Below are 237950 nucleotides of genomic sequence, written 5' to 3'. Positions count from 1 at the left end.
AAATGTCTCGTTGATGCTGCTTCTGGGAAAATAAAGGTTCAGTGGAATGAGAGCGGGGCACAGGCTGGCTGCACAGCCTGTCACCACAAAGGGATCGCCGGCCTCATCCCGTCCCATCACCTCTCCATAGTTAATGACAGCGCAAAGTAGGGCAGGCTGAAAATAAGCACAAACCGTGACTGATGTTCTCAAGCACAGAGCTAGACAGCAAATTGGTGTCATGATGGGAGCAGGATGGCCGATTTTGCCCTGCTGTGGGGCAGTGAGACCAGACGCTCTGCCAGGGCTCTCTTGGTGCATCATCCCACCTCAATAGCACAGGAGGGCTGCTGTTTAGCCATATACTCACCCTCTTACCTTTGCAATTAAATAAGGTCAAAAAAAAAGAAAAAACAGAACACAAACATGTTATTGGTTGAGTGAGTAAACATTTCAGACTCTTTTGCAATCATTAATGATAGTACAAGGGGTGTGTGAACTTCCTGCACACTGTACTACAGTTCATTCTGAATTCACCAATGCAATTAGGGTGTCTTTTAAGCAAGAGCTGAAATTCGCCTAGATTGATTTAACGAGTATAATTTCCTCCTCGGAACTGCTGGAAATTAATCATCACTTCTCCAAGCTCCAGCTGGAATTCACTCTGTCAGCACAACACACAGCTATAGTGGTGGCATCTAAAGCGAAACGCATGCTGACTACCTGCTTGTTGACTTTGCTCAAGTATTTCCTATACATAGAACGGGAAATATCTCAAATATGCAGCAAAGACAACTATCCCAATATGGTGCACGCTGAATTTTTTTCTCTAGTGAAAACCATCACATAGACAACAAACCCAATTCTCTTCTTGCTCTTGCTAGTTTGTATTGAGGCAACTGTTCCAACTTAATTGGATTGACTCTAATTTGCAGTAAGTGAAAGTGACAGAAGAAATTGATGGAATATTTTTAAAATAAAATAAATACCCTTAACCAGTTACATTTCTAAGAAGCTGCATTCACACAGAAAAATGTCCATTTGTGTATGCAAATCAGGTAACTAGCCACCTAATTCCCCATTTTCATAGTTACCTGCCCAATATGGGTGTCCAGGTGTAGGATTTGGGCAGCTCAGAGAGAAGTGAATGCTGCTGAGGATGCACAGGACAGAATTATCTGGACTCCAATAAATCTCTTCTTTCCTGCCCATTTCAAATGCAATGAAAATCTACAGATGGAGTCAGACAGAGGAAAGCAAGGGATAGGGAATTTCACAGTATATAGGGACACCGCTTAAGTGAGCAGCAGCTAAAAGATTAGAATGCTCTAGAAAGAAAACTGTTTTGTTTATTAAAACAATTACTATAGCTTAAAAGGAAGAACAGTGAAGTAGGTGTGAATGAACTGCCCTTCTCAAAACTGAGGTGTGGCTGCTCCGGAGGTTTTCCCAGCATTTTGGTGTCTTTTGATGTAAACCACAGAAACTAAAGTATATGAATTAAAATCAGACCTCCTTAAAATTCACTAGTTCCAGGATTATTCTCGGGAGCTGACCCATCCCTAGACTACCCCACAGGTATACAGTCACAAAGGAACTCACATGAAAGTTTGAACAAGTCTTTGTTGACTTCTTCCAGCCAGTGTTGACCTATTTCTAGCTATCAGAAGTTTTCAACACTTTTTGACAAGAATCTCTACAAATTTTCCATTATTCTGTATTTAAAGAGTTTAAACCAACCAACAAACAGCTTCCTATTCTCAGTTACCACCTGCCGGCTCACCAGAAGTTATACAAGTCTCCTAGGAGTCTGTGGCTAAAATGAAATGATTCCCGTTCCTTTAATTGCTTCTCCAGCACATATCATACCCTTCACTCAGCTTCTTGGGAAAAGCCAGGATTTACGCTAGCATATTTTTGCTCCAGCAACAGTTAGTTCTGCCATAGAAAGCTGCATATTGGAAGTACTCTACAGGGACCATCTAATTAAAGCTAACAGCATCCCTGGGAGATATATAAACCCAGATGATTATGTCTATCAATAGCTGGGGAAAATAGAATGAAAGGTGAAGCGTCTTGCCCAAGAGTACAGCGTGAGAGAGCAGCAGAGCCGAGATAACAAGCACTATTGGTTCCTGCCACACTGTTTTCAGATTCTGGTTGGGACTAGGAAAAAAAAAGCTCCCCAAATCTTCCTCATGCTAAGTTTCTGCCTCTCTTTGGAGCGAGGGTGGATGGAAATTAAATGAAAATATCTGTTCTTAGAAGACCTCCATCCAGTTTTGCAAATAAACAGATGAGCAGCCACACAGCACACAGTGAGGGAAAAAAGATAACTAGTTGGGCACCACGATGCAGGAAGGTGTAAAAAAAAATAATAAATAAATAAAAATAAAACTTCAAGGATGGCAAAATGGATGCGTAGAGATGGAATTATGGACAATCCTAATAGGAGAAAGGGGGGTTTGAACTTCCTGTGAAAAAGAAAAACCACAAACAAGCCTGGGAGATTCTCAGAGCCATGGGGAAAGGAGAGGCGGGGTAAAACTGCACGAAGCAGGAAACTGCCACAGAAAACTTTGAGCTTTAAAAGTCTTCTCTTTTATCTAGAGAGCTTTGGGGTAAGAATGGAGCAAGAGGGAGTAATAAGCATAGGTGCTAATTGCACAGAGCATCTCCATGGAGCTTTAGATTAAAGACTCCAGTACCCCAGGGGGTAAAGGAATCTGTTGATCTTGGAGACAATATGTGGGGCAGGCAGCTGCACCCTTTGTTACTAACCTGCCTCCCTTCCCCATCTGATCATGTAAATGAGAGCTACAAATGCTGGAGTTTAAAGCATGCAACATCTGAGTTGGGATCTCTGGAGAGACCGGGACGGATTTATTTACATGTTCCGAGTTATCTCTGCAAAAGATCTAACAGGGGCCCCTTCACATTTGTAGCATCCTGATGAAAGTAAAAACATTGTACCCGAGTATTTCTATTTGTGCTTCTGGCACTGAAGACAGAAAGGACGGATTGTCTGCCTGCTTTACACCCCCTTAGCGCTAGTATTTGTTATAGTCTGCTCCTATGAAGCCCGATGTGTCTTTGGCGATGAATATGTGCGCTTTTCAGGGGAAAAACAGGCTCAGATTCACTCTGACTCGCCCGGTGTGCATCCGTGTGGCCTCAGATCTTCCCCAGGTGCCAGCCCAGCATGGCTGCGACGTGGCCTCTGGCGTGAGGCCGTGCTGCACCAGGCAGGGGATGCCCGGCCCCGGCAGGAGGCTGGGTGCCGGGTGAGGCCTCCCCACGTCCCCACCACTGGGGCCTCGGGGAGAAGGACTTATCCCCCTGCCATGCAGGTGGGAATGAAGCCGGTGCCTGGCGGCCAGGATCAGCCCAGGTGGCTGCGATCCTTGCCAGAGCCCAGAGGAAGGAGGATGGAGGACAGCCACCCCTCTGCTCTCCCCTGCCAGCAGCAAAGAGGGAAATGACAAGAAACAAAGCCTCGGGTGCTGCAGGGGCAGACGTGCTTCACCTTCACAAGATTGTCTTAAAGATTGTCAAGATTGTCACCTTCACAAGATTCACCTTCACCTTCACAAGATTGTCTTAATATTTCATGGCTATTTGCTGTTTGCTTTCACATAGACCCAGAGTCTGCAAACCTTTTATTTTGGAAAAATCAATTTCATCTGAAAAAAAATAAAAATAAAAAAAATCTCATTCTTGCTAACTGGAAAAATAAAATAAAATCTAGAACCACAGAACAAATAAAACTAATTGAGCCCCAGCATTTCTGCAGTGCACTTTTGAATGTGTAGGGCTCATTTAAAGAGCAACAACGACAGGTGGAGATACAGTCGAATTTCTTTGGCAAGTGCTGTGGAAAGACCGTTCAGGGAGCTCTCAGAGGGGCTGAGCGGCTTGCGGCGGGCGCTACAAAAGCTGCACTCTTGGCCAGCAGAGCCATGGGGACGGGCAAAGCAAGCAGCTCCTGCACTGCCCCGGAGCCGTGACTCCTCCTGTTCCCATGTGTCTCTTCTCGGCCCTGCTAATGCTAAGGCCAGCCCCAGGCAGCGAGCTCCATCCTGCGAGGCGCTGAGCACCCTCGGCCAGAGCCTGTGGGAAACAGCGGGCTCTGCGTAAAATTACAGGGCAGCACATGGCGGGCTCCTAAAGGAAATAGCTGCGTCCAGTGCATTGCAGAGCAGAGGAATTTGCAGCCACAGGAAGACAACTGAGACAAACAATGCTGACTGGGTTTCAAACTGGGGCTGGAAAATTTTATGACTGCAAATAACACTGGCAGTCATATAAGCCAAAAGAAAAAAAAAATAGGGGTAATGAAACCTCCTGCTTCAGGGCATGTGCTGGTGGCCTCTAGGGACAACAGAGGAATTTTTCTTCCCATGCACAGCATTGCTCAAGTAGCTGGGTGCATTCTGTAGGGGTTTCACCATCCGTGGAAATACCACGCATCGGCTGCTGATGGTAAAAAAAGATACTGCGCTGGACAGGTCCCTGGTTGATTTGGTAAGGATACAGAACACATAAGAAGGCAACAGCATTATAATGAAATAAAAGGGACATCAGAGATGAGTCCAGCTCTGGAACCCCAAGGAATCAACAGGGATGCTCTCCAAGGACCAGAGAGAGACAGATCAGACACAGAAAAAAGGAAAGGGGTATGCCAAACCACTGTGTTTTGACTCTGAGCTGGAGCAGACTATCCAGTGCCATTATACAGGCAAGTGAAATAATACATCAGTGGAACTGATTTTAAATTTCCACATTTGCTGGCTAAAGACTGGGCAGCAAGATCTGTGGTTCTTTCTGGGTTCCCCTTCCCCCTGAACACTGCCAATCTGTCCACGCAGAATGAAGTTTGCTGGGCATAAAGTTTGGTGGAATGTTCCAAAATGCAGTTATCTCTAGTGGGCAAAATTGTCTCCTAATCATCAGTCTAATTTGACTCAGGGCCACTTTAAATTCACTGATTATGATTTCAGTATTGTCCTCTCTCTGAAATAGTTCTAGTCCTAGTGTTTGGACACGCAAGCACACGCACAAGTGCACACATATGCAGTGTGCTCTCTGAGGATGCCTCCCAGTTCACAGTGGGAGAACGACAGTCTGCACAGTCCTGAAGTGGTACAAAGCTGAGCTTCCCAGGAATTTTATTCCCAGACCTAAATTTGTTTGATGCCACTTTGCGATGCCATTCCCAGCACCCCCATAACGAGTAGCCTGAAAACCCAGACTACAGGACTCAGGGTCTAGCAAATGGGCACAACAGCATCTTGTGCCCCATAACACTGCCAGCAGCACTGAGGGCACTCAGATACGGAGGCGTTAGGGGGTTTTATGGCCAAAGCCTGGCAGATTTCCCCCCAGGGCCCCCAGCTGTTTGCTCTGCTGGTCATCGCTCCTGTCAGGCTAGTTCAGAGCGTCTATGCCTTTACTCTTAGTGGATTAAGGGGCGGTTGAGCAGTTATTTTCTCCTGCTTTGTTGCTTGGAGATGGGCCTGCAGAGGGGAATGAGTTACCTCAGATAAATACACTAAAATGTCACTCTGGGAATTACCTGGAAACCCCAGTCTCTCCAGGAAAACAGTATGAATGGCAAAAGAAAGTGCCACTGAAGGCATCTACCATCATTCACGTGTATAGATCAGCATGGATATTATTTTTCTTCCCAGTAATTAATTTCAGTGTATTATTAATGGTAATAACTAGCAATTTCTAATGAATACGCTGGGCCTCATCGAAATTCTGGCACTTAGCTGTCACAATTAAAGTAACTGTAGTATTCCCTGATCAGCGGGCTCAGTCCTTGAGTAAAACTGCACCCAGAGCACTTACAGCCCAGAGGGAGCGAGGTGACTGCAGCGTTAACCCAGCACGCAGGAGCTCTGCCGCAGATTCCTACGGGACTTTGAGGAAAATTCTGCCTCCATCTCACCCATAATACCAATCCTGAACTGCAACAGTTTACTTGGAGGTTAGCCTGTTAAAAATACAGGGATGATTCAGATATTTAGATAACTGGATCCACAACATGGTATCTGCTGAGAAAAAAGCCAGCATCTTAGGATGGCTAAACATTGCTAAAACGTCTCCCAAAAAAGCTGACTTGGGTCAGCTTCTAGGTGAGTTAAAGTCAGCACATGCCCTTGTCATATCGGACAACAATTACACCAGCTGAGAGCTTAATCCAGACACACACAGTGACAGCAACATGAATGTTTGTCATTTCCTCTGCACAACTACGCCAATTAGAAACAAAACACTGGATTGCTACATGTGCCATTAACCTTATCATTCTCACATTACAAGCACATTATAATCAAATATAAAAACACACATATTGATTACAGCATGAATATCTTAGTCACTGTCCTGAACAAAAATAAAATCTGAAAAATTTATAATTAAAGAAAAATGTTTTTCAAATGAGAAGCAAAAATCCCACACAGACATAATCATGATGCATCCCTTGGATGTACTCTCTTGGATGGGGACTACCTTCTGTTCTCAGCTGGTCCAGCACGTAGCCCAGGAGGTCCTGGGATTACACACTACTACAATAGCAATTAAGTTTCCCATTAAGATAGACGTATCTTATTATCAAGAGATAATAGTCACCATTACTAGCAAAACATTCAAGGGCAAGTCAGTAAATTATAAATTGTTTTCTTTGATTTTACCATTTCCTTAAAAGAACATGTTTTGAGAAGGATATCAAGGCTGTAAGAGCCAAAACAGTTAAAAAGATGAGTAATTTTCAAGTCAGAGTTCAGGACGTGATGTGGCATTGAAGTACCCTTCTCTACATAGCAGAAATCCTGACGTGAAGCGAAGTGCAGAACTGCCAATTTCAAGATTTCCCAGCATGTTTAGCCAAGGCAGGATTTGCAGCAAGAGGCTTTATTCAACACAGTTCCTGCTGAGGGCAGTGGAACCAGGATTTCACAGCGTGCTTAAGCAAGGCAAGATTTGTAGAGAAAGGTGTTACCTTTACTAAACCAGCTGCTGGAGCTGAAAAAAACAGAGATGCTTTTGGGAGCAATATCCTCACGCACGCCTCTAGACGTGACTCAGAAACAACAAATTTCAAGCTACATCCAGGCCAAAAACTCTACCTTTGAGTTTAACTAGATCATTCTGATCAATTATACAAACTGAGAGAAAAAGCGGTTGATATTTGTACCAAGTTTTTGCTTGTTAGCACAAGTTCCCATGGTGCTAATAAGGCTGATGGACTTCCAGCTGAAACGACTTCAGATTCGGTTGGCTCATGGTATGGACAGAGGAGGTTCAGGGTAGCTCGCGCCCATCCCCATAAATAGGGCCCAAGCCGCGGGCACTTATTTACTTAGTCATTTCCTTGCTCTGACATGATCACAATTTACAAATCATGTAAGTAGGTGTAATGTTATCACCCAGCTATGTTTTTTCAATGAAAATTTTTGGTTCTGGACTATGACCCAACTAAATGGTTTAGAACAACAGGTGAATCTCAGGATCTTGCTGTCGTAACCTTCCTCCTCCCCATGGAGTCTCCTCCCCTTTGTTTACTGCAATTCCTTCTTGTAGTGGTTGCACTTGGGCTGAGAGATCCCGCGAGCAGCCCCAGCCAGCCTTTGTTCAGACTGCGACGCGCAAACAGCCATTTGCATGCAGTGGGAGCCTGGCCTGACCCAGGCCTCACTCAGAGCGGTGGGACCAAGATTACATACATTTACATACATGTAAATTTTGCCATTTGCTGTGCAAAAATATCCTGTCTCTGAGATACGGGAAAATATAGTTCTGACTCAGAACTGATGCTATCTTTCCAGTCAAGATTAGAGTCTAAATTGTGCAATCCAGTTTAGCTCACAGTATCAGTTGCTATGCAAAAGATGGTGTTTCATACAGAGGTGTGGTCTTCCAAGCATTGCAACAAATACAGACCACAGCTGGCTTGCCATTTAGATCCAGTACAGTTGGAAAGCACAGCCATTCAGGTCTGATCCTAAAAGAAGATGATTATTCCTCATAAATTGTGGACTGACCTTATGTCATGGTGAAATTAATCGGATTAAAAGGTTTTGAATGCCTGTAAAGAATCTGTCCCTAAAGAACAAAAAAAAAAAAAAAAAAGAAAAGGTGAAAGCATGTTTAAAAAAAAAAAAAGCCTTCTTTCCCACAGGAAACTTCCATCACTGTTGTATTTTCCCTAAGGACGTTTCTGTATCTGTCACTAAAAATTACTGCTGTCAGCCATAATGCATCAGCACAAAGCAGAGGGCTGGGCTTTGGTGGTCTGAAAGGCTATGCAAAGCACAGTTGTTTTTAACCACCATCTCACCTTAGCTCCAGTGAATGTATTTATTATGCAATAAATCCAATTTTGTCTGGAGTAAAAATGACGTTGGGTAGAAAAATTGTGTTTTTTTCACAAGTGCATGCCTGATGCCTAGTCAAGGCTGAGAGAGAGACATTTCACTTGTGTAATGCGAGCAGCTGCTGAAACAGAGGTGAGGGAACTGAATCAAAGACGCACGATAGGGAAGCAAATGTAGATGAATGCCAAAACCCTTTGAACCCCTGAAATGGCAAAACTGTCTCCCATCAGAGCCCCAAAACAAAGGCCTTAAAATTTCAGTGGCAAAGGAAACAAGCCTAAAACAGATTTCCTCCATAGTGTGAAATAACCCTCTAGAAAATTACACTACTAATAAAAAGCTATCAAAAACGTCTACTGGGAACAGTTTCTCCCTGCAGATAACTTGTCCCTCCTGATCTTAATGAATTCACTTGCAATTTTGACATGCTTTTATTACAGTGGCACTCAACACCCTATAATCCCGGCATGCTAGGTGCTGTTCAGAGATGGTCTTTGTCCCAGGGAACATGACGTAGCTCTTAAAAAGGCTGTGATAGAGGCTGCTAATTATTCATTGTTTGCACAGGGAATAAAAAAGGTTTATATGGAACTAACGTATGGGTAAGTGTAAGTATCATTAGCAGTAATTATAGTAACTGCCTCTATGATCCTCCTCTGTTATATCTGAGGCAGACTTCATTTCATAACTACAGGTTTGTCAGCTAAAAATCCTCTTTCACAACAGGCAGCCCACTGCAAGCTGCTTTCATGAATCCTGCCACTCCGGTGGAGCTGTCACGCAGCGGCGAGTGGTCGTCTTCAGGCAGAGACCAGAGGAAAGCCGCAGCACAGCTGGGTGCTACGCTCCTTCCCAAAGGTGCTCAGCAAGGGCTTTGCACGGAGAGGTCTGAGAGCAGAAACCTGTGGGTTGTCAAATCATCGCAGGGACAGCACAGTGGAAGGCCCTGACCCCCTACTTTTAATGCAGGCAAAATTCCATCTCGCTTCGAACTAGCATTCAGTGGGGGCCAGAGGTGGGCGAAAGGTCTCCTGCCCCAGCGGTTCCTGGGGTAAGGGCAGAATTAAATGGGATGAAGAGGGCATGGGCTGCCGGCAGGCACTGAGCTCTCTTGCAGCACAAGAAGCATCTGCGCTCAAGGAGATCAGGGGGAGCTTCACCACTACCCATGGCAGCGGTTTCCTCTCCATGCCTAAAGAAAGCCAGGAGAACCGTGGCTGAAGCAAATTTTGATCCCCGTTGAGAAAACGCAGTGGTGAGAGCACTCTGCTCAGCTGCGCTCGCTGCTGAACCCACGCAGCGCTCGGGGCGGGTCTGTTTGTTTGGGCCACAGGAACAGCAAACAGGAGAGGAGCGACCGCATCCTCCTCACGCCCACACGCCCATGAGTGGCCTTCTTTCTGGCTAATGAAGTGAGGATTAATTAGAGGAGGTAATGGGCTTCCACGGACAGCATTGTCAAGTGCTGCTTGCTGCTGTTTGTTGATGCAGCTAGGCATTTTGTAATCCCTCACATTGTTTAGCGGTGACTACAGGAAACAGGTAGAAAAGACACTTAGCTTTCCCGAGTTCAAGGCCCTTATACAGATCCTTTACAAATTATGGTTGGTGCTGCTTAGTACTGAGCAATACAAATGTACCATCAGTCCTTGGATATTCCCATTCATTTCCACAAGAAAGCTAATCTGTAACACATCCTTACATGGCTTGAGAAGAGGTGTCATGCAAAAAGTTAAGTCTTTATATTCTAAACAAAATCTACATGAAAAGGTATCTGCAACACTGGCAGTGGTTAGTTTGTCTGCCATCTGCCAATGGCAAAATGATGAAAAAAATCCACAAACTGATGGGTGGGAAACAACAACATTTATATTTTATATATTTTATATTTATATTTTACTCCTTCACACATGAAGAATACAGTGCACCCCAGAGCCTGGCTTGTCATTGCCCTTCATTGTGTCCAAGTTTTTGCACCCATAATAATACAGTGAGTAACGCTACTAGCCCTAAAGTGATGGTTGGCATCCATGCTGCCTCGTGGCAGCAATGCCCAAGTATTTAAGGCTCAGGCAATCCAGCCCTTGCCATTTCCACACTTTGTGTACAACTTGGCTTTGGTCTGGGCCATAAGCTAATACAGAAAAGGGTCTTCAGAAGCTTTCCCCAGCAGAACAACTTGACAAAAGACAAAGTTACTCTCCTGGGGCTGAAATAACTCTTACCTCCCTGGTCAACCCACCTGGATTTAGCATGCACTCTCCAGTCTTGTAACTCGGTCTGGAGAGTATGAACAAATATTAGGAGGTTTAAACTGCCCCATTTCTGTGCTTGGGCTAAGCAGAACTCAGGGCAGGGATCTAATGTTGTCTTTGTGTGTAGAAATCCAACACAAAAATAACTGAAACACTAACTCCTGTTTTTTCCCCTTAGGTCCTTTCAAGAAAGGTTAGCATTCACCCACCTACTGCAAATGTGGGGCCCCTTTAAAAGCTCCCCCAGGACTGTATTTGCTGCCCAGCAGGAAAGATGACGCATTAGATTTCATTTCATTTTCTCAAGACATGACATTTTTGTTGGCTCATGTAAGGGGAAAGTATCTCATGCCTTGCTAAAGATCTTCGCATGCATGAGCACACCTCAGGGCAAAGCCTGAGCCATTCCCAAGAGACGCTGTGAGAGAGATGTGCAATGGGTGGGAGACAAGGCAGACAAAGAGTCACTTCTCCCTAGTGTAAAGAGCTTGCTTGGAGGAGGTGTGCCAGGAAGGAGGGTCTCTGTTCCGTGAGCCAGACCTGTGGTGGCCACTGGCAGCCAGGCAAGGGGCGTTTGGACCTCCTCGAGGAGGTGGGCACAGTGCAGCTCGGGCTCCCCAGGCTGCAGTGCTGGGCCACGGGCCGGTTGCCACCATCACTTTCACTCCTTTATCAGCGATGTCAGCAGAGGCAAGAGCTCCACCCCACCTCTTCTGGTGCACATCCCACCCAAGCTGGCTGTAATCATAAGAAATAAGAGGGAAGAGGGAAGGCAAACTGTGCTCAGAAAGGGACACCTCTTGCTCAAAGCCACAAGAGCTCCATGAGCAGAATGCAGCTCAGGCAAACCTGAGTCTGATCCCTTTCCGCTAGACTGTGCTGCCTCTTTCTCAGTCATCAGGATACACGGCATAAACAGCTTTGTTTCTTCCCTCTCAGCACACTTCCTTGGCTCTGTCATAACCATACTGAAACATCCGTGGACTGAAGTACAGGTACAGTGCCTGTGAAGTACAGTGCCTGTACAGGTTTTCCTCAAGCCTGGTCATAAAGGTTACATGTCACCACACCTGCCTCACTTGGTAGTTAAACACTAGACACAGCCTGCACCATCCTGCAAAGAAAACTCTGTGTAAGAAACATGTATTTTTAATGCAAACAAATTCTTAGGGGCACAAAGGCTCCTGGTGAAGACACCTCCTCATTGCTGGGTACCCAGCTAATGGCACCCAGCTGCCATTAGTACTAAAGAGAAATAGCGAGCCTGGGAAGACCCATCCTCTTGGGTGGAGGCTCATCCTTGCACCAAGCCACCAGAGGAGATTTTAGGCTAATTCTCAAGGATTAAGAGCTCCTGTTTCAAATCACTAACACTGGATGTTTCCAGTTCAGCTGCAAACTCATAAAATCACTTCAGAAAGTGAAACCAGGCAACATGAGTACCACAAGAACCAGAAACACGTGCGAGTCCCACCTCAGCCTTGGCAATGCTGAGGATCTCAGTTAACTGAACTCTTGAGCAATTTTTTTGTCTCTGACCATTCCCAAATTGGTTTCTTACAACATGAAAGCCAACTGACTGACTTTCTTTCAACTTATCTGATAGAGTTAAAAGAAAACTCCCTGGCGATGCCACTGCATCACAAGACAGGCTTTGATCATCTGAAGCTGCCAACGCACCTCGAAGTGCATTAAACATACGCGACTCGGCTGACTGCATCTGTCTGTTTCCATCAAGTGTACCTGCAAGCAAGCCACCTGCTGAGAAGGGCCACTGCAAGGGAGAAATGACCTGGGTTTTGGGTTCCTGGATACTCCGTGAGGTTTGTCATAGAGAAACGTAGGAGCACTTTGTGCTGAGCACGTCACACAGCTAAGGTAAGCAAAGGCCAGATGGAAGTGCATTTCTGAGCAAGTTTTCAGCAGGAAATGACCTTTCCAATGTGGTTCTGAATGGAGAAACCTGCCAGCAGTAACAAAGTGAGAACCTTCAACAGCTCCCTCAGGGTTTGGGTGCTCATCTCAGCTCAGCAGAGGAGGTTCAGCTCCTTGGACCGCAGGCGCTACCAGTCCATGCTGGTGATCTGGAGTGCCACGCTGGGCAGTGCCATGTCAGGGATGCATCCCTCCACCCCCTGCATACATCTCCCTGTGTGCAAAGATCCTCCCAGATGAAAATGGCTCTAATGCTGCTCAGCTCAAGAACCAGAGCACAGATTTTGGACTTGGCTTTTAAAGATTCTGATTAGGAGATGAGATAGAGACAAGTGCTGGAGTAGGACACACTGCTGATGAAATGCTATGATACTTCTACACAAGCTATGTGAAGAGATTACAGAAACTTACTTTTTGGTAAAAAAAAAAAAAAAAAGTGACCCATTTCCATTAGCCTTTTGTTTCCTGCTGGTGGTTCAGAACTCTTCCCAGATCTTGTTTGGAGCACAAAACACCACAGCCAACTCACCCCCTACCCCCTGGGAATGTGATTCTGACTTTGTAGGTTATCTGGGGTGGGGTGGGGAGGAAGCAGGGGAGAGGAATGACAGGGTACAGTACAGATGATTCTCATTAATTTTGGAAGGAGTTATAAAAAGTAAGCATTAAAGTATATCCTAAATACAAGGATTCAGCTGATTGAGAACTCATCTGCTTCTATCTCTTGGGTAATCGTGAATGCACTTCTGCTGTGTCACTTCAAAGGCTCAGCACAGCTGGGAGGGTTTTCATCAAAGCTTCTGCATGTCTGGGGGAGGTTTTCCCCCCCCATGAATATACATCACTGGAGGCTCATTTTCCCAGCTTTTCCCATGCCTCTCTCTGATTGATCCTCATTTCATTCAGATGAGCTCTTCCTCTCTGGATGGCTAAAGGGCAAGAGACAGCTCTCTCCAAAGCTTTCCCACTCGCCTGGATGCCTCTCCGAAGCTTTTCCTCCCATCAGAGTGGGGGAGGGAGGGAGCTGTTCAGACAAGAGATTGAGCCTTTAAATTAAATTCTTGTCATCTGAGGGCTGGGCCTGATAGCAGCGGGGGTGGGAAGCATATTCTCCTAGTATCGGGACTCTGGCCAGATCCTCATCTGGTGTAAATGTGTTCTGGGGGACTGATCTCAGCAGACATGTCATCAAAACTACAAGTCTTAAAACACTCCCTGCTCCCTGCCCCTCTCTGCAAGGCAGCAGCTTGCTGGGTGAAACCAGCATCATCCCCTGTGAGCCCGCTCTGCAGAGTACGTGAGCTCCACAGACAAGGAACGCTGGCTGAAATTGCTCAATTCCCCTCTTTTTCAGAGGGGAGGGAGGGCTGGGCAGCTTGGTGGAATTTCAAACACTCAGCCACCCTCAGCCAGGCTGGGATTTCACAAGAGCCCAGACCCTGTGTGCACCCAGCACGTGCGAAGCGCTGGTGGCAATGTGGGCCCCTGTCCGGATCTCAGACGGGAGCTCGGCCCTCCTGGAAATTCTGGGCCCGGTGCCACTGAGTTACAGCACGTCTCCTGGCTGGTGGCCAGAGCAGAGAGCCTGAACCTCACCGTGGCTCTTCCACCCTCCGCCTGCTCACTGTGTATTCCCCTGGGCCAAAGTGACCCCAGGGACCGGCAGCGCAGGACACTGCCGGGCGATGGGAAGCACGCCTTCTTACACCGCTATAAAGCTGCCTGGTTCGAATGATGTCATGTCGCTGTTGATGTTTGTTTTGGTTTGGTTTGTTTTTAACAAAAAGATGTTACGAATCTCCTCTACAGTGACCCGTGGAAAGGTGACAGGCTCAGACATTACCTGCCTGCTGAGATCCTCGCCCGCTCCAGGGGCAGCCCTCGGCAGGCGGGTCCCTCTCGGACAGCAGCGCAGCCAGCACCAGAGCCTGCCTCGTGTCCTCACAGCCTCCTGCATGCTCTCCCTCAGCTCAGAGCCCTGCCAACACACATCCCGGACCTTTGCTGTGGAGATCTGACATGGTCCCCGAGGACGTGTCACCCTTCCAGGGACCCTTCCAATGCCAGAGTGTCTGTTGGCACCTGGAAATCCTGCCCTGCACACAGTTCCAGCCTGCAAGCCTCCCTGCACAGCAGCAGCCTCCCCGGCGAGGTATTCAAAGCCGGGTCAGTTGTGCTGGTCCTGCATGTGATTGGGACACTCCTTCCCCCCAGACAGGGATGGGGTTTTCCCGCACCAGTCCCCCGAATGGTTAATTGGATCTTGAATGCTTTATCGCTTCTTTCACTGGGGTGTGTGGTTGCATCTACTTTGACACAAGCCCCTTTCTGAATTGCAAGTTGGCAACAATAAAAGGGAGAAGTCTTTAATTAGTTATCTGGCTAATTAACTTTTACGGCACTGCATAGCTTTGGCATCCAAATACTGCAATGCAAAACACCGCAAACATTCAAACAGAGGCTGCCCTCCCCACCAGGAAGCACGGCTGCTGCCACTCGTGGTTGCAGGGGAGCATCTCGCAGAAGAGGGCACCTCTCACGGCGCCGTGCTCCTTGGACTCCCGCACATCCCCTTCTGCCCCAGCTCACCTTCTGATGGTGTTCAAGTTAAAGGCGCAGAACATACACAGCTTCCCCATGTCATATTCCCCCTCCCAGCATGTGCACTCACTCTACCCCTGGGTGAAATATACCCAAGACAAAATGTATTTCCTGCTTGAAAGGGCTACGTAGAGATAGATCCCTGCGTCCCTCTGCCAGGCAGGGGAAGAATTTCACAACCAGGGCCAATGTAGTGGCATCCTGCAGTCCTAAGCCCACAGAGAAACCCCTCAAATTAGGCAGGGTGCCATCACAGCACAGAGTAAGGAAACGCTCCCAAAGAGGGACAAGCTCTGAAGCCTGTGGGATGACCCCCAAAAGCACAGTTTGGCTCAGAGAGTACAACAGACAGGTTGCCAGAACTAAGTCTCTCTCTCTGTTGGAACATGCAGGGTCCCCACCGCTTTTCCCACGCTGATCAGTGAGAGCTAGGGGTTTCGGGAGGCACGGTGCCCCCAGGAGGTTCCCGTGTTGTTATATCTGCACCTTGTGGGCTAGCACATGTTTTACTCTGTGTGCACTGGAGTTTCGCCGTTACTGCATGTCCAGGCAAGCTCCCTAACTGCTTTCAGCATGAATAAAAACGCACTGTAAAGGGGAAAGGACAGGTTTCAAGAAACACGAGAGAAGAAGCATAAAAGTCTATTGACTCGAGTCCACTGGCTAACAGCATCATCCCACACCGCTGCCCCACTGCTCAGGGAGGCAGAAAGGATGGGAGAGGTCTGTCTGACTTCAGGCTGGGGCCCAAAATAATTTTATTGTAGTTTGGACTTTAACTGAGATCCACGTAACAGCTCTGTTGAATGTACTTGTGGCAGAAGAGTAGCACCAGGTCCAACCAAGTGAACAGGGACGAGCCGTTGCCCCTGCCTGAAGCCAGTCGCTGCGGGACGTGGGAGATCAGTGGACTGGCACCTGATGGAACTGGTGCGCTTGCTCAAGAGGCAAGTTGTTGCCTTTAACGTTACACAGCCAGCTGCCCAGGGAGGGCTGTGACAGGAGTGTTTCAGTAAAGCGGCACTGTGTTTGCACACCACAGGGCTGCAAACAAAAAGCAGGTCACAGGGAAGGTAACGACGAAGTCAGCTCAGAGCTGCAGCATGAGTAACCGCTGCTACAGAAGAGGGCAAACCCCTCTTGACGTTCCTTAAACATGCACACGAGACTCTTCTGCGTGTTCATTTGCTGTGAACAAACAAGCAAACCTTTTGGAGAGAATGATTTCACCCCGTGAGCACAGGGGTTTTGCCTTACTCAGTAGGGCTTCTCTTTGCTGAGGAAGAAAATAATCTCTGCAGATTTGCAACTGCTAGATGATAAAGCAGGTAGGATGGGCAAGATCCCTGCTACAGGAGAAGAGACGAAGGGAAAGTTGTCCCCTCCAGGTACAGACACGCACCTTACCAGCTCTCCCTGAAACAGAGGAAGACCCGTCTGAAACCAAGCATGGTTTGGGCAGCTTCCCTCCCAAGTGGTGTGGGTGAAGCCCCAGCTTTCCCCCAGATCAGCACTGGCCCATCCAGCCTGAGCTCCTGCATTCTGCTAGGGCTGCTCTGAAGTTGCCTCCTCCCTCAGTGCCACCGCGGCATCCGCTCTGCCCGACTGCAGTGCTAACGGTAACGAGGCTTACAAGGGAGGGCGGTCTGCTGACCCAGCACTACTGCTGCCTGTGCAGGTCTGAAGCAGCGCTCTCCTTAGGCAGCTCCCAAGGCCTTGCCTGACCTCCCCTAGTACCCACTGCGGTACAGCAGTCTAATGGACTAGGACACAAGTCCCGTATTTAACACAAAGGTCAGCCTACAGGGTCCAGCTGTCTTTACAGGATTACTGTACTCCCCTTACCCTGCAGGAACAGACTGTCAGGTGTATACAGCCTTTACTTGTGAGCCTTGTATCTGGAGCTGTATCTGGCTACTGCGTACGGTAAAGGCCCTGAATTCCTTTAAAAACCCTGCCCTAGAAGAAAAGAAAAAAAAAGAACATGAAATGATTCATAGCACTTGTATGGGGAACATTTTAAGGTTTTGTTTTTGCTTTTGCTTTTCAATCTAAGTCTTTTCAGACTTGGTTTAAAAAACAAATCAAGTCCATTCTCTTATTTTCTCCTGATGACAGGTTCCCCAGATGCCTGTCTGGGTCAGGGGGACACTGCTGCATTTTATTATTTGGCATTGCTCAGCCTTGTGGACTTTTTAACCTCTTAATTACCAATAGCAATTTGTTCTTTCTAAGCACAAAAAGGAAAACACTTCCTGAGCTGCACAAGTTCAGGTATCCCCAGTTCCAGGTCAGAGCTGAGCCTTCAATGAAAAGATTTTCCAGGGATGAGTGAGAAGGTTCAAGTTCACCCAACTGGCTCAATAAAGACAGGACCAGGCTTGCTGCTACATCTCCTTGCCACTGACAGTCTCTGGCTGTCACTTTACATCTCTCCTTCTCTCAGAGCCTGTGCCGTGCACCCAGTGCCAAAGCCACAGCTGCAGCCACTCGAGGGGGCTGGGGCTGTTCCCGTGCCCCGTGCTCCTGATGCTTTGAACGCCTTTGCTGCAGAGCGTCCTGCAGACCTCCCTTGCCGGGCAGAACTGCCAAAGAGCTGGATGCTGTCAGAGGGAGCGAGGTGCCGGCACCTCAGGTCCAAACTTGTCCTCTCAACATGAGAAACTCAGGACAAGGGAGAAAGTTTCCAAAACTGGAGACTTTTGAGTTGTTCAGAAATGTTCTGCCCGTCCCTGAAGTGTAGGTTTCCCTGAAGATCAGCATGTTCTCCACAAGAAATACAAGTGGTTTCCAGGGAAAACTTTGGAATGGTGTGATACCTTGCCTTCAGTTTCAGATCATGCTTTTTGTTTAGATTGGGGCTAATGAGTAGTTTCTCTTCAGACACTGTTGTGCTCATTCACTTTTCCAAAGAGGTGGTGAAAAAACTTGAAGGAAAAATTCCGCTCCTGCCCTTGGGTTGTACTTTGCTCAGATCTGAAGACAGGCCCATACCACACACCTTTGCCATCACAGATAGATCAGCTTCACCACCTCCAGAAATGAAGACATTAAGCCAAGAAAAGCAGTCTTGCACTGGTGAAGCTCTGCTAGGAAGCTCTGCAGGCGGCTTCCTAAGTCATAGACGTTACCTTCAGGCTGGCCAAATCCCAGGCCCAGGCCTCTGAACTGCGCTGGGGAAGGCACTGGTTTTTGTGTGCTGCAGTCCCCCTCTGTGAATACCGTGTACACATGCCTCTACGTTTAGGAGAAATGTGAAGAAATGCCACGTGGGACAAGGGCTGCCCCGTAAGCCACAAGCAGAGGTCGAGCAGCGAGCACAGGGGCGCGAGCTCAGCCGCAGGAGCAGAGCAGACAGGAGGCGCTGCCAGCAGCGTTTGTAGCATCACACCCTGAGCGAAGCAGAGATGTTAATAAAACAGCAGGAAAGGAAAAGACCATTTAAAGAGCTTTGAGTCTGAATGACTAAAGTCTTAGTCACCCATTTACCAAGTTCTCAGCCAAAAACTCCTTTTAAAATAATTTTTGTCTGGATCATGTTCCCTTGAGAAATTTGTCAAATCACCCAGCAAGAAGCACTGGGAAATGTCACTCAGATTGCCTGAGATTTCCAGCGTCCAGTGTGTCTGTGACAACCGCCACCTCCCCTCCCTGCCGGTAACGTTCTCTTAGCCTGAGTGCTCTCACCTAGCACAAGGCAATGACAGCTGGCAGAGAGGAATGATATTTCAGAAAGAAACAAAAACCAACTGGGGAAGACGCCACGCAGAAGCTACTTCAGAAGGCTGGTTCACATTTGAAGAAATACTGAAAACATTCACCCAGTCCTTCATGCAACGTGGTGCTGGAAATGCACAAGCACATCAGAAACGTTAGGCGTGCTGTGAGTGGTGGCAACCGTCACAAAACAGCAAGTTACTATCTGCTCCTTCCTCTAGGTTGTGGTCAAGAAATGTTCATTCTTTTTCGTGTATGGATCAGCGGTTTGGTTTCCCGTGGTGCCATTCATACCAGAAATGCCCTATTAAAATTTTTAACGTGTGGGCTTTTTCTCAGCTGGCTCAGCCGTCCTCCCAGGCTCACAGCACACAGATCTGCCAGAACCACCGCCTGGGTGGGGTAGGAGCTAGAGGAAGCAGCCGGGATGGCAGTACGCTCCGCTGCCCGCTGCCTCCAAAGGCTTCGTAAAGCCAACTCTCAGCCCAAACTGTGCCTTCCTCACAAGAGCAGGACTGCATTTCCTGCAGTGCCCCTCCTCCAGAAAGGAGCCATCCGTCAGTCTGACTCACGACATGCTGCAGGCTCGGTCTGAATCACCTGTGGCACACAGAGAGCCGGGAGGTGGCAAAACTGCGAGCGTGGCCCCGCCGCCACGGCACCGCAGCGGCGTGCAGAGGCCCACCTCCAAGCCGAGCCACCGTCCTGCCGAGCGGCAGCCCCTGCCCCAAGGCACCGGCCCTCCGTGCGAGTAGAGCAGCGGGGAAGGCAGGCACGGCGCCGAGACCTGCGGGAAGGTCGCACCAGCGGCACCGCCGAGCCCAGGCCCCTGCCGCAGGCGTCCCACCTGCCAGAGCCCCGGGCCGGGCCGGGGGCCGCCGGCCCCCCACCGAGGCCTGCCGCCTGCCAGCACCCGCGGCCGGGACAAGCCGGTGCCCACGACTCGGGGACGCTGCCGAAGACACGGGCGTGGGCGGCTGCCCGGGGGCACCGGGCAGAGCGGGGCCGCGGGGGCTCCCCGGGAGCCCTCCGGGAGCCGGCCGGGCGCGGGCACGGGGCTGGGGGGAGGCGGCAGAGGCGCGGAGCTGAGAGGCAGCGACACCTCGCGGCACGGCCCCACTCCGACACGGCCTGTCGCGACAGACAGCCCCCGTCTCAGGGCAGGCGCCCTGAGAGTCGCCCCCGGAGCCGCCCCCCGTTTGTTCGGCTGCTGCAGGGAGCGGGGGGGCCGCGCTGGGACCAGCTCTGCGGTCGTGATGCTGGAGGAAAGCAGACCTTGGACTCTCCAGACCCTTTGCCTTTGTTTTTCCTCCTAAACTAGCCAAACCCTGTAGTAAACTGAGGTGGTGTAGGTAACCTCGTGTAATCTAGATCCCAGTCAGGTTTCTGTGATGGTAGAAAAAGCATCCCCTTGCTCTGAGGACTCCTCCGGAAAGGCACAGACACCCAGGTACTGGCACGCTGTCAGCCTGATTGCTCTGGATGCTTCCTTAAGCACAAGGAGAGTCCACAACAACCAGGGACTGCTCTCCAGCTTCATTACCAAACTAGACCTGAATCACCATAAAAAGCTGCCAGTGACAAGGACCCGACTGTCTCCTCTGTCCGAAATGTGGTGTGGATGGAGGTGGAATGGCAAGGGTAAGGCAAAAACTGCAAAGGCACTCCCACTCCGCAGCTCTCCTGCAATGAATGTGCAGGGTATCTGTCCTCAGAAATCAGAAGAACAATGTTTCATCTGCACTATGCAGTATTTTGCTGTCTTAAATTTGCATTCATCCCGGTTCAGAGCAAAATCCAAACATTTCAGAATTCCCCAGGAAAGGAAAAGGAGCCAGAACCCCCCTCACTGGGCAGGAGATACTGAAAGCCGCAGGAGCCTGGATGCCCACATGCCGAAATATAACCAGGCAAGTCACCACCAGGGGAAATCCTTCAAGGTGCCAGCAGAAGCCTGCCTGGATGAAACACATTTGCAAATCTTCCTTTCCTATTGATCAGCAAATTCCTATGCAAAATGTTTCACTGGAATTTGGGAACTACCATTCTTCCACTGAGGTAAGTGGGAAACATTTCTTTATGGACTAGGTAGTTGAACAGCAAGAACACACCTCAAAATACAGGCCATAGGCAAGGACTAAATTAATGTATGCATCATGTGCACAAAACATCAACAGGAACCTGACTAAAAAAAAAAAAGAGAGAGATAAAATAAAAGTGAGAGGCTGCCAGTGTTGTAGGGTTTTGTGTGTGTGCGAGAAAGAAATTTCGTAGAAATTAAACAGAGGTAGCAAAAGAGCCAATGAACAAGAAACGTACAGTTGCAGAGGCCTGTGCAATGAAGAAACATATTTTTGGAGAAAGTTGTGATCAAAGAAACTTGTAACAGGGTCTCCTCCTATGGCTTGAATCATAGCGTGTTCGGGGAAATGAGACATTTGATTCCTTCCTGGTAAACATACAAGCTTCCACCAGTACAAACCCCAGCTCCATCAGCTGCTCTCCCACTTAGGACCCAGAACCTGACAGCCACAGGGGAGGGCATGAGGCCACCTGCTGGGCTTGGTGAGCCTCCCATCTGGGGAAGACCCAGAAAAGCCCATCTCTGTGCTGGTGTTATCTTCTGTGCAGTAACATCATTTTTCCTTTCCTTTTCTCACAGCACAGGCCTGGAGGTGGCTGTGATGAGAAGAGCACGGGAGCACTCTGGCTAACGAAACAGAGCAAGTGGTTGGGCTGCTGGTGTCCCTGCTCTCGCTGTGCACAGGATGCAACAGCACAGCTATTCCAAGCACATGCCCCTGAACACACTGTGCTCAGTGACGTAGCTCACAGCTGTACCAGGACCTCTCCTGCCGTGTTTCTGACAAGCACTGAACAAAACTGCTGTCTCCGTGACTTTGCTGGGGGAAGATGTATGAGGCTGTAACAGCAGCAACTGAGGAACTGAGCTTTGCTCCAGGAGAACTCTGGAGTTTAAAGGTGTTGTTGAAAATACAAATACCTCAAGAGTTTCATAGCTGCAAATGCCACGGCCAGCAGCCGACGGGCTCATCGATTTGGAAGTGCAGGGGCCAAGAACCATCTGTGTGTTGGCACAGGCCTGACAACTGGTCCTGATCTTGACTGATATTTTGGGGGTGATGACAAATAATTGATAAGTGATAACTGAAGTAAAACGACAGCAGCACTGGCATCCAACAAAGCACAGCCTTTATCAAAAGGGTCCTCGTCCTTTTGTTCCCCCATACCATGTATGGGGCAGATCCCTGCCCCAGTTCTGCACTTTGCTTTCCCCACTATAAAGTGGGGTAAATCTATAACTTGTAAAAAGTAGTCTTAACCTCATAACATAAATTGGGAGAAAATCCTTGGCTTCTTATAAACACAAGACTAACATAATATCACATACTACTGCTTACTGTTTTTATTATTGCTAGGTTATTATCAGATAGTTCATGCAGTAAAACCTTATTTGATTTCTATTAATATTTGATGGCCAAACAAGTAAATTCCAAAGGTCAATTTTCTTATGAAGTGCCTCACAAGAGAAGGCTAGCACTGTGTTACTTTTGCACACAGCCTGTGACGGAGAGATCAGGTAAGTTACACGGGAGGGCGTTGTACTGCAATCTTTACAACATTTTTACTTTCATTAAAAGCAGCTTCACCCCTGCTCCCTTCTTGGCTCACTGTGCAGTCCTGTACTTGGGTTGTACCAGGAAGTGAGGCTGCGTGCATCGGTGCGGTTAATTAACTACATGCTCCTCCATAAGTCGTACAACTTAATACGGGAAACAAGATGATGAAAAGGTAGCAAGAAAAGAAATATATTACAAGTGGAAAAGTTCTGCTTCAGCATGTCTGCTTGGAGGATCAGAGTCCTGGTAGCACTGTGCTTCCTGCGGCAGCCGAGAGGTACAGTACTGCTGGCTTTGTTACTTGCATTTCGCCATGCTATGGGGCTTTGCTTGTCAGAGGAAAGACATACACAGAGAATTTTTAAGCAGTGAGAGTGGGGATGATCTACATCAAGTAAAATATTCTGCTGTAAAGAAATGGCAATTTAAAATCTGTCTACAGAACGTGTCTAGTTGAAGAGTAGCGATGTATTTACCTACCGCAAACAATTACTGCCAGAAAGCTCACCGGCAAGCCTGCATGCTGCATCTTGCTGTATTTGTGGTACAGTCTGCCTTGGGAGAACTGGGACTGAGTTCTGTGACCCAGCTGTGTCTGCCTCATCTAGGGGCTCAGAGGTGGGAGCACAAGGCAGTCAGACTGGAATTTATGGGGTTGTAAGCTGGATCGTAGGAAAATCCGGTGAGACCATGGAGAAAGCTGCTAAAATTATAGAATTGGATGGGTTTCCCACACTTAGGTCCTAATTCTGAAAGCTGTTGAGATGAAGATATTTTATGAGAGATGAGGAAAACCCAACTACAACACAGACATACCTGTTTCCAAAACCAGTTTACAGTCCTAAATTAATTGAGCTGCTTAGAACAATTTTGAAACCACCTTGATCAAAAACAGGTGATATTTCCTATCCCCAGAGCCCTGCTTAATCATTCACATAATTGTCCCTTTCAATTAGGTCATATTCAGCTTTCCCCTCCTCAGAATGTTACACTACTGTCAAAAGATTTTGACATGATTTTGACATGGACTCCAGGAGAAGGATCTCCACCAGATGTGACATACACTGTGAGGTATGAAAGGTAAGTGCTTACCAAGGATGTCTCATCGAAAGTATGGCACGATGCAAACATCTCTGGATGTACATTTAGTAACAGCGTTACGATCAGTGATCTGACTGCATTCTTTCACCAAAACCAATCCTTATCTGTCTGGAAAGTGCTATGAACTCTGAGCAAGATTTGGTATCTTTCCTGCAAAACACTTCCTTCTCTTGATCTATGTATGAATTACAACAAAACAGCATGCTCAATATTGTGGTGTTTGTTTCTTCTTTTAGCCAGGAACGCATGGACAAATGGATAAAGGTTCGTCATTGTAAAAATATCCACAGTACCTCTTGCAACCTGACTTGTGTACTTCCAAACTTCTTCATTAAATTCCGTGCTCGAGTAAAAGCCGTTTCTGGAAAACTCCAGTCGCCATGGGTAGAATCCCAATTCAAGGAATACTATTTGGATGGTGAGTGCCTGTTTGGTTACAGCCTGGCTGAAAAGACACCCCAACAACAGTGCTTGCATGAGCAAATCAGTTAAACCACATACAGAAAGACAAAGAGTAAGAGGCAGCTTTATGAATACCAGATTTGAGAGTGCACAAACAACAAGCCATAATGATTTGAAAATAAATTTTGTAGCAGGTATCAGAATTTGTTTCATCAGTGTTGTAGGTAAACAAGCTGGTTTCAAGCTCTCCACAATGGAAAGACAGCACCAGTGGGGGTATATTAAATAAAATTTAAAAAAGGTATTCCTTTGCCTTCCTTCTTCCTTCATGTCCATCACAGGATATCAGCTAGAAGTTTAGATCAATCACATAAAGTATTACTTCTGTGAAATTATGATGTAAGCAAGCACTATTCTTATGTCTTGTCGATCATTTACAGTGGAACTGGCTCCCCCAGTGCTAAACGTGAACGTACAGGAGAACATACTCCATGTGAATGCCACCTTCCCTTTGGCCACCTGTGTGGAGAGTTTCTCCTGGATGTATGACTTGAACCTTTGGGAAGCTGGATCTGAAGACAAGGTCAGTAAAAGTGGCACTTCATAGATGAAGTGGAGGAATGATGCCCAGCTGAACTGAAATAGGTGCAAATTTCTAGGCAGGGAGTGACTGGATCCAGGCCCTAGAGAAACTGAAACGGTCAAAACAGAGTTAAACTAAAGCCAGAGAAGAAATGAGTGCATTACAGTCAGCATCCTTATTTTATCAGTAGCTCCCTCTCTTATTCTATTCCTATTTTTATCAGAGAAGATGTGATGGTGAGGCTACACCACAGTCAGCATAATAGCATAAACCTCACCAAATCTGAGGTTTAAAACAGCTAGTTCAGGTACTGCTAACAGTGTAGCTGTGGCAGCAAAGAGCATAACCCACTTGAAATCCCACCCAAGAAACCATAAGGCCTAGGAGAGATGCTTGCTTTTTGTAGCAAGTGCCTCTCCACACACCTAACCACTGGAGCCATGCAACATGATGAAGAGAATCGTGGGCTCAAAAAGTAAAGAAGCAGCATCTGAATAATGAGAGAACCATCTTTCTAACCGTCTGTTCTTTTTGTTTCTAAACAGAAGCAATACGAAAGTATCTTTAGGAAGAATACAGTGACTATCGACACCACTGCACTTAGAGGCACCTACTGCTTGAGTGCCAGATCCTCCTTCCAAAGCATTGGCTTCAAGTACAGCAAATTCTCCCAACCAGTGTGCATGCTTTTAAACCATAAAGGTATGTCCCAAGGAAGGATGTGTTAAGATGTCAAATGCCAGTAGGGCCAAGTCAAAGATTTCCATCAAATTTAGCTTGTCAACAACAACAACAAAGCCTTCCTGTTAAATGGATTGGTTGGATGTTCTAGTGAAAGGTAACTGCTTTCTATAGAAATGTTTTCATTAAAAAAATCCATCTCTAATGTATTTCCAGAAAATCTTGAAATATTATACTCGAGTTATGGTCACACTGAAATTTTGGGAATTTTCAAATTTCTCCTGGAAAAAAAAAAAAAAAAAGTTAATAAAGTCTCATTTTTGACCTGCTCTAAGTAAGGCACTGGCTGGTATCAACATTCATTTCTGTCTGTGACTCTGGCTTAGAGGCTGGTCTTAGGCAAATCTGTTATCCTAATCTGTAAAATAAGGCTCTTGAGCCATAACATTTTCTGAGACTTCTAAAAGAAAAGCTAAGCGTAAAAGCCTGTTATTTAAATTTACCATCACTTTAATTTGCTTAAAATGCTATCAACTGAAAAAAAACATTGCTGTGAAGATGATGCCAGAAGTGAACTACAGGTTCCAGCATCCAAAGCTCTGACCTTGGTGAAATAACCAGTTTCTCCTTAAAGATTATGGAGAAAATGAAGTTACTATTGATAGCATGCTCTGGTAAAAGATTAGACTCAGCCTGTTTATGTTGAAAGAAAAAAAGAACAAAATAACAAAGAATAAAGGAGATTATTTTCCTCTTTTTCAGCAGCGGAATGGAAGCTCCCATATTCTGCCATGATCCCCGTGTTTGTCCTCCCCGTCCTTCTGGCAAGTGCCTTCATCACCTGGCTGCTGAAACAAGATGCTAAGCACAAGAAGCTGCCTCATGCTTTGGTACGGCCCAGAGGCTGGGCTGCTGCCCGACTTGATGTCTGGCTGATTTTCGGAGGGTGGCTGGGGAGGAGTGGAAGAGCCGCACGTGTGCCGCATTTCTTGGTTCTGCATTCAGAAATACCATTATAAGACAGCTTTGATTCTGGCATGTCCTATGTCCAAACTTCTCTTTAAAAAGCACCACTAACTCTCCGATCTGTCTTGTTTCTTTCCCCTGGTAGGATTTATCTAATTTTAAAGTTGCTGGACCACCCTTTCACTGTGAGCTCAGTGAGGAGTTCCTCACGGACTCTCTGACCTGCACAGAGAAGCCAGTGTCACAAGGGAAGAAAAATAGAACATCACCAAGAAACAACCTACCATGGATGGCCTCTCTCCTGTCATCATCGTCATCAGAAGAGGAGGAGGAAGATGAAGAAGACAGCAGGACTTTCATCCCATACACTGAAATGCGTCACTTTCCAAAGAGATGTCTGAACTACCAGCCGTCCAGAACTGCTGGGCCAGAAACAGGCAGGGACTCCACATCTGGTGGTCTCTCTGTGGACAGCGGATCTGTGATGGACTTCACGGCCTTGGGTTTCTCTTTCTTTCCAGTGAGACAGAATGAAGTGGACACCTCAGGATCCCAAGGAAACGAAAAGGTATCCCTTCCTCACAGCTCCTCTTTGGGAAGAATATCCCTCACTGATGTGAGATTCCCAGGTCCCAGGGAACATGGACAGCATGATACAGACCGGGATGACTGCCTGGAAATGACCCCCCTCCAAACACCGCTGAACAGGATTTGTGCCAAACTTCCAGCTGATGAACACTGCCTGCACAGGAAGCATCACCATGTCACCACATGTCACCAGAAACCGCCAGCTGATCTGCCCGTCCAGGTCAGGGAGAAGTCACAGCTCAGTGTGGATCCCAGCATGGAACAACTCATCTGCTTTCAGACCTTACAGGTGGCAGAAGATGAAGGTATTGCAAGTGACTGTGACAGCGATCATTTTATAGAAGGGACACCTCCTGCTTCCACAGTGCTAAGTGATGTATTTGGAACTTCAAATATGGAGGGAAAGTATGATCAAAAGTTTAACTTCAAAGGCTATCAGCACACACATTACATGGGAAGAAGCTAGAGTACCGTTGAAGTTCTGTGGTGTGCCTGGAAAGTGGTAGAGAGCTCTAGATACCCAGGCAAGGATACCTAGATGAGAACAAGGACAAATAACTGTCAGTGCTGTGATTATTTATTTATTTATTTATTCGTCTGCACAGAGTTTTTTCTATTAATGTCTGGCCTATCACGGATATGGCTTTAGGAACAGAAGAGGTGTATTTTTACTGCAAGGTAACTAATGGACATTCCCCGTGCCTCTGTACAATACAGCCGTGAGACAGCATTGAAGCGATGGCACAAGGCACACTATCTGAATCCAGCCAGGGTGAGGCATGTGTGATATCTCATGGAGGTATCACACAGCTAACACACAGTGCCTTGTGCTCACTTGAGACTTCAGTGCAAGATAACTTTTACATGTGAGTTATGAAAGGCAAAAACACTTCTGAGATGGCAAAAACATAACCCTGTGTGAAACCATCAGATGGGTTCTGAAAATGCAGTGAGTTGTGCCTGCATGTTGGTTTTGAACCAGGATGAAAACACCAAATATCACACTTGCTTCTGTATAACAGCAAAACTGCACTCCTGCTTGGCTGGAAGCACCTTACAGAGACATTTAGCAACCTTTGCTTTTTATGGGATGAACAGATCTCCCTCTCAGTCTACAGAGATCACCTTCTGTATTTCAGTGGAGTGAACTGAAGTCAAAGTGAGAAATGTGCAGCATGTTTATTTATTTTGCTTTTTTATACAAATGTATATATAACTACTGATTGCCCCTGCTGTGCAGAATGAGAGCTGCTGCATGCAGAGGAAATAATATTTTCATAGATAACTCTGTTTGTGTGTGTGTGTTTATGGTTCCCAGAACTGCAAAGGGTGACTGCAGCTCATCTTGAAAAACATTATATTTGAAAGCAGGACCCCATCATGGGCGTCCCATTTCTACTGCTTTTGTCCGAGTGAAGTTCTGTGAAACTTCTTGGCCAGGTCTCCATCTGGGTCACTGAACGTCCAGGAGAGTGGCTATCTCTGTAAGCAAAGAATCAAATAGGAAGTCCACCTACAAAAGTCACAGGAGGGACAGGACCTCTCTTGACTGAGTGATACTGACTTTTGCAGAGTATTTTTCATGTGCACCCTTCAAATCCCACAGAAACATATTTTCCCATTTTTTTTCCCCAGTAAAAGGACATGGAGGAAAACAAAGCATTTAAAGAAAGAGGAAGTCACACAATAGCCATTCTCTGCATTCAGAGAGAGTTGTCTCAGATGAGGGAAGGGTGTTGATTGGGGCTATTAGTATTGACATCTTTAGAGAATCGGCAGAACAACATCAGAAAGAAGTAGAGGGTGATATGAGTTGTTGGGAACTGCTTTGAAGAGGAAAGCAAGACGTACTAATTAAGATCCCAAATTAAAATTAAAAGGGAGGTGGTAGAAAAGATTAATCAACTAGAATTCTTTTTTTCTTACCTCTTTCCCCCAGAGTATCCTTAGGTACATCCTGTACTGTAATGCCTCCTGTCAATTTAGAAAGAGATAGATCATCCAAATATAATTACCACCTATTTTCTTGTGCAATCAAGAAAACCCCCTAGGCTTTGGTTTCCAGGAAGCTCAGAAGTTGTGTAACCTCTACAAAACGATTTGGACATGCCACAGCTCTGCAAACAGGGCCCGTGACCAGTTCTTTGTCTTGCCCAGGTCTTCTCAGGATGGAAGCTGGGGAGAAGGCTGCAGGCAGGAGAGCTGTACTTGTGGGGGCAGCATTCCACTCCTACATAGCTTCTGTAACCAGGGCTTGAGACCCACTTTCCACTGGAAAGAGATGAGGGGCAGCCAGAGCTCCCTCTGCTCGAGCAATCATTCCATATCCTCCATCCTACTTAGTGGTTGTAGCTGTGTGACAAGGAAAGTTCTCCATTCTCATCAAGAGATATGATCCAGTCCTCCAAAAATCTGGCCATTGCTCATCTACTGGATAAGCACAAGAGCTGGAACCAGGTCTCCCATATCCCTGGATCAGCAGTGGCTGGGCTTCACATGGCACTCACAGAGTGGGGCTTTGCAGCCCGGGCCCAGCAGCACCTCAGGAGATAACCATCTTGGTCTGTTAAGCCTTGATTTCCTATCTTCACAAATCTCTGGCACGCAAGATTTGTCTCCTCTTTCCCAAGCTGTGTCATGTTATAAGAAGAATTCCATGGTAAATCTGCATTATGAACCTCTCAGTCTGTTTTTGTCCTTACGAACTAACTTCTGATATAGGCTCGGGCCCTACAGGTTTAAGTTTGAAAGCCAATTGTTGAATCTTAAACATAGAACCAGGCTTCTGGAGTTTTTCAGGTACTGAAAGATTCAGAAGGGTGCTTCCTGGGCTATTTAAAAGGTAACGTCTCTCGAGAAATAAGGCAGAAATAAAGCTTTAAGTGGTATTCCCAAAACAAAAGTCTGAGATGCGGTGCAATTTCCCTCACTTCTGCCCTGTGATGGGTCATCCCACAGCAGCAGCATGAGGCAGTGATAGGAGGGAAGGGAAAAACTGGAAATCATTTAGCAAGCTATATTCAGAAAATACCTTAAAAAAGAGCTGTACTTAAATAGATGTAGGCCATACTGATGGATAGGTGGGTCTTGTTTAATAAACCTGTAGCTTGTGCATTTGTGAGATGAGAAAGATAAAGCGATAGCTATGCATCAGTGGCATGGTTTGAAGCAGACAGCCCTGTTAGTATCAATGCAGAGCAGGGAATACAAACAACTTCAGGACAGAAAATCCACAAGATGAATGGGTAAACAGGAGGGGTAGTAATTTCTACCATGTTTGGCCACCATGTGAAATAGCAAAAGCAGCGTGCCTTCAGCTTCAGAAGCACGCATGGCTTGTATTTTGATAAACTTAACTGCAGGTATGATGTTCCTTCTGGGGCTCACTTGTAACAATAAGAAAAAAATCTAGGATTCAGGAGCTTTAAATAGGCTTTAGACAATGTAAGAGCACTGCTCATAAGGAATTTGTCTAATGCACAGTTGTTCTTTGTGGTTTAGGGTAGATATTTCTGTTTAAGACTTTTTAGGGCTGAAGCAATCACAAATTGAATAGTTCTCGGTGCCCAGAAGGACAGGCCAATTGGTTTTGCTCTGGGGGCATCTGAGCCTTATGCAAGGCCCAGTTAGTCCTAGGCAAAATGGAGGACTTGGGACAGGACTTCCTCGTTTTGTCAACTGTTGTGTCCATGGGATAAAGTAAGCCAGAGAAAGAGCCCAGGGAGGTTATCCAGTCTGTGTAAAGGGAATCGTTACATTATAAAATTCAAAAGCAGTGTCTCAGGGAGTTACCTAAGCTTCAAGTGCAGGTTGTATGTGTGAAGCTTTCTCCGCTTACAATGCATTAGGTAGAAAAAGCAGCATGCAACTGTACCAGTTCCTATTTTACACACATCTGGTGGTTCTAAATCCACAGCTCCTGGAGACACGCAACTAGTTTTCGCTTTTCACCAGAAAAGGAAATGCCTCTCCCTCGTCTGAGAAAAGCTTGAAAATATAACTGAACAACACCCTAAAAAAATAATAATTTAAAAAAAAAAAAAAAAAAAAAACAAGAAAGGTACAGAAAAGGAACTACATCTCTTTCTTGTCTAGATTTCTTACAAACATTTTTATCGTATGGTATTCATGATATCCAGAACAGAACTTTATATTGTAAGCAGCCACTAAAATTAACTGTAGGTCTACAACTGCCTCTGAGAAAAGCTATGAAGCAAGTGGGGACAGATATGCTCCTGCTGCAGAAAGGTGACCTCCCCCCTTCCTACGCCAAGCAAAGAACCTCTGCAGCCACCTGGCAGTGCGGAGGCCTTGGCGCACCTGAGGAGCTTGTGCTCTGCCCAGCGCAGCAGGGCTGCGTGTTAGTCAGTTGGCTCCCACCCATGCCCAGCATGAACAATAGAAGAGCTTAAAAACTAATGATCTGCCTGACTTTGATTTTAACAAAATACCCAAAGGTATTTCTTAAGGAAATAGGTGTGTTGTTTGCAGCAGTTATAAAATCATCTACGAGCACAGCACTAAATAATAACTTCCAGAGTTCCAACCAGTCAAAGCTATCCAACCAGAAAAGCAAACCCCAAAACTGAGAAACCTCAGTGAGGGCTTTTAGGCAGGAAGCTCTTTATCAGGAAAATGGTATTTGGCTCTCTTTCAAGAAAAACCCGGGGATTTTCTAAGCCTCTGGCTTGTGCACCTTTGTACAGTTAGGTGTGTATACTCAGAGGGAGTGAGGTGTTCCTGTTGTCACTCTGCTGTTTTCTCTCCTGTGCTTACACATGCGCACAGGTCTTCAGCTGGTGATCTCAGATGAGAATGCAGGCGGGATAGCAGCTCCGCAGCCTGTTACTGGGCAACAAATCCAACTCAGCCCCACAAGCAAGAATTTAGCTGTTGTAAAAGGTGATTCATCTGCACACAGGATCCACTGCCTGCTCTCCCAGCCCAGCTTGCTTAGCTATTCATGAAGAAATTTCTGATCGTCTTGGCTGTGTGTTCAGTGGTCGGTAAGTTCTGACTTCTTTCCTATCCCTGACCGCGAGTGTTTCAGTTTGGGCATGTAGTATGGGAAGCAGTTCAGTCATTTGTCCTGAAACAAGACCTAGAGAACAAGCTGTTGTTTGAGGTTGTTCAAAAGCTCTCTCCTTTTAATATTTTCAAAGTATTGTTGGTGTGCTCAGTGCTTTAAGGACTACTAGGGAGAAGAAATGATTCCCTCAATCCGAAGTGTTTGCCACTGGCTTAATGCAACCCAGATTCTACAGGAGTAAAGGATATTCACTGACTTCAGGGGATTTTGGATCAGCCCCCTGTGTCTTACGCAGATACACACAAATAGAACAGCCCTGATTTTAAAAGAGGTACGAACAAATAATATATCCCTAAAAGCCATTCAATCCTAAACCAAATGTGGCAAACCCACTCCTGGGTGAATCAAGCATAAACTTGCTATGTTTTCGAATGGCAGCTTCTCAGCAAGCAACCTTAGCGTTCATCTGCTTCTGCTTTGCTTTTCTGCGTATTTGTCTATGACCTTACACTGTAGGGAAGGTGCCTACAGAAACTTCTGAAGCAGAGGGACTTTCACACTCCGAAATATTGTGGTTCTTCCTGCCCACGCTGATTGTGCTTGTGTTACACTGGTTTGCATAACCGTGTTTTAGTATGGATAAATGTGGGAAGATGGAGATTTCCTATCTCTGATATGATCAGGGTACTGGTGACTCGGTGTTATGGTGACCAGACAGGGAAACCCACTCCCTTTGTGCTGCCTCAGGAGGAAGGCTGTGCTCAGCTAGCATTTGGACTAGATCAGAGCCTATTTCTGTGTTGGTTCCCTGCCAAAATGCCTTACCCAAAAAGACTGATAATTGGATCTGTGTCTTTCTGACTAATTCTCCTCCTGTAGAGCACAATAGGTCAAACTGCTGCCACACAGTTCTCCATGGAAGCAGCTGGAGAAAAAGCTTGGGGTAAGGATCCAGGAACTGGCATATTTTAGTCCCTGCTCTACCACAATTGTTCAGTGTGATCTTGTCCAAGTCCCCCCCAGTCTGGTCCTAAATTTTCCCATCTGTAAAATGCTGCTACTTCTACCTGTTTATCACCATTTTTTCAGCGGGGTCGCATTGATTGTGTGCGTCTGTTTACAAGCACCATAACTGGACTGTTCATTTCCAACGAGAGCAGGCTGAAGCTCCATTAGTTCAAGGAGTTTATCAGTACTGCAAAGCAAGGGTTAAAATTAATGTATAAACTACACAACTTTGAGGACGTGTCTGTAATTCAGATTTACAGAGCTCATAGATTCTGCAGGTTACTGCCTAAGTTAGAAGGTCCTGTGAATCAGCCTTGAGGCAATGTGGCACCATGTGTTCTGGTTACAGGAGGGACCCCAAAGCCTCCAGGACACTCTCCAGCAGCTGCTCATAGCCAGGTTGCTGCAGGTGGATCACGGTGGCGTTCTGCTCTACAGAGGGCATGTTTGCCAGGGCAAGGGACATTTCAGCTTTGCAAAGCTAGAGCCCATCCTCTGTGTGAAGAGGCACGCAGCTCGGTCTGCAGGGAGCCAGGAGCTGTTTGCCCTCACCCTGGCACACCCAGATCAGAGTCCACGTCTCAGGTCTGTCGAGTGTCGTTCTGCGCAGGCAGTCTCCATCCCATAAAACGTGGACCATGAGCAGCTAATGGCCGTCACATCTGCAGTGATGTGAGACTGATCTAAACACATTACTTCCCTGAGTCTGGGCAGAAGCGATGGCATTCACAGATTTAAATCTAGCCTGGAAACAGGTTATTGTTCTTAGTTTTCCAGCCATTTAACTGCTTTAAAAGAAACCTGATAAGAAAATCCTGGATTCTCTCTAAGTTTTTGAGGCCCTTCTGTAAAAATTCCTGACTTCGATTCCTTTGGGATGAGCCAACAATCTGCAAAGCCTATATGGTGATGTGTGCATGATTTGAGTTCCTGTTCTGTTGAAGCGTCTGCTCTGCAGCCCCTCTCTAGCGACCTGGAAGTGGCGTGCCTGCTTTCAGCCTGCAGAAGGGCAGGCTCCGGGGTACCTCATTGCGATCGTTCAGTACTTAAAGGGGGCTTATAAAAAAGATGGAGAGCAACTCTTTGCTCAATCAGATAATGACTGGACAAAGGGGAATGGCTTTAAACTAAAAGATGGGAGATTTAGATTAGAGATTAGGAGGAAATTCTTCACTCAGGGGGCGGTGAGGCACTGGAACAGGTTTCCCAGAGAGGTTGTGGCTGCCCCATCCCTGGAGGTGTTCAAGGCCAGGTTAGATGAGGCCCTGGGCAACCTGATCTAGTGGGTGGCATCCCTGCCTATGGCAGGGGGGTTGGAAATGGATGATCTTTGAGGTCCCTTCCAACCCGAGCCATTCTGTGTTATGATTCTCTTCACCAAATGGCTGAGCAGTGCTGGATCCATGCTCACCTGAGGGCTGAGATGCCAGAATATGCATTTTAATACCAGTTTCTTTGCTACCCTAGGCATTGCGACTACAGAGAGGTCATCATGTCTGAAACGTGCAGCATTTTCTTCTACAAACTTTGAGAACATCCTGACATGGGAAACTGAAGCAGATATTCTCCCTGGCACCGTATTTGATGTCCAGTATAAGCAGTATGTGAAGTTTGCTTCTTTTTGGAATTCTGTTGTTCTTGCAGCCACTGTTCTCAGTAGATTTTGCTGATTCTGCTGCTTGTCTTGCTTTCATGGAAATGGTTCTGCTTAGACAAGAACTCAGTAAAGGACAGGATTATTTAAACTGGTGGATGGTGCTTAGTTAAGCAAATACTTTTACACTTTGGGTTGCCCGTTTTACTCCATTACAGAGCTTTGTCTTCAGCAACTTACTTCTTTCTATTCTGCAGTTTCCTCAACTCTAAATACAGGTAATAGCAATTGCCTTCCTCCAGGTCAGTCACTAGAGCTAAAAGAAATCAGACCAGTGCTACACAATAGCTTTGTTGCATTTGGGTAGTTTGCAAAGTCAGCGGTGAATTTGCATGCAGTCATTCAGTGCCAGACCGAGCAAAGAACCCCGGAGTCACTGACCGCAGGACACTCTTGTGTATGCCTTAAAATGAGCTGCACTTCCTCAAAGCCTTATCCACACAGAAGCACCAGTGGGAATGGATTAAGGGCTGTAGGCCAGGGGAGGTTTCTCTGCCATTTCATTCCCAACCACTTGTTAATCGCAATAATTAATTTAAAAACTACTAGTAGTTGGCAAAGCAGCCTGCCTGGATCATTCCGGAGGATTGTATTGCATCTGCTATACCAATCAGACTAAAAGCTATTTTGTCCTGTCTAAGGTATGGAGAGAAAGCCTGGCTTAACAAGCGTGAGTGCCAGAACATCACACAGCCTTTCTGCAATCTCACTCATGAAACAGAAAACTTCACCGAGCACTACTACGCCAGGGTGAGGGCCACTGGCCAGAACTACTGCTCCTCCAACTGGGTGCGCTCGGAAAGATTTGAACCCAGAAAAGAGAGTACGTACCTCTGCTTAAATCTATTAAATCCTGCTTGCCGGGGATTCATCTCTAGTCTCACTGATGTTCAGAACAGTGTTTCCTCTGATTTTAGTATTGCAAGACTCTGCTTGCTAGGATGGGAGTGAAAGCTTTCCAGTCCATAAGAAGGCTTGCTGTTGGGCAAAGAGGCAAGTGAGCAAAAGGGCAGGGCCAGCCCTGAGGTCTGACGCAGACTGCAATTAGAGAAGGGGAAAAGCCAGATGTGCTAGAAGGAAGAACTGCTATTAAGACAGGCAGGAACTTAGTAAGAGACATGATGGGCAACCTAAGGACAGCCAGTAATGCAGTCATAGAAGCTAGGAAATGTGAACTCCAGCACATCGGGATAAGCAGCCAGACCAACTGATGCTCAGTGCTCCCAAACCCAAGTGAGCTGCACAACAAACACCACACCCTTTGGACGTCCTCTTGCTTGCTCTGTGTCTAAAATTTTCCCACTGTATACTTGTCAAGAATAATTCAGGGTGACATTAGCAGTCAGTGGCTATGAAGAGCCTTCAGATCTTTGCATGAAATAAGCCATGAAAGAGCCATGTAGTCGCTTTGGTCATGAAACATTCACTTTGCATTGTAGCATAAGCCTTAATGCTCCTCATGAGGTGAGCCTATTCCCCAGAGCCATTCTTTTTACTATTTTAAGCTACATGTCCTTGAAGGACTACTGAGTGCTGCTTTTAAATATCCTGTTATGGATTGGGTTAAACCTCTGTTTAAGTGTTCTGCATTGTGTATACCCTTCACTGAAGATAAGTTTTGATACACAAGACCTGAACTGCTCTAAAGACAAAATCTGAAGTAGGATGGGAGTAGGAACGTAGGTAGCAGTTAGCTGAGTGCCCTGTGGTGGGATTCCACACTCATCCCAGCACAAACGCATGAGGGAGGATGCTTCTGTGCAGCAAAGGGAACCAACACAGAAACAGTGAGAGCATGGTCCTAAGGAAAAGCCTGGGGAAGGAATTTCTAGAGACAAACACTGGCTAAAGGAGGCAGAACCTTGAGGAAAGGCATTATCACCCATTTCCTGATTTTTCCTATGGTCAACAAAATGCAGCCCAAATACTTTTTTGATTATACACAGGCATAATGATTTAGAGTCAGTATGGTGTGTGTGTATAAGATGTGTATAAAACACTCTGATAACATATTAGCTTTAATCTTAACAATTGACACTTCCTGTTCTGTCTTTTCTAGCTGTTATTGGAGCACCAGAATTAGAGTATATTCCTTACGTACGGTCCATAAAGTTTCTTATACGGCCCCCCTATACTCCGCTGAGAGGTGAGGATGGCCACCAGCTAACCATAGAGGACATTTATAGCAAATTTGGTCCTGTTGATTATCACTTAACACTATTCAACCAGCGGACACACCAAAAGGTAAAGTACAACCTCAGGCCGCTAGCCACTGACTTTTGTAAATCACATTTTGCATAAGGTGGAGAAGGACACCAGAACTGGTACACGATAGAGGAGATTTCTGATGCACAAGGAAAAGAAATTCTGTCTTTGACTTTTAGCAGACAAGAGGAACTTTAAGCATTCCTCTGAAATTTTGGAAATGGAACTAGAGTTGACCACGTTACAGTATCAGTAACAAAAAGTAAAGCCGACAATGACTGAAAAAGAAAGCGACATAGTTCAAGTGTGAATGAAATTAAATGCAAAAACTAAATGCAGTAATAGTAGAAAGGAAATTGTGTATTTAGAATTCCATATATACAGAATTATTACGGTCCTGTAGCACGTTATTAGTAACTTTAATATGCTTAATTCTGCAATCTGAGTTGAGGAAATTGTATGCATATTATCTTTCTAAAATACAGAATTTACCTTTATTTTAAATAGTGGATAAAGAATGAGCACAACAAAGAATTTGAAGTTATCAACTTGGACCCAGACACTGAATATAATGGAACAGTGTACATACACCTCCGTGAGAGAAGCAGCAAATCCCAAGTATTTTGGGTGAAAACTCTAGCAGGTGAGGCTGTTAACTCTGCTCGGCTAAAAGTCTACCTGGGATATTGGGTACACGAAAGAGACCAGTTTTTAGCCGGTGCTAAATATCATAGCCTTACTAAACATTTTGAAGCAATGCAAAGTTTCCTAATTTAAAAGTTGAGTCCTATGAGATCATTTAGACGATGCCATGCATTTTTTCCAACCCAGTGCTCTGAAGCTACATTTTCACTTTGTTCTTTTCCTCACTAACCAGACACCACATGGCTTCTCTACTGCTTTGTTGCACTCGGATTCTGTGCTGGGCTGGTGTTTGCTGCAATTAGCTACGTGATCTATAAATACATCAAGCAGCACAGTGCGCAGCCTATGTCTTTGGTAAGTGTTCTTAAGCCATTGCAGCAAAACTTTAAACTGCTCAGGACCATGTGAATGCACCTGAATAACAGTGCTAACCAAGGAGGAAGAATGCGCATGCAAGAGCATTGTCTAGGCATTCACTGCAGGCTGCTGGCAGTTTTAATTTGGTCGTCCTTACACACATAGAGAAAATTTATTGCAGGGAGTTGTAAAGTAAGACACCAAAGATGCCTGCAGATTTGAAGGATCTTGGTTATTCTAATAAATTAAGTTGTTTATATTGTCCCTAAAGGAGAGCAAGGCTTTATACTGATATGTTAGAACAGCTCTCAAAATCACAGACCCCCAAAAGTTTTCTTTCCTCTAATTTTAAACCTAAAATTTTCAGAAGTTTTTAATAATTTTGGCTTCCAGTTTTTGAGTGACTCAATGGTAATTTGATTTACAGAAGATGGGTGCTCAGAGCTTCCCCCAGATTGTTCCCCTCTAAAGCAAGTGTCAGGTTAGGCAGCTAAAACCTGAGGCATACTAAATCACCAGCTCCTTTTGAAGCCCCAGGCCACCCTACCTGTTGTTCATCTCCCTTAGCGAGCACTGGTTGTTCATGCATGTTAAATTAACTTAAGGGCAATCTATTTCCATACTCGAGGTGCTAGGCCAAAAACTGCAAAATTTTAAGAGGATTTTTTCTTCCTCATATTTTAGGATAGCACAATTGTCCTGAAGCATAGTGGGAGATGCCTGTATTCCTCTGAGGGGTCATTCCCCGTAAAAAGAAACAGGTCTTTTGTCAGCACAGCAGATGCCAGGTGGTAGTTGCTGGCTCTTACTGATATTTCTCCAAAGAAAATTTTTAAGAATCTAAAGCAAACCTTCAAAATCACAGACTTCTTGTTAATAGCTCGTGTTTGTCTATTTACTTCAACAGGACTTCAGAGGGATTTCATCATTCCAGCCTCTCACACTGACAGTGGAGCATATTATAAAGCCCGTTAATTTATCCAAACCTTCGCTTCTCATCCCTGAAGTGCAGTTAGCGCAGATCAGCCAGCATTTGGACAAAGCCCTGGAGCCACCACGACCTTTCTGCCCACCAGAAGCTACCTACCAGCACCAGGCTGATGTGCAGGCGTCCCAGCTGCCGGCTCAGCCACCCTGCCCAGCAAGCACAAGTCCTGCTTACGCTCCCCAGAGAGCCGAGCAAAGTGTCTCCAACCTCCCCCTGACCTACGGGGTGTGTGTCGATGGCACGGACCATGTCGACAAGAACAATTATCACCCAAACCAGGTGCTAAAGGAAGTTTCTCCAGATAGCTTTGCTGGTGTGAAGCTTGTAAACCAGGTGCTAGGCAAAAGCTGCAGCCACTGGAGTTATAAAGAACAGAGGCCAAACGTGGCACTGTGGGGCAGCAGTGGCATGGGAGAGCCAGCTCTCATGCAATGGAGCCCTGGGCAAACGCAGCAGCTGCTGTTGCAGACTGATGAGATGGAAAGTAAAGTGCACGTACCCCAGCTGGCGCTGTCTTTGGTGGGACAAGGAGGATGCTATAGACAGCAGACAGCAGAACTGCCGCTGTTGTTGTCTTCGGTTACGGTTGATGGGGACCAGGTTCCAGAGGACGAATCCCTGCCATCTCCATCAGCAGCTCTCCTCCTCTCAGTCAGTACTGGTAACAGCTTCCCTGGGGAGAACAACACAGAGTGGTGGATGTCATCAGGTTCAGTGTCACACCCTGAAAATAAATTTTACTTCCTAGAAACTCAAGAAACACAGAAGTTAACAGCAGTAAAGGAGCTTAGCAGCACTAAACTGAATAATGTTCTGTCCCAGGACACTATCTCAGACCGGGGCAATGGCTTTTCTCTCACTACGCTGTTCAAAGACCTGAACCTGAAAGTACTGTGGGATCAAGAAGATGAAAACACAGAATTTTATTAAGAAAAGTTAATAATATTAAAATCCAGATTCTGTTTGCTTACATAAAATAGTAACATATCCTGAAAACAGTACAACACAAATAAACATAGCTAATCTCGGATGTATTGTAATGGGGCACTGAGCTGTTCCCTCTATTGTTCTATCATGGGCTCTGGTACCTTACTAATATAATTACTCCCTGGTATGCTATGATACTGTAGCTTAGCACTTAATTAGTACATCTTCGCTCTGTGGATATTCTTCAGACTGGTTATGAATTGGACTACTTTAAAGCTGAGTTAGGATTCAAGTTCAAGTTCCAGATTCAGTTTCCTGAAATCTTGGCTAAGTTCACAATAGAAACTGTATTTGTTCTTTACCAACACCAAACAGCCAGCTCCAAAATATGCCCATGCTTTGAAGAAATTAAAGTGCAGATGTGTGCAAAGCTAAAAGAATTAAAACAATGTGGTACAGTAAAAGGAGGAAATACGTATTGGTGTTCTACCCTTGGATATATGATTCTTGCAAAGCTACTTGCATAGAATGGACTTTGCCTTTAAAGCAGTCATTGAAACTGTGGTAATAGCTCCTGATACAGCAGTTCTGAGAAACTAAATGCCCTCTATTCTGCTGTGCTCTTTAATGCTTGTAGAAAGATTAAACCTTTTTCATCTGTGCAGCAGAATGGTGCAGTCTTGGCCCAGCCCTGACGTATTTTTCAACTGCTGCTCATTTCTTTCTCATGAAATAGTCACCCATTCTCTTCTTCCCTTGAAATCCCCAGGGACAAAGCAGGGAGCCTCACACTCCACATAGACAGGAACATGAGGATTCGCACCAATCTCAGTTCAGCCCCATGAACCCTGAATGAATACTGAGTGCATTACTCACTGTAATCTACCAAGGAGACCAGGGAGGTGTTGAGCTGCTTCCTCCCATCCTTCCCTGGCAATACCAGCAAGGAACACGCTCCATGTGAATGACGGAGAGGAATCTACAACTGCAGAGGTCTCCTCTACCTCTGTTACCAGCACACCCAACTCCAGGGCTGAAATGAAGCAAAACCAACGTAAACTGACAGCCAAATTCCTTTGGGACTGCAGCTTTGCCAAAAGCAAGCTAAATGGTATTTATCTGGGGGACAGAGATGGCAATTGTTTTTCATTAAGAGGAGAGCGTAGTTCAGCCGGTTGATTTCCACTGGTGCAGTGAATAAGTGCACATGTCTGATGACCTCAGGTTTTCAGAAGAACTGAAACCATACGTAAGAATAAGTCAGGTTTTGAATAGTATGGGGAAGTACTCACTGGAAGCACCCCCTGAGCGCTGCCAGGGGAAGGCTGACCAGGAGCAAAAACTCAGCTGTTCTCACCACGAGTGCACTTAGGTGTTTTCTCAGTCTGGGGAAGCTGAGGCCAAAGGTTAAATTCCACTTTCTTGGTATGATTTTGCAAATAAACTGTAGCTTTATGAAGCAAAGGGGTTTTGATGATTCAACCCGGGATTAAAGGACTAACCGTAAGAATGCCAAACTTCATAGGTAAAGATTCAGGCCCTAACTCCAGTATCAATAACAAACAAAGCACTGTGGCCATGTCATATGAGGCCAAGAGATGAAATGTGGGATGTGGTGAAGAATGGCCATGGCACAGGGTGTAAGAGGTGTGAATACATTCGCAGCCTGGGCAGCAATGTGGAAGGACATTTCCATCGTGCTGACTTTACATCATGCCATTCAGTATTGGAGGTTTAGTGGAGTGCCGTTTGAGCTGTTTCATGTACTTCTGTCCAAAGTATACCATCAAAAATAACACAGAGAGAAACGTTGCAGTTACAGGAGTTGCAGCAGCCCAGCTCTGTTGCTTCCAGGCAGTGCGAGGCCCGGGGTACCGTCCTACCCCGCTAACTGCCCCCTGGAGAGGCGGCATTTCAAGCCCGTGATGCCAGGTCCTTTATTCAGGGTTGCCGTAGGCTACGTATCCTGTGTCAACAACATTCCCAGTGATGCTACTCAGGGAATAACCAAATGCCACAACGCCAATATTTTGGCTCATGTTGTGAAACCCTATCCTCAGTGCAGTGTCAGTATGGGCAGCACAGTGTGGAAGGGAAGGGGGCCTTAGTAGAGCATTTGAAGATGCTGCTAAAAAATACAGCATTTGTTACTTAACAGCCTTCTCAAATCTCTCTGCAGCCCCCTGCCACAGGGCCCGATCATGTCACAGCCCTTAACAAATGTGTCGTCTTGGTGCCTCAAGAGGAGACATGCAGCTAAGGCAGAGAAACCTGGGACCAGAGTTTTAGACTTAACGTAGGTGCCTAAATATGCAAAGCATCCCACAGCAGGATGTCAGTCTTTTCTTCAGGCACTTAAATACCTTAAAAGCTCCATTGCCTCTGACTATACAAGTTGATAAAGGCTGCGTATAGCAGAATGGTCTAAAGTCTCACAACCCAGCTCTTGCCTGTCCTCATCTGTTCTACCCCTAACAGCACGAGCAAGGAATGTGGTCAAGAGAGGCACTCTCTGAGCCATGGTGGAAGGAGGTGATCTCCTACAGCAATATTCTCAACTTCCTGCCATGATCATGGCTAAGTCAATATTTATCTTTTAGGCCTTGCTGTACCAAGCAGGAGGAGATTGATTCTTGTCTCATGAGTCACCTCTTGGATTTAAGAGGAAGATCATATCTTCTAAAACCGTTTCTCTTTGGAAAAAGATGTTGATGCTATTTAGCTTTACTGCAGCTGCACAAGTAAAGTGCTCATCCATCCCCCGTCAACGCATGCTGACCTTATTGCCTTCCACTTCACTGCTTTTCATAATCAAATTGATAGCCTTGTTTGTTTCAAAGTGCATCACAGCGAACAGCTATAGCAGGATCTAATTATCTCACTCTCATTTGGTGTAAGAACATTTCCAGATAAGCAGCATGATTTCAACATTGTCTCAAAGGTCATCCCATGCAAGCCATCTGTACCAACCAAGACTGCTCCTCATTCATCTTGACTTTTCCAGATAGCAGTGCTGATAGCCCTAGATAACAAAACAGAGAACTGCCTTACGACAAAGACCGTGCCTGCTCCTAGGCAGATGTCACGATGATGACAGGTGAGCGCTGCAGCTCCAGTTGTCACAAGGACATCGGCGCAGCAGGTGGCTGCTGTAACCCTAGAGCCAAGCTTTGCTCTTTGTCTTCTCAGCTAAATCTGGGAGCTGTCACTTTGCCACTCCCCAAGCCCTGCTCGTAGCTCGCCAGGGAGCTTGCACAGGGGCGAACGCATCGCTGCGGGGTGAGGCTCGCTTTTTCCCCTGTTACCTGTTTTGGCTTTGGAAGGTGTACTGGTGGAAGACTATCTGAAATCACGGGTGATTTTTTAACATGTGCTTTGAGGAAAACCTTACTGAAGGAACAAATGGGGAGCTCTGAATTCTGGAGACAGGATGAAGCAGAGTTGAGGGGCAGCTTTGAAAGCACCGGGACCCTGACAGAACAGACCTTACAGCTTGTCCTCCGGCATCACGGTGGCCAAGCAGTCCTGCTGTTGGAGATGGGGAGGTACGGTGCAGCAGAACTGCGTGAAGGAGCCTGCACCGCAGATGGACCTCGGTGCTAAGCAGTGGCCTTACGCTTGCATGTTCAGAGGATGTAAGACATCCATGTGTATCTTTTCAGATTGAGACAATGAGAGAAGTGAGACATGAAGCCAAGAGATTTTTCTAAGAAAAAGGTAATAAAGCAGTCAAAGGTTTGAAACAGCTTCCATATGAGGAAAGCATGACTGGTCTTTTCTCCTTAAAACACATAACAGAGGGTTGATATGACAAGGATGAAAGAAATCATTAATATTAAGCAGAACAGGCCATAATTACCCATTTCTTTTCATAATACCAAATTCAGGAAAGCACCCAAATGGTTATGCAATGGTTAAAAACCAATGAGAGAAAAGTGTTCCTTCATTTTGACAGCTTCGTTTATACCAAAATGTGCTCAGCTGTGCCTGCCCAGGAGCATCTGTTTACTGCTTTCTTTCGAATGTCTGAGGCAGCCACCAAATAAACTTTTCCCACAGAAGTCCTTGTTCCAGTGCCAATCCTGCTGGAGTTCAGCTTTGCTTCCTTTGGATGGTGAAGCAAACACAGGTTCTTAGAAATGGATCCTACTGATACAATCAGGGTGACTCAAAACCTTGCCAGATGTGATGTTGGGATTCATTTCCACAAAGTCTTGTGAAGGCCAGAATCATTAGACTAATTAGCAGGGATAGGTCTACTAGCAGCAATAAAGCATGGTGGGTGCTCAGCTCAGGAAAAGCTACAGGCCTCTGTCAAGAGACAGGGCGCTGGGCTGAACAGACCTTCAGCTACACCCTCTACAGCAATGTTATTTTTTTACAGATCCTCTTTACTGCCTTCTGGCCACTTGGCAAAGCCCACTGCTGGCGCACTGACCTCTCATCTGATCAGATGGAGCTGCAGAACACCTGGCTAACAAACTGGCATTGTAGCTGCAGAGCTTTACTTGCAAGCCTTTGTTTCTCCTGATATCACAGAAAATACCACCCGCTCCTCCCAGTGCTGAGAAGGGTTTATCCCGAATGCTGAAACTGCATGCCGATCATAAACACATGGAAAACTAGCAGTCTCTGTTCTTTTACCCTACTCCAGCCTCCCAGATACTGCCATGAGCAGCTGGATATGTAAGCTCACTGCTGTGGTGGCATCGAGCCCTCCTTTGCCTGTAACAAGGAACGTACAATAATCACAGCCAACCCAAACACATGAGCTGTTGTTAGCTCCGATCTAATTATACACTGACATAATTTGCCTGCAGTTGGCATTCACTAAAGTGATGTCAAAATAAATGATTTCAGTTCATTATGCAGCAATGGCAATGTTGACCCAAGGGAAAATCCTGGAGGAGGCTGAAACATTCATTATTCATTTTAGTTGCTTCACGAGTGTCTATCCTAAGGAAGCAGAGGATAATACAATGCTCTGATGCCTGAATTTTGGAGGCACCTGACTTTCCTTATATCATTTGGCAATGGCAATTATTTAACCAAACGAAAACGAGTTTGTGATTAGTTATCACTGCAGTACACGGCTCAAGCAGTGTAACCCCTGCATGGGTCTCCCCATTGTCACTGTGATGGCATGGTAGGATGCTATATTTAAGGCTCGAGGATGGGCACTCAAACATGGGGAACATTCTTTTGGGGAGAGTCATTCTTAGTGTCGTCAACAGGGAAAAGGAAACGCTCCTTTGTCCTTTCTCTTGCATGAGGACAGGCACTCTCGCTGTAGTCTTCGCAGGGTGAGTTTGTTTATCTGTAAATAAACTACTGTTTATAGCAAGATTTTTAAAGATCTTTATAGCAGCGTCAGCTATTCTGTATGATCACTTTGTTTGTATTGCACCACAGAGACAGATTGTGCTTTGTGATTGTATCTGCTTTAGAGTGTCTTTACTGTTTTTCCAGTGTTGTTCTTATGAAAATAATTTTATTTTATGTTTTCTCACAAGAGTCTATTCTGTTTTATTGGTCTGTTCAGAAAAAAAGTGCATACATTTGGACTGAAAAGTGTAGGCTTCTGTAGATCAGAACTCTGTATCTTTGGAACAAACACCAGATTACAGAGGACAGAAAAATTTCCAGGGAATAATAGAATGTAATATATATTAAACATGATTTTGGAACAGTAACTCTTCATGAACATAGAAACAGAGATCTGATGCACAGTAGTCATTCTACAGCTGCAATAGTCCTGAAGAGAGTAGTATTCTAGGAAATTAAAAAGATATTTTTTCCATTAAAAAAATACTCCATTTTCCATTTTCACTTTTTTGTATTTGCCAATGCTTTTTTTTTTCATCCAAAGTTAGCATCTACTGAGGAAATCTGTATTTTCATATGCACTTGGGAATATTTTGCATTTACCATAACTGTGCTTTTCCATAAAACTGTGCTTTTCCGTGGACAGTTTCTACACAATTTGTTTACATTAACAGAAAATCATACTCCCGGTAAAAGTTGTCAGGGGTGTATTTTTAATTGTTTTAGGGTTAGAAAACAATAAAATTAAAATGCAGTGAAACAATTGTCAAGAGAAAATTTCAACAATAGAGCATGAGCAAAGGAAGGATTTACAAGTATGTTTGAATGAATATTATTCAGCAATGATCACGTTTCCAAAGAGCCAATGTGCTTTCATAAAGTAACATAAGCTCCTAGAACTTGAAAATCTGTGCAGTTTACAGATTGGGTTGTCGGTTTCTGAACCTTTTGCAAGACATAAGGAGATACGGAGGAATACCCTGTTAAAAATCACTTCTGATTAATGCCCATTCATTATCCAGTGCCTAAAAGCAGTACACCTTATTCCCAGAAGAGGGGCTGCAGCAACAGCACGGTCCTTCAGCAGCTAATGCAGGAGGTGGAAGGCAGCCAAGAGCTGCTGTTTGCTCCCCACGTTTCACCTCCAGGAGGGGGATCTCTCTGGGCAGGCTTCTCCACTCCCTCTGGGGAGAGTCCTGCTGTTTACTGAGCAACTCCATTACAGCTACTGTTTGAAGAATGCTAGCTTTCTTCACAATTTATCAACTTTTTCCAAGACATAAGAAGAAGCAGGAGGCACTCAGAGGAGTGGATAAAGCATTATCCCATTGAAGTACTGACTGGAACTGCCAGCAGCTTAAAATACACAGATGGGATATTTGGGGTGAAGAATTGCTCTGTCTGCAAAAGATCAGTTCCAGAAAACCAACTTGGATTTTCCAGTTGTCACAGACACCAAGCAATTCCCACACAGCAGCCTGTGATGCAGCAGTGCTGCCTTATCCAACCCCTGGCACACCCAGGCAAGGTCAGAACACGGTACAACTGCAATCTGGATGTCAGGTCACAGGCTATCTGGCATCAGATACCCCTGTAATAGTTTCCAGACTGAAAATCTACTTATTTTCTAAACTTTTCCTCTGTATTTCACTATCTAATGTTCCATATCTTATTTTATCCCTGATCTTCTACGTCCCTCTGATTTCCCTTCTCACGACGCTCCTCATTTGCCTGCATGCTATATTGGGGGTCTGATCTAATGGAACACCCTGGAAGATCCAGCAGCTTTAGAGCATCAGCCTTCGGAAAACAAATCGACCCACAAAATGTTGCCTACCTACTGTTCTGTTACAGCTTCAGCTGCCTTTAAAGACTTATTAATTTGATTATCTGATTCCATTTTTCACTGAAGCGTCACAAAACAAACTTCTTTCAGAGTTTGAATACCAAAAGGTAGTATTATATGAACTTTCTTTCATGGCCCTTGAACATCAGAGCAAAGCAAGGACTTAATGGTAACTGTAAGCAATACTGTTAAGCTTTGAAAGCCACTTTATGTTTAACTCTATTCCAGCAAGAAGTTCATTTCTGGCTTCCCAGCATGGGAACCCGAACCTTTTTCCACCACAGAGAGGAGGAGCAAAAGGCGGAAAGGGAACAGAGCTTGCAAATGACCTCCACAACTAGAAAGAAAAGGTTCAAAACCAGGTAAGCCACAGAGATAGTTTGAGCAAATCCTGTCCAGACAGGACTTTCTGAAGCATTACACTCAGTACCAAACACTCACAGATTTGTTGAATTTTGAATTTATGAAATTATGGACATTTGTCTGGGTTCTTTTTATGTGTCTGCCTCTGGAAGTGAGGAAGAAGAGACTTTCAGCCTTTCGGAGTTATCCATAGCAGCTGCCCTTGCACTGACCTCCGAGATACCACAGTAAGTCAGAAATCATTATAACTCAAATACAAGCATTGTATTGCCTTTCTATAGGGGTCACAGGTTCCAACTCATTTAATTGGACTCAAAAAGACCAGGTTCCGTCAAGAGGTTCTTCCTCTAAAAACACCAGTCCTCTACAAAAATGCAGGAAACTAAATTACATTGCCTTGGTACCTGTGATGATGAGCCCTCACAAGCCAGGGCTTAAGAGAAACTATATTTCATAGGAATAAATTGAAGATACAGAGTCAGATTAATATATAATGGTAACAGATGGAACTCACCCCTCTTTCCAGAAAATCTTGGCAGTGATCCTGCTGTCCATCCTTCTGTGAGGGCTGAACAACCTACATAGTGAACAACACCCCTCTTCTCTTTAATCCTTCTGCCGATTCCCCATACGGGATTAAAAGTGGTCAAATAGTGGATTCCCTTCTTGAGTCATTAGAGTGTTATCTCTCATGGTAGCACTGTTGGCTTCTATGACACACGATTGTCTGTCATCATACCCCATTCTAAGTAAAAACTGATGTTTCTGTCCTTAATACTTGCTTAGATTTAAACAAAACTATGTACTATAAAACAACACAAAAAGACCAAAACAAAATATAAAGCATTATCCTAAAATTTGTTGGCTTTTAATATACTCTATTGCAGAGATTACAAGCTAAGAAGAAAAGCTGCCATCCTAGAGCTTGAGCAGAGGGGGCAAAAGAGGGTTCGGTTTGGAAATGAGATGGAAAAGCTGGAAAAGGAGGTTATTAGGAACTGCAGACTGCTGCGTGTGAGAGCTGACCGGAAGGCCCTTCGGAGGAAGGTCAGATCAGATGTCTCTATTGGTAGCAGAAAAACCAACGGGGTTGTAATTGCCAACACGATGTAGCATTCTGGAGAAGATGCTAAACAGGTGTTGGGACAACCTCAATACCATCAGCAATAAGGACAAGGCCCTATACTCCTGCCCCTGAAGTGTTATTGTACATGTCCCTTGTGTAAAAGAGTTTGTATAATTGGAAAATAATCCCTTTCCATTGCCTTTATTTAGTCTATCTTTGTCACAGGCTGTAGAGAAGGCACAGATGGAGAAGGACTACATCGAGCTGCGTTCTGGGCGCCCACCTATGTTCTGGATCCCCCTCCGGGTACACGCTGTCTGGGAGAGGATGGAAGTGATGCTGGCGTGCACAGTCCTGGCTTCGCCACCACCACAGGTTACCTGGTATGTCCGCCGATACCAACAACTCGTCCTGCCCACGTGGCTGACAAAGTGTGTGCATTTCAGAGGGCAGCCAGAGGAGTAACATCTGGGTCCTGATAGAAAGGAGGAAGGGAGAGCTTAAGAATCACAGAAAACACATTCAGTTTAGGTCCCTTCTTCAGTTCAACTGTTAGGACTGGTAAAGACGTGAGGTATTTAGTGGGCCCTGAAGACAGTCGGCAGTCCTACTGGGCTCCTTTGGGATGGGACTGATGCTCACATTGATCTCCCTCCTTCCCCTGGTGCTCGGAAACCAGAATCTCCTGCCAGCACTAATTCACTCTGCACACACACACACCAGCAAGTCTTGGCTACCTTGGATACCACACAAGTTTTGGCTTTGATGCCATCAGTCCTACAATTTGTGAAAAACAAACCAACTCTTTTACTTACTCAGCCCTGGTTATTTATTAGCACGCAGGAGAGGAAGCGTTATGTACCAGGCCTGACTGCAGCGATTGCCATTAATAACAGAAGGACAGAAATAAATGAAAGATTGCCTCAGAAAACAATCCGTAGAGTGTTCTTTGATCAGTTTGTTTAAGTGATTGACCATTCCTCCCACGGAAGCTTTGAAGCACGCAAACATTTGGATTACTACTGACTTCGCAGGCAGCCAACTCTGTACTCTCAGAGCCCCCGTGTCCTTCCAGAATTACCCCTCTAAATTTCTCAAAGAGCAAAGAGAATAAGAACCTCCCGCAGCTCCCCAGCAAACCAAAGGAAGCAAGAGATACCTGCTCCAGGTGCCTCACCCGACGTGCAAAGCAGGGAGCACAAGGAGGAAGCAAGACGCCAGCGCCGATGGGTGCGAGGTTCGCTGCGGGGCTGCTCGGGCCTGGCGTGGATGCGAGCACTGAAAGAGAGAGCTGCGAGCAGCTGCCTAAGCACCCGTCTACTCCTCTGTATCTCTGTTGTGTTTGATATCGCTAATTTTAAAATAAGGTGTTAATTTTACCAGCCAGTCTCTTCGTCCCTTCCTCAGCACCTTTGTGTCACCTTTGTGTTCAACTAGGTATAAAAACGGAATCCCTATCGATCTTCGCCTAGCCCCAGCAGGAAAATACAAGATAAAAAACAAGTTTGGGATGTTGACCCTGCACATCAGCAGGTAATGTATATACTCTCGTCTGTGAGGTGTTTCTTTTCAGTTGAGTAAGACCTGCTCTCCTGAAACATCCAGTTTGTGTATGCTAAACAAAAAGGATAATTCTTCTGGCATCTGACCCTGCTTGACTTTAGTGTGTTGTATTTGAGCTAAGCCGCTGCTATTAGTGAGTGATATCAATGGTTCAGAAGGTTTAATTTTTTTTTTTTTTTTACAAAAATCTTACAGCCTTATTAATTTTTACTCCTTTTTTTAGGCATGGCCAGAACATTGTCATTAAGGGTAGTGCCCTGCACATTAGGAGCACTTCACAAGCAAACATACCAATGTGAATTGCTACATTGATCAATTGATCAAGGTAATCAAAATGACATTAGCTCAACAACCCTGTGAGCTATACAGGTGATAAATATTCCTGCATATCTTCACTGGAGCTTAGTGTTCTACAGGTCTTTTGCTTGCTCCTAATGTGAAATCTTCTGCTCGTGTGTATTAAAAAACAAACAAACAAAACAAAAAAACATACAAAAAACAAAGTATAAGAAATATCTGCAATCAGAAGGAAAAACACTTTCTTGATGAAAAGCAACTATCTGCTTCTAACTTTTGTCCTGTAAAGTATGAATAATGACTGAAACCTAAAATGAAGGGGAAATATTTTTTCAGATGCTCCATGGAAGACTCTGCTGAATATAGTGTTGAAATTAAGAATCAGTACGGCGAGGCTTACTCATTTGCTACAGTGCTTGTCAGGAGTAAGTAGAAAATGTTTCCTTAGTTCTAAATTTTCAAATCCTTGAGACTCTTCAAAATAGTTTCAATGCTATACATTATATCAAAAAAAAAAAAAAAGGCACTCTGGAAAAACAGAGAAAGAAGTGAGAACTCTGTCAATAAGCTAGGAAAATTCCTCTAATTTATTAGTGAGGGAAAAGCATAGCTGAATAAACTAATTTTTAGCAACCGCCAACCAATATGTAATGGCTGTTAAAACAGCTTCCCTTTTCAGTCACTTTTGGTCTCAGGCAAAATCTTTCAGATTCCATGTGGACACAGCTGTCTTTCTACTGCGCTGAAATTGTACTGAATTTAGATACTTATTTTTTCTGGACTGATGTAAAACAGCCAAACATACACAATGCCTACAATACATAACAGGATTAGAAGGAGTCTCTTGCATTTCTAAAGTTAAGAAAGAAATTGGTTAACATTTGCTGTGACTTTCATGGGGATCTCTTGGTGCAATATTGCATGGAATACCGTACCCCTCTCTCAAATCAGTAATCACCAGGAGCAAATACAGTAACTGGCATAGACTGTCTGGAGTCTGGCACAAGCCAAATTCAGACGTGGTGAAAAAAGTAAACCACCACTACTTAAAAATGGAAGTTATATCAAGCTTTAAGAAATATGCAATGAAGTCTCACAGGATCTTAGTTTAGCTGCTCATACTTCCTCTCTCTATATAAACACATATAGATAACAATTTTGTCATTTTAAAAAAAAAAGACCTACAGAATTGCAGACAACTAAATGCCTACAGTGGGACTGAGAGGCCAGGGAGCAATTTAAATGGTAACAGATGGTGACAGGAGGTGAAGAGGTTTGCTTTGGAGACCTCACAGGTCATGCTAAGACAGGTGTCTGGCTGAATGAACTGCAAAGCCAGCTCAACTATTTTTTTCAGACAGAAGGGGTCTTTTTTGGTTTAGATAGTGTATTTGTTGGTGGTGCTGTAATACATTCTTGGCTCTGTTATGGGTTATGTTATTATCATCCTTACTCTTCGCATGCTGTATTTCGATCACATCTGAATACCATTTGGAGATGCATATACACACAGAAGAATGTGTCTCAAGAATTTTATTTTAAAATGTGCTGATATCATTGAGTGGAAGATAAACACTGGCATGAAATTTCCTAAGGGTATTTCCTTCTTGTCTTATAGAATATTATGGGAAAGAGTCGGGATTTGATTCAGAAATATACAGAAGTAAGTAAACAGCTGTTACTATTATTGCTTTGACTTTTATATCCTGAAGCAAGCTGGTTTTTCTGAGCTATAGTTTTTCCTATTAGCTTGACTGCATATGAAAAGTGCAAGGCTCAGATACCACTCTTAGTATAATAAAAAAAGCTACAAGGAAGAAGACTCTGTGAAGTCTCGCTCATGCTGAATTTTGTTTTAATTTCATAGGATCCCTTATTGCCAGAGAGGCAGATTTTGCCTTTTCAATGAAACCCTTATTTTCAAGAGAGAAGGAGCCATTCACCCTCTCCTGTTACTTCTCCTCTGATTTACTTGAACACCAACGAGACATTGCCTGGTTCAGAGATGGTTTGTATTCAATAGCTAAGCTCATATAAGCTTGTATACATATACACATCTGAATATACCATTTAATTTCACAGCTGTGATCTAATGTTTACAGAAGAGAATTAGAATTCTGGATTCACGAGCTGCTCTCAGCTCTTCTCAAGCAATAGGTGCTATTATTTAATTGGCATGCTTTCCTCACTTGTAAAAGGATGACAGCACTACAATGGTTTGGAGGTAATGACTTATTTCTGCTTGTAAGAATAGTTTAAGAACCATAGTTCTATACAGTGGTAGCTCAAAGTGTTTGCTGTTAAGTCACTGAAAAGACGGAGAAAAAAACACCTTCTGGCTATCCTTTGTTGTTCTGCTGCCAGACAAGGATGTCCATCTTAGCCAGACTGGTAAATCTTTGTGTGCTATTAAGTTTTGGAAAGCTGAGGCAACATATTAAGATGCCTCTTACCATTGCAGAGCTTATACCATAATCAGCCACAAAAATAACAGGACCTACTGAGTTTTAGTGATCTGAGGAGAATTTGGCTATAGTTTGTATTTCTGAGCAATTCCGGATTTGATAAATATGTGCAAAGTGCACAGCACGTGCCATCCTGCTTTGCTGGTTTTGAGGGCCACTCAGGCAGAAGATCCTGCAGGCTACATGGTAATGCATTCTCAGGCAGAGCTGGTAAAATATTTGGCAGACCTCAGAGCATCCAGTTACCTGGCGTGAAGAACACCTTTTACTCACTAATTTGTTTAAAGCTCCATTTTATTTACTCTTTATTGCTTTGATTACAAGCTCTTCAGGATAAGGTCCACGCTTTTTGCACTGTGTTTTGTGTACAAAGAGAACACAGAGGGATAGCCACAAAGTAGGATCAGAGTCCAGGACTGTATCTCAGAGGCACAACGATCATAGTAGCAGAATTGTCTCGCAGACCCCTTTTCTTGCTCTGTTTTGTTGTTATTTTTGGTTTTGTTTTTACATTTGGAAATACAGTGATCCTCACTCCACCAGTTCAGGTGGAGATCCTTTAACCCTCTTCATGCTTCACAGGTGAGTTGCTGCAGAACTCAGAATGTCAGAAATTAAAGTACCAAGACCGGGAAGCTTCTCTGACAGTGTCATGTGCTCACAAAGAAGACGAGGGATTTTACACTATCCGCGTCCCCTCACTGGATGGATATAAGGAGCAGACCACTTACGTGTTTGTTAGAGGTATTACCAGGATGCTGTCCTACTTAGAACAAGAAGCTCCTTTCCTCATATCTTGGCATAAAGGAATTCACAGCCTCATTCTCAAGAAAACGTGTCTCAATTATGTGCATGGGTACAACTAACAGGATGTCCAAATCCTGTTTTCAATTGTGATTAAGGTTCTAGAATATATGACTTGCATTACTGAGATGTAGGCCTTTGCACACTTAAAATCAAGTTACTGAGTACAAGTTTTAGTTCAGAGAAGAAAAAACCTTAACCACTGTAACTTGCTGTTTCTATAGATGCTGCAGCAGAAACAGCTGGTGCACCCGGATCCCCACTCAATGTGAAATGCCATGACATAAATAAAGATTGCTTGATTCTTTCTTGGGTAGCACCCAGTGATAATGGAGGAAGCCCAATCCTTGGATATTTTATTGAAAGGTCTGTATGTTGGCCATCTCAGAGCAAGAAAGCTCATCATTATGTTGTGGACAAAACCCGAAGGAACTCCACGGGCTGTGTTCCTTTCCAGGTGTGTTGCCGGGTCAGAGGACTGGGTCCCATGCAATGACAAGCCTGTGAAAACCTGCCGATACCCGGTCCTGGGCCTCGCTGAAGGACAGACATACCAGTTCCGAGTAAAGGCTGTCAATAAAGCAGGCATCAGTCATCCTTCGAAAACCAGTGCTCCAGTTACAACGTATGACCCCAGCAAGGACAAGAGAGTGACGGGTATGTACTGAAACCAGGAAAATGTGCTCTGTAAGTACAATGCGAGGCTGCAGGTATAAACGAATGCAGTTTGTCCAGCTTCTCCTCATTCTCACAAACATCATTGCAACATACTGCCGTGCTGTGCATTTGCTGAACCCACCTCAGTGCTATTCTGAAACAGAGAAGATCAACCACACGGGACATTTCATTAAATGTGTGATGAAATGTATACAACTATTTATATAATTAAATTACACAGTTCTGATCTCTGTCTTTTCTGACAAGCTCCAAGCATTTTGACACAGTTCTGTATCTCTTACTGGATAACACTGTCCTGTTAACATTGCAGTTATTCCATATGATGAAGGCAGGAAGATAGAAATTTTCAAGGATGACCTAGAAGGTACGTTCAAATTTATACTGAGCCATTGTCTCAGAGAGAAATGATTGTTATAGAACAACGAGATCAGTACTAACATGACTCAGGATATGGGAAAACATAACTGCAAGCTGCACAAGGAATGGAAACTACCCTCTCTAATGTCTAATCTAAATCTCCCCTCTTTTAGTTTAAAACCATTCCCCCTCATCCAGTCACTATCTGACTGAGCAAAGTCTCTTCATCTATACTAAAAAATCTTACTTTACAGTGGGAAAACATAATCTGTTTTAAAAGAACACTTTTCTGCTACATTATAACTAAAGCATATTCTATTCTGACTTCCCATAGGACACATTAAAATTCCTTTGCCACCCACCAATGTTCATGCAAGTGAGGTCAGAGAAGATTATGTGGCTTTGGCCTGGGATGAACCAGACCCAAGAGGCAGAGAGCCACTGAATTACTACGTGGAAAAGGTAAGAAAATAATATCACATAGAAGGGAAACTGCTGCTACTCCTGAACAGAACTGTTTATTTCTCATATGGCCTATAGCACAGGCCAATATTTATTGACCATGAATAACTGCTGGTGGATGCTTAGAGTAGTCAGTGAAAATAATTTAAGTCACTGCTTCTAAGGGAGAGGTTTCCTCCCATCTTAAAAAAAAAAAAAAACAATCATGTTTTTCCTGAAAACCTTGGCACAAAGTAGAAGAAGGGAGGCAAAGGAGCTGAATCGCCCTACTCCCTTGAAAACGTGGTCAGTCCCTTACTGGAGTGAGACACCCTGAAAGGCTGCTCTAAGGGGAAGCTGCTTCTGCTTCGCCAGCACTGCTCACTGCGCAGGGAACTGCAGAACCAAGTCAGCAATGACTTTCTCGGCCTCTCTCCAGCTCCACAGCTTACTAGAGCCATGATCCTGACTCTGACACCAACTTACATAGCAACAATTAGCAAAGAATAAATTAGTGAGTTTTACACCATACAGTGGTAGTGGAGTTTTAACAGGAAGAGTGTTCCTGCCTTATGGGCCCCTAGGAGGGGAAGAGCCATGAAGAACTGCACAGTAGTTCACTTTACTGCTCCCCTCTAAGCCCCTTTGCTAGTTAATTAGTATCTCCTACCAATTTCCTTCTATATGTACTCGTTTCCCACCTGCTGTACCATTTTTGTTGCAAAGGGGCCCTCTGTTGCCATGGAAGAAAAGTTTAAGTTTATCAAGAAGAAGTGTATCATCTATATTTTGTTTTTGTTTTTTTTTTTTGGTTGGTTGGTTGGTTTATTATTTTGCTATGAAGATTGACTTTGTTATTCCTCAGGAGGGTTTTAAGCTTTCACAAGTTGTAAATCATCACCTTTTTCTTTACAGTCGATTGTAGGCAGCAACTCCTGGCAAATGGTTAATCTGGATATGCCAGTTAATTCCCCAAGATTTGCACTCTTTGATCTTGTTAAGGGAAAATCATACCGCTTCCGCGTGCGATCTGTTAACAAGTACGGAATCAGTGAGCCATCCCTGCCCAGTGAACCCATAACTGCTGGAGCAAAACTGGGTAATTATTTCACTAATATGCACTACACTAATGACATGGAAAAGGTGATGTACTATGAAATTAATGTGTGGGTTCCCCCTACCCCCATCCTGCTTCCTTTAAACTTCATGTTATATTATTACACAGCAGTTGCTTTGATATCAGGAAATCTCTTAATGCCTTAAATCCTTGTTTAATTACTTTGCAGTTGGTCAGTGCAGTGTAAATCTAACCAAGCAATATGGGAGAATTACATTTAATTAAGGGACAGTTGAAGCCTGTGATTAATCCAAGTATTCTTCCAGCACTCTAAAAAAAAAAAAAAAAAAAGAGGCCTCACAGGCCCATGTCACAAGGAACGATACAGCTGTGCTTGCTGAAGGAACCTGTCTCGGGGGCTTCAGAGTAAGGAGCAGTCCCTGAAGGGCTGATTTGTTCTGTTTTCTTCCCAGGAATGACATGACAACAGTAAGAGATGCAAAGACCCATGCACATGTTTCCGTTACACAGAGAGGACTAGCTCTTTCTCTTATATATCCTCATATTAAAGCTGCACTAGTGTTCATTAATGCTGTCCTTTTTTGTCAAGAGTGAAGCAGGTCCCATTTCACAGCAGAGTCACATAAGAGTTAATATATGAGTCTCATTTCTCCTCTGCTTCAGAGGTTACATAGGTGTACGTGCAGAAATCTATGGGCCGTAAGGCAAAGAAGTATAAGGAGTCATAAACCCAAACATAAACATTTAGGCTGTAGACCAGGACAATGTCTATGGTATTTTGCTCTAATTTGAAAGTGTAGCTCTGGAAAAGGTGAATAAATAATACAGCTCAACTCACTTATGAAAACCTTTGAATTTATAAGTTTTTAAGAATACAACTATTTTTCTGTTTTCATTTTTTCTTTTGCAGCTACTCTGCCACCACCTTCTCAGGTTTTAGCTTTCAGAGACACCAAGACATCTGTTGTTTTGCAGTGGGATAAGTTAAAGGATGGTCTGGAGCCTCTTGGCTACTACATATATTGTCGGGAAACTGGGACAGAAGGATGGCAAACCGTCAATAATAAGCCTGTGACATGTAATGAGTGAGTTCAGCTATTATACTGCACTGAGAGAAGACAGGGTGCCAGCTTGGATTCCTGTGTATGGCCGGAGTCATATTTCAGATAAAAAAAGAACTTCCTTCTCTGCATACACAGGCATGCACACACGCAAACGCCACGTCCTCTTTTAGCATTAAGTATTGCTCACATGCTGAAATGCCCAGTCTTACTTTTACATCCAAAGCCAGACTGACAGCAAGGTCTGTGTGTATCTTCAGGCTCTACGTCTGCAGAAGACAGACCTTGTGGCATGACCAGCAGAACCACATTCCATTTTTTTGCTTCCTTTCCAGAGAGTAAGTTGGTGTCACTCACACACAGGATTCAGAAAACCTCTGTAACTGTGGGGGCCACATGTCAACAAAAAAGTCCATTAGAAGTCCTATTTATTCTACTGGCAGTGCCAGACAGCAGCATGACACCTCTTGGTATCTAATCTATACTTACTGTCCGATTTATTGGTAGCCATTTTACGTGGCACAGTGCTCTTTAATCTGTAACGGCAAATAATGGTTTTGCAAGGAACATTGCCTTATTAAAATATACTGCTGTCTGTTCAGAGGACTGTTTACCTGTACTCTGAAGAGTCAGACACAAACATAATTATTTTCTCTCCTAGATTTACTGTTCCTGGGCTGCAGCCTGGAAAGGAGTATGTCTTTTGTGTGAAATCTGTCAGTGAGGCAGGACTAAGCGACAGCTCACCAGAGACGGATCCTATTGTTGTCAGGCCAGCTATTGGTAAATAGTATATACATGCACATACACACAAAAAATAAACCCCTCCAAGATGTATCTATCATACAAAGCTATTATGACACACAGTGGTAATAACAGTGAGCAGATAAGCAAACAAAAGCAAGAGGGAACGGATTTTCTTGCACCCCACTGGTTCTGTTACTAATTATACATGTCAGGGGTGGGCAAAGTTAATTAGCATTTTGGCAAAGGAGTGTGTTAATGCTTACAGTATTCATTTGGTACTGGTACAAGTGAATGTTTTAAGTGCACTGTTATGCTGGTATCTTGAAATCAGCAATGTGAATTTCTCCAAAGCAATTACAAAGACCTGCCCACCACGTTAAGACAGTAGCCGACCCTCAGCCTTCACCTTTATACCAACTCACTCTGTCCATCTTTTCTAACAGACAAAACATAAAGCAACATGCAAGAAACACCCTGAAACATTTCCGTGACTTTTCTTGTGGCATCTGAAAAAGAATCCACTCACTTCTAAATCCTTTCATGCTGTAAAAGTGGTATTAAAGGGCCTTAATATAAATAGCATCACATCTGATCTGCACACACAGGGCTTTCCTCACCCTGGTTTGTCCAATACGTACACCTCCTTCCCTAGTCCCCAGAGCCCAAGCCCGCACTGAACACCGCTGTCCTTCCCCCCTCCCTTTGCTGCGCAGCTCGGCCGTCTGCGCCCCGCGGGTTTGTTCTGCTGAGCTGCAGGGAAGAGCGACATGACCATCGGCTGGAAGCCCCCGAAGCGCCGAGGAGGAACAAAGCTTCTGGGCTACTTCCTAGATCAGCACGATACGTCTGAACTCGACTGGCATGAAGTCAATATTCAGCCAATTCCCCAACGAGTTTACACGGTATTAATTTCAGATATAATACTGTCCTTCCTTACATGTAGTGGGAACCATAGCTCCAACACGAGATGAGCTGCTTCTCCTCTACTTCCTCTAGTCCAGAACTTACCTCATGCCTCATAAGACTGCTACCATGCAAGGCCATGCCAATAATCTCTTTGTGCTTCTGAACCCAAAGGTTGGCAACCTCAAGGAAGGTCACCTCTATGAATTCCGGGCTTGTGCAGTGAACATGGCTGGTGTTGGGGAAGTGTCTGAACCCAGCGACGCGTTCAAGTGTGAGGAATGGACAATGCCAGAACCAGGTACCTCTCACAAAAAGAACAGGCAGAAAAGTATTACCAGGTACACCAGTTATCTTCTCACTCTTCTGTGACTCCAAGGGACTTCTGAAGACTAAACCTGTACAAGGCTGGGTCCCAGTGTACAGATGCACACAAACACTTCTGGGGACCTTCTGATTCAGATGTAGCATATTATTTCTGCATTACACACATCTAGCATCAAGGTATTTTTAATAATATTGTTTCCAGAGAATGAATAATCTGGATCAAATACCTTAACATCTTTGTATACTACACCAGAGCACATAACATCAAACCAGCTGATGTATGCTTTTTTTTTTTCCTAGAACCTATGGTTCTAGAGCCTCAACGGTTGAATAGCATAGAAAGCACCACCAGTGGGCCCACTCTTCACTTGTTAACAGAAAGCTCTGCTTTCTGATCTCAAACTCAAATGATGTGCACCTGCTTGCATTTTTAATGTTATTGCTTGACAGCACACTCTTCTCCGGACAGGCCCTCCTTATGATGTGAAGTTCACAGAAGTAAGAGACTCGTCTCTGATGCTACACTGGCAAGCCCCGCTGTACACAGGCGCAGGTCCAGTTACAGGGTACTACGTGGATGTGTGTGAGGAAGGGTCAGAGGAATGGAAGCAAATAAACAAGCAGTCCGTAGCCACCACTCACATGAAGGTCTGTATGTGCACTTACTATCCAAATGTCGCTTCTCATTCAGCCTTATGTTAATTCCTGTCACTGGTTCCTACAGGTTTCAGATCTAGAGACAGGGAAATGCTTTATTTTCCGAGTAAGAGCACTGAACAAGGCTGGAATTGGGCCCCCTTCACTCCCCTCGGATCCTGTGGTGGCTAAAACCAAGCCTGGTATGAAACTAAAGTGGTGAGATTTTAAATATTAGCTACATGTTCCATAGCAAGAAAAAGCCTGAGTCAAAATAAAGATTAGCAAATTAATCTGCCCAAATGAATTTACTCTAGCTGTACACTCTCTAGCCTTTAAGCCAGATGTCCAGACGTTACCTGTTTCGGTAAGGAATGTTTTGCAGTGTTATATTTTTTCCTTTGATTGCTTACTTTTGTCATACAGGCACAAATGAAATTGAACTTGGGGTTGATGAAGAGGGTCTCATTTATATGGCTTTTGAAGCTCCTGAGAAGAATGACTCTTCTGAATTTATCTGGTCAAAGGACTATGAAGGACCACCAGATGCTGACAGAGTTCGGACTGAAGAGAAGGGCAATAAGTGAGTACATTATGCACACTGAGAAAATGAATTGTGGACTGTGGAATAAAGAATGCCTTAAACACAGAGAAAAATGTGAGGGCAAATGTTTCCCTCTCCTCCCAATATACAAGTAAACTGTTGAACTTTTGCAAATCTCCCCCTCCCTTTTGCAAATCTCTTCCCAGCTCTGCTGCCTATGGAATGGGGCAGGCAGGGAAATGGTCAGGTCACAGAAGGGAAACAACATCCCTTATATTGTTAATGTTTTTGCCTTGCTTCTCAGTGTCACATATATGTGATGTTCTAGATGTATCAAATGTATTGTATTCTCTTACAAAAAGCATAAATTTTAAAAAATATATTTCTTTTCTATTATTACTTTGAAGATCTAAGCTTATACTGACAGACCCATCAGAAAAGGACTTGGGAGTATATTCAGTGGAGGTCACAGATGTAGATGAAGATATCTCTGCCAGCTGCACTTTAACGAAAGAAGGTAAAAACTAATTATTAACAAACACCAAAATCTAATGTGCCATAATTTTCTAGTATGAGATGTTTGGAGGAAAGCTTCTCCTAAAGGAATAGAAAGTGACTGATGTCACTTAATGATAGGGGTATCATTAGAAAGATGTTTCTCATTCCCTGAAGGCCAAAGGGCAGTTTCTTTTCCAGTCCCCTACAAAAAGATACCACGGTCCTGGAAGGTCATTTTTCCATTAGAGTTCAGATTTCACACACAGCTACACTATCACAGTTATTTAAAACTTTAAAATATTTCTCAAGTTGATAGAACCAACATTCTGTTTGGACATAAGTAAGAATTGTCTTCACCACCACTTCAGGCCCTCCCTGCTATGAAATGTCTTGTACTTATTATCTTCTTCCTGACGTAAACAAAGCTCATTGACAAATTAAGTCCAATTGATATAATGATTTTGATTTGGCCTCGTTGTACTAATCTCAATGATTTCTTTTTCTTTGCATTTCAGACCTGGACAAGTTACTGAAACGTAGCCATGAAATCAGGAACCCGTGTAAGTTGAACCAGGCTGAGGCCACTACCATATATATAGATTCTGAAAGAGGAACTCTGGCATAATCCTGGCTGAGCCAAGTTCTGTGGTTTATATATGAATTCCCCTTGGCGGTTCTCTTTGTTTTCCAGTGATAAAGCTGATATCTGGGTGGAACATTGATGTCCTGGAGAAGGGAGAAGTGCGGCTGTGGCTGGAGGTTGAAAAGCTGTCACCAAACGCAGAACTGCATTTAATCTTCAATGAGAAGGAGCTTACAAGTACTCCAGTACGTTTGGGTATTTTTAATTCTGACTTACTTTCCCCTTGCTGAACAGGGAAATAGACCAACTGGGCACGTCCCACACTTTCTAAATTACCATCAGACATTTTGATGTGTGTTTTTGGGAGGGTCTGTGCCTTGATTTCCCACTGTGCATAAGCAGAAAGCCAACTGTCTGATTCTCAAGCTGTCCGGCCTTAGCACCATACACAGCCACAGGACTGACGCTCAGTTAAAGACAGGGCAGTCCTCCTCAGTGCTATGGCCAGCAGAAACCTCAGTGGTAAGACGCAGAGAACACCTCCTTAGCCAGCGTTCCTCCCACTGTGAGAAGCTGCCTCTGTCAACCGTGCTGCAGCAGACTTCCCTTTTACACATGGATTTTCCAGCAAACCCATCCATGTCCCATTCATCTGATACTAGATGCACCTGTGCAGGACCAAGAGCTTTCTCTTAGTGAACCATCTGAACTCATTTAAGAGGATGGTAAAGAAATATACCATCTCCGACAATGAGGCAGGATATTTTCTCTTCTACTTTAACAAGCAAAGCTGCAAGGTATCCACCCTCTCTCTTTGAACTGCATACGGATAATGAATTCTAAGAGCAGATGAAAGTGATTTATTTCTCTGGAAATAACACTGCATCACATGTTACAATACACTCCTACCTTCTGATATATTTTAAAAAAAGAGTTCTAGCCTCTTCCTTGTCTTCCATATCAAGTTAATATTTTAACATTTAAAAAGCATTTGGAATGACAGGAGCAGAGTGGACAACAGTTGAGAATGAAGAACGACGTAAATCATGTGCCTGTCAGTTAAAACACAGCATAGCAATGCCAAGATAACAAAAAAGCCAAACAAAACAAAAAAACACCGCAGATACAACAAAGGGCTAGGAGCACTCCAAAGAATTTCAGAGCCTTTATTGCAATGGTTCCTGGTTTTGGGGGGAGGGCTGTTTTTTTAAAGCAATGTGTAGTTAATTTACTGAAGACTTTTTTCTATTATAAGAACTGCCTTTTCTACACTGGAGAACTGACATAGTAATGCGTGATTACAAAGTGTTTGCCAAGCTCTTTGTAACAATAATATTTGCCTAGAGCAAACAATGAGGTGAGGCATAACGATGGTATTTACATTTAAGGTATTTACATGTAAGTGTCTGGCAGGTTTCGGGGTGTGTGTGTAAAAGATTCAGTAGTGGTTGCACGGTGTCAGAGGGTGGCAATATTACTTATAATTGCCCAAATATGTGATTAGTTTCATTATACTAAAAATCGTAGAGATCCTGGCAAGTTGAAAAGTCTGTAATACACAACAAGAAAGAATGCATTGTGTTGTGTGGTTTTAACAGAAACTTTCTCCCAGAGAAAAGTTCTGCTGCCTGCAATTCTGCTATGCCTAAATGCACAAACAAAGAATAGATGAATTACAGAATACAGAATACCAGAGTGCATTGGCCTCATTATACCTGTAGGATGAGGGAAATACATGAGGATACATACATAATGGGACTGTCTGATGTCTGAGTGTCTTGTGAAAGATGTTGAGCCAGGATCTAGCCTTGGAACTGTTCCTCTGTGGAAAAGCTATTTAATTTATCGTATTTGCTTTGTTTTACACAGACACATAAAATAAACTTTGTCAAAGGAAAAGGTCTGGTAGAACTGATAATCCAGAATTTCTGTGATGATGATAAAGGGATCTACACAGCCCAGCTGCAAGATGGAAAAGCTAAAAATCAATTCACCCTAGTTCTTTTGGATGAACGTAAGTGGAAATTCAGTATCAAATATAGACTGCCATGCCGAGTGGAAATTTTTCAAGGCACTTAAGGACCTCAAGTATTTCTGACAGCTATACTGGCACACTGGGAATGTGGAGAACAAATTTTAGCATACATTGAAAGTCCATGAACTGCGTAAGAAATAATCTGTATTTCTCTTTAACATAAATTGAAGCTTTTGGTCTTACAAATAGGGTCCCTGATGATAAAAATGATCTGCTAAAGTAAAACATCTAGTGAATCTAGTTTAGTTATTGTTTCCAAATGTTTTACATTATTATCTTGTTATGTCAAACTGTCTGTATCTTGGCAGCAAACTGTATGGCAAGTATTATGATACGTACCTATTTATTTCAGGACAGGATCAGGTTGAAAATTCAGTGTATTTAACAGCTGGTCAGTTGCATCAAACTGAATGCAATAAAGAAACTAGTGTCGATTGTCCTGAAGGCAAGTCCAAGCAACAAAGAAAGATAAACATGAAACATGCGGGGTCCTTGTACGTGCTAGTACAAGGAGGCTCTTTAATAAATTAAAAATAGGAAGCAACAAGATTAGCATTCAAATACTTCCCCACGTACTGTCTATCTCCATTTTCTGTTCCTGCAAGCAGTTTGATGATTTCAAGCAACCTTACAAAGCTTCCACATTCTGTGAACAGAAAGTGTCTGTACAAATGTCACGTCCACTTGACTCCCTGTACAACCAGCAGAGAGAAACAGACTCTTGTGGGGTGATCCAGCACATGTTAAGTTCAGAATACAAAATGAGCTTGACTTGTGCTCTGTAAGTGCACATTTTTCTTTACTGATGATGAAAGAAGTAGAAAAACCTCATGTTACATACAGTTGTCTAAAAGTGAGGTAAATTTTATCCTCTCTGCCTTCCTTTGTGTTTCCTACTTTTAAAACATTTTAATTTCAGGGTTTCTAGCCTATATTTTTGTATGGTCAAAAGTCCTATTTGATTTCCTAAATGCATAATGCTCAGGTCTCCAAAGACCCTTCTGTGTTCATGACAATAAATATCACATACTCAGCAACCAGTACAATCAAAAAAAAGATGGTGCTGGTCTGTTCAAGGTTCTCAGTGGGGCCAGAGGTAACTGATGCACTAGAGATACCTTATAAACATGTATCACAGCTCTTATGATAACACCCTTTGCAACCAGAAATCTCTAGTGTTATAGTAAGAAACAGGTTCTTTTGTTGACTTTGACTATTACTGTTCTTACAGGTTTTGCTAAAGTTGCAGAGGAGGCTGATGCAAAACGGAGAGAATGGAAGAAAAAGCAGGGTAAGATAAGCTGAAGGTTAATGACTTACCAGAGCTGTGCCAACAGGATGGCAAAACCTGAGCAAAGCCATATTACTGAGTGCTCTAAACACTTTTCTTTATCATCTTCTTTAAGTGTATTATTTAAGCTGATTAATACACGGGGATAAAATTCTTTATTTTCAGATACTCTGCTCCAACTCTTGAAAAACAAAATATTTTCTTAAAATTAGTTTTAGCCATGCTAGCCACAATACTCAGTATAGGTTCTCTGAGCCGGTACTGTAACACAGAACATTTCTTATTTTTGTAAATTGTCCAGTCTGAATATATATATTGTAATTAATACCCATTCACTTTCCTTGTAGAAAACAAGGTTCTCTAGACATGTTTAAAAAGATCCATGCGTCCCACTTTCACTTTATCCCCCATCTTACATTCATGGATAAGAAAGTTTATAAAACAGTTTCAGAGGAAAAAAATATTACAGTTGGAAAGCCGATCATCCCCTTCTAACTGGGATACAAGTATCCACCACCACCAACTGCCCTACCAGAGAGGGCTATGGGTGCAGCTGTCTGTCTTCAGAGATGACCAGTATAAGTTTAAGCTGTGTATAAAGCAACTTGCCCCTCAGTTTGCCCCTACAGGAATATTCAGGAAGAAAATTAGAAAGTATACAGCTTGTTTATTCTGTTGCACTTCGCTCAGAAAATCTCTCATCTCCCACACTGACTTCATGCAAAGTAGTCATTAAGTAAAGGACTGCTTAGGCATCAACACTAACATCATTTTAAGGTATGATTCCTCAACAAACATAAGATCTGTTGCCTTAGGACATTACAAGAGCAGCAAAAATTGTGTGCTGTGAACTGTGGTGCCTGATGCATGCAAAACTAAAAAGCATGAAACGCTCCCAACGAGCAGCACTGCTGGGATTCACCACTAGAGGGGGGCATTTCTGTAGCTAATTAGGAGCTGTGGAACTGTACAGCAAAAAACACTTATTTTCTTTTATAGGCCCATATTTTATAGAGAATTTGAGATGGAAGGTTACCGAGAGCTGTGAAGTACTCCTTACCTGCAAGGTACATACATCTATGTGATGCAACTGCACAGCCTGAATTCCTTTAGCATTAAATTTTAGATGTGAAATTTAAGGGATGGGAACAAACAATGCTCCTTTAAATGGTTATTTGCAGACCAACGAAGGGTAAGAGATAGTATATCTTGGACAGAATTTTCAATAAAGAAGGAAGTTTCCAGAATTCTACACCAATCCTGTAATGCAAGTGACGTTTTGCATTAGGGCATATTGGCATTCAGAAATAAAATACGCTTGGGAACCTGACTTCTAAACCTTGACTTTAAACAGGCAACGAACCTGAGAAAGGACACCAGCTTCCAGTGGTTCTTCAATAAGAAAACACGAACAGGTGGCGTGTTTGATCCACAGACTGGGATAGGAACTCTTCGTGTTAAAAAGGTGAAAAACATAAAAGCAGAGGCATTGGAAGTCATGTCAACGTGCAAACACAGGGTTATCTTGCACTTAACATTCAATTTGTGTTTTGGGTAGTGCCCGCTAAATGAAAGAAGAATTAATGCTATAGCCAGCTGAATTAGAAATTAGATGTTTTTAGCAGTGAGTGCCTGTTAAAAGTTTAACGAGTTCTGAGAGTGGCTAAAAAGGAAGTGTGGGCTCTGCAGGTTTTCTGAGCAAGATTGGTTGCCCATTCTGGAGACAAACTTTAGTCAAAAAAAAAAGTTACTGTGCTCATTACTGAAATGACTGAATGAAATTTAAGGCGTAACCTGCAGAGAAGGCCAGACACGCTGAGCTAATGCCCACTGTAGTCTTAACTCTGCCTCAGGGGAGTACAGCTGAGGAAAGGGAGCTTGGTGGTGCAGAGTTTTAGTGCGATCTCTGCATGGCTAACTTGAATCCCGCTTTCTTCTTTTGCCATCCTTTCTGATCAGTCCAACCTCAGTCCAGGGAAGATGAAAATCTCAGCTCTCTGCCTTTTCCAAATCCTGCCTTATTTCAATGATATGTGAAAATTCTATTGTCCTTTTTTGTTGTTGTTTTGTCCTGTTTTATTATTATATATGTACATATGTATTTGCCAGATAACCAAAGCAGATGAAGGCCAATACAAAGCACTTGTTTCAGATGACCGAGGAGAAGACTACACCCAACTTGATCTCACAAAAGGATGTAAGAGAACCTTGTATATGGCAATATTACACATTCACACATCTGCCTGGATTCATTTTGGATTTAAAAACAAATTTCATAACTTGCTACCATGTTTTTAACTGCACACATTGAGTGCTAAGGAAGATAGAAGCATCTAAATACAGTAAAAAATGCTCAGCATCTAAAAATAAATGAATTGGTGACAAAACCCCCATACCCGGTAAGCTGTGCAACAGAAAAAGACAATGAATAACTGATATATTCTAAACATAATGAAATTAAGTTAGTAGATCTGATGTGATTTGCTAAGTACTGTATAGTTAGTTAAATACCGCTATGTCTTTGCAGCCTTTGAAGACCTTCTCAAGGAGCTGTGCAGGATCAGCGGTATGTCCCTTTCTCCTCAGCTGATACAGTAATTACAGAAGGGGGAAAAGATGGGGTGCCACAATCAGAGCAAACAGCTCACGAGGTCAATATTTACCACCTCAAGTACAACACGGCCTATTTCATATTTCTTTGGCATCAAAAGCACCTTTAAACTGTCAGTGGGGATGGTCAGTATGTGTGCCCAGGGACATAAAACGCTCTGCACTCACAAATTATTCCTGTGACCCTTACGTGCCAGCAGCCTGCTCCTTGTCACAGCACTTGCTATGTGAATTTGAGCAAGTTGCACTGTTTTTATCCATGTGATGTGTATTTTGGGTCTCCAGAAGAGGTGTTGACATTTTTCTACTCTGTTGGCTAAAAGACTCAAGACTCCATGGGGCAAAATTCAATGCCACGTTCAGCTAGTCACAGTCTCCAGAGAGAAATTGCTTGGGATTTTGTTTGCATAGCATGTAAAATTACACAGATATTCTTGGACATTCGCCTCAATTTCAGTCTTTCAATTATACTATCAGCTCTTTCTGCTTCACCTCTGAAAATTCAGCCTACTGAAGAAGGCATCAAAATCTACACGGACGTGAAGTACTACACAGACTACATGAAAACAACCTGGTATCACAAGTAAGTCCCCAAAAGACATTTTCAAGGCGTCTGGGGGTACTGTTGCTTATACATCATAAAAATGTTGCTTGTCTATCATAAAAATTAAGCATCTTAGGCCTGAATCCTTATTTTTTAAGGCAATGGGAGATTTATCAGGGTAAAGATGGAAAACCACAATTCTCTCTGAATCCTGAATCATGTCCGGGAATTCCAAAATAAACAAGTCATGCTATTTTTATCTTAGCACTGCAGAAATATTTACAAGCGGTCATCTTTACTAGAATAATAATTTAAAGTACTGCTCAGTTACAGCCACCTTGGTTACAAACAGGAAAGGAAGCTGTCATTTTTTCCCAAGTTCTTTATGTCTACTATCTTATACTTCTGTAAACCATATTACCCCACTCTGAGTAACAAATATTCCCAAACATTACAAGATTCTTTCCAAACATGAGCTAATTTAGCCGCATAACATCTTAGTAAAATAGAGAAATGCCTTTTTATTACACACCTCGTACAGACATACACAAGGAGGCCAATTTTTAATTATGTTTAAAGGCTGAATGCGTATGATGCCTACATCCTATTTAATCTCGTACATAAGAATCAGGAGGTCTTTTGTAGAGTTTGTAGAGCTTTGGCAAACTGCCTAAACACAGAGATGGATGCCCAGTGAGATTTTCAAATGAGTGAGTCCATAACTCTCCATGAAATGAGCAGTGAGGTCCTGACTCCCACCTTCTTGTTCTAACCGGTTTAGGACTAACAGAAAGTTAGCACTCTATGCAGCTCTGCTAAATAGTATTGAAATTATGTAATTTGTTTGCTTAGTATTGGTAGAAGAAAGTGGAAAGTCGTGACAGACTGAAAGCTGGGAGCACAATGAATCAGATCTGGCTTCACATCCTGAACCCCACAGATGCAGATAAGGGAAAATACGACCTGGAGTTATTTGATGGGAATGACACTCACAAGCTGTCAACGGACTTGTCTGGGCAAGGTAAGCTAAGTCAACAGCACTGCCATGGGAATCAGATCCACCTGAGCTGCTTTCCAAGCTTCCTTCAAACCGCTGGCAGCAATTCCTCTCTCTAGTGTTTGGGCTGGAGGTTTGGTTCCATGACAACATGCTACGAAACCGGGTTCAGAACGACAATGAACTGCCCATAAAAGTCAAAGGAAACCTGAGGAGAGGAGAAGGGAGCAGCAGAAGGGACCGAAGTCTTTAGGGCACCTTGCTGCCAGAGCATAAGGTGCTGCTGGGGGAAGGATGAGTGGGAGGACAGCTGCTCCCGGGACATGCCCCCGAGGCTGCCAGAGCTTACGAGCAGCATCCTGGAAAATAGAACATTGCTTCATGTTTACAAAGGCTTTTCCAAACAGTTCAAAGGATTCTTTTCCTTCTGAGGAAAGGGAATATTAGGCTCCACTAATTTCAGTACTTTATAAGTATATTCTTATTTCCATAAGGCATATATAATGTATAAGTGATAGTTAATTATATGTAGCTGTGCATACAAATACCTGTATTTCCAAACCCGATGCATTACATTAAACCTAAGTCAAAAGAAATAAACAGCAACTTTCCTTAAAAACATTTCATTCCTTGCAGCCTTTGAAGATGCCCTGGCTGAGCACAGAAGGCTAAAGTAAGTTTCTGCCTAACTATTTTCACAGCCAAACTAATCTATTTCAGGTGTCATATTCTATATTGAGAATATAATACCTAATAAATAAAACCACTACAATTTTCTCTCTCTCTCTTCACTTTCAGAGAAGCAGCAGTAGCAGAAAAGTGTAAGTAAATGAATTTCCTTCCTTCTGCCAAACACAGCCAAGTGGTACACTGATAAGTAAAACTAAAAGGTCGTATTTGCTTATTCCCAGGTCGTGCCAGAGTTGTTCAAGGTCTGCCAGATGTTGCCACCATCATGGAGGACAAGGTAATATTGAGTAACTGTTCGTGTAACTGGGCCTTGCACAGACACGAGAATGACTGCTGGGAGAACACTACTGGTGTCTCCCTCCTGTACGGTTCCAGGAGCTTTTCAGAACTACCGCTGAAGGAGCGAAGTGGTACCCTCTGTGACACTTGTGTCAGTCCCATTTATTGCTGATGTGCTTTCAAATGTGCATGTGCTTCTGCACTTACACGTGCTTTCCCTGGCACAGAATCTTCTGTCAGGTTACAGGTGTAACAGATGCTTCCTAGGTCTGTTTCCCAGTCAGATCCTTTCTGTTGTCTTCCCATAAAATACAATTAGACTAGGGGCTAAGTGCTGATCCTGATCTTTCCCATCATATAAACTTGATGCTTACATTTCTGGGTCACATTCCCCTTTACTACTACACAGGCAAAATAAATAGCAAGTCTGTAAAGTAATTGCAAATTCACCATGTGTCTATTTAAGTGCCACTTCATGGTGTAAGAAAGTTGTAAAAAGACAGCAGCACAAATATTAGTCAGGCCCTGTGAAATTAGTCAGGTTAATCCTGATTGTACTGGAAGATATCAGGAAAAGGAAATGGACAGTCCTGGAATCTCACCTACTAAAAACCTAGAAGAATTTGCTAAGTGCTTAAAATGCCTCATGTCATTTCTGACACTTTATTACCAAGGTTGTGAAAGTGACTCCAAGTCACTATTCTAAGAATTTTCTAGTTCCATAGAAGCTGCACAGAACAGCAATAAAATTTAATTAAGGACCACAATTTCCTATAGCCACAAACTAGACAGCCAAATAAATGCAATTGCAAAGTAACAACTTTAAAAATAATCATTTTTTAAATAATAGTTATCTTTCAGGAGTCATCACTCTCAGTTTATAAAACAAAGACCTGAGATAAAAGTATGTGTGCTATTTGATGAACACATAACATGACATATAATGAACAATACAGTCAATAAGCAACCTTTGTGGATTTGTCCTGATCTTGATTTTTATTTTTCTTAATCTCACATCAACTGAATTTCTTTGCTCAATTACGTGTTCGTAATCTCTCTGTTTTACAATAGACCCTGTGCTTAACTTGCTGTGTATCTGGAGATCCTTACCCAGAAATCACTTGGTTCAAAAACGAGAAGGTTATCGTCTTTAAAGATCGTTACAAAATGGATGTGAAGGGGACAGTTGTCACAATTACCATAGAGAAAGTCTGCAATGAAGACACAGGAAAATACAGCATCTATGTCAAGAACAAATATGGCTCTGAAACAGGGCAGGTTACTATCAGTGTCTATAAGCATGGAGAGATACCAGTAGGAACAGAAGAAAAGTCCCAGGTGGAAACTGTAATGAGAAAGCCTAAATGAATTAGGCAACTATATCGCATTGAATTTAAAAGGAATTTAACTCCTTTGGATTCATTTCAATGTCTCCACCCTAAAATTCAGTCTCATATCTCTATTTTTATTTCAGTATTATTTTAGTATTTTTATTTTGGTGGTTGCTAGAAAACAATTCTCACTTGTGTGTGGGTGCATGCACACACTTGCATGCTCACTTTACAGAGAAACTCTTTCCTGGCAAATTATGTTGTGTGGGAAATACCAGAGGATTCACGTGCATGAGAACCAGGCTTTTAGTAGAGGGTTTTTTGTTCTTGTTTTTATATATTTTTTTTTGTATTAAATCCTCATGTGTTAATGATTATCTTGTAGCTTAGAAATGTTTGTCTATATTATTAAACTTATAACCAGAGTGACACCTTAGCACTGTCTTCAAGTACATCCATTTTGAAATGAGTTAGAAGTGAAGAATTTTCCCAAGTACTGTGTGAATCAAGGTCTTGAAGTATTCGCCTTCACAAACTTAAGCCATACGGGAAGAAAACAAGGCCCGGTGCTTCACAGAGGAACACGTTCAGCTTCTCTCCATACTGACACGCAGTAATATGCTTACACAAGAGCACTGAGTGAAAGTCCACAAAGTTGGACCCAGATCCTTCCATCCTACAGCACAGCTATATTCTTTAGAATAAAACAATTTTTATGCTTATTAGTTATGTTGGACTGTTATGAATGTAGAAAAAAGTGTGGGCTCTCAAATGCTCTAAAGCTATACCTACACTCCCAGCTTCTACCAGTGAAACCATGGCTGGGAGAGAGAAAGAGTGATTGTATTCCTGACAGAGCCGTACAGCTACAGTCATTTATTCAGCAAAAGAGCATTTTATCTTGCTTCACAAAGTACTATAAACTGTCCTAACAGTAACAGTATTTTTCCCAGTTATTTGAGACACTCTGCTGTTCCAGTGCCTACATACATAAGCACTGCAATCCTGTAGAGGATCATATAACCAAAGGTAGTTATATTTCACACACCACTTAAAATTAAATTAGATTTATATAACTTTTATTATTAAATCTAATAGCAGTAGAAATGAGACCTTGGCTAATTGTCTAGATTCATCCTATGGTGAATGAAGAAAAGCAGGCCCTTCTGATCATTAACAGCAGACGGCACAACTAACATTGCTCTATGGTAACACAGATGAATCATGTCCTAGAATAACTCCAATTACAAACACCTGCATTTCACATCCATGTAAGTTACATCCCACTAATACATACAGCCTTATTCATTACCAGAACCTCATCCTTGCTACCTAAGCAGCAAGGTATTATTCTATGTCCTATGCAATTCCAAAATGGGCATTTTTGATTTAAAAATAACAATAATAATAACATAATCAGAATTTAAAAAATAATAATAATAAAGAAAAGCTTGAGTGTGATCCAGACTCTGGCGGGGACAGCATTGTCACTGGTATTACAGAGTAAGGCACCTTATAGACACATGAACTCCATCGTAAGTGTGTGTGTGCAAGAAGCATTTCTTTTTGGGTTACTTAGTATCATGGTTAGCTACCCAAAGAAAAGAGTGGTCTTTAGAGGAGGATGAAGAGAGATGACTAGAAAAGCTTTACCTAAATCTTTGATTTCACAGAATCATTCAGTTTGGAAGGGACCTCTGGCGGTCACCTTGTCCAACCCCCCTGCTCAAGCATGATCAGCTAGAACAGATAGCCTGTTTTTTTGGGTTTTTGTTTTTTTGGTATGAATAATGAACTTTTTTAAAGCCAGAGATTAGGATGTGTACACGACCAGTCCTTGAAGAAAAGGAACGTTACACTTGCTTGCACATGGTTGGCCTGCACGAATCAGGAATTTTCCAGATTCATGAGAAACGAGTTATTTATTGACCTTCTTGTTAACTATCCTGAACTAAACATCGCTGGGAGAAGAATAGGTTAATTTATGTACATTTTAATAAAGAAATATTACTCTTCAGTCAAAATGGCTGATATGTTTTTGAAAAAGCAAACAAAAAATAGATAAAATGTTTAAGAGAAATGTCTTCTTGAAACCAAGAAAAGGTTGATTAATCAGAATTAGAGCACAAGTTTTCTCAACTCAGAGCCTCATATGCTGTCTGCTAATCAGAATTAGAGGTAAAATAGGCTTGAACATAACCATTTCCTACGCTATGGGCATCTGGCTCTTTGAGTCTGAATTTTTATTTGCTAAAAAAAAAAAATAATAATGTTAATTTGTAAGAAAAAGATAAGAATTGTTTTCCTGTTCAAACAGAAGAATTACTGACCTGTATAGAGTAACAAAAGTTAACTTAGAAAGGTCAGCTACCCCTGGGATACAGGCTCTATTTGAATTAAGCAATATAATTGCAAGACACACAATCTAGTGAATGCCTTCCAAAATCAACAACCATTCTTGCACAGACAGCAAGGAATATCACTCACTGTCTATAATGACTGAAGAATTCTTGGTGCAATCGGTGAGAAGAAAAGTAACGCATTCCAGTTACTCATTTAATTTCAGTCTCCAAGCAATGTTCCATATTTTATTTTACCTTTAATTTTCTATGTATGTAATGACTATTAAAAAACCCCTACATTTAATACAGATTTAGATGCACGTTACTGACATCTACTGGACAAAGTCATAACTGACTGTCCCACTCCAAGGAGACTCCCTGCCATCGAGTGATTAGAGGACCATAATTTTGGAAGAAATAGTTGTGGGTTTTATTCCCACCTTGTAAGTTCCAAGTGCCTGTAGTACAGAATATTGTGATGATTAGGAGGTTCCTACCATACGACAGTAGTTACCTCATATCTATTTTAAATTATGCCATTTTATCTGAAGAATTCTATCTAAAGCACAGAAAATGCATTTAATTTAGAAGCTGTCAACAAAAAGAAAACAAATTAATCGATGCAACACTTTACAACAATTATGAATAATTACCTGAGTTCAATGACCCACAATAAACAGTACATCCCAAAAGAGTCGGTCAAGGTAGGACTTTGTAGAAAGCAGAATGAACTAGAGGTTATGATCATTAAGAACAAATAAACGATTAATAATTGTTACTTCACTGTTAATAATTAGCTGATCATCTCACAGTTTGGGCTGGCCTTACCCTTTCCATAAATAGCATCTGGGTGACCAGGGGGAGCCCTCATTTTCCTGTTAGCATCACTGCCCTCACACTGCGTTACATCTTCCATAATGGCATTCAGTGGAACCTGGCAGGTCTATGCTCAAGAGAACTATGAAGAGTTTCTGAAAGCTCTTGGTAAGTGTCAAGTTATTTCTGAAATAATTTCCTTGATTTGCAACACATGCTTTGTATGACATCTTTTATTACAGTATTTCTATGTGGTTTTGTTTGTTTGTTTGTTTGCTTTTCTTTTGTTTGTGTGACAAACTACTCCCTGTCAGGTAAGTCTATTATATCTGATTTGAAATTGAAAAGAAGCAATCTTAACACGAGTCCCTCAGTAAAAAAGAGGTATATCAGAAATTGACTTATTTTGGTTAAGACATAATTTTACAAATACATTTAACTAGAATCAATTTGTCAATGACATACAGATTTCCAATGTGCTTTAGTAGAGGGGGCACTTTCCCTAGCATTACTGATTAATGTATGTGATAGCTGTTTCATAATCTATAAAGAATTTACTTTGTAGTTATGATTTAATAGGTGCCAGCATTAATAAAAATGCACTTACCCTCTTGACAGTCTTGGCAAAAGATTCACGTGTTTTTAAAAGTACGAGATATTTAGTAGAAAAAACTCAGATACAGTTGACAAGCCTAGCTCTGCAGTATGATGCCTAAACCAACCCATTTCCTGCTGAAGATGACACCTTCAAGTCATGCTAGGTAGTTTGAGGTCACCTGCACTGTTGCAGCTCCAACCAGACAGATAACTGTCATCTCCAGCCTCCCTGGAAAGAGGTGAGGGAAACTGAGTAACATATATGGTGTTAGTCACAGAGAAATGTCGTCTTGTGACGAGCCATTACTGAAAGAAACAAAACATTGTCACACAGTATTAATCATTATAGTATCTAAACCTGCACAGACTAGATGGAATGGAACAGTATGTCCATCGAGAAGTGAGGAATCCAAAACGGGATTTGCCTTTTACCTTGGACATCGTTTTCTGTCATTGGTTTGTACCCTCTGCATCTTGATCAGAGAAAAGAATTGGCTATTTCATATCAATGCACTATGTCATAACAGAAAAAGTAACTTTTTTGCCTTTTTTCACAGCACTGTCAGAAGAACTTATCAAAGTCGCTAGAGATATTAAGCCTGTTGTTGAAATACAGCAAAAAGGAGACGACTTTGTGGTGACATCAAAAACACCCAAGCAATCTGTAACTAACTCATTTACACTTGGAAAAGAAGCTGATATTACTACTATGGACGGCAAAAAGCTAAAGGTAACAAATTTCAGGAACAAGTGCATCTGTATTCATCTTTATACTTCACTCTCTGTGCATGAGTAAAACCTGTTTGTACCACTTCCATTAGCAAAAAAATAGAACATATCCATACATCTATCATTTCAACAAACAGAAGTGTTTCTTCTAAAACTCTTATTAAAATATGGTGATCTCCTGCTTAAATTAGCAGACGTAATTACGAAGCATCGGTATCATCTGCATTTATTTCCTGTCTATGTCTAATTGAATTTCATTAAATCTTCAATTTTTTGTTTTCTATCTGCTTCAACAGTGTACTGTGAACCTAGTAAATGGGAAGCTTGTGTGCAAATCAGATAAATTCTCTCATGAGCAAGAAGTTAAAGGAAATGAAATGGTGGAGGTGAGTGTTAGAAAATAACGGTGTATTAAATGAATGCTGAAGGGAAAACATTCTGTGTTGATTAGCTCTTAAGCATGGGCTCAATACATTTTAAAAAAAAATGCTGGCTCCCAAACTGCTTTATTACTTGCAGAATTCCTTGCAGATGCTTTTGTTAATTATTATCCTGGGAACAATTCTAAGCACTGGAGAGTGAATGGCTTTAGCTGGGGAGCATTAGGTAGAAAGACTCCTTATAAATTCCTGTAGATGACAATACATTTGGTCCACCTACATTTCTTCAAAGTCCTTTAGTAAGTTCCAGATGATTTATCACTGACAAAGAGATTTTATCTACAGAGTTAAGCTCACCAAATTTCTAAAAAGGTCTGCTTGGGTAAAGACTACTACCAGAATGCCAGCTGACTACGTTAAAGTTATGTCTTTTGGACATGCAACTTCCTAAGATCAATTTGAGTATCTCAAACTACTTTTCTAAAACTAAGCAAAACACACAGCAAAAAAACACATTACTGTTTGGGATAGTGGATTTCTATTATGGGAAGCCTGTCTTTCTTGTAGTATATATGATAACACTTAAGACAGTGATGAAATGTGTAAAAAGAAAAAAAAAAAAGGCAACCAAGCACATTCCTTGGTATGGATGTTATACATGTATTTATAGGCAGGCACTGTAACTCCTACTAGGCTCTGTAGAATATTCTTATGGAATAAGATGGATTTATAAATGAAATACAGAAACTTCTAGTCACTTAGCTATAAATGGACATCCTAACATCCTGAAGCCCAAATGAAAAACAAGTTACGTGTGTTTATCCTCTACAGACTATAACTTTTGGTGGAGTAACGCTTGTCAGAAGAAGCAAGAGAGTTTAAACACCGATCATCTTCCTCGTGACACCTTTACATACCTAAAATAAAGTGCACTTTCCACAAGGTGTGATCTTTGCTATCTGAAGGAATAGTACAGAAAACAGTTACGATTTCTTCTGTCCTTTTACATACAAATCACTTCCCGTTACTGTAAGACCGAGCACACTTCCAGCCCCCTTCTGTACCCGCAGTGCCAGAGGTCTGCCTGCCGGGCGGCCGAACCGGGGCCTAGCTGGGGAGCGGTCATTTATCGCTGTATCGCTGGCAAGGGACAGAAGCTGATATAAACGTTTCTTCATTCCTTACATACTTAATGAACGTATTCAGTTTTAATTCCTGTGTTTAATAAGGTGTGGTGTTCTACTAAAAACTGTTTTCTCTATATCCTGTTCAGCAAAGAGCAATTAGGTGCTTGTTTAGCTGATCTGCACAGTGCGTAACAAGAAGAGGAACAACATTTTAAAAGCTAAGAAGTATTTAACAGTTGTGACAGCAAAGACTGCTCTCAAACTGATACAGAGAACAGATCGGTTAAACAAAGCTGAGGCGCTCCATGAGCAGGGGGAAAGCCACGTTCCTCGCCTCACAACACACCCCAATATCCCCGATTCTCAACCCAAATGCAGGCGGACTGGGGTGGGGGGTGGGGGCTGGGGCTGTCCCCTCAGGGCGGGAGGGGCGGGGCGGGGCGGAGCCGTCTCCTCAGAGAGGGGCGTGGCCATCTCATCGGGGCGGGGCCGTCTCGTAGGGGCGGGGCCGCAGCGCCCGCCCCGCCGCCGCCGCCACCGCCGCCACCAGGCCCGCGCGCGCGCTTCCCCCCCTTTGGGCGGGAAAAGCCAGCCGCCGCCGGGGCGGAGCGAGGCGCATGCGCGGGCCGGGAGGGGCCGCTCCCGCTCTGGCCGCGGCCGAAGGCGGGCGGCGCCGCTCCGCGCGTGCGCGCGCGCGCCCGGCGGGCCGAGGCGGCATGCGCAGTGCGGGCGGGGCCGCTTTTGGCGCCGGCGGCCCCTTCCCCCGCGCGGCGCGCCTCGCGCCGAGCTCTCGCCGGAAGCCCCGCGGGAAGTCTCGCGAGAGGCGGGCGGGCGGGCGGCGGCGGCGCTGCGTGCAGCTCGGAGGGGTCTCCTCAGCCGCTCGGCTCCCCGCAGCGCCAGGGCCCTGCCGCTCGCCGCCCCGCGCCGCGCCGCCGCCGCCGCCATGTCGCGCTACCTGCGGCCCCCCAACACCTCGCTCTTCGTGCGGAACGTGGCCGACGACACCCGGTGAGTGGGGGCGGGCGCGGGGCCGCGCAGGCTGCGGCGGGCTCGCTAGGCCGCGGGGCGGAACGGGAGGGAATGGGGGGGGTCCGGCCGCCCGCCCGCCCCGCGCCGCGTGCGTCCCCCGCGCCCCCCGGAGCCGCCGCCGAGGGAACAAAGCTCGGAGCGGGTCTCCGGCGGCGGGGGGAGGCCTCGCAGCGCCCCGCCGGACGGCGGCGGCCCCGTGCGGGTGTCCCCGGGCTCCCCGCGGGGCCGCTGCCGTTACCGCGGCGATCGGCGCCGCTCGCGGCCCGCCTCCTGCCGCGGCACGCGACGCGCGGCGGCACGGAACGAGCGGTTCGTGCCCGCGGGGTTGTGGCGGGGGGGAACGCCGCAAGGCCGGCACCCGCGCGGCGGCTTGGCGCGGTGACTTTTAATGGATTTAAACGGTTAAAAAGCCCGTACCGCGGAGGTTCGTTGGTTGCTTGGCCATCTCTAGTAAAGCGCTCGGTCTCGCTGTTCGCTCCTGCAGTTTATCGTCTCCCCTTCGCGTGTGTTACCGCGCGGGAGGCATCTGCAGAGCGCGGCAGTCCCGAGTGGGTGCTCGAGTTAGAGCCCGGTTCGTGCTCTGGCTATAGAACTAGCGTGGAGGATCCCGCAAGGTCTCCTTGCGTAAAATGAGAGCCCGAGTTCTCAAACTTGCTGCCTGGGCAGCTTGCGACAAATGTGTTTGGCAAATAACAACGGTGTAGGAATAACGGAAGGAACTAGGAATCTTATTATGATTAAAAATATAAATAGCTTCAAATTAAAAGTGGTATTTCTTGGACCAGTTTTCTGTCAATGCCAGTAGAACTTTTCCTCATAGGAAGAGTCGGGGGAGAAGTCTTTCACACTTTTTTAAAAACAACGTGCTTCCCATTTAGGCTTTAAGCTCGCGGTTAAATGGTGAGTTCTTTTTAGAGATGGTCTCGTGAGATCCTGAAGTTGGTTGTTTTAGTTGTCTTCTGCTGTCATTGACTATGAACAGCGTGGATTTTTTCCTAACAGATGAGAAAGAGGAATATCAGGAACTCTTCCATGTCACATAAATAAAATAATCAGTCTTTCTCATACAGATTATTGTCCTAAAATGACACAGGAATAGATACGTAAAGAAGCTGAAGTAACTAAGAAACCTTCCCGTTGAAGAGACAGTAGTTACTTCAAGTACAGTTACTGATCTGGTGAAGGGTTTTGCACTCCACTCTCTAAAGCCACATCTTCGGAACAGCTGGCCTCAGGGCATGAATGGTTGCTCACTCGGTTCTGTTCTATTTGATGTGGTTGTGAGTATTGATAATCCTATGGAAATAACTTTGTGTGACTGAATTATTTTTAAGCTTTTTCTCTGGATGTTACAACTAATGTTTACATGCTGTAAAATCCATGTTAATAGGTTATGCGATGCTTAACTCTTAGATCCTTCTTTTGACTTTCTGTCCATCTTTGCACTGAATTGGCTAATGTCTGTCACTTCTCATCTCCGTTTGCATTTGTATTACTGAGTTATGCTGAACACAGGTTTGAAAATAACAGGGTCACCTTAAGCATCCTGAGGCTTGACAGTGTTTTAGGAAAGCCCGGTGTATTGCTTAACAATGAATGACTAAAACACTTTTTTCTTTTTTTTTTTTCCCCCAGAAAATATTTTTACATGTGTTCTGTACCAGGAGCTTCCGAAAAGATGGGTGGTCATACTGAGTGTAGATTTTTTTACTTATTTAGGGGATGTTTCTTAATGCCTTTAGTAGTGAGAAAACATATAAGATATTTGTGATATTCTAGGTCTGAAGACTTGCGCCGTGAGTTTGGTCGTTATGGGCCAATAGTTGATGTATACGTTCCACTTGACTTCTACACTCGTCGTCCCAGAGGATTTGCTTATGTTCAATATCCTTTCTTCAGATGGCTGATTAGTGAGGGGTGTTGAAGTTTGAAATTCAAGTTTGTGTAAGAGGTAACAAATCTAAATGAAAAAGCAGTTTACTTCTGTGTTGTATCTGATAAGTGTCTTCTGTTGTGGTGTTTCGTTATTTTTGAAGATTAACTTATCTACAATTTTGTTTGCCTTTTTGCAAAACTTAAGTCCAGTAATATAAAAGCTTGCTTATGTCTCTGAAATTGATATTATATGATTTAAATGAAAATTTATCACTGATTCAAAATTGTCTACCAAGTTTTTATTATAACTGGTATGTAAGTAAACTTGTGCGTAGCAAACTGTGGCTAGTATTCATTGTTAATTTAACAAATGGGAACTGAAATCAATCAAAAGCAGATTGTATAAAAAAAATGAGGTGAACTTCTTTCTCTAATATTGTCCCCTAATTTACTGTCCTCTGTTGTTGCCTCAGAGTGTAAAGCTGTACAGTAATGGCGACCCCAAAGAGAAAGCATGAAAGAACCTTTAGAGTAGAGTTCAACAATTGAGGCAAGTAGACAAGCCAAAGACCTCTTAAGGATCAGGCTTGAAGAGAAGGGACAGTTTGGGAAAAGAAAAAATAAAGAAAAGCTGGAAGAAGGACAAGCCATAATGGGAGACAAAGCTTCGCTTTATCTACAAAAGGGGGAAAAGGTTGTTTTTCAAAGTTAAAGATAAAGCCATCTGTCATTTTTGGCCAAGCATCTCATGACAAGTCCTTCTGACAAGCCCTTAAAGAGTTAAAGGTCAAGATGAAGTTGAATGGTGGCCAAGATTAAAGGAGTCATACCTGATGTATCCTACAGAATAACAGTTTTTCTTCTGTTTGTCACGTAAGCAGTAATTTGATGAATGATTCTGGTTTAGTCCATTGACAAAACCTGTAATATTTCTCTTGTGGGTGCTATTGTAACTGTGGTCTTGACTGAAAATGCGTTCGTTCTTGGTTTATCCAGATGCGTGTACCTACAGCGTACAGTTTGTGTTCTGCACGGATGATGCTGATAATGAACGGAGTTGCTGTGAGGAGGAAGGCAATTCATTCTTCCAGACCACGTTGCTAGAAGTTGTGTGAATTGAAGTAGTGATCAATCGCACAGATTAAAATTAGTAATGATTGTGTTACTGAACTTTGGACCCGATTGGTAGAGTAGTTGGTAGTTCTATTATATGCTTTTTTCTCAGGTTGCTGAAAGTCTGTATATACGTCCTTGGTATTACATAATTTGAACTTAAAAATCAACTGGTGGCTAAAAAGGAAAGCTTCCTCACAATTCTAAAACGAATAGATGTATATCGTTTTTGTTTTTTTTACTGTTAGCATGCCTAACAATTTAAGAACTATTCTTTTCCATAAAGTCGATGTAGTGCAGAGAACTGAATAACCATTAACAAATAATGTATCTTGAGAAGGATTCTCTTTTTTTTCCTTACAAGTGGGTATTGCATAGCAATTGCTTGCTGATGGATAAGTTCATGGCCATATTGTGAGGGTTTTCTTATTGTAGTTCTCAGTAGTTGGTGGCTAATTTAAAAATTGCTACAGTGTGGGCTAGTATGAACAAAATAACCAGAAATAATGGGCTGTAAAACTAGAAAATAACTGGTTTTTTTTTTGAATACCAAATCTGTAAACTACTCAAATTCCCAAGTACCTTAACACTCACCACATTTGAAGATGTCCGCGATGCAGAAGATGCTCTCCATAATTTGGACCGAAAATGGATTTGTGGTCGACAAATAGAAATCCAGTTTGCGCAGGGTGATCGGAAGAGTAAGTGCCTCCTCGCGTGTATTTCATCAGATTGTTTAGTGCCAGATGACATTACACATGTTAGTAATTGTTGTGAAAAGTTTTTACTTGCACGTAAATAGTATGTAGATGGTTTTGCTTTTTATTCAATAACTGTTATCATAGAATCATAAGATGGTTTGGATTTAAAAGGACCTTATTAACGTCTTTCGTTTTAATTAAAAACAGATAACTAAGTACAGCAGTTGACGCAGTATGATTCTTGCTAGCTGAAAATACTTAAGAACTCTCTGTGCGGCTTTGTCAAGCTATTTTGCAGGAACACACTGTCAAAAACTTTCCCTGTCAAAATGAGTAGCTCAATTTTAATGTATTGTAATGTTTATATTGTGTTGAAGTGTGTTCGTGATTCTTTGACGTTTCCCAGTGCAGTCCAGTTTCCAGGATTGAGGTAACATCTTCATTTTCATTTGGCTTCAGGATATTAAAAAAAAAAAAGACAAGGTATCTCATTTCAACTTGGAAAAGAAGTCTTATTTTCTGAACAGTTAATTGTAAAGACAGTTTACATCTTTTATCTGTTATTCATGTATGTATTCTTAATATAGAGATAGATACATATATAAAAACAAAACACACTTTTGGTAAACATAACAGATACTCATTGGTCTAAAACAGGACTATAATATTCATGTTCAGCTTGGGAATAAGAGTGCCTTAAAGATCTTTCAGTTAAAACTATCAAAGTAGCCCTTGAACATGCCATTTTAACTTTTGTTGAACTCAATGGAAATCATGCTCTGAAGAACAAACTTCTGTCCTATATGTAAACACTGGGATTTCTTTTAAGTTTCTGAACAAAAAAATAATTAAATCTATTTTCGTGTTGTCAACTGGCACAGTTAAACCGTAAAAAATTTAGCTGGTAGTACAGGTAGGGTTTATTACAGCATGATGTATTTAAAATACATTGACTGTGGCTTTTGCAATTGAGTGAAAATCAGATTTAATACAAACGAAAGATAGCTGTGCTGCTTTGAGAAAATAGAAGACTTCTAATTTAATTCTAATTATTTTAATATTCAAGCTACGGAGTGAATGTGCATTGTTGTATAGGGAAGAGGGCTACTTTTAGAATCTAACTCCTTTGTGTGGCATCGATTGCTGCCTCTGTATAAATTGTCTTTAAATAATTAAAGAAGGCTGGATCAAGTGTAATCCATGGCATTGTCTAATCAAAAAATGGGTGTTTAATTCACTGTTGGCTGCCACTTCTTAGGAAAACTCAGGAATGTTAGAATATTTCAGTTATGGGCTTGGTTTGTCAGGTGGCCTGTCAGTCAACCTCCAGGTGGCCTCAAATCACTTTAGTCAAGTCTGTGTTTGGGTTGTGTGGAGCATTACTCGTTTCTCACTGTTTTCTGATGTTTTTGGTTCTGGTTTGAGTTAGGCTGTTGTCTTGGGTTTGTTTGTTTTTCCCCTCCTAGATTGATAATACTCTCAAAGCTGCAGTGTTTTAAAGCAGCAAAATGCAAGTGGTATACAGCATTCTCACCTGTTTTTTTTCCTGTTCCTTTTATAAGCATCTTTGCTAGAGACGTGAATGAGGATTTTTACTAAACATAAAACATACATGAATAGCATTAGTACTGTTGCTAAAGGGAAGATAGGTACTTTAACTTAAGATTTTAAATGTTAATATTTCTTACAGCACCAAATCAAATGAAAGCCAAGGAAGGGAGAAACCTATACAGTTCTTCTCGTTACGATGACTATGACAGATATAGGCGATCTAGAAGTCGGAGTTACGAAAGGAGACGATCTAGAAGTCGTTCTTTTGATTACAGCTATAGAAGATCGTATAGTCCCAGAAAGTAAGTGTAGTGTGTGTTTAGCTTCAACTGAACAGCAGTCTGTTGGAGGAGAAACAACACACTGAATATTTAATCATTAAAATTTTTATATTCTTTTTCTGTATTCCCTTTGTAAATTGCTTGTGGGAGTTATATACTTTATATACTTGCATGCTACATCGAATCAGAATTATTGAATGAAATGATTCTCTGCTTCATTGAAGAATAACTAAAAGCAAATGCACATTTCAAAAAATATATATTAATCACTTGCATGCATACATACATAGGTATTTGTCACCGTTTACTTTTTCTGATATACCTTTCTAGCAGTAGACCTACTGGAAGACCTCGTCGTAGCAGAAGCCATTCGGACAATGATAGGTAAAATAATTTTTACACCATTTAAATTGAAAACTAGAGCACTGTATTCCTTTAACTGTAGGTTTAAAAAAAAAATTTCTCCTGCAAAAAATGGTAAACAATTTTTAATGTACTAGATGCCTAAGAATAGTGTTTTTACATTCAAATCTCCTCTCTCCCCTTTATTCTGATAGGTTCAAACACCGCAATCGATCTTTTTCAAGATCTAAGTCCAATTCAAGATCACGATCCAAGTCACAGCCCAAGAAAGAAATGAAGGCTAAATCACGGTCTAGGTCTGCATCTCACACCAAATCTAGAGGCACCTCTAAAACAGATTCTAAAACACACTATAAGTCCAGCTCAAGATATGAAAAGGAGTCGAGAAAAAAAGAACCAGCTAGATCCAAATCACAGTCAAGATCACATTCTAGATCTAGGTCAAAATCCAGATCAAGGTCTTGGACTAGTCCCAAGTCCAGTGGCCACTAACCGTATCCATGTTGGTTTTAGGCATGTAAGATTCATTTACACGCAGTTCAGTTTACTTAAATTATCAGGAATATGATGTTGCAACAGTGCTAAAACAACAACAACAACAACAAACTTTCTTTGTCAGTTTTCCCTGTAGCAGACAATGGTTAAAATTGAAACAGTGTTGAGAAGCCACTGAGACAGAGGGGGAGAGAGAGAGGGGGAGAGAGAGAGAGAGAGAGAGAGAATGTCCTCTTGGTTACATGTTATGGGCAGCTACTGAATTGATTGTGGTGTCTCTATGTATATTTTTGTAAAGATTTGCATTTTTAATGCTTAGATATTGGTGATGACTTGATCGTAATTTGCAACATTGTCCTATTGAAAATGTCATACCCGTAGAAATTGGTACCAGTTTGTGCTGAACAGTTAAACCAACTGTTTAACTTGTTCTTTAATGCTGAACTTTGTGATAAAATGGAAAACTGGACAGCTGTAGTGCAACACTGCTGTGAAATGCAGACTGGTAATTTTATGTTTCCATTGTTCAAAGGCAGGTTTCTAAGTTCTCCATGCCCAGTGACACAAGTAGGTTGGTAAATGGAGCTCTGTGGAGAGAGATATTTGAAATTTCTCTTTAACCCTGCCATCTGGAGAGATGGTACTAACATTGCATATACTACACAAGGAGAGAGTTAGTCTTGGAAGCTCATTCAGAGAGTTGTGCAGTGTTGTGACTTCTCAGCATAGAGGCTTCACTGCTTTTGGCCTTGCTGCTAAGTGGGGGGCGGGGGGGGGGAGAAAACACCTCGAAATGGAAAATTAAATTCAGATTTCAGCAAATGACAGAGCAACTAAATATTAGGTTGTGTGTACATTTTAAGCAGTTTTTGTATCTATTCTAAATTTTAGTGAGCAGTTAACCATGAAATTGCTTAGTTTTCCTGCTGTTAGATACAAGTAGATTGTTTCAAGTTGTGTGTGTACAGTATATAAGAACTAAACTTTTATGCCAATGACTCCTGTGGTTAGTTGGTGTATTCATAGGTATAAAACTGTAGCCATCTCTCTTCTTGAGTAACAAAGGCTTGCTTCTACACATCAAAAAAGTATTTAGTCAAGCAAGTCTAAATCACTTCTTCCTCAGAACGAATAGTGAACTGGTTACAAGGTTTCGTTTTACTTAAGAACAAGTGTTTAAGGTTGGATATGAACAAGAGCTGCATCTAGATATTTAGTTTCACTAATACAGTATATTTAGTAAATTGAATGTGAAAAATAACAAAACCAGTGTGTAATCTTACCAGTATTTCTCTAGAAGGCAAAATATTTTGTTATGAAAGTGGCTTTTGGCATTTTTTTCTATTTACCTTCAAAAGCCAGCATCAAACACCTAGTGTTCTGTGCTGTCTGTGTAGTAGCATATAATGACATTGATTTTTAAAAAGTTCCTTTTTAGAGAAATGTTTTAGGGTTTGGTTCTAGTGTGTTCAGCAGGGCCTTTGAAGAAATGCAGATGGCTTTTAAATATTAGCAGTGGAACGTGCTTAGGGAATTGATTCTAGGAACCTTTGTACGTTTGATAGTATTTCTAACTTTTTTCTTTACTGTTTGCAGTTTAATGTTCATGTTCTGCTATGCAATCATTTATATGCACGTTCCTTTAATTTTGTAGACTTTCCTGGATGTATAGTTTAAAAACAGCATAAAGTCTATTTAAAACTGTAGCAGTAGTGTGCAGCTCTAGCAGAGGAAAGTTGTGGGATTAAACTTTGTATTTCCTTTCTTATAGAGGCTTCTAAAAAGGTATTTTTATATGTTCTTTTTAACGAATATTGTGTACTACCTTTAAAACATCAATGTTTTGATCAAAATAACTAAAGACCCAGCTTATTTTCTGCTTGCTGTAAATTTAGCAAACATGCTGTAATAAAAAAATGAAGGAAATACTGATCCACTGGAATTATTGTAGCTTTAGAATTTGACTCCAGAGCATGGTTAGGCATAGAGCTATGCATCCCTTACGGAGTAAAATCCTTACTATGGTATTTCAGTAAAGTCAGGAATTTGTCTGATGTCTGAATAAATATTTCATATTTTTAAAGGGGTATTAGACAAAATAAGAACGATAAGCAAATGTTTCAGTCTAATATATTGACATTTCTTTTCCCATTAACTTCCATTGTTGCTGGATGAACTTCCCTATGGTTATAATTCAGATATTAACAGACAGGTTATGAATTATTAAAAATTAATGTTTGAAGATTCATTTAGAATCAAGTTTCTAGTAACAGCTCATCATTTTACATGTTGCCTAAAAAAGTGCCAGCAATGGTTCTCTAGCAAGTTGTAAAACTTTGACATTTAGAATTAGAGCTGCCTCCTGGCACTTGTGGTATGTACAGCTAGTCCTTTTTGATCCACTGAATAAAACAATTCTGAGGAACACTTAAATGCTTTCGTAAGCCCACACTTACATTTCCGATGCTGAGCTGTGACTTTCTTGTAGCTGTGCATAAAAATGTCGTATAACAGCAGAAAACCCACACTTTTTAAGCTTCTGTAAATGAATACAGTCTTCAGAACTAAAATTCTACTTAGAAGTGGTCCACCTATCTTCTGGGAGTGTGTGGTAATGTTTTAGTCAGCAACCTGCAGGGATTGCTGCAATTAGGGTTCCCACGTTAGTCCAGCCAGAACTACCGCTGGATCAGTGGGGAGGAAGAACATCTTTGTGGTCCAGACTGAGGTTCTAATTTGTGACTGAAGAGTAATAGTGACATACCTTAACTATTGTGTCAGCATGTCCTTATATTGTGTGCCTCAACATTTGTGTATAGCACAGTTTATTTTTTTTTTTGTTTTAAAAATCCAATTCATTGCAAGTATAATGTAGTATCTGACAGTTCTGATGGTTCTTTCTTTCTCTCCCAGAGGTAGGACTAAACTTTGACTTGACTTGTGTATATGAACAAGCCAGAAAAGCCGAACACAAACCCACGATGTTTCAAGAGTGCATGAATAAAGATGTTGTCCTAGTTCTTGCTCCCATGGAAAAATTGTGAAGAAGCTGTTCTGTGGGCCTTTCAGTTGGGGACGAGTTAGCAGGATGTGGCCAAAAGGGCAGGGAATGTTTACGCATTCACGCAAGTCAAGCCACAGCCCATCTAGATAACATCTCCCTTCCTTGATGCAGGTATCCTGTGCCTGCTCTAAAAAAGCAGTAGCCTGTCTTGTGCAAGCTACCTGCAGGTTATGCACAGCTGGAATGCAAGAACATAAGCAGGCTACAAAAGATCATGTATAGGCATCTTTCTTTTGGAGTCTCAAGAATGGTGGGAATTATGTTTTTCTGTGGTAAACTAGATTTTGTCATTCCTGCAAAATTTGTAGAATTGAAGTAGTATGTAAAAATTCTGCTGAAAGTAATGACTGTGCTCCAAAATATCTGCAGCATATTGATTTATCTCAGCAGTAATAGAAGGCTCTATTGGAACTTCTTTTTCACCAAAAGTCCATGCACCCAACGGATAATTAAAAATCTTAAATTTAGTGGTTAAGTAGCTGGGTGTTCAAATTAGGGACTATGATAGACTGGTCTCTGAAAGCTAAATGTTATCCTTTCTATGTCTTTTAAAGATGTTTAAATGTACAGTATAATGGCTTTATTCAAAGTGGAAATTTTCAATTTAAATGTTATTTTGAGCTCTGCTCTTGGAAAAGAGCTTTTTTTTTTTTTTTCCTTAATGTTTAATCTGGGGTAACAGCTTGAAGTATGTTCAGAGAAGGGTAATTGGACTGATATACATTGCAGCACTGCTACATAATTTTTGGCAGGAATGTTGCAGATAGCATTTTTGAAATACAAAGGAATAAATTCACACATTTTTAGGACATAATCACCCATTAATAATCGCTGGTTTTCTCCATTTATCTTGTAACTTGCTTAAGAAGTTTGTAGTCCATTGCTATAATAATTGTCTACAGATGCTCTTACTGATGAGACTAATGTAGGAAGGGAAGACTATGTACCCTGTAGTGTGTTTGATCAAAAGATGCTGTTTTATTCATACACATCCTTTCTTCTTGAGTTTTGTGTTCCATCTGTGCAAATAACCCTGTGAATTGGGAATAAAATGTACAAGTTTTGACTATATCTTGAGAGCACCTTCTGACTTAATTAATACAGCTGTAGTCTGTTGCAGATTGTCAACCAAGCACTGAAATAACCAAGGATGTTTCCTCTAGCTCAGAGCACTTGAGCCAGTGACTTATCAGAGGCAGCAGAGCACGACTGCAGCTGTACTCAGCTATACTTCAGTTGCACTCACTCAGACTAGCTCCTTTTGCTCCCAAGTGCAGCTTTCCTGGGCATGGCCTGGCAGCCCTGTAACAGGTGGTGGGGGTTTTCCTGAATGCCATTATCATTAATTCTCAAGCCTGTTGTTTATCAGTCACTGGCAAGAATGGATGAGAGGACTGTCAGTGAAGAAACCTCCTTCATTGTTAAGTAACTTCCAGGTTCTTCTGACATTCGTAGCCTAAAGAGACGCATGGAATGCTCACCTGGGTTTCTAAGGTTGCTGATGCTTTTTGCAATCCTGGCTGGTTTGGGGCCTCTTACCAATAAGAGTGGAGGCATTTGGTACATTAATTGGTATTCTTAAATGTCAGTGCTTTATAGAACTCTTTGAATGCCAGAATACTGCAACCCCATTTCTCCACTACCACCTGAAAATAATTAAATGCTTGGGGGGATGGGGGAGGAAGAATTTATTTAATTTTGTTACCAATTTGTACATACACAGTAATTGACAATTTGAAATAGAGTATACACGATTGTAACTGGGATACAGCTCTTACACTGGTGAAGGTCCAGGTCACAAAGTTTTAAGACTGCCAATGAAAGAATAGATTTGTAAACATTCACCTAGCTGCCAATGCATTTTGAATGCATAGGAAGAGATCTTAAGTAACACTTCACAATCTGCAGAACTCCCTTTCAAACTAAACCACTTTTTCAGTACTGGATTAGTGCAGAACCTCAGACCGTCACAGTTCAGATTATTTCTATTACAGGATCGACTGAATTGTAACGGCACTGAAATCTGCATGTTGACATCTGAACTTCACAAATTTTAGTAAATACTGTTACAAAATGTTGTAGCATTAAGTTTAGAAACAAACAGTTTAACAGTACTTCATTAAGCACCCAAATTGCCCTTTGCATTTCTTGTGAAACATCCAGATTATAAGCACCTTACTGCATGTGATCACTTAACCTGCACCTCTCCTACACATTCAAAAATCAGTATCTTAAAAGTGAGCTTTTTTTAAATTTTACTACAAAATTCTAAATAAGCCTCTTTAGCACTGAGTTACTTTAAAAATGAGCTCACGACAAAGTAAAACATATGCATTCACTGTGCATCAAGTGAAGGAATCTCCTTTTATGGTTTGTATTTCTTTTTAACAAAATATCTTTTTTTAAAATCAGGCCATGTACTCAGCATGGTCATCTTACATTCAGCAGTTTTATACTAAAAATACTTCTGTGCAGGAAAGCCCAGCATAAATTTACATATGCTACAACGTTTTACACTTATTTACATGGCTCTTTTTTTTTTCCCTATGAGAACATTTTATACCTGCCACAAGATACTGCAACTTAAAGCAATTGTTACAGGACAACCAATTGAAGACTCGCTTAAGAATTGCTCCAGCTTTTTGACAATTAGAAAATGATACAGAAGTGTATTTTAGAACTTATCAGTGCAATCAGAATAAAAAGGATTTTTTGGACTTTTTTTTTGGCAGTCATCTGGCAATGCAAAGTATGTTATTAATTGGCACAGTCTGACTTGAGATTCCAATAAAGTATAGCTACAGCTGGAGAGAGACTGAAATACATTTCCTTGTGTTCTTCCATCTTTTCAAGAACATGTATGAGTTTCCTAGATCTAAATTTCAGTCACAGGCTTGAGTGTCAAATAAAGCTCACAGGTATTAAAGAACGATAATCACTAGTACTAGCAATAATTATTTTCACTAGTACCTAGGTAAAAATTCCCCTCTGCTAGGAAATTCTGCTCTGCAGTTTTAACAAGCAAATTTGACACTTTGCCATACAGCAAAGTACCTGACTAAAGCTTTCAGTGCATTTCTTTTCAGTTAATGCTGCATTAAATTAGGTAAAACCTGGTTTTCTAATGCCCTACACAAAAAGGAGTCATAATTCCAATTTTGAGAGAGAGTCCCATCTACAGTAAACATAGTAAATGGTGACAGCTCAGGATTTGGTTAAAGTGATTCTAGGGAAAATGCCTATTCCAGAGCACTTGACTTTTGAGGTAAAACACTAGGGGAGTGTAAATTTCCCTACCCAGTCCCTTCTCTTGCAACTGACTAACTACACATAGCAAGAACATCTAGTTCTGTATACCTGTGCATCTACATTTACGAATAACTATTCTCAAATGTGAAACCCTGTAAATTTAAATAACTTTAAATAACTTTAAAATATGAAGAATTCCATCTCAAGCCTGGACTTTAAGTAATGTTTTAAGCTGAAATGTCATTATTTCTTTATCAGAAGGTTTAAAAGAAACAGGTACCCAGTGGCTTGGTGGCTTGGGAAGAACACTTGGTGAGGGTGGCTCACTAAACTTTGCTCCAGCATAGTTTAGATTGGTTTGAGGTGTGAAAAACAGGTTACCATTTGATAAATTAGGACTCCAATTTTGATTATTGGGGAAATGAGCATTGTTCTTTCCCCCTTTCTGCATGGCCTGCCATGCACCAGATGATGAATTGCATCCATGTCCTCTTTCTTTCTTCATATAGTTCATCTTCATCTGTGAATTCTGGTCTTTACTCTTCTGCCTGTTTTTAAGTTGCTGATGGTTCTTGCTAATATTTCTAGGCTGGGGAGCTGGAATGTTGAATCTCTCTCCACCACCCATCTTCAACTTAAATGTCACCTGTAAAAAAGCAGGGAAAAGTTTGGATTTTTGTTTTTCAAAACTGAAAAATTTGAAGAAAACAGAAGAATTACAGTGTAGCAGATCTTCCTAGTGGAAGACAGTGAGTGGCTACAATGGCTTGTCTTGACAATTCTGCTGCTAATGGCTGACCAGCACATCATGAATCAATTCAACCTTCGGGAACTCCATGTACACTAGTTCCCTTCGGCAACAGTCGCAGTCTACCTGGTTATGAAAACGCTGGTCCTCCAGACGGCCCAGCTACTGAACATACCGCTGCTTTTCTCCACAGCAAGAGATGCTACTAGGAGAACGTGAAAGATAAATGTTGCTCACAAAACACAGCACCAGATGTAAGGCACTAGTATTTAATCCTGAAGACATTCAAACCAAGCTTTTGTCACACCTGAAGGTCTGGATGAAGTCTGCACTGATAAAGCCACTCCCCAGTCTTCCTGGTAAGTCCAAAAGAGACTGTGATGACTCCTGATACTCTTCAGGCATTACACAGCAACTCACAGCAAGGTAGGGGTGAAATCCACTTCCCAAACAACTGTTTTTGGAGGGAGATGGGGGCAGGAGGGTAGAAGGTAGCGTACAGAGACAGACTTGAGCATACTTGGGGAAGACAGATTGAAAACTCAAAGTGAATTGAAAACAAGCTCAAATGGAAAGCAGCCGTTCAGAACTGGACTTCTAAAGCAGACAGACAGATACTATCACACATGGCACCTTCATGCTGACTCTCTTACAATATACTATTTCCTCCAAGCCCCACTTACCTTTCAGTGGCCTTCTCAGATTCCACACCCTCCAACTCTTGCTCCCTTTCTTGCTTCCAAGCCTGAAAAAGTAGGTGGTGCCTTTTACTAGACTCCTTCCTTTGGCTAGGAATAGACGTTTTCATGGGATGATCTGCTGTATTCAGCCAGGTAGCCGAGCCCAACATCGGATTCTCGGCACTGAAGCTCCAAGGGGAGAAGTCCAACTGCATAAATGAGAAAGGAGTCTGATGTCAGATTAGGAGAAAATTGTTTTCCCTTGTGAATGTTATCAAAAGTAGCTGAAATTCACAGAATTAAGTCAGTTACATCTTAGTTGTTAAAGCTGACAATATACTTCAAACCTTTGTGTTTTTTTAAACCACGGTAGTGTTCATCTATTTACATTAACTTCATCATCATACTTTGCATCCCCCAGAGAACAGCATTTTCATCATGCTCTAGGTATCTGCTAATAAATAATTAAGAAGAGGCAAGCAAGAACTTTACCCTTTTCCTGATTGGGGAGGGGGAGGAGGGGAGTCAAATACAGCACAAAACACTTTGGGATGAAACCCTAGGGAGCTGGCACTTCAGTATCGTTCGAGTGGGAAGGAGCCCTCCCCGAACACTCGCCCCCGGCTCCGCGGGCAGGCACAGCGCAGAGCCCGGCCCGCCCGGCGAGCCGCCCGCAGCCCCGAAGCCTCTTCCAGCTCTCACAGCGGAGCTCCCCTGCTGATCCCTGGGCTGTTTTTTCTCCTTTTGTTACGGAACCGACTCCCCGTCAGCTCTGACGTTACCTCCCGTTCAGGCCGCGGCTCGTCCTCTCCCGCACGCACCGCACCCCCCGCCGCCCCCCCGCCGTGCCGCCACCTGGGGCCTCGGGCAGCCCAGCGGGAAGCGGGCACCTCCCCCCCCGCTCCCCCCGCACCGCTAAACCCGCGGGCCGTCGGTCCCGGCGCTCACCGAGCTGCTGCCACCGCCCGCCGCCCCCGCCCGGCCCCGGCCCCGCGGCGCACACAACATGGCGGCGGCAGCGCCCGGCCCGCCGCGCCGCTCCTCCCTTACCGACTTCTGTCCGTCTCGTCCGCCCGCGCGCACACCCGCGGGCCTCTCGGAACCGACCCCGCCGCTCGCCTGCCGCCACGTCCCGTCACGTCCCGCCGCCCCCCCCCCGCACAGCACCGCTCCGCCGCTCCTCGCTCAGCCACACAAAATGGCGGCCACGGCCCTGCGCGGCACGGCGCCTCGCCTTCCTCCCCCCGCCCCTCCCGCGCCAGCCAATGGGAGCGCGCGGCGTGCCCCCTCAGCCAATGCGGGCCCCGCCCCGCCCGTTGCCGGGACGACGGGGGCAGACTGGGCGCCGGGCGGGGCGGCGCCCGCGTTTGAATCCCCCCGCCGCGGGGCAGGTCGGGAGCGCGGCCCCGGCCCGCTGAGGGCTCCTCACGGGGCGGCCCCGGGGCGGCCCCACAACGCCCCCGGCTGCGAGCGGGGCCCCGGGGGTTCACCGCACACCCCCGGGCAGGGGGCTGAAGCTGTGCTTCCCTGCACGCCTTCCCCAGACCCTCAGAAGGAGTTGGGGGATTTTCAGTGTCAAAAGCAGCGAAACCCGTGAAAAAAAGCTCACGCGGGGGCGTTACACGCGGGGACCCGGGCTGGGTTCGGCCCTGCGGAATCTCTCTCTGATGTTAACGCCTCTCCCCGCGTTGACATGGCCGGGCTCCTTCATTGCAGCCGAGGAGCGCTGTGCCCGCCTTCCCTTCGCTGCAGCCTTAGTAAAACAAAGCCTGCCTCGCTGTAAGGCACAACATGTGGTGACATAGCCGAGCCCAGACCTTTGTTCACACTCTTGGATCTAACCACGGGCACCTGTGTGCCAGAGCAGCTCGGTGGAAATACCCACTGATGGGCGCTTCAGGAAGCAAGCAGCACAGATGAATCATTTGTTAAGTCAACAGTGAACCATTGCCCCAGCTTTATTCCACAGGTGACAAGCTTCCGGTGGCATTTGGTTTTAAAAGTGCCATAAAAAGTAAAGATCTTGGGGTTACGAAGTGTCCCGTGACACATTTGAAACTAGTTACATGTCTCCATTGGTATCACCTGAGGCAAACCTTAACCAGGGTTACAATCTAAGGGGTTTGTTTGTTTGTTTGTTTTTTCATGTGGGAATTGTTGGTTTTGTCTTTTCTGAAAAATCCACATGAAAATATTAAATATAGGGTAACATTTAGAATATCCTTTATTCTATTTTGGCAGAGGACCTTTGGTTCTCAAAGCAATCCACAGGAACTACATGGGTATTTGAATTTCTCCAGAGTAACTAGTGAGAGAGGTAAAAGGCAAGCAGCCCAACAATTTAATGAAACTTTTTACGCTAATAGCTTGAAGCTCCTCGTAAGTTTTTAAGGAAAACAGAGGCAGGATACCTAAAGATACTTTCTATATAAACTTAAATGGATGTGACTTAAGTCCTTGTCCAGCACTACCCGAGCTGCATTGTCTCCAGAGCCGGAGGTTCTTCCTCTGCGCCGCTGAAACCAGCACCTGAGCTCCTGTCTCCTTCGTGCAGCTGCCCTGCACAGCTGCGTGCGCGCGCACAGCACCACAGGCTCAGCACCCTGAGCAACAGCACTGCAGACACAAACTGCTCGCTGAAGCCCTGAGTTTCAGTGCCCAGGGGGATTACAAAGTCTGCTCTGAAGCAGCTTCATTGCGGCTTGATGTCAGAGCTTTGTACAGGCACATCCAGGCGTGACTCCCGAGTCACACCCGTCAGGCTCGCTGTTCCGACAGCTCCCTCCTGAAATCCACACCAGCAGTGAGTCACAAAGGCCTGTAGAGGCCTCAGCCCAGTTAAATCAATATACCTCTCACGTCCTATCAGCAGGAAAAGCACTGTCACCCTCAGCCCACCTCACAACACACACAGAGGTGGTTCTCAGGACAGGCTCTGCTTGCAGGGCCTGAGCAGACAAGCCACACTTCACTCATGTGAGCCACAACACACAGAAGACAGTAAGTTGTTTTTTCCCCTAAGCATTTCCTCTAGGGGTGCAGTACAAAGCGACCCCATCTCTCTGACTGACACCTTATCAGTGCTAGTGCTGCCTCTACCCCCAGCCATGAGCCACTCTTCGTTTTTCACATTTGGCACGTACCAAAGTCAGAGAAATAAAAACTTGCGGTGCTCCCACAGAGCCCAGCCAAGCTTCCTGCAGGTGCCAACTTCCCCATCACACAAGCTGTGTCCTGCCAGCCGCCCCAGCTGCTGCTCTCCGCAGACAGAAGCTGCTGCTGAGCCAGACCCAGCTCACAAGTGCTCTCCCCTGCTGCCCGCGCGCCTTTTCGTGGAGCCTCTGCTCAGAACCAAGGCAGCACCAGGGCACGCGGAGGGCCCGTGCGGTGCCCACCAGCCGGACACCTCTGGGCAGAGGGTGCAGGCAAACAAAACGCTCTGGGGATGGCGAGGAGTGGGAAGCTCGCTGTGGAACAGCAATTCAACTCCCTTTAAGTCACCGTGAAGAACGCTGTACAACCCTAAGCGGTCTCTTGCACTGGGCCAGCTACACCCCCACCCCCCCCCGGCTGCTGTACCTGTGCGTGTGCCCCCATGGCTCTGCCTCGGGGCGTCCTGCGCCCCCCGACCGCCTGGGTTCACGAGCCCAGAGCCGCTCCAAGGAGCCCTCTGCGTTTCGCTGGCGCTTTGCAGCCCCCTGCGTGCTGCCGGGGACCGAAAGGGAAGGGGGCCGGGGGGGGCCGGGGCTCCCCGCTCCGCCGGGCGGGGGCAGCCGAGCACCGCGGAGCGCGCCCGGGGCTGCGGGGGGGGGGGGGCGGGGGCGGCCGGGGCCGGAGCTCGCCCTGCGCAGCCGGGGGGGGTCCGGGGGGTCCGCCGGGGGTCCGCGGGCCGTGACGGCGCGGCGGAGCCCGGTTCCTTGCCCGGACGTTTGGAAGGAGACAATCCTCTTGGTGCACGTCCCGCGGGCCTTAGCACGGAGCGTGCAGCAGTGGCTGTGTGCGCCCAGGGGTGGGATCGTGGCTGCTGGTGGGGCCCGGCCTGCGCGCACGGCGGCTTCCCAAGCCTGCCCTTAGCCCTGCACACCGATAGGTACACCACATTTTCCATGTCTGCTTCTCAGCTCTCGTCCTTCCCCTCCTCTTCCACTTTCCCTCAGAAATCAGGAAAAGATCCCGAAAGTCTCTCGCCTCAGCCACTGCATGTGCACGGAGGATTCGGGGGGGCTGAGGAAACGCTTCCAGCGAGCCAAGGGCAGGGTGGCTGCGAGGTGCTGCCAGCCAGAGGCAGAACACGAGACCCAGAGGGGAAGTGGGGAAGGAAAGAAGCACACTTACACCAAAAGAACGTGAGAGAGAGCAAGAAACCAGATAAACGATTTGCACTGATGGATTTGCAGCCCGGGGGAATCATACAGAATGGTACCGAGGAGCCCAGATGAAACCAGAAGCGATGTGACAGGAGGGGGAAGCAGGCACCGTCCGCAGCTGCACGAGCTGCCCTGGGAGCCCGAGGGTGGGAAGCCCCCGACCGTCCGCAGCCGAAGCGTAGGCGTGAGAAGGTGAGTGGCTGCACTCGCTGCCCCAAGGGACATCCTGCAGCCAAGGATCCTCTTTCTCACGGTAAAAGGCATCATCGTACCTGGGAGCCCACAGTGCTGACGCACGCACGCAGTCTGGGGAGGCTCTGCCACCGAGGGTTTGTCGGGGAGATTCCCGCTGATACTCGGGATGAACTGCAATGCCATGTGTAACACAGAGTGGGAAAATGTTGTGTTTCGGATGAATGCTTTCTTAACAGGAACAAAAAAGGTAAGTGTTTAAATAGCAGATTGCAGACTGGCTCTTTGCAGCTGGTTTTAGGAAATACTAACGTTGGATATGCCAGAGGTTTGCCTCACAAACGTGAGTCTGGCACCGAGCTCCCAGGCTGAGCACTCTGCGCTGGCTGATGGTTGTGGCTCCGCATGCGGTGGTTTCAGTGGAGCAGCAGCAGCAGTTTTGCCATGCTTTGTACCTGCACTGGCATTTGTGTCATTGCTCTGCAGCCGTGCACCTGTGTGCTTTGAACGCTGACACTCTGCACAGTCACACGTGAACAAATCGTGACTCTGAAAACAAATAAAGCAAATAGTCCTCGGTGCGGCACCTGTGCCAGAGAGTTCCTAGCATCAGGGAGGTAACCACGGGCATTGCTCAGTGTGGGCAGAGGGACAAGCTGGGATGAACAGCTATTTCCAAAACAATGCCAAAACTTCTCCTGCAACTAAAACAAGAAATTGTATACAAGCAAAAATATTTGTAAAGCAAACAATATCTTGCTTTTTCAGCAAGTGAAATGTGAAAGAAATTCATTACATTTTTTTTCAGATAAATCACTTCACTTGTTCATATGATGTGATTGCTGCATTTTGTTGCAAAGACCAAATCTCTCAGAAATACTGGTGATGGAAAATTCAAGGCCAGCACTTTCAGAGTGCTGCAGGAACATTGCGCTGTCTGGTTGCAGCAGGAAAATTTAATTTTACATTATCTAAGCAACCAGTAAGTTATCTTATTTATCACAAGGATTCTGAGATGTCTCTGTAAATGAAGAAACCATCCCAAGTGGGATCAGAAACTGTGCTGCTGTGTGCAACGCAGTGGAAGTCTGACAGCTGAAATCAGTCACAGCAAAGCACTGGAATGGAAAAGGACTTTTTCATTTGTAGATTTAATTTCCACTGAAGCCAGTGGAGTTATTAGGCTGCAGCGAGTGGGCTAACAATCAGATCTAGCAGGGGGAGGTTTCTCTGCTGCTTCTGGAGAGACTTGGCAGTCAGTGATGCGGCCCCAGAAATCTGCCACATTCCCACATGCCTTATCTGCATTTTATTCCTGATAGCTGGGCTTCTTGTTCATTCAGCGTGCTGCCTCTGTGTGCTGCCTCCTGGGACTCTGCTGCTGCTGCTGGCATTGGCTGGGGCTTTCTCCATCGCTCTACTGTGGCAGAATATTCCCCATCCTGGGAGATCCTGCTGGCAGGAGACACTTGGCTCTTCTGGGAGGGGAGTTTGTCCTCTGGGAGCAGGGGCGCAGGAAATCCCCACAGCCTCTGGCTGTGAAGGAGGGATTGGGGCTGAGCTGGAAGGTCAGCACCGCAGGCAGGGTCTCTGGCAGGGATGCCAGCAGTGCCTGGGCTGTAATTCCCGGGGAAGGGGAGCTGCTGCCCTGCAGAAGGGGGTGTCCTCCCTGGAAGTGGGACTGGGACCTGCCCCACAAAGCTCTCCCCTGGGATCCAGCCCCGGGTTGGCTTTTTCCCAGAAGCTGAAGCATGCAGGAGGTAGTGGGCATGAAGAAACTAATGGTTGAACACAGGAGCCCATCTGAGAACAGAAGGATGTCTCCTGGGCAGGAAAAAGCAGTTTTGTGGCCAAAAAGAAGGGTCAGACCGTGCAAGGAGACGGGCTCTCAGCCCCACCTGTGTTCTCAGGTTGTGGAGCCTCTGCGAACGAGCAGACCTTGTGCTGGAGCAAAGCCCTGTGCTCTCCCTCGCAGACACAGGAGCTGAAGAAAGACTGGGGGGAGCTCAGACAAAACTGCAAAGAGACTCGTCCTTGTCATTCAGCCTGAAACACAACAGATGTGGGAAGAGGAGGTCTGGGCTGCCGGGCTGGTTGCTACGAGCCCAGCACAGTAACTGCATTTTGAACCTAAGGGCTTATCTGAATTATGTCAACTTAATGGAAGAGCTGTACCAGAACAGTCAGTGCAGGAGTTGTTTTGCCGTTATAACCAAATTCCCTCCCTAAGCGACGTACCACAAGGGACAGCATTTTGCTCACCTTCCATCTCTTGCCTACTGTTCATTTGTTTCCAGGCTCCTCGGTATGTTCTTTGGACATTGAATAAAGGCAGATACTGGGAATTTAGGGTAGTCCTGGGAATGCTGGCTGCAATGAATGGATGTCACGGTGATGCTGGAGTCTGCTTAATTAAGAGATGTCTTGGTTTGGATGCTAGGGTTTGGCCGGGGGAGTTTTGGGTACTCGAGGAGGCAGCTGCTGCCCCAGTGGCCCCTGGTGAGCCCCAAGATACGTCACAGTCCCTCCGGCTGCACAGTCCATCTCTCTGGTGGTCAGGTTTAACACCAGCAGTTACTAATTACTGCTGCGCTTGCAATGTTTCTGTGAAGAGCTGCAGGAAGCAGGAGCGCTAGGGTTGGAGTGCAACATCTCTGCTCCCGTGTGATTGCCCCATGGCAGGGCCTGACGTAAGCACGGGGAGGCTTGCTGCAACGCTAAGCGACATTTCAAAGTCCAGGACCCCTCTGGTCCGACGTGCCAAGAAATGCACATCAGGATTGAAATGTTCCAGCTGCAATGTGCAACCGAACGCCCTGCAGCCGCTGATGCCCAAGCCCCGACGTGCGGGGCTGGGCTCTTCTGAGCAGCCTCGCAGGCTGCGGGGTGTCTGCAGCACAGGAACAGTGGTGGCGGTCAGGGACCGGCTAACCAACGGGAAGGAAGTAGCAAAGACAAACAACGTACCTGTCACTCTAATATGTTGCAGTCAGGGTTTTCCAGCACGTTGGTCATTTGCTGGTTGTTGTAGCCTCCAAGGACGCTGCCATCACTGCTGAATCTCGGACACCACACGGAGAAACCACAGTCGGTCGGTTACCGGTGCCTGGAGCCCGGCAGCTGCTGTCCCACGGCCTGCCTGCGCTGGCTCGTGCTGTTTGGACATTTTCCCTTCTGAAAGAGAGCTGAGGGCGGGCAGTGATGGTGGCTTTTCTGTTTTGGGAGAAGGGGGACACTGCCAGCTCAGTGCTTTCCTCCAGCAGTGGAAAATCCTGGCCCCTTTGCGTGGATTTGGGATCCTGGGTGCTGGAAGCCAGACGGGTGCTGTTGGGGTTTCTGTCCCGTGGGCTTTTACACCAGTGGGGTACGAGCTGGCAGTGCATCAGGATACAGCACCCCACTTTGCTAATCAGGCAGCGTTAGTGTATCCCATAGCCGCCTCCTTGCCTGCTCTCTAACCCACTTGGGGTGCCCTCGTTCCCCTGTTGTGTGAGGCAGCGGGCAGTGTCCCTTGTCCTCCTCCAGCCTGGCCCTGTCCCGGCCACAGCCCAGCACCACCGGGAGCCCCTTCCCGTGCTTCCAGCCCCGAGCCCTGGAGCCTTGCTCAGAGCCAGCCCGGGGCACGGGCAGGTCTCAGCACCACCGCTTCCCTCGTGCGGTGAGGAGACAGATGCGGTGCCCAGAGCCGTGGCAGCTGGACCCAGCAGGACAAAGCCTGGATCTCAGCTGGGAAAGGCTGGAAGTCGTATCCCACATTTGGTCTGTGGACCTGAAAGTAGGTTGCACCAGGCTCTTCTTCTGCATAAAGGGAGGGGGCTGAGCTTACTGCTCGTTGTGCTCCTGTAGGTGTTGTCCCTCACCTTCCCCTTGGTCTTTTTCAGAGCACCTGAAGTGCAGAAGGAAGCTGGAACGCTCCCTGCAAGCTCCTGGCTCCAGTTCGCTACTATGGATATCTGTAAAACATATGAAAATGCCTCCAAATGTAGTGCGAACAGCAAGCTCATGGAGTGCTTCATGGTCCTCAGCACCCAAGCACAGAAGATAAGCATTGCCACACTTTGTGGCCTCTTTGGGACGCTGTGCATCTTTGAGAACTCTGTGGTGCTGTACCTGATCTTCTCCTCCCCTGGGACCAGGAGGAAGCCTTCCTACATCTTTATCAGCAGCCTGGCCTTGGCTGACCTCCTGGCCAGCATCATCTTTGTCGGCAGTTTTGTTAACTTCCACGTCTTTAATGAAACCGATTCCTCTAAAGAATTGTTCCTGCTGAAGCTGGGAGGGGTGAACACGTCCTTCACAGCCTCCCTGAGCAGCTTGCTGCTGACAGCTGTGGACCGTTACGTCTCTATCAGCCGGCCCTCCGAATACAAGCTCCTTGTGACGAGGAAGAGAGCGTGGGCAGCCCTGGGGGTGCTCTGGGCGATGTGTGTGACCACTGCCTCCCTGCCCATCCTGGGCTGGAACTGCTGCACGCTCAACTCAACCTGCTCCGAGCTGTTCCCCTTTGTGGATGACAACTACCTGTCCAGCTGGGTCTGCCTCGTCATGGTCCTGCTAGGGTGTATTGTCTACGCCTACACACACGTGCTGTGGAGGGCTCACCAGCACGTGGCGTACATGGGGAAGCACCAGGCGCAGGTGGGAAAGCAAAACACCAGGATGAGAATGGATGTCATGCTGGCCAAGACCCTCGTCATGGTGCTGACCGTCCTTGTGCTGTGCTGGTCTCCGGTCCTCACTCTCATGATCTACAGCATCTTTGCCAAGCTTACCAATCACCTGCGCAAGGTGTTTGCCTTCTGCAGCGTTCTCTGTCTGCTCAATTCCATGGTGAACCCCATCATTTACGCCCTGCGGAGCAAGGAGCTGTTCTCCTCCCTGAGGGCGGTCTTTTTCCGGGTCAAGAGGCGGCTGAGGGGCACGGACGACAGCCCAGAAGCAGACAGTGCCCACAAGTCCTCCGTGGTAGAGACCGTCTGCGAGGATGAGGTGCGCGTAACATAGGCAGGCAGCAGTGGAAGTCTGAGCTCAGGCTGGTGGGAGCCTCTGGATCATTTTTCTTTTGGATTGCTTTTATTTTCTCTTCTTATGGAGGTCCTGGGAGGTGTCTGGCATGGACCCAGCTCCCGCTGATGTTATTCTGGGACGCTGGGACATAAAGTGCCCAGACTTGCCCGGACTGCTAGTCCGCGGGCTGCCAAGACACCGGTGCCACGTTACGGTGAGAGAGCTGCGAGGCAGTGGGTAATGCCGTACCCCAAAACAGCAAATCCAGGTGTTTTGTGGCAGCTCATCCTGCCTGGCCTCCAATCTGTCCACCAGTAACCTCCTAACCCATTTTTCTTACATTCAGTGAAATCTCCCTTAAAATATAACTGTATTCAAGTGAAACACTCTGCAGACCTCCAGGTTCTCCAGCGGTCCCCAGCCACCACAAACACCTCTGTAAACACCCCCGCAGGCACCAGCAGGGTTATTTATACAAGCGCCGTCAGCAGAGCGCTCGCAGCACGTCGCTGTGTAGCAGCAGAGCAGCTATTAAACCGGCCTTGTGTGCCGTGCCGGGGCGCTCCGTGGTAGCAGCATGGTGACAAGAGGTGACAAAAGGCCTTCGTGTCCCGGCAAAGGCGGGAGGGAACAGCGGGAGCGGTGCCGGGGCTGCCTCGCCATAAACCCTGGGGATTATGGACTGTGTCGTCGAAAATCGTGAGACCGATGGGATGCTGCAGGCACCACGTTTCTTTCAGCAAGCTTACAGAAACCCAACCTGTGCCACGCAGACAGCGTTGGCTGTTGTGTGATTAAACATCCAAACCGTGCTCGAGCCTTGTCCTCTGTAACCTCCGGCCCGCAGTCCCCAGGGGAGGCTCACACCCCAGGGGGCACGGCCGCCCCCGGCACGAGGAGCTCGGGAGACGCTTTGGCCACTTCCACAAGGCGCAGCCCCGGCCGCGGAACCGCCGGGGGAGCGGCGCGGGGCCCGGGCCCTTCGCCAGCGCCCCGAGGGCCGCGGGGCCGCCACCGGGCAGGGCCCAAACGCGGGGCCCTTGGGCTCCGCCCGGCTCCCCCGGCACGGGACGGGGCGCGGCAGCCACGGGGGCGAGGGGCTCACGGACCAGCGGTCGGGCCGGAGGAGGGGGCGCGCTGAGGGGGCCGCGGCGGGGCCGGGCCGGGCCGTGCGGGCAGGGGAAGGGACGGCAAGGGAAGGGAAGGGAAGGGGGAAGGGAAGGGAAGGGAAGGGAAGGGAAGGGAAGGGAAGGGAAGGGAAGGGGGAAGGGAAGGCAGCCGCCACCCCGCGGCCGGCCGCAGCCTCGAACCCGCGTCCCCGGGCAACCATGGCGGCGGCCGCGTGACGTCAGGCGGCGGCATGGCGGCGGGCCCGCTGCTGTGGCTGGCGGCGGCGCTGGGGGCGGCGGCGGCGGCGCCGCGCTACGGCCCCGACTGGGGCAGCCTGGACGCGCGGCCGCTGCCGGCCTGGTTCGACCGGGCCAAGGTGGGGGTGTTCGTGCACTGGGGCGTCTTCTCCGTGCCGGCCTGGGGCTCCGAGTGGTTCTGGTGGCACTGGCAGGGCGAGCGCCGCGCCGACTACGAGCGCTTCGTGCGGGAGCGCTACCCGCCCGCCACCGCCTACGCCGACTTCGCGCCCCGCTTCACGGCCCACGACTTCCAGCCCCGCGAGTGGGCACGGCTCTTCCAGCGGGCCGGCGCCAGGTCAGCGCCGGGCTCGGCTGGGGGTCCCTGAGGGGATGGGGCTGGGACCCCTGAGGGGATGGGGCCGGGTCTCGGGGTCCCTGAGGGGATGGGGGTCCCTGAGGAGACGGAGGCTGCGTCTGAACACCCTGAGGGGACAGGGGGCCCAGAGCAGCACCTGGAGGTCCCGGACAGGTCATGCCCAGAGTGCTGAGGGGTTGGCCGCTCTGACTTCCTAAGTCTCGTTGTTCATCCTTTTCCAGCATTACAATCCATTTAAAACATCTACTGTTCTCGTTGTTTCCCCTAAATTTTAAGGGCAATGAAAGGGACTTCTAAAGAGGACTCCTCACAGTATGGTTATTCCGTCCCTTGCATGTATAGGTATCAGATTTGCCAGTGAGGCTTGGAAATGTCTTAGCTAATTACTTGGTCATCTTGATCAGGTGCCATTTCCCCGCAGGTACGTGGTGCTGACCACGAAGCATCATGAAGGCTTCACCAACTGGGGGTCACCCGTGTCCTGGAACTGGAATTCTGTGGATATGGGGCCCCACCGTGACCTTGTAGGAGAGCTGGGACAAGCCCTCAGGGAGAGGTACAGCCAAGCTTTGCTGTTCTTGTTGTCTGTCTGCGTTGAATTCTCATGGCTGTTCTCAGCAAATAGTGGAAAATGATATGTTTAATATGAAAATAGTAGTGCTTGCAAAGTCATGAAACTGTGAAATAATAATGCCAATAATTATTATTACTGCCACTGTATAATATATCTGCCACTGATTCTCAGTCATTACTACCAGACTAACTCTTTCCTCTCTGTTTTCTATTCTTCAGCAACATACGCTATGGACTATATCATTCTCTGTTAGAGTGGTTTAATCCACTCTACCTAGCTGACAAAGAAAGTGGCTTCAAGACCCAGAACTTCGTTTTGAAGAAGACAATGCCAGAACTTTATGATCTTGTCCTAAAGTAAGAGCTGCCACCAGTCAGGATTCAAGAGCATTTCCTGGTTTCCATTTTGTAGAGAAAGTTGCAAAGTGGATGCAGAGAAGATTGTTGACAAATGTTAATTTTTGCCAAGGCAAATCTATTTATTTAGCAGCAATAATTTGAGGTAATTAGAAAAGGGGTTCGCATTTGCTCTTTGGGCAGTCTGACTTTTACAGTAAGGTAGGGGCAAATTTTTGTGCAAGAGAAATGCCCGTTAATACTACCTTTTTGCAGAGTAGGTTTGAAAGTGGAGCAAGCTATTTATTAGAGTAGGAGAGCGATTTCACTGTGAATTTACATCCTTGCTTTGCTTCCCCATGTTGATTAGAATACCCAGCTTGGACACCTGTTGCTCACAGTACCCATTGTCCCAAGTAAAGAACGTGCCTCATAATTGCCTTTGAGATGCAATCTTCTCGCTTTGGAAGAATTGCATCCTATACTTTGAGCTGTGATCATCTCTCTTTGCTGCTGCAAGAACTTCACTTAAAGCTTTTTCCGAAGCAGGAAGTGATAGCATGAACCTCCCGGTAATGGCAGACAATAGGAAGTGAAAGCAGACTCCAGAGGCAAGAAACACAGTGCTGTGACATGCTTCCTTTGGGGTAGGAGCAAATAAGCCGTTCTGAAATAATGTTCATCTCTTTGTCAGGTATAAACCAGATTTGATTTGGTCGGATGGAGACTGGGAAGCTCCGGACTCGTACTGGAATTCTACCTCTTTCCTTGCCTGGCTTTATAATGATAGTCCTGTCAAGGTACTTCTTTCAGCTATCCGTCATGGCCTGTGGTATTCTATAGGTATGGAAGGTCTGGCAGCAGTGAGATATGAATGCGATCAGAAACCTTCTTGACAGGTGCCAAACATGTTTTATTCTTTCACCAAAAATAGAAAGTCCAGACTGACTTTTCCAAGAGAAACCTCTTGGAAACCTGAGGCAGAAAACACAAGCCTTTTCCTTTACAGCATGTGTGGAAGGCTCAGAGACCAGGAACCTTGTTCCCTTGATTTCTGCTTGACTGAATAGAGAGACGTTCTTCCAGAGAGGTATTCAGACTTTTCTGGAGGATCCTCTCTCTCTCTCTCTCTCTCTTGATTACGTATGCACGTGTATGTGTTAAGTACTTAGGCTCCTAGCTTAGATGCCTAAAGTAAGTTGGGAGGGATAAAGGAAAGCTGAAACGTCCAAGACAAAACGTTCTTCCTGCTGAGTTATGTTTCTTTTTTCTAGGACACTGTTGTTGTGAATGACCGTTGGTGTAATAACTGCTCTTGCCATCATGGAGGCTACTACAATTGTGCTGACAAATACAGACCAGGGACCTTGCCAGCTCACAAATGGGAGATGTGCTCCTCCATTGACAAGCTTTCCTGGGGCTATCGAAGCAACATGCACATTGATGAGTTAATGGATGAAGCAAGTATCATCGAGGTAAGAAACCTGAAATCAAAATCACGGGTGTAGGGAAGTTACTGAGAATTACAGATTTCCTTCATCCTGTTACTCACAGAAAGAGTTGTCATGTGTTTCGTACAAGCAGGTGGAGATAAAGGAATGTTTGAGGAGGACAAAGCACTCCTCAGGTTTCTTTGTTGTCAGAAGTGAAGATAATTCAGTTTGTTACCTTTGTTTATCTGCCGCAGGAGCTAGTGCAAACTGTGAGTTTTGGAGGCAACTACCTTCTCAATGTGGGCCCTACAAAGGAAGGAGTGATTGTTCCCATCTTCCAAGAAAGGCTTCTGGCCCTTGGGAGGTGGCTGGACACTAACGGGGAGGCAATTTATGAATCAAAGCCATGGAGAGTACAGATGGAGGACACAGGGACTGTCTGGTAAGGACTCCATTGTTCAGTACCATCCTGCAGCTGCTCCAGCTCGGGTTAAAGAAGCTGGGGTTTCTTTATTGGTCATTAAACTTGGTACTTGCTGAAGCATTGCCACCAGGTGCAGATGGCTTTTAGGTAACGTCCTACAACTGGAGTGCTCACTTACTGCCCCAGGGCGTTATCTAAGAAATATCCTGCTGGAAAGAAGAGAATAAAGATCAGGGCTTCAGCTGTCTTACATGATTTTAAAAAACAATTGTTCCCTTAAAAAAAAATCCTACGCTGTTGCTGTCAGGACTGTTTAAGTAGTGGTCGTGGCTAGTTTGAATTGCACAAATGTAGTTAGTTTAAATGAATGTAGTCTGTAAATGTAGTGATATTTGCTTTTAGGTTGTTATATAATAGTACTGCGTACTGTTACCCAACTGTTACACTTGCTGAGAAGAGCACAGTGAGCGAATCAAGAGCCAGAAGTGCTACAAAACAGAGCTGTTGGTTCTAAGTGTGCTCAAGCATGTTCAGCCTCGAAATGCAGAGCAATGACAAGATCAGTGTACGACAGCGTATCTGCTCTGTTGACCTCAGTCTGATGAAAGGACAGATGACATTCGCTTTTAGGAAACGTGCGTGGACTTTGTTTAGGTTTCATCAGCCAGGGCTTACTGGCTAAATGGTGGGTTCAAAGCGACTGATTTTGGAACTAGGGGAAAGTAGGTGACCCCTGTATGGTGCCAGTAGGTGAGCTGGTGTTCTCGTGCTGTCTGGAAAGGTCAGGCTTGTGTGGATCTCTCTCCTGTGGGCTTTTCACCTAGCTGAACTCTTGCTCTCTTAGGTACACTTCTAAAGGACCAGTTGTCTATGCCATTTTTCTGATCTGGCCTCAGGACAACGTGCTGCAGCTGTCCTCACCCACCCCATCCCCGGCCACGCAAGTAAGGAACCTGAAGAAAAAAGAGAGAATGCACTTTGAGAGCCCATCTTGGGAAGGCATGGGGTGGGAAGGCCCAACCCGACTTCATTTGGAAACTGGGGAGAACACGGCAGTTGGCATCACTTACTTCTTGCTCTGGGATGGCTTCACCCAGAGTCTTGCAGCATCCCAGGTTCAGGTTTTGTCACTGTTCAACACAGAGCAGTGGGTAGGACTGGGCAGGAGAGGCTTGTGGTCTGCCATAGAACAGGTAGGAACACGTCTCCCCTTTTGTTCCTGTTGACCCAGGGAGGTGAGGTCAGTAACAAGCCTCACACATAGAAGGGATCACGGGTATTACATCCCCAATTCAGATCAGGTACACTGACCCGCTAGTTGTAAGTGTAAGTGACGCAAATGCTGGGGTGCCCTTTGCTCTGAACAAACAGAGGTGAAGCCTCTCAGGTAAAAAAAAAAAACAAAACAAAACAACACAACACCTAAAACCAAACAAACTACAGTCAAAGGTTTGGCCCCAAAATACCCTTCGCGTTGCCTTTGTACACAGTGAGCGATGGGTGGAAACGTGCAGGACTGCTTTTAACGTGTGGGGAATGTTATGCAGAGACTGAAACGTGTGCTGGGTGTACCGGGGTGACCGAATGGGGAGCGCCTGTGGAAGCCACAGCTGAGCGTTTCCCCTGCCCTTTTTTGCAGGTGTCGATGTTGGGTTTTGCAGGGACTCTGGAGTGGCAGAAGGCCCCGGGTAAGGGACTGCTGGTAACTCTGCCACCCGTGCCTCCATCTCCCGTGCCTGCGCAGCCTGGCTGGGCTCTCAGGCTTGAGGGTGTGAACTGACAGCCCTGGCCTGACAGCAGCTGCCCCCCCGGCCTGTCTTTTGTATTAAGTCTAAGATGATTTTTCATTCACTGTTGAATAAATCGCTTTTCTCTCGAGAGAGTTTCTCGTCTGCCCGCTCTGTCTGTCCGTCGGTCTGTAAGTCGCTGTCTGTCCGGGCTGCCCGCTGCGGCGCGCTGCTGGCGGGGCACGGCCCGCGGGGAACAGCGGGGCCCGCTGGGTTGACGCCGAGCTCCTTGGCAGCTGCTGGGGCTCCGCCGCCGTGCTCGCGTGGGGCGAGGCCGCGCTCGGTGCCGGTGGGGACCGGCAGTGACCGCTCCGCAGGGGCCGGGCCGGGCCGGGGCTGCGGAGGGCGGGCGCGGGGTGGGGTGGGCGCAGCGGGGCCGCTGCCCGGGGGGCGGGGGGGGGGGGCGGGGGGGCCGGGGCCGTGCAAACACGGGGCTGTTTGCTCAGCGCCGCCGGCACCGGGGCCGCCTATAAAGGGGCGGCTGCGGGCGGCGGGGGCAGACCGGGAGCGGCCCGGCCGGACCCCGAGCGCGCGGCGGGAGCAGCCCGGCCACAGCCCGAGCGCAGAGCGGCCGCAGCCGGTCCCCGTCGCCGTTCCCGGTGCAGCCCGCCCGCTGCCGCTCCCGCCCCGCCGATGCCGCGCTGCGCCGCGCTGCCGCCGCCCCGCGAGGCCGCCCGGGGCCAGGTACGGGCGGGGGGGGGCGGGGGGGGGGGGGCGGCTGCCCGCCGCCGTCACGTGACCGCCGGGCCCCCCGCTCTGGGGCACGTGACGGCGCGGTCACGTGGGGGGCGGCAACCATGGCGGCGGCGCGGAGGCTGCTGCCGCGCTGGGCGGGATCGCTGCGGCCGGTGAGGGGCGGGGGGGGCCCGGGGAGCGGGAACTGGGACGGGGACCGGGGACAGGGACCGAGGACCGGGAGGGGGACGGGGATAGGGACAGGGACGGGGGACCGGGACGGGAACCGGCCCCGCCCCGCTCCCCTGACGCCCGCCCGTCTCTGCCCCCAGATCAGCGCCGCGGCCGCCGGCGCCCTCCCGCCCCGCGTGAAGGTGGTGGAGGTGGGGCCGCGCGACGGGCTGCAGAACGAGCAGGTAGGGCGGGCACCGGCACCGGCACCGGCACCGGGCGGGCAGGCGGAGGGCCGGGCGCGGGGCCGACCCCCCCCCCCCCGTCGTGCGTCTCGTTTGCCCGCAGAGCATCGTGCCGACGCCCGTGAAGATCGGGCTGATCGACATGCTGTCCGGGACGGGGCTGCAGGTCATCGAGGCCACCAGCTTCGTGTCGCCGCGGTGGGTGCCCCAGGTCAGTGCTCCGGGGGGTCCCGGCGTGGGTCTGGGGGGACGACGGGCCGGCGAGCAGACCGACCCCCCCCCCCCCCCAGCCCTCGGCACCGCGTCTGTAGCGAGCGAGGCGCAGAAAAGCCAAACGACGGCGCTTCTGCTGCTGTGGCCCTTCCCTCCGCACCCGGGGGAGCGGCGCGGGCTCACGCGCAGCTGGCGGCGCACGCGGTGACTCCGGCTCGGCCGGTGACCGACCTTTGGTCCGTCCAGGTGCGCGGTGCTGGGGGCTCTCTAGAGGCCAGTTTCCCCCCGTTCTGCGTATCGCTGTTCCCATTCGTAAAAAATGAATTTTAGGAAATGTTTTATAACTTGTGGAAGTGGATGACAAGCGTGTCGACACCCTTAGAAATCTGTCCGCGTTCCCTTTGCAGATGGCCGACCACACTGAAGTCATGCAGGGGATCAATAAGTTGCCTGGTGTTAGTTATCCCGTGCTGACCCCGAATCTGAAAGGATTTCAGGCAGCGGTAAGAGATCGCAGTGTTAGTGCTGGCAGCGTCCTGTGCGCAGGGCTGCCTGTGAAGGAACGTTTCAGCTGTGGTGAAGGGTGGGAAGCGCCCCTTGCATTCTGGTAGGCAGCAGTTTCATCTTACAGTTCCTTGAAAAAGGAATTGCTCTGCTGGGGAGCTAGAAACCTGATGTTTATGTCAGAGAACACCTCAGTATGCTTTCTTTAATCGTAAAAACTTGTCCGTTCTTTTAATGGGCAATGATGCTCTCAGGCCCATCTGCATGTCCCACAGCCCTCATGACTGCATCCAGCACTTGTGGCTTCATTGTCACGTCTGTAACTTTCTGTTTGTTCTGAAGATAAACCAGGATGCCTCGTGTTTTTGCTTTAGAATGAACTGAGGAAAGAACTAGGTCATCTGGGGAAGAACTGGGAGGAAAAACTTTTTCTATAAAAGGGGAGAACTGCAGTCCTGGTTGTGCTGGTCATTTCCCTTGAAAGATAAATCATCTCACTTTAATTAATGCTTTCTGTTGGCAGGTGGCAGCGGGGGCCAAGGAAGTGTCCATCTTTGGAGCAGCGTCAGAGCTCTTCACCAAGAAGAACATCAACTGCTCCATAGAGGAGAGCCTGGAGAGGTTCAGCGAAGTGATGAGTGCCGCGCGAGCAGCCAGCATTCCCGTCCGGGGGTGAGGAGTTCTGCTGTGAGCTCAGCACCGAGCAGCTCACGGGGGAAATGTGGCTGCTCGAGGTTCTCCCTTTGGAGCACAGCCCCCACAGCACCGGGGAGGGAAATTTCTTTTAAATTTCACTGTTTGGGGGCAGTGTCTCTACCTGGTTGGGTGCAAGCAGATGTGAGCTCTGTGCGTTGGGAAGCTTTAGTTCGGAAACAACACCACGCTGGTAGAGTTGGAGGTGTTGGCTCGGTGCAAACTCTGGACAGCCCATGACAGTTTACACTCCACGTGGATTCACCCGTCATGTATCTGTTACATCTTCAGCTTTATCAAATAATCTGAAGTAATGCTGGCTTCTTGGCAGACGTGCCACATTGAAGTGTTCAGATAGATATAAAACCTAACGGTCTGATGTGCTCTCGTCTTAGCAAACTTTTCATTTTCATGGACAAAGTAATTGTAGAATAAATATGTATTTTAAAAAAAAAGAATTCTTCCATTGCATAGAGAATGCAAAATGCTTCACAGTGTGTGCAGCAAATGGCTTGTACAATCTCGCTTCAATTCTCTGGTTAAAAGTTACCTTATTTTTTTAACTACAGGTATGTTTCCTGTGTCCTTGGATGTCCCTATGAAGGGAAGATTTCTGCAGCTAAAGTTGCAGAGGTGAGTTGATAAATATAACCAGAATTTCTGTGAGGTTTTTGACTCCGTTATAAAGACGTGAATGGGACCCTGGGGGCTGGAGAATGCATTGAGCCATTTAACCAAACATGGGGAGAAAGCCGTAAACTCCCCCAAGTCGATCTGCCGCCACACATAAGGAAGGGTGGTCTGGCTGATGTGGATGGGGGAACTCAGGGAGGTGGGTGGACCTGGAGTTTTCTGTTCCCAGAGGAATCTCATGGGGAGCATGCTCTGCTTCCTGTACAGTGGGCATCCAGCTTTGGGGAAAGTCATGACAAAGCTGCCTGCTCAGTGCGTGTCTTGGCTTTCGGACAGGTCTCCAAGAAGATGTACTCGATGGGATGCTACGAGATCTCCCTCGGTGACACCATTGGCATCGGGACCCCAGGGAGCATGAGGGAGATGCTGACGGCAGTCATGAAGGAGGTGCCAGTTGGGGCTCTTGCTGTCCACTGCCACGATACCTATGGGCAAGCTCTTGCCAACATCTTGGTAGCACTTCAGGTAAGATTCTTACTTTGCAGCATTGCATGCTTCCTCAGGATTCTTCTGTGCTTGCTTGTGAACCAGAGGATTCAGGAGCAGGATCGTGATTTGCCCTTTAATTAGGGGAAGTTTACTGAGAATGGTTTTGCCTGCAGATGGGTGTGAGCGTGGTTGATGCTTCTGTTGCTGGCCTTGGAGGCTGCCCCTATGCCAAAGGAGCATCCGGAAACGTTGCTACAGAGGACTTGGTGTACATGCTGAACGGCCTGGGCATCCACACGGTAAGCGAGAGCCTCTCGCGTGGCGGCTGTTGGGGCTGGAGCCGGGGTTGCAGAGCCTGGCCCGGAGAGCCCCAGTGCAGGAGGTGCAGGCTCTGGGCCCGCTGTGCCACGGCAGTCCCACCCACACGGGGAGCGCGTCCTGGCCCTCTTCCAGCGCTGTGCGATCTGACCACTGCTATCAGAATCACACCGAGGGCCTCGTCTCGGCACCCTGCAGCCTCCCTCGGCCCCTGCTGCTCTGTCCCAGTGGTGCCAGTCCTTACTGGGCAGCTTCACGGGGCAGCACTGGCACCAACGCCTCTGGTATCTTCTGTTCCCTGAAGGGTGTGGACCTGCAGAAGCTGATGGACACCGGTACGTTTATTTGCAACGCGCTGAACAGAAGAACCAACTCCAAGGTGTCCCAGGCCTCCTGCAGGCTGTGATACCGGATCAGGCGTGTCCCTGGGTCACACAGAAAGCGAGGGTGTGGAGCCGGCCGGGCTTCCCTTCTGTGCTGCTGCCTCTCCTCCTCAGTGTGCCTTTCAGACTCAGAGCTTGAGAGGAAACTCATCCGCTCGAATCTGTGAAGAAACGAACAACCTGGGACCGCTTCACTGCTCCCTGAGCACGCCGGGCGTGTGCCTGGGAGGGGAGAGGACAGAGGGGGGAGGGAGAGGGGGATGTGCCCCCCCTCCGCGGGGAGAGGGGAGCCCCGGCCCCGGGCAGCCTCCCGGTGCCTCAGGAGCGAGCCGCCGAGCAGCAGGCGGTGCTGAGGCGCCACCGGGCCCGGCCCTGCCGGCAGCAGCAGGACCTCCCGGGGGGGCCCCGGGCCTGCCGCGGGGGGCTGGGGCTGTGTCTGGTGCAGGACCCCGCTGGCTGCGGGCAGCGATCAGCGCGGTATTTATCTCAATAAAGTTACGGCACCGTGAGGGGAACGGCTCCGCTGCTCTGGGGGGGGGCGGGGGGGAGGGGGGGGGCGGGGGGGGGGCGGCCCCGGGGCTCCCCGGCCTTTACCGGCCCCGGCCTCCAGGGGGCGCTGCGAGGTCCCGGGCCGGTCCCGCCACGCATGCGCCCTGCCGCCGCGCGGCCGCCCCGTAGCGGCGGTGCCACGTTGCCATGGAGAGCGGGGGGGGGGGGCGGGAGGAGCGGCCGGGCCTTAAAGGGGCCGCGCCCGGCACCGGACCGGGACCGGCGGGGGGGGGGAAGGCGGCCGGGACGGACCCTGCCCTGTCCCCGGGGGGCTCCCGGGGGCCGGGGCGGCGGCTGCGGGGGGCCGGCTCCGGGTCCGAGTCCGGTTCCGAGTCCGGTTCCGGGCAGCGCTGTGGGCGGCCCCGCTCTGTCCCCGCCCCCGCGCGGTCCCTGCCGGGTGGGGACGTGGCGGCCCCGCCTCAGGCCCTGCCCCGCGCCGCGGCCATGGCGGAGCAGGTCCTGGTCACCGGCGGCGCCGGCTACATCGGCAGCCACTGCGTGCTGCAGCTGGCCGAGGCGGGGTACGCGCCCGTCGTGGTGGACAACCTGCACAACGCCATCCGAGGTGCGGCGCGGCCCGGGGGGGAAGGAGCCGGCACCCCCCGGCCACCCCCGGTACCCCCCGGTATCCCCCGGTACCTCCCCGGTACCTCCCGGCACCTCCCGGTATCCCCCGGTACCCCTCCGGCCCCGGTACCTGCCCCCGTTACCCCCCCATCCCCCTTTTACCCCCCCCCCCGTTACCTCACCCCCTTCCCGTTACCCCCCCGGTACCCCCCCATGTTATCTCCTCTCCCCGTTACCCCCCCGTTACCCCCCGTTACCTCCCGCCGCCCCCCAGGCCCGGACGCGCTCCCCGAGAGCCTGCGCCGCGTGCAGCTCCTCGCCCGGCGCCCCATCGCCTTCCACGAGCTCGATGTCACCGACGGGGCCGCGCTGCGGGAGCTCTTCGGCAAGGTGCGGCCGGGGCTCGGGGGGCTGCGGGGGGACGGCTCCGGGGGCTGCGGGCACCTGACGGCCCCCGGGGCTGGGGGGGGAGGCTCCGGGGGGGGGGCACCGGGCGGCCGCTGCCTCGGGAGGGGGCTTCGTCCCGGCGGGGCAGGGCAGGGCAGGGCAGGGCAGGGCAGAGCCCTCCTCGCGTTACGCAGCCACGGGCCGCAGCGGGAGCCCCCCCCCCGCGACACCCGGGGGCTGCCCCGCGGCCCTCAGGCGTTGCCTTCCCCCTCGCCCCCCCCAGCACCGCTTCTCGGCCGTGGTGCACTTCGCGGGGCTGAAGGCCGTGGGCGAGTCCGTGCAGCAGCCCCTGGAGTACTACCGGGTGAACCTCACCGGGACCATCCGCCTGCTGGAGGTGAGCTGAGGGGCGCTGCCCCCCCCCCCCCCCCTGCCGCGGTGCTCCCCGGGCCAGCGCCGTGCGGTGCCCGCCGAGGGCAGAGCCACGTGGCTGAGCGGGGCGCGGAGCTGGCTGCCTCAGCAGCGGCTGGTGCCCGCCCCGCAGACCATGAAAGCCCACGGCGTGAAGAACATCGTGTTCAGCAGCTCCGCCACCGTCTACGGGGACCCCAAGTACCTGCCGCTGGATGAGAACCACCCGGTCGGAGGCTGCACCAACCCCTACGGCAAATCCAAGTACTTCATCGAGGAGATGATCCGAGATCTCTGCAAGGCAGAGAAAGTGAGGAGCTCCTGCAAGGAGCCTGGGGCTGGGACCTGGGGGGTTTGCACCCCAAAGGGGGCTGGGGCTGGGGCTGCCCAGCAGCGCTGCAGAGAACTGCAGCCCCGTCTGTGCGCTTCCCTAGGACTGGAACGCCGTTCTCCTGCGCTACTTCAACCCTATCGGTGCCCACGAGTCCGGCATGATTGGAGAAGATCCTCAGGGCATCCCAAACAACCTCATGCCCTACGTGGCGCAGGTACTGCCCGGCTGCTGCCCTGGGGGCCCTGCGGGCTTGCGGTGCCTGCGTGGCGCGGGCTGACCGCGCTCTCGCGGGCTTGTCCCTCTGTGCAGGTGGCAGTGGGGCGCCGGGAGTTCCTGAGCGTGTTTGGGAACGACTACGAGACGATCGACGGAACCGGTGCGTTGCTGCAGGAGGGGGAGCAGAGAAATCCCCTCCCACCGGCAGCCAGCGCAGCTCGAGCCCGGCGGCCGGGCAGGGCTTTGCGCTCACCGTCTGTCCCGGCAGGTGTCAGGGATTACATCCACGTCGTGGATTTGGCCAAGGGCCATATCGCCGCTCTGAAGAAGCTCAAGGAGAACTGCGGCTGCAAGGTACCGAGAGCGGGGCTGGGCCTGGGCTGGGCGCTCAGCCCCGGGCGGGACGAGGGGGGGCCTGGCCCTCCTGCCCTCGCGGAGGGAGCTGATGCGCCTCCCTCGTCCTCCTGCCAGATCTACAACCTCGGCACTGGCACCGGCTACTCGGTCCTGCAGATGGTCCGTGCCATGGAGAAAGCCTCAGGGAGGGAGGTAGGAGCTGACCGCAGCCTGCGGGGCTGTGAGCACGGGGCTGGCAGCTCCTGTGGGGCTCCCTCACCACCCCCAGCCCCCCTGCCTGCATCAGTGCCCCCCAGGGAGCCCCCAGCCCCCACGGTGCTGCTTTCCTGCAGATCAAGTACAAGATCACTGGCCGGCGGGAGGGAGATGTGGCCTCTTGCTACGCCAACCCCGAGCTAGCTGAGCGCGAGCTGGGCTGGAAAGCTGCCTTCGGCCTGGACAAGATGTGTAAGAGCCCCCCTCCCTCCCCGCCCCCCCACTGCGCTGTGCCCCCCCCCCCCATCTCTCACTGCCTCTCTCCCCCGGTGCAGGCGAGGACCTGTGGCGGTGGCAGCTGCAGAACCCCACAGGCTTCAGCAAGAACTGAGCCCTGCCCCGGGGCTCGCCCGCCAGCCGAGGCTGCGCCCAGCCTGGGTGCGGGTCCTGCCCCCCCCCGCCCGGGGCAGGAGCAGCTGCGGGCTCCCCCCTCCTCCTCCTCCCAGGTCCTCAGCATCTCACGGAGCAGCGCCACCAGGACGAGGCAGCCAGGGCCCAGCCTCGGCACTCAGGGCACCAAATCCCCCCGTGGAAAGGCCCGGGGGCTCTTGCGAGCCCCAGCAAGGAGGAGGTGCTGGGCTGGGAGCTGCAGCCATGGCCGAGGCTGCTCCTGGGCCCTCCCAAGTGCCCCAGAAAGCCGCCTCCGTTGTTCAAAGGGGTGAGTCTCGTTGAGGAAGCTGCCCCTTCCCTGCTGCCTCAGTCCCGGGGAGGCTTCTGGGCCCCGAGGGCAAGAGGTGAGGGCAGGGCCGTGCTGCCCAGCACCTCTGCCGTGGCCTCGGGCCCCAGGTGTCCCTCTGTCTGCCCCAGGGGGCCACCACAGGGCCTTCCCTCCAGCCCCGGGCACAGGGCCCTGCTGGCTGCCAGGGGCCTCCCCCGCCTCCTTCCGCCCTCCCCAGGGGTGTTGGGGACCAGGTCTCGCCTCCCGTGTGTTCTGGTGGGGCCGGAGGAGCCCCTGCCCAGGGCTGGGGGGGGCTCAGGTGTCTGCTTCTGCTTCTGTGGGGCCTGAGCAGCCGCTTCTGTAATCACGCTGCCAAAGGCTGCCCAGGAGAAGGCTCTGCTCCGCTGCCAAATCCGGATCCTATTTATTACGGCAGCGACACCGGCTGCGTTAGGCAGAGGCTGCGGCCAGCCCGGTGCGCTGTCCCTTAGATTGATAACTTATGTTAAATTATGACTCGAGCTTTTGATTTGTTTCTAAATAAACGTTCTTACTTTCTACGTGGCAGCTCCATGCTGCTTTCCCTGCGCCAGGGCTGCTGCGCCCCACGAGGCAGCGCGGGGAACGGGGGAGCTGCGGGAGAGGCACCGACGGGGTGCGAGGGACAAAGGGCACCAGGGCCGCGCTGGGAGAGGTTTATGGTTTATTTAACCTTGTGGCTGACTCTGTGGAACATACGCACAAAAAACCCCAAACGTTTACAAGGAAGACGAGGAGGGGAGGGAGGAAAAAAAAAAAAAGGGGGGGGGAGGGTGGGGGGGGCCAGGAGAGGAGAAGAAAGCTGCGGTGACGAATGGAGAGAAGCCGCTCGCCCTCCCGCGGTCCCAGCACGGCCCCAGTCGGTGCCGCTCGTGCTGCAGCGGGGCCACTGGGGCCTCCCAGCCGGTGCCCACGGGCCGGCTGCCCGCGGGGAGCTGCGGTCCCGGCCCCGGCAGCCCCCGGCCGCCCACCCACCCCGGTTGGGGGCACAGCAGCTTTACACGGAGAAAGCAGAAGAGGCAGCAGCACCGAACCCCAAGCACGGGGAAGAGCCGGGCTCCCCCCGCTGCCAGCAGCAGCTTTGCTGGTTTAAGACTTCCCCAAGGAAACGAAGAAAGCCCAAAACAACCCAGGAAACCGAGGGTGGGTCCGACAGAGCCGGCTCTCCGGAGAGCGGGTTATTGCTTTGCACGTCCCGGGCGGGGAGGGCAGGGCCGGACCCCCCGCAGCCCTCGCCCCCCCCGGGAGGTGCCTGCCCCCAGCCCCGGGGTGCCGAGGGGCTCTGCGGGGTGAGGGCAGGACAGGGCCCGGACATCGCCCCACAGAGCCAGCGGGCACGGGAGAGCCGCAGCCCTCAGCCCAGAGGGGCTTGAGGCTTTTGGTTTTTTAAAAGACATTTCCAGCTCCGGCCCCGCGCGGCCCCGCAGTGCCGTGGGCTCAGCCCAGGGAGGAGAGGCAAGAAGAAGGGCAGCGCCGCTCAACAGCGAGTGCCCTCGGCCCTGCGGGAGGGGAGCAGGCAGCCGGGAGCCCCCCGGGAGCCCCCCATGGCTACCAAGGCCCCGTGCCGCAGCCACTGCTGGTGCAGCCGGTGCCGCAGCGCTCCCGGCCGGGGAGAGGCAAAGCCTGGGCTGCCGCTTCCAGCCAGCTGGGTGAAGGGGCCTGGCCCGGCCCCGGGCGGCCTCTGATTGTACGCGGGAAGCCAGCGGGGCCCCTAGCCTCCGCCCGGGCACGGGGCAGCGCTGAGGCCCCGTGCGGCCCCGCAGGAGGGGAACGGCGGCTCCCGGGCGGTGCTGGTGAGGTGAGGGCTGGGAGCGCAGCCGCTCCCTCCCGCCCGCCGGCCGGGGCCAGGAGCAGGGCCCCGGGGCCAGGAGCCCTTCCCTCGCCTCCCTCTCCCCCGCCCCAAGCCAGCCCGGGTCCAAAGGGAAGGAGAAGTAGCAGCAAGAGAGACGTTACGGACCTGGCCAGCGGGCGCGGAGCTGGGACAAGGGAGAGGGAGACGCCTCTGGGCCCCCCGCGGGGCTGAGGAGAAGATTGTAAAAGCAACGAGAGGAGAAGGAAGGAGGTGATTATCTGGAGGAGGGCTGCAGGGGCGCGGGGCGAGCCCGGGGCAGTGTGCGTGTGCGACAGGGCCGGGGCCGGAGCCCCGCAGACGCCTCTCTGCCAGCCTCCGGCAGCGCCAGCCCGGAGCAAAGCCTCTCCCTGGGCCTCGAGGCGTCGGCAGGAGAGTCCCGGGTTCCTGAGCTCTGACCGAAAACCCGCGAGTCACCTGAGCGAGGCCGAGGGCAGAGGAGGAGCCCCAGGGGGTGCCCGGCCCTGCCCCGTGCCCCCGCTGCTCCTCCCGCCGCGGGGGGCGCGTCCCACCCCTAACACTGTTACAAAAGAAAACAAATAACAAAAATCTCGCCCGCCCCCCGCCCGGCCCATACGCTGCAGTGCCTGAACGGGAAACCGAGGGGAGGGTGACCCCCCCCCCCAAAACCGCTCAGAGCGAGAGGAGGAGAAGGAAGGCCACCCGGAGCCGCGCCTCACAGAGCTCCGACCTCAGCTCCGAGGGCGGCGGGGAGGGACGGGCACCCCCAGCCGCAGCCGGGCGGCACGAGGAGAGGGGACGAGGCGGGGGCCGGGCGGTGAGGGGGGGGCCATGGCTTCCGTGTGCAGCGGACGGGTCACGGGGGAAAGAGCGGCGGCGGCGGCGACCTCGGCGTCCTTCCCTGCGACAGTCTCGAGCGGCTCTGCCTAGATCCGGGGCAGCAGCTTCTCGATGAACTCCTTCACCGCCAGCATCTCCTGCGAGCGCAGAGCCTGGTGTGCGGGGCTGCCCAGGGCGTTGGGCTCAGCAGGCCCCTACGCGGGTCCGAGCCTCCGCACGCCCCCCGCAGCCCCGTCCCCTCCGCCCGCCCGCGGCACTGACCTGGGGGCAGGAGCTGTGCATCACGCCGGGGTAGGTTTTGAACTGGACCTTGGCGGGGGTGACGACGGATTTCAGCTTCTCGGCAGTGAGGGCCCCGAAGCGCACGGGGATCATGGGGTCCATCTCCCCGTGGCACTGCAGGATGGCGATGTCCTTGTTCACGCCGTTGCTCGCCGCCTGCCGCCAGGGAGGGAGGGAGGAGGGGGGGGTGAAGCCCCCGCCGCGGGCAGCTCGTGCCTCCAGCAGCCCCAGGCTCCCCGCAGCGGAGACCCGAGGGGAACCCCCACCCCAAAACTGCCTGCAGAGCGAGGGCGGCGGCGCGGGTACCTGCGGGAAGGCTTTGTGCAGCGGGAGCCAGCAGCTGAGCGCCACGATGCCGGCCAGCTGGTGCTGGCAGGTAAGCGCCGTGTACAGCGAGAGGGCGCCGCCCTGCAGCGGGAGGAAGGCGTTAGCGCCACGAGTCCCCGGGGCTTCGGGAAGGGAGGAGGAGGGGGCCGAGCCCGCGCCCCGCAGCCCCGCTCACCTGCGAGAAGCCCCCCAGGATGATCCGGTTGGGTGGGATCCCGTTCTTCATCTCGTGCTCGATAATTGCTTTAACTGGACAAGGACAGAGAAACGGGTTGGTGAAACGGGGGAGCTGCCGAGGGACACCCCCAGGGCCTGGGGTGGGCGCAGGGCACAGGAGGGGCAGCCACGAGAGGTCCCAGGGGGGGACGGGGGGGGCAGGGAGAGGTCCCTGGCTGCAGCCAGGCTGGAACCACGGGACAGCAGAAAGGGGAGGCAGAAGGAACAGAGCCACTGCTGCCCTGGAGAGGGAGAGACACCCAACAGCTCCGTGCTTCCCCTCCCCAAAGCCTCTTACTGTTTTCTGCAGCTTTCTTGATCCCAGCTTCATCCTCAGGTGCGTCCGGAGTCAAGCCCATCAGGTCAAACCTGGGAGGAGCAGCAGAGTCAGCCCCAAACCCGTCCGCCGGCGTGCGGGGAGGAGGGAGCTGGGAGCTCTGCCCTTCCCAGCTCCTGCAGGAGGCTGGGTTTTGGCAAATTCCCAAAATACCCCCAAAGGGTCCCTCCCGCTCTGGGAGACCCCCCCCCAGCACCCAAAGCACTGACCAGGAGGGCATGACCATCTTCATGTTGAGGGTTACGGGGATCCGGGGCCTGCAGAGACAAAAGTTGGGGGGCTCAGATCAAACGTCAGAGAAACGAACGGGAGCAGGGGGCAGGGTCCGGCCCCCGGCTGCGGGATGTCTGCCCCAGGGCCCTGCGGCAGGCTGGGGCTGCAGGGCGACCCCAGGGAGCACCCGCAGGTCCAAGCCGGGGCACCCGGGCCTCCCGAGCCCGTCGCCAAGCACTTACGCGTGAGGGCAGATGTATTTCACATAGGGGAGGCGGATGGAGGAGAGAGCATCGGCCCAGCTGTGCCTGGGGAGAAGAGAGAAGAGAAAGGAGACCAGGGCTTGCCTGAGCACTTCGGAGGACACTGGCGACAGCGAGGGATCTCCCCCAGGACAGCTTTTCTCCAAGGCTGCCGACGCCCAGCCCTGATGCTGCTGTCGTGGCTCCCACCCCCCCGCCCCAACAGCCTGGAGCCCCCAGGAGCCCCCAGCCCAGATCTCAGCAGCCGGAGGCAGAGGGGCTGCCATCGGCGAGGGAAGAGGGGGAGAGAACCCCCCGCGCAGGGAGCAGCCTTTTGTTCCTGGCAGCTCGCAGCCCTCCCAGGGACGGGGAACACCACCGTGTTATCTGCTTGTCCTAACGAGCACAGAAAGTCAAACCCGCGGGGGGCTGCCGGCGTCATAAATATCGAAGCTGAGCGCAGACAGCCGCCGGCCAGAGGATCCCCATTAGGGTGGATCAGCTCATTAGGGATCGGCTGGGCTGCGGAGGCTGAGATCAGAGCCCCAGACACGGCCCCGAGCTGCCCCCGCAGCGCCGGCTGGGCCCCGGCCCGCCCTCAGCACGCCGCACGCCACAGCTCCGGCAGCACTTACCCCGTGTCTCCCAGGCCGTGTAAGAAAATGACCTGTGGAATTAAGCAGAAAAACAAAAGAATTAGCTGGTGCGATGGCCGGCGTGCCGGGAGAGAGGCGGGGGTGCTGCAGGGATGTGGCAAAAGGCCACGCAGTCACTAATTAGCAGAGACTCAGGCAGCAATTAGCCGGAGCTGATGACACGTCTGGGCAGCTCTGAGCGTTACGGACGGGCGGAACAGGCACAGCAGCAGCACCGGCAGTGCCATCAGCGCCGTGCCCCTGGCTGCCCAGCAGCAGAGCCACCCAAAACCCCACAGAACCCACCCTGCGCTGCTCCCAGTGCCTGCTGCTTCTGTGCTGGGCCAGGCCCCAGAGCCAAAGCGCCCAGCCCGGAGGACGGCCGCTCCTTCCCCCAGAGACCTCGCTGGCCCCGCGCCCCCTTTCAGCAGAGGCCGGAGGAGCCAGGCACCAAGGGCTCAGCACACGGCCCCCCCGGCACCCCGTGGGAGCAGCCCCCGACCTGCCCCACGCAGCCCCTTACCGCGGCAGTCTCCCGCTCTGCCCCTGAGACGGTCACGGCGTCGGCGAGGAGGGGGACAGACATGTTGTTACCGCACATACACCGAGACAGACTCCGACACTGGCACCTGCGGGACGGAGGCGCGGAGGTAAGGCGGGGAAACACCCCCCAGAGCTGCCGGGGGCGCCCCGGGACAGCCCCGCCGTGCCCAGAGCCCCCAAACGCTCCCCGCGCCGCAGCTCCGGGGCCGCGTGGGGGGCGGGCGGGCGGGATCCGGCGGCGTCGGGAGCGTTAAAATCGGCTCCGGGCACCTCAGAGCCGGAGCCGTGCCCGGGACGGCAGCGGGGGGCCGGGGGGGCGGCCACAGGTCCCAGCCGCGAGGAGCCCGACCCGCGTCCGCCGCGGGGGGAGCCCCAGCCCAGGGCAGGGCCGGCCGCTGCCTCCCGGGGCGCGGCGAGCAGCGGAGCCCCCGCTCCCGGCCGGTCCCACCCGGGCCCCGGCCCCGCTGCCCCCCCCGGGCCCCGGCCCCCGCCCGACCCCGCTCCCTGCCCCCGCCCGGGCCGGGTCCCGCTCCGCAGCCGCCGCCCGGCTCCCCGGGGCGGGCAGGGCACGGCCCGGCCAGGGGGGTTCGGCTCCGATCCCGCGGGCGGCTCCGGGCCCCAGCCCTGCCTTACCGGGGGCGGGCGCGGGGCTGCCCCGGGTGCCCGCAGCGCCCGGCACCGGCAGGGGGCAGCCCCGGGGGGGCCCGGCCGCCTCCCGGGAGGCACCGCCGGGGGCCCGGCCCGGCCCGGGGCAGCTCGGCACCTCCCGGCCCCGCTCGGGGCGCCCCGGGCCTGGGGGGGGCGGGGGGCAGCGCCGCTCCCCGGGCCCGCCGCCCCCGCCGCGCCCCCCGAGCCGGCCTCCCCCGGCCCGGCCCGGCCCCCCCCCGCTGCCCCCGCCCCGCACCTCGGCCCGGGCCCGCCGCGCTCCCGGCTCGCCGCCGCGCTCCCACCGGAACTTCCGCCCGCGGGTGGCGGCCGGGGCTGCGCGGCGGAAGTGACGCAGCCCCCCGGGGCGGCCATCTCAGCCACCGCGCCCCGCCCCCGGCCGGAACCGGGCACGGCAGCTCCCGGAGCGCGGCCCCGGCTCCCCCCCCGGCGCCCCCCGCAGCCCCCGGCCCCCTCCGGTCGCCCCCGGCCCCGCCGCGCGCGGGAGACGAGGCCACAGCGGCGGCTCCGAGCCCGGTCCTTTATTGGCAGCGAGGAGGGGCCGGCGCCGGGGGGGGGGGGGGGGGGGGGGGGGGGGGCTCACACCGGGGCCGGTACCGGGCCGCAGCCCCCCCCGGCGCCCCCGCCCGTCCCGCCCGTGCCGTGCAGGCGCCGCGCAGCCCCGGCGGCGCTAGGAGATGAAGTGCGTCTGCGGGGTGTGCTGCTGCAGCCGGTGCTCGGCCGGGTTGGGCGCCGCCTCGTAGCTGCAGATGGTCACCTCGTGCCGGGCGGCCTGCGGGGACAGGGCAGGGCAGGGCGGAACCGAGCGGCGCCGAACGGGCCTGACACGGCCCCGAGAGCTGCCCCGCGCCCCCCCTCACCCGCTGCCCACCCCCAGCCTTCCCCCCTCGGCGTGCCGCCCACCTCCTCCTCAGCTGAGCCCAGCCTGAGCTGTGAGCCAAAGCTCTCCGTACCCCAGTAACCCAGTTAAAGCTCTCCGTACCCCAGTAACCCAGTCCTGCTCAGCTTTGCCCTGCTCAGACCTACCTCTGTCCACTCTCCCTTGAGGCCTATATAAAATATCTTTGTTGTCTCTGCTCCGAAGTTCTTCGGGAAGTGGATGGAGAGATGGTTAACGCTGGAGAAACGGGCAACTCTGCAAGGAAAAACACCCTGAAGACGGTTCTGCGTACAGGCTGCCGCCCCAGAGGCAGGGCAGTGGCGCTGTCCTGCGTTACCGCCTCCTGGCCCCAGCTGGGTGCTGCACATCGCTCCTACCCCATCCAAGTCAGACCTGGGGACAAACGAGTGAGGGGGCAGGAGGAGCAGCTTCCCTCGTCCCTGCGGTGAGCAGCCATCACCCCGGCCAGCAATGAGCTGTCACTGGGGCCAGGACACCGGGGCAGTTCTGCTCCCCACAGAGCCTGGGCCATGAGCAGCAGGCACCCCGTGCTCTGGGGAGGATCTGTCACGTTTGGGGACCACAGCTCTCACCTGACAAGGGCAGGACAGAGCCAGGGGAGACAAATTCTATGATAGGCAGCAGTGAGCTGCAAGGGAGGGAACTGCCCCCACTGACACTTTGCTAAAGCCCAGCGGCACCTCAGCAGGCTGAAAGGGGGCAGCTCCTCCGCTCAGGAAAGGCAACACCTGCATGCCCGACGCCGTACTTGGTGGGGTACTCCAGCTCGCCCGTGGGGTCCCGGTTCAGGCTGAACATCTGGTCCGGTTCCCTGGCTGCATCATCGAAGGACATGTGAGGAATGTTCTTGAACCTGGGAAGAGAGGAAGGAAACCTGGGAAGTTATTAAGTGCACATCAACTAATTGGTTTCCTCCCCATTCATTAGCACTACCTGGATTCTTCTCAACAATAACACGCTGGACTTGCTTTGCCTACTACAGGAGAAATTACCAACGCCACCACAATGCATCATCATGTTCCAGAACACTCAACACCCTGACGAACTACCAAGCTAGAGAGCAAGGAACAAAGCTGAGGAGATGCAGATGTCAGCACACACGGGTACGTGAAGGAACCCAGGCTCTGGTACAAGGGGAAGCAGGGGAGTGGCCGCCCTGCTACAAGGCTGGGTACCGATTCCTGCTCCTCGGCTGGTAACAAGTTACAGCCGAGCGCAGCGCTGGCATTTTTGGTCGATACAAAGGAGTAAAACAGACCAACACCAGGCCCAGGAGCCCCTTGTTCTCTTTCCATGTGCAAAACAAGCCCTGACGGCGCTTCGCATCCATGTTTGTGGCACAGTGAGGGCAACGTTGACTTCATAACGGTGGCTTCCCCCCCCCCAAGCAAGAACTGCATACTCAATACTCTTCCATAAGGGAAAAAAAAAGCAGCAGTAAGGAGCCCTCCCCTGCCGGAGCTAACGCAGGCGGCACGGACGAGCAGAGCAGGAGGGCTGGGCAGAGCCCCGCAGGCCTCACCTGGGGGCAGGCCGTTCCCACGTCCCTCCCTCCTCCTGCAGCGTGACCCTTCCCTTCCCCGGCCCATTCCCCCTTCTGCAGCCCTTTAAGCCGGCAGCAGGCCGGTCCCTTCGGGGCACGCAGGCAGCGCTGTGACTGTGGATTTCTAATGGAACTCGGCGCTGCGTTTCTCAAGCGACGGTCAGCGAGCGGCCGGGGCCGCCCCGTGCGGGTCCCGGCTTCTTTCTGCCGGGCCCGGGCCCGAGCCGCACAGCCCTGCTGAGCCACCCGGGGCGGGGGGCCCCGTCGCAGCGCCCCCGGTACTCACAGCCTCATCTCCGCCGGGTGCGAGCCGTCGTCCTCGCCCATGACGATGACGCCCTTCAGCTTGACGCTGCCCGTGAACCTGCGGGGAGACGCACGGCGCTGCCCCCCCGTGCCCGCCCCGCCCCGCCCCGGCCCCGCAGCCGGGCCCGCACTCACGGCACGTTGAAGAGCAGCTCCGCGTCCTCGTCGCTCTCCACGAACTGCGGGGAGAGGAGCGGGGCGGGGGGGGGGGGGGCTCGCACCGGGACCCCGAGCACGGCTCAGCCCGGGACCCCCCGCCCGGCCCGGCCCGGCCCGGCCGCACCTTCCCGCGGTCGCCGCGCTCCTCCCAGGCGCGGAAGACGAGGGCTCCGCTGCCGTCGCGGCGCTCGTTGAGGCAGTGCAGGCGCTGCCGGTCGATCCGCAGGTGCAGCCCCCAGGCCGCGCCCCGCTCCCCGCCGCCCCCCGCCCCGCAGCAGCAGCAGCGCCCGGGGCCGTGCGCGGGACCCTGCGCCATGGCCGCGCCCCGCCCACACCAGGCCCCGCCCACACCAAGCCCCGCCCACAGCCCCGACAACAAGCACGCCCCGCCCACCAAGCCCCGCCCACAACAAGCCCCGCCCCCGAGGTACGCCCGCCCCCGAGCCCCGCCCACCCGCAAGCCACGCCCACCCTTCCACAAGCCCCGCCCACCCGAAGCGCAGCACCGCCCCCAAGCCCCGCCCACCGCAAGCCCGCCCACTCTCCCTTCCAAGCCCACCCCCCCGCCCACTTCCCCTTCCACGCCCCGCCCACCCCCGAAGCCCCGCCCCGGGCTCGGGGCTGGCTCAGCTCCGGGCCCCGCCGCCCCCCCCCCCCCCCCGCCCCCCCCCCCCCCCCCTCGCCGGGCACAGCAAGGGGGGGGCTCAGCACCCCCGGCCCTGTGGCCCCCGCCCGGTGCTGGGCCCCCGCCGCTGCCCCAAGGAGGCGCGGACGCGGCAGGGGGGGGCAGAAGGCGGGGTCCTGGCGGCTAACGGCAGCCCCAGCCCCGCACGGCGCTGCCCAGCGCTACGCCGGGAGATGAACGCGGCCGGGACCGCGGCCGGCCCACGGCACCGGGCTGGGAGCGCTGCTCCGGGACCGTCAGGGAAGGGCGGAGCGGGGAAACAGCGGGGGGCTGGAACCGGGGCACCGCGAACGGAAGCGCGCGGGATTTGGGCCGAAGCCGCCCCGCGAGGACACCGCGGCGAGGGCTCCCCGCTCCGCACCCCCCGCAGGGGGGGCAGCTCGGGGGGGCGGCGGCAGAGCCCCTCGGGGGCTGCCCCCAGCCTCCGCTACCCGCCCCTTTGGCACCCGGACAGCGAGGTCCTAGGGGAAGGAGCACGGCTTGTACCGGGAGAGCCCCTCCCGTTCCCGAGCCCTACCGGAGGCCGGCTCCCGCAGCGCACAGCCCGGGCCCGACCAGCCCCAGCCCCCCTGAGCTCCCCCAGGGCGCAAGCCGCCAGCAGGACGCCCACCGACACGGCCTCACGGTTCCCCGGGTGGCTCCGGCTCCCCGCTCTGCTGCAGCCCCAGCGCGTCCCGACTCTGCCCCTCGGTGCGCGGCCGTGCCCCCTCGGCAGCCCCAGCGGCGGGGCCGCACCCCCCGCCCGTCCTTCCAGAGCTCCAGCCCCTCGGGCACCAAGTACCACCGACCGCCTGCGCCTCCTGCCGTGAAGCCCGCGCGCAGTAAAAGCAGGACACGTCCCCTTATTCACTTCCATCCAACCCCCGTCAAGTGGTTTTAGGTTCAAAGACTAAAATCCTCGCTTCTTCCAAAGAGCGGGCAGAGGAAAAGGTACGGGGACAGTACAGGATTTAAGCACCAGCTTCCAAACTGAAAATAAATCCTTCCCAGTCCCACACAGAAAACAAGATAAATTTATTCCTTCTTTCCATTAAAAGAGGCAAACAATGCCTTCATTAATATTTTAAAAACATTTTCAATTCCAGAGGCAGACAAAGTCCACTCCCTCAAAATTAAAAAAGTTAAAATGTTCATTGGTGCGCTGTAAGATTTCTCCCCACACCCTTCAAGGTTTTATTCCCAGTAGCCAGCAGAAGACGACAGCAGCAGAGAAAGAGACCCCAGGGGCTCTTTGCACCCCTGCACAACAACGTAAGCGTCTGTACGAGATCTATAGTACCAGCAGAGAGAAGGTCGAGAGCTAAGAGTTTATTAAGATATACGATTAGAGAGCAAAGCCTCGGGACTTGATGCGCTTGCTGAAGGAGCGATGAGCAGAAGGGCCACCAGTGCCACCTGTCCCAGAGAGCCCAGGTGGGACTTCGGGCCCTGCAGGTACGAGGCCACGGGGAAAGGCTCCCCGGGCCAACCGGCGTCCACCCGGCCGGGTTCCTGCCCTCTGGTCAGACAGGCTGGCCCTTGGACTGGAACGGGAGGGGGGAGACTACTGGGAGCAACATAAATAGTACCGGTGGGCTAGAGGGGCAGAGGATTAATTAAAACCTTTTCATAATTTATTAAGAGGTTAAATAGTAAATAGTCTCTGGATCTCCCACTCTCAGCAGGTGCCAAGACTTCACATTTTCTCATGTCTGGAGATTCTGTACACCCTTCTTTCGACAGAAGACAAGGCCAGAAACAGGATGTCAGGGAGAAGGGAAGTGGGCTTGACACAGAGGAAGGGACAAGAATAAAAGATAAAATACTGTGCTGTCATCTTGTGCAGATCGAAGCCTCTCCCAGCAGCTGCAGCCTCCGCAGAGTTCAAGGGACCTGGGCTGTTCGGGTACCTGCTTCCCCTTCAGTGCCACTTCCCCACGAGAGGGAATTTCCCAGCTCTGCGCTGCAAACTTATCTCCGAGAGAATCTATTTTTGAAAGCTTTGATAGTCTTTGCCATCATGGGTGCAATTTCTGCAAAAGAGAAGAAAAAGAAAACGTTCAAGCAGCGAGCAGCCTGGAGCTGCAGCCCCGGCGAAGCAGACGTGAGGCGCGCACAGGTGCGCGCTGACTGCAGCCCATCTTGTTTTCGGGTCTCAGACACAGGAGGGCCCACGCTGCTTTCTGCACTGCAGCAACAGATCTTTGGTTCAGCTCGCTGCTGCCTTCCCCGAGGAGCTGCACTACAGTTTCCTTATTACAAACAGCTGGATGGATACAGAAAGCACAGGGGAAAATGCAGGCTCTTGGCCTCGCTGGTACCTTAGGGACAGGCCGATACAGCCATCGGGGGCAAGCAGGTGAGTCAGACAGACACACGGGAGCAACGGCTTCCTTACGTGCTGCTAGAGAGCCCAAAAGCAAACCCGAGCCTCCACACCCTGACTCCAGCTGTTTCCCTACGCTGCTTCTTGTGAAAGAAGTTTGAACAGACTTTACCACCCTGCTCCTGCTCGTGGAGAGGAGAGGCCCCCAACATCAACCCCCAGGCACCGCCTGCATTTCTCTCGCAGCAGCAGATTCGTGCACGCCTAAGGGAGGAGCTACAGGAGACCACGGACGTCCTGTGCCTGGTACTTACTCTTCACTGGTGGTTTCCTGGGGTCGTAGGAGGAGAAGGTGCTACCTGACGATGGGACAGAATGGGCACTGCTGGTGCTGGGCCCATCGTAGGACTGCTCCTCGCTCACACGAGCGTGGCTTTTGCCAGATGCGTAGAAGACTGGTTTTATTCTGAAACACGGAGACAGGACATATTTCAGTGGAGGTGTTCCTGTGATTTGATGCAGCCGTTCAGACATGAGCCACACTGCTAACAGCAGCACGGCTGCTATCACGCGGAGCCAGCACCAACCAGGACCTCAACCCTTCCCAGCAAGAAAGAGGCCGTTACAGTCACAAGCTTCGCTGCAGAAGGATGTCCCAAATACACAATTTCCTTTCTTGCCAAGATGCAGGGGTTCAGGGGGAAGCTGGCAGGAGCCCAGAGGAGAAAAGGCCCCGAACAGTAAGTGCTACTGAGAAACACTCACTTGGTCTTCTCCGGCAGAAGGGCCCCTCCAGTTCCAAACTTCTCCTGTCGTCTCCGTACGTCCCGAGGTGGCTTCACTGCGGAGTTCACAAAGGCCATTTTGGCCACTCTACCTACAGGCGCCCAGAAGGAAACAGTGCTTAGATCCAGCCTGACATAAAGGAGGCTCTTCACTATTTGTCATTGCAGCAAGCTCCCAGCACTTTTCCCCAGCTCGTTCATCCCAAAGCTCAGGTGAGAGCCTCTTCCCTGAGCTCTGCACCTCTTGCAGTCACAACGCCTGCTGTGACGAGTCAGGCTGAGGAGGCCAGTCGTTCTCATTTTGCTCACCAAAACAAGGAGGAATGCTTCCCCCACCCTGCGGTTCTCCGACCCCAGCATGAATTAGCAGCTCTAGAACAGGAGGTGCCTCTGAATTTGTCCTTGCTGTAAAACACTGCCCTGCCTAGCCTGCACTGACCACACCATGGAGGAGCTCTAGAGCCTGCTAAGCCTTTAAGCAAGGGCCACCACATGGAGAACAAGAGTTAAGCAACTCCTCAACTGGACTAGATTCAAAGCAGCCGCTCTGCAAGACCTTCCCCACAACAAGACTCCCCTAGGCAGCATTCCCAGCCACCCGTCTGTTCCCCAGGCCGTTTAGCCCCACGCCACCTTTGGGCTTGTTGGCGTGAGCTGAGCCGATGTTCCGTGCTAACATGAGCAGCCGCTGCTCTCGTGCGTCGTGAAGCCGGAGGTACATCTCCCGCCAGGACTCAAATTCTTCTGGCTTCTCATTCTTGAAGTCTCGGAGACAGTGATTGTGCCACAGCTGATCCGTATCCTCAATTAGAACCTGAAACAAACCCACAGGTAACCTGGGATCCTTCCTGACGCCTGCAGCTCCCCGTCCCCTGGCACAGCCATCCCTCCCTCTCCCTCAGCACCAGCTGTCTCCAGCGCCGCTGGAACACGGCAGCAGGCGAGAGGGCTTGGGGCCAGCCCACAGCAAGAGGCGGCAGATGGCAAATCTGGGAACTTGCGACTCGAGCAAGAGAATTCACACTTCTCATGTTGTTCTTTGCCATTCTGCTACTGCAGACGAGGACAGAACAGCACGTCCACGTGTCAGCATCCCTTCCCCAGGGCAAGGCACTCACGTGATTGCATTCCTCGATGCGATACAGTTGCTCTGGGGTGCATCTCTCCAACACTGGCTCCAGCACTGAGAAAGGGACGCCACCCACTTCATAGATCGCTAGAGAGAAGCAAGATGCACACAGTATTTATCCCGCTCCTTCCTTGCCAAGGAAAGGGCTTGATACCCTGAAATGCAGTAGAAAAAACAGCAATGCTGCATGCTACCACCCAGTACGAGGGGAGGGAGAAAGGAGCTGTAGGCGTGATACACACACGAGTCACCGGGACTTCGGTGGGGAGAGAGGGCAGCGTGTGTGCAGGGCAGAGTGACGAACACAGAGCAGGAACGGTACTTACAGTCGATGTTGTTACTGAGGACTCTGATGCACTGCTCGTGCAAAGTCATCATCTTTGGGAGGTAGGCGGTTTTGGAGCCCGAATACACTTGCATCTTTGAATTCAACCGTCGACCCGTAAAGCCTGCCTCACTCTCTTCGACCGGCGAGGACACTGCTGTAAGAAGCAAGACTTGGAGTAAGGAAGGCACAGAGAAACAGAGATCCCACCCCGATGAACGGCACGGGAGACACAAGCCAGAGTCAGCCAGAAGCAGACTAATGGACCAAACAAACTAAAGGACCAAGTCTTCTCTAGGAGACCTGCCACCTGCCACCCATTTCAGGAAGAGCAAGTCCAAAGCCCCGGGAAGGGCCAGCAAGTGATCTTCCTCGGAAATGAGGAAAAGCACACGGGAAAGAAATCACCAGTGTTTGAGAGGCATTCGGACAATGCCCTCATTAATGCCCTAACTCTGGTTAGCCCTGGGGTGCTCAGGCGGTGGGACCAGATGACCTGTGAAGGCCCCTCTCACTTAAGTGTTTGACTGTATTGCAGCCCAGGCTCCGGGCATCAGGCAGGGCACTGGCCTCCAACAGCAAGAGCTGAGCCCAGCTGGTACCCACTCCCGCTGCCTCCTGTGAGCAGTGCCTGCGGCCCGTTTCAAACCCGTCTTCCTGCCCGACATACCTTTCCTTTTCGTCTGGGAGCAGGTGATGGACTCGATTGAGGGAAGAGGGCGGTAGTTGGCCTGGATCGGGGGCAGCGGGATGTCTGGCAACGTTGGCACCACATCTATGAGTATCTGGAAGGAGAGGATGTACATGCAGCTAAGACGAGAATGTCAGACCTTGCCAGCGCACAACAGCACTGAGCTGCACTTCGTTTGGCATCCCAAATGAGCCACACAGCGCTGGTCAGCTGGCACCAGGGAACAGCCCGGGTAGGCTGCGCTTCTGCCACATCGCCGTGACTGCCGGGGCCGTCCACACATCAAGCCAAAATTCAGGATCTGAATCACTCGGCACCCTCTGGTAAGAGCCGTCCACAACTTCAACCTGTTGAATTCAGCACTAAAGGACTCTGACGAGAGCCCCGGTCAGATTAACGAGGCAAAGGTTAAAAAAAAAAAACAACACAGAAGAGAAGGCTGGCAAAAACATCCTGACCCAAGCACTCACTCACCTGTCCAGTCTCTCTTCTTCCTCCTCCTCTCCTGCAAAAGATTCAGTAGTGGAGGAGGAGAGGGGAACCTCACGCACTGGGGGAAAATCTAGAACCTCTGTATTAAATGCTTGTTAGAATGAACGGCAAAGGAGGATTTTAAAATGCTGCTAAGATTAAAAAAAACACTTTTGGAGGAGTAAAGCGTTTCAAAGTTGAGTAAAAAGGTTAAGTAGTAATGGTTTTACACTTTAACCCGTACTTATATACACAGCTTTGGCATCCACGAGGCAACAAACACATACAGAAACATTACTTATTTGTCGAGTTCTCACAAAAGGTCAGGCTTCTAGAATGAGCTGCATTGTAACACCAATTCTCCCGTTTCTTCAGACCAACAGATTAAGTTAACAAAACTGCAGTACTGATAAAGGTAACAAAAACTGACAATTTTAGAGACCGTAAGGACTTAGATTCAGGAACCTTGCTAGCACGCAGATGCGTTACACAATGGGCAGGACTCGAAGCTGACTCACAACCAAAGACATTCCCCATTTTAAACAAGCACTTCACATCCAACATCTTTTCTTATATTCAGCTGAAGGTGGTCTCTTACTCTTCCCCCCTTTGACTAAGCGAGGTTTTGGTTATTGCATTCCTTTCCTGCTCCCCCTCCATTCCCCGTTCCCGCACGTTTCCACCCGACAGCACAACGCGATGCCCACCAGGCTGCTCTGAGCACAGGGCGTGCGAGGCACAGCTCCGGCAGGAACCAGGAGTCACAGGCCCGGGTACCAGGGAGACACCGCAGGCACAGCCCGATGCACGACGCAGCCCAGCACCTCCGGGGGGAAATAACAAGCCCCGGACGGCAGAGGACCAAGGACAGCCGACCCCACCTCTTTCATTCGCTTTTGGATCCTTCAAAGTCTTACCCTATTTGGTTTAGGAGGCTCTGGCTGTTTCTTCTCTGCCTTCTTCTCACTCGTCCGTTTGTGGCTTGGACTCTTCCGACTCGAGCTTGAGCTCTTGGTACTGGCTTTGGATCCATTCTGTTTGCTGTGCCCTTGGTCTTTCTCCCCAGCTGGCACGGAGGGTTTGGCCACTTTCTTTTTCTTTTTCTGGGGCTGGTCATAACTGAGGTATGACTCAAAGGACATCGTAGGTTGTTCAAACTCATCCTCCACTTCCCCTTCCCCAAAACTTGAGGAAAAGCCCACAGATTTTTTGTCCACCTCAGAGGCTTTGTGCTTCCCCTCAGAAGTTTTTAAGCTCCCAGAAATCCCCTTCTCTTTAACCCTGTTTGAGGAGTCACTCTCAGCTTTCCGTTTCTCCCGCTCCCTGCTCGACGTCTCCAGGCCTGGCTTGGACTTTTCCAATTTGCTTTTGTCAGCGTCCCGATGTTTTCGCTTCTTCACGTGGTTGTCCGGAGACTCTTCCAAGTGCGGCTGCACGTGTAGCTTCTCCTTTCTGGAGGAGCTGCTTTCTCGGCTCTTCTCCTTCTTGGTGCCATCCGACATCCTCTGCTTCTCCTTGCTGCATCCTGCCACGGGGCTTTCTCGGAGGTGCTCTTTAAAAGAAGTCTTGTGCGACCTTTCTGGGCTGAAGGCAGAGGTCCTGTCCTCCACTCTGCCGTCAAGTCGCTGCTTCTCTTTGTGAGAAGCCTTGTGCTCTTTGTTCCGACTCACATTCCCTTTGTCGTGGAACTCACCAGGGTTCCTCTCTCGGCTTCCCCCACGCTTCTCCTGAAAACCATGGCCTTTACCAGGTTTCTGATGAAATACTGCGGGTTCTTCCTGCTCCTCGGAGGCGTAAGGGTCTGTGTACATGTCCTGAGGGCTCTCACTTGGCTCAGGTGACACAGCTTGTCCATAGTCTGAGTACTCTTGATCTGAAGAGAGCGCTGGGGAAGATCTGCTCCACCCCTTATCCTCTTGGCTGCTATAGTCATAAGTCTCATGGGCCCTCTCAGGCCCAGAATACCTTTTGGACTTCTTTTCCCTGTGATCTGGGCTATAGGACTGGCTGCAGGAAGGCTGGAAAGGCTCTGAATAGTCCCGGTCATGCTCCTCATCCTCTCTGGGGGAAGGTTCTCGTTGTTTTTTCCTTGAGCTGTTCCTCTCGTAGTCACGGTCTTCAGAATCAAGGTTATTTCTAAAAGGATGAGGAAACGAATGAGTTAGACGAAGTTCTCGGTGTGAACAAAAAGAGCTACACCCCGCAGACAGCATGGGTGTGAATCTCTTACAGAGGACTAAAATTGTGTTTGGTACTTTTGTGGCAGGAATATTACTAATTGTCCCTGTCACGGCAGTGCTCAGGGATTTGGGAACTACACGTCTGGTGCAGGAGTTGATGAAGCACTTTTATTAGGACTAGAGGCAAGCAGAGACAAACGTGTACGGGACCTCTCAGCACCCACACAGCCCTGGCTGTACAGCATGCACAGAGAACACGGCCTCCAGTTCACCAGTTAAAGCCTGCAGGGATACTGGAGCCATCGAAGTCATCGTGATTAACTGGATCGTTATCACCCACACTTAAATGATCTCACTGCTGGATTCAGCACAGCTTTGTTACCGCAACGTGGCTGCTAGCCTCGGCTTTCAGTTTCCACGGGATTTGGGCACACAGAAGCCTTCTTTCAAAGCGAGCCGCTGCCTTGACTTGGGCCTGGAACTCCCTCTCCTTGGCATCACACAACGGGAAGCGAGCCGACGGCACCTCCTGCTCTAGTAAGGCCCTTTCTTGGCATCCGCCGTTAATCTCTCCATCAAACTGCAGTTGTGTGAGATTTGGCCCCTGCCTTGACTCTGAACTGCAGCCGTCAGCAACCCAGCGCCCTGTGGCTGGCGCGGGCAGGAAGTTTACTCCAAACCAAGGCAAAAGTGCCACGCAGAGTTAGCACACTTGCACTACAAGTTTTTCCAGAGCCTTCTCTTCTTTCCACGGTCAGAGTAATTTATAACCTCCACTGCAAAGACTTAACGAAGCTTACCCATCGAGACAACCGAGCGGGCTCACCTACCTGTCTGCCTCCTGGGAGACCGGCACCAGCTTCTTCCACCTGGCCACGAGGTTCTTTGCGAAGTCTCCTACCAGCTCGTGTTTCCGCAAGCCGTTCACTGTCTTCCCCACGCCTGTCTCCTTCAGGAGAGAGTCAAGATACAAATTCACCTTGGCAAAACCCATTCTCACCTCTGCTGAGCTTCCTACCAAGCGCTCCCTGTCACTGCGAGGCAGAAATGAGCTTCCCTGATCTAACAGCACAGGTACCACACCCGACACATTACGGCTTCAGCAGACATTGTATAGTTTACTAGAGTTCTGCAAAGAAAACAAATCTGCCTTAATCAAATGTTAAGTATTTAGTTTAATAAGCTAAGTTCCCATTTCCCATAACTATTTGAAGACATTAATACTTCCAGGGGTTAGCAGCCCCTATTGGTGACTGGGGTGGCATGGATTTAGGAACTCCTCTGACCCCATACCCTGATCGAGCGTGAAGCTTTTGGAAGAACTGAGAATAAAGCGCTGCCCTCCATGGCTGCCCGCTTGTTTTGTGCCTGGAATTTCTAGAACCTGATCAGAAGCTGGTCTGTGACACCGCTTTGTAGCAGGTGGCTTAGGCAGCACGTCCTGCTCCAGGGAAAGCAGCATTTCTCCGGCACGCCGTTACTGGCACTCGACAGACACGATGAAAGCGCGAGAGATTTCACAGCTCTTACCACGAGAATATCAACTGTGATGGGCAACTCCGAGAGCCTCTTCAGGCTTTTCAGCAGCTGCAGAGACAAGAAGGAAAGCGTTCAGGCTCGTCACACTGAACCACGTACTGTGGTTAGAAAGGAATAGAACCCTGCGCTGCGTGGGAGCTCGTCAGAAAGACCCAAGCAGCAGACAGCTGGCACCTTGCTCCAGACCAAGCCCCCCAGGAGCTGAACACAATGGCCAACCGTAAAGAAATTGTCTCTTCACCTGTGAGAGCCTCTGAGAGCCTTAAACCACACTCAGATACGAACCCTTTCTATACAGAGGATGGCATCCTAACTGCGACTCGCAGCATCGGGACCAGAGGCACCACACAACGTCACCCTCAGAACGGCGCTGAGAATGACGTCCCTTGACAAAGGGAGGGGGAAAGTGAAACAGGTGAGACACCTTCCTGAAGCCGTGCAAACTAGGCAAGGTTTCCAGATGCTCTTGAAGATCTCAGGAACCCCCAGCTCCTCTGCAGACGCTCCCTGGGCCGGTGCTGCCGGCAGCCCCTCCGCTCTCAGCTGCTCTGTCCGGAGGCCGCCGATCCCTTCCAGCCCCGCTCTTTTCCCTTCCCCGAGCCCCGGTGCCGAACGCCAGCTCCCGTTCAGGAGGCCCTGCCTGCCCACACGCTGCTCCGCACACCAGGCACGCTGCTGCTGCCTCTGCCCCCGGCGGCTCGAGGCGTCGCCTCCCCGAGACACCCGCAGACTGTTTGGTCACGGGGCACAACGGCGCGCACCCAGCAGCACCGCGCTGCCCCTCGCTGCCCCCCGCGTTATTCCCCACACGGCTGCAGCCACAGCCCAGCCCCGTCAGCACCCCCGGCCCTGCGGCACCCACGCAGCCGGGCTTTGTTCCGCGCCGTACAGAGGGCCGCCCCAGCCACGGCTCCTCTCTAACGCGCCGCACTCACGCTCAGATCAGCGCCGTCAGCCTAACAATTCCCATCACCCACACGTAGAGCAGGCAGGGATCAAAGAAATTGGGGTTTCCTTCCTTTGGAAGGAAATAAGTGTGTTTTACGAATCCCTCCCGGCACCAGCGCAGGGACACGAACGTGCGCACGAAGCACTCGCTGGAAGGCAAGGGGCATGAGGGGAGAGGAGGGATGGACGGAGCTCGTACTAGCCAGAAGGGAGCAAAATGGGTGTTAAAACACCAGCTCCTCTGCAGCCAGTTACCTTCCTGGAGAGGCTGCTCACAGAAATCCCACCACGAGAGCACGTGCCAAGGGAGAACTCCCGTTACCCTTAGTGCCACCCCAACCATTTCCTAGCTACACCTCACCAGAACGCCTCAAACCGCTCTTTTTGGTCTTTGGTTATTTGTTGTCTTTGGGGCTGAGCTCCAAAAGAAAAGCGCTGTTCTCAGCTGGGCTGATCTCAGGACTTCGTATAGCCCGGGGAAATTGCCGTGGTCTGAGGCCAGGGGACCCGTGCGTCTGACCCAGAACACTTCTGTCGGGAACTGGCTTATTCCACGTCCCCTGCAGTCAGTGGCTGGAAACATCCGCGCACCTCCGAGCAGGAGATGGCTTCCTGAGGGGCCAGCGCACACAGGCCGCTGCCTACGTGTCGCTGCTGAGCCCTTACACCTGCACGTTCACCAGCAGCGTTAACACAGCTCGGAGCCCAGCAGAACTCTCAGCCAGGTTGTAAACCTCCAAGCGCTGCCGCCAGGAAACAAGGCGCTTTGTTATCTGCGCCGCCAGCAGGGCACTTATCTAACACCCGAGATACCCGAACTGCACTCGCTGACACCGTCCAGCGGGAACCCAGCCCGGCAGCACCAGGTAGGAACATTTCTGGGAGCTGCGCTCACCCAGCACAGGAAATCCCCGCTTTGCTCGTGAGCTGCGGACCTCAGGGGCACACGCAAGAGGCCCTCAAAGCGGGACGGCTCCGAGCAGTGCGGATGGCGGAGCACTGACCTGCCTGCCCCATGGGGACAGCCTGGCACAGCACACGGTGCCTGCGGCTGAAGTCAGGCCAAACCTGGTAGCTCGTCTCGGGAATAACAGATCCCACAGGTGGGAGACAAAACACGGCCCGTAGCTTACCAACACCAGATCAGACACACACAAGAAGGCTCTTCTAAATCACCCCAGCGCAGGGTGAAGTTTCAGTCAATGAGCTAGAAGACCGAAGCCATAAAACCTCAGTTAATTCCAGCCCTGATAAAGTTTTAAGGTAGGCAGATTGTTTTCTTTTTCTACTAGAAGCTCGGCAGACCGTTACGATTCTGACAACACACGCTGATAGCAAATCAGCGCAGCGCAGCCTGGTCCCATCCTCCCCATCACGGCGCTCTCCTGCTCGTGCCGCCTCTCTCTCTCTCCCCCCAGAAGAGCAGTCCTGCTGCAGAGTTTGTACCTCCCCTGCTGGGGGGAAAAACCACCACCAAAAATAAAAACAAAGAACCAAGAAGACCATTTCCAAACCATTACAACAGCGCCCAGTTTCATTTTTGCAGTTCTGTACAGAAATTTTCACCTAAAAATAACAATCGGCACCTTTCAGCCAGCCAACACAGAGCTCCACACAACGCCGGGCAAGCGTCGTTCTCTCACGGCACTGCTGGAGCGTTTCGGAAGGACAGGCCAGGGAGGCCGGGCTGCGAGCGGTGCCCTAACGCGGGGGCAGCGCCCCGAGGAGCCGCGGGTTTGTCCCGCTGGCCCAGGAGAGCGGTGCCTGCCGCAGAGGGCGAAGGGAACTTACGGCGGGGAAGCAGAAGCCGCTGCGTGACAGGGGAAGCTGCCCACCAGACACGGACTGGAAACGCCACCGCTTCCACGGCTGTCGTTGGAAAGTAACGGCCATCAGACAGCAGAGCTCCCGGGCCCTTCCTCCCGGGGAAGGAGAAGGCTCGGGACCGGGACCGCCACCACAGCCGGTCACAGCGGGCTGGCGCTGAGCCCCGGCCCCCGCAGAGCTGCCGGGGGGCAGCAGAGGAAGGGACAGCGACCGGCACGGGGTGACCGGGGGGCGGCCAGCCCGGCCCCACGGCTCCCAGGGCCCGAGGGGCGGCCGCAGCGCGCCGGGACCGGGAGCGAGACCCCGGGAGGGGCCCCCCGGCACCCCCGGCTCCGTTCCGGGCCGCGGGGCCCCGGCAGCTCCGCCTGCTCCGCCCGGGCGGGGGGCGCGGGGCCGGCCGGGGCCTCGGGGACACGGCGCTGCCCCCCCGCCGGGGCTCGGCCCCGCTCCGGGAGGGGGCTGCGGGCCCGGGCCGCCGCCACACGCGGCCCCCGACCCCGACCCGCCCCGGCCGGGGCTCGGCCCCGCCACCCACCGCCGGCCCCCCCGGGGCAGCGCCTGCCGTCCCCCGCCAGCCCCGGCCCGCCCGCCTCCCCCCGCCCCGCCGCCGCCGTCGTCACCTTCTTGGGCTCGGAGCTGCCCGCGAGCCGCGACTGCAGCCGGCCCACGACTTCCAGCACCGACTCCGCCATTTTTACTGCTGGACGGGCCGCGGCGGCGGAAGCGGCTTCACCGCCCGCTCGCCACACGGCGCTTCCCGGCCGCCGCCGCCATCTTGGGTGCGGGCGGGAAGCGGAAGTCGCGCCGCGCTGCCCTGCCGGCGGCGGCCATAGCGGGTGAGGGCAGCGCCTCGCCGGCGCCATCTTGGGGCCTGGCGCGGCGCCGCTGCCGCCGCCATGTTGAGTGCTGGCAGGCGGCCGGGGCGGGCCCGGCCCCGCCTCCCCCGGAACGCCGCGGGGCGGGGGCACGGGGCCGGGGGCTGGGGGGGGGCCGGTGCTGGCTGCGCTCCCCCGCAAGGCTCCCGCGGAGCTACGGGATCCAGGGGAGCCGCTCTGGGGGCAGGAAGCGGGGCTCGTCTCAGAACGGGGGCAGCCCGGGGGGCAGGAGGGAGGGGGCAGGAGCTCGGCGCAGCCCGGCCGCAGCCGCCGCCCAAGCCCCCGCTTCACGGGGCCGAGCCTCCCGGGACGGCACCCGCTGCGCGGCCCCCCGGGCTCCTGCGGCGCCGCAGCTTCGCTTAAAGACGCGACTGTTGGCTTCATCTCCGAGTCACCCCGGCACTCAGCGCGCAGGCCCCAGGCAGCGCCACGCCACGGGGACGGTTCAGGGGCCCGCGGCTTTTCTCCTGACCCCCCCCGGTTTCCGTGCGGCACCGGGAGGGCGCAGGGGCTGCAGGCAGCTCTGTTCTCCCCGCTCCCTCTGCTCAGCCCGGCCAGGGCAGCCCTGCCCCACCTCAGCACCCCATCCTCTTCCCTGCGAGCGACTTTTACCAAATTTTCTTCCTTCTCCACGGTTTTGTTGAAGTCTCTAAACGCCTGGAAGAACACACAGCGCCCCCCTTCCTCTTTGCCCAGTGCTAAATAGGAGCAGATTACTCAGTTCCAGGAAACCCGATCTTTATGGCCAAGCATAACAAACAGCACCCAGACACGAGACAGCAGCAACAGCTATTTCTGGCCCGCAGCAGACTTGTTACCCCATGCACTGGAGGAGCTGAGGTCACTGCCGAGCTTCAGACCAGAGCTTCAAACTGGGATTTGGGAACATTCAAAAACTGGATGTATTTTTTTGTTGTTGATTGTCCCCCCTTTTACCTTTCTAGGAAGATTTCTCTGTATTGCTCGTGCTCTTGGGCAGCACAGAAGCAGAGACTACATCCAGTGTAAGCCCGACAATCGCTCCTTGGGAACTCTCTTCAAGCACACAGCACCGCAGTCCCTGTCATGGCAGTCCCTGCCTTCCTGCTGCCTTTTCAGTGCAAGTCCCAGCAGCTTCCCAGGTCAGGAAGAGCCCCACAAAGCGCACAACAGAACTCTGGGAGTTATAAAACTTTATTTGCTTTTTGGTAACAGGAGCTGTTCATTTGCCAGGAAGGATGATGCCATCGTACTGTGAGAAAAGGAGAAAGAGCCAAGTGAGCCAGGTAGAGGTACAGCACCCCGGGGAAAAAACTGCGTCACCACCCTCATCCCAAGCCAGCCAGCCACGACATTCAACACCAGCTCTCCCCACTGAGCTAACTGCCACACTGTGAACCTCCCAGGGGGTCTTTGTTCACAAAAGCACCGAACTCCACTCATGAACTCCACTCACCGGGCCAGCCAAACAAGAAGCCCCACCCTTCAGAGGCGGATCTGACCAGAATTAACTCATCCCTTTTACAGCTCCTATCTGGCCCCTGAAGGCGAGCTCTGGCAGCTCGCAGAACCAAGCGTGAGGAGGGGAAAAAGCCGCTCAGCAGGAGCAGCCGGGGGTTCCCCCTCTGCAGGGCAGGACCAGTGTAGGTCCGAGCAGAGTGGCTGATAAAGAGCTACCAGACAGCCTGCTCACCCTTTCCACCTCTTAAAAAAAAAAAAAACAAAACAAAAACAAACAAACAAAAAAAAAAACCACCAGAGGCCCATTTCCACGAATCTCAACCTTTTGGCATTTCCCACTCCTGATCCTGTCTGCGTCAGGGAGAGCTATGGGCAGCCAAACCCACGCACGGGTTTTGTTTGGATTGCTCCATCCACCAAGCCTGGCGGCTGAGCCAGGAGCGTGCTGCGTAAGCACAGCGAGCCCTGCCTCGTCACCGGTGAGCCGGGCACAGTCACCCCTCCGGTAACCGCAGGGGAGCTGTACGCCGGAGCCGGCACTTACAGCCAGCCTGCGTGAGCAGCTGCCCCAGTTACCACACCAAGGGGCACCAACAGCGCTCGTGCCCGAATGGAGCTTCTGCTGCGCTGGGGAAATCCACACCGGTGCGTTAAGCAGAGACCAACGTCTCCCCCTGCCCAGGGACTTGTTCCACTCCTCCCACAGGAGGACGCATTTTGCTGACACTTGCTCGGATCTCCTGGGATGACAGCCACGAGGCTGGGCCTTACCTTCTGCTGAAACCAGCGCATGGCTTCTTCCTTCCCGATTCTGTGCTTGGCTCCGATGTTGCCGGTTCTGCGCTTCTTGTCAGCGATGCTGAAACCAGGCCTGCCCAGCACCTGCCAGGAGAGCAGACCAGCAGCACTATTTCATTCTGGCATTTACTTACTTCATTAAAACGAGCACATTTCTAGGAAGGAAGTCCAGAACTTCCAAACCAGCGACATCTTCCCCTCTGAGTCACATTCAGACTTAAAAGAATTATCTTCACCAGCCTCAATGTGAACTGACATCTACGTAACTCGGAGCAGGCAGCTGAACCGATGGGACAGCTCCTGGGCTGGACAACTCTGCACACACAGACTCAGAGGAACCAACGTGAGCGTGGCAGATGCAGTGCTCCACACCCAGAGGCCTCAGCTCTCGACAAAAGGTACACTGGAAGCAGCGCTAACGCGCACAGAACAGCTCCCCTCTGTTCCGCAGTGCTGCGGGGCAGAGCAGGAGGAGAGCTAAACGTGCCCGCCACCACCGCTGTCTGCCCACCAGCACCTCGTGAAGAGCCGGAGCTCGCCAGCAGCGCAGGGACGCAGCCCGTCCTTCAGCCTCCGTTCCCGCAGTCCCCCACACTGCTGCTTTTTCCCCCCTAACTTCCTAGCAGTTTTTCCTCGGTGTTATCACAGGAATACCAGTGACAGCAAAAGTATTTCTCTCTGAAGACGCTTTCTGAGACACCACGTATCAGGGGGCTTACGGCAGCCCCGTGAGCCCGTTCAGGCATGGATTTTGTTGACATCTTTCCATCTTCCAGCAGCGTTAACGAGCCAACTTTCAGCCTAGGTTCCTTCGACAGCTTTCACACAAACCCAGTGAATACAACGGAGTGGGGGAATACGCACCACGTAGAAGTCCAAGCCGTAGATACCAATACTTGGATCGTATTTGATCCCCAAATCGATGTGCTCCTGTATTCCAAAGCCAAAATTCCCAGTGTCTGAGAAGTTGTTTTTTCTCAACTCATATTCTCGCACCTGAAACACGTGTTATCGGTCAGCGTTTCGTTATCGACTGCAGACACAAGTCCTGCACGTTCTAACTGCTACCAGACCCACAACTTGCCTACATGCTGTTAAGCCTTGAGCCCCAAAACTTTTATCCCCAAAATTTTTATCCCACAGCCTGCTCAGGAAGCACAGCAGCAAATAACAGAGTCTCCAAAGATAACAGCAACCGCGCCAACTAACTCTTAAATAAGGAAGGGACAACGGCCAAGCAGAGAAACAGTACAAAGGCAGCAGCCTGGGTATCAGAGATGCCACCCCAACCCTTAAATCCATGACTGACCTGTAACCAGATTAGCTACAGCATTTCAAAGCCTCTTTTCAGCTGATAACAGTTTAAGTTTTGTTCTTTCACAAGTCAAAGACCCGGACCAAGTCTCACCTTTAACCCCTTCTCCAAAATCTCCTCTGCTTTGGCCCCACGAACCGTGCAATGAACGGCAATCTTCTCGTTTCTCCTGATGCCAAAGGATCTCACAGTGTATCGTGCTGCAGGCAGCAAGAACGACACTTAGAGGCTACTCAGAGAACATCCACCTGGGGACTCAGAGCTTGCTTACAGAGACCTGGGAAATTGCTTAGAAGCAAGAAGAACCGCGACAACGGCAGGTTCTCTGTGACGAGAGCAGAGCTGCCGCCACACCCGGCCTGACAGAAGCAGCCACCAGCTCCACAGGCCCCCGACTCGCCCCAGCAGGCCTCGGAGCGCCGAGGGGCAGCGCTGCCCTCGCCGGCTCTGCCCTGGGGGGCCGCAGCATCACCTCCCCGCCAGGGCAGCACCCCCGGGCCCCGCAGCGCTCACCCTTGGAGAAGACGGGGGTCTGCCCCGTGAGCTGCTCCAGCACCTTGGCGGCGCGGGTGAGGCGGTCGCCGCTCTCCCCGACGCAGATGTTGAGGCACAGCTTGCGGATGCGCAGCTCGCGCATGGGGTTCTCCTTCTCACCCTGGTCTTGCTGCGGAGAAACGGCGCGGGGCTGAGGCCGGGCACCGGGGGGCGGCCCGAGGCTCGCCCCGCGCCCCGGCACGGCTCGGCCGGCCGCTCACCGACACCGCCCCCGGCGCCGCGGCCTAGCCACGGCGGCCGGCCCCGCAGGGCGCCCCGCCGGCCCTTCCCTCCCCGCGAGCTCCCCCCGGCCCCCTCCGCTCCCTCCCGCGCGGGCGGCGGCGCGGACGGGCCCCGCCGAGGGCGGATGGCGGCGGATGAAGGCTGCCGGCCCGGCCCGGCCCGCGGCGGCCGCTACTCACCGCCATGGCGGAGGCGGGGAAGAGGCGGGCCCCGCCCCGCCGCGGGGCCTTATGGGGCGGCAGCGCCCCCTGGCGGCCGGAGGCCGGCCCTGCCCCGCCCCCCGGGCACGTTGCCTGGCAACCGCGCGCCCCCGCGGCCATTTCGTGAGGCGGGGACGCGCCCCGCGGGGGGGCCTGAGGGGGTCCCGCCGGGTTCCGGGGGCGCTTTGTGCCCCCCCCCAGCAGCCCCGCGGGGCCGCCGGCTCGTCAGGACGGGGCACCGGGCACCACCACCCCCAACAGGGCACCCACACACAAGCAGCCGGTCTCGTTGTGGAGAAGACTTGTTGTGTGGCCGTGCGGAGGCCGTGACAAAGCACCGACAACCCCGTCCCGTGCCCCCGCCGCCCCCCGATCCCTCTCGTCCGCCCCACACCAGCTCTGCTCCCCCGCAGCCCCGCCGCGGGCAGCTCTCACGGCGCAGCGGGCTCCTCTCGAGCCCAGCCCTGGACGGTCCCGCTGCCAAAGGCCACGTAGAAGATGAGGCCAAAAACGTTGAGGGCTGCGGCCACGAAGAAGGCGTTCCTCCAGCCCTCCTGGAGATCCTGGGGGAGTCCAAACAGGCCACGATGCCGTCATCCCCCCGTTACCTCCCCGTAGCGATCACCCGACTGCTGCCACCCAGACCCCCGGCACCAAGCTCAGCTCTGTCCCCTCCTTGCCACCGATACCAACAGCTGCTCAAGGCATACGCCAGACCCGCTCACTGGAGATACTCTTCCTGCCTTGGCAGCTTTGGAAACAACGTGTGCTGGGCTGAATTTAGGAAGCGTTCCTGCTTGGCGCAGAGCTCTTCCCTCGCCCCTCTCCCTCACCCCTCTCCATCTCTAAGCACACCCAGATGGGGCCATGTGGGGCTCTTCCACCCTCCTGACTCATCCCCGGATCCCCAGAACGGGGGCTCTGGTTTGCAGGGTGCTACGTGGCACGCGTGTGTTGTGAGGGGGCTGGCTGGGACTAAAATCTGATTCACTGCAAAGAAAGCAATCTGTTTCTGAGAGCAAAGCTGTGCTTTCTTCCAGGAATATGCTTGTGGTTTGTGGCCCCAAATTACCTGGCTGACGAGAAGTCCCACTGCAGTAGGTGCAATAATTCCTGCGATTATGCCAAAGGTATTTGTGACTCCTAGCAGGAAGCCTGCGTATCTGGAGGGAGGAAGCAAAGATTTCCTGAGCAGGGCAGAGTATAAACTGTCTGAAGAGAGGAGCAGGTGCTGCCAGCCCCTTCCCTGCAGTGAACAAGGCCAGAGATCCTCAGCCAGAAGAAACATCTTTAAACTCATCTGCATGAACAGTGCCTGTCACGCTGAGCAACACTAGCGTCTTCCTTGCAAGACTGGGGGAATTTAAAGCCTTTATTTTACTCCCTAGCTTACAAAGTGACTAGCTGCAGGAGATGAGGGAAGCGAGGAGGAGTTGCAGAAGCTTTGGGGGACTGGGAACAGGAAGAACACAAAGCCAGGGAGGGGACAAAGGACAGACCCGTTTACCTGGGGGCTATATCGATGTGGTTAATGTTGATGCCTGCCCCTGTCATGCTGATTATCGTCAACGCCAGCGTTAGAAGTACCACAGCAGCCGTGGAACTGCTGCCGATGTAAGGCACAACCACCAGGAAGACGGAGGGGAGCAGCATCCCTTGAGAGAAGGGAACGTGTCTTACTATGTGCCACACGGGCGTGTTGGGAAGGCTGCACAGCAGATGAAAGCCTGTTCTCACCCAGCGCTGAGAAGAGCTTCCTGACAGCTGCTGTTCCGAGCACTCACCGGGCCAGGAGGAAATCAGCCAGCAGCCCAGCCAGGATGTGCCCCAGCCCGTTCCCAATGTAGGGCAGGGAGGAAAGGAGCCCGTTCTGCAGAGCAGGGAACGAGGCACTCTCACTTCCATGGCACCAAGTGACGCAGCCAGGGGCTCGGAGGCTGCAGCACCGCTGGTCCCAGAGCCACTGGTCCTCAGGAAGAAACATCCCTGAGGAAACTCTGTATTCCCAGCCTAGAGAGCAACCAAGCCCCATCGCTGCTGCAGAGACCAGCCTCAGGGCAGCACTCACCTCTCTGAGGTCGAAGTGGAGGACGTTGCTCATGAACGTGGGCATGGAGGTGAGCAGCATGTAGAACAACCAGTCTGTGCAGAAGCAGGCAACGGCAATCGCCCAAACAGGCAGCGACTTGGCCATGGCCCCAAGCGGGAGGGAGCGGCCATGAGAGCTGCCCTGGAAGGACAGCCATCAGTCAGGGCTTCTCCTTCTCCCATCCCCTAGAGGGCTGCCCAGGCTCTCTCGGCCTCTCCACCTGCTGCTAAGGCCGGGACCAGCTCTGGCTGCTGTGTAAGAAGCCCAGCAGAACCACAGCAGTCCCCTTACCAGTGTCCGCAGCGTTCCCAAAGGGTTTGCGTGTACCTGGTGAGCCAGCGACGACACGATGTACTCCCGCTCCCCAGCGCTGATCCACGGGTGACTCGCGGGGTCCTCATACACGAAGAGGAACCAGCAGAGGCACCAGGCGCAGCCCACGCCACCTGCAGAAAGTGGGGCTCTCAGTGGGTACGATGCAGCAGAGCTGAGCGCCGGCGGGGGGAGGCTGGTGTTAGTGAAACGGAGTGCAAAGGATGGAAAGGGACAAACTCCCCCAAACCCACTGCTCGTGGTGGAAGGGGCTGGCTCAATGGCATGACAGGGTCAGCACGTTCCCTTACAGTACCCCAGCAAAAAGGGCTTCATCATCCTGGCCTGGCAGGTGAGAGGGGAGCCCGGAGTTGTGTGGGAGTTCAAAGGGAGGAGCTGGTCCTGCAGGGCTCTGGGGGGGAACCGCTGGGAGCTCTGCCAGCAAATGCTCTGCTGCGGGGCTGGAAGAGGGACACGGTGGGTCACTGCTCACCAAAGATGTAGAACACAAGAGGCCAGCCCAGGCTCTGGCAGATGATTCCAGCCACGAGAAGAGCAGAGAAAGTTCCAAAAGTGCATCCTAGGGATCAGACACCGAAAAAGTTGTTTTAAAGGGACTTTGGTACCCAACCACCAAGGACCGACTTGGAAAGAAGGGGGTGAGGGAAGGGCCTGTGCTCACTGAATCGGCAGTTGGGAACATCCTCACGCCTTACCAGCATCAGCGATATTCATGAGCCTGCTGCGTTCCAGCGGAGGAGCCCATTTTGCCCAGAGCGTGTACTGAGCTGGAAATATCACCCCCTGCAACAGAAAATGGGGAGCGTGGAGGGAAGGGATGCAGGGAGCAGCAGCCAGGGCCGACTAGAGCAGCGACTGACCTGAGCCAAGCCCAGCAGCGCCTGTAACCCCACGAGGACACCCACGCCGAGCTCCGCAGCTCGCGGCACGAGGAGGGTGAGGGCGGAGGAGAGCAGGAGCCCGCTGCCCAGGACCAGCTTCCCCCCGAGGAGCCCCGCACCATACCCGCCCAGCGCCTGCGTGAGGCCATAGCCGTAGAAGAAGGAGCTGAGGACGATCCCTTGGGTCTCAGCGCTCCAGTTGTACACGGGGGCCTGGTGGGGACGGGGAGCAGAGTCGGCCAGGGCTCTCATTTCCTGGCTCAGACTGCACCAGGAGGGGAGAAGCAAGCAGGAAACGCGGCCCTAAGGACAACGAACTGAGCGCTCCGCTCCTCACCCCCCCCATCCTTGAGGCTTTCCTCGGCTGCTTCCGAGCCTGCCCTAAGAAGCACGGCCGGGATGCGGCGCTGGGTTACGGGTGATCCCTGTCCGCCCCCGCTCCCACCTGAGGCAGCCGCGGGCCGGGAGTGATGTGGTTGCCGCTTGGGGGGCTGCCGCCGGTGATGGCGATGATGGCGATGCTGAGGGCGGCCCGCAGCGCATACGCCACGAGCAGGGCGCCGTGAGCCAGCAGGGCCAGGGCGCAGCGAGCCGAGCACGGCCCTGCGGGGAGGCGGCCTCAGGAGGGGGTCCGGGGGTCCGGGGCAGCCCCGAGCCCCGCGGCGCCCCCGGGCCCCGCACCCCCCGCCGGCCCCTTCCCCCCGGGGGCTGCCGGGGCACCGGCCGTACCGGAGCTGGGGGCCGGCGGCCGGGGGAGCAGGGGGGCGGCCTCGTGCGGGGCCTCTGCGCTGCCCGCCGCCCGCTCCATGCTCCCGGCGCTCCGGGCTCCGCGCCCCCGGGCGGGGCGGGGGGGGGGCGGGGGGGGGGCTGCCACGTGCTGCCGCCTCTGGCCCCGCCCACCAGCACAGGCCACGCCCCCGATCCGCTCAGGCCCCGCCCACTCACTCGAACCACGCCCCGTTCTCCAAAGCCCCGCCCACCGCGGCGGGCCACGCCCCCCTCCTGCTCGGCTCCCGCCCGCCTCCGCGTGACCGGCGCGGCGCGCGTGTCACGTGACCATTCAAGATGGCGACGCTCCGCGCGGCGGTGCCGCTGCTGCTGTGGCTGGGCCTGGGCCCGGGCCTGGGCCGCGCGGCCCCGCCCGTGGTGCTGTGGCACGGCATGGGTGGGTGGCTGGGCGCGGGGCGGCAGCGGGGCGACTCGCGGGGGGCCGCCGGGCCGTGCCGTGCCGTGACGCTGCGCCGTTGCCTTGCAGGAGACAGCTGCTGCAACCCGCGCAGCATGGGCTACATCCGCGCCGTGCTGCAGCGCCGCCTGCCCGGCACCTACGTGCTGGCCCTGCGCCTCGGCGCCTCGCCCCTGCAGGTAGCGGCGGCCGCGGGGTTGGGGGGGGGGGGGGGGGGGGGGAGGTGCAGGCGTTAACGCGGTCCGGGGTGCCGCGGGGCGCCCCCGGTAGTTGTTGGTAGCTGGTTACCCCCGGTAATTGCTGGTAATTGGTTACCTCCGGTAATTGGTTACCTCACGAGGTAACTGGCCGGACGGGCAGGAGCCAACAGCATTGAGGTAACACCTGTAGGAAAGAGGTGGGGAAAACAACCCCCTCGTCTGAACTGGGTCAATGTGCGCAGCCACTGCTGGGCGCTGATCGGGACCGTCCCAGGCAGTACGGGACGCGGGGGGACGCCCCGCCGTCCTGGTTAAAGCCTCATCCCGCCGTCCCTTCTGATTCCAGAGGACGCACTCGCTGTATGGCTTCAGTGCAACAGACACAGGCTGCTCCTGCGCCTTTATGTTCTTGTCCGTTCTGCGTACCCCTACGAAATTTCTTCAAATTGTCAGAATAACGAGCAACGTACGTTATTTTCTGGGACCTGGAAAGGGCAGGTGGAGGTCAATTTGTACATACGTGTATAAAATATACAAAACCTGAAGGAACTGAAATTGGGAAGAAGGCTGGGGAAGCGGCACTATTCTCTATGAGGCAGTTTGGCAGGCAGAGTAGGAAGAAAGCTGCGCTGATGGGAATCCTCAGAGCCTGAATTTCGTTTCCGTCATCTCGTGAAGGTTAAGGTCTCTTTCACAAGTGGAGCTTTTAGTGCTCAGTTTGCAGAAACGAAAATAACGTAAGCCATGGTAAAGGTACCAGTTGTGCTTCCTAATCTGGCTGTCAGGACGTGGAGAACAGCTTCTTCATGAACGCGAACGACCAAGTGAGAGAGGTGTGCAGCCAGCTCGCCAAGGACCCGCACCTGAAAGGAGGCTACAACGCAATCGGCTTCTCCCAAGGGGGGCAGTTCCTGTAAGTTGACATTTCTGTTCCGCTTCCAGTGATTTTTTTGGGGGGTTGATTTTGATTTTAAATTCTCCTGAAGTACTAAGCAGATGTAAACAGACAAATCCCTTCCTAAAGGTGGGAGCACTCCAAATGAGGCGAGACTCCAGAAGGAGACCCCAGTCTCCTCTCCCAGCACGGCGCGATTCTCTAGGCAAACATCACCCGGGTGCCTGAGCCCACGCTGCAGCAAGCTGAGCAGTGTTCGTGGCCGGGGTGCTCGCGGCGCTAACTCAGCTCCTCCTCCTTTCTCCACAGGAGGGCGGTAGCCCAGAGGTGTCCTTCTCCTCCCATGTTCAATCTGATCTCCGTTGGGGGGCAGCACCAAGGTAGCGTCCTCTTACCCTGTCTGGTGGAGGGCGGGGGGCTCTTGTCGGCAGGAGGAGGGAGGTTTTTGACCTCTTCCTGAAAAACAGCAGGCTTCTCCGGAATCAAGCTGTCCCTTTGTTCTCTAAACACGGTGGCCTGCTTTGGCTCAGTCGTTACCTTCTGGCTTGACTGGCACTGAGAAGGGACGTGTGTAAGTAGAAGACTTCTCAGGAGAGCTCTTACGTACCTTGGAAGCACCTGGGATGAGTTGTTTCTGGAGAAGAAGCGTCTGAGTACACAGTGAAGCCTTTGTGACACTAAACCTTCTGGGTCACGGGGTATTTTAAAATTGGCACGTGAAAGGCTGAAGCCCCAAGGAAAGAGAGGTGCTCTTTGCAGTAGACCGAAGAGGCGCTATGAAGCGTAATTTAGGGAGCGTACAGCTAAGGGCAGCTGGCAATAGGTTTCAGATGGTCTACCCCAGGAAGTTCCGTGGCCTGGGTCTATTTCTTTGTAGTGTCGGGGGGGGGGGGGGGGGGGGGGGGGAATTGCAGGGAACCACCCTGAGACCTCCAGAGAGCGCGTGAGGCGAGCTGGAGAACGTTCTGCTCGCCTGCATGCCCCCATCCTCCAGAGCAATAACCTCAGCTCAAGAAGATCGTCCACTACCTTTGTGTTGGTTAGTGCCCGGGGCAGGAGGGCTGCCTAACGAGATTGGGGAATTAATGGCCTCCTGATCCCCGGGTAATTCCTGCCACCCCTCCGTAAGAGGCTGGTTCTTTACCAGCCGGAGGGATTAAGGGATTGCAGCTTGGCTCACCGGGTTGTTACATGATGGCTCCGTCCCCCAGGCGTGTACGGCTTTCCGCGCTGCCCTGGGGAGAGCTCCCATATCTGTGACTGGATCCGGAAGACTCTGGATCTGGGCGCCTACACGCAAGCTGTTCAAGAGCAGTGAGTACACTCGTCAGGCTGCAGAGGCGTGAGAAGCTGCGGGTTTCTGGCCTGATCTCTGGTTTCTCTTCTCCAGTTTGGTGCAAGCAGAGTATTGGCACGATCCTTTGAGGGAGGAGGACTACAGGAAGAACAGCATCTTCCTGGCCGACATAAACCAGGAGAGGGTACGGAGCTGGCCGGTGCATAAATCCCAGCAGGACAGCAGCAGCAGTGAGCTCCTTTGCGTTCTCCATGGCAGTACCTTTGCTGGAGTTCAAAGGGAGCATTTTTTGCCCTGCACCCCAGGAGCGTACGAAATGTTTGCCCTGGCAGATTTGTGATGGAGGCTTGGCCACGCCAGAGCAGCTCCTGTGTCCCTGTGCCCTGTGGAAGGACGCGCCAAGTGTGCGGCCCACCTGTCACCTTTCCCCTGGCGACTCCTCTCCCTGCCCTGGAAGGCAGCAGAGGACCGGCCCCTTTGTACAGCCTGGAGAGGAGGCTGAATGCCACGAGCACAGCGAAGGCAGAGCACAGGAAAGCACCTTCCTGCCTCCGAGGCTGGTGCAGGCCGGGGCTTCCTTCGCTGGTGCAGCGCGAGTTGGAGCGGGCAGTCTCCCAGCCGCCGTCCCTCCCGGTGGCCGTTCCGTGACCGGGGTCTTTCTTTGTTGCTTTCACCCAGGGCATCAATGAGACGTACAAGAAAAACCTGATGGCTTTGAAAAAGTTTGTGATGGTGAAATTTCTCAACGACACGATGGTTGACCCTCCGATCTCTGAGGTGAGGCAGGCAGGGCAGGTGCTCCTTTCAGGCGGTGTTTTGGGTCTTGCTTGCTCAGTTGTGGTTTGTCCTTCGGTGGCAGAGCTTTTCTGAGGAGCAGGCTGAGCGCGGAGGCGTGCTGTTGTGCCGCCTGCAGCAGCACGTCTCCGGAATCGGTCAGTAAGTCCGTCTGCCTTCCGGGAGCCCTTCGGTAACTGTTCCCTTGTGTTTCCTCTGGCAGTGGTTTGGGTATTACAAAAGCGGCCAAGCCAAGGAGACGGTTCCACTGAGGGAGACCCCGCTGTACACAGAGGTACGTTCTGCTGGGGGCTGAGGGGGCTCTGCAGTTCCCACTCAATTCCATAAGCACGGTGTCCCCAGGGCCTTCAGGAGCTCTGAAACCCCCAGTCCTGCTCCACTCACATTTCCGCTGATCCTGGGGCATGGCCTCCCCTTGCCAGGAGCTGTTTCCCTCCAGGCCGGTCCCTGGCAGTGGGACGTTACGGTGGTGGTTTCACGCCTGGCTCACAATCCTTTTCCACATGTGTTTAATGAACTTTGATTTACAACAAGGCTTGAAAAAGAAGCAGAAGTGACTTTTTCCTCTCTGTGAGGAGAAACTTTGATTAAGCTCAGAGGTGGAAGCTGCTCTAGCCCGCCAGCCCCTTGTGCCGCAGCCACGGTCTGTGACCAGCAGCACTGCTCTTGGGTGGGCTCCCCAGCTGTCACCGGGCTGCAGCAGCCCTCGGGATGCTCTCAGCACACTTCTCTTTTCAGGACCGCCTCGGGCTGCAGGAGATGGACAAAGCAGGAAAGCTGGTGTTCCTGGGGGTGGAAGGGGATCACCTGCAGTTCTCAGAGGAGTGGTTCTGTACCACCATCCTCCCCTTCCTCCAGTGAGGCACCCTGGGGGGGCTCCCCGTAGTTAATGCAGCTGCTACTGTGCAAGAGTACTTCGTGTACAAGCCTGCAGGGAAGCTGGGGAAGGGGTGGGGTGGGGGGGTGGGTGGGGAAATTAATCTCAGTGCTTCTACAGGGTGCAGCGGTAGCACCTGCTGCACTGCAACAAGAGACGGCTGTGACCACGCTCCGACAGGGGTGGGCTGAGCCCTGCACTGCTGCTGAAGCGCTCCGTCCCCCTGCTGGGCTCAGAGCGGTGGTTGTGCTGGGCAGTTGGTGACGGTGAAATAACTGAGCTGCTTGAGAGGTTTAAGTCACACTCAGCCCCCGTTGCCTGTTCCTCTCCAGAAGCACTGGCAGCATTAACCAAAATCACTAGTGCAGGAACGCAGCGTCTCCTAAGGGGATAAGCGAATAGACTTAGCGTGGCCATATGCAGGGGAGAGAGAGAGAGTAGTCTTGCTGTCAGGCTGGGGAAAGAGACCGCATTTAGGAGGTTCTGGGGAAAAGGGCGTTTTAAATTAAGTGGGTATTAACAGCTTGAACCATTTTCAACTAATGGCTTGTTTTATGCACTTTTGTACAACTGAAATCAATAAAGACCTTTACATCTAACCACCTAACACAACAGAGGTGCAATTTGACAACTACTGCTCGGTTGATTCAAAGAGAGCTGAGGAAAGGCTGGGCTCCCCCCGGGGGAGGTCATCTTCAGAGCAACCTAGGCAGGGCCAGGCAGCACGGGGCATCCTGTCCCACCGGAGTTCTCTTGTGCCTCCAAGAAGAACAAACAGGAGACGCTGTAATGAGCAAGTTGGCATTAATTTTATTCTATCTTCTGTATAATCTTAAGTACATAAGAAAGGTTTTTATTTTTCACAAGCCTCAGGAGAAGACAAGTACAAGTCACAGGACAGTCTTAAAATAAAAAAATTGCATATTTTTTTGTAAGTTTTGTCCTAGAGAAAAAGAACATTGACACTTTACCGAGGAAATGCATTTACGATATGCTTATGCCACCCGAGGCATTGGAAAAATGAAGGTCAAAGCACGTGCAGCTCCCTTTACGGGTCAATACAGTACTGAGGTGTAGATCCATCACTCTGCTCCAGGGCCCTGGAACAGAGGCTGCAAGCTTCCACCAATGTAAAGAGCCAAGCAAGGGGGAAGGGGAGGTCGAGGAGATTCACGCAATGGTGACTGATTGCAGATGAGGAAGAGAGTGATGAACCAACTTGATCCAACCTGGGTATCAATAATACTGCACTACTGACCTGGAATGAAGGAGACCCTTCCCCTGCAGGAGGGGACAGGTTCAGAACCGTCCTGGAGCACTGAACCTGAGTTCAGCTGCTCCGAGCAGGAAGCCCTGGGGTAAAGATTCCCTTGAGAGGATGGAGGGCTCATGGGAAGAGGTTAGAGCTCAGCTCCAAGCTACCAGCCAGACTGCCGGGGGGGGAAACTGCAGCGACTCCACCGCAGTCTTCCTGTGGCACGGGTTAATAAAAAGCCTCCTGTCATGGCACAGTCAGAAACGCACTGAGCTAGTAGGAATGATGAAAGGAAAATCAAGGTAGAATGCTATGGCCCAAGTCCTCAGCCTTTGGTCCAACAAAGCCATTCCCATGTCCTGTAATGCCACTGATTAGTACGTAGGGCTGGAATAAGCAGCTCCCAGGAACTTCAGACATTTGCAATGGCAACTGTGTGCTTCTGGACCCCAACAGACAACAGTATTTGTTAAAAAGGGGACAACACTCCTCTCTCACGTGAACAGTTTGCTTAAAGGCAATACAAAAATTAAAACAAAACCCGAACAACACTCTGAAAGCCAACCGCCAGTACTGGCTGTGAAGTTCACCCAAAATCTGACACGATCAATTGGTGCAGTTAGATCAGACAAGGGGAGGGGGAAAAATACACCTTCCTGCTAATAGATGTGGACAATAACTGACCCGCCACCTATACCACATCCCAGCCAGAGGTATTTCAGTGACGGCAGGTAGCTGTGTCTCTCGGGTAGAAGAGAAGCAGTTTGAGAGCAGAAAGGTACAAGAAATCTAAGAGAATCATCTGAAAGCAGATTTGTCCCACAGCAGGGCCAGGGGAGGGCGTGAGCCTTGGAGCTGTTCTGCTTAGCCAGCAATTTCCGTCACAGTGGTAACCAGCTTCTGACCGTTCCACACCGTCTTGAACTGTTCTGGGACAGGGAATTCAGTCTGGAGGGTAAAAACAGAAATCTGTGGTCATACATCTCCGTTTGCGACTGAAACTAGTAGCTAGTATCACTGCTTTAGGCACTTGTTTTCTTAAGTCTCCGGTACGTCCCCTCCGGCACCAACAAACGCTTCCTGTTCTGCCCCCCAGAGATCTTGAGGAAGAGGAAACTCTCACCAAACAGCAAGCGTCTCAGTGTACAGACAGACAACTTGATTTGCCGATTTTAGCCTCCAATCATCATTCACAACCCCCAAGTCTAGGATTAAAATGGCGAGTCTAGAATTGTACCTCCAGACCTCACTGCGACTGTGATATTCCCTGCGGGTCTCAAAATCAGAATCACGCCTTCCCCCTCCTCTTGCAGACCTCCACACGGAGCGCAAAAATAACACTTACAAAGTCACCGCCCTCCGTGGGAATAAGCACATTCATCTCTGATGACTTGGCACTGACGATTTCGCAGTCTAGGGAGTTCTTGCTCAGGTACACGTGGCAGCCGTCTGTTTTGTTGATGGAGATTGTTGGCACTTTACCCATTACCTAGCCGCGAACAAAGCAGCAGTTAGAGGAGCATCAGCGGGAAGTGGGAAGCCACATTTTTCTTTTTGCACTGGTTTTTAAGGCAAGAGGTCTGACTCCAGTTCCCCACCACAGTCACACTGAACTCAAGTACTCACACTTCTGGCAAGAATCCAGGGTTATTTCTTGATTTGGTCTTTTAAGAACAAAACCAAAGGAAAGGCTGGGCAAGCTGCCCATCCCAAATCAGACACCAAAACTGGAATCAGAATACATTCATTCTCCTGCTCGCCTCCTACTTTGGCAGCCGGATCCTGCTGCCTGCCTCACAGAGACTGATCTTTTATTTAGATCCCTGAAGCAGCTCACTGAGACAAATTTCAGCCCTCTTCCCGAGGGCCGGGCAGGCTCAGCTGCAGAGCAGTAGGACAGAAGGCGTTTCATGAGCCTTCTCCACAGGTGCATATTCCCGTTCTGGAAACTCAGCTACTGAGAGCAGCAGATGCTACCGGAGCCCTGTTGTGCAGTGCAGCATCACACCCCAGGCAGAGAGCAGGACGCAGACGCTCACCTGAACTTTAACGTCCCTGCTGTTTATGATCTCTACGATGCCCACCACGTCGTCAAACACCAGACCTAGCTTCTTACAGTTATCTGCAAAGACAAGACAGAGCAGCTCACAAAAAGGTTGTGGAGATTCAGCCTTCTGCAAACAGACCAGCACGCAGAAGCAGTTTTCAGGGTTGCTCTACTTACCAAGGGTGATGGAGTTGATCTTGCCTTTGATTTGGAGTGTACTATTTGTGCACTTGAAAACGTAAGCTACTTGCTTCAGTTCTGTATCGCTGATTACCAGGTTAGTGGCATTCTCCTGGTTTTCCTGAAAAGGAGAGGAAAACGCGCTTTATTTTTAGAACAGAGACCAATTCATCCATAAGCACAGCAGGGTAGTGGAGCCCCTTTAAAAGGGAATTAATTGCATGCAGCACCGGGCTAATGGATCTTACAAGAAAGGTCTTGTGGAGACCCCTTCCCTGCTGTAAGCTCCCATCCCTCCAACCCACACATACTGATGCCAGGCACTCACCACTCTCCACTTTTTGCCCTCTAATTCTAGTATTGCAGGTTGCTTTGGAGAGGTTTTTTGGGAAGGATTAGCACTACAGGCTGGTTTGGGAGCAGTGAAAGGTTTGGGTCCACTTCTTATAGGACCTCCTTGGTTCTTCAGTGCTGGGTTCTTGTGGGTCTTCATGTCATCTGAAACATGTCTTAAGCCTGCAAAAGAAATCAAGCCTGAGCTCCAGCTCTCCACTGACAGCGCAGGTTCCCAAACACCAGACATCAGTAATCAGCATGATGACGTTTCTCAGAATGCAGATAAATTCTTGAGTTTGGGCCTAAACTGAGCCCAGCCACGAGTGACAAGTCAAAGAGGGAGCCAGAAACACTGAAGCAGCGTTCATGAGGACGTTCGGTGGAACCAGAAGGCCCCCTCCTGCTGTTCCACTCCGCAGCTGGAAGAAGCCTTGAGCCAAGCAGCTCACCTTTGTGCCACATCTGTCCTGGTCCGCCAGCCAGGGGGGGATGTTTGTGCAGATATGAGTAGGTGTGAAACTGCACCTTTGGTACTTGAGGCAGGACAGGTATGCAACCGAAGAGCCCCCCGCCCTCCATCCTAAAGAGCAATTAATCTCTTGCCCCCCTCGACAGAGGAGGCTGAGAACACCAACTCAGACGGGCTCCCTTTGTCCTTGCGAATTGCCTCAGGGCTGCTCCTGGCTCCCAGCCTCACGCTCAGACCAGACGGTCTTTTGTTTGTGAGCCTACTTCCCAGAAGCAGGGATGTTCAGGGACAGCAGCAAAACAAGGATCCAAAACGCCAGCCTGGTCGGACCCGCAGCACAGCGGCATTCTCCTCGTGGCTGCCCTGCCCTGCCCTGCCCGCCGCGCCACTCACCAGACGTGATGCCTTCCCCCCGGTTGATCTGGGCGAAGAGCGCCGAGCGGGAGGCAGAGTCATCGCTGCTGGAGCCCGTGGGGGCAGGAGCAGGAGGGGGAGGAGGGCCCGGGGGGGGCGGTGCAGCCCCTGCGGGGGGAGCGGATGGCGCTTTAGCCCCTTCTGTTGCTACAGGACCCTGTAAGAGGCCAGCAAGAGGAAAGGCCATTGCACAAGCTCCACGTCTGCTGCAATAATCACGCAATACCCGCCCGAGAAGTCCCTGCAGATGCAGCCAGCACTTACTGTTTTGCTCCAGGTCAGCCCCGTGGTGTGATACTCTTTGATATAGGCCTGCAGCTCTGTCCAGATACTCAGGTAAGCTTTCACCCAGTCCACTTGCTTTTTATCTCTAGGATACAAGGAGATCATGAGGAGGCAGCAGGCGCATTTACCATCAAAACCCACGGATTATAGAGAGATCTTTACATCCCTCCCTCTCTCGGACTGCGGGCAGGACTCAGCTGGACTAGCACAGCCGTCTCACACCTGAGCACCGAGTTCTAGCTTCAGGATTAATCTTGCACCTGCAGGCAGGGGGCCAGAGGCCTGCTCTGTTCTGTAGCGTATTTTAATTGAGGGGTCTGGTAATCCTAACGAGACCCGTTCCTGAGACAAAGCTCACCGCCCTGGGGAGCAGTTCAGCCACCAGACGATGCTGAGGCAAGAACAGCAATCCACCTGCTACTGGAGATTCCAGCTGCAACACGAACGCAAGGAATCTTAACCCTAAGGATCAGGAGAGAACAGCTGACTGAGGCTTTATAAATACACCCTGCCTTTAAAGCAAGAGGAATTAATTAAAGACCAAGGCAGCTGCGGTCAGATACTGCAGTGAACCCCGTGCACCCCGTTAGCTGTGTTCAGCGATGTCTGTAAGAGAAAAGGTGAACTTACACATCCTTGTACTCCTTAAGGATCCGGTTAGTATAAAACATGGCAGCATCAGTCATTTCTTTTACGTAAGGACCAGGCTTCGGAGCCTAAAGAAGAAAGAACACGTTGGCACGAAGCAGCTGAGGGGGCTGCCTCACCAGGGAGCCAGACTCTTCCCACCCGCCCAAGGAAACCAGCTCCCAGAGCAGTCCTTACCATGGCCACCCAGCCCAGGGCTGGGATGCTCTCGCTGACTGCCGATAAGTGATTGAACAGTTTGCTACCACGGTTCTTCTCCCTGAAATTCTGCACCACTTGGATTTGCTCCGAAATCGGTTTCAGAAGTGCCGAGAAGACATTCTGCACAACAAGGGGGACAACAATTAAGAACATCAGTGCTGCTTTGGAGCAGCTGCACGTACATGGGCAGCCCTGCCGGGATGACGGTCATTCAGAGGAAGACTCCAACTGGCCCAAGTTGCTGCTACAGCTCCTGCCCAGGCCTGGCCCTCCCCAGGAGCCGAGCGTGGTCCCACGGCCCAGCTCCTCCAGGGCTGAAGTCATAGCTCCCAGCTGGGTTGGTACTATGGGAGTACGCCAAGAACTGTGACTCATGTGCGATCCAAGAAACACTGACAAAGCTCGTTAGTAACAAGGACAGAAATAGCATTTGCCTTCCCTGTATTCTTTTGTTCTAAGACAGTTTGTCAAATTTCTCCTCTCCTTCATAAACCCTTAGGGCAGGGGGGTGCTACGCAGGCAGTTTGAGACCCACAGCCTGCGTTACACTCAGAGTCACAGGAGAGTCTCAACAAACCTATCAAGCTGGACTTCAGGATCCAAATTACTTCTCAAGTCGATCCAAGCCTTTAATACTTGAACGATAAGAATTGTTTATGTGCTGTTCACTCAGAATGATGAATGCAAGTGCTTAGAAGTCTTCCAAGGGCAAACAACTACGCATTTCCAGAGATGCCTTTTAGGCGACTTTTCTTTCCTTTAAGATCAGGAAGTGTCCTTGCGGTGGCAGCAGTGAGGGACAAATTTGGGCAAAACTTGCTTTTCAAGCTTTGACTTCCTTTTTGCTATCCGTCGTGCTGTTCACATGAAAACACAGAGGTCCCAAGGACCACTGGCCAGGCTACACTTTAAGAAGCTCCAGCCTAGCACCACCATCAAGTAACCAAGAAGCCATGAGTGAGCCAGACAATAACTGCAAAGAAAAGCAAGGTGGGATCCTGCTGCTCATGGAGAAACAGTTCCCAGCAGGGAAAAGCCAACGCACGCAGAATCAGAGTCTCAGTCACACATCCTGCTGAGGTGGCAGCCTAGGGCACAGCATTAAATTACTTGCTGAGGACAAATCAGTCCTACAAGTCTGGCTATTGTTCAGACACCACTCAAGAGAGACAGGCGTCTGTTCTGCCTTAGGAGCTTCATGCCTGAAGGTCTGTGAGTGCCACAGAATGAGAAGCACACTACACAGGCTCCTGTCTGCTTTGCATCTTAGGGAGCAGCGATTGCGCAGCGCTGGTGCCAGGAGGAACGTGAGAGGGACAGAAGCTGCGAGATGATGTTCACAAGCTGCTCTGACAGACACAGAGCGCTCGTGCTTTAATGGCTGGGAAATGCCAGTTCTGCAGCTCTGAGAACCAGCCTCTGGAATCCTGCCCAGCACTGGACGAGCACCCACAGCGGTTCACACCTTCAGCAAGTGCCGCCGCACGGATCCAAGCATCTCCAGTCCTCCTCTGGTTCCTCTTTTGGAGCAACCGGAACGTCCCAGATTACCCTCAAACTGCAGCCATGCCCCGCTCCCAGGTAGGGGCACCCAGGTTCCCTGACGAGGCGATTTCCCAGACTTACCTCCGCTGGCTGCTGATGCTGCGATGCCATCACCAGCACAGACCTCTCGCTCACCAAGCCTGCGTGAACCATCTCAGCCTGAGAACAAAGAGAAACGTGACAGAGCTTCCCTTGTACCCAGCCTAACACCAACAGTCTTTCGAGCTCCTGCTGCCCCTCGCTCCTCGACCACAAGGAAGCAGTTGTGCCAATCCCAAGCCCTGGGAAGCCCGCTGGGCAGATAACGTTAGCTACCTAGGGGTGCAAAGAGCTGCCACAATTATCTCCCCACACACAGATCACGTTGCTAGGCCAGATCGTCCTTCTGGCCTCCGGATTTCTGGTAGCGAAGGCACGTCTGATCTGTGTTCCAGTCTGACAGCAGCACATCTTGGAGACACCTCTCCTCAGGGAGCGCTAACGGGAATGCAGCAGCTGTGGCTGGGCAGCGCACAGGCCGCCCACGAGCACGCGCCAAAGTCTGTAAGGAGAGAGCTGGGTGCCCGACTCCCAGAGATCTCAGAGGGAGGCGATTCACAGCGTGCACGGGTGGCAATCTGCTGGAGGTTACCTGGGCATCTGTCCCAAATCCTTGCGGGTTATTAACATCCGAATCCTTACGCATTAACATCCGACAACACAGCGCTAAAGGAACGCAAACACTGACGGCAAACCCGGCCCTGAACAGCCCCGGGGGACAAGCAGCTGTTCGGGACGGAGGAAGAAGAAAGCGATTCCTTACGTGCTTCTGCACATCCCCGCCAACTTCTTTGCTGATCTTCATGTACTCAGCCACCGGGCCGGCCAGAAGGGCATCGAACGCCTGCACGTACTGAGCCACTCCTGCAGGGAAGGACGCAGAGTGTGGGCACCACCGCCATGCCCCCCGAGGGGGGCAGTGGGCACCCCGACGTGCAGTGAGCGCAGGCAGGGGAAGCGCTGCACCCGCAGGAAGTTCTCCTCTCAGCCAGCGCGCGAGTGCAGCGGGGCTGCGGTTGCTATCTCCTGCCAAACTCGCTTCCCCTGCGCACGGGCAGCCCCTGCAGCAGCCCCGCAGAGCCTGCCGGGTGCTGGGCCCGCGGCGCCTTACCCTTGGAGGAGCCATCCCCACACATGCCGGGGCCTTGGCACACCGTCTCCAGGCGCTCCACAGCCTTCTCCAGCCGCTCCACCAGCCTCTCCATGTCCGCTCCGTCCACGACCTGCACACACACAACGCATTCGCGTCTTCCGGCAGCAGGAGAGCCGCGTGCCAAGCGTTGGAGCGTTGGTCAGCTGTCCGGTACCAGCCCTCCCAGCTCCAGAAGAGATTCTCCCCGGCCCTGAGCCCCGGTGACGTACCCTGGCGCTGGCAGGGCTGTTTGGATACGAGCAGCCATGCACACGGCTGTTTTATATCGCCACAGGCGCTCTTTAAAGGCCACATCCTCTCTGTCCCGCCGCACGGCTCGTTACCCTTATAAGGATGTCAGAGCTCACATCTCCCAGCCTCCTGTTGACACTGCTCAGTAAAACAAAGGTCTGCACCGCGCCTCGCCGCAGCTGCTCACTGGCCAAAGTCCCGTTTATGACCGTGCAGCAAATCAAACGCGAGCGCTCCGCTGGGAGGAGCCCGGGGCTCTGCAGGGCCGGAGTGGTTTCATTCTGCAAAGGCGCCCACGGGGACCTCCCAGAGCCCCGAACGCCTCCACGGGGCGTTTGCAGCCCCGGCACCGCTGCAAGGCACCTGGCACGCACCGCGACAGGCTGCCCCCGCAGCGACGTGCCCTGCTCGGACTCCCTGCCACCGGCTTTGGGATCTGAACCGCCCCGGAAAGCTGCTTCGGCACGAGTCATTTGAAGCTTCTCATCTGGACGAGTCTTGAGCACAACAGAAACTTCCCATTTAGTCCCGCTGCAGACCCAGCGCCGAGGAGCGTGACGGGTCACCCTCCGAGCACACTAACGCCCAGGGAACGCAGGGAGGGAACAGCAGCTCACCAACTGCATCCTATCTTATCGCCACCCGTTGCGATTAGGGCCTGAGCCCGGCCTCCTCCCCGCTGCAGCAGCCTGCCAAAGCTCAGAGCCCTGCCCGAAGGAGATGAGAAGGCTCTTCCCAGCGCGCCCCAAAGGGCGGGCAGGGTTTATGCCTGCCCTCACGAGCTGAGAGCAGCTCTCCCTCAGAAGCTGAGCCCGCGGCTCTCACTGCTGCTTGGCTTCCGCTCCCAAGCCCCCTCAGCCCTGCCCCACAGCCTGCGTTTTCGCCCGGCTTCCCGAGGACGCGGGGCAGGCCGGCGTTAGGCACGAGCAGCACTGGCGGCACCGCACAAACGCAGCCGTTCCCAGCCCGGCCTGCCCACGCCAGCGGCGAGGCTCCGGGGGGAAGGCGGCGGTTTCCTGCCCTGCGGAGCTGGGCAGCGGTGGCTGGGCTGGGCGGCTTCCAGATGCTGCGAGTTCAGAGGGGCTGAACCTGTGGGCGGTCGCCCGCGTAATCAGCAGCAACGAATGCGTTTTTTTTTTTTTTTTTTTTTTTTTACTCCACACAGTGCAGAAACCCTGACCACAGGATCGTCAGTGCTCTGCTGCAGCAAGGGACGCATCCAGAACGGGGCTCACGTCCACACATGGGAGCGCAGCCAAGAGCGGGGCTCTACCCCCCCGCCCCGCGCTCGCTAAAGGAAGCGTTTTGTCCCCAAAAAGCCACCCGTTGGGGAAGCTCTCGCGTGCCCCGGGAGCGCAGCAGGACACCGGGCGGTCCCCAGGCGCATGGGGATGGAGAGCGGGCCCGCGGGGCGCACAAAGCTGCTGTTGTGCTCCGCTGATCCCCACCGCGTCCCGCGCCAGGCTCTAATCTGATCAGCCCCGGTACTGGCCTCCCGCTGCACGCCGGGCGGGGATTACCGACCAGAAAGCCCCGCCAGAGAGCGGCTCCCCGGAGCAGCGAGGCAGGCCGCTGTGAGAACAGCCCCGGGCCTGGCTGCGGGATCGAAGCCTTTAAAAGAGGAAGCGTTCCTCCAGACCCAGGCTCCTTCCCCCCCCCCCCCAACCCCCCGCGTCCTTCCTGGGCCTCTGGGGGGGGTTTCCCTGGCGGAAGCCGTGAGCCCACGGCCGGGTAAGCCTGCCACTGCCCGGGGAATTCGGTTCAATTTAACGGGCAACACCAGGACGACGTGACGGGTAAGCCATTTGGTAAATCGGCAACAGAGGCAGGGCTACGTGCAGGCAATGTCGGGTCCTGCAGCAGGCAGCTAAACCCAGCCCCTCCTCACCAAACCCTGACTCACCCTTCCTGCGCTCTTTGCTCTGCTCACGCAGCTCTTTCTACCTACAAACCCAGCCCGGACGAAATAAAGAGGTTTTCTGTAGGTGTCCAGGCGAGAGCCTCGCTAACGCTGCCAGCCTGAGTCTGCAACCCAGAGACTAACGCTGAGCAAAAAAAAAAAACACAAAGTGTGCTCAGGCAGTACCTGGGCAGCGTTTTGTCCACCCAACACCTCAAATGCAGAGTGATCTGTCAGCAAGAACCTAACCTCACGGGCCTCGGTGGTGTGCACGCGGCGGGATCTCGTTTGCATCCCCCGCAGAGGAAGCCGCGGCACACAGCTCGCCTCCGAGTTCCGCGTTCTCAGGGGGGAGGAGAGGAGGGGGCCGCAGGAAGGCCTTCGGGCCGTGCAGCAGGGCCGCGGCCCCCGGCAGCAGCATGCCGTTGGCACGGAGCCCTCCCCTCGGGACGCGAGGCAGGATTTAAAGCTGGCTCCCGTTTAAGTCCCGCCGAACGCCCGTTCCCAGCGGCAGCGGCAGGCTCGCAGCAGACGCCCCCCACACAGCGAGCACCCTGCCCGCTGCCCCGCACCTCCCCCGGGCCGGGCAGCGGCTGCGGGCACCCCGTGCGGCAGCGGGCTCCCAGCCGGCCGCTCTGCGCGGGTCGGGGCAGCGGGGGGGGGGGGGGGCAGTTGGTGCTGCCGGTAGAGGCACGGACGGCCCCGGGCACGGGGGGCTCCTGGCAGGGGCTCGCAGGAGGCCGGCCCCAGAGCAGAGCAGCGCAGCGGCGAGCCCGCAGGGAAGGGGCCCGTTAAATTCGCCCGGTGCAGCCCCGGAGCCGAGCCGGGCCCCGGGGCTGCCGCTGCCGCCCGCACCGACCCCGTCCGGCCCCGAGGGGCGGCCCCCAGCGGCTCCGTCCCCCGGCACCCCCCTGCCGCCGCCCGGCTCCCCGCGGAGGGCGCTGCCGGAGGCGAGGCGGGGCCCAGCCGCCGACCCCGGCCCCGGGACCAGGAGGGGCCGCGCCGAGCCCCGGCGGCCGCAGCCCGGAGCCGCCCGGAGCCCCCCGGGCCCCGCCGCCCCCCGGACACGGCCCGGGGACCCGCCCTGCTCCGCACCCGCCGCCGAGGGCTGCCCAGGGCCCTGCGCGCGGCGGCCCTGCGCGCGGCCGCCCCGGGCCGGACCCCGCGGCCGGGCCCCCCCGCTCCGCCCCACCCTGCCCCCCCCCCCGCTCACCTCCCGCCGCTGCCGCTCCGCCGCCGCCGCCCAGCACCCCCCAACGCCCCGCCGCTTCCGGCCCCCGCCCCGCGCGCCGGAAGTGCGCACGGCCCGGCGCGGCGCGAGCGGAGGGGCGGGGCCTCGGCAGTACGCGCCTTGTGATTGGCGGGTGGGTGGCGAGGGGGCGTGGCCGGGGCGGGGATTCGATTTGGGGGCGTGGCCTCGGTTTTAGGGGCGTGGCCTCGGTTTGGGGGGCGGGGCCTCGGGGCGGCGGCGGAGGCAGGGCCCGGCCCGGCCCGCGGGGGGCGCTCGCGGCCGCCTCCCGCCGCCGGCCCCGCTCACGGCCGGCCCCGAGCCCTGCCCCGGCCCCGGCGGGCACTGCCCGAGGCCCGTCCCGCGCCCGGTGCGAGCGGCCGGGGGACACGGGCACGGTGACCCCGGGAGGCCGCACCGGCACCGCCCGCGCCCCGTCCCCTCTACGCCTGCGGCTCCGTAGCCCCGCCGAGGCCCCGCCGCGGCCGCCCTGTGCCCGGTTCTGTGCCCGCAGCCCGGACCGCGCCCGCCCGCCCGTCGGCCGCCCCCTCCCGAGCCCGGTGCCCCGCGCCCAGCCGGGCAGCACGGCGCCGCCCAGCCCCCGGAGCCCCCCGGGGGTCCCAGCGCTGCCCACCCGGGGCTCGGGGGTGGGGCTCGCAGCCGGCCCGGAGGCCCCGGGGGAGGCACGGGTTGTGTGGACAACCCCTGCCAGACCCCATCGGTCCCCCCGGTGCGGCGGGGAGCGGCTCCGGCCCGTGCCCACCCCCGGTTCCATCCATTTCTGCACCCGCTGCGTGGAGCTGCTGCCCCCCAGCCACCTCCGGCCTCCTCCTCTGATTTCCCGGAGCCACCGTACACCAGCCCCGGGGCACGGCTCACGCGGCCGGCACCGGGCACAGCCACGACCGCCACAGGGAGTACGTGTCCCTCGGCACCACGAGGAGCCTGGGTGAAGCCTCAGCACCGCTCCCGGAGGCCGGCCGAAGGTGCGGGCAGCATCTCCCCGTGTGGCGCTGCCCGGGCGCGCTGCCCGTGCCCGAGGGTTTCTTCATGCCTGGAGCGAAAGCCCTCGGTAATCACGACTGCAAGACGTGGGCTTTGCCTCGGGGCTGGAGCTCTGCCCAGGGCTCAGCGCTATCAACTCCCATGGTGACTTTTTCCTCCCCATCTATTTTCTTAAAAGCCCCAAATAGAAGAGGTGTGCTCAGCTAGGAATGTCTGGGCCCAGGTTCAAGCTCAGTATGCTTTTAGTCCTTTCAGCTGGCTGCAAAAATATTAAAAAAAAAAAAATCGTGAACAGAAACTCCTTATGAACCCCACAGAGACAGAAAATGGGAGGCAAAGAATGGCATGTCCCTGCTTTCTGTCAAAACACTTTGAAAAGAAAAGCAGCGGCGATTTTTCAAACGCTGGGGGATGGTGGCACCGAGCACCCCCGGGCAGCAGCCGTGCCAAGGAGCAGCTCAGCTCCTCACACACCCGACTGGGGCCAGGGCACTCGCGAGGCCCTGGAGCTCTGTGCGGGGCCGGGGCGCTGCCGCCCCCCTCCCGCAGCCGGGGAGCTCCCCGGGCTCCCGCCCACCTGCTGCTGCGGCCCTGGCACTGGCTACGAGCTCCATGCCCGGGGAGCTGGGAGCGCCCAGGGCACGGCCAACGTTGCCTCCCCAGTTCTGGGGGACCCGTCCCATCCAGCTCCTTGCCCTGGCCCAGGCCTCGGTGGCACCGGGACCCATTTCAGCACTCCCAGCTCTGTCGCCCTTGTTGTCTTTTACAACCCCAGCTCCATTCCAGTACCTAGAAGTGGAAGGAAACACGAGCCACGATCCCCAGGGCCCTGCAGAGGGACTTGGGTGCTGACCCCACTCGTTCCCTGTTGGTGACGAACCCTTAAAGGCAACAGCCCCAGCGCCCAGCGCCGTGCCGTGGGGACAGGGCAGAGCCGCCCTCGCCCAGCCCTGCTGCGCCCTTCCCTGCCCCTGCTGCTGGAGGAGCACAGAGCGCCGCTGAGGGGAAGGCAGGGCTGGGATTTCTGCTTGGGAGAGGGGAATGTGAGAGCAAGGTATAAATACCCACAAAGATCAGTGCCCGGGGAGGAAGTGTTGGGTGTCACCCGCAGGCCCTGCTCCCCGCTCCCCAGCTGCTTCCAGCCCCAGGTTCCCAGTCCCCGCAGCCAGCACTTTCATGTCATTCCTCCCTCCGCCCCCCTTCCCTCTTGAAAGAGGGAAAATAATAGGGCCTTTGTTGGGCTGCTGCAGCCAGGCACCACGCAAGGAGCCGCAGGGGGGCAAGGGGCTGCAGGGCACAGCCTCCGGCCCCGATCACGGCGTTCCCGGGCCTTGGGCTGGGGGCGGCCGGCCCCATCCCCGCACAGGGACCCAGGTCGGGCTGACATCCCTGGAAAAACAGCCAAACAATTCCCCGCAGCAGGACTGCGGCCTTCCCCCCCCTTTTATGTAAATCAATATTAACAGCCCCTCGAGTTCAGTTTCTGCACAGACATATACAAATAGGAAACAGTTTAATATTTACATCATTAAGTTAATTAAGCTCCATAAAAAAAAACAAAAGCACAGTTTTCTAAATTAGTGTCATATGTACAGACAGCAGAGGTGAGCCCACGTCCTCGGCGCGGTCACACCGACAGTGTAATGTACACCAACCATCCCCCGGCCGCAGGCCCCGCTCCGTGCCCCCGGGACCAGCACCGTTCCGTGGGACCAGCACCGTCCCGTGGCGGCAGGGGAGCCCCCCGGGGTCACTGTGTAATGTACACTACCGGCGCTCTGCGGGTCTGGGCCCAGACGGGCGCAGAGCTGGTGGGGGTGCGGGTGCCCCGCGTGGCTCCAGCGGCGGCCCAGCCCCGTCACACGATGCTGGCCAGCTCTGTGTTGTCCGACTCGGAGCTGCTGTTGCTCTCCTCCCTGGGGAGAAAGCGTAGGGAAGGGGGCGTGAAGCAAGGCCTGCTGCTGCCTCACGGTCATGGTCCCGTGCAGTCCTTTAGCGAGCGGGGCGGGCGGCCCGCTGATCCGAGCCCTTCACGCCACCTCTTTGGAGGCCAGGATTGGAAGAGGCAGCCCTGCTCACCCTGCCGCCCACGGCTCCCGGAGGATTCCCGACCGGTCTGGGCCTGATCCTGCCCCCACACGCCCCGTGCGGGCCCGGTCCCAAAGCTGCCGCTCACCTCAGGTCCTGCAGGGCTTTCTTGTTTTCCCTCCGCTTCTCCTCGTCGATGGGGTACAGCTTGAAGAGGAGCAGGCCCAGCAGGATCAGGCCCACGGGCACAGCCGACACCAGCATCTTCAGGGTGAAGTTCACCTCGTTGGGCTGGGAGCAGCCCCGGGTCTGGTACCCTGCGAAGCTGTGCACAAAGGGGCCTTTAGGCAGAAGGCAGGGCTTGCAGGAGGCAGCCTGCTCCCTGCAGGGAGCTCCGTGGGATTTAAACACCCCCGACACACACACACACACACACACACCCCCTCGGGGAGCGGGGACCCCTGGGTGGGGGCACGAGACCGGCCTCCCTGCCCCTCGGCACAAGAACTCACTCTAGGCTGAGCGTGGAGATGCCCAGGGAGACCCCCGAGGTGAACTTGGTGAAGAAGACGTAGAAGGAGAAGAAGATGGCTTCGTGGCCGCGGGAGTCGGGGTGCTGCAGCTTGAAGTCGTCTATGACATCTGGGAGCATGGACCTGTGCAGAGAGCGGGGTGGTGAGCACAGCGCACCTCCCGTCCCTGCTGGGAGCATCTCCCTCCAAGATATCCCCGCTGGGGCTGAAACCATCCCCAAATCCCCCCGAGGACTGGGGAGCACCCTGCCCCGCTCCTGGCACAGGGCGGCACCAGGACCCGCGCTCACCAGGGCAGGAGGAAGGTGGCCGCCACGCTGATCCCCGCCGCCACGGCCACGATGTAGGTGACGATGAGGTTACTGTCCAGGACAACCACCACGATGAGGAAGGGGATGGCAGACTGCAGGGGGGACAGAACCCAGGTTGGCCTCCACGGCACCCGGCCTAGGCACAGCCGGGGAGCAGCGGTGCTGCCAGAGCCCCGCAGCCACCTCCACCAGCCTCAGCCCCATCCGTGACAGCACAGGACAAGGGACAGGCACTGGGACGGGGTGGCCGCAGCCTCTGCCCAGCTCTGATCCCCTCCCGGGAGGGTCGCAGCGCTGCTCGCCCACGGGGAGAGGCCGCAGCCGCGCTGGAGGGCGCCCACTCACCGAGATGCCCACGTAGACAGCAGTCTTCTTCCCAAAGCGGGTGAGGAACCACTGCCAGAAGGGGATGGTCAAGGTGGCCGAGAGCTACAGGAAGAGGGGCCATGGGGTCACCCGCTGGCCTGGCTACCCCCAGTGGCCCCAGGGGGCCCACCCTCGCCCAGCGCCCGGGGTTTCCAGGTGCTGGCACGTGGCTGCACCGTCTGCTCCGTGCTCACCCCATCCCTCGCCTGCCCCACTCAGGGGAAGGAGAGCCGGGTATTGGCACGGGCGCGAGGCCAGCACTGGCCCACAGGGACAGGCGAGGGCTCGGCCGATCCCGGGCGTGGGAAGGGGCCTGATCCGGCCACTGCTGCGTGCACGGCGTGGCCAGGAGCCAGGTCCTGCAGGGCTCTGGCACCTCGCACCTCCCCACCCCACAGGGCCGGGAGGGTGGAAAGGGCTCCCGAGGAGCTGCTGTGCCCCATCCTGGCAGCCAGCACCGAGCTCCTTTTCTCAGGGGGGGAAGGGAGATAAGTGGCCAAATTCGGACAAAAGGCCCCCACGGCTCCTGTTCTCCCCATCTCTGGCCGCCTTTATGTGGGAACAAAGGCGTTGCTGTTCCTGCCAGCCAGCCCAGCCTTCGCAGGACACTCGGCGGCTCCTTCTCCCTCCCCTGCTCCCGGGGGACCTTCGGTCACTGTCCCCGCAGCCCCCAGCCTCCCTCCCCGTGCCGTACGCACCATGATGACCAGGAGAATGTTCTGGAACTCGTTGCGGAAGCCCAGGGTGTAGGTGCAGAAGAGGGCGAAGTTGCCCTCCAGCAGCTGCAAAGGAGGCGCACAGCGGTCAGGGGGAGGCCCCCGCGGCCCCGAGCAGAGCCCAGCAGCCATTCCCCCCCCACGTCCCCGGCCCACCGGGCTCCCCCGGCCCCTGCAGCCCCGCGGCGCTCACCATGAAGGCCAGCGAGGTGAAGAGGAAGCCGGTGATGAGCTTGATGTAGGCACCATGGTTCATCACCAGCTTCAGCCCCCGGAAGAAGGAGACGGGCTCGTCCAACTGCAGCTCGGAGGACTCTGGGGAGCGGAGCAAGCCACCGTTAGACCCACGGGCACAGCACCCTGGGGTGCACGGGGGGCAGCACCCCAAGCCTGCTGCAGAGCACCCCACATGGCTGAGTTCCCAGCAATGTGGGAAAGGACCCCCTGCCCTCACGCAGGGTCCCTCAGCCCCAGGGGGACGTGGGTGGCCCGGCTGATTTGCCCAGGACAAGCAGCGCCGGGCGCAGAGCAGAGGCACGGCAGGACAACGTTCCGGACTTTGGACACCACCTCACTCGGGGATGCCCCAGTTGGCACCAGCGACCTTGGCCAGCTGAAGCTGTGCAAGATAATGTTTATCTGCCAGCACAGAGAGCTAAGTCCTCGGGGCCGTGCTGGAACACGCTGGGGATGCTCTGAGCTCCTGCCAGCAGCGCTGCTACTCTGCAGAGCCTTCCCCAGGTCTCCTGCCCAGACCTCTGCGCTGCCTGTCCCCCCCCGCCCCGGGGCTGAGGGACCCTGGATGAGAGGCTCCAGAGGCTCCAGGCTCTGCTTCTCTTGCCGGGTTAGTGCAGCAGCCCTCCTCCAGGAGCCCCGTGCACCTCCGCACCCCTCCAGCCTCACCTCTCTTCTCCCGCACGCCCACCGACAGGATGACGGCGCAGAGGATGTAGAGCGCCCCGATGACCCCCGCGGCGACCATGTAGGCGTTCCTCTGCGCAAGAAGGGGAGCGGTGAGGGAGGAGGGAGGGCTCGTCCCGGCAGCCAGCGCTGCCCGGGAGCACGGCAGGGCCCAGCGAGGCCCCTGGGCTCACCATGTCCGTCAGCGACCCGGTGTAGTGCGTCATGTTCACGTCCCCCATGGAGGCCGAGGCGTTGCTCTCACTGACGAAGAGGGGGCTCTGGATGCAGGGGGTGACCACCTTGCCCACGATCTGGCCCTGGATGGCGGTGCCCAGCACGGTGCCCAGCACTTCCACCGTCATGCCTGGGGGGAGGCAGCGGGACTGAGCACAGGGCTCCGAGCTCCCCCGGTTGCCCCCCCACCTCCCCCCATTCGCTGCCCCGTGCCAGCGGGGCCGAGCCAGCACAGCGCTCCTGCAGCTCCATCCAAACCTGAGGGAAAGGCCCCGCGTGTGCAGGGAGGGAGAGCAGCTGCTGGGAAACTGAGGCAGGGAGGTGAAGCGTGCCAGGGCCTGGCCACAGCTCCCCCTCTGCTACGGGGCAGAGCAGCAGGAAAGTCTCAGGGGCTCGGGGCTGCCGTCCCCTGCTCCGGGCCCTCGGCTGCGAGCGGGACCCCCCCACTGCGGGGGGAGCTGGGACAGGGGAGCGGGGAGGGCTGGGACCAGCCCTGGATGATGGTGGTCCCCACAGACCTCAGGGTCTCAGGGTGCGATAGGTGAGCCCTGCCAGCTCCTGGACGAGGACAGCCCCCAGCAGCTGCCCCCCGGACACGGCGAGGAAGGGAAGGAAATGCTTACGGTAAGCGGTGGCCGAGTCCCGCTCGCTCTGCTCCCTGCTGATGAACATGGTCAGCGCCGAGTAGGGCACGTGGAAGCACTGCAGCGGCACGGGGAGAACTGGCTTAGGGCAGGACCGGGGGGTACCGCGCGGCTCAGGGGGGCAGGGGGTGTCCGCTGCGTGCCCCGTCCGCTCCGGCAGGCGCAGAGCCCAACTCACCGTCACGAGGGTCTGGAAGAGGCAGTAGAAGACGAGGTACCACATCACCTGGCCCCTGGAGATGTCCGGCACGAACCAGATGAGGAAGTAGGAGATGACAGCAAACGGCGTGGAAAAGATGATCCTTGGGGAGGACACAGCGTCAGCCTCACGAGCTCGCGGCCAACCCACCGGCCCAGCTCCCCCTGCTGCCGCACCGACAGTGGGGCTCGGGCACCTGATTTTGGGGGTCCCCGAGCTGCCTCAGGCGGGTCCCCCGGCTCTAACCCATGGTAGGAGGTGGGTGCGGGTGCCACGGGGGTGACGCAGCCCCGGCTGCAGGCAGCATCTGGGGTCTCACGGGCTGGGAGGGGAAAGGGCTGACTCAGACTTCCAGGGAAGAGCTGTTTCTGCCAGGGCAGCCGTCCCCGCCTCAGTGGAAGGGATCAGCGTGCTCCTGCCCTCGGCTTCCAGCCTGGCCCCGGCCCTCCCCGCAGGCAGCGCCGCCGCGTGCTCAGCGGGACGGAATCGCCTCCCTGCTGCCGGCAGGGCTGGGGAGCGGCCAGGCACCGCGCGGCTGCCGGCCCTGAGCCCTCATCCCCGCGTCACCCCAGTCCCCCAGCAGGGCTGCGGCGAGCCCGGCCAGCAGCAGGCAGGCTGCCTCCCCTCCTGCCTCCAGCCCTGCGTGCTCGGGGACACGGGGCGCAAAGTGCGACTGGGGCTCGGAGGGGATTGCTCAAGCACCGGGCTTTTGGCAGCCCTGGCGGGGCAGCCAGCGGGGGGACGGCAGCAGGAAGCCGCCCGGAGCACCCCGGAGCCCTCGTCCCGCTGCTGCCCCGATGGGAAAGGCTCGGGGAAAGCAGCCGGGTCCCCTGGTGCTGGGGTGGGAGGAATTTCTCCTACTGAGGAACTGAAGCCAAGGCTTGAGGCCGCGTCCAGATCGGTTTAGGAGGCTGGTTTTGCTCGCGGATTTGCAGGCACGCTGTGCCCCACAAAGTGCTGAACGGAGGCTGTGTCCAAGAATTAAGCCAGCAGAACCAGATGCGGGACAGGGCTGCACAAGGTCAGGGCTCTCCCTCAGCTGCTCTGCAGTGAGGGTACAGGGAGATCTTTCCACCCTGCTGACGTACAGGACGCAAAATTTAAATTTAAAGCTGCAGAGGGGGGGGTGCAAAACCAAATCTCCATGGATGGAGAGCAGGCAGTCGCGCCGCACAGGACCCAACAGGACCCAACACATGCACATTTTTCCGCACGCACGTCACCCCGGGGGGGGAGGACAGGGGCGAAGCAGCCCCAGCCACTCCTCTCCCGCGCAGACGTGGAGCTGGGGAAGCTCTCCGTGAGTCACCGCGGCCCCGCACGCGGGAACCACGTCACGCCTGCCACGGTGCCAGCGCGCGCACGGGTGTGCGAGCCCCCACGGGACCTCCTGGCGCGCCCCCAGCGCCGGGACGAGGGTGCTGAGCCCCGGCTGAGCCCCGGCAGGCGCGGGGGCGAGTGACTGCGAGTTACCCCTGGCCGGGCACGGCGGTTAAGCGGCTCGGAGGAGGCAGCCCCGGTGCGTTCGCCCGCTCATTGGCCGCGGCGCGATGGCGTGTTCCTTTGTGCCGCTCGCACGCCCCTTCCTGGAGCTTAACCGTTTGTAAACGGGCTCTGCCCGGAGCAGGGGGGTCAGAGCCGACTGGGAACTCTGAGGTCACGTCCACGTCAGGGGAAAGTTTGGTCACCAGGAAGCCCAGGGGGGGTCGGGGAGCGGGAAAAGGCTCCGGGAGTGCGGCAGGGGAGGGCACAGCCAGCGGATGAGCTGCCGGAAGGAAACGTGATGAAAAAGAGCTTCTAAAGAAAGCTGGAGGGCAGGGAGGCGATCTAAGCTCACTCTCCATCTTGAGCAGCCCCATGCCTTGAGACAGAGCCACCAGCACCCGGCTGGGGCTCAGCCTCACCGGGCAGGCGCTTCGCAGCCCAGCCGGACGTCGGGCAGCAAACCCGCACTGGGTCACACCGAGGGTTCGGGGACAGGCAGCAGCCTCCGAGGCCATCACACAGCCACATCCCGCAGTGCCACGCTCCTGGGTTCATACACAGGGAAACTGAGGCAGGGCTGCAGCCGGGGCGGCCCCGTCCCCACGTGGCTGGGGGACCCCAACCCCGCCTGGCTGGGGCAGCTCAGCCCCATCCAGGTCGGCCTCAGCTGCTCGCCCCGAGCCACGACCACCACCTGCACGCTCCTCGCCCAGCACTGCCGAGGGGCCCCGGTGCCCGATGGAGGAAGGCTCTGGCTAATTTTAACGAGGCGAGGGCCGTTTGGAGGAATGCGGCAGCTCCGTCCCCACCCCCTCCTTGAGATTAGGGAGCGCAGAGCCGCGGCGAGCGCGGCTATCCTGCGCGCCCTGCCAGCACGCCCAGCCTCGCGCTAATCTCCAGCCCCAGACCCCACCGCCCGTGCGGCTGGAGGGAAGCTATTTCGGGCCATGCGTGTAGCCTGCCTTGAACAACAGCCGGCACCGCTGCCCGGAGCTATTCCTGGGAGCCCTGGAAGCAGAGGGTATAATCTGCGGGGGTAAGGGCTCTAATTGCACCCCCCGTGCCCGCCCCCTTCGCTGCACTGTATCTCAGCAATCCCGCAGGCGTTATTTCGGCGTGGGACAGGCCGACGGGTCCGCACTTGGGTGTTAGTGCCCTGCAGCCCTTTTCCTGGGGACCGCAACTCTCGCTGCCCCGCACAGGGCAGGTGTTCGGGGACGTCCTGCCTCGTCCCGTGCACAATCCCTTTGGGACTCTGTGAACACCCCCAGCCGCTCTGACCCCCCCTTAGCCCCCTGTTCGCTCCCAGCGGCGGTGGGAGCACCCATGTGCAGGCACGGGGCCGGACAGCTGCTGTTCCTGCTGGAGCCACGTCCTCGTGACCATCAGCTGGTGCCCCAGCACCCCACGTCGGCACACTCACCCCTGTCCCTCCTCCCCACGGCCACAATGCCACCTGCACTGCTGGCAACGTGTCCCTGACACCGGGCAGGGGCTGGTGGCTGCCACGTGAGCCAAGCCCAGTGCCCGAGCGCGGCACCGGGGCAGCTCTTGGGGGCCAGAGCGGCTCCAGGCGGAGCAGAGCAGAGGAAAGCCCAGCACAGCTCATACGGGGCCGGGAGGAATAACAGTGCACAGCAACCCCCCACTGCTGGCAGCACCCCAGGCTTTGTGGGGCACTTGGCCCCCCCCCCGGGGCGAGGGGGCTGTGGGCACGGGCTGCCCCACGGACCTCGTGGCGTTGGGCAGGGGCAGCGGGCGCTGCCGGCGGCTCTTACCAGGGCATGAGGCGGCCGAAGCGGGTCCACGGGGTTTTGCTGATGAAGAAGCCCACCAAGGGGTCCGTGATGGCGTCCCAGGCTCGCCCCACGAACAGGATGATGGAGGCATAGAAGGGGTCCAGCTGCAGGGACAAGTTCCTGCGTGAGGGCAGGGCCCCCCGGCTGCTCCCGCCGAGCTCCGAGACCCCCCCGGCCGCCCCCCCTGCGGGGCCCGGTGGCCGTTGGGGAGCAGGGTCAGGTCCCGGGGCCTCCGTCCCTCTCCCAGCGGGGCCGGGGGCACCGGCGTGGGCCCTCCCCGCTCCCGCGGCCCCACGGCGGGTCCCGGCGGCCGGCACCGGGGCTCCCGGGGGCGCTCCCGGGGCTCCCCCCGCCGGTCCCGCAGCGCCCCGGGGGCCGCGTCCCGGCCCCGGCCCGGGGAAACCGAGGCACGGGGCGGCCGCTGGCGGAGCCGGGACCGGGACCGGGACCGCTCGCCCCCAGCCCGCCGCAGCCCCCGGCCCCCGCCGCCCCCCCGTACCTGCGCCACGTCCAGGAGGTAGATCTGCAGGAAGAAGCCGAGCGCGCAGCCCGTGGTCTGGTAGGGGGCCCCGCCGACGGCGTAGCACAGCTTGCTGCACACCGACAGCCGCTCCCGGCCCTCCTGCAACGCGGCGGGGCGTCAGCGGGGAGGGGAAGGGGAAAGGGCAGGGGCAGGGGAAAGGGAAGGGAGCCGCGGGGCCGCCGGCCCGGGTCGGGTCGGAGCGGGGCGGCCCCGGGAGGGGGCCGGGGGGAAGGAGCTCACCCTGCGGCGGGGCTGGCGGCGGGCGGGCGGCAGGAGCCCCGCGGCGGCCACCGCGACCCCGGCCCGCTCCGCGCCGCCGCCCCCGGCCATGCCGAGCGCGATGAATGGGGCCCGGCCCCGCCGCCCGGCCGGCTTGTACCGGGAGCGCCCCGCCCCGGCCGTGCCACCGCCCCCGGGCCTGCCTCCTCCTCCTCCTCCTGCCTCCTCCTCCTCCTCCTGCCTCCTCCTCCTCCTCCTCCTGCTGCCTCCTGCCTGCTGCTGCCTCCTCCAGCCCTCGGCCCCCTCCTCCTGCCCCCCCCGCCCAGCCCCTGTCCCCCCCCCCGTCCCCTTCCCCTGCAGGGGTTGCACGACGCGCCCCTCGGAAGCCCCTTCCAGATCGAATTGCTCCAAATTCGGCGTTTTGTAAGGAAACCGGGGAAAAACAAGAGGGGAAATGGTGTTATCGGGGTGGTCCAGAAGCACCAGAACGAAGCCCCCGTGCAGACGTGTGCACTTCAACGCCCGGTGCCCTTCTCCCAAACCAGCGAGCGTGTCCCTGGACCCCGATTTTGCCATGAAGCCCAAAGTTAATCCTCTTAAAATCCCAGTTCCTGGAATCACCTGGCTGTGAGGAACTTGGTGTCTGTGGTTTGTTTGTTTAAAACACTTTCAGACACTGAAGGCTCCAAAAGCAGCTCTGGTGATGAAAGACGCAGAGGCACCAGCAGCAGGCACCAGAAGGAGCCCCGGGGTGCTGCGGCATCCCACAGCTGCTGGGGGGCCGGGGCTGGGGCTGCTCCCGCACCACGGCACCCGCAGGCCGGTGGGGCCGTGGCTTTGGGCTGCCCGAGGTAGGGGAAGGCCGAGGGCAGGGGCTCGGACTTGACCTTTGATGGCCCCTTCCAACAAAACCAAAGCACCAGCGCCGTGCCACCCCCGTGGCAGCCGCCAGCCCTGCTCTGCTCAGGCCATCCGGGTCCAAAGATCGCGCCGAGCCGCGCCATGGGATGGGGCCACACAGCGGAGCCAGCGTGACACCTGGCATGACACCGAGCGTGGCACCCAGAGCAGCACCCAGTGTGACACCCAGCGTGGCACCCAGCACGGCACCCGACACCATCGCCTGATCCACGCCTGGGGCCGGGCTGGGAGCCGCTGCTGCGGGCGGCTGGGTGCTGTGTGGGGCAGGGGGCCCTGGACACGCGCCTGCACCCCTGGGCAGTGCTGCTGCAGCCGCTGGGGGCACCCAGGTGGGTGTCCCTGCCCCAAAGCCCAGGGTTGGGTACCCCGGGGTGCTCCGCTCCCCGGCCGTGTGTAAGCAGGGATCTGCTGCGGGTGGGTGAACAGCCAGGATCTGCAGGGCTCTGCTCCATGCCTCAGTTTCCCTCACCACAGTGCCTTTTGGGGGAGCACAGGGCACTCACAGGGCACTCACAGGGCACCTGGAGGGACCGAGCACTCCCGACTCTTTCAGCATTGCTGTCCTTGAGCAAAGCGCCGGAGCTGCCTCCTGGGCAGGCGCAGGCTTTGGGAGAACAATGAGCGGCCCTTTTGTGCCGGAGATTGCCAGGTAGGCGCAGCCCTGCCTCACGTCTGAAGCAGGAGAGGCAGAAAGACCAGGATTTCCTGGGATTAGGAGGATTTTCTCCTGCACAATATCTGGGAGGGGGGACGTTGAACCTTCTCCCCGGCAGATGCTCCAGGGGATCCTCACAACAATAAAGGAGCTGCCGAGGGCCAGCCCCAAGGAATGTGACTGCAGCAGGGACAGGGACAGGGACGGGGACGGGGACGGGGACGGGGACGGGGACGGGGATGGGGATGGGGACAGGGGCTGCTCTGCCAGGTGATGGCTCTGCCGCCGCGCCTGCCGCCCTGCCTGCGTGTGTCACGGGTCTGGCACGGCTCAGAGCCAGGCTGAGCAAGTGTGAGCACACCCGAAACCAGACAGGGATGGGACAGGACAGGGGATGGGGAGGGCGGCTGGGGACAGACGGCAGCAAGCCTGGAGCCACTCGGGGGGCACAGGCTGCTGCTGGCGGCGGCACCGCTCCCCTGCTTGGGCACAGCCCAGCCAAGCTGCAGGGCACCCCCCCGAGCTCCGGGCACCTCTTGGTGTGGGGCAGGGGGTGCTGCAGGCACAATCTGTCCGGGGGAGGGGGCGAAGAGGTACCAGGGCCACAGCTGAGGACGTGTTACCCTCCCTGCTCGCTGGACTTTGCTGCCTGCAGGATTCAGGGCGCGTTGCCGTGCCCCCAGCCCCAGCTCCCCGGAGCTCTGAGCGCTGGCCCCACGCAGCCGGGCCGTGTTTCATAGGCTGTGTTTTGTGGTGCTCCTGCACCCCGCGGGCCTCGGGCAGGCGTTTCGCAAGGGTCCGGCCAGGCCCCACGGCCACGGGGACAAAGGGGATGCGTTGCAGGGCAGCACGCAGCTCTCGTCCTGCGCTGCCCAAATCTCTCCCGCGGGACCCGGGGAGCATGTCGCAACTCTGAGGGGACAGGAGGGGGCTGGGGGTGCACATTGGCAGGGGGGTTCACAGCCTCGCTGTCCCTGGGGACCTGGGAGCCCCATGGGGATGGCAGGATACCTCAAAGGCCGCTTCAGGATGGGGCTGGCCAGAGGCAGAGCCCGGAGCTCAGGGTGCCCATTGGGGTGCCCCGTGGGGAAACGCTTGTGTCCAGAGCTTCAAAGTCCAGCCCTGCTGTCAGCGGGGATCCAAAGGGCACTGGAGACCTGGGAACTGCCTCGTGTCGCACGCTGGAGCTGTGCCAGCTGCTGGCTGGGCTACAGCAGCTCCCGCGGAGCCGTGCCAGCCCCTGCGACCAGGGCAGCGCGGCGAGAAGCCTGCACAGCCCATGGCAGCTCCCAGCCCTGCTGGGTGCCCCGGGGCACCCGCCCACCCCCCCGCCCCTGTTTGCACAGCCGGCACAGGGCGGGCGCCACGAGAGGCTCTCGGGTCGTGTTTGCAGAGCACCTGGTGAGCCCGGGCCCAAAGGGCTGCGTGGCCCCTCCAGCCCCTCTCCAGCGGTGCTTCCACACCCTCAAAGCATCCGGAGCTCCTTGAAGCTGGGGCGAGCTCCTGCCGCACCCTGGGAAAACCTGGAGAGGTCCCGAGGCCACCGGGGAGGGGGAAGGAGACAGGAGGGAGAAGGAGACGTGGCCGTGAGCTGTAGGATGGAGGAGCCTTGCTGGTGCCTCTGGGCAGCACCGGCTGTGTCCCCAGCCCTGAGCCCCCGTCCCCCGCTCACCCCAGTGGCGCAGGGGCAGGCGGAGCCTCTGCAGCCCCCTGGCAGCTCAGCGCCTGCTGAAGGAGATGTGTTTGGGAGAGAAAGAGGGGGCTTCACCTGCGCTCCCTTGGGAGGGCGAGGGGCTGGGGGAGCACGGGAGCAGGAGGAGCCTGGCTGAGAGCACTGGCCCTGGCTCTCCGGGGCTGTGCGGGTCCTGCGGGTGGGATCGGGATGCTCAGGGCTGCTCTGCATGGGTGGGAAGGCATGTGGGGTGCTGGGTCCGTCACAGGGACCCCATAGCACAGCGTGTGGGGTCTCTCCCTCTGCCAGCCCTCTCCTGCCAGGCTCAGCACCCCCCTGCTGGGAGCCCCCCTGGAGCTGGGCTCTGGGAGCTGGAGCTGGGCACGGGGAGCTGGAACTGGGCTCTGGGAGCTGGCAGCGGGCACGGGGAGCTGGAGCTGGGCTCTGGGAGCTGGCAGCGGCCACGGGGAGCTGGAGCTGGGCGCTGGAGCCGAGCCCCGAGCCCGGCAGGTGGCGCCCGGCGCCCGCCGCTGGCGGCTGCTGAGCCCCGCGGGGCCGGGCGGGACGGGACGGGACGGGACGGGACGGGACGGGACGGGACGGGATGGGGAGGGATGGGGAGGTCCATGTGGGGCTGGGCTGGGCTGCACTGGCTGATGCCGACCTGTGCTGGACCATTCTGGTCTATTCTGGGCAGCGCTGAGCTGTGGCGGTCTGTTCTGGGCTGCACTGGGCTGCGCTGGGCTGTGCTGGGCTGTGCAGGACAACGCGGGGCCGCACTTGGGCTGGCCTCACTGGTCCATGCTGGTCCTGGACAGGGGCGATGGCTCCCTGTGGGGCCAGGGATGCAGCCAGGGACACGTCCCCAGCCCCACGGCTCCTAGCGCTGCTGGCCGGGACCGATCCTGCAGCCCTGACACCCCTGGGTGCAGAGCACCCAAAGGGAAGGTGCTGAGCAGGGCACTGCCAGCCGCCCCCTGCCTGGGCTGTGGGGCTGGGTCCAGTGGGGCTGGAACGCTGCGGGGACACGGGGCGGTGGGGTAGTGCATGCTGCTGGGGGGAGCTGCTCATCGCGGGCTGTGCAGTGACACCCGCGTGACGAGGCTGCAATCGTTTCATGGTGCTCATTGCCCCTTCTAGAACGACTTGGGTGGTGGAGAGGCACAAAGTGGGGGAGCTGCGCGTGGGGAAGGCTCTGCTGCGCCCCGTGCCGCCCCTGGCTCCCAGCCCTCTGGGGGCAGCTCTGTGCCCCGCTCCTGCCGGTGGGGACATCCCCAGGAGGCAGACGGTGCCCAGCCCTGCCTCTGTGCCCGCACCACGTCCCTCAGGCACAAGTGGAGAGCTGATCTCTGTGTCTCTCAGTGACGGTTTTCTGGCATTCCCGGCTCCCCCCCCCCTCTTTATTTTGGCCTCCTCTCTGTGGGAGCTGGTGGTGAAGCTCCCGGCTCAGCCTGCGCAGGTACGAGGTGGGCAGGAAGGGGCACCCGGGGCTGCCCGGCAGCGGGCGAAGCCTCCCACGACTTGTCCCCAGCTCCGGTTTGGTGGCAGGGCTGCACGCCCCCACCTCGGCCCGGCTGCCCCCAGCCCCGACGTTCCCTGCAGGGATCCCAGCTCCGCAGCGCTTGCGAGGGGGTCCCCAAACCCCGACCTCTCCCGGGGCTGGGAGGGGTGCTGCACGCAGCGGGACAGCCCCGGCCCCCCCAGCGCCCCGCAGCCCGCCCGGTGCAGCTCAGACCCCCGGGGGGGGTTCACGGGGCGCAGGAGCCCCGCGGCTCGCGGTGATGCTCTCCGGCGCCGCTCCATTCTCACGCCCCGCGCCGCGCTTTGGTCGGGAACGTGCGAATTTGCGTCGAGGGCAGGAATCTGACGCCCCAACGAGCTGCGCCCGGCCCCGCCGCACCGGGGGCTCCGCCGCGCTCCGCGCCCGGGGAAACTGAGGCACGGCCGCGGGGGGGCGGGGCGGGCGGCCCCTTATGCAAATCTGGGAGCGGCGATTGGGCGCGGGGCGGGGCCGCCGGCCGCAGACAGGCTATAAGAGAGGGGGGGAACAATGCCCCGCCGTCCCGGCTCGGTGCCCGCTGCCGGCGCCGCCACCCGCAGCGCCGGGCGAGCTGGGTGCGGGGGCAGCCCCCGGCCTGAGCTGGGCTGGGGGTGCCCCGGGGGTGCCCCCGTTCCGCCCCCGGCTCTGCCCCCGCCGCCGCCCCTCCATGCCGAGATGGAGCGGGACCCGTCCCCGCACTACTTCTACGACCACGACGCCGGGGAGGACTTCCACCGCTCCACGGCGCCCAGCGAGGACATCTGGAAGAAGTTCGAGCTCGTCCCCACGCCCCCCCGCTCGCCCCTGGGCGCCCCCGGCGACAAAGGCGGGGGCGGGGGCGCGGAGGAGCGGCCGGGTGGCCCGGCACGGCACGGCCCGGCCGCCGAGGAGCCCGAGTACCTGCTCGGCCCCGGACCGATCTTCGGCAACCTGAGCGCCTTCATCCTGCGGGACTGCATGTGGAGCGGCTTCTCGGCCCGGGAGCGCCTGGAGAAGGCCATGACGGAGAAACTGGCCCCGGGCCCGCAGAGGGCGGCCCCCCACAAGCCCTCCTTCGCCCAGGACTTGGGCTTCAGCAGCTCGGCGAGCGAGTGCGTGGATCCCGCCGCCGTCTTCCTCTGCCCGCTGGCTGAGAGCAAGGTCCCGGCATCCTCGGGATCCGAGGGCCAGAGCGACTCCGGTAAGGAGCGGGGCGCGGCGCTCCCCCGGCCCCCACGCGTGGCCTCCCGCGGGGCGGCGCCTTCGGGGGGCTCCGGGCAAGCCCCGGGCCCGGCTCCGCCGACGAGGGGCCCTTTGGCCGCTCCCCCGCCCGGGGGCTCCCGCCCGGCGGCTCCGTGCCCCCCGCAGGTGGCTCCCCCCGGCCCCCGCTCGCCGTCCCCGCGGGAGCCGGGCGGGCTGGCGAGGGGCGAGTTCGCGGCTCGCCCGGGGAAGTTTTCCCCGTCCCTGCAGGGGCTCTGCTGCCGGTGGGGCCGCCGCACCCCCCCCCCGGGCCAAAAGGCGAGGCAGGCGCGGGCGGTTCCGGGGTGGGCGGGACATCCCCGACGGCTGCGGCACCCCGGGGCTGTGTGGGGCCCCCAACCCTGACCTTCCTACGCCCCCCCCGCGGCCGGGGGGGCCGCGCACCGCTCCTGTTCCGCCCCCCCCTCCCCCCGTTAGCCGCCGGGAAGCGCGGCCCCGCCGTGCCGTGACCCCGTTAAGAAATCTGCCGGCGGCGGCGCCCCGCGCGGGGCGGGCGCTAATGGCATTAGGGGCCCGCGGGCTGTAAGCGGGTCGGCACTAAGAGGCTTAGCCCGGCCCGGCGGGGGCAGGGGCCGGGGCCGCGGGGGTCCCGGGGCCGGGGGTCCCGGCCCGGCCTCGCCACGTGGGCGCCGAACAAAAAGCAACAGCGTGCGAACAATGCCCGCCGACGGGCGGGCGCGGGGGCCAATGGGCGGCCAGCGGGGTGGGACCGGCACCGCCGGGCAGCCAATGGGAGCCGCCCGGGGGCGGGGCCCCGCGGCCCGACTTTTATTAATGGGAGACGGGGGCACGGGGGCGCGCACGTGGCGGGGCCGCGCGGGGACAGTTTTGGGGGGGGGGGGCGGGTGCATGCGGGGGGTGTTCGGGTCTCGCCGCTGCCCCCTCCCCAAGGGCCCCCTTGGTCTCCCGGGGGGCTTGGCCCCGGCTGTGAGGGGGCTCACGGCTTGGGAGGGCAGCGGGGGGTCGCAGGAGCCGGGGGGAACAAAGGGCGGCTCTGCCCCACATCCGCATCCACAGCCCCGACGGGCCGGGAGAGCCTCAGACTGGGCTGCTCCGTGGGGTTAGAGCCCAGCCCCAGCTCCCAGCATCCCGCTGTTCCCTCCCGCAGGTGGGCTCGGGCACTTCTCGCCTGTTGCTTCTTTGCACGCGTTGCTCCTGGTGCAGAAGTGAGGCCCCAGCCTGGGTTCAGGGCTCTGGGCACACGGATGTGCAGGGAAATCCTCCGGTGTGGTGGCACTGCAAGAGCATCTAAGCTGTGCAATCCCTGCTGGAGGTCGTGGGGTGGTTTTGCAGAGCATCACCAAACCTTGGTGGGATGGCAGTGGGACGGGCATCCGGGGCTGTGGGGAGCCCCCGAGGGGCTCCCAACTCACAGGGACTTCTCTGTGCCATGTCCCTTCTGAGCAGAAGGCGAGGAGATCGATGTGGTGACAGTGGAGAAGAGGCAGTCGCTCAGCCTGAGGCAGCCGGTCACCATCACGCTGCGCGCCGACCCCTTGGACCCCTGCATGAAACGCTTCCACATCTCCATCCACCAGCAGCAGCACAACTACGCCGCCCGCTCGCCGCCGGACGCCTGCCCCCAGCCGGAGCCGCCCCGGCGGGACGAGGAGGAGCTGCTCAGCACCACAGAGTCGACTCCTGCCAGCACGCTGCCTGAGCCCAGCTTGCCGAAAGCCGGCACCAGCCCCGGCTCCGACAGCGAGGACGTGGCCAAGAGGAAAAACCACAACTACCTGGAGCGCAAGCGGCGCAACGACCTGCGCTCGCGCTTCCTGGCCCTGCGGGACCAGGTGCCCGGGCTGGCCAGCTGCCCCAAGACGCCCAAAGTGGTGATCCTGAGCAAGTCCTCCGAGTACCTGCAGTCGCTCATCAGTGCCGAGAGGAGGATGGCGGCCGAGAAGCGGCAGCTGCGGCTGCAGCAGAGCCAGCTGCTCAGACAGATTGCTCACCTCAAGGGGCACTAGCACGAACCCGCCCCCACCCCGGCCCTCGCACCAACCCCGCGTCCCTCTCAATTTGCACATTTTTGATTTTTGGTTAGCTGTCGAACTCTCGCTCCTGGGGGCAGGAGCGCATGGTGGCTGCCGCATGTGGGGCGGCTGCAGCGCTGCTGGCGGAGGTAGGGCCCTCCCGGGGCACCCCCTAGCCTGCGGCTGCCTGCTGGGAGCTGGGAGACGTCTCCCAGTGAAGCTTTCTCAAGTGACTTTTCTGATTCAGGGGCTCCGCTCTTCCACCTCGCTGGCAGCCCCCAGCTGTTGGCCGCTGACAGCCCTGCTGGGAGCTGCTCCGGGCACCCACCCCGCCTAAACGTCCCCAAGCACCACAATCCGCTTCGATGAGTCCCAGCTCATGTTCAGAAGGATCCCAGTGGGATGTGACCCGCTCTGAGCAGCGTCCCAGCCATGATCCCCTTGCTCGTGGCAGCCCTGTGGCTCGGCTGGACCGTACCTCACTTTCCTACCACTTCGTGCAGTAGCTTGTCTTGGATTTTGTGTTCTAGAACCTGCTGCTGTAACTGCGAGTCTTATACTGGAGGCTGTGTTTTTATACTGTATTTTTGTACCACTTTTTGAGAAGTATTGGTAAAGAGTTTGCTTTTTATATATATATAAAAACTTTTGTGGAGGGGTGGGGGGCTCCTGCTGTCGGGGAAGGCTCCGTCCTGCTGCACTTTAGGGAGATCAGGAAGGGGCTCATTCCTGCTGGACCCTTGAGCCGAGTCCTGGCAGAGGCTGGTTCCCACCTTGCAGTTCTCCAACCCACCCTCTTGCAATAACAGGGGTTTTTCCTCGTTTCCCCCCATCCTTGTGAGCACCCCCTGGCCAGCAGCCACTTAAAATCCCCGGTGGCGCTTTGGGCTGTGCCCAATGGGGGGGGGGGGGGCACCCTGGGGTGCTGGCAGGGACGGCCCCGCCGGGTCCCGCTGACCTGCTGAGAACCGTTAGAGTTAACACTGTGGTCGGATTTAGCACTTTCTTCATTACCTCACACTTCATGAATAAATAAGTTACAAAGACAGCCTGGGTTGGCTTTTTCCGTGCAGGTGACTGTGGGTTTCCGTGCATGCTGTGATGCCTGGGGGGGGGGGGTGCTGTGCTGTGGGGTGTCCTGCTGCTCACGGACACAAACCAAGGAAGGGGTTTGCACCAGGGCTTGGCAGCCCCGCTGAGGTGTGTCCCGGCTTTCTCCTGGCCGTTGGAACACGAGTGGCTGTGGTGGTGGGGCTGGGGTGATAAAACACCCGGGTTCTTTTACCTCCTTTTAAGTGGATTTAGCCTGCACCGGGCTCGGGGGCCTTGCTGTAACCGTACACTCCTCTAATGGGCTCGGGGCAGTCTGGTGCTCGCTGCTGGGGCTGCGTAACCCTATAGGTGAGCAGGGAGGGGAAGGTGACCCAGTCGCTTCCAGGGGCCTGGGAGAACTTTGTACACCCGGATCTGCCGAGTGGATGAAATTATATATACGTGTGTGTATGTGTGTGCTCCCCCCTTCCCTGAACTCGATGCTTTGGGGTTTTAGTCACGCTGGCGGCAAAAGTCTTGCTCTAAGTGCAGGAGGGACCTGGGATCCTGTTACCGCTGAGATGTCGGGAGAGCTGCTCTGGGAGCCGTGGTCACCCGGGGGAAGCAAGCCTTAAAACGCAGCGTTTCTGCACAGCAGCTCGTGAACGCCTGCTCCCTTCGCTTCCTGCAGTATTTCACGCTCTCTGCGTGTTGCATTGTGCCGTGTCAAAGCGCGTTAGAGTTGTACTGAAAGGTGCTTGTGGGAGCTGCAGCTGAAACGCCGAGCAGGGTGACCTAAATCTGACACCTCGCCTGTGAGCAGGAAACAAAGCCCGGATGTACCAGTCCCTTCAGTTCTGGGGTGTGAACGCTGAAGCTCGCAGACTGGTGCCTTTTTTCAGCTCAAGGTGACCCACCCAGTAAGGTTTTCAGAAAGGTGCCCTTTTTCTTTTCGTGCTGAAGGCACGTAGGATGTTTAAAACATTTTTCTTTTGGAAGTGATGCGCAGGTCCCATGGCCTGAGCGGAGACCACCAGCAACAGAAAGCTGCTCTCAAACTGGATGGAGGAGCAGTTTCGGTTTTACACATACCTTTGAGCTCTCCTGCTTAAAGCCCATGTACGTGTATATATTTGCCCCAGACTCCCCTGGTTACTAAAGCAGAGGTCTCTTATCACACTGCCACGGTAAGAACCATGAAAGCAGACAGTGCTATCAGGTGCACAAATGAACACGCAGCCTTTTCGTCCTCCCTTGCCTGCAGCCGGCGGGTGTCGGCTGTGGCCATCGCAGCTCACACTGCCCGGCCCGGGGGGTTTATTGCTGTACACGCACAGCGCCCTGCTCACGCTCAGACCCCGCAGCACCTCCACGGGGCCGTGCCCACCTTCGTGCCCGCACCGGCAGATTCTCGGGGCAGCTTCTCGAGGCGCCGACAACTGCAGTGCCTGCAAGGGGGGGGCCGGCAGCCGTGTCCCCCATCCCGCGGCAGAGGATGCTGCCCAGATCCCCCCCCCCCGCTGCCACGGCAACGCATCCCTTCCTCCCCGGCCCTGTTGCCGTGGGGACAGCCGCCCCTCAGCATCTCCCCGTGTTGCTGTGGCGACCAGTTCTGCCTCTCGGTTGCCAGGGCAACGAGCTCCTCTGTCGCTATGGCAACAGCCCGTCTCCCCTGCCCTGTTGCTACGGCAGCAGCATCCTTCCCCTCGCCCTGTTGCTACGGCAACAGCATCCTTCTCCTCCTGCCCCGTTGCTGTGGAAGCAGCATCCTTCCCCTTGCCCCGTTGCCATGGCAATAGCATCCTTCCCCCCACCCCCCCCCGTTGCCATGGCAATAGCGTCCTTTCCCCCCCCCACCCCCCGTTGCCCCCCGCCCAGGGCAGAGCCGGGGGAGCCCGAAAGGGGCCGGGAGCGGGCAGCGGCCGGGGCCCCGGGCAGGAACGGGGCAGGGCCGGAGCCCGGGGCGGTGCAGGGGCCCGGGGCCGCCCTCCCTTCCCTTCCCTCCCCGTCCTCCGGCGGGCGGCCCCGGCCCCGGCCCGCCCCCTTCCCGCCCGCCCGTTCCTATGGCAGCCGCCGGGCCGGGCCGGGCCATGGCGGCGGCGGCGGCCGCGTTGTGCCTGGGCCGGGCCCCGCCGCCTCCTCCTCCGCGGCCGCTCGTGGTGATCCTGGGCGCTACCGGCACCGGGAAGTCGGCGCTGGCCGTGCAGCTGGGGCTGCGCCTGGGCGGGGAGATCGTCAGCGCCGACTCCATGCAGGTACGGGGCCTGCCCGTAGGCCTCACCGGAGGGGCGCCGGGGCCCGGCGCCCGGAGCCCGGTGTCGGTGGGGGCGGCCCCGGGGGACGCTCCGGGAGCGCGGCCCCTGTGGCCCGGGGAAGGAAGGGGCAGGCTGGGGGGGTTGGGGTTAGCAGCGTGTTGGGCCGGCGGGGGAGATTCAGCTTTTGGGGGAAGAGCAAGCAAACGTGTCGTCATTTCAGCTCAAAAATAAAACCCGCGTGGGGTGTCGGCCCCACGGAGCTCGGGGATGGGGTTATCGGCACGGGGCTGCTCCTGCCGAGCCGGGGCTGGTGACGGGGTCGTGGGGAGCGGCGCGGGACTTGGCACCAATCCTGCCCGCTGAATTTGGACGCTGTGTCCCGGTGCGCATCAGGGGATGGCCGCGTCCCCGCGTTGCGCTTCGCGTGCTGCTCGGTCAGGGGTGGCAGCAGGCCCGTGCTCTGCCCTTCTGGCGGCTGTTCTGTGGGACGCCGTGAGGATGGGCGAGGGTTCGATGCGGCTGCCGAAGGCCAATACTCGCTTCCCCATTCAGTCAGCAAAGGGATGTCAATAAAATATGGAAAAAAATATTGAAAACAGTATCTGCTGCTCGCCAGGGACGTGGCCTGCAGTCCCGCCTTCCCTGCGCGTGGCCCAGGGAGGTGTTGGAGTCACCATCCCTGGAGGTCTTTAAGAGACGTTTAGCCGTAGAGCTCAGCGATACGGTTTAGTGGAGGACTTGGTGGCGTTAGGTCAGAGGTTGGGCTCGGTGATCTTGGAGGTCTCTTCCAACCTAGGTGGTTCTGTGATTCTGGGACGTGGTGGTGCGGTCGGGGTCGGTGAACGGCAGGGGACTGAGCCTCGGTGTTTTGGTCCTAATTGCTTTCGGATATAAGAGCTTCATCACAAAATGTGGAGTTCAGCCATTGCAGGGATTCTGTTACTGTTTTAGCAACGTGTTTTCCTTCCTAATCAACGTTTGTATTATTCTTTTTCTCAGATGGGAGCACTTCCCATCAGGTTAACGCTTGAGCCCGGCGTGGTGCCGGCCGGCTCTGTCGGGACGCCCGCTCTGGACCGGGGCAGCTTTGCTGGGAGCACGAGGCTCGAGCTGCTCCCCGAGCTCTGCGGAGGTGGCTGGGGCTGACTGGCGTGCTGTGGGCTCTCATTTCGTGCCCCTGGATGCTTTGAAGCGTGTATTTTGTGCTCTGGTTGTTTCAGAGCCCTCTGTGGGAATGCAGGCGCTGGGAGGATTCTGGCTGCAGGCGCCCAATGGCATCCAGGCTGAGTGGCTCTTGTCCTCCTTTCCTTTTAATCTCATCCTAGCGTGACTGCGGAGCGTGAGCCGAGCAGCCCCGGCGCTGTTACCCCGGGGAGCTGCCTGCCTTCCGCGTGGCCTCGGCCAGCCCCCGGCTGCCTGCAGGCACGGCCGTGGCGTCGCGCCGCCCCCACCGTGCCCCACTAACCCCCGTGCCCTGCTCTGGCAGCCGCAGCAGCCAGCTGGGTCTGCCTCCCTGCCCGCTTTGTTCCCGGGGAAGAGGTCTCGGTGCCGCACATCCCTGAGCTGGCGCCAGCGTCCTCGCGGAGGAGTCGTGTGGCTTAGACACCCCGTTGCTCGTTCTCAGCCGACAGCTGCCAGCGACCGTGTCGCCCCGCGCCCCTCTGTCCGTTCATGGCTGCGCCCCGCTGGGTGCTGCAGAGGTCTGACAGACGCTGGCAGTGTTTGGGGGCAGCTGCCCGAGCTGGGGCCGGGCAGCCCCTGCCCACCTGTGTGCACACAGGCACCCTCTGTCTCCAGGGCGCCTTCGTCACCGCCGTGGGTCACCGTGGCGAAGTTCCAGACTGAGCTGCTGCCTGCACGCGGCTCTGGTTAATCTGATGGCCCCTTAATCTCTCTTTTTGCCCTTTCTGGTGCCGTTTATCATCCCGGGAGCAGCAGTAAGCCGTTCCCCTGCAGGGTGCATCCAGTCTTGCTTCCCAGTGAGAGCGCAGAGGCTGCGGTGCCAGCATGCTGCAGGGCCCTGGCCCTTTCCAGTCCCGCTGTCCCATCCAGATGCCGCACTCGGAGAGGTGGTGAGGTCCTCTGGAGGCTGTTGTGCACGCTGGGTGTGTTTGTCTGTCAGCGTGTCACCTCGGGATGTCTTAAGGGCTTTGGCAAAAGCTCTGCTGACAGTTTCCTCATGGCAGGGAGCAGAGAAGGGGGTGAACCTTGCCTCCCGTTCACCATTTGGAGTGCTTTGGGGCCTTCCTGCGTCCCCTGGCCAGCTGGGAGATCCCTGGTCCCTCGTGGTGCTGTGGGGTTGGCGTGGCCACGCGGGGGGTCCCTGCTGTGCACGGTGCGGGGCTCTCGGCACGGGACCCTCGGTGGCAGAGGTGGGAGGGCACCACCAGGGCTAAGTATCTTTAGTCCCCAGCCTGCGCGCGGTGTCTCGGAGGCCTGCTGCTCCGGGCTGCTGCTAATCTGTTTGGGGCCTTAGGAAGCACCGAAGGCTTATCTGGGCCGCTCGCTGGAAATAGAAGCGGGCGGCGGGAGGGAGGAGGGCTCGGAGCGCGGCCCTGCCAGCTGGTGGAAGGCTCTGCGCTGGCTGCGCGGGTGTGAAGGCTGCCTTTGTTCCCCCCCCGGCCCACACAGACACCGCATTCCTCCTCCTCTTGTTTCCAGATATTCAGGGAGGCTCTCGGTGTTTAATCTCCAGGAGAACCTTGGGGGATTTGAGCACGAAGTGCAAGCCCCAGCCCTGCCCGCGCGGGCGCTGGGAGCCGTGAGGGGTGCGCATCGGCTGCGACCACAGGCAGCGGGAGCTGGGGTGCTGGGGTGCTGGGGTCCTGGTCCCCCTTGCTGGGGCAGGAAGACACCGAGCCAGAGCTCTCAGGGTTCAAAGGCTTTGGATTGGGATTTCGGTGTCTGCCGGAGACCTGGGCTGGATGGGCGGGTGATCAGCAGGCTGCAGGCGGCCGCGGGGCGCGTTGGCACGGAGCTGCCTCCCGGGCCTCTCTTGTCTGCTCGCGGCCCCTGGAGCCAGCCGGGTGCCTGCAGGGCAGAAAGGAGGAGCATTTCCTTGCCCTCCCGCTCCCCCTCGCTTCCTGCCCCCGGGGCAGCCTTTCTCCGGGGACAGGCTGCGGTGGGAGAGGCGGGGAGGGAGCGGCCACAGGTTGAGCTGCCCCAGCTGGCGGGACGGCTGCGAGCAGGGCTCGGGCTTCCCTGCCCCAGTAACCCCAGCTCGTCCCGGCCGCTGCTCCGCGCCTCCTGCCCGGGTCACCTCTGCGTCACCTTGGCCTTCTGCCGGGGACCGGAGGTGGCGGCGGGTGGGGGCCGTGCCGCAGCTGGGGGCTTGGCAGCTCTTCAGGGGGATTAGGGGGAAAACTGCTCCCGGGAGCCTGGCTTCTGGGCGACGGAGGAGGAAATGGCTGCAGCCGTTCGCAGGCCCTTCTCCCCGCACCCGGTTTGTCCCAGGCAAGGAGGTGCCGAGAGCTGTGCGTGGCCTCAGCACGAAGCAGAGCCCCAGCCCCAGCACCGCCTGGCACCGCGGGCACCACGTCCTTGGCACGGCGTGGGGCCGGCGTCCTGCACAGCAAGAAGGGCTCTGTGTGCCCGCCGCCTGCCTGCTGCCAGCCCCTCGGGACGGCCGCTGTGCGGGTCCCGGCTCCGTCCCTGTCTGTCGGCGGCTTGTCAACTCGGCCAGGCACCAGAAGAGGCAACCCGGCCCTGGCAGGAGCCGCTGCTGGCAGGGTTCCCGCTGCCCTGCGGGGACGGGGCTCCTGCTGCTGCCTGCGCCGCTCCTCGGAGACCTCGCGGGGCTGGGGGCGGCGGGGGCAGGCCGTGGTTGTGCCTGGGGGAAGGAGCAGGGGCCGGGGGGCTTCGCGGGACGTGCACGCAGAGGTGGGTGACGGGCTCTTCTCTCCCCCAGGTGTACAAGGGCCTGGACATCATCACAAACAAGGTTTCTCCCCAGGAGCAGCGCCTCTGCAGGCACCACATGATCAGCTTTGTGGATCCCCTTGTCTCCAACTACACGGTGGTGGATTTCAGAGACAAAGCCGTGGCTCTGATATCCTTCCAGCTGCGGGCTGCCTGGCCCGGCAGATACGGGCTTCCCTCCTCCACAGACAGGCCCGCCAGAGAGCTCGGTGTTTGCCTCGGCCCTGGGCTCCTCGCAGGAGCTAACTTGTTTCCAGAGGACGCTTCTGGCAAGGGGGGCTCTGAGCTGCTTGTAGCCAGCTGCTGCTGAGGGCAGCCCCTCGCCAGGACCCTCGCTGCGCTCAGCCGTGCTGAGCCGGGTACTGCCCTCCCTGGCGGTCCCTGCGTGCCCCTGAGGTGGCACGGGTGGGGGATGAGAACGAGCCATGTCCCTGCTCTGCAGCCTCAGCGGCTGTGTGGGGCTGGGAGGGGGGGTCTGGGCCCCGCTGGTGTGGGGTCACCACAGGGGGTCAGGCCCAGCAGGAGCTGCCTGCAGCCCTCCGCACCGTGCGCCTCTGCTTGTGCTCCCTGACTGTGGCACATTGAAGATATCTTTGCCCGAGACAAGATCCCGATCGTTGTGGGAGGAACCAACTACTACATCGAGTCCTTGCTCTGGAAGGTCCTTGTCAGCACCAAGGTACCGTGCTGGGGCTGCCAGACCCCTGGGAAGGGGGGAGCCCTGCGCTCGGGCGGGCTGCCCGTGGCTGGGCACGGTGCTCCCCTGCCAGAGGGGGCAGGGAAAGCCAGAGGCTCCTCTTGCACCCGTCGGGGCTGGGCTGGAGGTCGTCCCGGGGGCTGGAGGTCGTCCTGGGGGCTGGCAGCCATCCTGCTCGTGCTGGCGGGCCCGCAGGGGAGCGGCTGTGCTCAGGGCTGCCTGGTGCCCCGCAGGAGAAGGCCAGCCTGGCGCCCAGCACGGCCCCCGACAGGAAAGTGGAGCTGGAGCAGCTGGACGGTGTGGAGCTCCACCGCCGCCTGACCCAGGTGGACCCCGAGATGGCGGCCAAGCTGCACCCCCACGACAAGCGCAAAGTGGCCAGGTGAGCCTGGCGTGCTCAGCCCAGCACGCGTCCCGAAGGAGCTGCGTGCCTGGGAACGTGGCAGGATGGGTTCTCCTGTCCCAGGCGGGTGCTCCGAGCCTGCCGGGGACCTCAGGGCACTGACCTAAGACCCTTGGCCCCGCAGCCCCCAGCCCGAGCTGCCCTTGGGGTGCAGGACAGCGCCTTGCTCCCGGCTCGTGCACGGCAGGGCTCCTCCCCAGCAGCAGGGTTTATCTGGAGCTATTTAAGGAGCAAGCTGCCGTGCTGGCTGAGTCACATACCTGAGCTCTGTGGGAACAGCACGGCAGCAAGACCAGGCTTGCTGCTTCCTCGGGCCCATCCCAGCCGAGCCCTGGCCCGGGGGGAGCAGAACGCCGCCCACCCCGTTCGCACGGTGCGGGGGGACGGAGGGCTGGGGCACGCCGTGCAGCTTCCTCCACCCCCCTGGCAGGGCTGGGCCGGGCTGGCGGCGAAGCTTCGCAGCCTCCTGCAGCGCTGGGCCCTTCCCCGCAGCCCTGCCTGGGAAGGGAAGGGCTGGAGCCAGGGGCCCGTCCCCTGCAGGGTTTGTGCTGGTGCCAGGCAGGAGGGGGTGGCTGCGCTCTGGGTTCCAGGGGTGCCATCGCTGGGCTCTGCGCTGTGCCCCCGGGACCTGGGTGTGCTCAGGGTGCCGGGCACGGGAGGGGGCAGAAACCTGCCCTCCCCCCACATGAGAGGGCTGGATCGCAGCGGGTGTCTGCGGTTCCTTGTGCTGCAGCCCCCAGGGCTGCTAGGGAAATGGGAGAGCTCGTCCTCACCCAGCCTCTGAGCTCTGTCTGTCTCTGCTTACAGGAGCCTCCAAGTGTTTGAAGAGACAGGGATCCCCCACAGTGAAATCCTGCACCAGCAGCAGGAGGAGGAAGGTGGAGGACCCTTGGGGGGGCCCCTGAAATACCCAAATTCTTGTATCTTGTGGCTTCATGCAGATCAGGCAGGTGAGGGTGGGCTTTGCACAGCTCCTGGCTGAGTGGGCACAGCGATGGGGGTGAGGGCTGGCTCCCTGCTCCTGCCCCAGCCTCTTCCCTGCACGAGGCAGCAATTCCTTTGGCACCAGCAGCAGTGACAGAGGACTTGCTACCCTCGTCTGCTGGCCTCTGCCGTCCTCGGCTGGGCTGGGAGGCTGGGAGTGCCGAAGGTCCGGCTGTGGGCCTCCCGAGGGCACAGCTCAACATCTCCTGTCCTCGTCCTCCCAGCTCTGGACCGGCGGCTGGAGCAGCGGGTGGACGACATGCTGGCCGCAGGACTGCTGGAGGAGCTGCGGGACTTCCACCGCCGCTACAACCGACAGAAGGTGGCCGAAAACCGGTGGGTGCAGCTCCCCCTGCTCCCAGTCCCACCCAGCCCGGTGCTGGGCTCTGTCCTGCAGCAGGGCCAGCAGACAGCAAAGCTGCGTGGGCCGCCACTGAAGGCACTGCTGTGCGTTCCTGTGTGTCTGGCGTGGCTTGTCCCCTGACACCGTGGGCTTGTGTCACCTGGGGGGTCCCTGCTGAGTGGCACGCAGGGATCTCGGCTGTTTCTGGAAGGCTGAGATCTCCCTGTTCTGAAGGGGACTGCCCTAACCCCCGCCTGCTGTCTTGCACTCCAGCCAAGATTACCAGCACGGCATCTTCCAGTCCATCGGCTTCAAGGAGTTCCACGAGTACCTCGTCAGCGAAGGGAGCTGCTCGCCCGAGACCAGTGCCCTGCTGCTGCAAAGAGGTGGGAGCAGCGCCCGCGTGCCCTGCATCCCCCTGCCCCACACGGCTCCAGGTGACAGCGCGACGGTCTGAGCCAAGCTCAAGCCCGGGGCAGGTCTCACAGGGGTTGAGCTGCACCTTTCTGCACGCAGTTTTCACTTTGAGGCCAGAGGGGCAGGGACTCCAGTGCTCCAGAGCAGCTCTGAGGACACCCGGAGCAATTCCTCACTCCTTTCCCCCGGCGCCTCTTGCAAAACGTGCCGGGCAGTGGGAGCTGTGACCTGGAGCACCAGTAACATGGGTGAGGGGATCCCAGCTGGGCGGCGACTGCTCGGGAGAACAAGGCTAGAAAGAAGAAATGAAACAGAGCTCAGAAGGTCCGGACAGACGCGCTGCTGTTAGGGCAGGAGGGAGCCGCTCTGCTCCTCAGCACGGCAGAGGTCCTGGGCAGCGTCAGGCCGTCGAGGAGGGTTCGGTGCCAAGTGGAGCTGGAGGCTGAGGAAACCACGGAAGTGATAAAGGGCTTGAAAACAAGTCTGGTGCAGAGGGGGCTTGTTGAGTCTGCTAACGGGGAGATTACAGAGGGGTAACGATAAGTCTGGCACTAAATATTGAAAGGCTGTACAGTGGTAAACCATCCTCTGGGCCCACTGCGGATAGAATGAGGAGTCCTGGGCTCGGTCTGAGCAGAAAAGTGTTCCCGTGAGGTGTTAGGAGAACAGTGCAGCCCATGAAGAGGTTGTCCTACCTGCTACAAGCTTCTGGGGCAGTGGTTTCGGGCCCTTTCTGCCTAGTTTTCATTGGAGGGCATTTGGGATGCTTTTTCCATCCCTTTTGTGCTGCCACTGCCCCTGCTCTCTGTCCAGCAGGGTTTGGTGGCTTTGCTGTGACTGCTGCTCACTGCTGGCTTCGGGACCTCCCAGCTGGCACTACAAACCCTTCCCTTACACCAGCACGGTGCCCCCAGAACAAACCTTCCTTTTGTGTGCTCTCCCCCTGCTGGAGCCAGCAGCCTCTTCTCACTCTGCTCTGAGCCCAGCTCGTGGAGCTGTGCTGAACTTTGGGCTTTTTGCTTCCTCTCTTTTCCAAGGGATCCAGGCCCTGAAGCAGGTGACCAAGAGATATGCCCGGAGGCAGAACAAATGGGTCCGAAACCGCTTCCTGAGACGTAAGTGCTCTGTCCCAGCACTGCCTCGCCACCTCTGTCCTCGCATCTCCCCCCCTTGCCATGGCACTGTGTGCATTCACCTAGCCCCAGGCTGTCTGCCCAGACGCTCACAAAGCCAGCTCCTTCCCCCTGCTGCTCCCGTACCCCTGGCTGCCCGTCAAGGGAAGATTTTCCCCTCCCAAGAACAAAGCGAGCGAACGCTCAGCCCTGTGCCCAGGTGGCTGTGGGTGACGACGGCTGCGGTGTCCCTACCCCACTGATGGCTCCCAAGGGGCTGGGGGGGCACCCAGCAGCACCCGCACGCTCGCCCCCTGCACGGCCAAGAAGCCCAGCTGCCCTGGGATTAGGAGCGGGAGCCCCTGGGCTGCTCCGGGCCCTGCTCGCTGCGGTGGCAGGGAGCCAGCAGGACTTCCCTGTCCCAGCCCCAGCCTTGGAGCAGGGCCAGCAGCAGCAGCTGGGAGCCGGGCACTTGTTGAAAGGTGCTCGGTGGGGGCAAAACAACAACAACACAAAAAAAAGGCAGGGGGGAACTCGAGTCAAAAGACAGGCTTTGAACTGGGTGCAAAAGCTTTCCTGGAGCCATGTGCTTGGTGGCTGTGGCTCACCTTCCCGGTGGCAGGTGTGCTCCAGATCGGCCCTGTTGGGAGCCTGGTTGTGGTTCCAGCAATAAAGGCAGCACCTGCTGGGGGCCGGCACGCGGCAGCCTTTGATGGCTTTGTCCGTGCAGGGCCGAGCGCCCAACGGCTGCGGGCAGGTGAGCTGTGGTGGGGCAGCAACCTCGCTGATGGCAGTGGGTGCTCCCCAACTGCAGCCGCCTCACCTCGCTGGGCTGCAGCCAGCACCCCGCGCCCTCGTGCTGGGCTTGGGGGGACCGGAGGGGTGGCTCTGAAACTGTCTGGTCAGGTGGAGGCATTGGTAAAGGCTCCTGCTGTGTCCTGCTGCTGTGAGCTGAGCGCGTTGGCCCCTGCAGGCAGTTCCAGCTCTGAGCCGCGAGCTGACCAGGAGCCTGCGCCAGCAGATCCTTGCTCAGGCTCCATGGGGACATCTCCTTGTCAGCACAGCTTTGCTTCGTGCCTGGATCTAGCTTTTGATCCTCTGCAGCCTGCAGTGGACTGCAGTAGTGCTGAAGCGTTTGCTCGGTGTGCTCCGATGTTGTAATGCTCTCCTGAAGGCAGGCAGCTGTGAAGATGCTTGCCCTAGGTCTTAGCTGTTCTCACTGTTTGCCTGCGAGCTGAGGTCTCTGCTAATTCTGGCTCCAGAAAGGCTGGTGCTGTTCCCTTCTGAGTGCTCGATGCCAGAACAGATCCCCCGCGGCACAGTGCAGACCCCTGGGGGACCCTGCTGCTGGCGGCTGGGGGTGCTGGGCGCCCCTAGCTGCGGTGCTGGCAGCCACCTGCCGTGCTGTCTCCCTGTAGGTCCTGGCCCCAACGTGCCCCCGGTGTACGGCCTGGAGGTGTCTGATCGCTTGCGGTGGGAGGAGGATGTGCTGAAACCTGCTCTGGAGATCGTTGAGAGCTTCATCCAGGTACAGGATAACCGGAGTTAACGTGCGAGCTGTGGCTGAGGAGCCTGTTCCTCGGTTGCTCCAGGCCCCGTAACTCGGCACTTGGGCTCTCCCACGAATGGGGCTGTCTGGGTTCGGTCCAGCCGTGGACTTTCGTTACCTGCAGTGACAGTGGTGAAGCTGAGAATTTCTCCTGATGCTCAGTACTCCGCTTGTCCTGCATGGTAAAACTGCAGCCTCTGTCCTGCTACCTTAGTGTCTGAGCACAGAAAATTCAGTCTGAATCCTAACCAAAGCGAGCGCGGCCACAGCGAGTCTTCTTGATAGAAAGTTATTTGAGGCATTATTTAACCTACAGGGACGTGAGCCCCCGGCAGAGCCCGTAAAGATGGAGTTCGACGCAAACGAGAACAAACGGCGTCATCGCGTGTGCGAGCTCTGCGGCAGGGTCATCATCGGGGACCGGGAGTGGGCAGGTAGGGCCCAGCACGGGCAGCGGAGGAAACCTTGGGGTGTGTGGGCTGTGCACAGGGAGCAGCGCGAGGCACTCTGCAGAGCAGGGCAGCTTCCTTGGCTGCCTCTGCCTGGCCGGCCGGCTGACCCTCAGCGCGTGATCTTGGGCTTTCAAGGACTGTTTACAGCCCGGCTATGAAAGCAGCCATTTGCAAGCCCGGAGGGGGGGCAGGAGCTGTGCCACAGCAGCCATCTGTCGGGCTGCCCCCCTTCCCCGGCACCCGGTCAGCGCTCTGCCATCGTGCCAGACGTGGGGGCTCGACGCAGCATCAAACCTCCGAGCTGCCTGTGTTTAGTCTGGGCTGCTGGTCCCTTTCAGCACTTCAGATACTTTGTGAAAAGGCAAAGAACAAATTTATTCCTCCTAAAATGTTGTTGCGTAAAGTGAAAGTTTCTTAACGCTTTTAATAGCTCAGTTACGCTCCAATATTTCCTATTTGCGTATTCTTCCTATTTGTGTGTTTTTCAAAAAAAAAAAATCTTCCTAGCTGTAATGGCAATAGGAAAGGATTTTCTATTTTCAATAGACTTACTTTTAAAAGAGCTCAGTTGGAATCAGATTAACTCAGTGAATTTATCTGCACTGCGAGGCTCCTGCTGAGAACCAGAAACAAAAAGCAGTCAAGAAACTGGCTGCAGAAATGAACCTGGTAAATCTCCGTGTGTTGCCCAAATGCAGAGACAATGCAAAGAGAAATTGTGCCCAGGCCATCGGCTTTGAACGAGCCCTTTATTCCTATCGATCCGGGGAACTGCCGAAAGCAGATGGGAGTTGGCTCAGAGTAGGGAGCTCGTTACAGCGAGACCAGTTTAATTGTTATGGTAGCCAGTCTCAGCTGCGCTAGCTCCGAGGTGCTCTGAAGAAGCTCTGCCTACTCCAGAACCAGGGGCTCTGAAAGTGGTCAGGATCCGTGCCAGTCTGCCAGGTCCAGCAAGGTTTATGGCGGAGCTGGAGCTCCTCAGGATGCCCCACACACCACAGCTGTGACTGCCTGTCCCCTGGGGATGTTGTTGCAGGTCCTGCACGATGATACCTTTCTGAACCCACACCAGCTGGGTGTTCTCTGCCTCTAGCTGAATTTGGCTCAAATCTTCAGATGGCAGGAGAAAAATGGCCCAAAACCTGGGTGTAACTTGTAACTGCAAAATGTGAGAGCTCAAAGGGAAGTGAAAACAGCAGTGGGGGCTGAGTCAATCTGCAATCTGGTCTGCTTCCCTAAGACAAGTTACAGATAGTTCTGGGAACTGCTTCCCGGTCCCTCGCTGGCTCTGGAAGATTTTTACATTTTATCTAACTTTGCAATTTGTATGGACTTCAAAGAGCACGCCTCCCCAGACACCAGCTGAAATCAGTGCTTTTTGCAGCCGCTGCAAGCTTTGGAGTTGCTTGCAACAAATTGCAGGAGGTGAGACTTCATTTCAAGCTGAGGGTGACCCGACAGCGTTGTGATAAAGCAGCAGCTTTGCATGTCATTTTATCCTCTGGCAAAAAAGGAGGACTGGAAAGCACCTCAGGGCCTTGATTCAGCAAGCACATACCCTTGTTTAATTAAGGCCCTGCTTGAAAAGTTTGCTCTTTAATTGCTGCTCTGATCTCTTGAAAATAGCAAAACCGCCCTGCTAGGATGTTCCATTGGTCTGGTTAGACAAAGCGTCTCTGTTTAGATAATACCACCGATACAGGAGGTTTTGCTGCCCTTAACTCTGTGATTTTAAGCAGAAACACAGCTCTCGCTACCCCGGTGTGTCAGTACAAGCTGCTTCTCCGGGGTCACGCCTCTGTCCCGTCAGACTCTGCTGAAGAGCTCCGGTAGCTGCGAGCCGTGCCCTGCAGTTATGCAAAAGCTCGGTTGTGCTCCGGGCTCGGTCCCTGCCCGCTCGGTGGCCGTGCGGGTTATCCCCGTGCTGCGGCGCAGGCAGCTGGGCTTACAAATGATCCTGGCGGCGTTCCGCGGGCGAGTTGCACAACCTCGCCCGCATCCTGCAAGGTGCCGCCCGTTGGGTAACACTCGCCTTTCTTCTCTCCTCCCGGCGCTTGGGTCTCAGCTCGGCGCAGAGCTGCTGGGGTGTTGAATCCTGACGGTCTGGAGCTTTCTGTGTACAAACCTGGGATTTGTCCCTCTCCCAGTCCTTCCTCTGCTCATGACAAGGCTTGAAAGGGTTGTTCTTCTCTGTGCCGTGATTATTTGGCCTGGAAGTGCCCTGAGAAACAGCCAAGGCAGGGCCAGGGAGTTCATTTTTTGTGGGAATGGCCTCAAGTGGAAGAATGGGAACTGAGGGTGCTCGGTTCGGGCATTCCCTTCTCCACGCTCCCCAGAGCTAAATGCTTGTTTGCCTCTTCCCCCAGCTCACACGCGATCCAAATCCCACCTGCACCATGTGAAGAAGAGCAGGAAGCTGGAGGCTGCCAGCCGTGCTGCAGGGGGGGACGCTGGGGGCGCGGAGACCTCGGGCGAGGACCGCAGCGTGCCTGTGCCGCAGGCTTGCGGAGCAGCCGGCGCCGCGGAGCAGCCGCGCTTCCACCGGGACGGCGAGGAGGCACCGGGTCCCGGGTGGGCTTGGCCCGAACGAGCTGAGACACTGCGGGGGGACGAGGCAGGTGTGTGAGTGACAAAGTGACAACCAAAGGCTGTGTCCGAGCCTCTCACGTGGCCTTGTCCTGCCGTGTTACCGTGCTTCTGCACCTGGAAAGGGCTGGGCTGGGGGCAAGGCTTCAGGGAGCATCCTCCCATGCCGAGCGTTAGCTCCTGCCCGAATTGCAGCGTTACCCTTGGGGTGGTCAAGCCTCTCCTGCTGGCATGAGGACGTGTTGTTCTCAGAGACAAACACCCTGCGCTCGTCTGGCTTGGCCACGAGTGCAGCTCAGGGGCTGAGTGAGTTCTTACTGCCTTTATTGTGGAGAGGTTATTTTTTTGCTTTTATATGGAAATAAAGCTGCAATATTATTGCGGGTTCCCCTGCCTATTAAAAAGTTCAGCTTTCTTGCTCTCTGTTTTCAGCTGGCCCAGGTTCCCTGCTCCAGGTGAACACGGGGCAGGACGTCCAGCCCTGGCCCCTTCTCCCAGCCACCTTTCCTGCAGCTCCTGAAGGAGCTGAGCAGATGTTCTCAGCTCGGCGGAGGCCGGGCGCTCCGTATGCACACAGCAGGTGCAGAAAGAGCTGGCACCTGTTAAACAGGAACTTGGAAATGATCTCATCGAGTTTGCAACAGATGAGGCTGTCCTAGTTAAAGCTGAATTCCCGGGGGTTTACACTGTGGTTTGGCAGTGGGAACTGGCCCTGCATTTGAATCCGAGTTGCTGAGCAGCAAATTCCTTGTGGTGCGCGGCCGCGAGGCAGCGGGGCTGTCTCGGCGTTGTTCCTGCAGGATGCGAGCGCCGTCGGCACCACCTCGCTCCCCAAGGGGCCGCTCTGGTGAAAGCCACGAGGGCCCTTTCCAGGACGTGTGGAATTCTTCTGGCAAGTGCAATCAAGGTGGTCCCTCCTGGGAGGGTTTTGGGGCGGGAGAGCACGAATTTTTCCTTCAGCTGCTCACGAATCACCATGTGGCAAGAGACCTCCCCCGGGGCTCAGCCCGCGAGGGAAGGGGCTGTGGGCAGATCTGCTGCCGCATTCTCTCTGGGGGTTAGGTTCAACCTCAGGCTCGTGTTCCCCAGCGCTGAATTATTTCTGTAATGGGGCAGCTGCCTGGGACCACTTGATACGTGTGTGTTGGCAGCTCAGACTGGAGGGGACTTTGAGTTTGCTTTTCTCTGCCAGCACTGTGCAGAGCCAGGCGCCAGCGTTGGGACGCTGGGCACCACGTTGGTGTCGCTGGGTCTGTGCAGCGGCAGCTGAGCCTCTTCTCCAGCCCAGACTTGTTTGCCATCCACGTGTGTGGACGTGGGCTCAGCCCGGCTCTGGAGCAGGCAGCAGAGGGGTCACAGCGAGGGACGTGGTGTGGAATCACGTTCCTGTAGCCTGCATGGACGAGATGCCCGTGGGGCTGGGTGCGAAGCCCCGTTCACCGCTGAGACGTCTCCCCAGCCCCGGTGGGATCGTGGAGGCAGCTGTGAGTGAGGGGGGGTGGATTATCCGGCCAGTCTCCTGCACTCAGCCCACGGTGCTGTTAGGAGTGAATTTAATGTCCTCAAGTGGTTTAATGTGAACTTGGTTATCCCTGCAGATAAATGTTATTCTCCCACCACACCAGCGTCTAGTCTGTTCTGTTCGTGAGCCTGCTCCCAAGGGATGCTCTGCTGATCCACGGCCGGGGGTGTCCCAGGCCTGCCCTGCAGGGTGCTGCGTTGGGGCAGCAGCTCCTGTGGGGCCCGGGAGCGTGGGGTCTGTCCTCGGGCTTGTTCTTGCTGTGGCTGGACCAGGAAGAAGGAAGTGGGAGCACACCCCGACCCTGCCAGCAGCAAGAGGCAGTAAGTTTGCTAACGTGAGTTTGCTTTGAGAGGCAGGGGCCATGGATGAGTGCACGGGTTTCTGTTTCTGCAGATCCAGGGCCAGCATCTCTGCGATGATTTGTTCTCCAGGGACGAGGCCGATGCCTGCTTTGGGGAGGACTCAGCTCAGGGACTGTGCCCGAGGTCGGTGGAAGGGCTGCACCCATCCACTCCTGGCAGCACGGGGCCGCTTGCTGCAGGCTGCTGAGCTCCTGCTCCTGGGCTCTGCCCTGCCTGGCCTCCCGCAGCGGGCAAACAATGCAGGACACCTCTGCAGCGGCTCTGCTGAGAAAGTTGTGCTCTCGGGTTTCAGGCTTCGGTCCCCTGGTTTGGGGATGGGGAACGGCACCGCTCCCATCTGCCCTCCGCTAATCCCCAGACAAACGCAGCTCTTCCATCTGTGCAGCCGGAGCCGCCCAGCCCATCACACCAGCCACTTAATCTAAATGGCTTTGGCCAAAGGTAAGGTCATTAATTACACTGGGATTAGAAAACCTGCGGGCCTGGCGTGGCGTGGCGGGGCTCCCCTTGCAGCCGCACCAGCCTGGCCAGGCCCAGCGCTGAGCCGGAGAGCTTGTGGTGGAGGAGAGCTGGGCCCTGGGGGTGCTGGCAGCCGGGTGCTGGGCTTTGGGTTTTTGGGGTGGGCTCCTGTCCCCAGCCACCAGCAGAGCTCGGTGCCAGGCGCAGTGGGCGACCACGTCGCAGGGATGTCCCGGAGGTGCCGTGGCAGCGAGAGCAGCACCCCGCGGCTCTCCTTCCCCCGTGGGGCTCCGTGTTGCACCGTGCCCAGCTCCTGGGGGTGCTGCCGGGCTCCTGGGGGTGCCGCTGTCCCCACGGCTCCTTTCCTCCCGCACCGGCCCCTTGCTGCTCTCAGGCCCGGCGTCTCCCGGTGCCGGGCGGGTGCTCGCTGCGGTTCCACGCCCGTCGGTTCCCTCCTCGCGGTGCCCCGGCCCCGGCCTGCTGCCCCCGGTGGTGGCGGGGCCTGATCCTGCCCCCGCTGCCCTCCGGGGGCCGGGGGGGTTCGGGCCGGGGCTGGGGGGGGGGGCGCGGGGCCGGGACCCCGGCGGGGCTGGGGGGGACGGGCCGGGGGGGGCCGTGTCGCAAGATCCTAAAAATAAAAGCGCCGTTGGCCGAGGTTGTGCAACGGCGGGGGCGGGGGGGGGGGGCCGGGGGCGGGGGTCCCGCGCTGTCATCCCCAGGGCTGGGGGGGGGGGGCAGGACCCGGGGGGGCTTCCTGCAGCAGCCCCGAGGCGGCGGCCGGGGGGGGGGGGAAGCCACCGGGCGGGAGGTGCCGGTGCCACCGGGGGGGCCGCGGGGGGATCCCCCCAACCCCCCCGCCCCGAGGCCGCAGGGCCCCCCCCGCGGCGGGGCCGGCCCGTGAGGGGGGGCACGGGGCGGCCGTGTGGCGGTGTCACAGGGCCACCTGCCGGCAGCGGCACCTCCCGGCCGCGGCTGCTGGCCCGGGGACAGCCCCGGCAGCGGGGGGGGCACCGTGGGGCGCAGCCCCCCCCCGGCGGCCCCGGGTCACCGGCAGAGACGGGGGGGGGGGGGGGGGGGGGGGGGGGGGGCGGACGGGGACGGGACGTGCCCGGGACGGGACGCACCAGAGACGGCCCCGCTCCGGCCACGAACGGGTTAAATGCCATTTTATTTCACACCCAAAAAAAAAGAAAAAAAAAAGAGAAATGTACAAAAGAAGAGGTGAGTGGCGACGGAATTCCTCGGGAGATCGCCCGGGAGGGGCCGAGCCGCAGCAATGCCCGCTCCCCGCGGGGGGACGGGGGCGACGCCAGCCCCGAGCCCCCTCCCCGAAACGTGCCCCAGCCCCATCGGCCTGCCCCCCCCGGGCCGCATCCTGCCCGGCCCCAGCACCCCCAGCCCGGGCTCCCCGGGCGCTGTGCCCCCGCGGTGCCACCCGCACCCAGAAGCGGGTGCTGATCTGGTGGGGGCAAGGGGGGCGGCGGGAGGGCGTAGGGGTGTCCTCGGGCCGTTTGGATTCATTTTTACATTTCTGTGTGTTTATTCTGTCCCTTCTCCCCCTGTACAAACGAGCACTATGGTCATGGGCGTAGATAACTCGGTGACGTGCGCGGTGGCGGACGCGGCCCGCGGGCACCGCGCTCACTGCAGCAGGGCCCGGACCTGCTTGGACGTGGTGTCGTCGTTGAGGTGCCGGGTGGTGTACCTGGGGGTTGGCGACGGTCACCCCGGGGCGCCCAAACTGCTCCCCCCGCAGCCCCTGCAGCCGTGGCCAGGTCCCTGGGGCACGTGTCCCCCGGCCCCCGTGTCCCCCGGCCCCCCGCTCACCTCAGCGCGTTCAGGAGCCCCTCGGTGCTGGTCGAGGGTTGGTCCTTCAGGACCTTGATGCACCCTTTCATCTGGCAGGGAGCGAGAGAGGCGGTGAGCGGGAGGTGCCCCCGCCCCCCCCGGGGGGGCGAATTCCCCTCGAGCAGCCCAGAGACGTCCCCAGGGGGCCCCCAGCAGGAGGGACCCCGTGGGCATCGCCGCTGCGTCGGGAGGAGCAGGGTGGCTGCGGCACCCCCCGCGCTCCCCACGGCCACTCACGTCGATCTTGGAGGTCTTGGCGAAGGCCCCCACGGGGTGGACGTGGTCGTAGAGGATGATGACGCCGACCATCACCCGCATGCAGAAGAGGAGGGTCTCGGTGTTGGTGAAGCGGCTGCGGTACTCCCTGCGCCAGGGGAGGGGCTGGATGAGCACGGGGGGGGGGACACAGGGACCCCAGCACCGAAACGCCCCCAGGGGTACTCACGGGGTCTCCAGCATCACCCTGCAGACGCAGGCCATGGTGCTCAGGCAGTCGGTCGTGTCCTCGATCGGGAGGGTCTTGTTCTGCAACAGGGCAGGAACCAGGGGCTGTCACCCTCCCAGCTCCCGGGGGGACACATCCCGGCCCCCCAGCCCAGCCTGGTCCCCGCATGGAGCCGGAGCAGGAGGGGGGGGCTCGGCCCCGCTGCTTTGAGCCTTCTGCCCCCTGAGGGCCCCCCCAGCCCCACTCACCTCCGAGACGAACTTGGTGGTGGCGTTGCTGAGCGTTTTGAGCATGGGGGTGGCCTCGGCGTAGAAGAGGGACATCCTGTTGGCCATCTCGTTGTTCACCTCGCTCTCCGCATCCAGCTGCAGGGGACGGTAGGTGATGGGGCTGCACCCGCTGCCCCCACCCCAGCCACCCCCAGCCCTGCACCCCGCTATGGGGAGGCAGCCACAGGGGGGGGAGGCACCTGCCTCTCACCTGCAGGTTGTTGATGCGATTTCGGCTGATGGTCCTTCTGTAGTAGCTGAAATCGTTCTGGATGGCGGGGTTGGTCATCTGCAGAGGGGGGCCTGTGTTAGGGGCCAGGGCCAGGGCTGTCTCGGTGTGCCCAGGCTGAGCCCCACGGTCCGGGGGCAGCGGTGGCCCCCCCCAGCCCTCGGCTCTTGCACGATCTTGGCACCGTGCAAAACATCGGCTGCTGTGCTGCGGGGCTGGGCGTGGGGACACCGGGGGACCTGCAGCCCTCAGGGGGGTACCTTGAGCTCGTCGAAGCTGAGGGTGAAGTGCAGGATCTCAGCGAACTGCTTGGCCAAGGCCTGCTCCCGCTCGAGGTGCTGCGTGGGGGCGTACGGGGGGCTGGTGAGGGCCTCCAGCAGGCTCCGCAGGGCGTTCTCTGCGGACAAAGCGCCGCCGGTCACTGTCCCAGCTCCGGCTGGGGAAACCGAGGCACGGGGCAGGGCACCTCATGGCCGGGGACCCCCAGAGTTGCTCTGGTCCTGTGTTGGGGGAGGCACAGGATGTAGGAGGGGGTGCGGGGGGGGACGGGGGCTCAGGACCCTCACCAAGCCGCAGGGAGAACTCGTAGAAGCGCTTCAGCTTGGCGACAAGGGGGCACACGGCGCTCCAGGCCCTCTCCTGCAGCCGCAGGTCCCCGGGGTTCTGGATGGCCTGCGGGAGGGCGGCAGGGTTACCCCGAGCCGCGGGGCGGGCGGCGGGCGGCTGGGCTGCACCCACCTCTCGGATCTCCTGCCCAGCGCCCGTGTAGGACTGCAGCTCGGCCAGGACGCCCTGCGCCTCCTCCAGCACGGCGTTCACCTGGTTCCACACCGCCGTCTCGGCCTCCGTCGGCTGCGCATCTGCAGGGCAGCGCCCCGGGGGAGAGAAACCCGGAGGGCTCTGAGCGGGGCCCGGGCAGCTGGAGCCAGAGCGGGGCGCCCGCCCCCGTCCCGCGGAGCCCTGCCAGCCTGCGGACCGGGTGCCCAGGGCCCCCCGCGGCCCCCAGCCCCGGGCTGGCCCCCCAGGGCTGCGGGGTGCTGCGGGGGAGAGGGGCAGAGCGATAGCTCCTGGCCCTGGGTCTGCCCCGGCGGCTGCAGCCCCCTCCCCGGGGAGCCCCTGGGACAGTGGGGAGGGGGAGGACGTCTGGGATGGGCGCAATGCGATGGGCGACGGGGACGGGAACTCAAAATGGCGTGGATGTGGAACTCATAGTAAGTAAAACAAAAAGGAAAATAAAAATCCCATCTCACTTTCAAAGTCAAGGAAAAAATTAGGGCCTTGGTCAAGTTCGTTATAAGTCAACACTTTAAGAAGGTTCCCCATGTGAAACCTGCAAGAGAAGAAACAAGAGGAAAAAAGCATGATGGTGAGGTGGTGCTCGGGGAAGAGGTGCTGGGCTGCGGGCAGCGGCGGCGAGAGCCCCGTCCTCCCCGCGTGTGCCGGGGGCTCGAGGCGCTCCCGGTGACCCCGCGGAGCTCCCAGCCCCGGCTGCAGCCTCTTGCCCCCGATGGAGATGGGCACTGCGGATGGGGTGATGGAGAGGAAGGAGCGAAGGGAGGGCAGAGCTGCCGGGCTCCAGCGAGGAGGGCGATGCGGTGAGCGAGTCCCACGGTCGTGGCTGCAGGTGGCTCCCCTCTCGCTGCAGAGCTGGCCCCAAAACCGGGGGTCCTGGGGAGCACCCACAGCCCCGTCCCCCTGGGAGGGGGAGGCTGGAGAGGACTGGGGGCGGTCGCGGGCTGCACGCACCCAAAGGACCCACCGGGAGCCGGGCAGGTCCCTTGCCTCGGGTCTGGGTTGGCTGCAGGGCCCCAGCCCCCCGGCCCCTGCGGCTATTTTGGGATGTGCCGGTGCTGGGGACGCGCAGCGAGCTGCACACACCCTCTCCCCGCCAGGCCGGGGCCGGTGGTTGCTGCTGCACTATTTTTACACCCCTCGCTCTTGCTCTGAGCTGTAGCCCTGGAGGAAGGAGGGGGAGAGGCAGGAAGGGGGGCCACGGAGCTGCGCCGAGCCAGGCACCTCCGTAACACCCCACACGCAGCCTGCAGCGACCCCAGGCCACGCTCCCCTGGCCCAGTTAGCCCAGGGACAGCTTGGACCGGGGTCCCCAAGCCCCGTCCCATGGGTGCAGGCTGCCACCAACACACCCCTCCCCTGGCCTGGCAGGCAGCACTGATCCGTCCCCTGCCTCCCTCCTGTCCCCAGCCCCCCTCCTGTCCCCAGCCCCCGGACCGTCCCCACCATGGAGGTGGTGGGGACGTGCCCTATGGCCACCCGGTGCCGCCAGCTGAAATGGCAACAGGCACCTGCCTTAGGGCCTCTTGGGCCAGGTCCTGCTGCCGGGATGTCTCCCGCACCCCTGCCACTCGCTGGGGACGTGTCCCCACGCGGGACCCGCGGGGAGCGGCGCTCTCAGGCGTGGGGCATCTCTCGGGGTCTGGGCCCTGCTCCCCGGCCCCATGCAGCCCTTCGCGGGTTGCATCTGGGGCTGCCCCCTGGGGACACAGGGCTGCTCGGGGACACTGTGCCCGTCCCCATCTTCTGGGGAGCAGCCACCATGGTGGCCCTGGTCCCCTCCCCACGCCCGCCCTGCTCACGGGACTTACTTTCAAAATCCAGGAAAAAATGAGGACAGTTTTCTAAATCTTTGCCCAATACCTTTATCAGGTTGCCCATGGCCAGCAGACCTGAGCGAGAGAAACAAACAGAGTGGAACAGCACCGGCACCGGCAGCTGGACACCCCGGCCCCCCGAGCCCCCCGCCGCCTACGGCACCTACCTGCACCCGCCCCGCCGGGCCCCGCGCCCCCCGGCCCCTGCTGCACCCTCCCGGCTGCGAGGCCGTGCGTGCGGAAACAGGGCCGCTGTCCCGGCACCTCTGTGTTTTCTATTTCTCGAGGCGGGGAGGGAAGCGGGGCGCGGGCTCGCGAGCGTCGCGCTTCCTGTGGGTGCCGCTCGCCGCACCGCCCCCGCCGAAGCGCCCGGCCCCCAGCCCGCCGGGACCAGGCGGCTTTCCCCGGGCCACCCCACGGGTGACCCCATGTCCCTACGTGATGGGGCTGGGTGGGGAGCACCCCAAGGTGGGATTTCTGCCCCACAGACCCAGGCTGGGGGCCTGGCACCCACACCGGTGCCTCCCGCCCACCCCCGCGGCCGTGGCCCCGGCTCCTTACCTTGGTGCCCGGTGCGGTGGCTACGGCAGGAGCAGGGGCTGTGCCACGCGCCTGGATCACTTCATGGGCCGGCGGGGACCTGCGGGGGGAGGCGCAAGGTCAGGACCCCCCCAAGCAGCCCCCACCCGGGGCCCACCAGGCAGGGATGTGCCGTGGGACGCCGGCTCCTCTGGCCATGGCTTGCAGCCACTGGGGCGGTTGGCGGCGGAGGCGCGTGGCCCTTCCCGGGCGGCCCCGCATGCAGCTCCGCCAGCCGTCACCTTATTTGCCTCTGTTATTTTTTCATTGCCAGCAGCCGGTGGTTTTGGAAGCCGTCCAGCACTTCCTAGAGGTGCGGTGCGCTCCACCACTTCTCCAGGCTCACCAGGCACGGGCTGAGCATCCCCTGCTCCCCGCGCCCCTCGTGGTGACCCCACGGCTCGGGGACGGCTCGGGGACGACCCGGGGCGCGTGGCAGGCACCCTGGGGCCAGGCCATCGCCCGCCTTGGGGAAGCCGAGAGACGTCAGCGATGACTTTCCCCGCGCTGCTGGTTGGGTTTGCTCTTTTCCATGCGTTGCACGAGGGTCGCTTTATGCTGCTGCCGAGCTGCACCCCAAATCCTGCAGGCGCCGGGATGCTGCCCCCATCCCCTGCCCCCTCCGGTTCCAGCACCGTGCGGGTGCCGCAGGCCTGGGGCGGCTCTGCCCTCGTGCAGGACGCAGGGCTCCCCCCGCCAGCGGGACAAAGCAGCCGTACGAAGCCCTAAGGGGAGGCTGGCGCTGGGGCTCCGGCTCCCGGCATGGGGGCTGCAGGAGGATGTGGGTCGGGGCCGATTCCATGCTGTCAGCGGGCTCTGGGAAGCAGCCATGGGATTCGGCAGGTTGTAATTAATCGCTTGGGTCTAATTAATGTGGCTGGGGAGGGGAGAGCTGGAGGAGACCACAGCAGAGGGGTGGATGGGGCTGCCTCATGCCCGGGTTGGGGCTGCGGCTCCCCAGCCTAGCACTCCCTGCTCAGCCCCACCACAGCCCCTCAGCAATGACAGTGATGGCTCTGCCTTCCTCCTCCTCCTTCTCCTCCTCCTCCTGGGCCTGGTACGCGCTGGCTTTATGCTCAGCACGAGAGCAGAGCATCCATGCCCAGGCTCTGACTCCCCTGACAGACAGAAAGCCCATTTTCCTCTGGAGGAAACAAATTTGTGCCTGCTGGGACCTCGTGCTCGAGCGCGACCCGAGGTCTTGCCGAGAGCTTTCCGCGGGCTCGCTGCGCTGCCTCCTGCCCGCTGCCTGCAGGCGTCTGCGCGGGGCGCACCGCAAAGTGTGGGGGCAGCGCTGCACCCCCTGCCTCAGTTTCCCTACAGGCAGCCGATGCCCGTACCCACGGTGGGGCACAAAGCCCCCCAGGGCTGCCCCAGGGCGCTGACCCCGGGGTTTGTCCTGCTGGGTGCTGGGGTGTTTTGGGGGGGTGCTGGGCCCTGTAGGGTGAAGCTGGGGGAGCCTGCAGCCCCCAGGGCAGGCAGCCAGGCAGGAGGCTTGCACTTGCACGGCTCAGGCATTTGCATAAATTCTGTTATCGGCATCCTCTGCCCGCACCGAGGTTGTCCTTGACAGGCGGAGAGCGGCTCAGGGCTGGGATTTGTCACCGCCGCATCCTGCCTGTGCCCAGGGAGGGGCACGGACGGGTCCCCGCGGTCCCTGCCATGGGGACGCCGGGTGCGAGGTCTGCTGTGGGGCTGGGTGCTGGGGAGGACGGGGATGGCTGCAGCCCGTCAGCACTGTGACAGGGGTTGGAGATGTGTGGCAGTGCCAGGGCTGGGCCCCTCGGCCTCTCCCCTGCGAGGTTTGGGGCTCAGCACCTGATTTGCACCATTCCCTCGGCCCTGCTGCCTTCACCCCGCAGTGCTCCCCATGCCGGCTGCCCATAGCCGCAAGGCTGAGCTGAGGGCACCGCGCGCCCCAAACCCACCAGGACGGACCCACCATGGGGGGCTGCCCCGAGGGGACCACGCACCCCAAACCCACCAGGACGGACCCCCCAGGGGGGGCTGCCCCAAGGGGCGCGCTGCCCGAGAGCAGGGCAGGGCTGGGGACAGCGGGGTGCCCCTGGCCACACCCGGGGTGGCCCCAGGTTCCCTCCCAGCCCTCCCCTGCGCCCCAGGAGCACCCTGCCCCAGGGGGTGTCACCTCCACGGGGGCGTCCCGGCCTGACCGGGTGGCTCCAGGCAGGGCCTGATCCTGCCCCCCCCAACCCCCCCGCGTCCTGCCCATCACCGCGGGGGCAGCGATGCTCCGGATCCGGCCACCGGGGCCGTCCCCACGCCTCCCGCGGGCGCGGGTCGGGGCCGGGCCGGGGGTCGCTTCCCCTCGCCCCCCTCCCCGGCCGGGTGCCGCCGCCGAGCCCCCCCCCCCCCCCGCCGCTGCCCCCCGCCCAGCCCCGCCGCAGCCGGCTCGGGCGCGCCGTGCCCGGCGGCTTCAGCCCGGGGCGCCCCACGGCGGGCACCGGGGCGTGGGGTCCGGCCCCAGCGAGCCCCCAAGGTGGGGCCGGGCCCCCCATCCGCTTTGGGGACCCCTCGGGGCCGAGCCCCTCCTTCCCCCCCCAGCGGTGCGGGGCCTCCCCCGGCCTCGCTGCGGCCGTTTTCCCGCAGGGCTCCCGCGGCAGCCCGGTGGTGGTGGGGGGGGGGGTGCGGGGGGGCTGCTCCCGGCCGCCCCCCGCCCCGCTCCCCGCGGCGCGGCCCCCTCCGGCCCCCCCCGTGCTCACCGTGGCGGCGCGGGCGGGCGGCGGCCGTGCGGTGCCTGCGGTGCTCCCGCAGCGCCGTGCCGGGGGGGGGCCGCCCGCCGCCTGCGTGCGAGCCCTGCGCCAGCTGCCGCTGCACCACAAAGCCCCCCATGGCCCCCGGCCCCCCCACGCCACCGGGGACGGTGACGTCTCGAGTGCGAGGAGCCGGGGACGCTTAACCCGCTGCGTGCCGGCCTGACCACCGCTGGGGCCTGTCCGGGCCGTGGGGGGGGCTCTGAATTTGGGGGGGGGAACGGGGAGCCCCCACACTCTTTGCTCCTGCCCCTGCACCGCTCCCGATCCGCCCCCCCCCGGCCCCTCCCTGGGCAGCGGCACCGCCCCGGGCCGGGGCCACCCCAGCGCCGCGACCCCGCAGCCGGGGCCAGGCGGGGGTTGGGGGGCGGCGGGGCCGGGGGGGGCGATGCTGCCCGGCCGGGGGGGGGCGGGCGGGGACCCCTCAGCGCGGGGTCTGCCCACCCTGACACCTCAAACCTCCCCTTCCCAGGCCAGCGCTGGGCATCGGGGGGGGGGGGTGGCTCAGCGAGAGCCCCCCCCGTGCCCCTGCCCCCCGCCCCAGCGTCCCCACGGGTGCAGTTTGGGGGGCGGGGGGGGGGGGGCACACCGCCCTGCCCGCGGGGCCCGATCCGGCTGCGGCCGAGGTGCGCTCAAACAGCCCCGAGCACCGGGAAACGGGGGATTCTCTGGGGCCACGCACCCCACGGCACACACACACACATCCCCCGAGGGCACGGCCCCCCCCGAGGGCACGGCCCCCCCCCGTGGGCAGGGCCCCCCGGGCCGTGCCGGTGCCGCCCGCAGCCGCTGGGGGAAGCTGCAGCCCTTCGCATCCGGCTGCGGGGCCGGGCGGGGGGGGCTTGAGGGGCCCGGGAGGCACCGGGCAGCGGCGGGGGGGGGACAACAAGAGTGGGGTCTCGCTACGACAGCGGGGAGCGGGAGCGGCCCCCCCGGGCTGCCCGGTGTCAGCCCCTCCGGGTGCCGCAGCCGCCGCCCCGCGGGGACCCACAGCCCCCGGCCCCGGCCCGTGCCGAGGGGCCAAATCCTGCCCCCCCCCGGCGGGGATCCAGCCCCGGACACACCGGGATGCTGCATCTGGCCGCGGGGGGGTCCCAGCCCTGCCGGCCCGGGGGCAGCGGGTGAGGGGTCCCTGCAGCCGCGTACACACACAGAGCTGCAGAGACTGGGGGCTTTGTGACCCCCCCGCGCTCCTTGTCCGGGGCAGGGCCGGGGTGGGGGGCACCGAGGCGGGGAAGGGCAGAGCCCCCGTGTGCCCCCGCAGCCCCGGGGGGGGACCGGGACCGGGACAGCCCCGGCTGGAGGCAGATGTGTCCCGTCCCCCCCCCCCCCCGAGGGGCCGCTGGCAGAGGGGTGGGGGCGGCTCCGGCCACAGCCACGGGAACGCTCCGCGCCTGGCGCTGCAAACCCGCGGGGGGGGGGGGGGCGGGTCCCCGGCAGCCTGCAGCCCCCGGCCGTGCCCAGCGCGACCCCCGGGGCTGGCCCCGGCCCCCCCCCCCCAAGGCGCTCCAGGGGAAGGGGCTGTAGGGGGGAGCAGCCACCCCCGGGCCGATGGGTGCGGGCCGAGCCGGGGGGCTCTGCTCCAGGATGGGGGGGCTCTGCTCCAGGATGGGGGCTCTGCTCCAGGATGGGGGGGCTCTACTCCGCGCTGGGGGCCCCGCAGGCACCCCCCCGCCCCGCCGCTGGAGCACGGCCGGACCCAGCACCCCCGCGGCCCCCTGCCAGCACCCCCCGGCGGCCCAGACCCGCCCCCCCCAGCATCCCAGTGCCAGTTTCTCCTCCCAGCATCCCAGTACGCCCCCCCAGTAACCCACCCCGCCGCCCCCCCACTGATTGACAGCGCTCCCAGCCAATGGGCAGGCGGTACCGCGGGGGGGGGGCGGGCGGCCCGCGGCTACAAGAGGGGCGGGAGCGGCGCGGGGCAGGGCCGGGGGCTGCAGCGCGGCCCCTCCGGTACCGGCACCGGCACCGCTCCCGCCCGGCGCCGCCGCCCGCCAGGTAAGGGCCGTCGGGCCTGGGAGCCGCTCCCCCGGGGCGGGACGGGGCTGCCGTCGGGGCCGGGAGCCGCTTCCCTCCCGCCGTCGGTGCCCCCGGGACGGGGCAAGCGGCGGGGAGCAGCGCTGCCCCCGGACCCGGCTCCGGAGCGTGTCGGGGCCGGAGCCCCCCTCCGAGTACCCCTGCCCCAGCCCGGCCGCCCCGTCCATCCCCAGGGCCCTGCGCCCTGCTCCCTCCTTGGGGTGCTGATGTGGGGTGCCCTGCACGGCCAGGGTGTCGGCCTGGGGGGCATCCTTAGCGGCCCCCCTCTGCCCTCTTCTGGGACCAGCAGCCAGTGGCCACGATGGTACCGGTACGGTGAGAGGAGGGGGTCGGGTCGGGTCAGGGGTGCCAGGGCCCTTCTGGCCCCAGCTGCTGTCTCCTGGTCTGGCACGGTCTGTGTGGGCTCCTGTGCGGGATGGGTGCTCAGGGTCCGTGGCCCACAGGAGCCTTTGTGTCCTGGCCTCTTTGGGGGCTTCACTTGCAGGATAAGGAGCTCCTGAGGGGCCATGCTTCTGGCAAAGGTCCTCCTCGCTGTTCCCTCCTGGGAAAAGGAGCCTCTTGCAGCTCTTGTGTGGCTGAGAGCGCACGGGGAGGGCACGAGCATGGCACACCGCGGGGATTAGTCAGTCCCTGGGGCAGGGCTGTGGTGCCAGGAAGGCTGGTGCAGCTCCGCAGCCGTGCCGGGGGTCTCAGGGGAAGCGCTGAGCTTCGTGGGCGTCCGGACGCTTCCTTGGCTCTGGCTGCCGAGGGGCGGTGGGTTCAGCGCTGCCGCGGGCGGTGACAGATGCTGGTGGGATGCTGGGGCAGGAAGCAGCCTCTGCCTGCGGCGTTTGCTGGGAGCGGGGCTGGCAGGGAAGGCGAGGAGCCTGGATCATTGTGGGGGGAGGCTTGTGCCCATCCCAGGGCACCCCCAGGTACCGCAAGCCCACGTGGCCAGGAAATCATATGTGCAAAGGGCAATTGGGCTTGGTCGGCCTCCAGGTGAACTTCTCCTCAACTTTATGGAGAGAAGCTCCGGGAGCTCTCAGCAAACCATCTGCTGCTCGGGCTGAGTGGCGCCGGCAGCCAAGGCTGCGTGGGAGCGGGCACAGCGCGTATCGGAGCCGCTCCGCCTGCTGCCCACGCAGCCACAGGCTCAGCAGCACCCCGCTGCACCGCGGGCAGCCCCAGGGCCAGGGTGTGAGGCTGCGGAGCTGCCCCTCACCGAGGGTCAGGCACCAGCGGCCAGCTGGGTGCTGCAGGCTGGATGGTGCTGGTGAGGTTTTTCCCTGCTTTAATGCCACAGCAGGGACTGGTCCCCACCCTTTATACATCACATGCCCCTCTCCTGCTGTGCAGAGACTTGTGATGTCTCTGTCCCATCCTTAGAGAGGGTGCCCGCTCCGTCGTGGCCTGGTAGAGCACGCAGGGAGCTATTCTGGGTGTCAGTTGCTGAGTGTTTTCCTGCAGCCTGAAGGGGGGACTGGAGGTGATGCCATGGCTGTGCTAGGGGGCTGCCGTTGGGCAGCTCCTGCATCAAGGGCCACAGCTGAGCATGGGTGCTGAGCCCAGCCCTGGTGCTGTGGTCGCTGTTGTGGCATTGGGCAGTGAGCAGATGCCTGCAACCAGGTGGGTCTGCTCCGCTGTAGGGCAGCACGCGGGGCTGGCCAGCTGCTGGAGCAGTGCAGGACCCAGGATCACGGCCGGCCCCGTGCCGGCACGCAGGAGCCCCACGTTTCCCCTGCCAGGTGCAGCCATGGGCAAGCACAGCAGCAAGCTGGCCCCGGAGATGCTGGATGACCTGGTGAGGAGCACAGAGTTCAGCGAGCAGGAGCTGAAGCAGTGGTACAAGGGATTCCTGAAGGACTGTCCCACTGGCATCCTCAACCTGGAGGAGTTCCAGCAGCTCTACATCAAGGTGGGCTTGGGCTGGGGACCTGCACGCTGCCTGCGGGGCTGGAGCACCCACCCTGCTGGGGCAAGGATGCAGCTCCCTGCAGAGCAGCCTCTGCACCGAGCTCCCCTCCCCGTTTCGATCTCTCTCTCCTCTCCTCCCCGCAGTTTTTTCCCTACGGAGATGCCTCCAAGTTCGCCCAGCACGCTTTCCGCACCTTTGACAAGAACGGCGATGGGACCATCGATTTCCGGGAGTTCATCTGTGCCCTGTCTGTCACCTCCAGGGGGACCTTTGAGCAGAAACTCAACTGGGCCTTTGAGATGTACGACCTGGATGGGGATGGGATGATCACACGCCTGGAGATGCTGGAGATCATTGAGGTACTGGCGCTTAAATAAGTGGGGGTAGCTTGCGTTGTTCCAGGCTTTTCACTGGTATTGAGCCCACCAAAGAATGGGTTTTCCTGTCCAAAGCCTTGTCTGAAATGCCCACGGGTGTAGCTGTGCAGGGCACAGAGTGGCAGCAGTCCTGTCCCTGCCTTGTCCTGGCACCTTCTGCCCACCCAACGTCCCCCCTCTGGTGCTTTGCTCCTCTCCTCGCTGCAGGCCATTTACAAGATGGTGGGGACTGTGATCATGATGCGGATGAACCAAGACGGGCTGACGCCCCAGCAGCGCGTTGACAAGATCTTCACTAAGATGGACAAGGACAAGGATGACCAGATCTCCCTGGAGGAGTTCAAGGAGGCAGCAAAGAGCGACCCCTCCATCGTCCTCCTCCTGCAGTGCGACATGCAGAAGTAGGGCCCCGAGGGCTCCCGGCTGGACGGGCTGCAGCCACCCATGCTCCCTGTGACAGTTTCCATCCCCACTTTCTGCTGAGCGCCCTGTGCCTGCTTGGCCCCAGGTGTGACCCACACTCTGTCCCTGCTGCCACCCCTCTGCCTCCGCTCCTGGCCACATCAGTGGCTGCGTCTCTCCCTCGATGGGCAGAGCCTGCCCTGGGCACTGCTGGCTTGAGGTGCCCCCAAACCAGACCTCTCCCATCCTGGAGCTGGACTCCCTGAGGCTGATGGCGAGGTCCCAGCTCCCTGGGCCGGTTGCCCCCATGCCCCTGCTGCTCGCTGCCTGCTCTCCCCACTGCTCCGCCTGGCCCGGTTCCTGATCCCGTCTGAGAGCAGCTCTTTGCACTGACCCCATCGCTCGTGGTGCCTCCAGGGAGGCTGAAGGCTCCGGGTCCTGTCCCTGCTCTCTCCTCTGCTGGCAGCTCCCCGTGGGGCTGTCTGGGGGCTCGGGGCTGGCCCCAGGGAGCTGCAGCCCCTGCTCCCTCTGCCCAGCTTTAGCTTCTCTGCTGCTGCTTCTGCTGCTGGGAATGGCCAGGGCTGGTGAGGGGACTTGAGAAAGAGCAGAAGTGTCCAGGTCCACCCTTGGACATGGCCGGCGTCTGATCCCAGAAGGCACCTTCCATCCCATCACCTGTGGGAGCTGGTAGGGACAGCGGGGGACCACCAAAACTGCCCTGCTGGTATTTGGGGTGCCTGTGGAGTTTCTGGCCTTTCTGACAAGGGAAGTGCTGCCTGCTGTTCCAGCCTGCTGCCCCTGTCCCTCCTGCCCAGGACAGGAATGTTGTCAGGGTGTTCAGTCTGTACGTCGTGGTGTTGACGTCTGTAATGTCTGTTAGGAGACTGTGGACTTGGTATCTATTTTTTTTATGGAAAAATAAAATGTCCCCTGAGTGTGGTGTTCCCCTGAATGGCTTACTGGGAGGCAGCTGGCTCCTGCAGCTGTGGGTGAAACAGGACGGGAACATTTCCCCTGAGCATCGCTTGTGGGGCTCACCTTGAGCCTGTGACACCCAGGAGATGGAGGGGGTCTGCCTGGGGAGCCTTGAAGATGGATGAAAAGGTAACCCCTCAGCTGTGAAGGCAGCTTTGGGGGAGGGAATAACGTAATCCTGCAGGAGGGGGGTAGGAACAGGGATCCCCGGCCCTGAACTAGGTCTCCCCTGTCCTCCAGGAGCTGGACCCTGGCTGCCCCTTCATTCAGGGGCACAGCCGGGGGGAGCTGGTAGTTGTGTCCTGGGCCCATCCTGGTGTCATCCACCCCTGGGACCTGCTGTTGCTGCACGTCTCTTCCACCCCCATCCTCCTGTCACATTTTTTTCCTCTGGCCTTTCTTCTCCAGCAGCAGCCTGCAGAGATAGGGCCTGTTGCCGAGGATCTCGCACCGGCTTTAAACACCTCTCTGTGTTTAACGGGGCGAGTTTGGCTCCTGCTGGGCCTGCAGGCACGCTGCTCCTTCCACCCTGTGCAACGCCTGCATCCCCTGCGTCCTGAGCAGGCAGAGGGAGGGTGCTGGGGCAGCGCCTGGGGACTGCCGGGGGTGCTGGGGGGCAGCTCCGCGCACCTGGGCTTTGGCTGCCGTGTGTGCAGCAGAGCGGGGCTGCGCGCTGGGGGAGGACGGGTCCCGGAGCCTGGGCCTGTGCCAGGGCTGCCGTGTGGAAAGGGCAGGAGCTGGAGCTCGAGAGGGGGCTCCCAGAATAGCCGCCGCGATCCCGGGCTGCAAAGCTCCTGCTTCCCTTGGTGTCACCCGCGAGGAAGCTCCGGTATTTGCTGGGGAGACCCGCGGGGGCCGTGGGGAAACGGAGCGTTTGACGGGGACGGAGCGATGCTGGGCTCTGAGCCCCCGGCCGAGCGCTGAGCCCAGGGGCTGGGCTCGGTGCTGCCCCGGGCAGGGGAACGGCTGCGGGGGGGGGGCCGGGGCAGACCGCGGGGATCTCCCCGGGGGGGCCCTCGGCTGCTGCCCGCGGCTCCTGCGGCAGGCGGAGAGCCCCGGGCTCGGCGTGGAGCCTCGGCGGGCACCCGCGGCGCCCCCCGGTGCGCGCCCCCGTGCCGCTGCTCGCCCCTCCGCGACCCCCCCCGGCCCCGTCCCTGCCCGCCCGGGGGCTGCCGGTGCCCCGGGGCGGCTGCGGGGCGCCCCCGCCCGGCCGTTACCGGGGACCGGGGGGGTGCGGGGCGGCGGCGGGCCCGGTGCCGAAGAGGTTAAGCCGCGGCCCGGTGGGTTGGAGCCCGGAGCTCCGCGGGCCGCCCTATAAAAGCGCCCCGCCGGCAGCGCCCGGTGCGCACGGAGCCGCCGCGCCATGGAGCCGCCGGGCACCGCCGGGGCACCGGGCGCGGCGGGGCGGCCCTGGGAGGACGCCAAGGCTTTCTACGACAACCTCGCCCCCAAGAAGAAACCCAAATCGGTGAGAGCCCCGCGCTGCGGCCCCGCCGCCGAGGGAGCCCCCGGCCCGGGGAGGGGGGCGGCTGCCCGAGACCCCCCGGGTGCCGTGCTCCCCTAGGGTGGGTGCTGTGCTCCCCTGCATGCCCTGTCTCCTCCAGCCCCCTCTCCCCTTCAGATCCCCCTCCGAGTGCCCCATCTCCTCCATGTCCCCCTCCGAGCACCACCCTCTCCTCCAGGTCCCCTGCGGTCCTTGGGTGCCCTGTCTCCTGCAGGTGCCCTGGGCTCCACCTGGGTCTCTCTGGTTTTCATTTGATCCCCTCCCAGGAGGTCGTCTCCCTAGGGGTCCTGGGGGAAGCCCTGGCTGTCTCCAGGTGCCCCCCCTCCTTCGTGGCATCCCTGCGTTGCCCTTGGCTGCCTGGGGTCTCTCCAGAGCCCCCGATCCCCCCGGGTTCCTGCATGTCCCCGGACTGTCCCTGTGTCTCCCCAGGGCTGAGACGTCCTTGTGGAGCTGCTTGGTGCCCACGAGCTGCCTGTCCCCTGTGCCCAGCTGCTGGCCAGGGGCAGGAGGTGGCCGTGGCAGAGCAGGGGGACAGCCCAGGGCCCGAATCCCTGCCTGGGGGCTCTGGTCCCACCCCAGCGGGCTCCCCCACTCTGGGAGATTAGAGCAAAGCCTGCGTTATCTAACCAGAGCTGAGCCCTGCTGCATTTAAAAATGGGAGCTCTGGAAGCGCTGCCGTGTCTCAGAATAGCCGTGGCAGCGCTGTGCTGGCAGCCTGGCGAGGTGGCCGCGGGCTGGCCCTGGCCCCGCTGCCTGTGAGCTGCGGGCACTGGAGTGTGGGGCAGTGCTGGAGCCACTGCCACGGGGCCTGGGGCACGCAGGGCCTGTCGTGGTGAGGCTCCGTGAGGGGGGAACCCCAGTGAGGGGAGCTGGCCAGGAGGCTGCTCTGCAGCCCCCAAGTGGGGGCACCCCCCTGCTTCCCCGCGGGGGACCCCCGGTCCTGTACCCACTGCAAACCATCCGTGCTGTCACCTCGCCCTGCCCCTGGGACAGGGGCAGCCTGGCATGGTGGGGGGATGCGGCTGGTTGTCTGCCACACCATGCTCTCAGCCTCCTGCAGGTGTTTGCCCGAGCTCTTCCTCTCCTGGCAGCACGCTCGACGCCCACCATGTCCGTCTCTGCTGTGTGTGTGGGGAAACTGAGGCACGGGGCTGTGGTGTGGTTTGCTCTCGTAGCAAACCAGTGGCAAAGCCAGGATCCAGGCGCTCAGGCCCCGAGGTTGGGCTGTGCCCCCCATCGGTGTGGGGCTGGGGCCGATGCCCGCACCCTTCCCCGGGGCAGGCTGCGTCCCCGTGCCCGCGGCCAGGCAGCTCGGCTGCCCTCGCACACAGCTGGGCTGCCCGGCCCTGCCAGGCAGCTGTCATGCCCCGTGATGGACAGCTGCAGAGCACTTTTCTGCATTATAAATAATGTGTTTTGAAAACTCAGAAACATCCCAGCCATTGCCCTGAACTTTAATCTGATCCTGAGCAGGGGGCTTGCAGCTCCCAGGGCTTCCCTGTGCCTGCGGGAAATGAGGTTGCTACTGTCCGTCTGTGCCCTTGTGGGTGCTTCTGGGTCTGTCTGTCCTCGGCTGGGTCTGTCCGTCCTTGTCTGGGTGTCTCCACAGCCAGGGCAGGTGCTGGTGTGGGAGCAGGAGCAAGCCAGAGCTGCTGCTTCCTGCAGGTGGGCTGGCAGGAGGCAGGGTGATTTGGGGCATGTGTTTGGGAGCACGTTCCTGGCTGGGGAACGGGCTAACACAGCATCCCCAGAGCCCGGGGGGCTCCCTGCTTTGCTGGGGTCTCTGCTCTTCCCGCTCCCTGGCTCCCATGCCTGCTCCAGCCTCGCTCCTGCCAGCTGGGGGAGGTCAGCAGTGAGACTTGTCACTCTTCAGCAATGTGGAAAATGTCCCCCAGCATCTCCAGTGACACCGTGTGGGGAGGAGAGGCCAGGCTGGTGGGAGCTGCGCTTTGCTGCTCCCCTTCTCCGGGTGCCCCTCGTCCCCTGGCCCGCCAGGCCCCTGTGCCCACGGGGACCCGTCCGGCTCAGCGGGGTGCCTCCTGTGCTGGGCTCTCCATAGGCGTTGGGTGCAGTGACTTTTGGGACGCTTTAGCTAGCGAGGAGACCTGTGCTTGACCCTGGACCTCCTCCCTTTCTGTGTCCAAGTTTAACACCAAATTTCACCTCCAAGCTTTGAATTTCGCCACAAGGTCTTCTGCAGGAGCCAGCCCAGAGCCACCAGCATCCCTCCAGGCTTTTGGGCAGAGGTGTGTCCCGCAGGATCAGCCCCAGGCGGTGCAGAATTACCTGCTGCACCAGGCTGCAGGCTGGGGTCTGCCTGGCCTCTGGGGGTGGCAGGGGGAGCTGCCGGTGTTGGGGACACGGGGGGCACCTGCAGCTCTTGAGTGGGAGGGCACGGCTCCGCTGCATGGCCTGGGAACGTGTGGGATTTCCAAATGTCTGTCTCTAATCCCTGGGGGGCTGCTCAGGATTTACATGCGATTAGGAGGGCGATTTAAAGGCCTGCCAGCTGTTGGGTCTGCGGAGGAAAACGTGGCGTTTCCGCTCACTGCAGAACACACCTCTGTCAAAAGCGAAGCGTTTGGGGTTGGGGTGGGTTTGGTGCTCTGTGGAGCTGGAGTGTGCTGGGAGGTCACTTATGTCTGGGATGGGGTTTGGACCTTGGGGACCGCCTGGAGGTCGCACCAAGGGCTGGGCTGTCAGCATGGGTCCCTCCTGTCCAGGCTGAGCCCAGAGGTGCACCTGGGGTTATGGTGGGACCTCCCCCCTGCCATCCTGCTCACACCTCTGTTAAACACCTCAATCATCTCTTGGGGGAGCTTTAGGACAGGGCTGGATGTGGCCTCCCATGGGAAGGGAAGAGGGGAGAGGAGCTGACCCTGAATCCCCAGGCACAATTTCAGCTGGATTCGGCTGAGCAGAGCCCCACAGCCGCTTCCTGGGGGTTTTGTGGGGCGATGGGCTGCAACCAGCCTTGGCTGACCTTGGGTGCTGCTCTGAGGGCACTTGGGGTGCCCAAACCTGCCGGAGCTGGAGGCTCTGTTGGGATGGAGCCCTGTGCAGGCTCCACGAGCCTCATGGGACTAAACGTAGCCCAGCAAGGGCTGCAGGATGTGCACGCTTTCTATTAAACTGGAGCGTATTTTCTCCTAGAACTGTGGAGTTTCACAGGCAAAATGGGGGTTGTTGGGTCGTTCACAGAGCTCTGGTGGAGGAGTTGAGGTGCAGTAGTTCCCATAGTGCCGTGACTTCCTAAAAGCCACTTCTTGAACGTGGTAATGACCATCTGCAGTAACAGCGGGGATGGAGAAGCATCCAAACAACCTCGAGGAGGGAACGCTTCCAGATGAAATCTCCACTTCAAAGAAATGTCAGAATGCATCTCCCCTCCTTGCAGAGCAGAATTGCCTTATTCCCTAGCAGTCAGCATTTCCCAGAGCGCAGCAGGGCTGCTGGAGCTGCGAGCTGCACTGGCGCCTGGCTGAGGCTTTCCTGCAGAAAGTGCTCAAAGGGGCAAATCTTCCTCCGCAGGCACGAGCAGGATCCGGCAGGTCCCGTTCCCAAAGGCTTCCCGCCTGCAGGCGGCTGGGGCTCCGGCAGCCCACGCCGGGGCAGAGGAAGGCCCCGAGCTCACGGTTATTTTTATTGCTGCGTTTATTACCTCTTAAATTAACCTCCTGGAGGCTTGTGCCTTTACATGGCAGGGAAGGGACCTTGAGCAGCCTGCTGCCATTGCGCAAGGTGCCTGCGCTCTTGGCACCACCGCTGCAAGGTGTGTGCAGCGTGATGCAGCTTCGGGCCGGGCACCCGGGGGCCCTGCACACAGGTCTCGCCCCCCAACACGCCTGGGTGCTGTGTGTGCCACTGACCTGCTGTCGGTGCTGGGCTGGCAGGGCAGGAGGCGCTGCCCTGCCACCAGGAGTGAACCTCTCCTTACCCAGAGAGACTGTGGGAGCGGCCGTGCTCCTTGCTGAAGGCTAATGGCCGGATGCCCCAAAGCCTTTAGTGGTTATTAATATTAATATTTTCAGGTAATAAATGGCCCATGACACCGGAGTTATTAATTAATGAGGTAGAGTGCTGAGACTTGGCCCAGGACCAGTTAATAGCTAACACCCACCAGGCAGCTGAGTGTGAGGTGGGGTTGATACGCACCTGGGAGTGATGCTGGTGCTGCTCTGCTCCCATGTTTGCTAGAATAACCCTGCGTGTCCCGGGGGTTGTTCCTAGAATCACAGATCATTCAGGTTGGAAAAGACCTCTAAGGTCATCTAGTCCAACCTTTATCCTAGTACTGACAAGTCCACCACTAAATCATGCTCCTGAGTTCTACATCTACATGTTTCTTGAAGACTTCCAGGGATGGTGGCGGCTATTCCAAGGCTGCAAAACCTTTTCAGTACAGAAACTTCTCCTAAAATCCAACCTAAAAGCTGGGGGGGTGGGGGGGGAAAGCTGCTTTGGGGAAAAAAAAACCACCTGCTTTCCCAAAAGAGCTGGTTCAAAAGGGGATCTTATTTCTCTACAAGGGTCCCTCTGGTCACGGTGATGTTCTCAGGCTGAGCTAATCTGTATCTGGTCCTAATCGCCCACTGCTTAATCTGCTTGTTGGGGATTTTGGGTACTGATGCGGCTTCGGAGAGGCGTCAACCACGCTGCAGGGCTGGCCCCGGGCGCTGCCAGTGGGGCGGCGCGGTGCTGGGAATGGCACGGGGCTGCTGTGACTCACTGCTGGGCGCGTCTGCGCTGGGCAGGATCGGCAGAGCCAGCGTGGGGCAGAGCAAGCCCCGGGGCAGGCCCAGCCCTGCGGGGAGAGAAGGTCCCCAGTGCGGATGGGGCAGCTCGTCCTTGCCAGGCTGCTGTTCTTGCAAAGCCCAGCCCTACGCAGGGTGGGAGCTTGAACTTTGGAGCACCTGGGTGTGCGGAGCAGGCTGGCGAAGGCACCCTCCACCTCCGGGCAAGCGGCATCGCTGGGGGATTACTCACAGGCAATGTGCTGCGTGATCCTGGAAATCACGGAGGAGCTGAGGGCAAGGTGTTTCCGCAGTGCTGACGGCCTGGATTTCACGGGCTCCCTGTGGGGATGCCCCCGAGCACCCCAAGCCGCTCTCAGCAGCAGGGCTGCCCCTGCTGCCCTCCCGTCCTGGGATCTGCTCTGCTGGCAGATGGATTTTTGCTGGCCGTCAGTAATGAACTGGCTTTCAGACTGCAAGTGGTGATGGGGATTAACGCCCTCCAAGGGGAGAGGGAGGACAGGCAGGGGTCAAGAGGAGACTGACTTTTGTGGTGCCCCCCTCTGGCTGCCAAGTCCCACCGATGGCCCCTTCTTGACTTGGGTGGATTTTGGATCAAGTGCACGAACATTAATAATAATGACTCATAAATCATTGCTCGCACCACCTGTTTGTCATGTTTCCACCCACAATAACTATATCGAGTGTGTTTATACGCTCAGCTGGCATGGGCTGTTTGTCACATCTGGATAGCAGCATGGGAGTGCGGATCTTGCCGAGCCGCAGTGTGTGGTTTTTCCTGGCTGGAGGGAAAAAGCCACACAAATTCCTTCTGCGCGGGGTCAAGTGGTTCTCCCGGGGCGGTGCCTTGGGTCTGGATGTGTCCCAGGAGCTTGTTTGCCATGGGAGAGCTTGAGCATGGTGCAAGCCTCAGAAAAGGGGCCTCAGGTATCCGAATGTGTGGGGACAGTGTGTCAGGGCATATCCAGGGCTTCTCCCCTGGAGCAGGGAAGATGAGGGCGCCAGCTGCCTGGTCAGTGCAGCCGTCCCAAAGAGGATGTGCTGTCCTGGTGAGGGCTGGCCGCTGCCTCCGGGTGGGGGGGCCGTCAGCGTGGGCTGCCCCCCAGTCTCACCATTTCCACGCAGCCAAAGCCCGAGAATGCCATCACCATTGCGGTGTCGTCGCGGGCGCTTTTCCGCATGGAGGAGGAGCAGAAGATTTACAAGGAGCAAGGGGTGGAGGCCTACGTGAAATACCAGCTGGACCATGAGAACGAGCCCTTCCTCCCCGGGGCTGCCTTCCCCTTCGTCAAGGTGAGCGTCTGCCCGCGTAAGCTGAACCTGACCCACGAGTTTTGGGGTGAGGGGGCACCGCAGGGTGCTGCACATGCAGAAGGGATGGGAATTGAGGGATGTACCCGCAGAGCAAACAGTGCGGATAAACCTCCTGGCAAGGATGTGCTGCTTCCTGGGCTGGGGAAACGCTGAATGTTCCAGATTGGCCAACGAGCCCGAGAATTGAAGAAATCATCTCTTTGGATCATATCTAAAGCTTCCATTTAGGGAATTCTCATCTCGCTCTCTGACAATGAAATTGGCTGAATTTAGTCTTGCTACAGAGTTGGCCAGTTTCTAATTTTGACATGTTGAAATGAGATATTTAAAATTTTAAATACGTTTTTCAATTTCTGCCCCAGTTCTGCTGGATTTGGTGCAGTTTCTTCTGCTGGCCCTCACTGGAGCGATCTCTCACCTTTTCCCGATGAATAAGCAAATCCACTTGGTGGGGCGAGACATATTCTTTTCCTGATTGCTTGAAAAACACTTCTCTGTAACTCTGAGCTAATGCAATCTCATCTCCTAACAGAAACTCGAAGCTTGTTGTGTTAGGCAGTAGAAGGGTGGCTGTGTGTTTTTTCCCCAATGCAGCCCCTTTTTTCCCAGCTGAAGCCGCTCGCTGGTGTCCGCGCAGCTCGGGGCGCAGCTGGGGCAGGTCCCTGGTTTCGGTGAACACGAGTTGTGCTCGGTGAGGAGGGCGGCAGGGCCGTGCCCGGGGCTCGCTGACCCTCCCTGTCCCTGGGTGCTGCAGGCGCTGGAAGCGGTGAACACACAGCTGCGCGAGCTCTACCCCGACAGCGAGGAGCTCTTCGACATCGTCCTCATGACCAACAACCATGCCCAGGTCGGGGTGCGGCTGATCAACAGCATCAACCACTACGGTGAGCTCAGCGCAAAGCATCCGTCGTGCAGGTGCTGCCAGATTTTTGGTGGGGTATTGTGGCTGGGCAGCGGGTTAAGGAGATGCTTTCTCCTATCTCTTCCACCAAACTGTGTGCTGAGCCCGCTCCTCCCAATCTTTCTGGGCTCTGAGTGGAAGCTGGCACTTCTTGGGGGGCGGCTGGGCTCACCCCGCTGTCCACCTGCCCTCAGATCTGTTCATCGAGAGGTTCTGCATGACGGGAGGGAACAGCCCCATCTGTTACCTCAAGGCTTACCACACCAACCTCTACCTCTCCTCCGACGCCGAGAAAGTGAGTGGGGCCATTGAAGAGGGTGAGTCTGGGGTCCAGCCTGGGGGTTGGGGGGGATGCCCAGAGCCCACAGGGGTTGGTGCCAGGAGTGATAGCTCCAGTGTCCCCGTGTCGATGTGCAGGTGGGGCGGCTTTCCCACATCCCATCAAGGAGGGGATGTCCTTGATGCTCCAAAGAGCCTCCAGTTTCCACGGGAATAAGGCTTTCCTTGGGCTCTACAGCTCTTCTGGTGCAAAGGCGCTGTCTTCCCTCTTTAGTTCTTGCATGCAAAGTGAGGCCTGTCATTTCAGTACTTGTTTTTGCTGTGAAAGGTCTCAGGGCCAAGCTGCAGGCGCTGTTTGGTGCGTGCATTTCCTCTCTGTGTTTGCTTGCAGCCTGTTGTGTTTTGCTCTGCTCCTCAACAGACGAGCGGTGTGGCTGGGTCCTCGGGTAACAGTCACCTCTCACCTTGCGCTTCGTGTCCCCAGGGATTGCCGCGGCCACCATCTTCAGCCCCAGCAAAGATCTGGAGGTGTCGGAGAACCAGCTGCGGGTGGCATTTGACGGCGACGCCGTGCTCTTCTCGGATGAGTCGGAGCAGATCGTGAAGGCTCACGGCCTGGATATGTTCTTTGAGCATGAAAAGGCTCACGAGAACAAGCCTCTGGCACAGGTAGTGCTGGGCGTCCTGGCATGGTGCAGCCAGAAAAGCCTCTGGGGGAGAGGCAGCCCGCAGGGATGGCTGCACCGTGGGGAATGTGCCGGGGCTGGCGTGTGGAACGTGGCGTGCGGTGGGCCAGCAGCCTGGCGCTGCCAGATTCAGGCTGCGGGATGGCTCCGGCTGCCCCCTCAGTGCCACTTCTGAGGGCCTGTGGGGAGAAGGGCTTGGCCAGCGCGCCCGGCCCCGGTGGGACTGGGTGCTGGAAGCAGGGGTCGGCACGGAGGTCTCGGAGTGACGGCTTCCCTTTGCTCCGGCAGGGACCCCTGAAGGGCTTCCTGGAGGCCCTGGGGAAGCTGCAGAAGAAGTTCTATTCCAAGGGGCTGAGGATGGAGTGTCCCATTCGCACCTACCTGGTGACAGCCCGGAGCGCCGCCAGCTCGGGAGCCCGGGCCCTAAAGACTCTCCGCAGCTGGGGCCTGGAGACGGACGAGGCGCTGTTCCTGGCCGGGGCTCCCAAGGGGCCGCTGCTGAAGAAGATCCGGCCTCACATCTTCTTCGACGACCAGATGTTCCACGTGGAGGGAGCCAAGGAGATGGGCACCGTCGCTGCCCACGTCCCCTACGGCGTCGCCCAGAAGCACAAGCGGCCGGCGCAGGAGAAGCAGCCCCAGAACAGCAAGTAGGGCGGCCGGCACGGCGCGGGCGCCCCGAGCAGCAGGCGTGGAGCTGGGCTGCGCTCGGCCGGGCCGATCCCGGTGGGAGCCCGGTGCAGGCGCAGGCGGAGGAGGAGGCTGCCGCAGCCTCCTTTAGCCTTGGTGTTTTTGCAGTGTCGTGACGTTGTCCCCTTCCTCGTGGTGCCTCCCGCGAGGCGCTTCCCCGTTCGTCTGCACTTGCTTCAGGCAGCGTCTCTCGAGGACGGGTCTTGGTTTTTGTGCGCTGCTCATGCTGGGCAGGTTTAACCTTATTGACTGTTCTTCAAACCCCAGGTGATTTTCAAAACCTTTGATTTAAAGAGCAAATGTTCAGGCTAAACTGTTGAACTGGAAAGTTAGGAGCACAAAAAAAAAAACACCTTTCTTGCAGCTTTGAAGCAAAATACTGTCCCTTTTCTCTAAAGAGAACCCCAAAGTTTGTTCCCTTGCTGGGAAACCTAAGGTATATCCAGCACCTGCTCCCTAAGGAGAAAACCTCACGTGTCTTTGTCCTTCCACCAAGGTTTTGTCAGCTGCACAGCTTTTCTTTCATACACTGGAATTTGGAAAAATAGAAACAAACATATATTTAAAAAAACCCACACTTATCTGCTTGGAGCTTTGGGCCAGCGTACCATTGGCCCAGGTTTTTAAATGTGGGTTCCACAGTTGGATGAGTTGGCACTTAAAAAAACCATCTCAGTAAGACATCCAAAGCCCAGCTCTTGTGTGTGCCTTCCAGGGTCTGCAGACACATGCCTAGGGCTTGAGTTAAGGTAAAAGCAGGCCCCAATATATTAGGGACATCATTTGAAGTCCATTTAGATAAATCTGCAGAGAATTTCAGCCTTGGGGGTTTAATTAAAGGATTTTTTTCACCTCTCTAAGCTGAGCCCATAGGAGTTGGTAATCTTTTTCTCCTCAGCTTCTTAAAACCTCTGGTGTTTCCTAAAATAGACACCTCTGCTCGTGATGCTGTGAGAAAGAACCAAATCTCTGATTAAAAATCAGGAAACCAATTGGAGTGCTACTCCAAAATCCGTGTGAAAATCACACTGACATTACTGCACAAAGCCATGTCCCGAAGGACACACTCAGGATGGAAATGTAAAGAATACCACTTTTGTGTTTTGCTTTATTATTATTATTTTTAATTCTTCAAGGCAGAGCATGCCATGGTTGGGCACAAAGGGTGCCCAGGGGTATCAGATAGTAGTTTCAGTTGCTTCCAACTTTGCAAACACCAATTCCGTGGGCTGAAGTTTTCCCAGGTATATGTCTGCCCCTGGCTTGACTTTGCTTCAGCTAAAAGAGCTCAGCCTTTCCCAGCAGTGAGGCTGGAGTGGTGGTTATTGCACTTCTGACAAATACCCCCCCAAGCTAACGATGCCCTCATTGGCCCTGCAGACTGTTTTCTCATTGCACTAAGTCCTGCTCAAGCAGTGAAAAACAAATTGCACTTTTCCACTCCCGAACTCCTTCACCTTGACAGACTGTTATTTGTCACACCTGGGTGACAAACGCCTCAGAGGAAGGTCTGAAATCCAAACAAAAAGAAGTCTTGAAAGAAATGAGTATTGCAGTTACACATCTGTTAATATACAGGTCTATAAAAAGGTCCTGTTTTTTTTTTTTAATGTGAACCCCAGATATTGGGATCTGAATGGTATCTTGCAGTCCTTTTTGGCAGAGGCAGGGGATAACAGCCTGGCCTCCCAGTAAACATTTCCAAGGTGTTTCCTGAAGATCCCGTTTTGGAAGCCTGGCCAAGCTCAGCTCGCAGAGGCTCCTGCCAGACCGGGAGGTGACGTTGCGAAGGGAACGGCATCACCAGTGAGCCCTTGAGAGGCAAGGCAGGGTGCTGGTGGGATGGGATGGGAGGGGATGGGATGGCCTTGGGATGTGCAGGGAGCTGGGCACGAGCCCGAGGGCAGCAGCACGGTGTGGGCAGCTGTGTTAGGGGCTTAGGGCCAGCCTGCTGCCAGGGCAGCTCAGGGGCTGCTGGGGGACACAGGGCTCGGGAATGCTCCCGAGGTGAGATGAGCCGCCTTCGCACCTTCTGCATCCCTCTTGCACTGGGAGGATTTTAGGATTTTCCCTTCCCACGACGGCTGCTCCGTTCGCTTTCATCCATGTGGCTTCCAACATGTTTTTCCTCCTCCACCACTGACTGGCGGGCGTGGATTTGCTGCTCGTGTCTGTCCTCGTGTGCCCATCCGTGCCATCTGCTGGGGCTGGGGAGCGATGCAGCCCCCGGGGCTGGCTGTGTGTCTGACCGCCGGTGCGGCTGTGCCTTTTGTTCCGTGCTGGCCAACAAATGGACTTCCCTGCTGCATGTCACTGCTGCGAGTTTCACCTCATTGTTCTCCAGTGTTTTTTCTTGTAAACGAGCTGCCATGATAATGAAACCCCTTTGGGTGTTTTTCTGTAATAAACTGTGTTGGTCCCAGCCCGACTTTATTGCCCTTCTCACAATGGGTATTTTGGCTCCCTGGTACAGGCAGCAAGAATCTGGGGTCCCTGCCTGGGACCTCCCAGGCTTTATGGTGAAGGGATGGGGGTGATTAGAAGAAAAAGGGACTTAACGGAATTCAGAAAATGTAACAAAAGCAGCTACCTGGGAGCTGGAGACTGCTGGGAGAGGTGGGATTCCAAGGCAGAGAGATGTGCTGTGAAACCTCCCTCTGCTTCGTGAACGGGCTTTTATTGAAACCAGGACTAGTGACGAAGTCCTGGATAAAAATACAATTTGGCAAAAGACTTTTGTCAACTTGATCTTCTCCCAGCCAACAGGTGGGAGGCAGCAAAAGCTTTTTAGAAGAGATTTATTGCTGCTGAAGTACCGGGTTTATCCGAATAGCGACACTGCAGTTCTGATGTTAGCTCCTCTCCGCCAATAAAGAGAACAGATGGGTTAAGGGGAAGCAACAAATTCTCCATCCCTCACCAAATATAGCTAAGGAATGTCCGTAGGCCCCAGGGCAGCATCTCTGCATGGCCCTCAGCAGAGTGTTCCTGAGCAGACATGTTTGCTGGGGGCGCTTTCCCTGTGCCCACCCTCAGTTCTGCCCCTTCTTCCTCCAGCTGCCCGGAGGGAAAATCAAACTCCATCACCAGTAAGTCCCACATTGCACCAACAGAAGCCCAGGGGCCCACCCAGCCCAGAGAGGTCGGGATGTCCATGCAGATGCCAGGAGCTGGCTCTGACGTCCGTGCAAAGGCCACCCAGAGCTCCCGGGGACCAGCATGAGCCGCGGAGCCCCATGGAGAGACACGGGCCAGTGCTGGGCAGGGAGTGAAGGGGGAGGTTTTATCATTGGTGTGCTGCCAGCCTGAGTTTTTGTTTCTGTTGCCTGTTTTCTGAGATTTTTCCTTCATCAGGCATCGAAGGGCTTTGCAGTGAGAGTGCTTTAAAATAAAGGACATGGAGGAGGAGAAAGCGGAGGCAGAACTGATGGAGAATTATGCTGCCTCTCAGCTATTGTCAGCGCAGATGTTCACAAGGTAATCTTGGCCGTCGAGCAGTAAGAACTGCTTTTCGTGGCAAGCCCGCGATTTAACCCCGAGAACTTGTGGGGCCAGTAGGTGAGGGTGTGATGCCCCGATGACAAGCTGCATGGCAGGGCGGTTGGGCAGAGTGCAGGTAGGGCAGGTCCTGACACCTCCCTGCCTCAGTTTCCCCCATCACTGTAACAGAGCTCAGAATTATCCAGTGGTAACATCAGGTCTGGAGGGTGACTCCTGCTCCTTGCAGAAGAAAAGCAGAAATCCAGGAGTACTCCTAAGTGCAGTGAAACCCCATTTCCCTATGGTGATGCCTGCGTGCCCCCTGGCGTGCAGGGGCCATGCAAACGCAGGGTTGTCCCCGCAGTGCTGGCAGGGACAGGCTGCACTGGCAGGACTGCACCTCGTCCCTGCAGTGCACGTCATTTATGTCCTTTCTGGAGCACAGAATAGGAGCCAACACATGCGGTCAGGGGCCTGCAGCCATCGCCGGAGAGTAAAATGTCAGGGCAGGGGAGCCGGTGACAGGATGACAGAAACACCCGGCGCTGGAAGAATAGATTAGAGGACCTGGCGGCAGGAGAACAAGCAAAGGGCACTCGCTATCAGTGCTTGTGGGGCTGTGCCAGGATTTGGATGGCCTGATCATCTCGTTCCTTCGACACCGCTATTTATAGCAGTGTTTGCTGATGCCTCTGTCACCGGAGCCTAAAATGGTTTCTCCGAGCGGTGCTGGGGCGGCTGGACCGAGCCGCCTGTGCCGGGGAGGCCACCAACGAAGCAGTGACTCAAAGGGAACGCGTGCGAGCTGCTTCTCGCCCCGCTGACGGAGGAGGCCGCCTCTCCCTCTGCCAGGAGGCAGCCCCGCGCCCGCTGGCTCCCTGCAGCATGCAGCGAGCGTTCCTGCTAAATCCGTGGCCCCTGGCAGGAGGCCTCGGTGGGGCACGGGGGTCACTCTCTGCTGCTCCTGCTGCCCCCAGACTGGGCTCATCCAGGTGTGGAGCCTGACAGTGGGCTCAGCTCATCGCTTGTTCCACGCTGCTGAGGGAACCCTGAGGCTGGAGAACCCCGGGGCTGGAGGAAACGCATGCGGCAGAGGCCCCATAGCTGCTGGCAGCCGTGCCCCCTTTGCCGCCAGCGGAGCTGTGCATTGAAAACCAGCCTTGTTTTTCCAGCTCTGTCCCATGCAGGGAGATGGAGGTGGGGATCTGTTTCCTTGCATTTTCCCATTTCTGCAGCAAAAGCTGCGTTACCAGGGCTGCATCCAAAAGCTCTGCTGGCAGTGTGGTGCCATACAGGACCGCAAACCTTAGTTCCCTGGGGAGGGGACAGGGGCTGCATGGCTGGGGGTGCTGGACGTCAGCCTTGTGTCCTTGCGCCGTGTCACCACGGCTGTCAGCAGCGGGCTTTTCTCCTCCAGACAAAGCAAACCTGGCCGGGCAGCACAAGCCGGTGCCCACGGCCGGCGGAGCCGACCCCACCTGCCTGACGCGGGGCCGGTTCCACCCCAACCAGCCGCGCTCAGCGCCCCGCGGCGCTGCCCGCAGCCGGCCCGATAACGGCAGAGCCGGCAAAGCCTTCACCTGCGGGACGGGAGGGAGCGGGGCTCGCTGCGGGGCTCCGGCGGGCCCGGGGCCGGCTGCGGTGCCGGGCGGGGGCCGCGAGGGGGCGCCGGGGGCTGCGCGGCGCGGCCGGGGGCGGCTCGGCGGCTGCGGCCCCTCACGGGCGTCCTCGCACCGGGGCCCGGCCCGCTCCGGGCCCTGCGGCCTCCTGCCGCCTCCCGCCGCCCCGGGAGCGCCTTCGCCTGCAGGCGGGCGGCTGGGGAGAGCTGCCCCGTGCCCGAAGTCATCACTGCCCCCACGGCCATCGCTGCCCCCAGCCCGTGGCTATCCCTGCCCCCATGGCTATCCCTGCCCCCAGCCCTGCAGCTATGGCCCCCACAGCCATCACTGCCCCCACAGCCATCACTGCCCCCAGCCTGTGGCCATCGTTGCCCCCAGCCCGCAGCCATCACTGCCCCCACAGCCATCACTGCCCTCAGCCCAGCGGCCATCACTGCCCCCAGCCCGCTGCCTCATTGGGGTTTGCGCCCCATGGGGAGGGGCGGCCGTTGGGAGCCCACCGAGCTGGGAACGCAGCGTGTTCTTGTTCTTTTCAGCGCCAGTTTCGGCGTGCAGCACCATGGCTGCAGGTGCCGGTGTGGCACCGAGGAGGGACAGCCATTCCGGGCACAGCAGTGCCATTTGGGTGCAGAGGCAGGGCCGCCATCTCGGGCACCGCGGCATGGCAGGCCTCTCGGGTGCGCGGCAGGGTGGCCACCCTGGGCACGGTGTCGGGGTGGCCACCCAGGGTATGGTGGTGGGGTGGCCATGTCGGGCACCGAGCCGCCTGGGGTGGCCAGGCCGTGGGGCTGCAGGGCTGCAGGGCCACTCTGCGCAGCATGGCTGGGGCGCTGGGGGCCTTTCCTGCTGGCTGTATAAATAGGCCCCCGCTTCCTCGGCGGCCAGGCGGCCTCCTCCAGGTGCGGCTGGGAATCATTAGGAGCGCTCTGCGCTGGGCTGAGTGTGGGAACTGGAAGAGAAAGCTGGAGAGAGGCCTTCTTTCATCTCCCCACTCCCTCCTCCCCCTGTGTCTGCCAAGCCTGGCTTCCTTTTGAATCCTTTAGCTTGTGCCAAGCGAGGGAGAAGGGGGGGGGGGAATAAAGAGAAAAAAGGAAGAAAAAAAAAAAAAAACCACAGGAATGCGTCCAGGGATCTGGCTTCATTCAGGCTGCTGAGCCCTGAATACCCCGGCTCCCGCTCAGGGAGCCGGAGGGAGGGAGGCTGTGGCCGCCCCCGCGACGGAGGCAGGGGGAAAACAAACAGGGAAGCGGCATTTGCGCCGTGGCTGTTACCACAGCGACTGACAAAGGGCTGGCGGGCAGCGGGCTGTCTGGAAGGGGGCCGCGGCCGCGTCCCCCCGCCGCGGGGCCGGGGAGGCAGAAGCACGGGTCAGGGCGCCCCGAGCCCGCGGGGGGAGCGAGGGCCCTCGGCGTCTGGGTGAAGCCCGGGCTGCGTTTCATCCCGGCGTGGGGACGTGGTGCCCAGACAGACGCCCTTGTGTCGGGCCTGTCTCGCAGTACAAAGGCGACAGGGCTGCTCGCAGGGAGGGCGCGAGGGGGAGGGAGGAGAGGCTTTTCTCCGGCACTTCGGGAGGATGGGTTTTTGACTCGATGCCGACTTTATTCCCAGCAAATTAATAATTTCCTCTCACGGCAACAATGTCGGCCTGTGTGTGTGTGTGTGTGTGTGTGCTGGTGTCTCCCGCTGCCCTCCAAGACGTGCTCCCCCCCTCCTGCTGCGCACGGAGGGTCTGCAGCGGACTTCCTCCGTCCTCGCCCTCAGCTGGGCTCCCTCCAGCTGTGCGTAACCGTCAGGCTCGGCCCAGCTGCCACGGCCGCCTCGGGAGCATCCTGGAGAGCGAGGCCCGGCTGTGAACTGATGGTGCGAGTGCAGGAGGTGGCGGGGAAGCACACTGGGTGGCGGCGAGGGAACGTGCGGCTGCAGGAAGGAGCGCTCGGCTCTGCAGCCTGCTTGGCAGAGCGCTTGGCGAAACGGGAAAGCGAGCAGGCGAGCGAGTGCGCGGGGCAGTCACCAGCACGCCGTCGCCTCTGCGCCTGTCTGCACAGGGTGCCGGGGATGCAGAACAGCTGCAGGACAAAGTCGGCGTGCAGGACAGGAGCAGCAGCCACCCCAGCTGCTGCAGAGGGTTTTGGCCTGGCAGTGGATCTCTGGTGGCTGTTCTGACCCACGAGTACTTAGATAGCTGTGCACAAGCCCCTCTGCACATGCTTGCTCGTGCACACACCTTCTGGCACGCTGCGGCTGCATTCTGTGCGTGCCTTCTGCGCGTTCGCTCCCAACACCCTGAGCCCGTTCCCACAGCCCTGCCTGCGTGGCTGCCTGCGTGCCTGCCGTGGCGCGGAGCCCTCTCTCCCTCTCTCGTGTGGGCACACAATATGGCATACAGTATCAGGAGATCTGGGAACGCAGTCCATTCCTCTGGCAGCATTGTGTTTTGTTCCTTATTTATATCCCCGGGGTGGTGCCACAGGTGGGCAATTGTTCCAGCTGACAGCCTGAAAGGCAAAGAAACAAGATTTAACTTCCTGCTATTCAATTAGAGAAAGTGAGCATTCATCACCAGCTGCTGGCTGCTGGCAGGAACAGACCCACCCGCCGCGGCAGGCTCAGGAAAAGCTCTCCGTGGCAGGAAAGCGGCCTGCCGCCGCGGGCACGGCGGGCTCCCTGCACGCTCAGCTGCCGCCGCTGCTCCTGGGAGCCTCTAAGTGAGGCTGGGCGCTTCCCTCCTGCCCTGCTCTGCAGTTGATGTTCTTGCCTGTGGTTGGTTTCGGGAAGGAGATTGCCTGTTCAAAGCAGCCACGCTGGAAGCACTGCAGGTTAGGGGGGATGCTGAGGCAGGAGAGCCGTGAGCTCGCAGGGCTGCAGGGAGCGGCAGTGTGGTGGCTTCCCCCTGGGGCAGCCTCTGCCCTGAACTCCCTGCGATCCCCGACCCTGTGGCCCCTGCAGCTGAAGGATGGTGGTGCTGGAAAGCCCCCCCTCGGCCGTGCGCTTCCCTGTTGCTGTGCTCCGAGCTTGCCTTGATCGAGACAGCAGCAGCCAGGGTGTGGAGGAGCAGGGGCTGAGCCCCGTCCCTGTCGGCTCTGCAGCCTCCCTGCCCCACACGTGCACACTCCCCCGTGCTGTTTTTCAGGTTAGAAGGCAGGAGAGCTCCCACATGCCCGTGAGCTCCATGTCTGACCACCAAGCTGCCTCCACCTTCCCCAGCACCGGCGCTGAGTCCCCCGGGAGGCACCCGCTGGCTGGGGCCTCCTGTAAAGCCCTGCAGCTCACGGGCTGCAGGGAGAGCCGCAGGGCGCCCTGTGGCGGCTCCACGCGTGCAGAGCCCAAGGCCGTTCCTGCTCCATTTCCTTTCCTTGCTCTTCCCTGCCTGATGCTGAGCCAACTGCAGATGAGGCTCCCGCTGCCTCCACTCCCGTCCCGTCCCCGTGCCATCTGTCCCCAGCACAGCGACAACTTCACAGCTCTGCACTGGCGGTGTTCCTGCTCAAGGTCCTTTCGTGCACCTCTTAGCTGGCTCTCTATTTTTAATCCTTCTGTCTCCACAGGGACTCGGGGTATCTTCCAAGATGGTTGTGATCATCAGGGATACAGTTGGAACCCGTTCCACGTTGCTGCACCAAGGCACACGCACACGGCTGTGCTCACATGCCTACACGCACGCTGGTGCCGTGCCAGACGGCGCAGCGCTGTCGCTCCCCTGCTCGGGAAGCCAGGCGCCCTGTCGGGCAGGACTGAGCCGAGCACAGCACCTCGCACGAACAGCAGTTATTACCCCAGCCGAGGAAGGTAACATGCTGCAGCCAAGACGATCAACAGCAATTAGCCCTTTTGGGAACTCGACGTGAAATGCTGCAGAGGCTTTTCTGTGCGTGCCGATTGCTCTTCCTCCGGTCCTTTGGAAGTGCTGTGAGTTGGACATGCCAAACCACTGGTCATGTCTGAGCAAAACTTGGTGCCTCGTGTCATTTCCATGAGGCCGGGAGGGCTCGGGGGGATGTCTGTGAATGTTAAAGGCACTTGTGTACCCAAGCAGTGAACGCACATGCTGTCATTACCTCCGCAATGCCATCTGGCCAGCAGCAATACAGCTAGAACCAGGGCTGTGCGCAGAAGAACATTTTACAACAGAAAGCAATTAACCGAATAAAGCCCTTTTAAAAATCCAGTAATTAAAAACAGTCCCTCCCCCTTGTTTTCCTTTTAAGCTGAAAGTTGCTGTTTACTCATTTGCTTTACAAAGTGTGCCTTGTTGTGGCTTCAGAAGAAATGAAAGTTTGAAGTGGTTAGAGAAGAAAGGCTCTGGGCTGGTGCGTTCCAGGCAGGGCGGAGGGGCAGGGGCTCTCCAGCCTGGCTTGTTTGTATTTGTTCTTGTCTACTCACAAGATCGCTAAACACACATTTAACAAGTGGTGAAACTGTCTACCAGCCTGATCTCTCCCAGGGTTCATGAGAAGAGGCCTGGCACATTAGCATTGCTGGGGGGAGGGAGGGGGACCAGGCCTTTTGAAGGGTTGGTGTTTTGGGGCTGAGCGAGGGAAGGGCTCCCTGTGCAGGCCAAGTCACAAACAAAGGCATTGTGTTCCCCGGGGCCCTGGGGACTGGCCCCAGGGGAAGGCCAGGGCCCAGCTTCACCGGGGGCTGGTTTTCCCATCCCAGCTCCTGTTGTTGCTTTAGCACGGGTGCAGCCCTAAGGCCACGGGTGTCCTTCCAGCGCCCGGAGATGGGACTGGTGCGGGCACCAGCCGGCAGCCAGGGAGCCCACCACAGCCCCCAGGGGTGCTGCGGTCACGCAGACCGCCCCGCACCGCCGCCCCCCGCCACGTCCACATCGCTCTCTCCAGACGTGTGTCCACACAGTAAGTTTCAGGGCCCTGTCTGTGTAGCCCTGACCTCAGCTTGGGTTTCTAGGTGAGCCAATGACCCTGGCCGTCAGCAGGTTTGCTGCAATATTAATTGTCATCCATTGCTGCTTCACCGTAAAGTACGTGCCCGGTGCAATAGCATCATTATGGGTGGGGAAACTGAGGCATCTGAAGGGCAGTCAGGACTAAAATGCCTGATGTTCTCCCCAGCAGGATGCACTTATTCTAGAGCAAGAACAAGGTCCTGTCCCCAGAAAACCCCCAGCCCTGCTGACCTGGGGACGCGGTGGCAGAGCCACCACACATCAGGCACTCGGCTGCACGCCCCGGGTGCGGGCTCAGGGCACAGGCAGCACCTCGGGGCTGAAGCCCCTGCAGAGAGCATCGCCCCCCAGGCAGCCCGGCTGCCAGCCCAGCAGGTGCAGCCCCACAGCCATGTCCCGCGGGGCTTGCAGGGCTCCCCAGGCCGGGCAGGGCTCCCCCAGGCCCAGCAGCATTCCTGGCCAGGTGCAGATCCGCCGCGGGGCAATAGGCGTGAGGACGCAGACGGCCGTGCCGGGGCGGCGAGGGCAACGCCGAGCCTCTGCCGGGCCCTGAGCAGATCCAGGATCTGCCCTGTCCCTGCCTGGGGAAGGGTGAGGCCGCGGGTTTGTGGGAAAATGTTGTTTTTCCCTCCCCTGGACTGCCCCTAGCAGTCGGCTGGGCCGGCTCTGAATTGCGTGGGCTGGGGAAGTGGGGGGGGGGGGGGGGGGGGGGGGGGAACAATTGTAGTGCCTCTGGCTTGGAGCGCAGCCACGGCAAACAATCCTCTCCTGGCAGCGCTCCACATCTGACAAAGCACGAGGTGATACCGTATTCATACCTACATGCTTTCATCCCAAATCACCTCCCGAAAGCCCTGCGTGTTTCTCCTGCCTGTGATGAATCCCTCTGCTTAGCCACAGAACAAGACAGCCCGTCCGCAGCGCTGCAGCCAGGAATCCCGTCCAGCATCCCTGCGAGGCCTCTGCTTTTGAAATTACAGCTGTGGGTCTGGCAGCCAGCGGTGGGACCTGAGGTTAGGAGGTGATGTTGACTGAAGACGTGCGGACAGGGCATTCCAGGCACGCACGGGGTTAAACCAGAGGTGTCAGTTCACCGGGAGGTAACAGATACGTCCTGCTCCTCGCCGCCTCTGGCTCTCCAGAAGCCTTGCCCTCCCTCCCACATTCCAGCTGCTGCAGCTTTTCACAGCTGGCCGCTCTCCGGGGACATTTCCCAGAGCCGAGGAGGAGGGAGGGGAGGGAGGGGACGCGGTCCCCGCATGGGGGTGGGTGGCCGGGCTGACCCGCATCCCCCCGCCAGCCTGGGGCTGCAGCCCCGCGCCCCCCGACGGGAGCTGGCGCGGGCAGAGCTGGGCAGCCCCAGGTCCCTGGCAGGGATCCACCCGCAGCCCTGGCCCGGGGAGTTCTGTCTGCTGCAGAGAAGGGACATCAATCTTCGCAGCTCACTTATTCCTTGGCCTCTGAAGCCGGGTAGCCAATTAGTGCTGGGTGTGATGGATGGCTTAGCCCCGTCCTCGTGACACCCGTCCTCTGGAAACTGCTCCCACCTCGCTGAGGCACAGCCAGCCACGGGGGGGGGGGGGGGGGCGGCTCTTCCCCGCTGCTGGAGTCCCGGGGGCTCTCCTGGGGTCCCGGGACAGGGCCAGGCACCGCAGCGATGCTTGCTGAGCTCCCAGAGGCCACGCAGGAGGGGAAGGAGCCCTGAATGCTGGCCCAGGGCTGATAACACAGGGCTAGGGGAGAGATTCCCTCTGGTAATTCCCTGGCTTGGCTCGGCCGAGCCCGTAGCTCCCCAGGGAAGAGCAAAGCGGCCGTGGGCAGGGGTTGGCCACCCTCTGGCTGTGCCTCTGTGCTTGGGGCCAGGCTTTGCCACCGCAAGAAAGTGTACCCTGGGAACAGCTTGCACGGGCGCTCGGTGAGAGGAGAGCAGGGCGGAGGCCCCATTCCCACGCTGTCCCCGTGGGGGCACATCTCCCCCCCCATCCTGCCTCCCCCTTGGCCACGGTGGGACACGTCTGCGGGCTCTCCCCTGCCAGACAGCTGGGCGATGCCGACTGCAGCCTGGCTTCCCTAGCACGCAGCTAAGCCCCTTTAATCCTTCCCTGTCGTCTCCATTGAACCGACCCGCGAGGGGTCTCGGCCTGCTCCCGCCGGGCTGCTCCTGGGGTGGCTCAGATGGCTCTCGCCATCCCCCAGGGCTCGCTGGGGGCGATTATAAACGGCTCTCCAGGAGCACAGGCTGGAAAACGGATCCAATTACAGGAGAAGTGGGTTTCAGGGCCCCCGCTCTGTTCGTAATGAAGTGTAATCCTAGAAAAACATGTTGCCAATTACACTTCAATTGAACCCAGATAATGATGCTTAGACAAGGCCCAGAAAAGACGGAGTCTGGACAGTGAATTCCTTTCTAATGGAGAAGAAAAGTGTTCCTCCGTGGCAGGTCTGG

At 55.1% G+C, this 237950-nt stretch overlaps 22 protein-coding genes across 49 annotated transcripts; 13 read left to right on the top strand and 9 right to left on the bottom strand.

Annotated features, from left to right (window-relative positions):
- The first annotated feature begins 19314 nt into the window (after positions 1-19314).
- Positions 19315-28108, top strand: IFNLR1 (interferon lambda receptor 1). The gene is made up of 8 exons (XM_013184041.3): positions 19315-20926; positions 21531-22786; positions 23466-23589; positions 23847-24028; positions 24453-24595; positions 25141-25297; positions 26039-26166; positions 26388-28108. Exons 2-8 carry the CDS (start codon positions 22729-22731, stop codon positions 27294-27296), a joined length of 1701 nt encoding a protein of 566 aa, XP_013039495.3. The 5' UTR covers positions 19315-20926; positions 21531-22728; the 3' UTR covers positions 27297-28108.
- Positions 28109-31627: 3519 nt separating this feature from the next.
- Positions 31628-39744, top strand: IL22RA1 (interleukin 22 receptor subunit alpha 1). The gene is made up of 7 exons (XM_013184113.3): positions 31628-31836; positions 34335-34467; positions 35163-35344; positions 36581-36765; positions 37234-37369; positions 37604-37725; positions 38636-39744. Exons 1-7 carry the CDS (start codon positions 31794-31796, stop codon positions 39644-39646), a joined length of 1812 nt encoding a protein of 603 aa, XP_013039567.2. The 5' UTR covers positions 31628-31793; the 3' UTR covers positions 39647-39744.
- A 1501-nt stretch (positions 39745-41245) lies between these two features.
- Positions 41246-71724, top strand: MYOM3 (myomesin 3). Its single transcript, XM_066982344.1, is given in 38 exon segments — positions 41246-46921; positions 47043-47176; positions 47330-47404; positions 48065-48224; positions 48469-48626; positions 49681-49776; positions 50440-50528; positions 51722-51766; positions 51971-52111; positions 53151-53312; positions 53597-53738; positions 53830-54029; positions 54361-54414; positions 54742-54869; positions 55764-55947; positions 56837-57011; positions 57649-57770; positions 58448-58488; positions 58490-58636; positions 58812-58938; positions 59434-59612; positions 59689-59803; positions 60027-60183; positions 60552-60661; positions 61158-61202; positions 61334-61470; positions 63095-63239; positions 64492-64551; positions 65551-65618; positions 65906-66016; positions 66661-66748; positions 67079-67117; positions 67639-67748; positions 68567-68726; positions 69339-69375; positions 69501-69523; positions 69614-69669; positions 70743-71724. Coding segments are annotated over 37 exon segments (4290 nt in total). The 5' UTR covers positions 41246-46921; positions 47043-47069; the 3' UTR covers positions 71040-71724.
- Positions 71725-74179: 2455 nt separating this feature from the next.
- Positions 74180-76808, top strand: LOC106037939 (fatty acid-binding protein, liver). Its single transcript, XM_013184116.3, has 4 exons — positions 74180-74328; positions 75315-75487; positions 75783-75872; positions 76698-76808. Exons 1-4 carry the CDS (start codon positions 74262-74264, stop codon positions 76746-76748), a joined length of 381 nt encoding a protein of 126 aa, XP_013039570.1. The 5' UTR covers positions 74180-74261; the 3' UTR covers positions 76749-76808.
- Positions 76809-77753: 945 nt separating this feature from the next.
- SRSF10 (serine and arginine rich splicing factor 10) lies at positions 77754-88536 on the top strand. Of its 5 annotated transcripts, XM_066982347.1 has the most exons (7): positions 77777-78001; positions 79802-79908; positions 81610-81711; positions 83402-83564; positions 83874-83927; positions 84101-84202; positions 87315-88536. In XM_066982347.1, exons 1-7 carry the CDS (start codon positions 77937-77939, stop codon positions 87331-87333), a joined length of 612 nt encoding a protein of 203 aa, XP_066838448.1. In that variant the 5' UTR covers positions 77777-77936; the 3' UTR covers positions 87334-88536. The 5 variants fall into 5 exon arrangements, with proteins under 5 accessions (XP_066838447.1, XP_066838446.1, XP_066838448.1 ...); XM_066982346.1 differs by lacking the exon at positions 87315-88536 and having other exon boundaries at positions 77754-78001; positions 83877-83927; positions 84101-87240; XM_066982345.1 differs by lacking the exon at positions 87315-88536 and having other exon boundaries at positions 77768-78001; positions 84101-87240.
- Positions 88537-89136: 600 nt separating this feature from the next.
- On the bottom strand, positions 89137-93352 carry PNRC2 (proline rich nuclear receptor coactivator 2). The gene is made up of 3 exons (XM_066982350.1): positions 93193-93352; positions 92146-92351; positions 89137-91360 (listed from the first exon to the last, which is right to left on the bottom strand). The coding sequence occupies exon 3, from the start codon at positions 91340-91342 to the stop codon at positions 90917-90919; it is 426 nt and encodes a 141-aa protein (XP_066838451.1). The 5' UTR covers positions 91343-91360; positions 92146-92351; positions 93193-93352; the 3' UTR covers positions 89137-90916.
- Positions 93353-96350: 2998 nt separating this feature from the next.
- On the top strand, positions 96351-108077 carry FUCA1 (alpha-L-fucosidase 1). The gene is made up of 10 exons (XM_048049657.2): positions 96351-96701; positions 100583-101701; positions 102888-103412; positions 103855-103989; positions 104226-104363; positions 105037-105142; positions 105617-105817; positions 106030-106217; positions 107044-107143; positions 107839-108077. The coding sequence occupies exons 1-10, from the start codon at positions 96559-96561 to the stop codon at positions 107977-107979; spliced, it is 2796 nt and encodes a 931-aa protein (XP_047905614.2). The 5' UTR covers positions 96351-96558; the 3' UTR covers positions 107980-108077.
- Positions 108078-108480: 403 nt separating this feature from the next.
- On the top strand, positions 108481-112819 carry HMGCL (3-hydroxy-3-methylglutaryl-CoA lyase). 2 transcript variants are annotated; one of them, XM_066982501.1, is made up of 9 exons: positions 108481-108670; positions 108994-109077; positions 109181-109288; positions 109698-109793; positions 110318-110466; positions 111057-111120; positions 111457-111645; positions 111783-111908; positions 112232-112819. In XM_066982501.1, exons 1-9 carry the CDS (start codon positions 108620-108622, stop codon positions 112331-112333), a joined length of 969 nt encoding a protein of 322 aa, XP_066838602.1. In that variant the 5' UTR covers positions 108481-108619; the 3' UTR covers positions 112334-112819. The 2 variants fall into 2 exon arrangements, with proteins under 2 accessions (XP_066838602.1, XP_047905619.1); XM_048049662.2 differs by lacking the exon at positions 108481-108670 and adding an exon at positions 108742-108834.
- Positions 112820-113261: 442 nt separating this feature from the next.
- Positions 113262-116604, top strand: GALE (UDP-galactose-4-epimerase). The gene is made up of 10 exons (XM_066982722.1): positions 113262-113424; positions 113701-113816; positions 114097-114210; positions 114358-114534; positions 114659-114772; positions 114868-114934; positions 115043-115128; positions 115246-115323; positions 115464-115578; positions 115662-116604. The coding sequence occupies exons 1-10, from the start codon at positions 113304-113306 to the stop codon at positions 115715-115717; spliced, it is 1044 nt and encodes a 347-aa protein (XP_066838823.1). The 5' UTR covers positions 113262-113303; the 3' UTR covers positions 115718-116604.
- A 129-nt stretch (positions 116605-116733) lies between these two features.
- Positions 116734-123329, bottom strand: LYPLA2 (lysophospholipase 2). 2 transcript variants are annotated; one of them, XM_066982725.1, is made up of 10 exons: positions 123221-123329; positions 121509-121614; positions 120986-121017; positions 120351-120416; positions 120105-120152; positions 119857-119927; positions 119518-119591; positions 119322-119423; positions 118995-119171; positions 116734-118870 (listed from the first exon to the last, which is right to left on the bottom strand). In XM_066982725.1, exons 2-10 carry the CDS (start codon positions 121584-121586, stop codon positions 118820-118822), a joined length of 699 nt encoding a protein of 232 aa, XP_066838826.1. In that variant the 5' UTR covers positions 121587-121614; positions 123221-123329; the 3' UTR covers positions 116734-118819. The 2 variants fall into 2 exon arrangements, with proteins under 2 accessions (XP_066838826.1, XP_066838825.1); XM_066982724.1 differs by lacking the exon at positions 123221-123329 and adding an exon at positions 122433-122571.
- PITHD1 (PITH domain containing 1) lies at positions 122773-125449 on the bottom strand. Its single transcript, XM_066982727.1, has 6 exons — positions 125228-125449; positions 125080-125123; positions 124925-125002; positions 123844-123948; positions 123221-123329; positions 122773-122966 (listed from the first exon to the last, which is right to left on the bottom strand). The coding sequence occupies exons 1-6, from the start codon at positions 125417-125419 to the stop codon at positions 122865-122867; spliced, it is 630 nt and encodes a 209-aa protein (XP_066838828.1). The 5' UTR covers positions 125420-125449; the 3' UTR covers positions 122773-122864.
- Positions 125450-127076: 1627 nt separating this feature from the next.
- On the bottom strand, positions 127077-138786 carry ELOA (elongin A). Of its 3 annotated transcripts, none has more exons than XM_066982715.1 (11): positions 138609-138786; positions 135205-135261; positions 134505-134623; positions 132412-133630; positions 131003-131117; positions 130334-130486; positions 129997-130094; positions 129512-129692; positions 128859-128970; positions 128408-128559; positions 127077-127800 (listed from the first exon to the last, which is right to left on the bottom strand). In XM_066982715.1, the coding sequence occupies exons 1-11, from the start codon at positions 138678-138680 to the stop codon at positions 127739-127741; spliced, it is 2340 nt and encodes a 779-aa protein (XP_066838816.1). In that variant the 5' UTR covers positions 138681-138786; the 3' UTR covers positions 127077-127738. The 3 variants fall into 3 exon arrangements, with proteins under 3 accessions (XP_066838816.1, XP_066838815.1, XP_047905590.2); XM_066982714.1 differs by having other exon boundaries at positions 130334-130489; positions 138609-138785; XM_048049633.2 differs by lacking the exon at positions 138609-138786 and adding an exon at positions 137953-138195 and having other exon boundaries at positions 130334-130489.
- A 1234-nt stretch (positions 138787-140020) lies between these two features.
- RPL11 (ribosomal protein L11) lies at positions 140021-143528 on the bottom strand. Its single transcript, XM_066982726.1, has 6 exons — positions 143373-143528; positions 142930-143080; positions 142510-142616; positions 141966-142097; positions 141075-141185; positions 140021-140094 (listed from the first exon to the last, which is right to left on the bottom strand). The coding sequence occupies exons 1-6, from the start codon at positions 143511-143513 to the stop codon at positions 140065-140067; spliced, it is 672 nt and encodes a 223-aa protein (XP_066838827.1). The 5' UTR covers positions 143514-143528; the 3' UTR covers positions 140021-140064.
- An 80-nt stretch (positions 143529-143608) lies between these two features.
- LOC106038016 (probable small intestine urate exporter) lies at positions 143609-147550 on the bottom strand. 7 transcript variants are annotated; one of them, XM_066982718.1, is made up of 11 exons: positions 147426-147550; positions 147142-147299; positions 146676-146909; positions 146511-146598; positions 146288-146374; positions 145810-145928; positions 145462-145623; positions 145178-145379; positions 144901-145048; positions 144466-144556; positions 143609-143956 (listed from the first exon to the last, which is right to left on the bottom strand). In XM_066982718.1, exons 1-11 carry the CDS (start codon positions 147502-147504, stop codon positions 143825-143827), a joined length of 1500 nt encoding a protein of 499 aa, XP_066838819.1. In that variant the 5' UTR covers positions 147505-147550; the 3' UTR covers positions 143609-143824. The 7 variants fall into 7 exon arrangements, 4 of the variants coding, with proteins under 4 accessions (XP_066838819.1, XP_066838821.1, XP_066838820.1 ...); XR_010826513.1 differs by having other exon boundaries at positions 143851-143956; positions 145178-145356; XR_010826514.1 differs by having other exon boundaries at positions 143851-143956; positions 145178-145263.
- Positions 147551-147703: 153 nt separating this feature from the next.
- Positions 147704-152553, top strand: PPT1 (palmitoyl-protein thioesterase 1). Its single transcript, XM_066982723.1, has 9 exons — positions 147704-147861; positions 147952-148061; positions 148868-148995; positions 149287-149357; positions 150189-150291; positions 150368-150458; positions 150953-151051; positions 151272-151343; positions 151808-152553. Exons 1-9 carry the CDS (start codon positions 147762-147764, stop codon positions 151928-151930), a joined length of 897 nt encoding a protein of 298 aa, XP_066838824.1. The 5' UTR covers positions 147704-147761; the 3' UTR covers positions 151931-152553.
- A 180-nt stretch (positions 152554-152733) lies between these two features.
- Positions 152734-164002, bottom strand: CAP1 (cyclase associated actin cytoskeleton regulatory protein 1). Of its 4 annotated transcripts, none has more exons than XM_066982717.1 (13): positions 163863-164002; positions 160477-160588; positions 160129-160229; positions 159408-159485; positions 157758-157901; positions 157563-157648; positions 156912-157017; positions 156627-156804; positions 155757-155944; positions 155426-155549; positions 155241-155323; positions 154547-154690; positions 152734-154149 (listed from the first exon to the last, which is right to left on the bottom strand). In XM_066982717.1, the coding sequence occupies exons 2-13, from the start codon at positions 160568-160570 to the stop codon at positions 154066-154068; spliced, it is 1410 nt and encodes a 469-aa protein (XP_066838818.1). In that variant the 5' UTR covers positions 160571-160588; positions 163863-164002; the 3' UTR covers positions 152734-154065. The 4 variants fall into 4 exon arrangements, with proteins under 4 accessions (XP_066838818.1, XP_013039693.2, XP_013039694.2 ...); XM_013184239.3 differs by lacking the exon at positions 163863-164002 and adding an exon at positions 162836-162958; XM_013184240.3 differs by lacking the exon at positions 163863-164002 and adding an exon at positions 162899-162958.
- Positions 164003-166378: 2376 nt separating this feature from the next.
- MFSD2A (MFSD2 lysolipid transporter A, lysophospholipid) lies at positions 166379-175022 on the bottom strand. The gene is made up of 14 exons (XM_066982716.1): positions 174864-175022; positions 174600-174722; positions 174080-174204; positions 170796-170919; positions 170597-170675; positions 169931-170103; positions 169740-169830; positions 169030-169151; positions 168819-168902; positions 168100-168183; positions 167734-167846; positions 167423-167566; positions 167059-167235; positions 166379-166798 (listed from the first exon to the last, which is right to left on the bottom strand). Exons 1-14 carry the CDS (start codon positions 174951-174953, stop codon positions 166741-166743), a joined length of 1587 nt encoding a protein of 528 aa, XP_066838817.1. The 5' UTR covers positions 174954-175022; the 3' UTR covers positions 166379-166740.
- A 5115-nt stretch (positions 175023-180137) lies between these two features.
- Positions 180138-183890, top strand: MYCL (MYCL proto-oncogene, bHLH transcription factor). The gene is made up of 2 exons (XM_066982570.1): positions 180138-180810; positions 182277-183890. Exons 1-2 carry the CDS (start codon positions 180141-180143, stop codon positions 182834-182836), a joined length of 1230 nt encoding a protein of 409 aa, XP_066838671.1. The 5' UTR covers positions 180138-180140; the 3' UTR covers positions 182837-183890.
- A 2019-nt stretch (positions 183891-185909) lies between these two features.
- TRIT1 (tRNA isopentenyltransferase 1) lies at positions 185910-198968 on the top strand. 4 transcript variants are annotated; one of them, XM_066982507.1, is made up of 11 exons: positions 185910-186129; positions 190037-190179; positions 190630-190726; positions 190978-191126; positions 191955-192097; positions 192356-192467; positions 192748-192911; positions 193929-194006; positions 195422-195531; positions 195869-195986; positions 196140-198364. In XM_066982507.1, the coding sequence occupies exons 1-11, from the start codon at positions 185938-185940 to the stop codon at positions 196160-196162; spliced, it is 1329 nt and encodes a 442-aa protein (XP_066838608.1). In that variant the 5' UTR covers positions 185910-185937; the 3' UTR covers positions 196163-198364. The 4 variants fall into 4 exon arrangements, with proteins under 4 accessions (XP_066838608.1, XP_066838607.1, XP_066838605.1 ...); XM_066982506.1 differs by lacking the exon at positions 196140-198364 and adding an exon at positions 198371-198968 and having other exon boundaries at positions 185911-186129; positions 191955-192025; XM_066982504.1 differs by lacking the exon at positions 196140-198364 and adding an exon at positions 198371-198968 and having other exon boundaries at positions 185913-186129.
- A 3481-nt stretch (positions 198969-202449) lies between these two features.
- LOC106037880 (CYFIP-related Rac1 interactor A-like) lies at positions 202450-209781 on the bottom strand. 7 transcript variants are annotated; one of them, XM_066982577.1, is made up of 13 exons: positions 209633-209780; positions 206895-206973; positions 206328-206408; positions 204975-205054; positions 204463-204584; positions 204291-204396; positions 203985-204121; positions 203707-203784; positions 203475-203591; positions 203227-203306; positions 203019-203145; positions 202761-202831; positions 202450-202638 (listed from the first exon to the last, which is right to left on the bottom strand). In XM_066982577.1, the coding sequence occupies exons 4-13, from the start codon at positions 205045-205047 to the stop codon at positions 202575-202577; spliced, it is 975 nt and encodes a 324-aa protein (XP_066838678.1). In that variant the 5' UTR covers positions 205048-205054; positions 206328-206408; positions 206895-206973; positions 209633-209780; the 3' UTR covers positions 202450-202574. The 7 variants fall into 7 exon arrangements, with proteins under 7 accessions (XP_066838678.1, XP_066838680.1, XP_066838679.1 ...); XM_066982579.1 differs by lacking the exon at positions 204975-205054 and having other exon boundaries at positions 209633-209781; XM_066982578.1 differs by lacking the exon at positions 206328-206408 and having other exon boundaries at positions 209633-209781.
- Positions 209782-211577: 1796 nt separating this feature from the next.
- On the top strand, positions 211578-215332 carry HPCAL4 (hippocalcin like 4). Of its 2 annotated transcripts, none has more exons than XM_048049571.2 (4): positions 211578-211681; positions 213349-213617; positions 213761-213976; positions 214202-215332. In XM_048049571.2, the coding sequence occupies exons 2-4, from the start codon at positions 213456-213458 to the stop codon at positions 214397-214399; spliced, it is 576 nt and encodes a 191-aa protein (XP_047905528.1). In that variant the 5' UTR covers positions 211578-211681; positions 213349-213455; the 3' UTR covers positions 214400-215332. The 2 variants fall into 2 exon arrangements, with proteins under 2 accessions (XP_047905528.1, XP_047905529.1); XM_048049572.2 differs by having other exon boundaries at positions 211579-211681; positions 213448-213617.
- Positions 215333-216625: 1293 nt separating this feature from the next.
- NT5C1A (5'-nucleotidase, cytosolic IA) lies at positions 216626-227921 on the top strand. The gene is made up of 6 exons (XM_048049557.2): positions 216626-216839; positions 222755-222922; positions 223698-223827; positions 224039-224161; positions 224608-224792; positions 225098-227921. The coding sequence occupies exons 1-6, from the start codon at positions 216735-216737 to the stop codon at positions 225461-225463; spliced, it is 1077 nt and encodes a 358-aa protein (XP_047905514.1). The 5' UTR covers positions 216626-216734; the 3' UTR covers positions 225464-227921.
- The last annotated feature ends 10029 nt before the right edge of the window (positions 227922-237950 follow it).

Source organism: Anser cygnoides, chromosome 24, assembly GCF_040182565.1.
Source record: "Anser cygnoides isolate HZ-2024a breed goose chromosome 24, Taihu_goose_T2T_genome, whole genome shotgun sequence".
Taxonomy (NCBI): domain Eukaryota; kingdom Metazoa; phylum Chordata; class Aves; order Anseriformes; family Anatidae; genus Anser; species Anser cygnoides.
Note: the sequence above shows the minus strand (reverse complement) of the source record. Positions and strands in the feature narration are given on the sequence as shown.

What these genes read in the sequence shown, in the direction of transcription:
- HPCAL4 (XM_048049571.2), top strand. Translation starts at nt 213,456, where the DNA reads ATGGGCAAGCACAGCAGCAAGCTGGCCCCGGAGATGCTGGATGACCTG. An exon ending in TCCAGCAGCTCTACATCAAG is followed by an intron (nt 213,618 to 213,760) that starts GTGGGCTTGGGC and finishes TCCTCCCCGCAG; the next exon opens with TTTTTTCCCTACGGAGATGC. An exon ending in AGATGCTGGAGATCATTGAG is followed by an intron (nt 213,977 to 214,201) that starts GTACTGGCGCTT and finishes TCCTCGCTGCAG; the next exon opens with GCCATTTACAAGATGGTGGG.
- PITHD1 (XM_066982727.1), bottom strand. Translation starts at nt 125,419, where the DNA reads ATGGCGCAGGGTCCCGCGCACGGCCCCGGGCGCTGCTGCTGCTGCGGG. An exon ending in CACCCGGCGGAGATGAGGCT is followed by an intron (nt 123,949 to 124,924) that starts GTGAGTACCGGG and finishes CTCTCTTCCCAG; the next exon opens with GTTCAAGAACATTCCTCACA. An exon ending in TCAAGGGAGAGTGGACAGAG is followed by an intron (nt 122,967 to 123,220) that starts GTAGGTCTGAGC and finishes CTGTCCCCGCAG; the next exon opens with GCCGCCCGGCACGAGGTGAC.
- NT5C1A (XM_048049557.2), top strand. Translation starts at nt 216,735, where the DNA reads ATGGAGCCGCCGGGCACCGCCGGGGCACCGGGCGCGGCGGGGCGGCCC. An exon ending in CTGCCTTCCCCTTCGTCAAG is followed by an intron (nt 222,923 to 223,697) that starts GTGAGCGTCTGC and finishes TGGGTGCTGCAG; the next exon opens with GCGCTGGAAGCGGTGAACAC. An exon ending in GAGTGGGGCCATTGAAGAGG is followed by an intron (nt 224,162 to 224,607) that starts GTGAGTCTGGGG and finishes TCGTGTCCCCAG; the next exon opens with GGATTGCCGCGGCCACCATC.
- PPT1 (XM_066982723.1), top strand. Translation starts at nt 147,762, where the DNA reads ATGGCGACGCTCCGCGCGGCGGTGCCGCTGCTGCTGTGGCTGGGCCTG. An exon ending in GGTGCTGTGGCACGGCATGG is followed by an intron (nt 147,862 to 147,951) that starts GTGGGTGGCTGG and finishes GTTGCCTTGCAG; the next exon opens with GAGACAGCTGCTGCAACCCG. An exon ending in TCGGCGCCTCGCCCCTGCAG is followed by an intron (nt 148,062 to 148,867) that starts GTAGCGGCGGCC and finishes TCTGGCTGTCAG; the next exon opens with GACGTGGAGAACAGCTTCTT.
- FUCA1 (XM_048049657.2), top strand. Translation starts at nt 96,559, where the DNA reads ATGGTACCGAGGAGCCCAGATGAAACCAGAAGCGATGTGACAGGAGGG. An exon ending in CGAAGCGTAGGCGTGAGAAG is followed by an intron (nt 96,702 to 100,582) that starts GTGAGTGGCTGC and finishes GGTCTTTTTCAG; the next exon opens with AGCACCTGAAGTGCAGAAGG. An exon ending in CTTTATGATCTTGTCCTAAA is followed by an intron (nt 104,364 to 105,036) that starts GTAAGAGCTGCC and finishes TCTCTTTGTCAG; the next exon opens with GTATAAACCAGATTTGATTT.
- RPL11 (XM_066982726.1), bottom strand. Translation starts at nt 143,513, where the DNA reads ATGGCCGCGGGGGCGCGCGGTTGCCAGGCAACGTGCCCGGGGGGCGGG. An exon ending in TTTTGGAGAAGGGGTTAAAG is followed by an intron (nt 142,098 to 142,509) that starts GTGAGACTTGGT and finishes CACGTGTTTCAG; the next exon opens with GTGCGAGAATATGAGTTGAG. An exon ending in TGCGCTGGTTTCAGCAGAAG is followed by an intron (nt 140,095 to 141,074) that starts GTAAGGCCCAGC and finishes CTTTTCTCACAG; the next exon opens with TACGATGGCATCATCCTTCC.
- LOC106038016 (XM_066982718.1), bottom strand. Translation starts at nt 147,504, where the DNA reads ATGGAGCGGGCGGCGGGCAGCGCAGAGGCCCCGCACGAGGCCGCCCCC. An exon ending in CCGGCCCGCGGCTGCCTCAG is followed by an intron (nt 146,910 to 147,141) that starts GTGGGAGCGGGG and finishes CGTCCCCACCAG; the next exon opens with GCCCCCGTGTACAACTGGAG. An exon ending in TGTCGTCGCTGGCTCACCAG is followed by an intron (nt 145,624 to 145,809) that starts GTACACGCAAAC and finishes CTGTCCTTCCAG; the next exon opens with GGCAGCTCTCATGGCCGCTC.
- ELOA (XM_048049633.2), bottom strand. Translation starts at nt 138,054, where the DNA reads ATGGCCGTTACTTTCCAACGACAGCCGTGGAAGCGGTGGCGTTTCCAG. An exon ending in GCGGCTTCTGCTTCCCCGCC is followed by an intron (nt 135,262 to 137,952) that starts GTAAGTTCCCTT and finishes TTGTCTCTGCAG; the next exon opens with CTGCTGAAAAGCCTGAAGAG. An exon ending in GCATCGAGGAATGCAATCAC is followed by an intron (nt 129,693 to 129,996) that starts GTGAGTGCCTTG and finishes GGTTTGTTTCAG; the next exon opens with GTTCTAATTGAGGATACGGA.
- PNRC2 (XM_066982350.1), bottom strand. Translation starts at nt 91,342, where the DNA reads ATGGGTGGTGGAGAGAGATTCAACATTCCAGCTCCCCAGCCTAGAAAT.
- CAP1 (XM_013184239.3), bottom strand. Translation starts at nt 162,943, where the DNA reads ATGCAAACGAGATCCCGCCGCGTGCACACCACCGAGGCCCGTGAGGTT. An exon ending in GCGGGGATGTGCAGAAGCAC is followed by an intron (nt 159,486 to 160,128) that starts GTAAGGAATCGC and finishes CTTTGTTCTCAG; the next exon opens with GCTGAGATGGTTCACGCAGG. An exon ending in AGCATCAGCAGCCAGCGGAG is followed by an intron (nt 157,902 to 159,407) that starts GTAAGTCTGGGA and finishes CTTGTTGTGCAG; the next exon opens with AATGTCTTCTCGGCACTTCT.
- LOC106037880 (XM_048049564.2), bottom strand. Translation starts at nt 206,763, where the DNA reads ATGGGGTCACCCGTGGGGTGGCCCGGGGAAAGCCGCCTGGTCCCGGCG. An exon ending in GCCCGGCGGGGCGGGTGCAG is followed by an intron (nt 205,055 to 206,500) that starts GTAGGTGCCGTA and finishes CTTCTCTTGCAG; the next exon opens with GTTTCACATGGGGAACCTTC. An exon ending in CGAGTTCTCCCTGCGGCTTG is followed by an intron (nt 204,122 to 204,290) that starts GTGAGGGTCCTG and finishes CTTTGTCCGCAG; the next exon opens with AGAACGCCCTGCGGAGCCTG.
- LOC106037939 (XM_013184116.3), top strand. Translation starts at nt 74,262, where the DNA reads ATGGCATTCAGTGGAACCTGGCAGGTCTATGCTCAAGAGAACTATGAA. An exon ending in TGGACGGCAAAAAGCTAAAG is followed by an intron (nt 75,488 to 75,782) that starts GTAACAAATTTC and finishes CTGCTTCAACAG; the next exon opens with TGTACTGTGAACCTAGTAAA. An exon ending in AAGGAAATGAAATGGTGGAG is followed by an intron (nt 75,873 to 76,697) that starts GTGAGTGTTAGA and finishes TATCCTCTACAG; the next exon opens with ACTATAACTTTTGGTGGAGT.
- MYCL (XM_066982570.1), top strand. Translation starts at nt 180,141, where the DNA reads ATGCCCCGCCGTCCCGGCTCGGTGCCCGCTGCCGGCGCCGCCACCCGC. An exon ending in CGAGGGCCAGAGCGACTCCG is followed by an intron (nt 180,811 to 182,276) that starts GTAAGGAGCGGG and finishes CCTTCTGAGCAG; the next exon opens with AAGGCGAGGAGATCGATGTG.
- SRSF10 (XM_066982345.1), top strand. Translation starts at nt 77,937, where the DNA reads ATGTCGCGCTACCTGCGGCCCCCCAACACCTCGCTCTTCGTGCGGAAC. An exon ending in AACGTGGCCGACGACACCCG is followed by an intron (nt 78,002 to 79,801) that starts GTGAGTGGGGGC and finishes GTGATATTCTAG; the next exon opens with GTCTGAAGACTTGCGCCGTG. An exon ending in AGCCATTCGGACAATGATAG is followed by an intron (nt 83,928 to 84,100) that starts GTAAAATAATTT and finishes TTATTCTGATAG; the next exon opens with GTTCAAACACCGCAATCGAT.
- IFNLR1 (XM_013184041.3), top strand. Translation starts at nt 22,729, where the DNA reads ATGTCTGCTTGGAGGATCAGAGTCCTGGTAGCACTGTGCTTCCTGCGG. An exon ending in CTTCCTGCGGCAGCCGAGAG is followed by an intron (nt 22,787 to 23,465) that starts GTACAGTACTGC and finishes CCTTTCAATTAG; the next exon opens with GTCATATTCAGCTTTCCCCT. An exon ending in AAGCTGGATCTGAAGACAAG is followed by an intron (nt 24,596 to 25,140) that starts GTCAGTAAAAGT and finishes GTTTCTAAACAG; the next exon opens with AAGCAATACGAAAGTATCTT.
- IL22RA1 (XM_013184113.3), top strand. Translation starts at nt 31,794, where the DNA reads ATGAAGAAATTTCTGATCGTCTTGGCTGTGTGTTCAGTGGTCG. An exon ending in GGCTGTGTGTTCAGTGGTCG is followed by an intron (nt 31,837 to 34,334) that starts GTAAGTTCTGAC and finishes TTGCTACCCTAG; the next exon opens with GCATTGCGACTACAGAGAGG. An exon ending in GTGCGCAGCCTATGTCTTTG is followed by an intron (nt 37,726 to 38,635) that starts GTAAGTGTTCTT and finishes TTACTTCAACAG; the next exon opens with GACTTCAGAGGGATTTCATC.
- LYPLA2 (XM_066982724.1), bottom strand. Translation starts at nt 122,548, where the DNA reads ATGGCCGCCCCGGGGGGCTGCGTCACTTCCGCCGCGCAGCCCCGGCCG. An exon ending in AAATACATCTGCCCTCACGC is followed by an intron (nt 120,153 to 120,350) that starts GTAAGTGCTTGG and finishes TTGTCTCTGCAG; the next exon opens with GCCCCGGATCCCCGTAACCC. An exon ending in TGCACAAAGCCTTCCCGCAG is followed by an intron (nt 119,172 to 119,321) that starts GTACCCGCGCCG and finishes CCCTGGCGGCAG; the next exon opens with GCGGCGAGCAACGGCGTGAA.
- GALE (XM_066982722.1), top strand. Translation starts at nt 113,304, where the DNA reads ATGGCGGAGCAGGTCCTGGTCACCGGCGGCGCCGGCTACATCGGCAGC. An exon ending in ATCTCTGCAAGGCAGAGAAA is followed by an intron (nt 114,535 to 114,658) that starts GTGAGGAGCTCC and finishes GCGCTTCCCTAG; the next exon opens with GACTGGAACGCCGTTCTCCT. An exon ending in CTTCGGCCTGGACAAGATGT is followed by an intron (nt 115,579 to 115,661) that starts GTAAGAGCCCCC and finishes CCCCCGGTGCAG; the next exon opens with GCGAGGACCTGTGGCGGTGG.
- MFSD2A (XM_066982716.1), bottom strand. Translation starts at nt 174,953, where the DNA reads ATGGCCGGGGGCGGCGGCGCGGAGCGGGCCGGGGTCGCGGTGGCCGCC. An exon ending in ACATTCTCCTGGTCATCATG is followed by an intron (nt 168,184 to 168,818) that starts GTGCGTACGGCA and finishes CTCTTCCTGTAG; the next exon opens with CTCTCGGCCACCTTGACCAT. An exon ending in CTGTCTACGTGGGCATCTCG is followed by an intron (nt 167,847 to 168,099) that starts GTGAGTGGGCGC and finishes TCCCCCCTGCAG; the next exon opens with TCTGCCATCCCCTTCCTCAT.
- HMGCL (XM_066982501.1), top strand. Translation starts at nt 108,620, where the DNA reads ATGCCGCGCTGCGCCGCGCTGCCGCCGCCCCGCGAGGCCGCCCGGGGC. An exon ending in GCGAGGCCGCCCGGGGCCAG is followed by an intron (nt 108,671 to 108,993) that starts GTACGGGCGGGG and finishes CTCTGCCCCCAG; the next exon opens with ATCAGCGCCGCGGCCGCCGG. An exon ending in ACATCTTGGTAGCACTTCAG is followed by an intron (nt 111,646 to 111,782) that starts GTAAGATTCTTA and finishes TTTTGCCTGCAG; the next exon opens with ATGGGTGTGAGCGTGGTTGA.
- TRIT1 (XM_066982504.1), top strand. Translation starts at nt 185,938, where the DNA reads ATGGCAGCCGCCGGGCCGGGCCGGGCCATGGCGGCGGCGGCGGCCGCG. An exon ending in GACAAGCGCAAAGTGGCCAG is followed by an intron (nt 191,127 to 191,954) that starts GTGAGCCTGGCG and finishes CTCTGCTTACAG; the next exon opens with GAGCCTCCAAGTGTTTGAAG. An exon ending in GCTTCATGCAGATCAGGCAG is followed by an intron (nt 192,098 to 192,355) that starts GTGAGGGTGGGC and finishes TCGTCCTCCCAG; the next exon opens with CTCTGGACCGGCGGCTGGAG.